This window comes from Callorhinchus milii, unplaced genomic scaffold, assembly GCF_018977255.1.
Source record: "Callorhinchus milii isolate IMCB2004 unplaced genomic scaffold, IMCB_Cmil_1.0 Scaffold2, whole genome shotgun sequence".
NCBI classification, from domain to species: Eukaryota; Metazoa; Chordata; class Chondrichthyes; order Chimaeriformes; family Callorhinchidae; genus Callorhinchus; species Callorhinchus milii.
The window spans coordinates 28,172,915-28,454,629 of record NW_024704743.1 but is presented as its reverse complement, the minus strand read 5'-3'; the positions used below and the strand labels follow the sequence as shown (position 1 = coordinate 28,454,629).

Sequence of the window (281,715 nt, the reverse complement as noted above, 5' to 3'; positions counted from 1 at the left end):
CAAAATTCCACATTTGCTACTGTGTACGGTAACTTTGTCCTTCCTCAGGTGTTAAAAAGTGACACGCTGAGAGGTTGAGAACTGCCTGTGGCACATGTTCCCATGGATATCCCTTTCGGAGTCCTGTAGCTCAGTGGTTAGAGCACTCGCTTTGCAAGCGAGAGACTTGAGTTCAATTCCAGGCAGAGGGCGAAACCTTGGGCAAGTTTCCTTACTCCACACAGAGCCTAATAATAATCCCTCCAAAACCAAAAACAATAATAAATTGGTCATTTTCAAGCTACGACTGTTTGTAGGACATTGCTGTGCACAATTGGCTGCCGCTTTCGCCCACAAACATACAGACAATTCACATTACAGTATATTCTGTGAAGCGCTTTGGGATGTCTAGAAGACGTGAAAAGCACTATATCAAATGCAAGGATTATTATTATTATTATTATTGCCTTCAGTGCCAGGGATAGTTTTCCATTGTTTTTCTCCATCACTATGTTTACTGTCTTCATTAGCTACAGCTGGATGAATTAGTTCAGCTTCATCAAACTGACAGCAAATGCAAAGGAAACATTGCCATTCCTCTCAAAGAAGCCTCAGGTATCGGACAAAGTACTCCAAAAAGCAGGTTTCAGTGGAAATCAGGAAGTCAAGAAGCACACAATGATCAAATGTCAAATTATTTAAAAGCAACAGGAAAATGCAATATGGATTGAAACAACTCTCATAATAAACATTATTAAAACAAATAATTCTATGTCAAGACACACCTGCAAGAAACATTACACTCCCAATGAGGCAAAAAAACTCCCTTATCACACTAAATAATAGTTACACAACATGGTTCTGAGGTCACTAGCAGCTCGTAAACATGAAGTCACTTGCAATAACAAGCAGATAACAAACCTCATTATAGTGTGAGTTGGTATTTGATGGATCTGGACAACTGTGTTATAATGGGGCTCCACTCCTATTTGAATCTTTGAAATGCCAAGAATGCCAAGTGCTACAAGGGAAGCATGCTGGTGTATCGTGGACAAATCAACTAGTTTGTTACAATTGTTCTGTTAACAGCAACACAATAGAAATACATTTCTGGAATACAGCTAATTTATAATGTGATTTTTTTGCATTTGTTATAGCGCCTTTCAATGTTGGGAGCGCGAATCACAGCAATTCATGGGATTTCTTGTGAAGTGCATTCACTCTGTATCATGTTGGCAATGTCAAGGTGCTATGATTAAAATATGATTGCAAATTGATGAAAAGTAGCGATGGAGCCATCAGAGGCCGGAACTTCCATCTCGTCTTAGCCTATAAGACCATTTTGTCTTGAAATTTAAGATTGTGCAGAATTGTGGAACATCTTCAGTTTTGTTTTCGTTTGGAAGTTGGTTTGTTTTAAAAACTGAGGTAATTTGACTTCTAAACTGATTCTGAGCCATATTAAATGATAAGGCAAAATAGCATCCTTGGCTAAGACAAAGTGAAATTTACAACATCTGGGGAACATACGGAGATTTACAAACAAACACAATCTGTATACTTTTAGTATATAATTTTCATGAGTTTGCTGAATCTGCAGAAATGTATGCAGACATATTTGTGCCAACAGTTTTAATGATTTGTGTCCAAAATTTCTCAACATACTCTCATATCTGGATCACGTAATAGTAAATATTATGCCATTGTATTTTGTAACATTAAGAGCATTACATGCAAACAACACTAAAGGTCAACAGAAAATGTGTTGCTACACAGTGAAACAGAAAGGGTAATGTGACGTGGCTTAGTTCCACTCATATCTTTGTCCATTAACTAACAAATGAAGCTTGGAATAGTATTAGGTAATATTGTTAGATAACAGCGTGAATTCTCTCTTAATCAGATTTTCAGTGTAGAATCATTTTTGGTGTTAATGTGTTGGTGAAATATCCCTTTGTGTACAAGTCTGCATGATTCTGTCTTTGAAATCTATGCAATTTTTTTTATCTATAGCAGAGTTTGATTGTATTGAACATCCTGTAGTTCAGTGGTTAGAGCAATCACCTCGCAAATGAGAGACCTGGGTTGATTCCAGGCAGGGCGAAATGTTGAGCAAGTTTCCTTACTTCACATGCTTCTGTTTACCTAGCAGTAAGTAGTAACCCCATCATAAGTCAATTAATGGATTGCTTTTCCGGCGATAATAAATTCTTCAAAAACAAAATTGACTTATACATTCAATTCACTTTACAATATAATCTGGGAAATCCTTTGAGACGTCTCATCAACAAGATAAGGCGCTATGTCATATGCAAGGACTATTATCATTATTATGTAATATAACATCAGTCATTTTTCAATCAAAATAGTTTCTGAAATATCTTAGCTGAGTCGGTAGCACTTTCACCTGTGGGTGAGAAAGTTGTAGATCAGAAGGTTGCAGGTCAAGCGACACATCAAGACTTGCACTGAATGTCTAGGCTGAAACTCTTGTGCTGAAGAGTGCTGCATTGATGGAAGTGCTGACTTCTGGATGAAGTAGTAAGTTGACTTTACGCATTTCTCGAAATAACTTTAAAATATTTAATGGACACAAGGGCCAGGCAAATCATGTCTAACAAACCTGATAGAGTTTTTTGATGAAGTAACGGAGAGGGTGGATGAAGGTAGTGCAGTTGATGTAGTTTATATGGATTTTCAAAGGCGTTTGATAAAGTGCCACATAAGAGACATGTAAGCAAAATAGAAGCCCATGGTATTAAAGGGACAGTGGCAGCCTGGATACAGAACTGGCTGGGAGACAGGAAGCAGAGAGTGGTGGCAAACAGTTGTTTTTCTGACTGGAGGGAAGTGTACAGTGGTGTCCCTCAGGGGTCACTACTGGGACAACTACTGTTTATTGATCTATATAAATGAACTGGACTTGGGTATAGGGAGTACAATTGCCAAGTTTGCAGATGATACTTGAGGGTGGAAGCAGAGTTTGGTATCATCCGCCTACATGTGGAAATTTACCCTGTGTCTGCGGATGATGTTATCAAGGGGGAGCATGTAGAGGGTGAAGAGGAGGGAACCGAGGACAGAGCCCTGAAAAACGCCGCACGAGTCAGTGCGGGGGCTGGAGGAGAAGTCGTTTGCCGAGACGAAGTGGAGGCTGTGTGAAATGTAGGACCTGAAACAGTCAAGGACAGAACCTTGGAGTTTGAGGTGGGAGGAGAGCCGGTGGGGCTGGTTATGCCTCAGCTAGAGTACGATGTTCAGTTCTGCACATTACATTTTAGACCATAAGATCATAAGACGTAGAAGCAGGATTAGGCCATTCGGCCCGTCGAGCCTGCCCCGCCAATTAATAAAATCATGGCTGATATTCTAACCTAATTCCATTTACCCACCATATCCCCATATTCCTTAATCCCTCTATCCTTTAGAAATCTATCAATCTCTTTAGGAAGGATGTCAAGGCTTTGGAGAGGGTGCAAAGGAGATTTACCAGGATAGTACCAGGAATGAGAGACTTCAGTTATGAGGAGAAGCTAGAGAAACTGGGATTATTCTCCTTGGAGGAGAGATTAAGGGGAGACTTAATAGAAGTTTTCAAAATTATGAGTGGATTCAATAGGGTGAACAAGGAGAAAATATTTCCACTGGCAGGTGGGTTGGTAACCCGAGGACACCGATTTAAAATAGTTGTTAGAAGAAACAGAGAGGATGTGAGGTGGCATTTTTTCACACAGCGAGTTGTTCTGATCTGGAATGCATTGACTGAAAGGGTGGTGGAAGCCAATTCGAAAACAACTTTTAAGAGAGAAGTAGATGATTATTTGGCAAATGACAAGTTTACGAGTGGGTGGGGGGTGGGGCGGGGAAGGGGATGGGATTGAATTGGATAGCTCTTTTCAAAGACACAATAGGGCAAATGGCCTCCTTCTGTGCTGTATGATTCTATGAAGCTAAGCACTGGCAAAAACATGATGGGCCGAATGGCCTCCTTCTGCGCTATATAGTTCTATGATATATTTTGACAACACCCGAAATTAAGTCAGAGTTGTAATACATAACATGCTGGCATTTACGATTTAAGCAGAGTTGTGAGCTGACACAAAAGTTTGTTACAAATCCCTCTAACAGCGTATGAATGGTGCAAAAAAAGGATTTTTCAAGAAGCGAGAGAGTGAAGCTATTAACTAATGCTTGTATTAGTGCTTTTTTGCATTGTGTTTAAGGAGAGGAGAATCTCCCAAAGAACAGGATGTTGTGAGTTTTGTTGTGGCTGATGAAAAACAGGAATGGATGGTCAGCCACAAATTCCATTGTAATCATTAGACACATTAACCTCATAGTAACTGCTGTGGCAGCTGCTGCTTCTGTACCTTCTTCGTTAACATCAGCAAAGGTTTTGTGAACAACTTTTGACAAATTCAGGTCATTTTTCTCAGTCATTCCCGAGAAATTTGCTTTCGAAACATCAAAAACATCAACCATTCTCATACCACCAAGTGTTGAGGTGAAGCCATAGGTGTTCTCCATCTTAAATTTAGGGAGCATTACAATCTCATCATTATCCATTTTGTATGGATTGGTCCAGTCTAACAGCTTATCAGGCCGTTTTGAGCTTAAAAAAGGGGGAAAAGGGGTTAAAACAGCTTATTATTGGCTGAAACATCAGCTAAAAGTTAGGACACTGTTGCAAGCATTCCATGTAGCTTTTGGCACCACATTTTACAGAAGCAATAGAGGAGAAGCACAAGATTGAAAGGATATAGTTTGTAGTTTTGTGGTGAGACATAAAAAGATGGGACTGTTTCCTCTGAAGCTGAGAAAGGAATCTAATGGTCTCACATAATAAGATATTGAAGCAAAGAACATAACAGTATTTAAAAAGATATTTATAACCTTTATTTTAAACATAGGTTAAGGATATAGAGTAGGGAAACAAGATAGATAGGATTTCATTGGGGTGAAACAGATAACAGGACTGGCGTTTGAATTTATTATTTTTTGGTCAAGACTGTATTTATTTTCCCAAAATGAATCCATTTAACAGTGGGATTATTTCAAAAAACTTCAACTTACTTTTTCCAGTCCACTTGCATCATCTTTTAGAACTGGCAACATGATGATCATACTCAGTTCTTTCTGAACATAGCGAGCTCAACTGCATGAATGTAAGTGGTTTTAAACTTGTCCGTCTGGTGCATCATTTGGACTGGCTTGGTTTCATTCTGCAAACAGGAGACAAAACTATCAGCGATTCTAAATTAACCTGCAGAGAACACAGGAAACGATTTATGGGGAAATTCATTGGGCAAGCTGACTGCTTGCATCAGGTGTGAATTGTTCTTCACAGAGTAAGGCTCCAAACATTTAAGTAGCTGGAAAACTAAGGTATCATTTAATTTTTTGAGATAGAAAATGGATCTGAATTGCTGTGATTCGTAATTGAATTCAGAAATTCCAACTACAAATTACACTTAACATTTCTTCCCAGTAACCAAATGAACATGATCTTGCAGTGGAAACTCCACTCTCAAGTAGCTCTCATCAGAGCAAAGTTCCTATGGGTTGGAATATTGCAATTTACATGGAATGTACAGCATGGAAACAGATCATTTGGTCTAACTAGTTCATGACGGTGTTTATGCTCCACATGAGTTTCCATCCACTTCTTACTCCCTTCCACACTATGGACAGGTAACCACCACGTCACAAGCCCTAACTTCAATAATAAAAAGAACAACACTGATCCCAATTACTAGTCGGCTGGGGAAGGGAAGCAAAGAAAATTGAGCTTGCCTAAATTCATATATATGAGCAGTTTGTATTGTGTCTTCAATGTAGGCCAGTGCGCTATAGAAGGCTTCGAAAAGCATACAACTAGATTATTCATACATCTCCAAGCATTACATCTTACAATTTATCTTGCTGATTTTGAAAGGTTGCTCATGGGTGCTTTCAGCTTCAAACTTCCTCTCCCAGTTGCCTTTAAAATAAATGGCATTGACGAGGACAAGCTTTGTGAGACTGCCAATAGCATTTGGGGCCAACAAGTCCTTGATCTTATCCGTGGGCATGTTTAAAAAAACACAAGAATCAGAATCCATGGAATACAGAACATAAAACGATGAAGTGGAATCAAGCACATTCAGTTACATCATTTATGATTGACAGCTTTAAGTATCCTCTCCAGAAGGTGTGTAGTATATTAGCTCTTTTAGTAGTAACTTACAAGCATTCACCCACAAAGTACACAGTCACTACACTTTACATTAATGTGAAACGCTTTGAGATGTCTTAACGACATGACAAGGTGCTATATCAAATGCAAGGATTATTATTATTCACATTTTTGTCTGTGGGTTGAAGCAGTGATGTCAGGTGACATTCCCTCACAAGTTGCTCACAAGGCTGGGGTGATTTTCTTCTCTTCCCATTTTTAAAGACCTATGTACATTCCTTATTTGCATATTCATCATTTCTAGGCTGGAATATTCACGGATCTCCCCAGCTCCTTCTATGCATACAATATGGAATACTGCAGCTCATGTGCTTCTCTACACCAGGCTGTGGAAGTCTATCCCATCCATCCTATCTCGGCTCACTCGCTTCCTATTCCCCAGCTGACCAAAATCAAGATCCCTGTCCTTGCTCTTAAATCCCTCCAAAGTTTCCCTCCAACTACCATTCCTCTGCGACCTCCATCAACTCTACCTACCAACCCAACAGCTCCCTTCGCTTAGTTAAGGCTGACTTGCTTTAATGTCCCCCGCTCTATCCATCCCTATCTACTCCACCATTGGTGGTGGAAATTTTACCCATTCTGCCCAGCTCTCTATAAATCTGTGAAGCACTTTGGGACATCCTCCAGACGTCAAAGGCTCTATACTAATGCAATTTTGTTGTTGTCCTCCTGACATGAGCGGTGCTATATCAATGTAAATTTGTTGTTGTTGCTACTGTAAGGAGAAGGGTGTTTTCTCTCTTCCATTTTGAATTCCTATCATAAAAGTTTTCTTAAAAGAAAACGTAATGAAATGTGCCTGACTCTATTTTATCTGGGCTTGATTGTCTGGTGCCAATGCCTAGGAATATTGGCACAATAGCTTGATACATTTGGCCAGTGAATGACTGATTGTGTGACACAAATGCATTAGATTGCTCGCTGATGGGAAAGTGAGCCATTCATATATTGTTTGTATTACCTAAATATTTCAGAGTTGCTTACCCTCAGTCTGTGCCTCTGCCCAAGCGTTGATCTGCTGTCTGATTTCATCTGACTCATTGCAAAAATCAACTGCTGCGAGTTCAGCTTGATAGAATTTCAGAGTGGATTCAAGGAAATCCTAAGGTATTGGAAGTAGAAGGTGAAGAATTAAAGCTTTTTCCCCTCCTGGAATTGTGGTGCAGATATAGCATATACTCTACCTAAGAAAATTGCATTATAGATATTAATTACACAAATAGAACAGAGATAATATTTCTACCCTTCACAAGAGGAGAAAATGGGCAATTGCATTCCACCCACTCGGATTATAATCGCTGGTTCAAGGAAGCCCCAAACTATTATATTGTACTCAGGGCTGGTGTGGGTCTACATGCCAGTCACAACTTGATATAACAACAAAATTACATTTGCATAGCGGCTTTCACATCAAGAGCATGTCCCAAGGCACTGGACAGACAGAGTTTTGGACCAGAGCTGGAGTTCGGGATTGGGGAGGGTGGAAGGCAGGTGGGCGAAGCAGGGAGATCAAATGAAGAGGAGGGTATTGAGATGGCCTTTGAAGGAGGCAAGGGAAGGGTCGAGGTGGAGGGACTGCAGGATGCAGTTCCAGAGGGTAGGGGAAGAAGGCCCACATGACAATAGTGGGGAGATCGAGATGGGTGACGTGAAGCAGGCCGGAGCCCGTTGAGCAGAGGGAATGAGCAAGTTGGTTGGAGGTGGCAGAGGTAGGGGGGAGCAAGACCATAGAGGGCTTTGAAGCTGAGGACCAGAATCTTGAACTATATCCTCTGTGTGATGGGAAGACATTGGAGTTGGCCGAGGATGTGGGCTGATAGGGTCTAGCAGCATGGTGTGGGAGAGAATGTGGGCTGCAGAATTCTGACCTGAAGCCTGTGCAGGGAGGAGTTGGGGAGGCCGATGAGCAATGGGTTAGTATAGTGAAGCCTCGATGCAATGAAGGCATGTATGAGGGTTTTGGCGGACTGCAGTGTGAAAGAGTGGCGGGGGCCGGTCAATGTTGCAGAGGTGGGGGAAGACAGAGCAGATCATGGCACAGATGTGGAATAGAAAGGATAGTTGAGGGTGAAAGAAGATGCCAAGGTTCCAGACTGCCTTAGTAAGGTGGAGTGTGCAAGCATGGATGGTGATGCTGTCAGCATCTGAGGTGAGGAGGCGCTGATGGGAGCCTATCAGGAAAGCCTTCTTCAACTGAAGAAAATTAACTCTCACCAGGACTTGATGTTCGACAGACATTCTGTCAGGACAGCAGTGGTCCTGGAGTCAAGGGTGGAGGCAGAGGGGTAGAGTGTCATCCACATACATGTGGAAGTTGACTCCATGTCTATGGTTGATGTGACCAAGTTGGAGCATACAGATATTGAAGAGGAGGGGACCAAGGACAGAGCCCTAAGGAATGCTACATGAGATGGTGCAGGGGCCTGGAGGAGAAACCGTTTGTGGAGATGAAGTTGAGGTGGTGTGAAAGGTACGATCTGAACCAGTCAAGGACAGAGCCATGAAGTTTGAGGGGAAAGGCGGTGGATGAGGATAGACTGGTTGAAGGTTTCGAAGGCAGCAGAGAAGTCAAGAAGGACGAGGAAGCAAGGGATCCCTGGTCGCAGATGGACAGAATGTCATTTGTCACTTTGACCAGGGTTGTTTCTGAGCGATGAGCGGCAGGGAAACCTGATTAGGTTTCATGAAAAATGTGATGCGAGAGGAAGCAGCAAAGCTGGGAAGCAACAACTTGTTCCAGGAGCTCGGAGAGGAAAGGGAAGTTGGAGATGAGGCGATCATTTGAGAGCAGATATGGGTCCAGGGAGGGTGCTTAAAGGATAGGAGTGATGACAGCGTTTTTTAATGGGGTGGCAACAGTACTAGTGGACAGGGAGAGGTTAATGATTTCTGTGAGTAGAGAGGCAAGAAGGTTGAGCTGGGAAGTAAGGAGAGGAGTAGGGATGGGGTCGAAGGAACAGGTGGTCGGTTCCATCCGGGTTATAGTGGTGATGAGAGAGGAATGGGAAACAGGTTCGAAGGTGTGGAGGGAGGGAGGTGTGTAGGGGCTGGGGTAAGAGGTGGAGATGGTGAGGGTGCAGCAGCTGGAAGGGTAGAGGCATCTGAGCGGATCCTCTCAACTTTGGATTCGAGGAAGTCCAGCATCACCTTACAGTTGGCATTTGAAGTCAGGATAGGCGAGACGTGAGATGATGGGTGCAGGAGCTGGTTGGTGATGGAGAAGAGGAGCCTGGATTGTCCTTGGCCTCCAAAATTGTCTTGGGAGTAGAAAGGGTTAAGATTTGATAAGATCCAGCCAGGTCTGCCAATGGACCGTTAAGTTTGATTTAAGCCAGGTGCATTCAGTGGCACACACCTGTGCTTTAAGGGCGATGGCTGGTGCATTATGGTGACTTACATGAATAGGAGATGGTATGAGAGGAGAAGGGAGCAAGGGAATCAAGAGTGGAGAAGAGGGAGCTGTGGAGCAGAGTGACTGAGGAGGATAGGTCATTGCGGGAGGAAGCCCAGAGGGGAAGGAGTTCAGATAATTCCAGGGCAGCCGAGAGGGAGGGGACGGAGATTTTTCCTGGGGTGGAAGGAGATGGAGGTGGGTTAGATGGTGGTGGGAGGTGGAATTGACTAGCGCCTTTCATGTCAGATGGACGTTGGCAGTAATAAGAAGGTGAAAGGTGAGAAAGTGATGGCCAAAGGAGAGAAAGTGGCGGAGAATGGGAAGAAAGCTACTGTGAAGGAAAGTGAGAAAGCAGCAGAGAAAAGAGAAAGCTGATGTGAAGAATGGGAAAGCGGCCGCGGGGAGCAGAGCGGCTACAGAGGATGGAGCGATGGTGAGCGGAGCGGGAAACCAACCCTTGCGACTGAGGAGGGCAGAGGAATTAGGAGAGAGTGGATTGGAGCCACAGGACAGGGTAAGCCTAAGAGCCTGGAAGTGAGGGATGATGGACGTGGGGTGGGACAGGAGCAGCAACTGCACTGGAAGCAGCAGCTCCCTCTACGAGTGCTTCTGTACTCGATCCTCTTCAAGGTCCTGGACAGGGTAGAGTATAATATGGACAGGACGGCCTTCATCAAGAGGGTTTGATGGAGGCTGTGGCAAACTGAAAGAAAGCAGTGGAGTGAGGCATAATGACGAGCCATTCGGTAAGTGAGGGATGGCAGAGCTGGGACTAGCCTAAAAGTGTAAGATCTCCCTGCAAATAAAGGCAGCAGATCCTAGAAAGAGGAAGCCCTGGTCCCTCCAGTTAAGGAAAGTGTGAAGAAATAGGGGCTGCCATAAGGAGACGGAGTTGTTGCACGTTGTAATGGGATCGAAGCAGTTGCGGTTTCTCTAGTATATTTGTTGTTAGATATGTTCTTCATGAGGCAAATGGAATATATTTTTTATATGATCATAAATATATTTGTTTAAAAATAAACAAGAGGACAGGGTTTTTGCAGATTGGAATGGGGTTGAAGCAGTTTTGCATCTTTTCTTTTTTAAGTCACGGATGTGTTTTTTCATGAGGAAAGTGGAATATACATGAAGTCCTGTAGCTGAGTGGTTAGAGCACTTGACTCGTGGACCTGGGTTTGATTCCTAGCAGGGAGAAACGTTGGGCAAGTTTGCTTACTCCAAGTGCCTCGATTTACCTAGCAGTAAGTAGGAACCCAGTTGTTAGTCGATGGGCAGATCGCTTTTCCAGGATAATAATTCCTTCAAAAAAATAATAATAATTTGGTCACTCAATCCACAACTGTTTGTGCTACACTGCCATGTGCAATTGGCTGCCTCATTTTTCCCACAAAATACAGTCAATTCACTTCATAGCATATTTTGTGAAGCACTTTGAGACGTCTCGAAGACGTGATTAAGCGCTATATCAAATTCACGAATTATACCATATATATTTTTATACTAATAATTATTTTTATTTATTTTTAATTGAAATAACTACTTAATACAACAGTATTGTGGATTGAGAATCGTTATAAGGGACATAAGAGATGAAAAATAAATGTTAGGCTTGACCACTCATGAAATATCACTTCAGTTCTTTTAGTTTTTACTAAACTGGTAATCACCACGAAAGGAACTCCAAGGGGCTTATAACCTGAATACAAATAGCAGTTCATGATTTTCTCCAAGAACCAGAGCTGGGAGTGAAGGTTCAATGAATCCATACATCTGCCATCCTTTTGTTATTTGCAGAACATCTGATCTGGCCCCAGTTTTGTATATTATTATGATTTAAAGATCAGATCAGTAAATCTATTAGTTAAAGTATTCCTACTCTCACTTATGGAAAATCCTTTAAGCACCCAGATACCGCTTAACCTGTGTGAAGGGCACTATATAAATGCAAGGTGTTGTTCAAGTTTTGTTAAATTACTGAGATTAATGCAGCAATTATAGAATCAGTTAATAGAAATAAAGAACTTTCATTTAATAATTGTATTGCATTGAAATATTTCAGCTAATATCTTTCAATTGTAGAAAGCTACAGTATTGAGGTAGGCAGATACTTGTATGGTGTTAAATTGATTAAGAGATACACATTACAATGGTAAGGAAATTTAATAAGAGTACAGCTGCAAAGATATTACGGATGCAACGTTCAATTGTACAAGTTTGAAAATGTGGAGTGAAACAGTGCTCTCTGGTGACAATCAAGTGGACATTGGGTTGAATTGGTAAAGTTTCATGATATAGCTTTCATGCACAAGAGGAATAAGAAACTTCAATAACGCCTCCAGGTTTGTAAAGCCCAGACCAGTATCCAAAGATTTTGAAACTATTATTGGGGTGTGAATGTTTTCCAGATTTGCTTGAATTTGTTGGTCAGGTCCCTTGCTCCTTCAACAACAACAACTCACATTTATACAGTGCCCTCCACGCAAGCTGACGTTTCAGAGGGCTTAACAGCGGCAGAGCCTGACTCCGAGCCGGGTGGGGGGTGGGGATGGGACTTGAAAAGGGAGAGAGAGTGGGCAAGGCGTAGGGATTGAGGGAGAGTGTTCCAGAGTTTCGGGGTGTAGTAGCTGAATACGTGTCCGCCAATGGTGGAGCGGAGGGTCAACAGACTGGAATATTGGGACAAGCAGGAGGCCAGTGCCAGTCAACAATTTAAACAATTTTGTAGGTGAAATATGGCTTTGAGACCAATTTTATTAAGTTCCAAACAACTGGAAAACCAAATTGACCTGATAACCCAACTTACAATGTTGGTAACAACTGCAAGATTGAAGTTGTGCCAAGTTACTGACAACAGGCACAACTGTCATTACCTTTTGTATAATCAGTTCAATTTTATATATAAAAAAAACACAACGACTCCCAGCCCTGGTCTCTACCCATGAATCCATGAGACATGAAGGAGACAAGACTTGAGCTCAGCTTGGGAGGAATTGCACACCAACACACATTAGCAAATGAATTACTTAAGGCAAGGATGATGGAACCAAACCCCAGCAGCGATCACGGACTTGTACCGTGTTGTAAATAAAGAACAGCAGCCGTGCGGGGAGGGCAGTGCAGGAGCTCAGCTCAGCGCCAGTGTGTGGAGTGGAAAGGAAAAGCTGAGAGGTCAAGTAGTAAGAAAGGCAGTCCCTGCAGCCCCACCTGTGCACACACTGACTCCAGCCGCTGTGCACACACTCCTCGCGCTGCGCTCAACTGTCTGTCACTCCGCCCCGGGATCCAGGGCTCCTTATACCGCCGGCCTGACGTCACCCGGGACCCCACGTGACACGGCCCTGCCCTACTTTGGACGGGTGCCTAATATTTATTGTTTTTTAATATGTTTCTTATGAAACCAAATTTATTACCTTTTTTAAATGAGTCTTTTCATGCCGTAAAATGTAATAATATTTCAAATAATAATAAATCATTGCATTAGATACAGTGTCTGCAATGGTGAAACATCTCAGCATTTCAAAAGCAATTGTGTCAAATGCTCTGAATCAATACAGTAACTGTGTAGATGATGGTCTGTAAAATACAGCAAAGAACCTTTGGCAGATACTTTTATTGTTGTGCATGTTTGTTGCAATTGTTAAGCAGAACTCTTCCACGCTGGGATTCATTTAATACCTATTTCACACGCTCGCGGCCCAAAGAGGAAACTCTGAAGCTTGGGGCGACAGCTACTGGAAGACATTACCTGGAGTCTGAGTTTGTGAACTCACGTTCGTACGTCCAGCGCCTGGAATCCACCTTGATTTGCCTGCAGAGAGACAAGCAGCTTGTGCTTAAACTCTGTACCTCCAACTGGTGGAACCATCGCTCAATGCGAAGGGATGAGAGCTGTGGTACAGTAGGATGGTGGCAATGCTCTCGCACATTCATACTGAGATACATTGCCAACCGGGAAGCTCGCAGGGAGTTCCTTGTACCTACCATCCACCCAGTGAGGTCTCGATCCCGCACTTGTCACATGTCGAATGGCCAACTAGTGACTATCCTCCTTGGAGGGAAGTAAGTGGGATCTTCTTGGAGCTGAACTGCAATGGAATGTCAGAATTGAGCCAACCCTCTGGCGGTCTCTATTCCGGTTCCTGATCCAGATCAGTTTATGGTATTCCAGGGCGCTGCTGATTATAGCCCAGCCAGGAAGGCGCATCAGCAGGATTTGGAAGAGCCGACCAGTCGCTGGGGCAGGTCTTAGGTTGATTTTGAAATCGTATTATAGAAGGTTGTAGTCAAGGAAACTATATATATATATATCTATCAATATTCGCCATGTATGTAACAATAAGACTGTAGCACCAAGGTAAGATAGAAACTGTGAGAAGCTGCTACAAATGTTCATTTTGACAAGGAATAAAATGTCAGGAATCTGCTCGATAAGCTGTTTTAGCTCTAAAGGTTAACTGTCATTTAGTTGCAATGGAAGGAGCAAGATAAGACATGGGTTTCGAGAGAGGAATGGGCTGTCATGAGTAGCACCTGTTATACTCTAGATTTCTCAATACAAGAAGAGATTGCCTCGCCCTGATAAGATGGAAAATGGGTATACCTTTCCACATACCTAAGCAAAGCAACCCAGTCCTGTTTAAACACATGTCAGTCCACCTAATTGTTTCTACCATTCAGGGCTTAGACACCGATTTTTGAAGGAGAAAAACAAGCTGTCACACGCTGATAAATAATGAGCAGGCTGCTTTTACTCAGGGACCCCAGTTGTCTGCAAAGAACAGATAAGATACTAACACATGTAAGGCATACGTGGCAGACCCCTGATTGGGGGATCTAAGGGGAAGACAGTGGGGCAAATAGTCTAACTATCCTAACTTTAGGCAAGTAAATTAGCAGTTCCAGCGGAGAGAAGAAGTGTTGAAATCCATGCAACTTACTGGTCCGATCCAGTAGTATATGTTTTGTTACTTGTAGGGGCATTAGTATTTTACTTGTTTTGTATTGTTACTTTGGTTGATAAAACTTCTATTCCACCTTTATTGGATTGTCAGGTCATTATTCGAACCTGTGTGCAATTGGCTGCCGCGATGCCCCCACAAAATACACAATCAATTCACTTTACAGCGTATTTTGTCAAGCAATTTGAGACATCTTGAAGACATGATCAAGCGCTATATCAAACTCACAAATTATATTATACATATTTTTATACTAATAATTATTTTTATTTATTTTTAAATGAAAGAACTACATATTACAACAGTGTTGTGGATTGAGAAATGTTACAAGGGACATAAGAGTTGGAAAATAAATGTTAGGCTTGACCAATCATGAAATATCACTTCAGTTCTCTTAGTTTTCATTAAACTGGTATCGGCAGGGAAAGGAACTCCAAGGGGCTGTTGCTTATAACCTGAATATAAATAGCAGTTCACAATTTACCGCAAGAACCAGAGCTGGGAGTGGTGTTTCACTGAATCCATACATCTGCCATCCTACTGTGGACCATCTGATCTGGTTCCAGTTTTGTACATTCTTATGATTCAAAGACCAGATCAGTAAATCTATTAGATAAAGTATTCTTTATCGAGTCCTGTAGCTCAGTGGTTAGAGCACTCACTTTGCAAGCGAGAGACTTGAGTTCAATTCCAGGCAGGGCGAAACCTTGGGCAAGTTTCCTTACTCCACACGCCTAATAATAATCCCTCCAAAACCCAAAACAATAATAGATTGGTCATTTTCAATCTACGACTGTTTGTGGGACATTGCTGTGCGCAATTGGCTGCCGCTTTCGCCCACAAATATACAGTCAATTCACTTTACAGTGTGTTCTGTGAAACGCTTTGGGACGTCCTCCCGACGTGAAAAGCGCTATATCAAATGCAAGGATTATTATTATTCCTACTATCAGTTATGGGAGATCCCTTAAGCACTCAGACACCGCTTATCCTTTGTGAAGTGTCCTATATAAATGCACAATGTTGTTCAAGTTTTCATAAATTACTGAGATTAATGCAGCAATTATTTACTCCTTGGAGAAATCTAGTTAATAGAATCAGTTAATAGAAATAAAGAACTTTCATTTAGTAATTGTATCGGATTGAAACAGCTAATATCTTTCAAGTGCAGAAAGCTAAATTATTGAGGTAGGCAGATACTTGTATGGTGTTGAATTGATTGAGAGATATATATTACAATGGTAAGGAAATTTAATAAGAGTACAGCTGCAAAGATATTGTGAATGCAAGGTTCAATTGTACAAGTTTGAAAATATGGAGTAAAACTGTGCTCTCCGGTGCAATCAAGTGGACATTGGGTTCAACTGGTAAAGTTTTGTGATATAGCTTTCATGCACAAGAGGAATAAGAAACCTCTATAACATCTCCAGGTTTGTAAAGCCCAGGCCAGTATCCAAATACTTTGAAACTATTATTGGGATGTGAATTTTTTCCAGATTTGCTTGAATTTGTTGGTCAGGTCCCTTGCTCCGTTAACTCACATTTATAGCTAGCGTTCCAGAAGGCTTAACAGTTGCAGAGCCTGACTTGGAGCCCGGTGGGGGTGGGTGAGAGGTGGGACTTGAAAAGGGGGAGAGAGGGGGCAAGGCGGAGGGATTGAGGGAGAGGGTTCCAGAGTTTCGGGGTGTAGTAGATGAATGATAACATCGGTTGGGTTCTTCCTCCTCCCCACACCCATGTTTCCTAGCACCCTTCCCTTGCTTTCCACACCATCTAATCCTTCTGCCACAACTCCTATCACTGCCCCCACCCTACTCTCCTTTGTCCCTGTCTCCTTTTCCTCTGTCTCAACCATCAACACCAGCACCTGCTGTCTCAACACCCCCCACTCTGCTCCCTGCCGGCTGACACAGTCAACCAGTTCCACTCCTCAGCAAAACTGCTGTCATCATTCCTCCTCAAAAAAAACACTCTCTATCCCTTGAACCTTGTTAACTTCCGGATGATTTCCAACTTGCCTTTCATTGCTAAAGTTTTGGGACGCAAGTCCTGGATGAGAGTCAACTTTCTTCAGTTGAAATTCAACAAGACCGAGGCCTTCCTGATTTTCTATCATCAGAGCATCCACACCTCAGTCAACGACAGCATCACCATCCAAGGACGCAAACTCCATTGTAATCTTTTGATACATTAATCTCATATTGTAGTGAATTTCCCATCAATCCTTACATTGATCTTCAAACTGGAATTTACACCAAAGATATTAGCCACGTCGGCCCATAGCTTACAACTTCTTCACGAGGCATTAAGTTTGAAAGCCTTATGGAAATTGACAAACACAATGTAAATGGGTTTTCTGAGATCCTTATAAGGTTCTGTGATCTTGCATAAGCTACAACCTGCCCCACACTGCTCACAATAAAGGAAACATTAAGGTGTATGGAGGGAGTTGAAAAGTGGGATTGCTTTTTTTAGAAAAAAGATAGTATTGGCACAGACACTATTGGCTAATGGCATCTTTCTGGCCAGAACACGAATATGTTTCTATGTAAGACTAGTCTTCCATAGAATCCTGAGAGCAGTTTGCCCATCTGTTTAGACAAGTGATCTGTGGTATGGATATTATCTAGGAGATTAAAAAAGATTGAAAGAGGCAAGATGGGATGCATTTATTTTGATTTCCTGATTTATAATTTTCAAAATATTTTGACATATTTGGTGCAACACAAGTTTTAAAATCTATTTACAATTAACAACAATTGCAAGTTTTATATACTGACTATAATTTCCTTAAAAAAATGATTATCATGTAATAAACTTGAATCTTTCTATATAAACACCGTCACATATCAACTACATGGAACACACTGGCCATTGTTGTTCCCAACGGGTTAAATAATACACAACTTTAAAAGTATAAATCTTTATTGGAATCACATCGTGGCTATCTGGAGGGTGATGTGAAGGCCTAAAATCATGTGATTGTTAAGGTAATGGTATAAACAGCTATAGTTTTGTTCTTATGATCAAAAAATGTCCACCTGGCCTTTACAATGATATTACTGTCTTGGCATTATTCCTGAGCATCCATTATTCTTCAGTCATATTTTAACAAATGTATTATCAAAATCACAAAAGTCCTTCCCACACTCTATAATTCTATTTCAATAGCATGTTCATTTGGTTCAGGTTTCACTGAAATTTGGATTGTTTTCTCAACAGGAATTTCATACTGTCAGTTTATGGATATGCTTTTTCCGGGCTGCATAGTTCTGAAGAAAGTCAAATTCCAAGCAAAGCTGGAGCATGAATATATCCATAATTTTAAAGTCCTACGGGCAGCCTTCAAGAAAATGAATGTTGATAAAGTATGTACTCTTCTTGAAAAAAAAACTGTTATGTTTTTATAAAAGAGAACATTTGGATTACTACTTGCTCTGTTTTGTTTTCCGATTTCATTTACTAAAAATAGGGAGAAAAATTCCAGATCCATAACGTTTCTTTTGGGGAACGATATTAGCCTTTGGACACACGGTATATGGAGAAGTAATTGTAGAACTGTATATTCTGAGCAATTCCAGTATCTTCATTTCCAATCTCAAGAGGAATAGATTGTCAATGAATTAGTGAAGGTGCACATCACATAAAACACATTTTTAAATTACTTTTGGATCTAAATAATTTAGTAAAATTGGATATCCTGAGATTCTACAGCATTTTGTTAATCAGTAACAAAGTTACTAAAAATACAGCAAACTTCCATTCCTGTAGCTCAGTGGTTAGAGCACTCGCCTCGCAAGCGAAAGACCTGGGTTCGATTCCTGGCAGGGCGAAACCTTGGGCAAGTTTCCTTACCCCACATGCCTGATAATAATCCCTCAAGAAAAAAAATAATAGTAATTTGGTCAATCCACGACTGTTTGTGGGACACTGCTGTCCACAATTGACTGCCGTGTTTCGCCCACAAGTATACAGTCAATTCACTTTACATTATATTCTGTAAAGCGCTTTGAGACATATAGAAGACATGAAAAGCGCTATATCAAATGCAAGGATTATTATTATTATTATTCATCTTTCATTCACCCTCCACATGGAGATCAATCAGATCTATCATCGAGCAGTATACCACCATCATTCCTTTAAACGTTTTCTTTGCAAGGGTTGTATGATCTCACTACAGTCATGTACGTCCAGACTCAACGTGCTTCAGAACATAAAATTTTTCAATTAGGACACTTTATAGGATGCTTTTTTCCAAATCCAATTTTCTTAATATTTGCTTGTAATTAAATTTGACATCTAAAACATCATAGTTGCTCACCTCTGTCCCATTTCAACGGCTTTTGCATGATTCTAAGGTTAAATGATTATAACTGCACATATTACTCTAGGTCTGTCTTACAGGTAATCTTGTTTCAATGTAGATCAAATAACCCTGAAATGCACCCCAGTACTTGATTAGTATATATTCACTGGGATTTAGATTCAGAGCAGTACTGTTATGCCTAATTTATTTCTGCAATTGTTGCATGTAAACCACCTGAGTTAAAAGGACATAGCCGCCAATTGGCAGGAGAACATAACTGTATGGATCAGATGCCATTCAATTGCTCACTCCGACTTAGAGAGCCCGTACTTTCAACTCTCCTTCAAACAGGGCACTGAACAAAGCCACTTTCCTCCATCTCTTACAACATTACTATCTCACCCTCAACATAGCTGAAACCCTCATGCAGCCTTTGTCCCAATCAGATTTGACTTTTCCAATGACCTGCCTCCCCAGTTCCACCCTACATAAGTTCCAAAACAACCATCAAATTGCATTTATATCGTGCCTTTCATGTCGTCAGCCATCCCAAGGTGCCCCCAAAACATCAAGAACTCTGCAGCCTACATCCTCACCCATATTAGACTCTGCAGACCCATTAGCCCCCTCATCGTCTGATCCACTGGCTTCCTATCCCCCAGTGGAATGACTTCTTGTCCTCATCCTCACCTTACAGTCTTACTCACCTACCTCTGAGATCTCCTGTGACCCTACTTCCACAGCCACTCCCTTAGTTTCATCAAGTTTGGCATGTTTGATGCCACCCCCCCCACTCCCACCCACCTCTTACCATCATCAGCTTTCAGTTACTTTCCTCTTTCCCTCTCCCCACCCCGGGTACCTGCCCCCTCTCTCTGCTTCAGAGCCCGTCTAAAAACTCATCCCTTTGACTGTGCTTTGGGCCACTTTCTCTTTCCCTCCCCCACCCATTTCCCTCCCAGCTCGGGCTTCCGTTCAGTCTTTGTAAAGCGATTTGAGACATTTTCCCAATGTGAAATCCGCAATGCAAATTATTGTCGTTTTGACTCAACTTAGAAATACTGAGGAATGGCCACAATTTAAAATGAATTATTTGAACTATTTCTGGTGGATTTATATTTAGCACAGTTGTCAACAGAACCATCATAAATATAACTGTAAAATTACAATAATTTGGTGTTTACTTGAATTCAACTTATTGAATACAGGATTAGTTGGGTTGAACTCATTATGTTAGTGTAATTAAATATCCCAAACAGTATCTCCTTTGGACGGATTCCCATTTAACAGTATAGTGGAGCCCCATTATAACACAGTTGTCCAGATCCATAAATACCAACTCACACTATAAAGAGGTGTGTTATCTGCTTGTTATTATAAGTGACTTCATGTTTATGAGCTGCTAGTGCCCTCAGAACCATGTTGTGAGACCATTCTATCCTCATCTACCGCCTCTCCTCTCATCTCAACCTTCATGGCTCTGTGCTTGACTGGTTCAGATCGTACCTCTCACACCGCCTCCACTTCATCGCCACAAATGGTTTCTCCTTCAGAACTTGCACCGTCTCGTGTGGCGTTTCTCAGGGCTCTGTCCATGAAGGCCTCCTCTTCAATATCTATATGCTCCCTCTTGGTGACAACATCCGCAGACATGGGGTCAACTTCCACATGTGGATGACACCCAACTCTACCTCTATGCCTCCACCCTTGACTCCAGGACTAATGCTGTCCTGACAGAATGTCTGTCAGACATCAAGTCCGAGATGAGAGCTAACTTTCTTCAGTTGAATGTCAACAAGACTGAGGCTCTCCTGATTGGCACCTCAGGCGCTGACAGCATCACCATCCATATTTACACACTCCACATTTCTAAGCCAGTCCAGAACCTTGGGGTCTAGTTTGAACCTCAACGATCCTTTCTACCCTACATCTATGCCATAACTGATTCTACCTTCCCTCACCTCTGAAACATCGCCTGGCTCTGCCACTGTCTCACTCCGCAGGCCGCCGAAAACCTCATACATGCTTTCATTACATCGAGGTTTGACTATGCAAACTTCTTGCTTGTCAGCCTCTCCAATTCCTTCTTCAATAGACTATAGATCATCCAGAACTTTGCAGTACGTGTCCTCTCCTACAGCAGGCTCTGCCCGACTCCACTGACTTCCCATCACACAGAGGATACAGTTTAAGATCCTGGTCCTCACCTTCAAAGCCTTCCATAGTCTTGCTTCACCCTACCTCTGCTATCTCCTAACTGCCTAACATCCTGCTCGCTCCCTTCGCTCAGTGGGCTCCGGCTTGCTTCATACCCCCTGCCTCCTTCACCCCACTATTGGAGGACGGGCCTTCTGCTACTCTGCTCCCACCCTGTAGAATTACATCCAGCAGTCCCTCCGCATCACTCCCTCCATTGCCTCCTTCAAAACCCATCTCAAGACCCTCCTCTTCGACCATAATTTCATTCAATCCACTTACCCTTGCCCTCCACACTCCTCGATCCTGTCTTTGAGCTTGGGTCCAAAACTCTGTCTGTCCAGCACCTTAGGCTGTCCTCCTGAAGTAAAATGGCGCTATACAAATGTTCTTTTGCTGTTGTTGTTTTTGTGTAACTATTATTTAGTGTTATAAGGGATTTAGATAAGGCACACACCTCTCAAGCGAGAGATCTGGGTTCGATTTCCAGAACAGCGAAACCTTGGACAAGTTACCTTGCTCCACATGACTGATAATAATCCCTCAAGAAAAAAGAAGAAAAGAAATTAGTCACTTCAATCCACGACTGTTTGTGGGAGACTGCTGTGCACCATTGGCTGCTGCGTTTTGACCATAAATATACAGTCAATTCACTTTATAGCATATTCTGTGAAGCGCTTTGAGATGACTAGATGATGTGAAAAGCGCTATATCAAATGTGAGGATTATTATTATTATTATTACTATTAAATTGGTTAAGAAATAAGAAATGTGTTTATTACAGCTGTAGTTTTCTCGTTAATTGTTGATGTAACGGCAATTTTTAAACAAAGTCAGCTCATGGGTAATGTACCTGACTTTGTTCAAACCTGCCTGTAAACAACCGTCAAACATTGCACAATAACTTGGATAATAAGAAGTGCATTGTATATGCTAAATAAACCTTCAAGATTTTGCATTAATTTATTCATTTGTGACTCAGTTGTCCACTTGGTTTTGGGTTTTTGACAGTTCTTGAAAGAATAATTATCGGTGTATTGCAAAACCCATTGAATTACTGCCAACCCTTCTATTGTTATTGATTGCTTGTGAAAACAAATGTTACAGAAGAGACAATTTGCATGTGGAAGATGTGCCCACATGATTCAACATGAATGTTGCCTCATCACTGTGTGTGGAAACCCAACTCTAGTACCAAACTTCAAGATACACAACTTAAAAGAAGTGAGATGGGTTTCTCCCCAGTAATGCTCATCTCTACCAAATATGACAGAAAATAAATAAACCACATACACTCAAAGGTTCTTCACACACTACAAATAATAAATAATATCCTGAACTTGTAGCCTGATTCATAAAACACAATGCTCATAAATACTCTTATGTATTTGCATAAAGATTTCTTAAACCTAATGTCTCAATAGGAGGCACTGATCTCCAATGTTATTTTTATATGTACTGATGCCAATCTCAATGATAATGATTTTGTCCAGCATGCAAAACTCTAAGGGCCAGAGCCAGATGAGTACGTACGTGGTATAGGGGTGATCTGAGCTACACAGACAAAGACACAGTCATTGTATTGCACTGAAGTATATGATCTTATCAAGGGTTCAGTGGTAACCCTCCAATTGACCTCTGGGTTGTGTTCTTCGCTGGGAATCACAAGAAAAAGAAATATGAAGCAGTCAGCTTGACCCAAGTTCCAATCCAGCTCAATTCACAGCATTAGAGTCTTCTCCATTGGCTGTAAGGGTCATATAGAATTTGAACAGTTTCAATGTAATTCCTAGTGGGCACATGCTCCATAGCACAAAATTGCCACGAGATGACAAGCTGAATGGTGTGGAATGTAAAATGTCATCCACTCCTTCAGCAATGTTCCCTTCTGGGTTAGGTTTTGGCTCAGGCACATACAGTGACATCCACTTTAGCTGGACACATAGGGGAAGGGAACTTTATCCGATTTACCTGGCGTCCAGGGTTAACCGGAGTCTGGCTAAAGTGGATTCCATTGTAGTTTAAAAAAAAGAGGGATTTGCACTCCACAGACAGAAAAATTTGTTTGCTGCTTTATCCAAGTATTTGTTAGAATTCCCACTAGGAAAACAAGTGCAACTTAACCGTATGTTTATTGTAGGCAGTGTTTCAATTCACAATATCAAGATGTCTTAAATAATCCCCTTCTTGCTGTTGACCTAAAAAATCATTTGCGAAAGAAAACAAACGGAGCAAAATTGGAGTCGAAAGCAAATCATTTTATTTCAACTTCAATGTACTGTTATACAGTATGTAAGATAACAAGTTAAATTACTGATAGGACTTACAAGGTTCTTATAAAATGCAGGTTAGTATTATTTTAGACAATGGTTAAAATTGTACAAAGACACTGTAAAAAATGAATGCATAGCAGAACATTTAAATCTTTGGTTTACACAATTCCTGACCAAGGTTTAGCACTCCTTCAGTGAAACCTGATGACATAGCCCACAGTCTGATATTAATGATCAGATTACTTTCCCCAAGAAGTGAGTGAGTGAAGCTATTAACTAATGCTTGTGTTAGTGGCTTTTTGCATTGTTTTACGGAGAGGAGAATCTCCCAAAGAACAGGATGTTGCGAGTTTTGTTGTGCCTGATGAAAAACAGGAATGGATGGTCAGCCACAAATTCTCTTTGTAATATTGCACATCGTGGATAATAACTGCAGTGGTAGCTGCTGTTTCTGTACCATCTTCATTAACTTCAACAAAGGTTTTGTGAACAACTTTTGACAAAACCAGTTCATTTTTCTCAGTCATTCCCGAGAAATTTGCCTTCAAAGCATCAAAAGCATCAACCATTCCCATACCACCAAGTGTTGAGGTGAACTTGTAGGTGTTCTCCATCTTAAATTTAGGGAGCATTACAACAATCTCATCATTATCCATCTTGTCATGATCGGTCCAGTCTAACAGCATATCAAAACTCAGGCCATTTTGAAGCTGAAAAAAAAGGGAGGGAAGAGGTTGAAACAGCTTATTATTGTCTGAATCATCAGATGAAAGTTAGTTCATAGTTGCGAGCATTCTATGTAGTTTTTGGCTCGCCATTTTAAAGAAGCAATAGGAGATTCACAAGATTGAAAGGATATAGTTTGTAGTTTTGTGGAGAGACTTAAAAAGATGGCACTGTTTCCCCTGAAGCTACTTTTTTTTGATTTCAAGATCCTCATCCTCACCTACAAGGCCATTCACGGCCTTGCTCCCTCCTACCGCTCCGACCTACTATCCCCGTACCTACCTGCCCATACCCTCCGTTCCTCCGGCTCCGGTCTGCTCCACGTCCCCCGACCCAATCGCCCTACCGTCGGTGGTCGGGCCTTCAGCCTCTCAGCCCCTAGGCTCTGGAACTCTATCCCCCAGTGCCTTCGCCGCCTCCTCCCTCTCCTCCTTCAAGGCCGGTCTCAAAACCTTTCTCTTTGACCGAGCCTTCAGCTCCCCTCTCGACTCTCTTCCCCCTCCTCGCTCCCTCCCTTCCCTCCCCCTGACCATTTCCCCCCTGCTCGGGTCATGACCCAACTGTGCAGCGCCTTGGGATGTCCTCCTGACGTGAAACGCGCTTTATAAATGGAATCTTGTTGTTGTTGTTGTTGTTGTTGAAGCTGAGAAAGGAAGCTAATGGTCTCTCATCATTAGATGTTGAAGCAAAGAACACACACACATGATGTGGATCTCTCCCACTCACTGCAATCACCTCAACAATAAACTATGTATAGAACAGCCTTAGATGCTGGTGAAAATGTTAGACAGCAGACCAGAGAGCAAAATAAGAGAAACATCATCTGGTTTATATTGGATTCCCAGGTTCATATTCTAAAAATAACATGCGTTTTTAAAACTAAAATAATAAATAATTCATGGTTCACATTTGATTGTCATTAAATAACGGGGGGAATGTTAAAGGGTGCATTTTACTTTCAGTTATCAAAATATTGACGGCTCTGCCACAAATTTAACATTTAAAATGATATAAAAGCAAATGAGTCAACATTTGAAGAGGAAAAATATAAAACAGGACAGATGAGGAAAATTGAACAAATAGTTTCAGTGAATTAATTCACATCAGCTTTGGCTTGATTAGCCTTTTGATAATAATAATACTAATAATAACAATAAATAGCACCTTATCATGTCATTGAGACATCTCAGACCGCTTCACACAGTACACTTATAAAGTGGAATGACTGTATATTTTCTGGGCGAAAAATAATAGCCAGTTGCATTGTCCTCACCCAGTTATTTGATATTGCTCAAACCTTTTGTTAATAATGACTTCCAATGTAAAGCAAAGCCTTTGGGTTGTATTCATTTCTGATGAGAAAGAGCTTTTATTGTTTTGCAGCAGAAACTGAGCTAAATCAGCTGGGACGTGGGCCAAATTTCATCAACAAATGCCAAACATTCGTTGCGACCAAACAATAGGTTTTACAGAATAGACAAGAACTCTAAGCTAAATCAACAGTAATAAAAACCTCACTGCCTTAACTGCCACAGAGGTTTAAAGGACAAGATTGTTTGCGTTATTCAGGTTAATCCTGAAACTGCTTCCTTGTTAATAATATTTTTATATTTAGTTGAAACCATTCTTCAGTGGACGAGAACAATCTTGTTTGATGATTCGATTTGGGATCTATTAATTCTAAGCTAACTTAAAAGGATAGTCAGAATGAGATGAGTTGTATTATGTACCAAGTACCACGGAGAAGTGATCCAGGAATCGACAACTGACTTCTTACTTACTGCTAGGCAAACACGTGTGGAGTTAGGAAACTTGTCCAATGTTTCGCCCTGCCGGGAATAGAACCCAGGTCCTCTCACTTGCTTGCTTCCAGGTTGTTGAAACCACATCAGGGGTGAGAGATGAGATAACAATTAAGCAAATCCAACATGTTGTTATTCAGAACTAATAGTGCAAATTAAACCTATTTTGGACATATTTTAGGCATAAGACATTTCGGTTCATGAATTCAGTTGAATTCCAGTGCTACAGCTGATCAATTGGGAAAGTGTGGATTCAGGTTTCCAAGAGGTTGAAACGGAAAAGGAAAGAGGACTGGTGTTTGAATTTATTCATTTTTGATCAAGACCGTATTTCTTTTCTATTTCTGGTACTATATCAAAAAAAATTAACTTACTTTTTCCAGTCCACTTGCATCATCTTTTAGATCTGGCAACATGATGATCATACTCAGCTCTTTCTGAACAAGGGGAGCTCAAGGATTCTGGTCTCAACTTCACGAATGTAAGTTGTGTTAAACTTCTCCTTCTGGCGCATCATTTTGACTGGCTTGGTTTCATTCTGTAAACAGGAGACAAAATCATCAGCACTCTAAACTAACCTTGCTGGCAGAGAACACAGGAAAAAATTTATGGGGAAATTGATTGCAACATAAAACAACAAAAACAACAACAACAAGATTACATTTGTATAGCAAGGGGAAACACATTGTGGATGGAAATTATATCACAGCAAAATTTACTTAATCTTTGAGAAACATCAAAAGCTAAAATGTATGATCTACATCACATGTTTATCAGCAAAATGTTACATCATCCAGAAATATTGTGTGTGTGACTGGGCAAGCTGACTGCTTGCATCAGATGGGAATTGTTCTTCATGGAGTAAAGTTCCAAACATTTAAGTAGCTGGAATACTAAGATATCATTTAATTTTTCAGCTAGACAACGGATCTGAATTGCTGTGAATCATAATTGGATTGAGAAATTCCAACTAAAAGTTACACTTAACATTTTTTCCCAATAACCAAATGTACATGACCTTGAAGTGGAAACTCTAGTCTCAAGTAGATCTCATCTGAGCATAATTCCTATGGGTTGGAATAATGCAATTTACATGGAATGTACAGCATGGAAACAGATCATTTGGCCTAACTAGTCCATGACGGTGTTTATACTCCACAAGAGTTTCCATCCACTTCTTGCTCCCTCTCACTACCTTCTATTCCCTTATCCCTCATGGGTATATCTAGCTTCCTCTTGAATGCATCTATACTCTCTGACTCAATAAATACTTCAGGCAGCAAGTTCCACAATTTGATGACTTATTAAGGACAGGAACATCCTAAAAAGAGCACTCGTACAATACAAGTCATGGGAATTTTAGCAAATGACACAAACTGTAGCAGTCAATAGGGCAATTGTGATGTGGAATAGAAGAAACATTGTCATCTTCTAATTTGATGCCTTATCAGACTGTTGAGAAATCTCACAGCACTTCACAGGATATATAAGTGGATTGACTGCATTTTGTAGGTACAACAACAACAACAACAACAAGATTCCATTTATAAAGCGCCTTTCACGTCAGGAGGACGTCCCAAGGCGCTGCACAGTTGGGTCATGACCCGAGCAGGGGGAAATGGTCAGTGTGAGGGGAGGGAAGGGAGGGAGCGAGGAGGGGGGAAATGGTCAGGGTGAGGGGAGGGAAGGGAGGGAGCGAGGAGGGGGGAAATGGTCAGGGTGAGGGGAGGGAAGGGAGGGAGCGAGGAGGGGGAAGAGAGTCGAGAGGGGAGCTGAAGGCTCGGTCAAAGAGAAATGTGTATTTCGTGTATTTCTCTAAAACAGAAAAACATAGATGGTTAACTTCTTGGGAGAAAAGCAGATGAAGTATTTTAAAGAGAAACCACACAAGTTTCCTTCCCCTTTCAGCTCGGGTATTATTTCCCTCTGATAATTAAATTTTGTTCTATTTGTTAAATTGAGCTGCTTTACCTTTGCAAGAATACGTAGGAAACAGTGACTTTCAAAATAATTTTAAAGGTACAGAAAATATTCATTGTGGCATATATAAGGAAAATATAATCTTAATCAATTCTCAGGCCTAATCCTGTATTAAGTGCTTTGAGACATCTCGGCAATATGATGAGGGCTATATTAAACGCAAGGATTATTAAGATCATTATCATTTATTTTGTGTTGCTATGGAGTCCTTTTGCAGTCAGGCACTCTACAAAATTAGGGTCAAAATGTATAAATTAAGGAACATAATGTACTTCATAAGCACTTGGAACCATTTGAAACATTGCTCTTACAGAACTTCCTAGAAATGCCCCCAAATAGCACACATCAAATGAATACTCCTGTAGTTGTGCCTCAGGGGGACTTTTATGGGGAGGAGCAGAAAGAATGACACTTGCGTTGTGCTATCCAGAGTCTTAGAATAATGACTATTATATACTTTATAATAAGTAGGTGGTTTGGATCCTAAAACCTGTGCGAGTCTGAGAATAATATAGTATTTACCCACACCAACACCAGGCCCCGGTCTCTCACCTATCCCTGCAGTGAGCCAGGAGGAGCATCAAGCAAGTGCCAGGATTAAGGTGTCCTTGTTACCTCTCTGGGGACCATAAACTATCTGTAGGAGAGCATCAAGTCCCAGACAGTGTGACCTACGCTACCCAGAAGGCATCATAAAAAGGAGGTGAGTAAACCACAGTGAAGAAAAGTAAGGATTGCGCTCTGAGACGCTACCCTGCACCGTGGGCGCTATATAAGTGCAAGTTGTTGTTGAGACATCATTCACTGAAGCAGACAGCCTATCTTTTAATATAGACCATGAAAGAGGATTTTCACTGTATTCATTCATCTGCCATCCTATTATTATTTGCAGACCATCTGAACTGGCCCCAGTTTTGTACATTCTTATGATTTAAAGACCAGATCAGTAAATCTATTAGTTAAAGTATTCCTACCATCACTTATGGGAGATCCCTTAAGCACTCAGATACCGCTTACCCTGTGTGAAGGGTGCTATATAAAACCACGGCATTGTTCAAGTTTTCTTAAATTACTGAGATTAATGCAGCAATGATTTGCTCCTTAGAGAAATCTAGTAAGCAGTTAATGGAACTAAAGAACTTTCATTGCGATATTTCAATAATTGTATCCCATTGAAATATTTCAGCTAATATCTTTCAAGGGCATAAAGCTATATTATTGAGGTGGTAGATACTTGTATGGTGTTAAATTGATTGAAAGATACATATTACAATGGTAAGGAAATCTAATAAGAGTACAGCTGTAAAGATATTGTGGAGGCAAGGTTCAATTGTACAAGTTTGAAAATATAGAGTGAAACAGTGCTCTCTGGTGGCAATCAAATGGACATTGGGTTGAATTGGTAAAGTTTCATGACATAGCTTTCATGCACAAGAGGAATAAGAAACTTCAATAATACCTCCAGGTTTGTAAAGCCCAGGTCAGTATCCATAGACTTTGAAACTATTATTGGCGTGTGAATGTTTTCCAGATTTGCTTGAATTTGTTGGACAGGTCCCTTCCTCTGTTAACAACAACAACTCACATTTATATAGCACCTTCCAAGCAGGGCAGCATCTCAGGGGGCTTAAAAGTGGCAGAGCGTGACTCCAAGCCGGGTGTGGGTGGGGGCAGTGACTGCAAAAAGGTTTTCAGGTGGGACTTGAAAAGGGGGAGAGTGTGGGCAAGGCGGAGGGATTGAGGGAGAGTGTTCCAGAGTTTCGGGGTGCAGTAGATGAATGCGCGACCTCCAATGGTGGAGCGGAAGGTGCGAGGTACAAGCAGGAGGCCGGTGCCAGTCAACAGTTAAACCAATTTTGTAGGTGAAATATAGCTTTGAGACCAATTTTGTTAAGTGTAAATGTAGTAAATATATGAAATATCTCAGCTAATATTTTATAGATAATATCGGCTGGCTTCCTCCCCCTCCCCCACACCCGTGTTTCCAAGCACCCTTCCCTTGCTTTCCACAACACCGACTCCTTCTGCCACAGCTCCTACCATTGCCCCCACCCTACTCTTCTTTGTCCCTGCCTCTTTTTCCTCTGTCTCAACCATGAACACCAACACCTGCTGTCTCAACACCCCCCACTCTACCCCTCTCGGCTGACACAGTCAACCAGTCCCATTCCTCAGCAACACCGCTGTCATCAATCCCCTCCTCACAAAACCCACTCTCTATCCCTCAAACCTTGTTAACTTCCGGATCAATTCCAACTTGTCTTTCGTTGCTAAATTTTGGGACGCATTTTTGCAAATCAACTTCACTCGCACCTCTCCCTCCACTCCCATCTCGAGCCCCTCTATTCTGGGTTCCAGCTGCCCACAGCACAGATTCAGCGCTCGTCAAAGTCACTGATGATGTCCTCTCTCCATGACCAAGGCTCTATTTGCCCCCTTGTCCTCCTGGAACTATTTGATGCATTTGACAAAATGAATCACCCTATCCTCCACTGTCTCTCCTCCCTCATCCACCTCAGTGGGATTGAACTATCTGGTTCGAGACCTGCCACCATCACTTCATCTCCATAACTGTTGATTCCTCGCGCCACTGTACACTCACCAGCCATGTACCCTAAGGCTCCACCCTTGGCCCCCTCCATTTCCTTATTTATATTCGCCTTGTCTACCATCCACAAATGTGGGATAAAGTACATAACCTGGGTGTCAGGTTTGATCCCAGCTTTCCTTCCTCCCACACATCCGATCCCTAACCAAGACGCTTTCCTCCACCTCCATCACATTGCCCGCCTCTGACCTCACCCCCATGGCAGCCCAAACTCTCGACTAATCCCTTGCCCTCCTCACTGGTCTCCCCATCTCCACTACCCACAAACTACAACTGATTCAGAACTCCACCGCCTGTATTCCCACCCTCAATAAACTCAGATTGTCTCTCTGTCACAGTCTTAGGTCACACCATTCCTGGTCAGACGACAAGACCTGGATGAGAGTAAACTTTCTTCTGTTGAACGTCAACAAGACCGAGGTCGTCCTGATTTTCTATCATCAGAGCATCCACACCTCAGGCACTGACAGCATGACCATCCAAGGATGCTCATTCTACCTTATTAAGCCAGTCCAGAACCTTGGCGTGCTTTTGCATTGTGTTTAAGGAGAGGAGAAACTCCCAAAGAACAGGATGTTGCGAGTTTTGTTGTGCCTGATGAAAAACAGGAATGGATGGTCAGCCACAAATTGCATTGTAATCTTTTGCCATATTAACCTCATAGTAATTGCTGTGGCAGCTGCTGCTTCTGTAACTTCCCTATTAACTTCAATAAAGATTATCTGAACAACTTTTGATAAATCCAGGTCATTTTTCTCAGTTATTCCCGAGAAATTTGCCTTCAAAGCATCAACCATTCCCATACCACCAAGTGTTCCAGTGAAGTCATAGTTGTTCTCCATCTTAAATTTGGGGAGCATTACAACAATCTCATCTTTATCCATCTTGTGTGGGTTGTTCCAGTCTAACAGCTTACCCAAACGTCAGGTCATTTTGAAGCTTCATGAAAGGGTGGGAGTGGTAGATGTTGTAAATTTCATTTTGTCTTAGCCTGGGAGGCTATTTTGCCTATTATTTAACATGGCTGAGAATCAATTCAGAAGCCAATTTACCTCAGTTCTTAAAACAAACCAACCTCCAAATGAAAACAAAATTAAAGATATTCCACAATTCTGAGTATTCTTAAATTTCAAGACAAAATGGTCTTATAGGCTAAGACAAGATGGAATTTCCGGCCTTTGATGACTCCATTGCAATTTTTCATCAATTTGCAATCATATTTTAACCATAGCCCCTTGACTTTGCCAACAAGATACCGAGTGAATACACTTTATAAGAAATCCTGTATTAGCTGTATTCCAGAAATGACGATTTCTATTTCTGTATTTCTATTGTGTTGCTGTTAACAGAAAAATTGTAACAAACTAGTTGATTTGTCCACAATACACCAGCATGCTTCCCTTGTAGCACTTGGCATTCTTGGTATTCAGAGAATCAAATAGGATTGAATTCCCATTTAACAATACAGTGAGCCCCACAGTTGTCCATATCCATAAAATACCAACTCGCACTATAAAGAGGTGTGTTATCTGCTGTTATTATAAGTGACTTCATGTTTATGAGCTGCTAGTACCATCAGAACCATGTTGTGAGACCACTCTATCCTCATCTACCGCCTCTCTCACCTCAACCTTCACGGCTCTGTACTTGACTAGTTCAGATCGTACCTCTCACGTCGCCTCCACTTCACCTCCATGAATGGTTTCTCCTCTAGCCCCCACACCATCTCATGCAGCATTCCTCAGGGCTTTGTCTTTGGTCCCCTCCTCTTCAATATCTATATGCTCCCTGTTGGTGATATCATCCGTAGACGTGGCACCAACCTCCACATATATGTGGATGACAACCAATTCTCCCTCTCTGCCTCTACCCTTGACTCCAGGACCAATGCTGTCCTGACAGAATAACTGTCAGACATCAAGTCCTGGATGAGAACTAATTTTCTTCAGTTGAACGTCAATAAGACTGAGGCTGTCCTGATTAGTTCCCGTCAGTGTCTCCGTACCTCAGGCGCTGACAACATCACCATCCATGTTTACACACTCCACCTTCCTAAGCCAGTCCAATAAATTGGGGTCTTCCGACCTGCTTTGTCTTCCTGGAACTACCTGATGCATTCGACACAGTCACTCATAATAATAATAATAATAATAATCCTTGCATTTGATATAGCGCTTTTCACGTCGGGAGGACGTCCCAAAGCGCTTCACAGAACACACTGTAAAGACTGTATATTTGTGGGCGAACGCGGCAGCCAATTGCGCACAGCAATGTCCCACAAACAGTCGTAGATTGAAAATGACCAATTTAATTATTGTTTTTGGTTTTTTGGAGGGATTATTATTAGGCGTGTGGAGTAAGGAAACTTGCCCAAGGTTTCACCCTCTGCCTGGAATTGAACTCAGGTCTCTCACTTGCAAAGCGAGTGCTCTAACCACTGAGCTACAGGACTCATGTTACCCTCCTCCAATGTCTCTCCTCCCTCATCCATTTGTCAGAATGTCTCTCTGTCACAGTCACAGGTCAAACCATCCCTGGTCACATCAGGTCCTGGATGAGAGCTAATTTCCTTCAGTTGAACGTCAACAAGACTGAGGATCTCCTGATTGGCTCCCGTCAGCGCCTCTACATCTCAGGCGCTGACAGCATCACCATCCATGGATGTATACTCCATCTTAGTAAGCCAGTCCCGAAACTTGACATATTATTTGATCCTCAACTATCCTTTCTACCCCACAACCTTGCCATTATCTGCTCTGCCTTCACACAACTCCACAACATCGCTGGGCTCTGCCACAGTCTCACTCCTCAGTCTGCGTCACGGGGATCGGGCGGCGGCCATTACCGGTCGTGGGAGCCGCCATTTTGGACCTCCAGATTTCCCCGCCATTCTGCGTGACATCAATTCCGCCTGCCAGGTTTGAATCCCTGGCAGCAGTTACAGCCCAGTACAGTACAGGTTATCCTGGTAACCAGACAACCTGCCAACCAGCCAGCCACTCTGGAGTTCCAGAGTGTGGAGACAGAAAGACTGATAGCCCGGCCACCAATGGTAGGGCGGGTTGAGCGGGAGACATGGAGCAGGCCGGAGCAAGATGAACAGAGGGAGCGGGCAGGTTGGTAGGGAGTCAGTAGGTCAGAGAGATAGGAGGGGGCAATGCCATGGATGGCCTATGTGAGGACGAGGATCTTGAACTTGATCCTCTGGGGGATGGGGAGCCAGTGAAGTTGGGGGAGGGTGGGAGTGATGGGGTCACGGAGCCTGGTGCGTGAGAGTACACGAGCTGCAGAGTTTTGGATGATCTGCAGCTTGTGAAGGGAAGAGTTGGGAAGGCCGATGAGGAGGGAGTTCCCGTAATCAAGCCTTGAGGTGACGAATGCGTGGGTGAGGGTTTCGGCAGCCTGAGGGGTGAGACAGTGGCAAAGTCTGGCAAAAATGTTGCAAAGGTGGTGGTAGCCACTCTGCTACCCACACCCACGCTCGACCTGGTGATCACCCGGGGCCTCAGAGTCTTGGATGTCACCATCACTGACAAGGCCATCTCTGACCACCATTTAATCTCCCTCAACTCCCAAATCCCTCTCCCCACTGTCCCCAAACCTACCACCATCTTCTATCGCCTGTGGAAGAAGATCTCTCCGCAATCCCTCTCCACTGACCTGGAGTCCTCTAGTCTCCTCCCTCTCTGGCCCACCTTTCGCAACAGCCCTCTTGCTGTACTCACTCTTCTCCACAGCACCCTCTCCACCACACTCAATGTCCTTGCCCCCCTCACCTCCCGAACTGCCTCCTATTCCCGATCCTCACCCTGGTTCACCAGCCACCTCCGCTTGCTTAAGGGCAGGTGTGGGCCGTCGAACGCACTTGGCTCATATCTGGTTTAACGATTCACTGCTACATCTGGCTGGACCTCATCAAGAATTACTGCTCCGCTCTCGCCTCAGCCAAATCACCCTTCTATTCCAGTTTAATCCTGGAGGCAAAACCAATCCCAGGCTCCTGTTCTCCACCACTAACCGGCTCCTCCGCCCTCCCCGACATGCTTCGCAGATACGTTCCTTTGACTCTCACTGCGAGAAATGCTGGACTTCCTCGAGTCCAAAATCTAGGGGATCCGCTCAACTGCCACTGCCCTCCCAACTTCCACACCCTCCCTACCCCACCCCACACAATTACCCATCTGACAATTACCCATCCCTCTTTCCACATTTTTGTACCTGTCACCCCCTCCTCTGTCTTCAACACAGTAATCTCCATGAAGTCCACAACCTGCTCCCTCGACCCCATCCCCACCCCCTCTCCTTAAATCCCAGCTCCACCTCCTTGCACCACTACTCGCCAACATCATTAACCTCTTCCTGTCATCTGGCACTGTTCCTTCCCCCCTCAAAACAGCCACTATCACCTGCACCTTGAAGAAACCTTCCCTTGACCTATCACAGCTATCTAACTACTGGCCCATCTCAGATCTCCCCGTCCTATCCAAGGTCCTTCAGTGAGCCTTGCCTCCCAGCTTCCCTCTTTCCTCTCCTCTCATTCCCTCCATGAACCCCTCCAATCGGGTTTCTGTGCTGCCCACAACCCGGAAACTGCTCTGGTCAAAGTCACAAACGATATCCTGACCATGTGTGACCAGGGCTCCCTCTGCCTCCTCGTCCTCCTCGACCTCTCCGTCGCCTTTGACACCATGGATCACTCAATCCTCCTCCACCGCCTCTCCTTCCACCTCAACCTTCAAGGTTCTGCCCTTGACTGGTTCAGGTCCTACCTTTCACACCGCCTCCACTTCATCGTGGCAAAAGGTTTCTCCTCCAGCCCCCGCACTGCTCGTGCGGTGTTCCTCAGGGCTCTGTCCTCGGTCCCTTCCTCTTCACCCTCTACATGCTCCCCCTTGGTGAAATCATCCGCAGACATGGGGTAAATTTCCACATGTATGCGGATGACACCCAACTCTACCTCTCTGCCTCCACCCTGAACTCCAGGACTACTGGTGTCCTGACCGACGGCCTATCCGACATCAAGTCCTGGACGAGGGACAATTTTCTCCAACTCAACGTCAGCAAGACCGAGACCCTCCTGATTGGCTCGCGCCAGCGCCTCCGCACCTCAGGCGCTGGCAGCATCAGCCTCCACAGCTGCACACTCAACCTCACTAAGCCAGTCAGGAACCTGGGTATCTTGTTTGACCCTGAACTGTCCTTTCTCCCCTACATCCGCGCCATGACTGGCACTGCCTACCACCACCTCCACAACATTGCCAGACTCCGCCACTGCCTCACCCCTCAGGCTGCCGAGACCCTCACCGATGCATTTGTAACCTCAAGGCTCGATTACGGGAACTCCCTCCTCATCGGCCTTCCCAACTCTTCCCTTCACAAGCTGAAAAATCAACCAAAACTCTACAGCTCGTGTATTCTCACACACCAGGCTCCGTGACCCCATTACTCCCACCCTCGCCTGACTCCATTGACTCCCCATCCCCCAGAGGATCGAGTTTAAGATCCTCGTCCTCACATTTAAGGCCATCCGTGGCCTTGCCCCCTCCTACCTCTCTGACCTGCCGACTCTCTACCAACCTGCCCACTCCCTCCGTTCATCGGGCTCCAGCCTGCTCCATGTCTCCCACCGACCCACCCTACCATCGGTGGCCGGGCTTTCAGCCTTTCTGTCCCCACACTCTGGAACTCCATCCACTGTCCCTTCGCCTCGTTTCCTCCCTTGCCTCCTTGAAGGCCGGTCTCAAGACCTTTCTCTTCAACCATGCTTTTGGCCTCCCTCCCACCTCCCTGCCTTCCCTCAGGCCTACACCACCCCTCCCCCATGCTCGGGCCCCGACATCTGACTGTTCAGCACTTTGGGATGTCCTCCCGATGTGAAAGGCGCTCTATAAATGTAATTTTCTTTTTGTTGTTGCCAAAGCCCTCATTCACGCATTCATAACATCCAGACTTGACCATACAAACTCCCTGTCTCTGTGACCTCCTAACTTCCTACCAACCCGCCCACTCCCGCCGCTCAGCCGGCTCAGGCCTACTCCACATCCCCCAACCCACCCGCCCCATCACTGGTGGAAGAGCCTTCAGCCACTCTGTCCCCAACCTCTGGAATTCCATCCGCCAATCACTCCGCCTCACCCCCTCCTTAGCTTCCTTAAAATCCCGCCTCAAAACCCTCCTCTTCGACCATGCCATTGGTCACCTTCCTTCCCCTCCCCTCCCTTCTCCCCCGCTGACCCCAGCTCAGGTCTGAAATGCTGTACACTGTCCAGCGCCTTGGGACGTCCTTCTGATGTGAAAGGCGCTATACAATTGTAATCTTTTTGTTGTTGTTATTGTTCACATCAGGAGGACATCTCTAGGAGCTGAACAAGCAGCATGTCCAGCCACTACTCTTCAGAATTTTGTAAGCAAGGTGTATCTGTCCAGGGGATGCTTCACAGGGATGATGTTGGACACCATGCAAGAGAGAGGGAGGGGAGAACCAGTTGGCTGTAGGCATGTTCAAAGAGGTAGTATTTGAAATGGGACTAAAATAATAGAATTATAGAATTATACAGCACAGAAGGAGGCCATTCGGTCCATCGTGGCTGTGCCGGCTCTTTGAAAAGAGCTATCCAATTCAATCCCACTACCTCGCTCTCTCCCCTGCAGAGAGTATAATAATAATAATACTGCGTAAGGCTTGCTTTAGCCGGGCGCCAGTTCACTCAGGACGCCTGGTAAATCAGATGCCCAGCCCGATTCATTCGTATTCTCAGCTAATTTAAATATGCCGGTTAATTCGGACAAAATACCACACAGGTCGCTGCTACGTCAACTCACTCTGTATCTCGAGAAGCTCCAATCATCCACGATCGACTCTGGGATGGAGATGGGAGGAGTCAAAATGTGATTGATTGACAGCGGACTCCAGCCATTCCCCAGCGACCGTGGACAGTCAATCCGTGAGGGGGAGGAGCAGGGAAGAAACAAGGGAGGGAATGGGTGGAGTCAAATTGCAATTGATTGACAGCTAGGGATACTTGTGAACGGATAGAGTGCTCCAGGTTGTCAATCACCTCGGAGCAGGTCCCCTTCCTGTTCAATGGGAATGGCAATGAGAGGGAGGAGTCGCCAATGCTCCTCTGCTGGGCAGGAGAACTCCAGTTTACTTCAGACGCCTCTTAAGCTGGACAAAATGGCCATCCCAGATGTATCCAGCTTAAGCGGCTGCAAGTTAAAAACGGGGTACAAGCAGGTCACAGAGGTAGAAAGGTGTTAGTGTTAAGAGATGTGTATCTTGGGGTGAGGATTTTCAAATCCATCCTTTTGGACACAGGGAGCCTGGCGAGGAACTGAATACACGACCACCGATGGTGTTGTGGAGAGGGTAGGGGGCTCTCAGCTTGCCTGACTCAGATGAGTGAGTGAGTGGGTGGGTGAGGGGGAAAGAGTGAGGAAGGACCTGCTATAAGCCACTGTAGGGGCAGAAGGGGCAGGGGAGCAGTGGAGAAGGGTAGAAAGGGATCGGAGTGATAAGCGCATGTCAGGGAGTGGATGGATTTGTAGGTGAAATCTGTAATAATCACTGGAAGGAGCGACAACATGTGGGCTTTAACACTGTCAAACAATTTTTACTGATCCTACTCTGCAATCTGTGTTTTTCTTACTACTGCCCTCTTATGACCTCTAACTTTTTAATGAACTCTCAATTGCCTTTTTTTTCTATCGACTCACAGTAGTTTACTGCAGCACTTGTCTCCCTCTCTCTCGCCCTCCCTTGGTCTTTCGAAATAGTTTTCAGTCTTTTAATTGGATCTGGCTATAGTTTTCTCACAGAAAGAAGCAAAGGATTTCTTCTCACGAAGAGTGAGTAAAAGGACGACACCCACGAAATAATAATCACGATCCTTGCATTTGATATAGTGCCTTATCACGTCTTCTAGACGTCTCAAAGCGCTTCACAGAATATGCTGTAAAGTGAATTGACTATATTTGTGGGCGAACGCGGCAGCCAATTGCGCGCAGCAGTGTCCCGCAAACAGTCATGGATTGAAAATGACCAATTTATTATTGTTTTTTTGGAGGGATTATTATTAGGCTCTGTGTGGAGTAAGGAAACTTGCCCAAGGTTTCGCCCTCTGCCTGGAATTGAACTCCGGTCTCTCACTTGCAAAGCGAGTGCTCTAACCACTGAGCTACAGGACTCCACAAAAACCACTGTGACTGCTGGAACTGCAGTTGTTTTTGGCAGAAAAAAAGGTAAGACAGAGCTAAGTGCCCTGTGCTGACCCGCCCTTTACTTTACCTGTGTGTGTGTGTGTGTGTGAGAGTGCGCACACAGACCAGAGGGTGTGGGGGGGAAACCAAGCAGGAAAGAAGGTGAAAGGCCTCAGGTGAGTGATCCCAGAGAAGCTAAGACATTAAAAACAAGACAAACACACACGTAGCAGCTGGCGGATGAGAAAATCCAGCTGGAAATCCTGGAAGCGTCCGGTGTTTTTGTTGTTGTGTGGGGGGGAGACAACAACAAGATTCCATTTATAGAGCGCCTTTCACGTCAGGAGGACGTCCCAAAGCGCTGTACAGTTGGGTCAGGACCCGAGCAGTGGGGGAAATGGTCAGGGTGAGGGGAGGGAAGGGAGGGAGTGAGGAGGGGGTAGAGAGTCGAGAGGGGAGCTGAAGGCACAGTCAAAGACAAAGATCTTGAGACCGGCCTTGAAGGAGGAAAGGGAGGAGGCGGCGAAGGCTTTACTGGCTGAAGGTTTAATAATTCATGGGGTGCGGGCACTTGCATCAGACCAGGTTTCCAGCTTGAATTGTACTTAAACTAGTAGAGAATGTGCTCCCTGGCGTTGATTGCCTTCGCGTCGGATCCTGGAGGTGGTGTGGGTTGAAGAGTCTCTAACCTGTGTGTGTGTGAGTGAGTGTGTGTTGTGTGTGAGTGAGTGAGTGTTGTGTGTGTGATAGAGTGAGTGTTTGTGTGTGAGAGTGTTGTGTGTGAAAGAGTGAGTGAGTGTTTTGTGTGTGTGTGAAAGTGAGTGTTGTGTGTGTGTGAGTGAGTGTTGTGTGTGAGTGAGTGTTGTGAGTGATTGTGAGTGTTGTGAGTGAGTGAGTGAGTGTTGTGAGTGAGTGTTGTGTGAGTGAGTGTTGAGTGAGTGAGTGTTGTGTGTGAGTGAGTGTTGTGTGTGAGTGTTGTGTGAGTGAGTGAGTGTTGAGTGAGTGAGTGAGTGTGAGTGAATGTTGTGAGTGAGTGTTGAGTGAGTGAGTGTTGTGTGAGAGTGAGTGAATGTGTGTTTGTGAGTGAGTGTTGTGTGTGAGAGTGTTGTGTGGAGTGAGTGAGTGTGTGTGTGAGTTGTGTGTGTGAGAGTGTTGTGTGTGAGTGAGTGTTGTGTGTGTGAGTGTTGTGTGTGTGAGTGTTGTGTGTGTGAGAGTGTTGTGTGTGTGAGAGTATTGTGTGTGAGAGTATTGTGTGTGAGAGTGTTGTGTGTGTGTGAGTGAGTGTTTGTGAGTGAGTGTTTGTGAGTGTTTGAGTGAGTGTTGTGAGTGAGTGTTGTGTGTGTGTGAGTGTTGTGTGTGAGTGTTGTGTGTGAGTGTTGTGTGTGTGAGTGTTGTGTGTGTGAGTGTTGTGTGTGAAAGTGTTGTGAGTGAGTGTGAGTGAGTGTTGTGTGTGAGAGTGTTGTGTGGAGTGAGTGTGTGAGTGAGTGTTGTGTGTGAGTGAGTGTTGTGAGTGAGTGAGTGTTGTGAGTGAGTGAGTGTTGTGAGTGAGTGTTGTGTGAGTGAGTGTTGAGTGAGTGAGTGTTGTGTGTGAGTGAGTGTTGTGTGTGAGTGTTGTGTGAGTGAGTGAGTGTTGAGTGAGTGAGTGTGAGTGAATGTTGTGAGTGAGTGTTGAGTGAGTGAGTGTTGTGTGAGAGTGAGTGAATGTGTGTTTGTGAGTGAGTGTTGTGTGTGAGAGTGTTGTGTGGAGTGAGTGAGTGTGTGTGTGAGTTGTGTGTGTGTGAGAGTGTTGTGTGTGAGAGTGTTGTGTGTGAGTGAGTGTTGTGTGTGTGAGTGTTGTGTGTGTGAGTGTTGTGTGTGTGAGAGTGTTGTGTGTGTGAGAGTGTTGTGTGTGTGAGAGTATTGTGTGTGAGAGTATTGTGTGTGTGTGAGTGAGTGTTTGTGAGTGAGTGTTTGTGAGTGTTTGAGTGAGTGTTTGTGAGTGAGTGTTGTGTGTGTGTGAGTGTTGTGTGTGAGTGTTGTGTGTGAGTGTTGTGTGTGTGAGTGTTGTGTGTGTGAGTGTTGTGTGTGAAAGTGTTGTGAGTGAGTGTGAGTGAGTGTTGTGTGTGAGAGTGTTGTGTGGAGTGAGTGTGTGTGTGAGTGAGTGTGTGTGTGAGTGTTGTGTGTGTGAGTGTTGTGTGTGTGAGTGTTGTGTGTGAAAGTGTTGTGAGTGAGTGTGAGTGAGTGTTGTGTGTGAGAGTGTTGTGTGGAGTGAGTGAGTGTGTGTGTGAGTTGTGTGTGTGTGTGAGTGTTGTGTGTGTGTGAGAGTGTTGTGTGTGAGAGTGTTGTGTGTGAGTGAGTGTTGTGTGAGTGAGTGTTGTGTGTGTGAGAGTGTTGTGTGTGTGAGAGTGTTGTGTGTGTGAGAGTGTTGTGTGTGTGTGAGTGAGTGTTTGTGAGTGAGTGTTTGTGAGTGAGTGTTTGTGAGTGAGTGTTGTGTGTGAGTGTTGTGTGTGTGAGTGTTGTGTGTGTGAGTGTTGTGTGTGTGAGTGTTGTGTGTGAAAGTGTGTGTGAGTGTGAGTGAGTGTTGTGTGTGAGAGTGTTGTGTGGAGTGAGTGAGTGTGTGTGTGAGTGTTGTGTTGTGTGTGAAAGTGTTGTGAGTGAGTGTGAGTGAGTGTTGTGTGTGAGAGTGTTGTGTGGAGTGAGTGTTGTGTGGAGTGAGTGTTGTGTGTGTGTGAGTGTTGTGTGTGTGTGAGTGTTGTGTGTGTGTGTGAGTGAGTGTTGTGTGTGAGTGTTGTGTGTGTGAGAGTGTTGTGTGTGAGACTGTTGTTTGTGTGTGAGACTGTTGTTTGTGTGTGAGTGAGTGTTTGTGAGTATTTGTGAGTGAGTGTTGTGTGTGAGTGTTGTGTGTGAGTGAGTGTTGTGTGTGAGTGAGTGTTGTGTGTGAGTGAGTGTGTGTGAGTGTTGTGTGTGAAAGTGTTGTGAGTGAGTGTGAGTGAGTGTTGTGAGTGTTGTGTGTGAGTGAGCGTTGTGTGTGTGTGTGTGTGTGTGAGTGAGTGTGAGTGAGTGTGTGTGAGTGTTGTGTGTGTGAGTGTTGTGTGTGTGAGTGTTGTGAGTGTTGGGTGTGAGAGTGAGTGTTTGTGTGTGAGAGTGAGTGTTGTGTGTGAGTGTGTGTGAGAGTGAGTGAGTGTGTGAGTGTTTGTGTGTGAGAGTGAGTGTTGTGTGTGAGTGAGTGAGTGTTGTGTCTGAGTGAGTGTTGTGTGTGAGTGTGTGTGAGTGAGTGTTTGTGTGTGAGAGTGAGTGTTTGTGTGTGAGAGTGAGTGTTGTGTGTGAGTGTGTGTGAGAGTGTTGTGAGTGAGTGAGTGTTTGTGTGTGTGAGTGTTGTGTGAGTGAGTGAGTGTTGAGTGAGTGAGTGTGAGTGAATGTTGTGAGTGAGTGTTGAGTGAGTGAGTGTTGTGTGAGAGTGAGTGAATGTGTGTTTGTGAGTGAGTGTTGTGTGTGAGAGTGTTGTGTGGAGTGAGTGAGTGTGTGTGTGAGTTGTGTGTGTGTGAGAGTGTTGTGTGTGTGTGAGAGTGTTGTGTGTGAGTGAGTGTTGTGTGTGTGAGTGTTGTGTGTGTGAGAGTGTTGTGTGTGTGAGAGTATTGTGTGTGAGAGTATTGTGTGTGAGAGTGTTGTGTGTGTGTGAGTGAGTGTTTGTGAGTGAGTGTTTGTGAGTGTTTGAGTGAGTGTTTGTGAGTGAGTGTTTGTGAGTGAGTGTTGTGTGTGTGTGAGTGTTGTGTGTGAGTGTTGTGTGTGAGTGTTGTGTGTGTGAGTGTTGTGTGTGAAAGTGTTGTGAGTGAGTGTGAGTGAGTGTTGTGTGTGAGAGTGTTGTGTGGAGTGAGTGTGTGTGTGAGTGAGTGTGTGTGTGAGTGTTGTGTGTGTGAGTGTTGTGTGTGTGAGTGTTGTGTGTGAAAGTGTTGTGAGTGAGTGTGAGTGAGTGTGTGTGTGAGAGTGTTGTGTGGAGTGAGTGAGTGTGTGTGTGAGTTGTGTGTGTGTGTGAGTGTTGTGTGTGTGTGAGAGTGTTGTGTGTGAGGTGTTGTGTGTGAGTGAGTGTTGTGTGTGTGAGTGTTGTGTGTGTGAGAGTGTTGTGTGTGTGAGAGTATTGTGTGTGAGAGTGTTGTGTGTGTGTGAGTGAGTGTTTGTGAGTGAGTGTTGTGAGTGAGTGTTTGTGAGTGAGTGTGTGTGTGAGTGTTGTGTGTGAGTTGTGTGTGTGAGTGTTGTGTGTGAAGTGTGTGGTGAGTGTGAGTGTTGTGTGTGAGAGTGTTGTGTGGAGTGAGTGAGTGTGTGTGTGAGTGTTGTGTGTGTGAGTGTTGTGTGTGTGAGTGTTGTGTGTGAAAGTGTTGTGAGTGAGTGTGAGTGAGTGTTGTGTGTGAGAGTGTTGTGTGGAGTGAGTGTTGTGTGGAGTGAGTGTTGTGTGTGTGTGAGTGTTGTGTGTGTGTGAGTGTTGTGTGTGTGTGTGAGTGAGTGTTGTGTGTGAGTGTTGTGTGTGTGTGAGTGTTGTGTGTGAGACTGTTGTTTGTGTGTGAGACTGTTTTTTGTGTGTGAGTGAGTGTTTGTGAGTATTTGTGAGTGAGTGTTGTGTGTGTGTGAGTGTTGTGTGTGAGTGAGTGTTGTGTGTGAGTGAGTGTTGTGTGTGAGTGAGTGTGTGTGAGTGTTGTGTGTGAAAGTGTTGTGAGTGAGTGTGAGAGTGTTGTGAGTGTTGTGAGTGAGCGTTGTGTGTGTGAGTGAGTGTGTGTGAGTGAGTGTGAGTGAGTGTGTGTGAGTGAGTGTGTGTGAGTGAGTGTGTGTGAGTGAGTGAGTGTGTGTGAGTGTTTGTGTGTGTGAGTGTTGTGTTGTGAGTGTTGGGTGTGAGAGTGAGTGTTTGTGTGTGAGAGTGAGTGTTGTGTGTGAGTGTGTGTGAGAGTGAGTGAGTGTGTGAGTGTTTGTGTGTTTGTGTGTGAGAGTGAGTGTTGTGTGTGAGTGAGTGAGTGTTGTGTCTGAGTGAGTGTTGTGTGTGAGTGTGTGTGAGTGAGTGTTTGTGTGTGAGAGTGAGTGTTTGTGTGTGAGAGTGAGTGTTGTGTGTGAGTGTGTGTGAGAGTGTTGTGAGTGAGTGAGTGTTTGTGTGTGTGAGTGTTGTGAGTGAGTGAGTGTTTGTGTGTGAGTGAGTGTTGTGTGTGAGTGAGTGAGTGTGTGTGAGTGTGTTGTGCTGAGCCACTGGTTTACTCTGCATTTGCATTGGCAGGTTTCGGTCTGCAAACAATTCGACTTGTGGTTACAAAGGTTCAGATCTTATCTCCTTTGTGGTGGTGCAAATAAGTCCTCCCCATCCACCCCCACCTTCCACTCCCCACCGCACTGTCTGTCCCTTACACAAGATCTGCAATATCCTGGGAAGAGACTTGGACCAAGGAAAAGTCTTAAAAGGTAAGAGCAGGAAAACTACTGTAACTGTGAGCTGGAGCTGGGAGGTATCTGGATCTCTTTTGGGGGGAGAGAGAGACACTCAAACTGAACAGACCTGTTCCACCACCTGAACAAGGAACAAAGTCAACACAACACACAACACAAGGTGTGTGTGTGTAGGGGGGGGGGGGGGGGAGGGGGTCACTGAGCAACACCACCACCTCTTGAGTTTCTGTCTCTTCTCCCTCTTTTGTGCAAACCCTCACTTTCCCCAATCCCCCCCTATATGCATCGTTTTAACGCAAGGAAACGTTATTCTACCATTTAAGGTCACCTGTGTCCTTCCAGTTTGCAGGTGGAGGTGTGGGGGAGGAGGAGAAAGGAAAATAATCGACTTAATTCTCCTGTAGGATTGGAGAGGCAGGGAATAGCCCCTCGGGGGTAATTATGTGGACAGAGTCTGAAATAGATGAAGTCATCAACCTCCTCCCTTGTAACTAGTTAAATCCAATCTCCCACTGTATTACAAACAAAAATGTTGTTTTCGATAAACTTCCATTGTGCTGCCTGTAAAGAAGAACTAACTTTCCCCTCCGCCCTCTGTAAGTACTTAGGTAAAAGGACGGCTGCTCTGGAAGCAGTTTCTTGGAAGAGGGCGACCCCTTCAAAGCAAAGAATAATTCCTTCGCAGAAAAAATAATTTGGTCACTCAATCCACGACCGTTTGTGGGACGCTGCTGTGCGCAATTGGCTGCCGTGTCGCGCCCGCAAGATATACAGTCTATTCTTTGCAGTATATTCTGTGATGCGTTTTGAGGCATCTCGGAGACGTGATAAGGCGCTATATCAAATGCAAGAATTATTATTAAATACTGTACAGTCAATGAAGCAGAATGCAGGTATTCCTAAAAGTAATGGCAAACAATGCAATGCTGTGTTATTACACAAATCATCAATTAACCAGACCTACCTTTGGAGTGGTCTGCTTAAATCAGGTTGAACAGTCTAAGGATTATCTTGGGAATAAAGAGCAAAGTATTCTCCAAGTTTTTACTTGCGTTTTATTGGTTGGTTCAGGTCCTGCAATTATTATTTTAGACACAGATTAACAGAAGCAGAAAACAACCCAAAATAAATTTAAGATACTGATAGAAAGCACTTACATTTTTAATATGTTAAAACATCTCCAGGTGCTTAATGGTTGATTACTATCAAGTGTTGTGATTGTTTTTGGAAGATCAGCACATACTTTCCTCAGCAAAGTCCCACAAATAGCCATGAATTGAATGATCAATAAATCTGGAGGATTGTTGGCAAGGGTGTTGGGAGAAATTCACTTCCCTTTTGAATGGTGTCAAGAGATCTTGCAATGTTTACATAACAAATAATTTTAAAAAACATTTGTTGGGTTTCAACGTTCAATAGCAAGAAACTGCAGAATCGATTTAAAGTGAAGATTACTGCAGAGAACATGATCTTATAAATGCTGCCCAATTAAACTTGCACCGTGTAATGATAGTAATGAAAATAAATGGTTAATTGCCAAAAAATTATAATGATATTCAATAACCACAACAGCTTGCATTTATATAGCACCCCTCATGCAGGATAGTGGCTCAGAGTATTTTTACAACATGGATAGAATATAAAATAAATCTAACCTGGAACAACTTTTCAATGGTGAAATATTCTAAGAAGCCATTACTGTTACAATCCAGAAGTTAAAATAATTCTTGCATATAGTGTTTTATAGGCTTCAAAATATTTTAAAACATTTTACAGAATTTCCTGTAAAGGTTAGTGACTGTATACTCGCTCCCTCCCTTGCTTTCTTCAACGTGTGTCTCAAAACTCTCCTCTTTGACCGAGTCTTCGGCCACCCTCCTACTCTACCTACCCTCCACCCTCCCGATCCTGACCCCCAGCTTGGGTCGAAATCCCTGACTGTCCAGCGCCTTGGTACGTACTCCCGATATGAACGACGCTGTACAAATGTAATTTTGTATTGTATTTGTAGGCAAAGTTGGTAGAGATTTTGAGAACAGCAACGTCTCAAGAATAGCCAATGAGTGAATGATCACTCCTTTCTCTTTTCAAATAATAATAATAATAATAATCCTTGCATTTGATATAGCGCTTTTCACGTCGGGAGGACGTCCCAAAGCGCTTCACAGAACACACTATAAAGTGAATTGACTGTATATTTGTGGGCGAACGCGGCAGCCAATTGCGCACAGCAATGTCCCACAAGCAGTCGGAGATTGAAAATGACCAATTTATTATTGTTTTGTTTTTTTGGAGGGATTATTATTAGGCTCTGTGTGGAGTAAGGAAACTTGCCCAAGGTTTCGCCCTGCCTGGAATTGAACTCAGGTCTCTCACTTGCAAAGCGAATGCTCTAACCACTGAGCTACAGGACTCCACGACAATAATACATTGTTCAGGTGACTTTAGCAGTCACCCGAACAGGCAGACAGGACCTTGGTTCTTCAATCGCCCTCTCACCTCTCTGCCTTCCCTCACCCCTACCCCACCACTCCCCCATACTCAGGTCCTGACCCCTGACTGTCCAGCGCTTTGGGACGTCGTCCTGACGTGAAAGGTGCTCTATAAATGTAGTGGTGTTGTTGGTTGTTGTCTCATCCGATAATGCAGCACTGCAATGAAGTTTCAGCCCATGTCGTTGTGTAGGATTTGAACCCACAGAATTCTGATTGGAGATGAGAGTACCACCAACTCAGCCAGGCTAAGTTGTAATATTTTGTGGCTGAATGTTTTTGTGTGTAACTTGTTGCGTTTTTATATATATTCAGAATTCATGTGTATTTCAAGAAGTGGAATGCGAATGAAACTGCACGATGTCTAATGCAAACAGAACTGCAAGAAGTCAGCCCTCCAACAGACCGCATCGGGAAAGAAGGCATCAAGACCGAGCAAATGGGGACAGAAATCATTCCAACCGGCACGCTGGAGAAGGCCACAGAGAGTCTCGCCAAAATAAACCACATCCTTCTAGGCAATCGTACTCCTCCAATGAAAGGTATTTATAATATAATAATCCTTGTATTTGGTGTAGTGCCTTATCACATCTTCGAGATGTCTCAAACCGCTTCCCAGAATATACTGTAAAGTGAATTAACTGTATATTTTGTGGGTGAAACGCGGCAGCCAATTTTGCACTGCAGTGTCCCACAAACAGTCATGGATTGAGTGACCAATTTATTATTATTTTTGTTTTGAAGGAATTATTACCCCTAAAAAAGCAATCCACCAATTGACTAACAACCAGGTTCCTACTTACTTCTGGGTAAACAGAGGTGTGAGGAGTAAGGAAACTTGCCCAACATTTCGCCCTGCCGGGAATCTCTCACTAGCAAGGAAAGCGTTCTAAGCACTGAGCTACAGGACTCCAAATAGGTATTTGGTACCTATTTACAGTCTCATTAAATCACTTTGATTAGGGTATAAAATGAGGCATTCCCAAATTAGAAATCGTGATCATAGCCAAGGTTTTTGCTTTCATAAATCTGACAAAGGGTTGGAAAGCAAACACCACAAATCGAGCTTTGATGAAATTTCAGATCATAAATTTGCTCAGTGAATCCTATTTTAGGTCGCAAACGAAAAGTACAAATAAAAGTGACTATTGCTTGCAAATTTTACATTTTAGATTCTACAACAACTTGCATTTATAAAATGCCGAATGGCATCTTGGAGTATATTCCTATACCAAATAACCAAAGTACAACTTGGATGGAAAATTATTTATGAGGGTCGTTGTGTATATCTGTGAATTGCAAAGTTTTTTTCAGGCCAGATGAAGTGACAACACCTAATGGGATCTAGGAGTCTGAATCTTGTGAAGGACTCAAGATTATCAGGTTATCAAGATGGTTTGATAAGTGCCACATCCCATTGCAAGGATTAGTTAGTATTTTAGGATTCTCTTAAGGAAAACCAGAAAACACAGTATATTATGGATAGTTAGTTACTAAATTGTGTCCTTGTGGAATAGATAATGGTCTTTCCTTTTTCTCTGACTGTGTTATGCAATATGGACAAGAAATGGTTTGAAATTACAAGAATAAACACAATTTAAACGTTTAGAGGATTACTAAAATCTGGCAGGAATTATAATGTTACCTCTTATCGTATTGTGGATTGGATGATTAATGAGTGTGTGGGAATGTTATACTTAGAAAAAAAATGAAATTTCTGTGCTTTGGAATCTTAGTCCAGTGTGCCCAAATGGACACTCCCTTTCACTTCCTGACTGTGTGATGTAAACTGATAAAAGCAGCACTAATGGACAATTTGTATTAAAAGTAGAAACAAAATTGATCAAATGGCTCCTGAAACTGTTTGACTGAAATGACAGTGATTCTTGGCAATCCCTCAGCCCCTCTGTCCCATGAATGGGTGAGATTTCAACAACCTTGACGCTGTTTCTCTCGACATCCCTCTCCCAAGATCTTTGTCTTGCATCCTTTTTCCCTAACCTGGGATCAATTCCCGGCAGGGCAAAACATTAGGCAAGTTTCCTTACTCCACACGCCTCTAGCAGTAAGTAGGAACCCAGATGTTAGTCAATTGGCGGATTGCTTTTCCGGGTTTAATAATCCCTTCAAAATAAATTTTAAAATATAATAATTTGGTCACTCAAACCACGACTGTTTGTGGGACACAAACAATCAACAATCAGCTGCCGCGTTTCACCCACAAAATATACGGTCACTTCACAATATATTCTGTGAAGTGTTTTGAGATGTCTCGAAGACATGATAAGATGCTATATCAAATATTGTTATTATTACTTTCAACACCCTTCCCCATCGTGTTTTTAAGGCATGAGTTATACAAGATTAACACCACCTATTATATCATTTATGAGATAATTTTTTGAATTTAGGTCCACTTTGGTGTTTTTTTTAATAAAATAAGTGTTCTATTTCACATTAGTAAACATTGACTTAGATGAAAAATTATGATTTTTCTCTATACTCTTTACCCCTCCACACCACCACACACAAAAGGCTTCTTAACGCCATATGTCAATAATGAACTTGGTACAGTATTTATTTCTGGGGAGGAGCTCTAAATAACGTAAATTACAAACATTTTTTTCCTGTGGGCAGGCTTTCACAAGTTCCACCAGATGAGTCCTACACCAGGCCATCCACTGCAAGACCGCCGCCATCTGAACACTTCAGGGACCCACCAAGTTCAAGCCCTCCTGATTACAGCTCTGCCTCACAATCCAACTATCCCCCAAAAGAGTCTTCCGGGAGCAAGTGCTCATATTTGTGTACAAGGAGGGGTAGGTACAATTTAAATGTCATTATATTCAAATTTAGTTATACCTTTGAGAAATAGTTAGTTGTTATACCAACGCAATGTAATACAGTTGATCCATTGAGCAGCTTCATGAATATCATATCCCTCTTCATTTTCTAATCGGATGTTCTGACATTGCAGTGTATGGATTACAAAGATGCCGTTTTCAAGAGCAATATATATTTTTTTAATAAGAAATGTATGAGCATATTTCCCTACAAATTTGTGCCAGTTTTATTTATTAACAAAAGTGTAATTTTCTTTTTTGCCCCCGTATTGTTCCTTCCTGGTGATGGGTTTGGAAGTTTGTAGATTTAGGACATAGAGTGATGAAAGTGAACTTTTCTTTACCATCATCTGAAAAACTGGTTTCCTTTTAGTGATCACTGTGCACTATTGCTCAGTGCACGTATCAGAAATGGAAGAGCAACACTGCAAAAAGTGTTGAAGAAACATTTTTTAAAAAAACGCAAGGGTTGTTTAGTACTTGAGTGTTTCACAGGAGATCCACAATATGGAAGTTTAGAATGCATTACCTGAACCCATTGGTTCAATTTCTGCCTTGTATCTACTTCTATCCATTTAATATCCTCTACATGACACTGATCTATCATACACTATTGAATGATACTTTATGATTCTTGTCAAATGTTCACCTGAAGTTCTAATGACTCCTAAACTGTTGAGCTATGCACAGTGAAAAATTGACTACAATTGGCCACACGTTGGGATGCCTGCCTGAGTGAATAATTTAGTCCTGATTCTATTCAGCATTATTGAGAGATTATTAGATATTTCAGAATTATTTTCAGACAACCTCAGATTAAGTTATAGACCATTAATTTTACAGGGATGCTGTAAAATGTGGCTATGAGCTTCTGGTAGTTTTGCATATAATTATAATAACTAAATAGGTCACTCAATCCATGGCTGTTCGTAGGACACTGCTGTGTGCAATTGGCTGCCACATTTTGCCCACAAAATATACAGTCAATTCACTTTACAGTATATTCTGTGAAGAGTTTTGAGATGTCTTGAAGATGTGATGAGGTGTTATATCAAATGCAAGGATTATTATTAATTGCCCTTCTTACTTAGTGAGATGAATTTCTTTCCACCTGCTACAATTGAGCTCTTCTTAAATTGTATCCATTAAAAAAATATTAATAACAATCTTGCTGTTATATAGCACCCCTCACACAGAATAGTGTTCCAGAGCGCTTGACATTGGCTAAGCACAACGCTGAGCCATGGGTGGAGGGGGGAGCCGTAGGTATGGTCCAAGTGGAAGGTCTTCAGACGCGACCTGAAGATGGGGAAGGATGGGGCAAGATGGAGAGATTGAGGGAGAGTAGTCCAGAACTTCAGTGATGATGAGTTTCAGTTAATGGTGAGTTTCAGTTAATGCGACAGTAGGAAGATTAGATTTCTGATACCTTTGGTGGATTCCTCTTGAGGTGGAGCTCTGTTCTAGAAAGGGCATCATCGCTGCCTTTACAGTGATGCCACCAGTAACAATCCTTTAAGAAAATGGGGTATTAAACTGCTTGTCTATTGAAATAATAACCCTTGGCTCCATATCTACTCACTTTGAATAATCACTTTTCTGATATATGTTTGAATAAACACATTGGAATTACTAAAGTGCCTGAATTAAAAAATATTTTCAATTGTGGTTGAAACTCATAACTCATGCACAGCCACGTAAGGTTCCTTTTGAAATTTTCTTGAATGTCGCCTATCGTTTTGAACCAAGTCCAAATCGAATGAATGCAAGTTAATGTGCATTCTTAATCCACATTAATCTCTCCAGATGTCCGATCTGCAAAATGCAAATCTATATAATTTTATTAGTGATTGGAATGCACATTAAGTGGCTAAAATATGTTAGATATTTTCGTATCAAGAAAGCAGTCGGATAGATAAGCTCTAAAAATAGGTTTATAAGGTACCGATTGGACCCAGAAGTTGGTGGTACAGGGAATATCATCAGGCTGGGAGAATGGTACCAGGAGTTTGTTTTGGGATCCCTTTGGGACCCCTTATAAATGACCTGGAGGTAGGAGTCACAAGCACAGTGGCTAAATTTGCAGATGACACAAAGTTAAGGAAGTTAGTAGACTGCAAAGATGAACAGGATAGGTTACAGGAGGACTTGATCATTCTTGAATTGGGCAGAACGATGGCAGATGAAATTTAATGTAGAGCTATCGCAACAATGCTCGGTAACAGTGAATAAGGCAAACCAGATAATGGGTTGTATTAAAAGGACAATGTTGAGCCGAAATAGTGGGGTAATCCTCCCACTTTATAAATCACTGGTGCGACTGCATTTGGATTACTGTGTGCAGTTGTGCTCCCCCTATTATAAAAAGGATATTGCAGCAATTGAGAGGATACAGAGGAGGGCAACCAAAATGATTGACTGATGGAGGGACTGGACTATGAGGAACGATTAGATAAACTGGGCATATTCACGCTGAAGAAGAGAAGGTTGAGGGATGATATGATTACGATCTTTTAAGATTCTAAAGGGACTAGATAATGTAGACTGTGATAAGCTGTTTTATCTTGTACTAAACAGTAGAACCAGTGGACACAGCCTGCGATTGAAGGGGGATAAATTCAGACCAAATCTGTGGAAACACTACTTTAGTGAGCGAGTAGTAAATTTATGGAGACAGTAGAAGCAGAAAATGTTTGTTTCGAGAGCAATATGAGATAGATTTCTGCTAGAAAATAATATCTCAAGATACAGTATATAGTTTGGGACACGACATGCCAAGCAACTGCCAGGATGGTGGAAGGCGAACTAGATGGACCTTGGTCTTCTTTCGCCCAGCAAATTCTTATATTATGTTCTTATAATTGAAAAATGATCGCAGCAATTTTGAAATTGGTCTCTTCTCTCCTTTCTGTGTCTGATCCTGTAACTATGAAGATCTTTGAGATATTATTCTATGTGAAGGGTGCTATATATATATATAAAATATATTTATGTAAGTTGTTTTTATTATTGCTGCGGAAATATGTCGTGGAGGGGAGAATGCCGGACATTGCATGAACTTTATCATCAGATGCAAGACCTGCACAAACACATCAGTAATCTCTGGCATGTTGTGGGCAGCAACCGAAGCGTGGGACTAAGTCATTGCCTTAATCTTGTTGTTTATTTTTAAAAAAAAGGGAGATGATTTATGATGGATGGCACGATGCAGCTCCCACTGAACTAGGAACTGAACGCCCGTACATGCCAAGTCGTGGTATTGCCATGTTATCTTTCTAAAATACAGGAAGATTTTTTTTTAAAAAAGTGGGAATAGAGAAATTAGAAATAAAAAATAAAGAAATAAAATAGCTCAAATGCTGTAAGATCTAAGGCTAATCAAACAGCATCTGAAAAGGTATCTGGGAATAGCTGTCATAAATTGCAAATACAGAGAAGGATACAATTTAAAATTATGGCTCCTTTGTGAAAATCAATTCTGAAGTTAAGTGGTTAATTTTGTAAGTTCTGTTTGTATTGGGAGTTTGCTTCTTCAGCTGCTAAGACCATTTCTGCAGTCAGCTGTACAGTAGTAATAATAATCCTTGCTTTTGATATAGCGCATTATCATAGCATTGAGCTGTCTCAAAGTGCTTCACAGAATAAATTGAAAAGTGGATTGACTGTATATTTTGTCTGCAAAACGCAGAAGGCAATTGCGCACAGAAAAGACCCACAAACAGTCGTGGATTGAGTGACACTTTTTTTTGTATATGCACTTAAAAGCTTCAAATAGAAAGTAAATGAGTTCCATTTCTCGATTATCACTTATGAGATGACTTGGCTTTAAGTACTTTTCAATGGTACAGTGAAACTCTTGACAACTCGTCACCCCAAGGAAAATAGCTCAAATGAAAACTTATCAGACTTTTCATAAGTACAGCGTCTCAAAATTACGAAGTACTCGAATCAGAATGGGAAAGAAGTTTCTCAATTTCTTTGTTTTTTAATTCAAAATGCTTGCATAAGATTTTAAGACATTTACAGTGGCTCATGCATGAATGCAAAAGCTGAATGGTATATGTTAACTGCTTGGATACATAAACAGCAAGCAAGCTGATCACACAAAGTACAGCATTCAACGCACCTTAGACAAATGGTGTTTTGGGGAATTATAAAAATTCCTTAATCACTTATCGATTTGAAGATTGAATATCAGAGGTATATAACATGGAAATACCGTATTAAAACTTCAAAAACCTGTCAAGTTATCAGAATATCACAATTAACATTTCTTATGGAAAACAGCCGGGTTATTGATTGAGTGACAAGTAAAATAAGGTTAACTACTTGTCCCAGGGGTGAGTTATCAGAGTTTCACTGTATGTGGTTACCTTTGAATTGTGATGCCATTGCAATGAAAACCTGTGTGACAAAAATTCAATTGTAATTCTTTGCAGCACTACAGGTTTTTTTTCAGACTCTTACAGAATCCTTCAGCATACTTATCCAAACCAGATAGATTTCAACACATATATGCCACTAACACAAAGATATATCCCTGCACTTGGAATGGAGTGCACACATTTTCCCTGGAGGCAAAACTTAGTTGACCTAATTCCAGAGAGCATTGGGTGTAGGTTAGAGATAGCCAAGGTTTGGGGATCCCTGGGTTTGCTTTGAGGTATTGCAGGAGCTCAACCAGCTAAAACTACATACCTTGCCATTGAGAACACTAATATCCTGTATTGAATGTTGGAGACTGTTACAGTATGCGCTTGTGACTGATGTTTGCTGTGACGTGTTTGGCTGTGCAACGTTCTATAGAAATAATGATCAGATGTGTCTGGCATTATTAATGTTCTAATAAAGATTTGTTGCTTTTTGATGGAAAATAAAATGTTATTATTATTTGCTGAACTTGAAGAATGAGGAATTTGAGCCTGTGGGTTTCCTGGGGGGGGGGGGAAATTTAACATATTTATGCTGTTGTGTGGACAGATCGTGTTCTGGAGTTTGGAAATGTCAGTAGGAGGCACACATCAATTTCACTTATGCTAGCAGTTTGTCTTAAGAGCAATTAGTTGTGTACAGGCTGACCCAGCTGATTCTGTTATAACATGACCCACAGATGCAACCCCTGTGTTATTATGGGTTGTGCAAAGAAAATGCCCAGGAGTCAGCACTCTTGGTTGAAAATCATCCCAAGATATTCAGAATGAGTAGTCCAGGGACATTCTAAACCACCCCGATAATCCCAGTCTTTGCCAGACTGCACTGGCTGCCTATCCCAGAGAGGATCGATTTCAAGATCCTCACCCTTGTCTTCAAATCCCTCCACTCCTCTGCACCCCCCTACCTCTCTGACCTCCTCTCTCCTCACAACAGTGCCCGTTGCCTTCGCTCCTCCGGGGCTGGCCTCCTCCTTGTCGCCCGAATCCTCCGCTCCACCATTGGTGGCCGTGCCTTCAGCCACTACTCCCAGAGGCTCTGGAACTCCCTTCCTCACTCCCTTCGCCTCACTCCCTCTCTTCCTATTTTCAGGTCTCGGCTGAAGACCTTTCTTTTCGACCGCGCCTTTGGTCACCTTCCTCCCCCTCCCCCCTGGCTCGGCCCCGGGATCCGTCACTGTGAAGCGCTCTGAGATGCCGTGGAGGGCGCTATATAAATCCAAGTTGCTGTTATGTTAGGGTGATGTTTATGTCAAGACATTTGAATGTACCCAAATTTCTGGTACTTCCACTCTCCACTTTCCTTCCACTTTTCTCCCTCACATCCGCACCACAACTGGCACCGCCTTCCATCACCTCCGGAACATCGCCACACTACGGCACTACCTCACCCCTCACGCTGCTGAAACCCTGGTTCACGCCTTTGTCACCTCAAGGCTGGACTACGGGAACTCTCTCCTCGCCGGCCTTCCCCGCCACCTCCCTCCACAAGCTGCAGGTCATTCAGAACTCTGCAGCTCGTGTACTGTCCCGCACCAGGCTTCGCGACCACATCACTCCCACCCTCGCTCGCCTCCACTGGCTCCCCATCCCCCAGAGGATTGATTTCAAGATCCTCATCCTCACCTACAAGGCCATTCACGGCCTTGCTCCCTCCTACCTCTCCAACCTACTATCCCCCTACCTACCTGCCCGTACCCTCCGTTCCTCTGGCTATGGTCTGCTCCACGTCCCCCGCCCCAACCGCCCTACCATCGGTGGTCGGGCCTTCAGCCTCTCAGCCCCGAGGCTCTGGAACTCCATCCCCCAGTGCCTTCGCCGCCGCCTCCCTTTCCTCCTTCAAGGCCGGTCTCAAAACCTTTCTCTTTGACCGTGCCTTCAGCTCCCCTCTCGACTCTCTTCCCCCTCCTCGCTCCCTCCCTTCCCTCCCCTCACCCTGACCATTTCCCCCCTCCTCGCTCCCTCCCTTCCCTCCCCTCACCCTGACCATTTCCCCCCTCCTCGCTCCCTCCCTTCCCTCCCCTCACCCTGACCATTTCCCCCCTGCTCAGGTCATGACCCAACTGTGCAGCGCCTTGGGACGTCCTCCTGACGTGAAAGGCGCTTTATAAATGGAATCTTGTTGTTGTTGTTGTTTCCAAATAACAGTAAGATTTGGAAACAAGCTAGTTGATTTGGAGCTGAGTGCTCCATTTTTAAATCTCACATAAACGACATCTGACATAATCCCCCACCCCCCACCCAAGTTTCTAATGGCAGTTTCTACCTGTGCAAATATCTTGTCAAAGAAAGGGGATTATGTTAATCAAAGACATGATTGAAAAGATTTTTTGGGGGGAGCTTTTGAAGCCGGTATGGTAGTTGAAAGTGCAGCCATAAGTGACGAAAGAAAAAGGAGCACAAAATAAACCAGAGGTCAACAGTGGAATGTATGGGCTGGAATGTATACAATGATTGTAAACAGTAGATGGACTGGGGCCTAGTTTGGGAATGAATTTGAACACTGGTACAATATTCTTGAAAGTAAGTTGCCCTTATATGAAATTGCATTTTTACCACCTGAAAACGACTTTGTCAAAATCTTGGAGCTTCTTAGATGATTCAAAAATCATACTGAATTATAGTCATCACAACAGCTGTTGAATTATTGCCAACAATCCCCCAGATAAAAATGGTAATTCGCTTCATGGCTGTTTGTGGAACATTGCTGTGTGAAAATAGGCTGTTCTGTTAACCCCAACGAAATACAATCACTTCACTTTATATCCTGTGAAGTGTTTTGAGTGACATTCCTGATGTGAAAAAGATTAAAAACTATTAAGTGCAAGGCTTCTATTTTCTTATATCACAGAACTTAACTGTGAGTCCTGTAGCTCAGCAGTTAGAGAACTCGAAAGCGAGAGACCTGGGTTTGATTCCCGGCAGGACAAGTTTCCTTACTCCACGTGCCTCAGTTTACCTAGCAGTAAGTAGGAACCCGGTTGTTAGTCAATTGGTGGATTGCTTTTCCGGGGTAATAATTCCTTCAAAAAATAATAATAATAAATTGGTCACTCAATCCACGACTGTTTGTGTGACACTGCTGTACGCAATTGGCTGCCTCGTTTCACCCACAAAATATACAGTCAATTCATTTTACAGTATATTGTGTGAAGCACTTTGAGATGTCTCAAAGACGTGATAAGGTGTTATATCAAATGCAAGGATTATTATTAACTGAAGATCTATCTATTGCCATACATGAGATATCATGTGACATTGATAGCTGGAGAGCAATTTTGAGGACTCTAAAACAGAACCACAAAGTCCTATTAGGTTACATTGTGTGTTACCTACTTTAATCAATGTTTTCTGTATTTGTATTTGCTCCATCCTGTCATAAAGAATAGGCACGCAAATTCCAACTCAGTGCTTTAGCCCAAACTATGTTTCGGACTACTTGTAGGCTGTACCTTAATTGTGGTGCAGCATCCAATTGCAAGGAGCACATTTTTATTTGAACTTCCACTATCTTAATTGTGTATTTGTCACGTGAAGCGCCTGGCCAAAAGTTAAGCTTATCCTTCCTTCTGGAGATAAGGAGCTTCATGCATTGCTGTGCTGTGCTGTTTTGTGAACAAAACTTTATGATTTTTTTATTCAAGTGGAATTTGTGTTTGAAACTTGCAGCAAGGTGAGGTGAATAACGAGTGAAATTCAATGCCATTTCATACCTAATCATCCTATTTATTATCGATACTTGACTAGGTACTATGCATTCAAAATATATTTGTAAATTCAAATAATGAATAGCAATATCTTTTCGCTAGTGTGCATTTTTGTAAAAATGTTGTAGCGGTTATTGATTCACCACTGGTAAATTATCAATTGTGCGGAGCTGAAGGTGTCTGCCCTCGTTTTTGTGCTCAGTAAACATTATAAAGTTGCACTTGTAGCGCATGATCTGTGGTTGCTCACTGATCAGTTGAATAGTGATACAAGGTGATCTGATTAGAAAGAACCCCATTTGAGTGCGGGGTGGGTGGAGGGGTCGCTTATATGCTGGAACAACCAACATCTGGCATTAACAAGCTGGCGTCCTTTTTTTTTAAAAAAAAAGACACCTTATGGGTCTTCAGGTCTCCTGCGATGTTGCATCTTGTGTGCGATGTGCAGGATGTTCCACTCACCTTAACCTCCTTCTCAAAGGAAATTACATCAATGGCACTTACCCGTGTACAGCGTGAAGGAAGTTCAGTCAGTGGCACTTCCTGCATATAGTCCACATGTTTGCAAGTAGTGGCATTGGCAGCAATCTGCTGACTCGGTTGCGGGGTGGGGGGCGGTGGGGGCGCAAGCAGCTGGGGTGGGGGGGCTATGTTGGGGGGCAGGCAGCAGTCTTTGTTTTTTTTTGCTAGACCCAAGATAATCTGGTGTCTAATCTTTTGGATCTGAGACATTGCATTATAAAGGAGTTGCCCTGTATAATGCTTCATGTTTGTTCTGTGAGGAAGTGGTGCCATTGATAGTCGCTTAATTGTGGTTGCTGCCTGTGATTGGATTGACTCTATCGCTACTGCCTTTACAGTGTAACGGTTTCCTCATTTGTCCTCCTACAGTATTTTCAGTAAGTCTCTACTGAAGTAAGTCTTTGCCCCGCCCGACCCGCCCTACCATCGGTGGCCGGGCTTTCAGCCTCTCTGTCCCCACACTCTGGAATTCCATCCCATGGTCCCTTTGCCTCGCTTCCTCCATCGCCTCCTTCAAGGTCGGTCTCAAGACCCTTTTCTCGACCGTGGCTTTGGTCTCCCTCCCACCTCTCTGCCTTCTCTCACTCCTACACCACCCCTCCCCCATTCTCGGGCCCCGACACCTGACTTTGGGACGTCCTCCCGACGTGAAAAGCTCTTTATAAATGCAATTTTGTTGTTGTTGTTTAAGCTTAGCACTAAAGCTGATTTAGGGCTTTGGGACGTCCTCCCGACGTGAAAGGCGCTTTATAAATGCAATTTTGTTGTTGTTGTTTAAGCTTAGCCCTAAAGCTGATTTATCTTTAATATTAAACAATTGATCCCTGAGAGTGAGTTAAATTAGTTGCAAAGTTATATTTCACTAGATTGATTTTGAGAATGACACTTCAATTGTGTGCAAATGTCAACATAACCCTGTGACCCAAATTATGTCTTAAAACACATAGCCAGCTGCTGTTTCGGGTAAATACTGTAACCTGCCATAAACAAACTGCGTACAATATTCCGTCATACGGGTTTTGGTTGCCTGAACATTGAGTGGAAAGGATCTGTTGCACCAGTGTGACGTTTCCTTTATCGACTCTGCCCATCCTTTTAGCCTCTCTGTGAAATTGGCAATTCACAGAGTGTTTTGTGCTGTGAACTAGATTGCCTATTAGGACTACAAAAACAAGGAGAAAGATCCTCTTGCCTGGTGTAGATGGTGAATATGTATCTGTGCTCCAGGGAGTCCTTGAGGATGGTAGAAGTATTCATGATTTGAAAGTCAGTAGACCATGGATGAGGTGCCCCACAGTTTGCATGCATTATAGTTGTGTTGCATTTCCTAACAGTAGCAATAGATGATAGCTTTCTGGCCAATAGAGAATTGCTCCAAACTACAGTACATGCCCTCTTCTACAAGCAGGTTCAGCAAGTCTATCGCCCCTATCCTGCTTGTCACCTTTAAATTCCTCCATGGTGTTGCAAACTCCTTCAACCCTGCCCACGTAGTCACTCCCTTTACTCAATGAGCACCTACCAGCCTGCTTCATGTCCTCTGCCCTATCTATCCCACCGTCAGTGGGCAGGTTTTTAGCCATTCCGCCCCTGTTTTCTAGAACTCTATCCCGGAGTCCCTCCGACTCATAGCCTACCTCCCCTCTTTCAAAGCATGTCTCAAGATGTACCTCTTTGACCGCATTTTTGGTGATCTTTCCCTTCTCCATCACCCCTCTGCTCCTATCTTCAGCTTGGATGCCCATCCAACAAAACAACAATTTGTATTTATATAGCACCCTTCACCCAGGGTAGTGTCAGAGTTAAAAACTGAAGACCTTGGAAAAGTCCTCCCAACCTGAAAAGCGCTATATAAATGTAAATTTCATTGCATTCTTTAAACTCAAACTTCAGCTCTACAAATATATTTTGTGTGATTTAGGTCTAATTTAGGAACCATCTAACATTAGAAACCGTAAAGTATTGATTTCAGTGGTGTCACTTTGGGAGTTTCAAAAAAGCAAATAAGACGCAAGTTAAACAACAACAATAAGATTACATTTGTATAGTGCCTTTCACGTCAGGAGGATGTCCCAAGGTGCTGGACAGACAGATTTATGGACCCGAGCTGAGGGTCGGGGTTGGGGAGGGCAGCGTGGGAAGCAAGGCGATCGAAAGCATGGTCAAAGAGAAGGGTCTTGAAGGTGGCGAGGGAAGGGGCGAGTCGGAGGGACTGCGGGATGGAGTTCCAGAGGGTGGATGCAGAGTGGCGGAAGGCTATTTTCAGTGAATGCCCGTTCAGTGCATTGCAGCCTTTTGTAGCAAGCATATGGCTCAGAGAGAGATATATAACCTTATGTTTTGAAAAAAAACAAATTTCATTGAATCTGTATTCTATTTTGCAAATTTCTTAGCTGTCTGTCAATGCCTCGTTGTGGATTGGTTCTCTTTGTGCAACAACAACTTGCATTTATATAGCGTCCTTCCCACTGGGTTATGTCCCAGAGCGCTTAACAGTGGTGGAGTCTGACCCCAAGCCAGAAGGAGGGGAGAGGTGACTGTAAGCACGATCAAAAAGGAGAATGCAAGTACTATTGCGATAAGGTGTTGTGGGGCTGGTGGTGTGCTGGTTGCTGCTGGTATGACCACTAACTACTTCCTCGCTCTGGTTGTTACAGGACTCTTGCAGTTGGTTGAGATCATTCTGAACCTGGTGGTCCTGATCTGTGCTGCAACAACCCAAAGTGCCTCTGCAGGGTTCCAAAGTATCGGAGGCTTCGGGAGTACCTATCATTACATCATGGGTTATGCCAACAGTGGATTTCTAGGGAAGGAAGTCCAGGAGATCGGTGAACTGGATGTACAATACAACTATAAGAAGTCGGCAACTGTGTACTGTGCTGTAGGGATCAGTGTTATTCTGTTTGCCTTTGCTTTGGCCTTTCTCATAGTTGGATGTGTGATGGGGAGCAACAAAAATGCAAATGTCCTGCTTGGAGAATGTGTTGTAAATGTTCTTTCAGGTCTGGCTTACCTCATAGGAGTAGCACTGTACCTTCATTACATTAAGAAAACAAATGCTACTGACATGTGCAAAAGGAGAGAATCTCTCTATAACCGGCATGGCTATACCTCTGTAAAATGTGACATACTTGGCACAGAGGTTGCAGTTTCCATCTTTGCTGTCATGCTTATTGTTGTTTACATTGCCGGAGTGGTTTTTGGAGTCTTGGCTTACCGAGAGTTACGGGCGGCACAGCCACAAAGCACAAAACCCCCAGCGGCTTCTACTGTGTGGAAACGCAGTGCAGCCTCTGAGGTGGTGCCAATGGAATCCGACCTTTTTGTATAAGCTGTTATTAATTCAAAATAAATTCAAACATATTAATGTTGCTATACTATTCATCACTACATTGATAATCAGCTAGATATATTGATGGAATATGTGGTTTCAGTACCCATGACCTCTTTGGCCAGCCTACAGCCAGTTGTATTTCTATGAGCAATTAAAACTTTAGGATAGAAACATCTGTGAACTTGTTACTTTGCAGAGAATATGCTAAAATTGTTTCAAATTTCATGTGATTCTGTTTAACTCGCTGGGATTATCTGCTAAAGTTTTCACTAGGGCTCCACCTATAGGCAAAGTTTCACACATCATAACCAGGTAGTCCATGAAGTAAGGTAAAAGTGTTTGGAGTTATCTACTGTGTGAGCACATTGACAGAACAGAAGATGTGTGATATTAACAGAGCGGGTAGATTGGATTTCATGAAGGTAACTTTTTGAAGGAATTAAAGGAGAGAATAACCTATTCTAATGATTAGTAATTTGAACTTCATGTCAGATGTCTTTGGCTTACTTTTATATTTCAGGGTTGTTTTTCTTAGTTGTGTTAGAATATTGTATAGGTGAAAAGGGAATTATTTAGGATCTGGCAGTATCAGGGAATATAAATATTATATATGAAGAAAAACAGAAGTCGCTGGGAACACTCAGAAGGTCAGGCAGCATCTATGGAGAAAGGAAAGTGAGTCAATGTTTCGGATCCATGACCCTTCATCAGAACTGGGGCATGTTGGGAGGGAAAGGCTTTTAAGGACTAACAGCGAGTGGGGAGGCAGGACAAGTAAGACAAAGGAGAAAATGGGGTGAGGAACAGGGGATGATGGGTTAAAGAGATGTTAATAATACAAAACAAAGGTGGGTTTGCAACAAGACAGGGGGAAAGAGGTGCCATGCCCTATTATATATGGCATGCTTTCATTAAGATTCCTTTGGAAGGGTTACGGAACAGATAGTCACATGAAGCTTTCCTATATATTTTCTTAAATGTTTGAGGAACATACAATTGCTCAAGGTCACACTTTTGACACTCTAGTTCATTGCTTCATTATCTTACTAGTGAGACTGTGTAACATTTTAATCGTGTGTTGGAGTAGCTTTTAATTTCAAGGAATTTTAAGACTTCCTGTCCATTTTTTGTGTGTAACTGAATCACGAAGTAGGAAGACCTCTCGTCTGTGCTGACTTTGCTGGTCACGGCCAAGGTAATGGTTAGGAGACTACCACGGTACACCTGGGCTAGAGAGAGAAAGGTCACCTAGGAGGAGTCCTGTAGCTCAGTGGTTAGAGCACTCGCTTTGCAAACGAGAGACCTGAGTTCAATTCCAGGCAGGGCGACACCTTGGGCAAGTTTCCTTACTCCACACGCCTAATAATAATCCCTCCCAAACCAAAAACAATAATAAATTGGTCATTTTCAATCTACAACTGTTTGTGGGACATTGCTGTGCGCAATTGGCTGCCGCGTTCGCCCACAAATACACAGTCAATTCACTGAAGCCACTTTTCAGGTTGTTTTCAAGGGTAGTATAAATTGTATACAGTATATATATATATATATTAGTATAAAGGCTGTATAAATTGCACTGTGTGCGTATGTATATATGTCAGTTTCCCTGTGCTTTGTTGACTTTTTAAAAACTACATTACCTCATTTTAATTTTTGGTCGCTATGGATCATTTTCAGGGAAGCTTAGTGGCAACGGACTTCAGAACAGAATTTATTATGCTGGACAGCAATTTAGATACCAGATTAAGACTATTCCTGGGCTGTTTCTGCCAAAGTGCATTGTAACTTGGAGTAACCAATATCACATTTATAGACTTTTTAAACTGGTAACTGTAGGTTTTTCTGTTACATTGTGCCACATCCTCACCTTGGAATTGTAGAAGTCATGCAAGAAGCATTTGATGACAGCTTCACTGTTTCAGTGTGTGGCAAAGATACCATTATGTTTTCTTCATCAGTTCTGCAGTTTTTGTATGTATTCAAATCTAAACATATTCTTTTTTTAAAAAAAATAAAATTTTAAGCTCTTAATATTTTCTTTCAAGACGCATTCACTTATCATCAAATGTAAAATCTTGGTTAATTTGCCAATTGAAAATTAAAACGCCTGAGATTCAAACAATTGAGTCAATGTCACAAAAACATATTTACATTGAACCGGTCATTTTGCCCAACTAGGATATGCCAGGGTTGATACTCCATGATTCTCCACCTATCCTAATCAATTCCTCCCTTCCCCATACCTTTCTATTCTCGTCTCTTATGTATGTATTGAGCTTCCTCTTAAATGCATTCTTACTTTCTGCTTCAACCACGTGAGTTCCATGTTCTCTGGGTAAAGACATGCATGCAGTAGTTGAATTAAATTTCCTTTGAACCCTTTCATTGTATAAATTTACAACTAGGTGTATGTTTTTAGAATACTGGAATGGTGTCTTTAAACATTAAAGAATCTATTAAATTCTTATGTTTCTGGTATCAAATGCTACAGAACAACTCTTCAGTTAACCCTCCACCATTTGAAGGATTTTTTTTATGTAGGATGTTTTATTTCACATTATTTTTCTTAAAACAATTGAAATCAGAATGAAGGATAATGAAATGAAGTGTATTTTCTGTTGCTTTGTTTGAATGTAACTATGCACACTACAGAAATGCTATCACATTCCTTAGCCAACAAGTCCATTATCCTTGTTTTCTGCAAAATGTGAACCATGTGTTGGAAATTGCTGGAAGTACCAAGCAAGCCCTTTGAAACATAAACAAATTAGAGACTGTTACAATAGTGTGAAGTGTGCGATCAGGGAAAGTGGTTATTTTCAACCTGAAACTTTAGCTTTATACTTGAGAGCTTAAATATCAAATGTTAACTATGTACTTTTGGGATGCTGGTACAGTATTTTGTTTTCTTATCTTTATTCTGAATGCATTTACAAATTGTCTCCACAAGTTTTTTTTAATAAAATCTATTTCACGTTTATTTTTGAAGCGTCCATCAAAGTTGCTTTCTTGAAAGTTCAGAAAACATTATGAAACCTCAGTTAGAAAAAGTAGTCATTTAAATCTGCTATCTTGTTCAAATTCAGCAAAACAGCTATTTTCAGCTACATTTTACAAAGGATTTATTCATCATAACAATGAAATAATTAATGCTAATAGACATGGGAGGTTAAACTTCTTTCAGCACTAAAACTGTTTGTTTTTTGAATTGCTGGTGGTTAATGTCGAAATATTCTCATTGTGCGTTCCAAAAATTAAACTTAACTCTGTTCTGTTATTGTTGTGCATTTACAAATTATCTCCATAAGTTTTCTTTTAATGAATTTTTAAAATAACAACAACAAAATTACATTGGTATAGCGCCTTTCATGTCGGGAGGACGTCCCAAGGAGCTCGACAGAGTTACGGACTTCTGTCTAAGTATGTTCTGTGCGCTATTGGCTGCCATATTTCGCCCACAAAATATAGTCAATTCACTTTACAGTATATTCTGTGAAGCACTTCGAAACATCTCAAGGATGTGATAAAGCGCTTTTATCAAATTCAAGGATTATTATTGTTAGTAGTAGTAGTATTTGAAAAGCGAAGGTAGAGTCTTCCAGTGTCCTGGCCAACAATCCCCAGTTGAAATTCGCTTCATGGCTGTTGTAGGATATTGTTGTGTTATGGAGAGTTGATTACAATTTCCTCTTTCCCTTCACTTTCAAAATATAAAGAATGTTTCCATTTAATTGTGTGAAATGCTCTCAAAACATATACAATGAATTATCTTTAAATGTAAGAAATAGTGTAAAAAGATATTGCTAAATGCAAGGATTATTATACAGAATATGGCAACTAATCTACACCAGCAGCATCCCATGCAGTGCAAAGAGATAACTAACCAATTAATCTTTAAATTAGAAGTATTCTGATGATGACAACTATTGTCTTAAAGCATAACTGCCATGTATCTAAGGGGAGTTCCTGTTGTCCATACGTATACAAAGATTCACACTGAACTTTAAAAGGGAATAAAGTAGACGCAGCCCAGACATAAAATTTGTAATTTAGAAAGTATGTTTACCAGTTTACCATTGAGTGTAATGTTTACAGGATTGACCATATACACATTTGACATCCTGATGTCCATAAATGAAATGATTTATCTTTTTTAAGAAAGAAAATCATATTTTATGAGATGCAACAGTCGACTAAGAGGGTAAGCGAATGACCATGTCCAGGTCTCTTGCAAATGTTGCTCTTGATTTAGTCACTCAGCAGTGTGCAAATCCATCTTGGTGACTCACTTGACACTTTTGTATTTCCACGAGAAGAGGCAAATACAGTCTGATCTCTATTGGGGCATTCGTTCTATCAGAGCAGACAGGATTGAAACTTTGCCCTGTGAAGTGTAAGCCTACTGCATCAGACAGTTTCCCAGGTGGGCACAAATAATGGCAGCCATTGTCCTGGCAATCGGGTTCATCAGACAAATTATACCATAATTCCTGAGGAGGATAATAACAATACAGAGCTGTAAACACCGCAGTCCGTCTCCAGTCACCAGAATACCTGTCACTAGTGAAAAATGGAAAACAAAAGAGTTTTATAAAAGTTTTTATAACAGTTTCATAAATTTTATATTTACAATGTTTACAATCTTTGCGTTTTTGTTCACAGGTGTTTTGCAGTTTTCAGAACTTATAACCAATCTCATGGTCCTGATCTGCATAGCCGCTTCCCATGTAGCGATATCTGGATACACATCGATGGGAGGACTCGGGGCTGGAGCTTTCAGCATCGACTCGGCCTACAGTCCCTTCCAAGGCACAGAGCTGAAGCAGGTGCGGGAGCTCGACATGCAGTACAGTCAGATGAGAGCTCCAGGAGTATATGGAGGGGTCGCATTCACCATTGTTGTGGGCTCCCTCACGCTACTTTTCCTGGTGGGTGGTGCCAAACCTCCTCACCGCCTCTCCTTTAAACTGCTCACAGGGGAGGTGGTGTTTAATGTGCTTGCCTGTATCGGGTACATCATAGCTGTAGGACTCTATCTGCATCTGATAATTAAGGTGAATGGCACAGAAATATGTAGATTGAGGTACCGTTTGTATGCTGGTCGCGGATACACCTTTATGAATTGCGATGTCCAGGGAGGGGATGCTTCTGTGGCCTTGTTTGGTCTAATTTCAGCGTGCTTGTATTGTGGGAGTGCAGTGGTGAGTTTCTTGACACTGAGAAAAGTCAAGGCACTCAAGAGAGTTCTGTACTCAGATGTTGAGATCCAGCCAGACTTAAGTGGGGATGAATATCGGCTCCCTGCTAGACGTTTGGAGGAGAAAAAAGTAGAGCGATCCGTGGCGACGCTGGTGTAAAGCAGCCCCTCCAACAGAATTTATTTTTGTTATTACAATATGCTAAATAGTCCTATTTTAAATGAATTTATACAGTTGTGGTGGAAGCCGATAATCTGAGCGTGCGGTTTGTTTTAAATAGCACAGCCACGTGTACATTTTATTCTTTTTTTATATGGCCGAAATAAACATAATAGTGTCTACCATTTATGCTAAGAAATTGCTTGGAAGACATTGGCTTTATGGCACATTGAAATTATTAACATTACACACAAACTACAATGGTGCTTTGTTTTAACCAGTAAAATGAATCGGAATACTGCAATTGCTAAGTGCCCAGTGGAATATTTTTGAGAATTCAGTTTAATTTTACTCAGCTTTGTGCAGTGCATTTAAAAAAAAAATGTTGCTGCTGATTCATGGCATAACTTTGCGAGTGAGCTAGTTTTCTATTCAACTTTTTGAGAATATTATTTGTATTCATATTAAATAACCATAACAACAATTATTGTCTGATCAGGAAATCCTTTTTTTGTAAAAATATTCTGTATAATGAAAAAAACATTTATCAATGTGAAATCTGTGGAGCAGTTTCATGTAGTTTGCATGCAAAATGAGGTAGGGTCTAATTAATATTTTAGTTAATTTTCAAAATAACTGATCGAATGGAATGTGTTTTTGCTTAATGTTACTTTTCCTGTTAAGGAAGTCAAAAATAAAGTATCTTTAACAATAAAACTGTCTTATGAAATTGTGTTTTATTTTAACACATCTGAAGTGTGTGACTGGAAGCAGTTGATTCTATCTGCAAATGAAATAAAACTGAAGCAGAATAAAAGCAGGATTGCAAACAGCTGAGATGTTGCTGCTGAACAAACTTTCCTTTGCAGCTTGAATGCAAAAACTGAACAAAAACTGGAATGGAATATCACCCCAAAATTGTGCCACTGAACCCAAGGCAAGGAAGGGGCTTTGAGAATAAAATCGGATATAAGAATAACAAATAATTCCACACTAACATTGTATTTATTTAACTCATCCAACCTTCAGTATTTATAGAATAAGCACAACACACATTTACACAGATCAGAGAAACATACCTGATCATTGTAACAACAGTTAACTCAACATCCCTGTCCAGTACAGTACCTGAACTATTTTCTCATCTGGTTTGGGTGTGGTCCGAAATAGTGCGTCTGTTCTATCCCCAAACCTCACTGGATGCTTGTGGCATCCTGGAGAGAAACCTGTGCTACTCACTGGTGCTGAGGCTGAGCTGATCTCATCATTACAACCTGGAGCTGCTGGTGCGACTGCAGGTGATGGTCAATGTGAGAGGAGAAGTGGTGGCTGGTGCCAGAGATCTGGATGGAACTGCAGAGAGGAGAGAATTCAACACTTAAAGAAGGGTAAGACTTGGGGGGGTCACAAACCTCACCCAAAACACAGGGTGAAACCAGCTAAAGGAGGAAACGTGAGAGTTGGTGTAAGGTGCAGCACTGTACTGCAAATGTTAGTTGGAATTTTGCATAGTTTATATCATCTTGTAAATATTTAAGCCCAAAAGGTCGATTTTACATGTGTTCATTTTTTAAAGATTTATGCATTTCTAAAAGCATAGCCGCAGGGGAAAGGGAAGTTTAACACTTCCCAGTGTTTCAGATAGATGTGGTACATTTTTGGAAGAAATGTTAGAAATGATGTTCTCAGAAACGTTCACATTTTAGTGATGTTGGGATTTGAGTTGCAACTAAGAGAAAATTGATGCAAAATCTCTGTGAGTGAATTTAATTCATTTCGAGTAAGATTTTGCTAACTCACAGAATATTATTGTTTTTCTGGTGTGAATAAAATCTTTTGAGCTAAGTGTAATTCTTTTAATTTTCATCTTTTGAAACAAAGTTGTTAAAGCGTTTTCTAAGTAGGTAATATTGACATTCAGAAGAAATAACAAAGAAGGAAATAATGTGTGTTCTACTATTGCCTGAGAGCTGTAAATGTGTAATATAGGTTCACATATAGTTGTTTGAGATGTTTTGACAACGTGATAAGGCGCTATATGAAATGCAAGTCTAATTATTGTTTAATTTTCTCAAAAATTATAATTGATGAGAAAATCCATCTGGACTCTTACTCTATTCTGGAGCGTTCAGAATTTGGCAAATGGCTGAATTCAGTTTTAACTTTGAAGTCGGTTTTCAGTGATTCTTAAAAGAAGAGTATCATCTCCGAAATTAAGGCTGCATTTGAGAATTTGCCAAATTCCTGAAGCTCCGAAACTCTACATAAAAAAAGAGTATATCTAGACCCAGGTGAAACTTCTTCCCATTAGAATTTCATGTGGCAGATCTGGTTTGAGATAAGGATGGTGGTGAGATGGTCTCAAGGTGAGAACTGCAGTAGGAAGCCAAGAACAGCAGCATTTATAAACTGTAGGCTCTTCACACTGGGTAGGATCTGGAGTGCTAAAGAGGTGAGTCATTAAATCCAGTACAATATTAGATGAATATAAACTATGAGTGACCCAGTGTGAGAATGGGCATTGACAATAGTAATTTGAGTGGAACATATATATTTGAATAAAGCAGCAAGGCTTCAAACACGCGGTCATTGGGGAGCAGTGGAGGAATGCTGAAGAGAATACTAGTCAGGTACACTTAGGGTTAGTACAGTGAGACACAAATGAAGCAGGACATTTCATACAGATATAAGGTTCAGATAGGACAAACATCCGAAGGTTGGAAAGGGGAGTATATTTCAGAGTAGGAATGAGGACATAAAAAGAAATGCACCAGAAAACATTACACTGCCTGTTTGTTGGTCATGCTGTCATAATAATAATCCTTGCATTTGATACATCGCCTTATCACATCTTCGAGACGTCTCAAAGAGCTTCACAGAATATATTGCAAAGTTAATTGACTATATTTTTGTGGGCGAAATGCGTCAGCCATTTGCGCACAGCAGTGTCCCACAAACAGTCATGGATTGAGTGACCAAATTATTTTTTTTTGTGATGTAGCACATATAGGACATTGACTTTACTGTTTGTTTGTTTGTTTGTTTGTTGGGAGGGAGGGAGGGAGGGAGCAGTGATTTTAAAAACATTTAAAATACATTTGAAATGTGGACAGCAAAAAAAAACTTTAAAATAATAGCCAAGTTTGCAAGTATATTTTGAATAGGTAAAAGTTTACCAATTCAGGATTATATTAATAGAACAAATTAATTATTTTAAAATTGCTAAAGTCATGAGTCCTCATAATATAATTCCACAACTGTCTTGCCAATGCAGCATAGAAACATGTAGAAATATTAGCCCTTATGGCCACATTTCTCTGACATGCTGCTATTTTGGGGGGGCTTCCAGTGTGGGACCCCACCATTTTATAATAATAATATTCCTTGCAGTTGATATAGCGCTTTTCATATCTTTTAGCCACCTCAAAGCGCTTCATAGAATATATTGTAAAGTGAATTGACTGTAGAATTTTCTTAGATTGTTAGCACTTTTCTCCATTTGATATATCTGATTAATGCTAAAGCTCAAGAAGTAACTTTCCATACAGTGAAAGCTTTATAGTATCATAAACATACACTTTTAGTAGGCTGTGAACATTTTGTGCTCAATGAATTCTTTTGCATAGTGTTAAATCCAAACAATTGCCCAATCTAATGTAAATGTACTGTAATAAAACCAACAATACTTTTACTTTTTACATTACAGTATACAAGATTCTCAAAATGCACATGCTAAAGTGAAGTCAGAAATGATTAGCATGACAGCCGTGGGAACTGCCCCTAGTGGATCCAGTGAAATAACAGCCACCTCAGAGCCCAGTTCAAGCCACAATAATGCTGTGGTAGGTCTTCACAAGGGAGAGAACCATCGAAGGAAGGACATCGAAACCAGTTCTATCTTGAAAAAGACATCCTCTTTTATGAGTAATCCTAATACTGTAATGAGCTCTGGTGGAATCACAAATCGTGCATTGGAAACTCAAATACTTCCGGGATCCACTCAGAAAGACATGCAGCCTTCAGTATTGGGCAACTCCCTTCAGAAAGCAGGGAACTTATCTTCAGTCACTGTGCCCATACGTCTGGATGTTCTTGCCTATTTGCTGAATCATGCTGTTATGAGTCCTTATAATATGATTCCACAGGTTTCTTGCTTTGGAGGTCAGTGCAGTTCAGCCACATGTAGAAATATCAGCACCAGCCCTTGTGGCCACATACCTCAGACCTCCTGTTGCTGTTACAGGGGAACACCTACTGCAGTTGGCCATGGTTCAGTACCTATATGTGTGAATCAGCAACAGAATTCCACAGGTGCTGTATATCCGAATAATGTAACTTATAGCACAGGGTCTTATCCTAGTCAGATGAAGCCAGTACAAAGTCAGAATTACGGTAATGCTGGTCAGGTTGTCAATAGATATCAGGAAACAATCTCTCCAGAGAGAAGATGGAAACAGAACAGCTTTTTACAATCCAGCACTGGAACACAAAAATGGGATGATCCTAAATCGATGGAGACCCAAGGTGAGACTTCCTGCACTGAAAGGCGAAATGGTAGCTTTAGTCAATCAAGGGCTTCTTTCTCAAGAAATGATTTGAGGAATGCTTCACCTCAGAGAAGCTCTGGAAACTGGAAAAACGGTCAAAATGATGGAACTGAATGGCAACAGAGGAATGTTGGTAGGACCAACGGAAAGTATAATGGTGGTCCAAATTCCAATTGCTGGAGGGCAGGTGGAGGAGATCAGAGCGGAGGGAGTACTTTTAGCAGAGAAAGATCATTCAGATCAGATTTTGGAAACAGGAAGAGAAGTCAAGAAGAAAACTCGTCATTCTCCAGCCAAGATTCATTTTCATCATCCAAGCAACCTCGTTGGTCAGGGATTGCTGGAGGCAGCTGGCAGCAGAAGAGAGGGCACTCTGATACCATGCAACAAGCGGAGCACACAAGAGAAAATAGTGGTGCCAAAATTGCTCCCACTTTATTTAAAGGGAAGACACTCTTTGCCACAAAAGATGTTGCTTGTGAAGAAGACTGGGATGCAGAATATGAAACAAAGCAGCCACAATCCTCCTTTGTGAAAGCAGATGATCAAGAAGAAAAAACACAATTAAATCAGCCTGCTAAATGTCAGGAGAAATCAGTGGATAAAATTTGGGAGACTGAATGTAAGGAAGAAAAAGAGTTGAAGCAAAATAGGTCACTGCAGCTTCAGAATTCTGAAGAGAAAACCGTATATGTTGGAAAGGAGAATGTTATTAAACCTGGCAAAAAAGTTCATTTTTTGCTGGACTTGGACACTTGCATCCAGAGCAACACACCATCCAATTTGGACAATATATTTAAGATTATGGAGAAAGATGAGTCGGTCACAACAGCAATGGGAGTGCCTGGAGAAACATTGCACTCAGGAAATCTGTATACCAGCTCTCTTTCAGTAGAGTCAAATGTTCCTAATGAAGAAAAGCTGGTCTTAGAAATGACTGAAACAGATGGTCAAGGATTATCCACAGAGAATTTTACAAAGTCTGTAAGCAATGCAGTTAAGAATGTCGACGAACATACCTTCACTAAAGATACAAATGAAAGATACAATGTAAAAGGGCAAATAGTACATAATACAAAGGATGATGGTCCTACCACTTTGATTATACCCTCAGAGAAATATGAATCTATGGTATTATTAGAGGTGGCACATCCTAATGTGTCAGCAATAGGTGAAAATACGGTTGAATCCAGCAATGTGAGAAGTAATGAAGATCTGGAAAATCTAGAGCACGAGATCAAAAATGGTATTTGTTTTTAAAGATCAGAGTGAGATAACCAGTAATTGAAGTGAGTGCAGATAGGAGAATTACTTTTGTTTTACAGTATTTACATTTAGAATTTTGTTTTCAAAATTAACAAATGGGGTAATTTAACTTATAGTGTAATGAACAGAAGTAAAGCACACTTCATGACAATTTATAATGCCTTATGCCGGCTGCACATCAAAAATACTCCCAGAAGAATTTTTTTTGACCTCGGTCCGCTGTGACTCTTTAACTCTGCATTTTTTGTACAGAAAGATTACAAATCATAATATTTGCAGGCATACATACAGAATTGCAGCAAAAGTTAAAATATAGATGTTGGATACAATTTGCATAAAAAGCAAGGTTTTTTTTTGGTAAGTACAAAGTCAGAATGATGGTAATCTAGCATTTATAGACAGAATATATTAAAAGTCAGTACATTTGTTTGAGGAACAAGTTTGTCTTGCATATTTGTGTCATCCTACTCAACATCTTGATGATCCGATCATATAACACTGGCAACTGTTTTTAGAAATCAGTTATATAAAATACCTTTAACATCCTTTAGTTTCTATCTCTGCTGGTTGTTTTCCCAAACAGTAACTGCGGATAACTTACAGATAACTGAATAAGGAAAACAGACTTGAAGAAGATATTGTGTATTTTGAATTATTCAGCATAGACACGTGACTTGTATCTATCCAGAAAAAACTTGAGATATAATATTTTTCCTACAACAAAGATTAGTGTTCAGGCCAGTGCTATGGTAAAAACTCAAACAATACATCTTTGGCAGAGGAAAATCAGACTTTAAACATCAAAAGTTTGCTGAAGATACATGACTTGTATCTATCTTGGTGCACTGTTGTCAACAAGTGCATCTTAATTTATTTTCCTTACATTTGGGCTCAGTTCTGTAAGTCTATGCCCATGATACATTCTGCTGTTAACTGGGAGTTAGTCATGCAGACCTAAGGAAACTCTGCAAACAGACCACATCAGAGCAGTGTTCCTGCAGGTGCTATGACTAGTTCTTATCCAACTGACTTGTGTAGTAATTTGTGACTCCTATTACATCTATTCTGTTGACTTGCAACTAATGTTATTTGGCACACTTTTTCAACTAAGGAATTAGAGTTAGGAATTATTGCTGGCAATTTTTTTGTGGAACTGTTTTTGGTGAGATGGTAAAACTAGATTTGTAATTTGTGTTGAATCAAACTTAATCGCAAGAGCAATATGCTAAAGATACATGAACAAAAACAGAACCACTATTCGTATTGTTGTCTTAAGTCTAAAATATTGCTCTCAGTTTAAATTTGGAATTTCTGTGCAAAATGTAATCTTAATTGTCAATCTTAACAAGTGCTCCAAGACGCTACCTGTGTTTACTTGTGTAAAGAGTGTTACATAAATGGAAATTTTTGTTGTTGTCCGCCTGGGAGCTACCATCAGGAGTAGCATTTTGTTTATGTAGAAAGAATAAATGTTCATTGTAGTATTTGCAAGCTCCAATTTGAGCAGGGCTGAGTTTCACTCATAAAAACATATTAGAATTGATTCTCAACTGGGAGTTATCTGTGTTTTTGTAACAGCTCAAATAATTGACGTTGATTCTGATAATTGATGTCTAATTCTTTCTGAAAGAATATGGTTTCAGTAAATATCCTTTCACCTTTTTTTAAAAAAATGGGAACTTTTGTTAAAGATGTTTTGGTTACCATGTTTTATTTCTATATATTCCAAAATGGAAAAAACATATTTTGCTGTGTCCCTGCACCAGCTGCCTTCTGAATATGTTGTTACTGCGAATAAAGAAACAATATACAAGTTTCAGTATTCTTTGCTGAATGCAGTTTTACGTGATGGTATCCAGGCTCCAAATAGTCTACCGGATATATATGTTCATTTATTTTTTATGATTACATTTGTTTCTTATAATGTGAGGATTGCAATTATGAATAATAATAATAATAAACAAGTAAAAAAACAAGTTATGAAGTTATTGAATTCTAGCCCAGATGACTCCTTTCAAACCCCCGCTGTTCAGAGGTGCGACAGTAGTGCTTTGAGTGTTATATTTCCTGATACGTCTTTGAAATTCGAAACTAGCCAACGATTCAATCAACCTGACAGAAATACAAGTAAATTAAAAATCAAAATATTTAGTATATTAGCAAATATAGTATACTGTTGCTACAAGAAACAAAATCAGAAGTTTGAAATTTATCATGATAGTTTCCATTTTGTTAACATTTTAAAACCCAGGGTCTAGTTCAGACAACTTCTTGTCTCAGCTGTAGTTAATTTATGTGGCTTAAGACCTTTAAAAACAAACAGCCTTGAAGAATGGCTTATTTTTGGTGTTCTGATACAACGCAGTTTTCTTTCATGACTTGGACCTTATTCACATCCAGTTGTTGGTATACCATTTTCAATTGTGTTCATCTTACCATCGTTCATCTTATAAAAAGGTAGCTTCTAATAAAAGTGGGACCTAGAACTGTTATACTGAACTGTTAACTCTTTACATTCTTGACGCTTTCCAAAATAAGTATTGCGGTATCTATTGCATCTGCTAAAGATTTTCCTCTTTGAGAGTAACATGTTTGCCGCTGTGCTTGCAAAACAATAACTGATTCGTGCGGTTACAAATGTGCATTATTTGAATCCTGTTTGATTTTAAAATATGTTTATTTGCTTTTGCGTGTAGCGAAATACATTGTTTAATGAAAATATTTATCTTAAATATTTAGCATCTTTCATTAACCTTGGTTTAAAAAGATATGCCACTGTGTTCTGGGCAAATTGTAAATTATGTATCAATAAGTGACATTAACAGCTTCCTGAGATACCAAAGAATTACTGAGTGAGTACTCGTGACATTATCCCAAACGCAGTGTCACAACTTTGATCGAGTCTCTAGTGGCATCAGACGTCAGTGTTGGAGCTGACTGTTGGCTGAAAAAACAGCCCTTGGAACTTGTTTCCAATCAAAGAAGCAGTTCGCATTCGTTGAACAGATGGTATTTTGACAGGAAAACTTCTTTCCATTTTGACGGGAAAACTTCAACAATCTTTGGATTTGGTGATTCTTTTTCCAGCCAGGATACAATTTGAACAGGATACAGTTCAAGATCCTGGTCCTCACCTTCCATGCCCTCCAGTCTTGCTACTCCCAACTCTGTGACCTCCTCACCCCCTCCACCCTGTTCACTCCCTCCTTTACGTGTGCTCTGAACCTTCTTCACGTTCCCCGCCTCGCCCGCCCCACTATTGGCGGGCAGGCCTTCCGCCACTCTGCATCCACCCTCTGGCACTCCATCCCGCAGTCACTCCGCCTCGTCCCCTCCCTCGCCACCTTGAAGACACATCTGAAGATCCTCCTCTTCAACTGTGCTTTCGATCTCCCAGCTTCCCCCCCCCGCCCTCCACCCTCCCCGAACCTGGCCCCCAGCTCGGGTCCGAAACTCTGTCTGTCCAGCGCCTTGGGACATCCTCCCGATGTGAAAGGCGCTTTACAAATGTACTTTTGATGTTGTTGTTTCTGAGATGAGTCTGTTCTCCCAGTCATGCAGTTCCAACAATTTAAGGTGACATACAGTATCTGGCAAATTGGGGGGTGGGGGGTGGTGTTGGGGGGGTGGGGGGAGGGAGGGGGGAAATGGGTGGGTGGGGTTTGGAGTTGGGGGGTGGGGTTGGGGGGTGAGGGTGGGGGGTGAGGGGGTGGGGGGGGGAGGGGGTGAGGCTGGGGTTGAGGGTGGGGGTTGGGGATGAGGGGTTGGGGGTGAGGGGTGAGGGTGGGGTTGGGGGGTGAGGGTGAGGGGGTGAGGGTGGGGTTGGGGGGTGAGGGTGGGGTTGGGGGGTGGGGTTGGGGGGTGTGGGTGAGGTTGGGGGGTGGTGTTGGGGGGGTTGGGGGTGAGGGTGGGGTTGGGGGGTGGGGTTGGGGTGTGAGGGTGGGGTGTGAGGGGTTGGGGTGAGGGTGGGGTTGGGGGTGAGGGTGGGGTTGGGGGGTGGGGTTGGGGTGTGAGGGTGGGGTGTGAGGGGTTGGGGGTGAGGGTGGGGTTGGGGGTGAGGGTGGGGTTGGGGGTGGGGTTGGGGGGTGGGGTTGGGGTGTGAAGGGTTGGGGGGGTGAGGGTTGGGGGGTTGGGGGGTGAGGGGTTGGGGGTTGGGGGTGTTGGGGGTGAGGGGTTGGGGGTGGGGGGTTGGGGGGTGAGGGGTTGGGGGGTGTTGGGGGGTGGGGGTTGGGGGTTGGGGGGTTGGGGGGTGTTGGGGGGTGGGGGGTGAGGGGTTGGTGGGTGTTGGGGGGTGTTGGGGGGTGAGGGGTTGGGGGTTGGGGGTGTTGGGGGGTGAGGGGTTGGGGGTGAGGGGTTGGGGTGTTGGGGGGTGAGGGGTTGGGGGTTGGGGGTGTTGGGGGTGAGGGGTTGGGGGTGTTGGGGGTGAGGGGTGAGGGTTGGGGGTTGGGGGTGAGGGGGTGAGGGGTTGGGGGGTGAGGGGTTGGGGGGTGAGGGGGGGTGAGGGTGTTGGGGGGTGAGGGGTGAGGGGGGTGAGGGGGTGGGGGGTGAGGGTTGGGGGGTGTTGGGGGTGAGGGGGTTGGGGGGGGTGAGGGGTTGGGGGCTGAGGGGGTGAGGGGTGGGGGGGTGAGGAGGTGAGGGGTTGGGGGGTTTTGGGGGGTGAGGGGTTGGGGGGTGAGGGTGCGGTTGGGGTGTGAGGGGGTAACTGAGGTGATGTGTGTAACAGCGCCTCTCATGTCGGGAGGTCCCGCGGTCTCGGGGCCGCTTCTGATCCACAGCGTCGCTCCCACACTGCGCACGCGCACAGTCTCTCACTGACGGGCGGAGCGGGGGGGGTCGCGCATGCGCGCCGTCGGCTCCTCCCCCTCTCCGCCTCTCCCCCCCTCTGTGAGGTCACATCCGGGCGGAAGTCTCCTTCTTTCGCGCGCCGACAGAGGCTCAGAGCAATGGAGCCCGAGGAGGAGGAGAGGCGCCGCCGCACACCGACCCCCACACCAGCCACACACTGACTGAGGGCACCGGAGCCTGTGTCTGGGTGCGGGCACTGTGTGAGACGGGGTTGGGGGTGTGCAGACACTGAAGGGAGAGGGAGAAGCGGTTGGTGGTGTGCAACCACTGTGTTAAGAGGGGGAGAAGGGTCTGGGGGTGTGCAGACACTGTGGGGGGGGGGGGGGGGGGGGTGTGGAGACACTGTGTGAGGAGGGGGGGGGGGGGGGTGTGCAGACACTGTGTGAGGGGAGGGGAGGAGGGTTTGGGGGTGTGCAGACACTGTGTGAGGAGGGGAGGAGGGTTTGGGGGTGTGCAGACACTGTGTGAGGGGAGGGGAGGAGGGGGGGGGGTGTGCAGACACTGTGTGAGGGGGGAGGAGGTTTGGGGGTGTGCAGACACTGTGTGAGGAGGGGGAGGGTTTGGGGGTGCAGACACTGTGTGAGGGGAGGGGAGGAGGGTTTGGGGGTGTGCAGACACTGTGTGAGGGGAGGGGAGAAGGCTTTGGGGGTGTGCAGACACTGTGTGAGGGGGGGCAGAAGGGTTTGGGGGTGTGCAGACACTGAGGGAGAAAGGGTTGGGGGTGTGCAGACACTGAGGGGGGGAGGGGTTTGGGGGTGTGCAGACACTGTGTGAGGGGGTGAGAAGGGTTTGGGGGTGTGCAGACACTGTGTGAGGAGGGGAGAGGGGTGGGGTGTGCAGACACTGAGGGAGAAAGGGTTGGGGGTGTGCAGACACTGAGGGAGAAAGGGTTGGGGGTGTGCAGACACTGAGGGAGAAAGAGTTGGGGGTGTGCAGACACTGAGGGGAGGGGAGAAGGGTTTGGGGGTGTGCAGACACTGAGGGAGAAGGGTTTGGGGGTGTGCAGACACTGTGTGAGGGGAGGGGAGAAGGGTTTGGGGGTGTGCAGACACTGTGAGGGGAGGGGAGGAGGGTTTGGGGGTGTGCAGACACTGAGGGGAGGGGAGAAGGGTTTGGGGGTGTGCAGACACTGAGGGAGATCAGGGGACTGCAGGCTGTGGGGGTGGGGAGGTGCAGAGCACTGCTGCTGTCTGGACTTGCTGTGCTGTGGCTGTGGTGGACGATGCCCCAGTGGCCGCTCTGATCTCTCCCAGGATGTTGGGGCTGAAGAAAACCTCTTTCACCACCTTGATAGTCGGCGTCTTCGTCGCCTACGTGCTCCACACGTGCTGGGTAATGTACGGGATCATTTACACTAAGTCCTGTGCAAGCCGCAAGACCAAGAGCTGCATCAAGCCCTATCTGGTTGAAAACCCCAGGATGCAGGTTAGTCTTCTGGACGCCATAGACTCTCGTGGCCCATGTCTCAGGCTGTGCCTTACACCTGAGTCTGCATCTCGTTGGAGAAAATGACATGCCATCACAGAAAAGCTACATGTTTTGTGTTTGTTTGGGGGCTGAATTCGTTAATTGTGTTTTCTTGTCTCTATTGTATGGGGTAAGGATTTAGCCATTCTGTTGCCATCTGAATGTCATGTCTATTATTGAAAGGGTGAACACATATTACAATGAGATAAATTGTCTTAACAGAATCGACTGTCAGCTCATTGGCATCAACGATCAGATCACTTGAAACTTGCATCTTAAACTTGCTCTTGAGCTTTCAGCCACTCGGTTTTGTCGTTCTCATTGGGTTGATAATGGTCCAAATGTTGTTTTATTGTCTGTTGTACCCCTGTAGCTTGTGTGAACCATGTTAATCTTAACCTGAGGATTTATTCAGGAACGCATTCCCAGCAATTAATCTGTAAAACTAATAACTGGTGCACGGATTCTTTAAAATATGCTTACAATGTGTATATGTGTGTTGTTGCAGCTGAGCATCTATACTTCAACAAAAAACAGTGTTACCGATGGAGCCAATCTAAACCTCATATTGAACATAGACCATTTTGATGTGAACTCTAAATTTGAGAGGTAATTAAATATTTTGTATTATACATGTATGGATACCCATAAATCGCTTGAGGGGCATAGTTTGAAGTTTTCCTATTTGTCTGTGGCTTAAACGTTTTGCACGGAATGAGGACACCTGGAATAATTACAGCGTCAAATGTTTCTTGAATCTTTTATTGGGAGAGAATGAGGAACAATTTGGGTTAGATGGGAAGATGGAGTGGCTTTGCCTCTGATAGATGGCAGATTGAAGGACAAGACTTGGAGCAGACAGGAATAGGGCAATTAGTTAATGGTAGTTTTAACTTTCTTAATACATTAAATGTCAGTGTTCACGTACAGCTTCGAGGTATTGTGTCACCAAGTGGTATTACCCATATTTCTGCGAAAACGACCCTAAGCTTCACTCTGGTACTTGGAAGGAGAAGGAAAATATTGTATACAAGATCGTAAACCAGATAGAGTTGCTGGATTTGTGTTTATTGGTGGCACTCCAGGATCCTTTTTTTAAAATTTGGTTAGCTGGGTGTCTGGTACATGCAGAAACCCATTACCAATGCGTAAGAGAATCCAAGCCAAACAGAGTTTCACATATGCAATGTGTACACTTGGAAATTTTCCTGTGTCTGGAATGGACTGCGTACTCTTTCCCTGGAGGGATGCACCCTGCCTATTTCCGTGGAGTATAAGGCAAGGACCAAGGTTCAGGTACCCGAGAATGTGCGTTGAGGTACTGCTTGAGTTTAACTTAAACATGTCCTCGCGACGTGAAAGATAGTATATAAATGCAAGTTGTTATTAACCCCACAGCGTGCTATTGAGAGCCCCGTCTGGTAAGTTTCCCACTACTTGTCCAGCAAGGGGCATTTTGGCTTGTCGGGTTAACAAGAGCCAAGTGATAAGAATCCCTGCCCTCAGTGACCGGAGTGAATTGTGAAAAATATTAAATGGGCATTAGTGTTAACTCATTAAAACGTATGTTGAGGCATGAACTATTTGAGCATGTGCTTGAACTATTTGTGGTAAGCTTAACATTTATTCTGGTGCACCTGCCCGCCATTGAACAGTTCAAAAAAAAAAAAACAAACAAGGATTGATATTAGATATGTGCAAATGAGCTGAGGAATGGCGCTTCACAGCATGTTGCTAACATTTATATTATATATCTTTCTGTAATTAGGAAAGCAGGATGCATCCCTCCGTGGAAAGAGTGTGCGTTCTATTCCAACAATCTATCGCTGGAATTCCCATGTCTACGTAGGATGCGTGGAAATCTCAGCTTGGTTTGGATACTCTTAAGCATGGTGATGGGCTGGGCCAATAGAAAAGTGTGGCCGCACTTGTACCACGGAATCATCTGCAAACGCCCCCCTCCGCTACAAACCCGTACACATGGTGTGCTGGGCCCCGCTACAAACCTGTACACACGGTGTGCTGGGCCCCGCTACAAACCTGTACACACGGTGTGCTGGGCCCCGCTACAAACCTGTACACACGGTGTGCTGGGCCCCGCTACAAACCTGTACACACGGTGTGCTGGGCCCCTGTACACACGGTGTGCTGGGCCCCGCTACAAACCTGTACACACGGTGTGCTGGGCCCCTGTACACACGGTGTGCTGGGCCCCGCTACAAACCTGTACACACGTTGGCAGTTGGCTGGAGTGTTATGCCCAGAAAATATACAGTCGTTTCACGTTACAGTATATTCTGTGAAGTGTTTGGCGACGTCTCAAAGATGTGATAAGGCGCTACATCAAATGCAAGGATTATTGTTATTTATTTGACGCCCGGCCTAAATTGATCTCCTGCGACAAATTCCAGGCAGAGGGCGAAACCTTGGACAAGTTTTCTTACTCCACACAGAGCCTAATAATAATCCCTCCAAAAAACAAAAACAATAATAAGTTGGTCATTTCAATCCACGACTGTTTGTGGGACATTGCTGTGCACAATTGGCTGCCGCGTTCGCCCACAAACATACAGTCAATTCACTTTACAGTCTAATCTGTGAAGCGCTTTGAGACGTCGATAAGACATGAAAAGCACTATATCAAATGCAAGGATTATTATTATAAATTCTTGGTAGGTGCTGCACTATTCAAATTAACATTTTCAGTATTTTAAACATAACTGCATTTTCAGGAAATATATGCTTGTGGTTTTAATCCGGGTTGTTTCACAAAATGTGTCTCTCAATAGAACCAATTAGCCCTCTGCAATTTTCTGCAAAATTTGACAAATGGCCTGCAATTTTGGGCAAACACTTCTCCAATTTTCTATTGACCCAGGTGACGTGTTCCCATGTGTGTCAGACACCTGGCTGACCCCAAAATTGCAGGATAGTACGTCAGAGCACCACAATCAACTTCGAGGCTGTAGGGCAGATACTGTAACTTGGCCAACTTTCTAATACGTTTACTGTAAATAGACTAAGCATTTACTGTGTCACCTGTGTTCATCAAATGCAAAAATGAATGAGGTGTTTGAATCTTTTCCTCTGAAGCAATCAATGATTTCTTGGCTGGTAGTTATAATAATAATTTTCTTGCTTCCTTGGTTATGGTGTTTGACTATCACTTATTCGGGTTGAGAAATTTCTAATTGTGCTGTGAATTAAGGGCAAATTCTCTGCTTTGATGTTGGAATGGACAGGTTTTAGGTGAGCACTACAATCAGACTGTTGTTTGCATCATTTAGCTCCAATTCTTAATAGGGGAAGCCCAAATAGATAGAGCTGAAATGTCTTTAAGGAAAAAGAAATATACTGAGAAAGTGTTAAAGTGGAAAGCAGAGGATTAGTAACAAAAGGATTTGGGGCTTGTCATTGAGGTATTCATTTCTTTTCACATCCTTGTTACTGATTCATTGTCTTACTTTTACCGTAATTCAGTTTTGAACAGTAAGAAGGTGTTGACATATTCTCATTGTGCCATTCTTCAGTATTTTCCAACTGTTTATTCCTCTGAATAGTTTTATCCAACATGCTCTTGTTCATCTTTTTTTAAACAAGGATTGTCAATATTTCGTTACCAAAGAAAACACGCAGCAATGGAACACTGTACGCTCACCTGTTTCTCCATCATGTTGGTGTGATACCTTGGCATGACAGCAAACATGTGTATGCAGTTGGTCACCTTACAGCATACATGGTCCCGAAACCTGAGGAAATCAACCTAATCACAGGAGAGACCGATGGTCAGGTACATAATGTTTTAAATAAGAGGGAACAAAATTATAATGTTCTGTAATGCAAAGTTAACCATATAATATTAAAAGCCTCTTGTTATATTGTCGTAAAAACATCAGGTCTTTTAGTAGCCAAAGTCTGATAATATATTACTTATGACTGGGAGATTACTTTCTCTATTGTTGGCTGCTGCGCATACATGTAACTCACTTGCCTTTTCCTCCTCCTCCTCTTTTTGAAGAACTGCAGTTTCTTTACTCTAGAGAAGCCCAGCTGAGATGGAGAACTTTCAAAAATGAATGTTGGATACAAACCTGTCATTAATGTGATGATTGTATGCCATATTTTAGAAGTAACTTAAGGAAAAGTGTTTGTGAATGCACTTATTTACTTATTTACTATTTGTAAATTTGTAAATATATATTTTTTAAAAAAGCCTATACGTAAGCCCAAATTGAGCAACTATAGGCTTCTTATGTAAATCTGCATGATTCTATTTCTCTGCACTTTTTCTGACTAGATGTCTAGTGCCTAATGAAAAGGATTGTGAGTGACTGCCAGAATCTTACTTTGGTGCAGAATATTGCAAAGCAGATCAGGCATAAGCACTGCTGTCCGTCTTGATAGCCAGACCGCTGTGTCCTGATGATCTGTTGTGGGGACAGCCTGCCCGTGTTTGCTCAGTTGTAAAGCATGAAGTTCACCTTAGAATTTGCAAATCTCATTATCTTATTGCGCAGTCTGCAGCAGACAAATTAGAATACGCGCATGTCACAGCAATTGATTCACAAAGAAAGGACTGACCAGATAGCGATGGATTTATTTGACCTGACTGTTAATTTGGTAAAATACTGCCATTGGTACATTTAAGAGGAAATGCATCTGAACAAAATTGTAGGACTTTCTTGGCAGGATTGGTTTGCTCTACGTTTACTAACTACTATCAAATAGCTTTCTTCTTTTTTATGCCCTTGCCTTCGAAGATGCTACCCCACGTGAAGGGCACTATATAAATGCAAATTGTTGTTGTTTTCATGTTTGGCTGCTCTTTAGCTTATCTGCAAGATACACAATTTTCCTTTTCTGAATCAGTCTTAAACTTTGTTTCTTCGCTAACTAGCCAGTGGTGACTAATGCTGAAACTAAAGTGTTTGACCAGCCTGCTGCTCACTGGAGATCCCGGCTCACCATCAATATTATGACAGACAACTTCACTTTTGATGGATCTGCTCTTCCAGCTGATGTACACAGATATCTGAGATTGTAAGTTTATAATAATTGGAATCCAATTTGTAGGACTTGTAAACCTGATTTTGTTGGAATTGCAAAATATTTACAAAATACTGAAAACTGGTTGGCGAGGTTTGCAAATCTGCTGATAATGAATCCTGAAACCTGTCAAAAGTCTGAAAAGGCGAGCAAGTAAATTTTGCTTTTTTAAATTACATATTTGTGGAAATATGATGATGCTGAGCATCAAAATTACAGCCTCTTCAATTAGAAATTTGATAAATTTCCTTTTCTCGTCAATATCTCTACTTTTCCTTCTCTTGGGGAAAGCGCCACACTCCATTTTGTACTTGGAGTAAGTGGCCATTATTCATTCGTATGTGAGCCTTGACTGTGAGTTTCAGCAGGACATTCAAGGGTAGGGGCAGCACATCTGAATTACGGTCCATACCTAAAGTCCAAACGTGCATCTTCCAATAGATAGTTATTAGGAGTGGAAATTCTGGCTATTTTTTTAAAAAAAATCTCCCCTCCCCCAAACTAAAGTAATACCTGAATATTGGACCTGAATATTGGACCTTCATGGGGTACATTCCTCTGTGCTTATGTAAGTCTCTGTACCAGATAAGCTTGTTGAACCATTGTGGGAAGCTTCCAGAATTGTAAGAATCTGTGCCACATATGATTAAGTATAAGCCTTTTAAATAATAAATTACATTTTTTAATATACTAATAATTTGCAATCGATGTAGCACTTTATCACATCTTCGAGATGTCTAAAAGTGTTTCACAGAATATACTGTAAAGTGAATATTGTATAGTGTTTGCTTTCTCCAATTTAGTTCATAAATTTATTTGATGAGAGTGAAGCATAGTTGTACATGTGAGGTTAGGTAGTTAGGTTATTTTTTAAGCGAGACACCTATTTGAGAATTTAATAAATATAAACACAATGCTGAGTATACTTTAAAATTTACAGACTTCATTACTTTGCCATGTGATTATGGCAAGATTCTTGCTAGAAAAATGAATGGTTAGATAATACACTAGTAAAACTGTTAAGACTCAAACATTTTGTTCAATTAAAATATGTTTTAACCAAATCATCAGTTAATTGGTATCCTCGATACACAGACTTGAGAACCTGCTTTAGAAAGAAAATGTCATTTTGTGCTTTATAAAAAGCATTGAACCAGATCTTGTTGTAAATTATTTGATTATTATTTGGTAATTTAGGTTGCAACACGGAAAGCAAGTTCAGTATCTTCCAATACTGTTTCTTGATGAGCTCAGCAATCGAGTGAGAGACCTGCTTGTAAGTTTATTTTTCAATTTTTTTATTCTGAAGACCTGCATTTTGTTTTAACTGTTGGCTTTTTCATTCTACACTCCGACCTTTTAATTTCCAGCACCTTGGAATGCCCTCCTGACGTGAAAGGCGCTATACGAATGTAATTTTGTTGTTGTTATTTTCACCAAAGAAAGCTTTGTGATCCTGACACCCCTACCCTCGCCGGCTCCACTGGCTCCCCATTCCCCAGAGGATAGAGCTCAAAATCCTTGCCTTCAAGTCCCTCCATGGCCTTGCTCCTTCCAACCTCTGACCTGCTAACCCCATATCAACCTGTCCGCTCCCTCCACTCAGCTCTGGCCTGCGCCATGTCCCCCGTCCCGCTCGCCTCATCATCAGCATTCGGGCCTTCAGCCTCTTTGCCCCCACCCTTTGGAACGCCATCCCACAGTCCCTTTTCCTCACTCGCTCCTTCCCTTGCTCCTTCAACGCACGCCTCAAAACTCTCCTCTTCAACCGCAGCCTTCGGCCACCCTCCCTGCCCTCCAGCCTCCCTGCTCCATCCCTCCCCATTCCCACTACTCAAGTCCAAATCCCTGACTGTTCAGCACCTTGGGACGTTCTCCCGATGTGAAAGGCGCTATGCAAAGGTAATTTTGTAAATTGAAACCAAGCGTTGGATGCCGATTACTGAGATCTGCTAGCTCAGAGAAGGGATTCTTCGGTCTCTGTAGTTATAAGCCTACTAGACCATCGGGGCTCATCTCATCTTCTGGTCTCTTTGAGTGACAATCTGAGAAGAAACTTGCAGCCTCTACATGGTTCACTGCCTGGGAAATTACCAATGCAAGCTCAGCTTTTGGCATGAAACACTGGTACTCTTAATCCGTATTGGCATGGTGTCTGCTGTTTCACTCACTGTATGAATGCAGTGGGGCATCTCAAAATGGTGTAGGCCTGAGCATCAAAATGATATAGTGATTCAGTATTAATCTGTGACGCAGAGGGTTGGATCACTTTTTCCCAGATGCATATTGAAGTAAATAATTTGAATGAGTTGGATGTTTAAATTGCTGAAAACTAGTATGTACCAGTGATATTTTGTGAAATGATGCTGGTCTTGTGCCACCAGTCAGAAACAGCAAATCTTAGATTTGAAGTAAGAATGTGACATTTCAGTGTAAAATTCTCTTTCAAGTGGTTATCTGAACAATAGCATGTTTCTTTTTCCTTAATGCTGCTAAATATTCGTTTACAGATCATAAATGCTACATCGATTACATTACCTTTGACTATCTGCTATGAAGCAATATCGCTAGGAAAATTACGGTTTTGGACCCACATGCAAGAAGCAGTATTTTCATTACAGCGATTTGGTATGTTCTGTCCTCGAAAATAAGCTTTCCGTGTTACAGTAAGAGTTTGTCTTGGTTTTTGCAGGACAGCAACTGATCAGGATTAGTTCTTCACATTTGTGTCTCATAGTTGATTAAACAGAGCAAGCTTCATCTCTGAAGTGTAAAGTGTTTAGAATATAATGTAATTTAGGTAAGGTGCTTACATTTTTTTAATTTCTTAGCTTTTTTTTAGGATAGAATTTTATTTTTCATTATTTTTGAATACGTTAGTGCTGGGAATGTTAGATTTGTCCACTTTGGGCATCAAGTGTCAAGATTCCGCTTGCTCAGATTAATAATAATTGATTGTATGCCTTATCCCATTAAAGCGTTTCAAAGCACTTAGCACAGAAAATTTGAAACAAAGTTGAATTTATGCTGTGATCGGCTTTTGTGAATGGTGGAGGATGGTGTAATTTAGCATCAGAAATTACACAAAGTGCTTGCCTGTTAGAAGCACTTCTACCATTGTACTTCCACCACAGAAAATCAGTATCAACAGTGATTACTCAACTATTATTTTACAAATAAGCTTTGCTTTATCCTAGAATTTTGGTTTAGCATTGAATTGATATTTTGGTGTCTGTCTGTTCACACTTTAGGTTTCACTGAAAAAGATGTTGATGAAGTAAAAGGAATCTTTGTGGATACCAACCTCTACTTTTTGGCTTTGACATTTTTTGTGGCAGCGTTCCATGTAAGTTGCAACTAGAAGAGAAAGTTAATTCTCAGAAAGCACCTTCTACATATTTATTTTTGATAATGTGACAAGGGATGGACATTTTCATTCTTCCTTTAAAAATAGAGGTGATGACAGCTGCGATGTAGAGGAAATTTTCTCCATCCCTGTATAATAATCCCTGTATAATAATTGCATAAATAGAAACAAACGGGTATGATCTGGTCGTCATCACCGAGACAGGGAGATCAAGGGTGGGAACTAAATATTCCAGGGTACGTGGTGTATAGGAAAGATAGGCAATGTGGTAAACGAGGAGGGGGTGTGGCCCTGCTAATAAAGGATGGGATAAAAACAGTAGAGAGAAAAGATTTTAAATCAGAAAAGCAGGAAGTAGAGTCAGTATGGGTAGAGGTACGCAACAACAAGGGGCAGAAAACTCTAATGGGAGTAGTTTATAGACCCCCGAACAGCAATCACAGTATCTCTCAAAGTATAAATCAGGAAATTAGCAGAGCATGTAGTAAAGGAAAAGCATTAATTGTGGGTGATTTTAATCTGCACACAGATTGGGACAACCAAATTGGGAAAAGTATGATAGAGGAAGAGTTTATACAATGTATTAGGGATAATTATCAATTATCTAGATCAGTATGCCGAGGAGCCAACCAGGGAACAGGCCATATTAGACCTTGTTTTGTGCAATGAAGCAGGGCCACGGGATAAATGGAAGCACATTAGCATGGATTGAAGAGTGACGAATGGGTAGAAAACAGAGAGTAGGGATAAACGGGTTATTATCGAATTGGCAGGATGTGACTAGTGGAGTGCCACAAGGATCAGTGCTTGGGCCTCAGCTTTTTACAATTTATATCAATGATCTAGACGAGGACATTGAATGTAACGTATCTAAATTCGCGGATGACACTAAACTAGGTGGGAGAGTAAGCTCTGAGGATGATGCAAAAAGATTGCAACTTGATACAGATAGGCTAGGGGAGTGGGCGAGTGGGTGGCAGATGGAATTTAATGTGGGGAAGTGTGAAGTTATTCACCTGGGTAGAAAAAATAGAAAAGCAGATTATTTTCTAGAGGGGGAGAGACTCGTTAGTGTTCAGAGGGATTTGGGTGTCCTTGTACACCAGTCTCAAAAAGTTAGTTTGCAGGTGCAGTAAGCAACTAAGAAGGCGAACGGCATGTTAGCATTCATTGCAAAAGGTTTAGAGTACAAGAGTAGGGAAGTCTTGCTGCAACTGTATAGGGCCTTGGTGAGACCGCACCTGGAGTATTGTGTGCAGTTTTGGTCTCATTTAAAAAAGGACATACTTGCCCTAGAGGGGGTGCAGCGTAGATTCACTCGGTTAGTTCCTGGGATGAGGGGACTGACCTATGAGGATAGGCTGAATAAACTAGGGCTATATTCTCTAGAGTACAGAAGAATTAGGGGAGATCTTATTGAAACATATAAGATTCTTAAAGGGCTGATAAAGTAGCCACAGAGGGTCTGTTTCCCCTGGTAGGAGAATCTATAACCAGGGGTCACAGTCTTAAAATTAAGGGTCAGCCTTTTAGAACAGAGTTGAGGAAACATTTCTTCACTCAGAGTGGAATTCACTACCCCAGAAGGCTGTAGATGCTCAGTCCTTGAACATCTTCAAGGCTGAGACTGATAGATTTTTAAAAAACAGAGGCATTAGGGTATATGGGGATAGGGCAGGTAATTAGATTTGGGTCAGAAGATCAGCCATGATCTATCGAATGGCGGGGCAGGCTCGAGGGGCCAAATGGCCTACTCCTGCTCCTAATTCTTATGTTCTTATAATCTCATTCAGAAGACTTACAAGAAGGTTCCAGAATGCAGAATAAATATTTAATGTTCATGTAATTTGAAAGCTTTTTTTAATATCGCCATTTGTTTTGTATTAGATCTTTACACATGCAGGGTACACTTGCCATTATTTTAACCCTCTCTGCTCACCTATAAGACACTTATCATTCTCCAACTGAGGAGAGCATGACTATGACTGCCACTTCTGTCCGGAGGAAGTACAGTACTTTGGATTCTCAGATAGTTTAGTCAACTGGATTGGGAGTCACTGACACAAAACCTGTGTCCTCCACGGCTTTGCTCCTTCCTACCTCTGTGACTTCCTCACCTCTACGAACCTGTCGGCTCCCTCTGCTCAGCGGGCTCCGGCCTGCTTCACGTCCCCCGGCTTGCCTGCCCCACCATTGGCGGGCGGGCCTTCAGCCTCTCTGCCACAGTCCCTCTGCATTGCCCCCTCCCTTGCCTCCTGCAAGACCCGTCTCAAGATCCTCATTTTCAACTGTGCCTCCTACCCCTACCCACCCTGCCCTCCACACCTCTTGATCCAATCCACCAGTTTGGGTACAGATCCTTAACTGTCCAGCACCTTAGGATGTCCCATGTTGTGAAAGGCACTATATAAATGTAACTGGTTGTTTCTTTACACTTCAGATATTCACAAATTTCTGATTATATTCTTTCTGACACATTTCAGTAGAATGTCCGGGACACCCAGTGCTTCTAATTGAGTTAGGAGCAGCACACAAAAACCTGAATTAATCTTATTTTGAAAATCCTTTTTGTAGGAAATTCCAAATGTAGTCATTTATTAATCAATGTGTTTTTGCCTTTTATGAAAAGCTGTATAGTTTTTTTTAAAAAAAGAACACTTGTTGTGCAGCTCCTGTTCGATTTCTTGGCCTTTAAAAATGATATTAGCTTTTGGAGAAGGAAGAACAACATGGTTGGGATGTCCACTAAAGCAGGTAAGTGTTGAACATAATTTTGAAAATAAACCAAAGTGTGTGTGTGTGTTAATAACGGACAAGGCACATACTTGTATGCTTGTGGTGTTCAGCCAAACTGATGCTGGGGCTTTTACTTTACTTAGCACTTGCAAATTGCTTTGCATGTACGGCTGGATGTCTAATGTCAACACATTACTGGAGCAATAATGTTAGGTGTTCACTTATCATCAGGTAATTGTCAGGCCTCATCTCAACAACTCTGACCCCCTTTCATTTGGTGTCTTTCATTGCTGCAAAATCGAACATTTTTCCTTATAAATTGCCTACAGAGATTAACGTGTATTGCAACAGCTGCTTGTTTACAACCAGTTCTTGTATTAATCTAGACCATGGGATCATTCTATCATTTCTTGAGGGGAGCAAAAAAAGTCAAAAAAGCAGCAGCAGATTACCAGGCTACACTGTTCACTAATAAGCTGTGTGTGGTACGAAATGGGAAGGGAAGAAATTAAAGCTTAAGGGATGAGGAGAAGTAACTAGTAAAAAATAAATTTTCTGCTTTTTCTGACAGTTCTTTGGCGGTGCTTCAGTACTATCATGATATTTCTTTTCCTGCTGGATGAGCAAACCAGTTTATTAGTACTTATTCCAGCTGGAATTGGCGCTATCATTGAGGTAAGATAATAATCCTAAATACCTTTGATTCTGTCCTTTTTTTAAGTGATGTTTTTAAATTGCATAAAATTTGCTCGCATTTCAGTTTTTTTTCTTTCAGCAATATTTTTCAGTATCTATTTTTAATTTCACATGAATGAAGAATATAACTAGTCCTGCAGCTCAGTGGTTAGAGCGCTCGCCTCGCAAGCGAGAGATCTGGGATCCTTACTCCACCCACCTGATAATAATCCCTCAAGAAAAAAAAGCAATAATAATTTGGTCACTCAATTTGACTGTGGGACACTGCTGTGCGCAATTGGTTGCCGCATTTTGCCCACACATTTACAGTCAAATCACTTTACAGTATATTCTGTGAAGCGCGTTGAGACGTCTAGAAGAAGTGAAAAGCGCTATATCACATGCAAGGATTATTATATATACCTGTTGTGTTTTTATTTATACTGCAGATCTGGAAAGTTAAGAAGGCCTTTAAGATGACAATCAAGTGGGTTGGCCTGAAACCAACATTCCAGGTAAAATATGAAGACTAAAGTGGAATGTGTATGTTCACTAAAGACTCCTAAAGACTTCATGCATATCAATATAAATTAGTGGAATGACAGCCATTATAATTAAGCCCCACAAAATGCAAACAAGACAAATTGTTGAATTTTACGAAGTAGTCATAGAAATTTACAGTGGAGGAGGAGGCCATTGGTCAAGTGCCTGCACTATCTCTCAGAGCAAGCTAAGCGTTCAATCCCACTCCCCTACTCCTGTACATCTTCAAACTTCATTTACTGCATGTAAATAGCATGTAATGTAAATTACATTACAATGTAAATACATTACATGTAGGAAGCTTCATCCTTACTAATTTCATTCTTAGTCTGATTGTTGGAGTGTGGTGTACGCTAGGGAATTGGACTGATGTCATAATATAATATGAACTAGATGTCATTTTTCATGCATAAAGAATAGACTTTTCAAATCTTCTCCCCCAATGCAGTGATTTCTGCTCGGCATAGTTTCATGCCAGCCACTGGCTCCCCTTGAGTATCTCACCAAATTGCCTGCTTATGCAAGTTCAGGTACTGAATCTAAGCAGCATATTAAACTGCAATGTCACAGTTGAACTTGATTTCTTTCTTGCATCCAACCAACCCACCTGCTCCCTCCGCTCGGCAGGCACTGGCCTGCTTCATGTGCCCTGCCCGCCTCACCATCAGCGGTTGAGCTGCCCCCACCCTCTGGAGCACCATCTCACAGTCCCTTTGCATCGCCCCTGCCCTCCTCCCTCCCCACCCCCCCACCCCTTCCCCCTGCCACATTCAAGGTCCACCTCAAAACCTTAGTCTTTGACCTTGCCTTCGGTTGTGTTCCCACCCCCAAATCGCTTGGCCCCCAACCCTCTTGATCCCAACCCTAGGCCCAGGTGCAAGCCCTCAACTGTTCAGTGCCTTGAGGCTTATTCCCAACATGAAAAGCGCTATATCAATGCAAGTTGTTGTATACATTTTGGTAGGTCTTGCTTCGCTCTTCCTTCTTCACAGCAACTGGGCATAGATCAGGGTATTGTTTGTGTTTAAACACATGATTTATGTTAAAAAAGTATGTTTCTAGATGTACAATAAAATATCTTACCTAAAATATTACTTTTGCAGTTTGGATCATTTGATGAATCTGAAAAGAAGACTGAAGAGTATGATACTCAGGTATTCTTTGGCTCTTATAGCATATAAATTTAAAAAGATAATGGAATGAATCTTCTATGAGGTAGTCACTTGGGTTCTAGTGGTCGTACTTGAAAAGCGCTATATCAAATGCAAGGATTATTATTATTGTACTTGGGTTATTTAAAATACTTCAACCCTGAGTCGTCTCCTGTTGATTAGTCCAAGGAAGATTAATGGAGATAATTTCTAGGTGAGAAACTGAAACAAGTTTGCAAAAAAAAAGTTCACCATCTCGATCCAAGATGTAGATTGAAGTTTTTGTATTTTTTTAAAGCAGATTGCAGTTTATATTTGTACTGATGTAAATCTATCAAATGGGTGTATCAAAGATATTCTCACAATTGCATCATTCCTTTTCATTTAGGCCATGAAGTACTTGTCGTATGTACTTTATCCACTGTGTTTTGGTGGAGCAGTGTACTCTTTACTAAACGTGAAATACAAAAGGTAAGGCTTTATTCAAATAGTTCTTCATTCAAATTGATTTGATTGTTTTGAATCTTAAGTGAAAGATTAAAATTAGATCTTTACAATATTTCACTTTTTTCACAGCTGGTACTCCTGGTTAATTAACAGTTTAGTTAATGGTAAGTGTCTTTCATATATTCTCTTAACTTTTTAATGCATTAGTGAGGTCAGTTTAGTGATTGATGTATATTTGGTGCGTCAAATACAGCTCCCTCCCCCATTAATAATGTTCCTCAGAAAACAGTTCTTTTGGCATTGAGGCATTGAACTGCCTCCAGTTGCTGGTTAGTGAGCCGAGCTTTGCAAACATCACTCCTGAGAATAGCTTTGGGATGATCCACGTTGTGCAGTTTCAGGTCCCATTTGTTGAAAAAATATTCAAATAGATTGTCAAATTGATCCCAATGTCTATTTCCCATGTTTATTTTATTTTATGCCCTCTGAAATGCCAATGTGCTTATTTCCAGGTGTCTACGCCTTTGGGTTTCTATTCATGCTGCCTCAGTTGTTTGTTAATTACAAGGTTAGTAGACATAAAATTGCAGTGGTTGTGAACATAAAATTAGTAAATCAATTTTAATATTGTATTGAAATGTCTGTATTCCTAACTTGGATTTCTGTCGACCTCTCTATTCTTCTCCATTGCCTTTCCACTCAGCTCCACCTAAATGATTCTGTCCTTGCCTGGTTTCACTCTTACCTTCTCCATCATCTCCACTTTATATCTGCTAACGGTTTCTCCTTCAGCCCCTACACCGTCAGTTGTGGGGTTCCTCAGGGCTCTGTCTTTTGTCCTCTCTTTAATATTTACATGCTCTCGCTCAGTAATGTCATCCAGAGGCATGGCTCCTTCTCACCTCAGGTGCTGACAGCATCACTGTATATGGATGTATACTCCATCTAACAGTCAGTCTGGAATGTCAATGTGTTGTTTGACTCCTGACTGTCCTTCAAACCACACAACAATACCTTGACCCGTTCAGCCTTCCCCACCTCCACAACTTTGCCCTCCTCTGCCACTACCTCTTCCCTCAGGCTGCTGAGACCCTTATCCATGCTTTCATCACATCCAGGCTTGACTATGCCAACTCTGCTTGTCGGACTTTCTAACTCTTCCCTCCACAAGTTGCAGATTATTCAGAAATCTGCAGCTCATGTACTCTCCTGTGCCAAAGCTCTGTGTTCTTATCACCCCCACCCTCACCTGGCCGCACTCGCTCCCCATCTCCCAGAGGATCCAGTTCAAGAGCCTCATCCTCATTTTTAAAGTCCTCCATGGTCATACCCAACCTCTGCGACCTGCTAAAATCTTATCAACCTGCTCGCTCCCATCGCTCGATAGGCACTGACCTTCATTTTCCCTGCCCGGCTTGCCCTCCCATCTGCGGTCAGGCATTCAACCTTTCTGCTCCCACCCTCTGGAATTCCATCCAGAAATCCCTTCACCCTCATGCCTTCTCTTGCCTCCTTCAAGATTCATCTCAAGATCTTCCTCTTTGACTGTGCTTTTGGGCATCTTCCCAAACCCCTCGCACCCCTCCCCCACGCACACACTCTTCTTGAATCCAACCCCCAGCTCGACTGTCCAGAACTTTGTCCTTCCAATTTTCAGTTACATAAAACCTGTTAGAATCACTGCTTATTACAAGCAACATTGGAACTACCCTGAGTGAGGGGTGCTATATAAATGCAAGTTGCTGCTGCTGTTGTACAAGCAACATTGCGACATACATTGATGGCAACTGAAAATCTATGAAATCTGGATCTTGTTGAGCTTGATGTGCAATCAGTTTGAAAATGCAATTCGTGGAATGTATTCGTGGAACACCAATCAATGTTACTTACAACTGAAATATCCCAGGGACACTTTATGTATTGTTTTATTTATTGGTCTTTCTTATATTTCTCTTTTCCCATCCTCTATCCCAAAACTATTATTTGTAATGGGAAGTAATGATGATTGCTGTAAGGGAATTGTTATGAATCTTAGTGTATTCTTATGTCTTTTGTTTATTTGCAGATGAAATCGGTGGCTCATTTACCATGGAAGGCTTTCATGTACAAAGTAAGCGTTTGGGACCATGTATGGCTTTTACCCTTTTACAATTGCAAAGCTATCGATTTAGGAGGTTCTTTAATGTAGCTTGAAAATAGATTATAGTGCTTAGTGATGACATTAATATCTCATCAGCTGACAGTGTCGCATGCACAGAAAAGCATGTGTTGTAAGATTTATATTCGATGATGAGGCTGCATTTAGTTCCTGGCTTCATTCTTGTTTCTTCATTCTATTTGTTTATTTTAATCTTGTTCACAAATCACCAGATGCAAACTTGCTGAGTCATCACAGAGGGCAGCTGAACACATTTTAAGATGCATTGTGCAATATGACCACTTTTTTGATTTGACCTAATGTTCCTGTTTGGGTGTAACAGTCGTTCTCTTATTGTATTTCAGGCATTCAATACCTTCATTGATGATGTCTTTGCTTTCATTATCACTATGCCGACATCACACAGACTGGCATGTTTCAGAGATGATGTTGTGTTTCTTGTCTACCTGTATCAGAGATGGTAAGGCTTTCCAATATTTGTTCTAATAATACATTCAAGCACTTCATAGAATCATAGAATTGTATAGCACAGAAGGAGGCCATTCGGCCCATTGTGCCTGTGCCGGCTCTTTGAAAAGAGCTATCCAGTCCAATCCCACTCCCCCGCTCTCTCCCCATAGCCCTGCAAACTTATCCTCCCCAAATAATTATCTACTCTTAACAGTTGTTATTGAATTGGCTTCCATCACCCTTTCAGGCAATGCATTCCAGGTTCAAACAGCACTTAAGCAAATTTTTTAAAATTTCATCTGAATTTCTAACATCAACTTTCATTAGGAAAGAATAGTTTAGAGGCCTGGATTGCTTCATTGTGTTGCATGTCTGTAATTTCACTTCCTGGCTTTAAATTCGGCCCCAAAAAATGATGGAATGTTTATTCCACTGTGTACTGTAAACATCTGAAGTTCTATTTCTTCGATAATTCTACTGAAGCTGCTTTGCATTTTGTGATGCATTACAGCAAGCTGTTTGTATACTACACACTGCACCAACATTGTTTTTTTGTGTTAGTTTAGAACTTATTTTACATAATGTTTTCTGGGGAAGTGTCAGGTTGAAAAACATCCTCTTTATATCAAGTTTAAAATTTGCTTCTCATTCCAGAATAGATGCTGCCAGCTGATCTAAACGGCATTGCTTTGTCTAAATTTACCTGACGTTTGGTCGAATTTGCTTTTTCGATTTCGTTTGTCAATTCCATATTTGTGACTGTTCATAAAGTTATTTTTACAACATTCATTGAAGAATTTTTTCAAGTTTATGTACATGTGGTCAAAAATCGGGTGTTTCTTCCTCTCCTCATATTTTTGAAGCTCAGTACTATTGAATTCTTTCGTGATTACTATTGAATTCTTTGCATGATTATCCCTTTGATAATATTAAAATGCTCCTATCAAAGTTGCTACATCATCCACCAAAGCTTCGAGAGCAGTATGGTGCAACAATCCCAATGATATCTGAAACTATATTTGTGCTAAGTGTGTGAAGATTAGCCCATCTTTGCCTATCTTCAAATTACACTTGAAGACTTTCTCTTTGACTGTACCCTCGGTCTATTTCCAGCTCGGTGTCAAACCACACCACTGTTAAGCGTTCTAAGACGCTACACGTATGAAAGGTGCTATATAAATGCAAGTTGTTGTTGCACTAAGTGTATTTACCTCCATAATTCTGACGTTCAACGTGTGTCTTTTATTGCAGGCTTTACCCAGTGGATAAAAGCAGAATAAATGAATTTGGTGAATCGTATGATGAGAAAGAGACTGAGGGAAAACTGCATAAAGAATAATTTTTAAGATTGGACTTCAGCAAGTAGCCATATCAAACAGCTCGGCTGCTTATGGCACAGCTTCTTTCTTTATCTTTTCTTTTGGGACTGCAGTATGGATAGATTTCCAGCAGTGCAAACCTTTGGGATTTGTAATTTTTCAAATTCTGGATCCCATCTCATAATGGTTAAACAGTATTACTCTCAAATAGAGCTTAAACGCAGATTTAAAAATATTATGTTGTTGTATAGCAACACAAGATAACTTTGTAACTCCATGATATTTGAGTTAAGGTCCAAGAAAAAAAATTGGCTTGGGCTTTTAACTAAAAGAAAGCCTTTTGAGGTAAGAAGTGGTGCAGGATAATATTGCAACTTCATAAGGACTGGGTTATTTTAAACTCTTGCACTTGTACTCGGGCTTGATATCAGTTTACTAGCCTGCAATTTTTTTTTGAGTCATGGAGTGGATTTATGCGACATTTACAATGTGAATGGCTTATAGCAACTAATGATGTCATTGCTTTGATGTTGATATAGTTAATAATTGCAAGAGCTGTAGTTCTCCATCCATTGTATTAGTAAATCAATTGTGATTTGGCCAAATGAATGAATGTTAACTCAAATTGTTTGGCATTGTGCAGCTTTTTTGTTGCTTCATCTTGATCACTTCATTGATTTATGGAGGATACAATGGTTTGCAAGTTTAATGTTTGGAAGCGGCAATATTTTGCTTGACTATGTTGGATTTTCAAATATTGAACTACCTCCTCAACACTTTGCTTTACTGAATGGAATCACCTGGTTCATTGTTTAATTTTAAATCATTTTTAGCTTAATGAAAAGAATCAATTAATAAAGAGGAACCAATTTTCTCTCATGCCAAAATATGGTAGTATTTAAATTGATATATTTAATTGGCCATGTATAACTTAATACAGTATCAGTTTTCTGGGGAAGTGTCAGGTTGAAAAACATCCTCTTTATATCAAGTTTAAAATTTGCTTCTCATTCCAGAATAGATGCTGCCAGCTGATCTAAAAGGCATTGCTTTGTCTAAGTTTACCTGACGTTTGGTCGAATTTGCTTTTTCGATTTCATTTGTCAATATGCATTCCATATTTGTGACTGTTCATAAAGTTATTTTTACAACATTCATTGAAGAATTTTTTCAAGTTTATGTACATGTGGTCAAAAATCGGGTGTTTCTTCCTCCTTTCCTCAAATTTTTGAAGCTCAGTACTATTGAATTCTTTCAAAAAATAAAGTAATAATAATAAATTGGTTATTTCAATCCATAACTGTTTCTAGGACACTGCTGTGCGCAATTAGCTGCTGCGTTTCGCCCACAAAATATATAAAATATACAGTTAATTCACTTTTACAGTACATTCTTGAAGATATGATAAGGTGCTTATCAAATGCAAGGATTATTATTCTATTACATTTTAAAACTTCAGTAATTTTTGCTATTTTTTAAGTATACAGGCCCCAAATTGGATGCGTAATAAATTATTGCTACTACGCAATACTAACTAAGCCAATGCCAGAGCATTCCAGAGTAACAATTTGTAAAATAACTTCCATATCAAGCCTCTTGTCCATGTGCTTTTTGTGAAAGCTGCATATGATTGCAGCTGCAATCTGCTTAACCCAACTATATTTAAAGTAGGATTGTAACATTGGTGCTTCCAATGCCAATTAAGAAATGAGCAACTATTGTGTGGTGCACAAAGATTTGTTGGTCTACATAAGGTTATTTTGTGTGTCTGCATCCACATTCAATAAGGAATACATATATGCAGGTTTATGATTTACTGCTTTTTTTCGGCTATTTTTTCACACAGAATTGCAAGTAATTAAACTCCATAGTGCAACTAATATAAGATGCACTATGGATCATCTTATATTGGATAGAACCATAATTCAAGATCATAATGATAAATTTCTGTTCTTTTGCATTTTGTCTTATTTTTTTAACGGACAAAATATTCAAGCGAACCTGCATGTTGTGCGATGCCATTTTAAGTAGTACATGTTTCTTTCTTTCCCACGTATACAATGGCTGTGTAATGCACTTGTGTGTGAAACCAAAATCTCTAATTTGAGATCACAGTAAATACACTCAGAACTTAAGACTTTTTTGCATTCCATCCAAACTTTGATAAACCTTATATCAAATGCAAGGATTATTATTAAACTCAAATGAGGCAGTGTTATTCAAATCTTGTCGGACTAATAATTCTGATTTGAGTCGATGGATTTAAAACCAAGGAGAAAGACCCAATCACTGCTGACTGATTGAGGGACAGTGCTGATTTCAGAATTCACTATGACCTTCCCGAGATGTGCAGGCAGTACTGAAGAAAACAGTGAAGCTGATCGTCACTGTTAAGAGGGATTTGTTATTTCAATAGTTAGTTAGGACTTGTGCTTTCAAAAAGGACATCTTGGAGGGGTTCTTAATGAAGGTAAGATTTACTCCTGATAACTTGTCACTACCAGTTAAGTCATGATGCTGTCAATATCCCACCCTTATTTATATATGTATTTATACATATGCCTAACTCGTCACTCCTGATAGACCTGAGTTCAATTCCAGGCAGGGCGAAACCTTGGGCAAGTTTCCTTACTCCACACGCCTAATAATAATCCCTCCAAAAACCCAAAACAATAATAAATTGGTCATTTTCAATCTACGACTGTTTGTGGGACATTGCTGTGCGCAATTGGCTGCCGCGTTCACCCGCAAATATATAGTCAATTCACTTTACAGTGTGTTCTGTGAAGCGCTTTGGGACGTCCTCCCGACGTGAAAAGCGCTGTATCAAATGCAAGGATTATTATTATCGTCATTGAGCCCTTTTCTCTTGGAGTGACGAGTTATCTGGTGTTTGATGTTTCTAAGATGTGTGCAATTGGCTGCTGCATTTCACCCATAAAACACAGTCACTGCACTTTACAGTATATTCTGAAGTGTTTTGAGACGTGGTAAAGCACAATATCAAATGCAACGATTATTATTATTTATTATAATTACAGTTTCTACAAATTATTACTGTGCTTCCGGCGATCACCAGGATCAAAAAGGTTCATCCTAATCCGGCTTCTGCACTTAGAGATACTACACTGTGTGAAGCGTACTATATAGATGCAAGTTGCTTTGGTACAGGTCCTGGCAAACCAACCATCAGAAATGTGTCTCTTTGGAGTGGATCTTTGAAATTTCAGCCACCATGTTGACAAAATTTGTTTTGTAGTTTAACAGCCACTGAATTTGTACTTGGCTGACATTCCAGTTCAGTGCATAGCATTTTTGGAGGTACTGAACTTCATCTAAGATGTTAATTTGATGTCCTGTCTGCCTCTACAGGTGGACATTAAAGATCCCATGGCACCAATTCAAAAGAAGGAAATTTCTCCTGGCCAACATTCCCCCCAAATAAAATCGGGTAATTCACTTCATAACTGTTTGTGGGACATTGTACGCCATGTTCACCTGCTAAATACACGCTCATCACACTGCAGGATCACCTGTGAAGTACTTGGAGATGTCCTGATGTGAAAGGTACTGTATCAAATGTAAGGATGTCTGAAGCTACAGGCGATAAAAATTATTCCACTAAATATGGAAACTGGTTGCTTTTGTGCATCATCATAAAGTTTCGCCCACAAAACATAGTCAATTAATTCACTTTGCAGTATATTCTGTGAAGCGCTTTGAGATGTCTCAAGACATGATAAGACGCTATATCAAATGCAAGGATTATTATAACTGCTCCTCATTCCCAAGAAGAGTGGAGCCTAGGTTTCATTGAAGGAATAGTCGATTGCTTAATTGCTGATATCTTTTGGTGGCTCTTTAATGTGAGAAAATGGAATCTGCTGATTAAGTGTTCAGGGAATTTAAACATTAACTTCGTTTTGGACTCAATAAATCCAGGTGGTGTTATGTAATGAATTGATGTTTGAATTCCCTTCCCATGTAAAGAAGTATTGTACTTGCTTTCAACTTTTTTGACCAAGATAAAAGTAACTTGAACCAGAAAGTGAGCAAAACAACCTTGATGTCATTGTCACTTTTTTGATGTCTGCACTTGAAATTCTGCCGACATTTCTTCCCTATTTTGTGTTAGAAAATAAAATCAGCCATAATCCGTTTGCAACCACATATCAGAGTGTTTTATTATTATTCGTTTGTTATTCCGCAATATCCCGATGGGTCAGACCAAAGGCCGGTACAATCAAGAGATCTTATAACAGAACAATACCTCCGTAGATATCTCGAGTTCAACACTGTGCCTTTGCAACACACAAGCTTGATTCTTCATGCTTTCAGTCTTCTTGCTTACAGCTTTCAATCTTCCATCTGATATCCGCAGTCTTAGTGTTTCCAGCTCTCAGTCTTCCATCTCCTGTACCCTTGTCTCCGCAGCCCGGGACGGTCCCGTATCCTTGTCTCCGCGACCCGGGACGGCCCCGTACACAAAGTTATCGGAACTCTTATACCAATGTTGGTCCAATCATGGTGCGGACATTAGATCACCCGGTCAAAATCATGCTGGGTTCACGTGAACACCTCATGGTGTGTACGTGCCTCAGTACACATACACATTGTCCTTAAGACCCCTGTTATCTGATGCTCGTTATTTTGTTAGGTGGGATCATTAGTACATTCCTTTTAAGTGACTGGTTATTTCTTATCAGTATCCCAGGATGGTACCAAGGTCCTCTTGTTTAAGCAACTTGCTCTTTAGCTGCTATTCCTGAGGGTTGCCTTTTGTTGCTCTTGAGTGTTAATCATGAGTGTCAGTCTAGTTGCCCCCCACACTTAACGTAAAAGTTAACCCGTTCGCAACATCTATTATGATTCTAACATTATACAAAAAGTGTAAATTCTAACATTTGTTCATGGCATTATCATCTTCTTGTTCATTAGACAAGGTTACCTTTGGAGCCAGTATCAGGTGTAAAAATGATAATTTTGCCAATTTTCTCTCTTTGAAAGCCACCTGACCCTTGCTGAGAGTACAGTTCCGTAGCTGGCATCAGACTTTTCCAAACGGCCGTTCTAGATGTATGAGCTCAGGCCATGAATCTGTGACAAGCTGTTTTACTGTGGAAGGATTTCCAGTTGTGCCTAACTCGATGTCTATCTACTTGCACTTTCCAGCAACAAAGGCACAATTTTTTTAAAAAGTTGGTTGATGGTTGGGAATGGGAAAAGTATCTTTTTCTCCTCTCCCAAACCCAGGTTCAAACCGACTGCTACTCATTTTGTTTTTAGCTGTACTCCTGTAGCTTTTAGTTAATTATGAAACCCTTCAAAGTTAATATCACACTTGCACTACTGTTCACATCATTTAATGTGTCAGTGATGTTTTACCATAATTGATGAATGAGGACAAAAAGTAATTTTCTTGTACTGGAAAGGCGAACAACAGTCAGTCTATCATGATTTTTTTTGTCAGGGGAATTTAAACATTAACTTCCTTTTTGGACTTAATCAACCTTGCGTTTTCTCTTTTCATCTTAACCTTTTCTTGAGAGAAACAGGAAGTGGTGTGTTGTCTTTGAAAGTTTGAACGAATGAAGAGAACTGTCAAACTAGTTCAATGACCAAGTACAAAGATTTCTCTTAGTTTCTTTCTGACCTACAGCAATCTAATGATAATAATAATCCTTGCATTTGATATTGCGCCTTATGTGGTTGAAATGTTTCAAAGAGCTTCACAGAATATACTGTAAAGTGAATCGACTGTATTTTGTGGGTGAAACGCAGCAGCCAATTCTGCACAGCAGTGTCCCACAAACAGTTGTGGATTGAGTGACCAAATTATTATTTTTGGAAGGGATTATTACCCCCAGAAAAATGATCTGCCAATCAACAACAACAAAATCACATTTATAGAGCGCTTTTCATGTCGGGAGGACCTCCCAAAGCGCTGAACAGTCAGGTGTTGGGGCCCGAGCATGGGGGAGGGGTGGTGTAGGGGTGAGGGAAGGCAGAGAGGTGGGAAGGAGACCAAAGGCACGATCGAAGAGAAGGGTCTTGAGACCGGCCTTGAAGGAGGTAAGGGAGGAAGCGAGGTGAAGGGACCGTGGGATGGAGATCCAGAGTGTGGGGGCAGAGAGGCTGAAAGCCCAGCCACCGATGGTAGGGTGGATCAGGCGGGAGACATGGAGCAGGGCGGAGCAACTGAATGGAGGGAATGGGCAGGTTGGTAGGGAGTCAGCAGGTCAGAGAGGTAGGAGGGAGTAAGGCCATGGATGGCCTTAAAAGTGAGGACGAGTATCTTGAACTCGATCCTCTGGGGGATGGGGAGCCAGTGGAGTCGGGTGAGGGTGGGAGTGATGGGGTCACGGAGCCTGTTGCGCGAGAGTACACAAGCTCGGTGGGCCCTGGCCTGCTTCATGTCCTCTGCCCTGCCCATTCCAACTTTGGCGGTCAGGCTTTCTGCCTCAAACATCTGGAACTCTATCCTGGAATCTCTTTACCTCGTCCCTTCCTTGCTGGCCTCCCCAGTTCCACAATATATAAAATACAATTAATTCAGAACTCCACCGCCCAGATACTCACCCGCACAAAACTCCAGGACCCCATCACACCAGTCCTTGCCAGGCTGCACTGGCTCCCAATTACCGAACGGATTGATTTCAAGATCCTCTCACTTGTTTTCAAATCCCTTCATGCCCTCGCACCTCCCTTCGTTTCCGACTTGCTCAACCCCCTGCTCCGGCCTCTTGTTCATCCCTTATCCACTCCGCTCCACCATCAGCGGCCGTGCTTTAATAATCCTAATAATAATCCTTGCATTTGATATAGCGCTCTTCACGTCTTCTAGATGTTTCAAAGCGCTTCACACAATAAACTAAGGGGAATTGACTATATTTGTGGGCGAAATGCAGCAGCCAATTGCACACAGCAGTGTCCCACAAACAGTCGTGGATTTGAAGTGACCAATTTATTATTGTTTTATTTTCTTGAGGGATTATTATCAGGCTTGTGGAGCAAAGAAACTTGCTCAAGGTTTCACCCTGCCGGGAATCATACCCAGGTCTCTCGCTTGCAAAGCGAATGCTCTAACCACTGAGCTACAGGCCACACTACAGCTTTCAGTACTATGCCCCGAAACTCTGGAACTCTCTTCCCCCCAATCCCTCTGGCTTGCCACCTCCCTCCCCACTTTCAAATCCTGCCTAAAGACCTTCCTTTTTGATCGTGCTTACGGACACCTCTCTCTTTCCCCATGGCTCGGGGTCAGACTTCGCCACTGTTAAGTGCTCCCGGACACTACCCTGCATGAAGGGTGCTATATAAATGCAATTTGTTGTTCCCTTGCCTCATTCAAGATGCACCTCAAGATCTTCTTTGACTGTGCCTTCATTCACACACCCCACACCACCTTTATGATTCTAGTTTGGGTACAAACTCTGAAGACTGTCCAATGTCTTGGGACTTCCTGACGTGAAAGGTGCTTTATAAATGCAATTTGTTGTTGCTTTTATTGATAGGCCAGCCTTATAATTTACACCAATAATTTTGTTTAGCCTTAATGGGTATTTTTGTTTACCTACTATCACCCTCAAATTTTCTTTTCCTTTCCTTAAGGTGCACATGCATGTCTGAGTACAGTTCTAATGAAAATAGAGTGCATATATGCTAGAATAATTATTGTGGAGATGCATAATATGTAACAAATTGTTTGGAATACAGGGTGCCATGATGAGGATTTAATGAAAAGCACGAGTAATTCTATAACTACAGGATTACTGGTAAATCTGCAAACTACTTTGAGAACTATTTGTGCTTCTTAAGTAACTCAACATTCAATAACATTAAGTAAATCAATTACCGCAGACCTCATTCAAGCCAAAACCCAAACTTTAACTGCTGATCAAAAAGCAACTGCTTGACCGAGCCCCAAATGACAGGACTATATTTTCTACCGCAATTCCTCCAGCCCAGGTTCATACCAAACTGCAGCACCTTTCGTATGGGCTGCAATTCCTTCCCTGGCCCCTTCCATTCCTTCCTCTGTTAAGGATCTTTGCTTTGTTTTAGTGGGAGAGGGATCTGCTCTAGTCCTCTAGACAGAGCTGAGGCTGGATGTTGCTGATGTCACCAGCTATTTGTGGCGCTCTCCGAGGACTGGTACTCTCGGAGGTGGCAGGATGATCATTGGCGACCTCATGGCTGGTTTATGTCACCCCTCCCACCAACCTACATTTTAACCACCTTTCACACATAGACACACTTAATTACCTCCACATCAATGCAGTGCTGGGGCTGTGCTGCATTGTTGGAAGTGATGTCCTTTGGATGAGATGTTAAACCGAGGTCTCGTCCGCTTGTCCAGATGGACCTTAAAGATCCCATCGCCCTATTTGAAAATTGAAGGGAGTATATTGCTGTGTCCTGACCAACAATCCCAAAAATAAAATGGGTCACTCACTTGATAGCTGTTTGTGCGATATTGTTTTAGGCAAATTGCCTTTGGGTTCACATCCAAAATACACTTTATGGTATATCCTTTGATATGTTTCAACAAATTAAAAAGGTGCTACATTAAATGCAATGATTGCTATTGTAAGGCATATTTTTAGTATTTCGATAATACAACTGTGCAACTAAACTCTGATGTGCTACGGTAAACAATATTATCTTGCAAAATAGTTCTACTCCCAAAATTGTAATTGTGTCTCATGAGGTTGAAATAACGGCATGATAAAAGCATAACATCAAATCATGCCATTCACCATATCAGTTGCACTCCTTCCAAGGGCCTTTTACCACCATCCATATCGTGGATTCTTCACCACTTATTTAAACTTCGGAAGAATCATTTGCGAATTGTTTCTCTGACGGCTAAAGATTGATGAGCAAAACACCACAATACCTTTCTATATCTTCAATATTTGAACGTGGCTAGTTGCTTTCCACTGATAATGCATCATTGGTCCCAACAGCAGTGGAACCACCACACTCCATGGAATTAATAGAGAACAAAGAGGGTTCAGGCTATATGCCAACACTTGACCTCACAGCTCAGGCTCATTCAAAACTTCCCTGCCTGGGTCCTCACCAAGATTCATCTCCACATGCACATCACCCTGTCTTCGCCAATCTCCACTACTACAACAATAACAACAAAATTATATTTGTATAGTGCCAAGGTGCTGGACAGTCAGAGTTTCAGACCTGAGCTGGAAGGCTGGAGGACAGGTGGAGAAGCAGGGTGATTGAAAGCACGGTCGAAGAGGAGGGTCTTGAGGTGGGTCTTGCAGGAGGCAAGGGAGGGGGCGAGATGGAGGGACTGTGACAGAAGGCCCGACTGCCAATGGTGGTGCAGGCGAGGCAGGGGACACAAACCAGGCTGGAGCCCGCTGAGCGGAGAGAGAATGTAGGATGGTAGGGGGTTAGGAGCTTGCAGAAGTAAAGGGGAGCAAGACCAATCCTCTGTGTGATGAGAACCCAGTGGAGTCGGGTGAGGATGGGGGTGTTGGGTCACGGAGCCTGGTGTGGCAGAGGACACAGGCTGCAGAGTTCTGGATAATCTGCAGCCTGTGGAGGGAGAAGTTGGAGAGGCTGACAAGCAAGGAGTTTGCATAGTCAAGCCTTGATGTAATGAATGCTTGTATGAGGGTTTCTGCGGCCTCTGGTGTGAGACAGTGGTGGAGCTGGGTGATGTTGCGGAAGTGGGGGAAGGCAGTGCAAGTCATGGCACAGATGTGGGTAGAAAGGATAGTTGAGGGTCAAACAAGACCCTAAGATTCTGGACTGGCTTAGCAAGATGCAGTGTACATCCATGGATGGTGATGCTGTCAGAGGCTTCGATGAGGAGGCACTGATGGGAGCCAATCAGGAGAGCCTCGGTCTTGTTGACGGTCAACTAAAGAAAGTTAGCTCTCATCCAGGACTTGATGTCTGACAGACATTCTGTCAGGACAGCAGTGGTCCTGGAGTCAGGGGTGGAGGCAGAGATACAGTTGTGTGTCATCCGTGTACATGTAGAAGTTGACCTCATGTCTGCGGATGATGTCACCAAGAGGGGGGCACTAAGGACGGAGCCCTGAGGAACGCTGCACATGATGGTGAGGAGGCTAGAAGAGAATCAGTTTGTGGAGATAAAGTGGAGGTGGTGTGAACCAGTCGAGGACAGAGCTGTGAAGATTGAGGTGAGAGGAGAGGCTGTGGATGGGGATAGAGTAGTCAACGGGTCGGGATGGGGTCAAGGAGGTCGAGGAGATAGAGGGAGCCCTGGTTGCAGATGGACAGAATGTCATTTATCACTTTGACCAGGGTGGTTTTTGTGCTGTGGGCAGCATGGAAGCCCAATTGGAGGGGTTCATGAAGGGAGTGGAGGGAGAGAAACGAGCGAAGCTGGGAAGCAACAATAACAACAACAAGATTCCATTTATAAAGCGCCTTTCATGTCAGGAGGACGTCCCAAGGCGCTGCACAGTTGGGTCAGGACCCGAGCAGGGGGGAAATGGTCAGGGTGAGGGGAGGGAAGGAAGGGAGCGAGGAGGGGGGAAATGGTCAGGGTGAGGGGAGGGAAGGGAGGGAGCGAGGAGGGGGAAGAGAGTCGAGAGGGGAGCTGAAGGCTCGGTCAAAGAGAAAGGTTTTGAGACCGGCCTTGAAGGAGGAAAGGGAGGCGGCGGCGAAGGCACTGGGGGATAGAGTTCCAGAGCCTGGGGGCTGAGAGGCTGAAGGCCCGACCACCGATGGTAGGGCGGTTGGGGCGGGGGACGTGGAGCAGACCGGAGCCAGAGGAACGGAGGGTACGGGCAGGTAGGTAGGGGGATAGTAGGTTGGAGAGGTAGGAGGGAGCAAGGCCGTGAATGGCCTTGTAGGTGAGGATGAGGATCTTGAAATCAATCCTCTGGGGGATGGGGAGCCAGTGGAGGCGAGCGAGGGTGGGAGTGATGTGGTCCCGAAGCCTGGTGCGGGACAGTACACGAGCTGCAGAGTTCTGAATGACCTGCAGCTTGTGGAGGGAGGTGGCGGGAAGGCCGGCGAGGAGAGAGTTCCCATAGTCCAGCCTTGAGGTGACAAAGGCGTGGACCAGGGTTTCAGCAGCGTGAGGGGTGAGGTAATGCCGTAGTCTGGCGATGTTCCGGAGGTGATGGAAGGCGGTGCCAGTTGTGGTGCGGATGTGAGGGAGAAAGGACAGCTCAGGGTCGAACAAAACGCCGAGGTTCCTGACTGGCTTTGAGAGGTGGAGAGTGCAGCCTTGGATGCTGATGGTGTCAGCGCCTGAGGTGCGGAGGCGCTGACGTGAGCCAATCAGGAGGGCCTCGGTTTTTCGCACGTTGAGCTGAAGAAAGTTGTCTCTCGTCCAGGACTCGATGTCGGACAGGCTGTCAGGACATCGGTGGTCGTGGAGTTGAGAGTAGAGGAGGAAAGGTAGAGTTGGGTGTCATCCGCATACATGTGGAAGTTAACTCCATGTCTGCGGATGATGTCACCAAGGGGGAGCATATAGAGGGTGAAGAGGAGGGGACCGAGGACAGAGCCCTGAGGGACACCACATGAGACAGTACGGGGGGTGGAGGAGAAGCCATTCGTCGAGACAAAGTGAAGACGGTGAGAAAGGTACGACCTAAACCACTCAAGGACAGTGCCTTGAAGGTTGAGGTGGGAGGACAAGCGGTGGAGTAGGATAGCGTGGTCGACCGTATCGAATGCTGCCGATAGGTCGAGGAGGACGAGGAGGCAGAGGGAGCCCTGGTCACAGATGGTCAGGATATCATTGGTGACCTTGACCAGGGCAGTTTCTGTGCTATGGGCAGCACGGAAACCTGACTGAAGGGGTTCAAAAAGTGAATGGGTGGAAAGGAAAGAGCGCAGTTGGGAGGCGACAACTCTTTCCAGGACCTTGGAGAGAAAGGGGAGGTTGGAGATGGGCCGGTAGCTTGATAGCTGCGACGCATCAAGGGAGGGTTTTTTCAGGGTGGGCGTGATGGTGGCAGTTTTTAAGGGAATGGGGACAGAGCCAGAGGAGAGGGACAGGTTGATGATGTCGGTGATATGTGGGGCAAGAAAGTGGAGCTGGGAGATAAGGAGTGGAGTGGGGATGGGGTCAAGGGAGCAGGTGGTTGGTTTTAGGGATAGGATGAGTTTGGTGACAGAGGGTGGGGAAACGGGTACAAAAGTGAGTAGGGGAGGATGGGTAGCAGTCGGAGTGTGGGAGTGAGGGGTGGGGGGTTGGTGGATGTTGGAGGGGAAGTGACCGCGGAGCGAATTCCCTTGATCTTGGATTCAAGGAAATCCAGCATCTCCTCGCAGTGAAGGTTGGAGGAGATGACCTGCGCGGGGTGGCGGGGGGGACGGAGGAGTCGGGTTGTGGTGGAAAACAGTAGCCTGGGGTTGTTCTTCGCCTCCAGGATTATCCTGGAGTAGAAGAACAACTCGTTCCAAGACCTTGGAATGGAAAGGGAAGTTGGAGATGGGGCGGTAGTTTGAGAGCAGAGATGGGAACAGTGAGGATTTTTTTTTAAGGATAGTAGTGATGATGGCCGTTTTTATTGGGGTGGGAACAGTCCATTGGACAGGGAGAGGTTTATGATGTCTGTGAGTAGATGGACAAGGAAGTGGAGCTGGGAGGTAAGGAGGGGTAGGGATGGGGTCGAGGGAGCAGGTGGTCGGTTTCATGCCGGTAATAGTGGTGGTGAGAGGAGTGGGAGACAGGTTTGAAGTGTGGAGGGAGGGATGAGGGGGGCTGGGGAGCATGTGGCAGATGGAAGGGCAGGGGCAGCTGAGCGGATCCCCTCAACGTTGGATTGGAGGAAGTCCAGCATTGCCTCGCAGTTTGCATTAGAGGTGAAGACGGACGAGGCATTAGAGGGTGGGCGGAGGAGCCGGTTGGTGATGGAGAAGAGGAGCCTGGGGTTGTCCGTGGCTTCCAAGATTGTCTTAGAGTAGAATGAATGATTTAGCGGAGGCGGGAGCGGGGCAATAGGATTTGATAAGGTCCAGCCAGATCTGCCGATGGACCGTTATGTTCGACCGTTAAGTCCACTGGCTTCCTTTCTCCCAGAGGATTAATTTCAACGCCCTCACTCGCATACAAAATCCACAGTGGATTCACATCTGACATTAATCTCTCTGACCTCTTGCTACCCCACTCCTCTGCTTGGCCCTCAGCTTAGCTAATTCACATTCCCCACTCTCTGCACCACTATAATAATAATAATAATATAATAACAATCGTTGCTTTTGAGATAGCGCTTTTCACATCTTCGAGACGTCTCGAAGCGCTTCACAGAGTAGGCTGCAAAGTGTATTGACTGGATGGACATCTTGTGGGTGAAACGCGGTGGGGGAGTGAGGTGGTGGGGAGTGGAGGGGGGGGGGGAAGTGAGGTGGTGGGTGGGTGAGTGAGGTGGTGGGGGGCACGGTGGAGTGGGTAAGGGGGAGTGAGGTGAGTGGGGTGGGGAATGGAGGGGGAATGGGGGAGTGGGGGTGGAGAGGGGGGGTGGGGGAGGGGAGTGGGGGTGGAGGAGGGGGAGTGGGGAGGGGGAGTGAGGGTGGAGGGGAATGGGAGTGGGGGATGGGGGAGTGGGGAGGGGGAGTGAGGGTGGAGAGGAGGAGTGGGGAGTGAGGGGAGGGGGAGTGGGGAAGGAGTGAAGTGGGTGGGGGAATGGGGTGGGAGGGTGGAGGGGGGAGTGGGAGGGAGGAGTGAGGAGGGGGTGGAGTGAGGAGGGGGAGGGGTGGAGTGGGTGAGGAATGGGGGGAGTGGGGGAGTGGGGAGGAGTGGGGAGGGGGTGGAGGGGGGGGGAGGGGGTGGAGTGGGGAGTGGGGGAGGGGGTGGAGGGGGAGTGGGGAGGGGGTGGAGTGGGGAGTGGGGGGGAGTGAGGAGAGGGATGGAGGGGGGAGTGAGGAGGGGGGAGAGGGAGGAGGGAGTTGAGAGTAAAGGTGCAGTGAGTGACGGTAGAGGGCGCTGCGGTGAGTGTGAGAGTGAGAGTGAGTGAGTGAGTGAGAGAGGATGTGTGAGCCGCGGGGGCCGCTGCCGCTGCTCCGCTCGGTGTACCCCGCGGTGCAGACGGTGCAGCAGTTCGTGGCGGCGCTCGGGGCGGGGGGCGCGGGGGCTGCGGGGCTGCGGGGGGCGCGGGGGCTGCGGGGGGCGCGGGGGCTCCCGCTGTGTCGAGAGCCTCGGACACCGAGAGCTACAGCCGCTTCCTGTCGCTGCTCCTCGTGTGTGTCCCTCCGGACACCAAACCCCTGAGCCCCGCCGCCAGCTACCAGCAGGTAACCCCCCCACTGCACCCCAGCACTGCACCCCAGCACTGCCCCCCCCCCACTGCACCCCAGCACTGCCCCCCCCCCCACTGCACCCCAGCACTGCACCCCCACTGCACCCCCCCCCCACTGCACCCACTGCACACCCCCCACTGCACCCCAGCACCCACCCCACTGCACCCCAGCACCTGCACCCCCCACTGCACCCCCCCCACTGCACCCAGCACTGCCCCCCCCACTGCACCCCAGCACTGCACCCCCCCCACTGCACCCCCCCCCACTGCACCCCCCCACTGCACCCCAGCACCCCCCCCCACTGCACCACTGCACCCCAGCACTCCCCCCCCCACTGCACCCCAGCACTGCACCCCCCCCCACTGCACCCCAGCACTGCACCCACTGCACCCCCCCACTGCACCCCAGCACTGCACCCCAGCACTCCCCCCCCCACTGCACCCCAGCACTGCACCCCCCCCACTGCACCCCAGCACTGCACCCCCCCACTGCACCCCAGCACTGCACCCCCCCCACTGCACCCCAGCACCCACCCCACTGCACCCCAGCACCTGCACCCCCACTGCACCCCCCCACTGCACCCCAGCACTGCACCCACTGCACCCCCCCACTGCACCCCAGCACTGCACCCACTGCACCCCCCCACTGCACCCCAGCACTGCACCCACTGCACCCCCCCACTGCACCCCCCCCACTGCACCCCCCCCACTGCACCCCAGCACTGCACCCCAGCACCCACCCACTGCACCCCAGCACCCACCCACTGCACCCCCCCCACTGCACACCCCCCACTGCACCCCAGCACCCACCCCCCCCACTGCACACCCCCCACTGCACCCCAGCACCCACCCCCCCCACTGCACCCCCCCACTGCACACCCCCACTGCACCCCAGCACCCACCCCCCCACTGCACCCCAGCACTGCACCCCCCCCCCCACTGCACCCCCCCACTGCACCCCCCCACTGCACCCCAGAACTCCCCCCACTGCACCCCCCCCCACTGCACCCCCCCCCACTGCACCCCAGCACTGCACCCCCCCCACTGCACCCCAGCACCCACACCCCCCCCACTGCACCCACCCCACTGCACCCCAGCACCTGCACCCCCACTGCACCCCCCACCGCAGCCCAGCACCCCCCCCCACCCCAGTGCAGTTTGTGTTGTGTATGTGGGTGCCTTATGTATGCATATGCACATATATATATATATATGTGTGCATGTGTGTGTGCATGTGTGTGTGTGCTTATGTATATGTGCGCGTGTGTGTGCGCACACGTGTGTGTCTGTGCATATATATGTGAGAGTTTGCACACGTGTGTGGGTGTGTGCATGTGTGTGCTTCCAAAATCTATGCTTGTGGCGCCTCCTAGAGGTGGAGATCAGGGTTTATTACTTTGGCAGTGAACCTTAGCAGACAGACTGGACACACAAGACCTGCGTTGCCAGACTCTTACACCCAGTGTTTTAACAGGGATTGCTCTCACTTCACTCTTACTGCTGCAAACCAGCCCCCACCCCCCCCATTCACCCCACTCACTTCCAGCCCCCCTCTCGCTCTCTTTCTCCCCACACCCCCAGTCAGCTGTTTTTTCTCCCCAAGTCCTACTTCCCTTATTCAAGCTATATTTTGGGTGCCCAAACTCGGTTCGGTTCGTTGCCCTCTCTCTCTCTCTCTCTCTCTCTCTCTCTCTCCCTCTCCTCGGAGTCCGAAAGTTTTGGGCTCGAGGCCCCCCGTTAGGACTTGGAATCACATAGTCTGTAATCTGACACGCCAGTGCAGTGATGGGGGTGCGTCGCGTTGTCGGAGATGGCTGTTCTTCGGATGAGATGTTGAACCGAGGTCCTGTCTGCCTGTTCAGGTGGACGTTAAAGAGCCTGTGGCACTATTCGAGAAGAGAAGGGAGCTTCTCCTGGTGTCCTGGCGAACAAGCTCCCAAATAAAAATTGGTCACTCACTCCATGGCTGTTTGTGGGACATTGCCGTGTGCATATTGGCTGCTGGTTTTCTACTTTCCACAGAATGCACTTCACAGTATATCCTGAGAAGCACTTTCAGATTTATTGATGTGATATGGTGCTGTATCAAATGCAGTGATTATTATTATTATCCTTATTATTGTATAGTAAACTATTAATTTCACAATTATCTTTGGTTTCTTACCAAAACGTGTGTTTGCACGTAGGGCCACTGCTCAAGAGGCACTGTCCCGAAGAGTTTTGATGCAGTTCTAGTATCAATTTTTTTTAAAAAAACAACTTAAATTCTGTTTCAATTTGATTTTGAAAAACAGCTTCCAAATTCAAGATAGAATTTAAGAGTATTTTAAAATTCTGCTGAACCTTAAATTTTAAAGCTAAAACCATGAACAATTTTGGGCCTTGGGTACTACAGTACAGTACAAATTTATATAGCGCTTTTTGCAGTGGGAGGATTTCCCAAAGCAGTTAACAATCCTGGCTTACCAATCCTTGGTTTTTGCAATTTTTTTTCAGCTCTCAGCTCAGAGTGATGTGGTTCTGCGAGTAATTCAGAGGATTTGTGAGAAAGGCAAAAAAAATGTTCTAGCCTTTGGTTACGCCAACGTAACGGAAACCAGCTCCATGTCCGTCAGGTTTGCTCCCAACCTATGTAGTTACCAACCAAATCCTACTACAGTTACAATCAAGAACAGTATATTGTGGAAAACGTTGCTGAGCAGAATCGGTGACGATGTAATGATGTACCTGTTAGAACATTGCTCTCTCTTTATGCTGGTAAAACCAAGCTGTTGCTATCAGCTGTGTGGCGTTCCCATCTACAGCCTCATCACCGCTGGCACCAGGCTGCCTGCTTTGTGGCTCAGAAGGAGACCAATCCGAGCTCGGTTCAATATTTTGCTGAAGATTGTTCAGAAGAGAATCCGATTTCACAAGGGGTTCCTGCTAAAGAGAAAGAGAAGAACTTTGGTGGATAGGGATAGCTGCCTGGATGCAAGAGGAACCACTGAATGCAACAAACAAAAATGGACACAAATAGTAAGTGTACACACTCGCAAACCTGCAAAGAGAGCTAAACTTGACACGGATATTGCCAAAGACACACCACGGGATGTATCCAGCACGGGAACAAAGGTTACTGAAGTAAGGCCGCTAAAAAGACTTCTCCATGATGAGGACAAAGCAGAATCTCCAGCAAAAAAGGTAAAACGAGACAGATCGCCAGAGGGTGCGATCCCTCATTCCACCCCACCCGAGATATTGTCTGCAGGAAATAAAATGAACGAGTCTCCTGAGAAAGTGGAGGTATCTGACAGCACAAGCATTCATTCCACCAGAGGAGGACTTGTAGAACAGAAAGTCATAGACGCTAAAACTGGTGTTGGCTGTCAACGAAAATACCCGCAGGGAAGCACCCGAGAGAGAAAGAGAACATGGCAAGAAGGTACCATCGCAGGTTACAAAAGACAGGCTCCAGGGACCGATGCCAAAGCAACTCACCCAACTGGAGCAGGTGGAGTCGAAGTCAAAAGGAGTTGGCATTTCATGGGTGTCCAAGAGGCTGTTTCTTTTGGTAAAAGTGTTAATTCTGAAAGTAATGAAGAAAAGGTGTTATTGGAAGGAAGAGGTTCAGAATCCAAAGGCAAGCAGGCCAAAGTTGCAAAGAGAAAAGATGAATCTGGTAAGAGATGCGCTAAATTTGCTGCGGGGAAAGACAAGAGGGGAACGAAAAGGGCAGCGAGTAACGAGGGTGATGACAATGACCACTTCAATCCTGGTCGGAGTGCAAAGCACGGGCAGAGCACAAAGTGCATAGCCAAAAATGACTATAGCTGGGACGGCCTAAACCCAGATGGACAGTGTCGTGCAGCAGTTGGTGTGTCAGGACAAGCCAAGCCATCACCAATTCCTGCAGATGCATCAGATGCTGCAACAGTGAAGAACGTGAGAACATGGGGGTCAGTCTATGTTGAAAGAGGGCACATCATTTATTGTAACGACAACAGGGAATGTTTGCCAAAAAGTTTTCTACTAAATTGCTTGCAGGGATGTAGTTCAGGGGGTCAACGACTTGTAGAAGCGATCTTCTTGAGCAGCGATGCATTTGGGAACAATGGAAAAAAACAGCCTAACAACTACTGGAGAAAGAGGAGGCTCCCAAAGCGCTACTGGAAGATGAAGAACGTGTTCTTTAGGTTGCTGCGAAATTATAAAAGATGTCCTTATCGGCTGCTATTGAATAGAAATTGTGCGGTTATCATTCGGAAGGACAACAGTGTTTCATGTTCTGAGGGAAATCCTACCCCTTCAGTAAATGAGTCAAATTCATTTTCTACTGTGAAGATGCCTTGCAAGCCTGACAGTGACCACCTTGAAGTGAATCGAGTTACTGGCGGAGCAACAAACCTTATTGCAACACAGGGCCCCGTGTTAAGGAGGAAAAACTTGGAGGATCATACCTCAGTAAATAAGAGTGTCCCTGGTCTCAGTTGTCCAAATGACTTGCATTTGGAAGCAGAGACGGGCTCTTTGCAACCTTCAGAAATCCCTAATTTACGCTGCCAACACAAACGCCCAACCGGAATCCCAGCAGGAAAGCAGAAAGTAAATAAAGAGCTCAAAGTATTTGCAGATTTCGATCAGACAGGGATGGCATCTGGTTCGGATGGTGACTTGCTACAGTTGCTCAAACAGTACAGTAGCCCGCTTCAGGTATACAGATTTGTCAGGGAGTGTCTGCTCAGAGTGATATCAGATGAGCTATGGGGCTCCAACCACAATAAATACAGATTCCTAAAGAATGTGAAGAAATTAATTTCCCTGGGGAAATATGACCGGTTCTCTCTCAGTGAACTGATGTGGAAAATGAGAGTGAACGACTGCACTTGGCTTCAGCTCAACAACGGTAATCTGTAAATCATTTTTATAATGTATATAAAAAATAATAACTTACGATGTTTCTTTGGAAAAAGAAATGCTGTTTTTGAAGTAGAAATGGGGTTTCTCTGAGGGACAGTCTGTTTGTTTTTTTCACGACACTTAAAGTTGCAGTGGTCATCATTAACCGTGGCTGGAGGTTTTATTTTTCACATTGCATTCAAACCGGAGGAGGGTTTACGGGAACTCCCTCCTCATCGGCCTTCCGAACTCTTCCCTTCACAAGCTGCAGATCATCCAAAACTCTGCAGCTCGTGTACTCTCACGCACCAGACTCCCTTCGCCTCGCTTCCTCCCTTACCTCCTTCAAGGGCGGTCTCAAGACCCTTCTCTTCGACCGTCCCTTTGGTCTCCCTCCCACCTCTCTGCCTTCCCTCACCCCTACACCACCCCTCCCCCATGCTCGGGTCCCGACAGCTGACTGTTCAGCGCTTTGGGACGTCCTCCCGACGTGAAAGACACGCTATAAATGTAATTTTGTTGTTGTTGTTGTGGGTTGAGCTAGAAATACAGACACAATCTTCCCTCTGAAGAGATTGGCTGCATTAACTGTGCCAATATTATTAAGCAAATAGATACTGTATGAAGCTCACCCTATGGAGCCTTGCAAATGCTGTTATGTTAAAAAAAAATCTCTAAGTTAGCTCCCTCTATATTGCAAAGCACTTGACTTATAGTTCTTGTATATTGCAGTCAGCATTGTGAGCTTGGTGAATTAAGTGTGGCATAATGTGTTGGCATATTGTCTCAAGCCCAAAGTGCACAGAATTCCAAGTGACTAGCCTCATCCTCACTAACTTCCTCCATATATTGCTTTTATACAAACTGGAGTGTTTAATGCTGTTATTTATTCATCTGTTATTTGGTCAATCTGGTGGCTGACATGTGCTAGAAACCCATCAGCACACTTCCTTCGAGTATTCAAATCAGCCTGAGAGTTCCACACATGAATGAACGTATCTGTCTGGTATGAAGTACCTCTCCTTCTTCCCTGAAGGGATACACCCTGTTTACCTAATCTTGGTAGATTTAGGATTCCATTATTCTGTTGCTAGGAGTTCCACCTTAGAGTCAACTAAGTCTGCAAAAGACCGCAGTTACCTCTTTCCCTCTTCACCCTCCCCGCCCCCCCACTCAGAGGTTAGTACTATAACACATTATCCCATTTAAAAGACTTAATCTAATAATTGAGAAATGTTATAATAATCCTTGCATTTGGTATGGCGTCTTTCATATTGGGTGGACGTCTCAAAACACTTGACTGGATATACTGTTGGGTGGCTGTATATTTTTTAGGCAATTGTTATTAATGTTATTTCAAAGGAGCTGGTATTTTTATTTAGGCTTAGAATTGTGCCATATTAAAATTATTTCTTCTTAATAAATGAAAAAGGGTTTATTTTAAGATAATTGCAATCCTATGCAGAGAATACATGCAGCATCTATTTGGGCTGCTCTGTAGTTAGCTGCTGTTGACGACATAGCACTTATTTATGTTTATCTTCCCCCTCCTGCTTGATGAAGAAGATGCTCACCTTAAATATGTGCACCTTAGGACAGATTAGCTGGTGTCTGATGAACTGCCTTGTGTGCCTGTGGTGGATATGAGCCTGATTATCTTTTATAAAAAAAATAATAAATTGGTCATTTTCAATCCACGACTGTTTGTGGGACACTGCTGTGCGCAATTGGCTGCAGCGTTTCGCCCACAAATATACGGTCAATTCACTTTACAGCATATTCTGTGAAGCGCTTTGAGAAGCCTAGAAGATGTGAAAAGCACTATAGCAAATGCAAGGATTATTATTATTGTAATTATTTTCTCTTTCTCAATCTTTCTCCTCCAGGTCAATGCTCCGTTTCACCATCTGAACACCGGTTACGTGAAGAAATCCTGTCCAAGTTCCTCCTTTGGTTAATGGGCACTTACGTTGTACATCTGCTCAAGTCCTTTTTTTACATCACTGAGACCATGTTCATGAAAAACATGCTTTTTTACTACAGAAAATGTGTCTGGAATAAGATAGAAAAGATTGGCATTCGGTAAGGGCTGTTGATGTATTTAAAGAAACACCTTAGCTAACTTAACTTATGTTTTGATCTCCCCTGAAAGAACGCTAGCAGGGAGCCCTAATTATATTAATAATAAAAATAATCCTTTTGATATAACCCTTCATCGCATCTTCTCGACGTCTCAAAGAGCTTCATAGAATATATTGTAAAGTGAATTGACTATATTTTGTGGACGAAACGCGGCAGCTAATTGCGCACAGCAATTCTGCTTGTAGGCAACTCTTCTGTAAAATGGTCAGTTTTCCCAGCTCTGAATGTTTCAGGACGTAACTCTGAATTGAATCTCCAGTTGCCTCTTTGTAAGAGAGAGAGAGACAGTAACAATTTCTGCATTTGGAGCAAGTGAACTCAGCCAGGAGCAAAATCTTCTCATTTTGAGGTGATTCTCATGTCTTCTGCTACTATTATTTGGTACAACAACAACAAATTTACGTTTATATGGCCTCTTTCAGGTCAAGAGGACATCCTAAAGTGCGAGCCAGTCCCGGCTTGGTACCCAAGATGGGGGGAAACCAAGGGTGGTATGTGGGGGAAGGGGTTGGAGGTGACCAAAGGTGCGTTCAATGCAGAAGATCTTGAGGCAGATCTTGAAAGAGCAGAATACATAATAAGGACAATTCTACAAGCTCTACGGGGGAATTTTTTTTTAAAAAAGTTAAGGACTTAATCCATCTTTTCTTATGAAGCAACCTAGTCCTGCTTTACCCAGCCTCGGCCAGAAGAGAGCCTCACTGAGCTGTAGAGATAATCAAACGCTCCAGAGCTGAGAGGTACCACTTTGCTCCACTTGCTACATAAGTTCCGTGGTTATTATGTGGTGACTTTCCTCTGGACCAAAGTAAGACCCTGGAGCTGCTAAGCTTTTGTTTCCTTTTGCCTCACTCCTGCGTGGCTATTATCTTTATTTTTAATGTGGGGGGGGGGGGGGGGGGGAATCCTCCACAGAGCAATGAATGTGTTGCTCTGAATAAGAGCAGTTCTTCACATCCTCTTGATACATTTCCTCAAGGGTCGTTCTTCACAAGGGAGTCTGGAGTATGAGTTTCAATGGGTTCCACGGTTGAGTCCATTGCATCCGAGCCCAATCCTAACATTGACACACGGGCACACTGGCTGTCCTCCGGTACGTGTTCATGTGTGAGCCTTGGCAGTGAGTGTCGACAGGGGTTACCCCATCGAGATCAGGAACAGGAAGGAATCCAGCCTAAACCTTCCCCACTCTCTGCCCGATACAGTTACGGCTCTCTTACTGCTACCCTGACACCGATGAATTGCCAAAAGAGGGAGTTTTCTTTTTGTCTCAAAAGTTTAGTGAATTCAATTTTTTTTTCTCTTAATTTTTCTCCCAACTGGGTCTGCCTCTGCTCCTTGTTGGGCCACCTGTGTGGGGTGCAGTGACACAGACACTGGCTGTCCTCCGGTACATGTTCATGTGTGAGCCTTGGCAGTGAGTGTCGGCAGGCCACTCAACTTGTAGAGAATGTTGCAGCCGAACCTGAACTCCCCTCGTCTACAACCAGTAACATAATAATAATTTGGTCACTCAATCCACGACTGTTTGTGGGACACTGCTGTGCGCAGTTGGGGGCTGTGTTTCGCCCACAACATATATAGTCCATTGACTTTACAATATATTCTGTGAAGCGCTTTCAGTTGTCTCATCAATGTGATGAGGTGCTATATCAGATGCAAGTATTATTATTAGTAGCAGTAGAAGCTGCAGATAAGGAAACCCAACTCTCCCTTATCCTAGGAAGGCCCCACACAACCCTGGCTGAGCCTAACAAACTCTGCATGGATTCGGGCAAGCGAGCTCCTGGTTTGCAAGCTGCGGTTTTATGCACTCACGATCGGTTTTAACAATCGTTTCAAATCATATTTAAACACAAGGGGTATTTTGGGTTGAAAGTCCTTTCTTGTGGACTTCTAGGACCCATATAAGCAAATGTGCATATTGCTGAGCATTGTATTGTTGGTGAAAGATTTGAGGAGTGAGGATTTTGTTTTTTATTTTGTATTCTATGCATATATAGAGTACAAAAGTACGTATAGAGTACGTCCCAGCGCCTTGTGATGTCCTCCCGCCGTGAAAGGTGCTATACAAATGTAATCTTGTTGTTGTAAGTACCCTAAGTCCTGCACAAATTATTCATCAACTTTCTTACTGCTGTAACACATGGTAGCAGTATACCTCTCCCTCTAGCAACACGTAACAGTCAATGACAAGATAGTAAGTGGTCCTAAAGAACTTAACTGAAGAATTTAACTACAGTTAATGTATTCATTTATTTATTCTTGCAGGAATCATCTCGCAAAGGCGCAACTGCAACCGTTATCTAAGGAAGAGTGGGCGAGGAAGCAACGGCAGAAAACCGCAATTCCATCTTATGCACTCCGATTTATTCCTAAACGAAATGGTCTGCGGCCCATAGTGAAAATGAGGAACATAACGGGATCCAAGAAGTGCGTCAAAGGGAGTAACGCGAGAAAGGTTGGTGATCATTCGGAAGTTTGGTGTGTAAGCTGCACTGCAATGTGTAGATTGCCCCCAACTCTACCTCTGAGACTACTGCCACAGTCACCAGGCGTGCTTCACGCTTCCCACCTGCTCCTGACTCACCATCATTGGGCAACCCTACAGCCACCACCCTCCCCCCGTTATCTGGAACTCCATCCTGCACTATTCCCCTCCCTCTGTTCTGTTCCCCCCTCCCCTAAATTTGGTTTCTCAGTCAGTTGTATGAAGTGCTTTGAAACGTGAAAAGTGTGATATAAATATTAATTGTAAATTGTTGTATCTGCATTCTTTTTCCTTGGTGCTGAATCGGCTCTAAAGTGATGTACTTGGCAACAAAATGTCAGAATGGGGGGGAAACGGGGATTCTTCCCACTCAGCTCCCCCTGCAAGCCAAAGCCCTAGGAAGAGGCAGGAAACGAGCTATGTGGTTCTAGCTAGATACACTCCAACAGTATGCCAACACACACTCTTAAGGTCCCCAAAGCTTGATCTTGCTAATCTGTGCTTAATACTCCCTGGAATTAAGTGAGCAGGGTGCGTCCCTCCAGGGTGAGAATGTGCCATTCCATTCTAGACACAGGGAAATTTCCATGTTAGGTGGCATATCTATGTGGAACTCTTGGTCTAGTTTGGATTCTGTTGGGATCGGTTGCTTCACCTTTTGACCATTGGTCAAAAATATTTTCCGGTGGAGGCTAGAATATTTCTCCATTGCATTACAGCAATAGCCCTTTGGTGAATAATTTCGTGCAGGACAGTTTGTAGGGTTCTTACAATTAAGGCATGTTCCTTGGACTCAGAAAAATGTAAAATCTTCTCCTTAGAGATGTTTATTTAAAAATGTTTTATTCAAACAGATTCAGTACTTTGACTCTCAGACGAAAATCCTGTTCAGTGCGTTGAATTACGAATGCAGAAGGAACCCAGACCTTGTGGGCTCCTCCGTGTTTGGACTTGATGACATATACAAAGCATGGAGGCAGTTTGTGTTATTGCATTTGAGAAACGACAAAATGAGAACCCCGTATTATTTTGTGAAGGTGGGTTTATGCAACTTGTTCAAATAGTCCATCCATTGTTCCTGTATGTTAATTATATAACTCAGGGCATCTGTGATACCCTCTGTACACACACATTTACACATGGTTTACATAATGTGTCTAATAGTTCAATGTATGTATACATTGTTTAAGCAACATGTATAGTAGAACTTATTGTCTGATATTTTTCTACATAAATGGCCAGAGGTAACATGAACACTAGTTGTATAAATGTACTGTATTGTGGTACAATGCTGGATTCTCCATGACTGCTAAAACACTTGTGTGTTTTGCCAAGTTTGTCACCATTCTATCCCATTTGACATTATTCTCATTTATAATTATAACAATTCTTGTGATGAAGCTCTACATCAAATGCATTGTCAATGTCTCCAAGCACTTCACAGGACTTTACTATAAAGTGTAATAGGAGTACTTGTAGGTGAATGTGACAGCCATTTGCACATAGCAATGCCCCGGAAACAGCCATGAAGTGAGTGACTAATTTTATTTGGGGATTGTTGGCCAGGACATTGAAAGAAACTCCCTTTTCTTTTGGATCCTTAATCTCCACCTGAACAGACAGACAGAATCTCAGTTTAACATCTCATTTGAAAATGCAGCACATCCCACAGCCCTGCATTGGAGAGGCAGCCTGGACCATGTAGTCAAAGTCCCAATGTGAGGCTTGAATCCAGAGCCTTCAGACTTTGAGATTAGAGTCCTACCAACTGAGCCAATTTTCTCCCTCGAATACTAAACTAAGCACTTGTGATTTTTATTTTTTGGATGGGTGAGGTTACATGCTGTTGCATCTGTAACACCTGAAATTTTAAGTTTTGCTCTTTAAATGCAGCCATATTGTAAAGGTTCCCGAGTGTAGCCAAGTCATAATAGGACCTTGAAACAAAAACAGAAGTCGCTGGGAACACTCAGCAGGTCAGGCAGCATCTATGGAGAAAGGAAAGTGAGTCAAGGTTTCGGGTCCATGACCCTTCGTCAGCGACTTCTGTTTTTGTTTCAGATTTCCAGCATCTGCAGTATTGTGTTTTGCATAATAGGACCTTCACTGTTCTCCATCAAGTTCAACTGATTTTAAAATAGTTCTACAGAAATGAGTTGATGCTGAGTGTTCAAGGAGGAAAGAGCTGTCAACCTGCAGGGATGAGACAATCTTAAAATTACACAAGGAGCCATGGACTCGAGGAAGCAGAACTAAATAGAGAGAGCAAAGAGAAGTCAGAAAACGAGGGTCCACAACAACAAAAAAATTACATTTATATAGCATTTTTCACGTCAGGAGGAAGTCCCAAGGCATTGGACAGTCAGTGTTTCGGACCCGAGCTAGGGGTCGGGATTGGGGAGGGTGGAGGGCAGGGGGGGAAGTAGGGTGATCGAAAGCACGTTAGAGAGGACAGTCTTGAGATGGGTTTTGAAGGAGGCAAGGGAGGGGGCGAGATGCAGGGATTGTGGAATAGAGTTCCAGAGGGTGGGGGCAGAGTGTTAGAAGGCCTGCCTGCCAATGGTGGGACGGGTGAGGCGGGGGATGTGAAGCAGGCTGGAGCCAGCTAAGCGGAGGGAGAGGGCAGGATGGTAGGGGGTTAGGAGGTCAGAGAGATAGGGGGGAGCAAGACCATGGAGGGCTTGCGGGTGAGGACCAGGATCTTGGACGGTATCCTCTGTGATGGGAAGCCAGTGGAGTCGGGTGAGGATGGGGGTGATAGGGTCATGGAGTCTGGTGCAGGAGAGGACACGAGCTGCAGAGTTCTGGTTGATCTCAGCCTATGGAAAAAGAAGTTGGGGAGGCTGATAAGCAAGGAATTGCATAGACAAGCCTGGATGTTATGAATGCGTGTATGAGGGTTTTGGCAGCCTGCGGTGTGAGACAGTGGCAGAGCCGGGCGATGTGGGGGAAGGCAGAGTGGGTCATAGCACGATGTGGGGTAGAAAGGATAGTTGAGGGTCAAACAAGATACCAAGGTGCTGGACTGGCTTAGTAAGGTGGAGTGTGCAACCATGGATGGTGATGCTATCAGCGTCTGAGTTGTGAGCTTCACACCAAGAGGGAGCATATAGGTATTGAAGAGAAGGGGACCAAGGACAGAGCCCTGACGAACATTGCATGAGATGGTGCGGGGGCTAGAGGACAAACCGTTTGTGGTGATGAAGTGGAGGCAGTATGAGAGGTATGATCTGAACCGGTCAGGGACAGAGCCATGAAGTGAGAGGAGAGGCGGTGAATGAGGATAGAGTGGTCGACAGTGTCAAAGGCAGCAGAGAGATCAAGGAGGACGAGGAGGCAGAGGGAACCCTGGTTGCAGATGCACAGAGTGTCATTTGTCACTTTGACCAGAGCTGTTTCTGTGCTGTGGGTGACACGGAAACCTGATTGGAGGGGTTTGTGAAGGCATTGGCGGGAGAGGAAGGACTAAAGCTGGAAAGCAATGACTTGTTCCAGGACCTTGGAGAGGAAAGGGAGGTTGGAGATGGGGTGGTAGTTTGAGAGCAGGAATGGGTCCAGGGAGGGATTTTTTTAAGGATAGGAGTGATGACGGCCGTTTTTTAAAGAGGTTGGGAATAGTGCCTGAAGACAGGGAGAGGTTTATGATATCTGAATAGAAGGTGCATAGAAGGAATTTAAGAGGAAGGGTAGAGTTCAGTGGTCCTGGTGATGGAAAGAAAGTCGGCTTAAAAACAGAGAAATGAAGATCGAGTAGTAGTTAAAATGAAGACAAGCAAATGTGTAAATAGATGGGGGGGCGGGGAGGTGGGGTGAGTCTAACAAAAGAAGGAAAAGATAGCAAAAAAGGAGTAAGGAAGAAAGATGATAGTTTACTTTTGACTGATCCTTATGCCAATAATACTTATTCAATACACACGGCCTATAGATCAAATCTGGCCTGGAGGAGACCAGCTTCAGTAAATTCCTGATAACTCGACCCTGGCTTGACTTGTCTCTACCACTTGAGACATTATGCTGCCAATATCCCAGCTGCATTTATTTACATATTTATACATTTGCCTAACTCGTCACTCCTCATAACTCATCACTGAGCCTGTTTCCCTTGGAGCGACGAGACATCAGCAGTTTACTGTATAAACATAGTTTGTGTCGTCAAATGGCTTTTAAATAGAAATGATGAACAGTGAACACTTTAGTACTTTACCTCATGTCGAGTGGGTTCTCAGAGTGTTTTCAGATGCCAGAGTTTGAGCTGCAGGAGATCACAAGAGGGCTCTTGTGATTAAGGTAATTACCTTAATTACCATTACACAACAAATGTTTGCTTATTTCTTTCATTTTACTTTACCCTCCATTCCTTGACACCCCCCTATCTCTCTAACCTCCTCTCTCCTGACAGCGTCCTCCACTCTACTGGTTTTCCTTCGCATTCTCCGAACCCTCTGCTCCACCATCGGCGGCCGTGCCTTCAGCCACTATGCCCCGAAACTTTGGAACTCTCTCCCTCAACCCCTTCGCCTCACCGGCCTCCTTCTTCATCGTCAGGTCGTGCCTGAAGACTTTTTCGACCGTGCCTATGGTCACCTTCCCCATCTCCCTGGCTCGGCCTTTGGCTCCGCCATTGTTAAGCGCTCTGAGATGCCACCCAGCATGGAGGGCGCTATATAAGTGCAAGTTGTTGTTGTTGTTTACGATGTTAACAGACGACTGTTTTCAACCATGTAATAAGAAAACACTTGATCGTTTGAAAGCCAGGAAAGTCAGGAATTAAACACAAAGCTCTTTTTGTTGCAGGCAGATGTTACTGGCGCCTATGACACCATCCCTCACGCAAAGCTTGTGGACGTGATTTCACGAGTGCTGGATCCCAAAGTCCAAGAGAACTACTGCATCCGGCGTTATGCCTCAATCTGGAGCAATTCAGCAGGACAGATTAGAAAGTCATTCAAAAGACAGGTAGCAATAAAGAGTGCTTGCCTGCCACATGGGTTACTGACGTTGTAGCTTTTTAGGTACTGTTAAATACACTCTGCCACCCACATCCGCGGTCACCCCCTCGACCTGGTGATCATTCGGGGCCTCACCGTCTCGGATCTCACCATGATTGACAAAGCGATCTTGGACCATCACTTCATCTCCTTCAACCCCTCAATCCCTCTCCCCACCTCCACCCAACCCACCTCCATCTCCTACCGCCCCTGAAAAAAAAATCCCTCCACTCCTCCCTCTGCCTTGGAGTCATCTGAACTCCTTCCCCTCTGGGCTTCCTCCTGCAATGACCTATTCTCCTCGGTCACTCTTCTTCACAATTCCCTCTCCTTCACTCTCTATTCCCTTGCTCCCGACTCTTCCCGAACCGTCTCCTATTCATGTTAGTCACCATGGTACACCAGCCATCTCCGCTCCCTTAAAGTACAGGTGAGTGCCCCTGAACATACTTGGCTTAAATCAAACTTAACAGTCCATCAGCAGATTTGGCTGGACCTTATCAAATCCTACTGCTCTGCCCTTGTTGTTCTACTCCAAGACAATCTTGGAGGCCAAGAACAACCCAGGCTCCTCTTCTCCATTACCAACCGGCTCCTCTGCCCACCCTCTCACATCTCGCCCATCCTCACCTCCAATGCCAACTGCAAGGCGAAGGTGGGCTTCCTCCAATCCAAAGTTGAAGGGATCCGCTCAGCTGCCGCTGCCCTTCTGTCTACTAGCCCCTCTTCATCACTCCCTCCCACCCTAGCCCCTAACATCCCTCCCTCCACACCTTTGAACCTATCTCCCACTCCTCTCTCATTACCACTATAACCCATATAAAACCTGCTTCCTCGACCCCATAACTACCCTCTCCTTATTTCCCAGCTCAACCTCTTTGCCCCTCTACTCAGACATCATAAACCTCTCCCGGTCCACTGGTACTGTTCCCACCCCAAAAAAAAAACGTTTGGCATCACTCCTATCCTTAAAAAAAACCCTCCATGGACTCATCTCTGCTCTCAAACTACCGCCCCATCTCCAACCTCCATTTGCTCTCCAAGGTCCTGGAATGAGTTGTTGCTTCCCAGCTTCACTCCTTCCTCTCCCACCACTCCCTTCATGAATCCTTCCAAATGGGTTTCGCTGCAGCCCGCAGCTCAGAAACAGCCCTGTTCAAAGTGATGACACAACATTGACCACTCCCTCCTCACCCACCTCCTCTCCTCTCACCTCAACTTTCACGGCTCTGTCCTTGCCTTGTTCAGATCGTACCTCTCTCACCGCCTCCACTTCATCTTCACAAACGGATTCTCTACTATCCCCCGCACTTTCTTGTGCAGTGTTCCTCAGGGCTCTGTTCTTGATCCCCTCCTCTTCAATATTTATATGCTCCCTCTTGGTAACATCATCCACAGACTTGGGGTCAACTTCCACATGTATGTGGATGACAACCAACTGTACCTCTCTGTCTCCACCCTTGACTCCAGGACCAATGCTGTCCTGACAGAATGTCTGTTAGACATCAAGTCCTGGTTGAGAGCTAACTTTCTTCAGTTGAACGTCAACAAGACTGAGGCTCTCCTGATTGGCTCCCGTCAGCACCTCCCCACCTCAGGCACTGACAGCATCACCATCCATGGTTGCACACTTCACCTTACTAAGCCAATCCAGAACCTTGGCTTCTTGTTTGACCCTCAACTATCCTTTCACTCCACATCCATGCCATGACCCGCTCTGCCTTACCCCACTTCCACAACATTGCCCGGCTCTGCCACTGTCTCACACTGCAGGCCACCGAAACCCTCATACATGTTTTCATTACAACAAGGCTTGACTATGTCAGCCTCCCCAACTGCTCCCTCCATAGGCTGCAGATCATCCAGAATTCTTCAGCCTCTGTCCACTCGCCGCACCATGCTCCGTGACCCTATCACCCCCATCCATGCCCAACTCCACTGGCTTTCTATCACACAGAGAATACGGTTTAGGATCCTGGTCCTCGCCTTCAAAGCCCTCCATGGTCTTGCTCCCCCCAACTTCTCCAACCTCCTAACCCCCTACCATCCTGTTCGCTCCCTCCGCTCAGCGTGCTGCGGCCTGCTTCACGTCCCCTGCCTTGCCCGCCCCACCATTAGTGGGCAGGCCTTCTGCCACTCTATCCCCGCCCTTTGGAACTCCATCCCGCAGTCCCTCCGCTTAGCCCCTCCCCTGTCTCCTTCAAGACCCATCTCAAGACCTTCCTCTTTAACCGTGCTTTCAATCACCCTGCTTCCCCGCCCTGCTTCCACCCTCCCCAATCCCGGCCCCCAGCTCGGGTCCGAAACTCTTCTCTGTCCAGTGCCTTGGCGCATCCTCCTGATGTGAAAGGCACTATACAAATTTTGTTGTGGTGGTGGTGCTTGTGGTTGTTGTTAGTTTTCTGATGCATTGAATCATCGTCTTATACTTTCTATATATTGAGTGGAATTCCGTGTGAATGAAAACTTGGGTTTGGCTTCAGTGGTTATATTTTTGTTTAAGGAACATGAAAGTTTACCTGCTAAATCTTATGTACTTTCAGCATACAAAGTGGGAAGTTTTAGTTTAATATGTTTATTTAATATCGGGTGATTAGAGTCTGGAATGGTTTTGTTAATCATCCAGTGACCAGTCCAGTGAATGGATGTTAGTTAGAGCCTCCCCTCTTGTGTTTATATAATCTATACCAATAAAACGACAATGTCTGTCTGCACTGAAAGAAGGATCTCAATAACCAATTGACGTAGAGACATGATTTATACCTCATCGTAAAGATCTTGCAATTGGGAGTGACATGGGCATTTTTGTTTTCGGGTAGCTCCCATCATTCATGAGTTACTTTCAATTTTGCATTTTTCGCTGCAGTTACACCTGGTGGCCGCCAAGTCAAAGTGGGGATGTGGCATCCTGCGTCACAGAGCACGCACGTGGCCAAGCGACGGGAACAAAATATCAACAAAAAATTACATTTGTATAGCGTCTTTTACGTCAGGAGGATGTCGCAGGGCACTGGACAATCTGTTTCGGATCGAGCTGGGGGTCCCAATGAGGTGGAGGGACTGTGGGGTGGAGTTCGAGAGGGTGGGGGCAGAGTAACAGAAGGCCCGCCAGCCAATGGTCGGGCGGGTGACTGGGGGGACGTGAAGCAGAGCCTGCTGAGCGGAGTGAGTGGGCAGGTTGGTAGGGGGTTAGAAAATCGCAGAGATAGGGGGAGCAAGACCATAGAGGGCTTTGATGGTGAGGACCAGGATCTTGAACTGTATTCTCTGTGTGATGGGAAGCCAGTGGAGTCGGGTGAGGATCGGGGTGATAGGGTCACGGGGTCTGGTGCAGGAGAGGACACAGGCTGCAGAGTTCTGGATGATCTGCAGCCTATGGAGGGTGGAGTTGGGGAGGACGACAAGCAGGGAGTTTGCGTAGTTGAGCCTGGATAATATGAATGTGTGTATGAGGATCTCGGCAGCCTGCAATGTGAGATAGTGGTGGAGCGAGCGATGTTGGGGAGGTGGGGGAAGCCAGAGCGGGACATGGCACAGATGTTGGATGGAAAGGATAGTTGAGGGTCAAACAAGACGCCAAGGTTCCCGACTGGCATCCTAGTGTGGTGCACACTCCACCAAAATAAAGAACACAGACAAAGCTAAGAGGGGCAACAACAACAAAATTACATTTTTAAAATGCCAAGTCCTCCCACTGAAGGCCTTCCACTGGAGTCTAGATAAAGATGAAATGTCTGTCTGTGTGTCAATCTACATTCCATATTGGATCCTTTGGTTGCAAGCGAAGCTGCAATGGGTACAGCTAGTATAATATATAATAATCCTTGCATTTGATATAGCGCCTTTTCATATCTTCTAAACGTCTTCTAGACATCTCAAAGAGCGTAACAGAACATACTGTAAAGTTCATTGACACTGTATTTTTGTGGGTTCAGTGTTTATCCACTCTGTTGCCTCTAACGGTTTCTCCTCCAGCCCCCTCACTGTCACGTCTGGCGCCCCCCAGGGCTCTGTCCTTGGCCCTCTCCTCTTTAATATCTACGTGCTCCCACTTGGTGACATCATCCGCAGACATGGGGTCAACTTCCATATGTATGCGGATGACACCCAACTCTATCTTTCTGCCCCCACCCTCAACTCCAGGACCACTGCTGTCCTGACAGACTGCCTGTCAGACACCAAGTCCTGGATGAGGGCAGATTTCCTACAGTTAAATGTGAACAAGACTGAGTCTCTCCTGATTGGCTCGCGCCGGCGCCTCTGCACCTCAGGCTCTGGCAACATCAACCTCCATGGTTGCACACTTCAACTCACCAAGTCAGTCAGGAACCTTGGTGTCTTGTTTGACCCTCAACTGTCTTCTTCCTCACATCCAAGCCATGACCCGCTCTGCCTTCCCTCACCTCTGTAACATCGCCCGACTCCACCACTACCTCAACCCTCAGGCCGCTGAAACTCTTGTTCATGCCTTCATCACCTCCAGGCTCAACTATCCAAATGCCCTGCTTGTCGGCCTTCCCAACTCCTCCCTCCACAGGCTGCAGATAATCCAGAACTCTGCAGCCGTGTCCTCTCCCGCACCAAACTCCGTGACCCCATCTCGCCGTTCTCGCCCGACTCGACTGGCTCCCTATCCTTCAGAGGATCCAGTTCAAGATCCTAGTCCTCACCTACAAAGCCCTCCATTGCCTCACCCCACCCCTACATCTGCGACCTCTCAACCCCCTATCAACCCGCCCGCTCCCTCCGCTCAGCCGGCTCTGGCCTGCTCCGCATCCCCCGACCCACCCTCCCCACCATTGGCAGGAGAGCCTTCAGTCACTCTGCCTCCAACCTCTGGAATTCCATCTGCCCATCACTCCGCCTCGGCCCCTTCTTAGGCCAGTTCAAGTCCCATCTCAAGACCCTCCTCTTCGACCATGCCATCGGTCACCCCCTTTCCCCTCCCCTCTCCCTCCCTGACCCAGCTCGGATCTGAAATGCTGTACACTGTCCAGCGCCTTGGGGCGTCCTCCCGACATGAAACGCGCTATACAAATGTAATCTTGTTGTTGTTGTTATTACCTCTTGTGGTCACCAGTCTCTCACCATCCCTTGCTCATTGTCCGTCTCCGTCATTGTAAAACACTCTGAACATTATCTTATTTGAAGGGCGCTAAATAAATGCAAGTTGTTGGTCTTGTGTTCCTCACCAGCAATGATGCAGCAACATGAATCTATAGCTTTTCGATATTGTATACAGTAGGGCCTTTTTTGTGTTTATTTTTTTTCTCGTCTAAAAGAAATGATTCAGTTAAAAGTTCTTTAGTTTAAAGTTAGTTTTTTTTTCAACAAATCAATTCTTCCCACACTGTACCTGCTAATCCCAGCTGTACATTTACCCACTTGGCCATGTGGGAGGGGCGGGAGAACAGAAGCTCGAGGCAAGAATAATTATTTTTCGGTTAGCCTTGTTGGTTGTTTGCTTTGCTTCCTACATCCACCAATATGTTTTGCTGCTCTGGTTTATGCAGTAATTATTCCATTCTCATTATCTGTCTTGCGTTTGTTGTTACTCAGGCTTTTACTATGATGGACTTGATGCCAAACATGAAGGAGTTTGTGTCCCATCTGCAGCAGCAAACCTCTCTGCAAAATGCTGTCCTAGTTGATCAGGTAAGTCGATGAGTTTTCAACCACGTGTTGACAAACCTGAAGTAATTCGTAGTGTTATTTTTGTCGGAGCCTGACTGATCATAAGAGCTGTTTAGTCCACATGGAGTATAAACACCGGCACAGACCGAATGACCTGTTTCTGCACTGTATCACTCTTTGTAATTATGGAACTTGGGGATTCCTGGAGGAGATGCACTAAGGTGCATTTTCTGGTGTGATAGGATTTGGCTGCTGGGTCTGTTGGTAGCACTCTTGCCTTTGAGTAGGAAAGTTGTGGGCTGAGACTCCGGGAATTTGAAGCCGTATAGTCCAGGCTAACACTCCTTTGTAGTACGGAGAGTAATGGAGGTGCAATCCAATCGACTTTGGATGAGATGTTAAACCAAGGTCCCGTATGCCAGTTCAGGTAGATGTTGAAGTTCCAACGGCACTGTATGAGAAGGGAGTTTCTCCTAGTCACCTGAACAACAATCTCCCAGATGGAGTTGGTTATTATTTCATAGCTGCTTGTGGGACACTGTTGTGGGCAAATTTGCCTAGAAATACAGTCACTACAATTTACAGGAAATACTGTGAATTGTGTTGAGATGTTCTCCTGACGCAAAAGGTGATGGATACAAGGATTATTATTATTATTGTACTATTATTGTACATGGTTTACACGACCCACATATAATACACACATGTTCTGTTTTCTTCAGGGTCTGACGTTGAATGAGAACTCTGGAGACTTGTTCAGTCATTTCAAGCAACTGATCGTGGAGAACGTGATTAGAATTCAGGATAAGTAAGCCAAACCTTTTTGGAATATTTGATTTGAGAAATAATAAGTAACATGAATAGTAAATAAATAACAAACTGCACATTGGGAAAAAATTCACTTTGAGTGTACTGAGCTTCCACCAGCAGATGGTGTCTGTGCTTCAATATCCTTTGATAATATCAAAGAAATTTAAGGCACAGAAGAAGACCATTCGGCCCATTGTGTCTATGCCGGCTCCCTCAAGCATTCCTTTCACTTGCATTTACCTAACCCATCAGTATACCTCTGTAGCTGACTCTTTTTAAGGTATTTGTCTAGTTCTCCCTTGAAGGTCAATATGGATTTTGCTTCAACCATTGATCCCAGCAGATCATTTCATATCCTAACTTCTCTGTGCATGAAGAAGTTTCTCCTAACCTTCCCATTTGCTCATTTAAATGGCCTCCAGAAGTGCACCTGGTTAATAACTCACCAACCAGCTGGTCGGCTTGATATAACAACACCAAGAGCAAATTGCATTTGTAGACAGCCTTTCACATTGGGAGGACGTCCCAAGGCGCTGGATACTGAAGGGTTTGCACCCGAGTTATGAATCTAATCAAATACAATTTTATTACATCTAATAAAGTATAAAATACAGCTGGTCCGTTGCCCTGAGATGAGCTTGTCTCCAGAGGCAATGTAGAGTGGCTGGTTTTGTCATGTAGAGTGGCTGGTTTTGTCATGTAGAGTGGCTGGCTCCAGATCCGATAGGACAACAATCAAGAGTTCGATCTCCAGTGCCTCCGTGCCCTGGAGATCTCACTCGTCACAACTCTGAGCTCTGGAGCTAGTTGTCTTTACAATGTTCCATGCCTGAGGGAACATCTGACATTATTACAGTGACGGCAACACGTTTTGGCAAAAGCTAATCAATGTTCGAATTTTCTTTTGGTCGAATGTCTTTTTTGTGTGTGATTTTCTTTTTGTCAAGTAACTTAATTGCAAAAGGATCATGGGGAGCAGGGTTTTTTTTTTTGAGTTTCCGCCACTGTTTGGCACAGGGGCATCTTGAAAACAACATTCACGATTTTTCCCGAATGCGGCAATGGCTGGATGTCAAGGCAATACTTGTGCAATGGTGTCAGGGCAATGGTGTCATGTACAGAATGTCATCGGTGCACGCAATCTCTTGGAGCTCTGTAGACTGATTAAAAAAAACAGTGTCTGTGGAAACCAAAAATCTGCAATATGAAAGCGGTACTTTATTGATGTTGCTTTTCAATGGAACGCTCTACTCTTGGAGTTTGTAGCATTCGGCTGCAGGATATTTGATCAAACCTGTCACAAAATAATAATAATAATAATAAATAATAATAATAAAATAGATGTGATGGACCACTGAATGGCCAGAACTGAGACAATTTGCTCAAAATCCAGTTCAGAATAGTGAAGACATTTTCACAGCAGTTTGCTCATGTACCCTGACACTGCAGCACTCAGAAATGCGGCTGAAATTGCTTCCAGGGTCACAAGAAAACAAGGTATGAATTCTGTTAATCTCATTTGCTATTAAAGAGTTAGAATTGTAATGGTAGGTGACCTCTTGCACTAAATTGGTACTGAGGACAGGTTGATTGATTGGAGATTATGATTCTTTCAAACAATCTGGCCATTTTCAATTTTCCAGTTCAGTGCAGTACAATATAGACTGCTAACATTATTACTTCCTTCACATGGACAAACAAAATGTATCAATGAAAACAGATTACGTTCCGGACAACATTAGCCTGTTAATTATTGCAATCATTATATTCTGCTAGAGAAACAATCCTGTTGCAATTTCCTCCCTGTAACCTATTCATTTCACTGGATTTACCTCTGATTCTTGTTCTTACTCAGGAACTCAGTTTGATCCAACATCTTTTGCTTGTATGTATGAACATTTTATTTTGACAACTTTGAGGCACCATTCAAGGCCTGACTGCGTCTGTGTGCAGCATAATACAGAAAGGATGTAATATTTTCATATTGTTGGTTTATTGCGTGGATTTGTTGTTCCTTATTAGTATTTTCAAACAGAACTGAAAGGCATTTCAATATAGTTGACTTTCATTGCATTTTAATTGGTCTGGGTGGAAAGAAGTGAATTATTTCCACTATTCCTTCTCATTAAACACAAGAAAGCCAATGCTTCAAAGGTCTTATCTCTTCTCAACTCTTGCTCTCAGGTACTATGTCCAACGTCGTGGGATTCCACAGGGCTCGATCCTCTCAACCTTACTCTGCAGTCTGTGCTATGGGGACATGGAAAACCAGCTTTTCCAAGGAATTCAGAAGGACGGGTAGGCAGTAGGGCTCTTCTGGTTACTCTTGTAAACTTTTTCTATGTAAATTAAAAGGTGTTTTTTTAAAAAAAAGTAGCGACAGCAATGCTGATATCTCAGTATGAAAAGGTGTGTTTTTTTTGTTTTGGAACTTTGTTACAATGTGGAGTCTATCTTATGTTCCATTCATTGGTACAAACACTTCTTTCTTCTAGGTTGTTGCTGCGACTGATTGATGACTTTTTGCTAGTCACGCCTCACTTATCACAAGCACAACGCTTTCTGAGGTACGGCCAGTGACGTAAGACTGTAGCTATGCAGCACCTCTGAGTTGAAATGTGTGCTGTTTTACCTCGGCTGTTGAGATATATTAAACTTCTAAGTGCAAAATCACATGGCCAAATTATGTACATTAGTGCTGCAATTTCACCTGATCTAGAACTACTGTCTCTTAAAATGTAAGATCTTTCAGAAGTAATGTATTTAATCATATCTGGCTTCTGCCGCAGATTTATACATATGTAAGCCGGCCGGTCAACGGAGGCTGCTCTTGTAAATGTTTCCAGTGGTTGCCAGAACACTGCTGACATTAAGGCATCTTCTGCGCCTCTGTGCCATGTGCAGGAATCCGACCAGTCTACGTCAGAAGCCAGAGGTGCCCTGCACACCTGGTGATCTGCATGTCCATGGCGGACCCACCTTCTGGAACTCCATCCCACAGTCCCTCCGCCTCACACCCCACTCCCCCCTACCACCTTCAAAACCCGTTACAAGACTCTACTCTTCGACCGTGCCCTTAGTCACACTCCTACCTCCACCCTCCCCACCCTCCACCCCTCCTGATCCCAACCACCAGCTTGGGTGCTGATCCCTGACTCCAGCGGCTTGCAACATCCTCCTGTTGCGAAAGGCGCTTTACAAATGTAATTTGTTGTTGTTCCACCCACTCTATAAACACAAAAAACAAGTATAATGAGCTCTAGCAGTGTTGCAGAAAGCATACAGATGCTAAATGAATTCAACAATGCACCACACATTTCAATCTGTTGACATGTTTGAGAATGTCCATTAGGTTGAAGCCAGCATTGAAATATTGGATCAGAACTTTTAAACATTGAAACATTGCTTGTGACTCTTGCAAAAATAAACATACATTTAATGTAATTTGAAGCTGTAATTACAAAGATTTTTTNCATTAGCTTTTTAGAAATATGTTCACTTTGATGTAAGTGTGTTTCTGATTGTGTTCATATTGAGTTACTGAAGCAGTCAGTCAATGGACTGGGCTACAAATATTTATAAAATTGTAGTTTTTTTATGGGCTATAGAGACATTTATGGGCACAGGGAAAGAGCAAGAGATGGGTACGGTTCAGGTGTAACGCTCCATTGGTGGAGCTAGAAACAGCATAACAATAACTTGCATTTATATAGCACCCTTCACACTGGGTAACATCTCAAAGTGCTTGACAGTGGTGGAGTGTGACCCTGAGCCAGGGGGAGAGGGAGGGGGGAGGTGACCATAAGCACAGTCAAAAATGAGGTCTTTAGGTGGGATTTGAAAGTGGGGAGGAAGGGGACAAAGCAGAGGGGTTGAGGGAGAGAGTTCCAGCGTCTTGGGGTGTAGTGGCTGAAAGCACAATCACCAATGGTGGAGGGGACGAGGGGTAAACATGAAGCTGGAGGCAGCGGCTAGTGAAGTAGGGGGTAAGCAATTCGGACAGGTAGGGAGGTGCTAGGGGCACAAAGGGATTGGAAAACGAGTGAGAGGATCTTGAAATGGATCCACTTGATAATTGGGAGCCGGTGGAACCTGGCAAGGATGGTGTGATGGGGTACAGAGTTTTGTGTGGGTGAGTATCTGGGCGCTGGAGGTTTGAATTAAGTATCTTTGACCAGAGAATTCCACCTCCAGCCTCAGTATTCACTGTGCTTTGACCCTCATTATTCATTAAGTTTTTTTTATTCATTGCCTTATCTTCTGATTCTGGAAACCGATTTAAAAAGACTTGAGATTGGGATGGACTTGTGAATTGTTTCTAGGCCTATGCTGCTGTGAGAAAAATAAGCAGAACCTCTCATTGAGTGACTGTGCACTCGCCTTGCAAGCGAGAGACCTGGGTTTGATTCCCGGGAAGGTGAAACGTTGGGCAAGTTTCCTTACTCCACACGCCTTGTTTACCTAGCAGTAAGTAGGAACCCAATTGTTAATCGATTGGCAGATCACTTTTCTGGGGGTACTAATCCCTTCAAAAATATAATAATAATAAATTGATCACTCAATCCATGACTGTTTGTGGGACACTGCTGTGCAGAATTGGCTGCTGCAATTCACCCACAAAATACAGTCAATTCACTTAACAGTATATTCTGTGAAGCGCTTTGAGACATCTCGAAGATGTGATGAGGTGCTATATCAAATGCAAGTATTATTATTGGCACACCAACACTGAATGTCACCAGAATAGCATATTTAATACTATATCCTTTTTTTTTGGTTGGACATTTGCGGTATTGGAAAGTTTAAGTGACCTTAGACTGTTCTCTAACTGCTGCGAATTAATATTCTGTAGGTCAGTGAAGTTGCCATGCTGAATAGCGAGATTATTTCCTGTTGAATAATGGATTATTTCTGTTTCCTTCTGATCAAGAATGCTGACCGCGGGAATTCCAGAATATGGTTGTTTCATTCACCCCAATAAAACAATGGTGAACTTCCCATTAGACAATGATCTTCTGGGCTGCATCAATGTCAAGACACTACAGGAGCATTGTCTCTTCCCTTGGTGTGGTTTGTTACTCAATACACAGACCCTCGAAGTCTACTGTGACTACTCCAGGTAAGAACTATATCATTCTGCTGCTGTATCTCAAAACCACAATTCTTGCATGGAATGGAAAAGCCCATTGCAGCCCATTTGATCACAAAATAACCATCAAACCATATATCTCCATGATCCCTCAATAGATTTCTCGGCCAGTTCAAGAAGTCATTTGTATAGCTATTTGAGAAACGCAATCTGCTTCCACTGCTTCCCAGAGTTGTCTAATTCACGTGCAATTTCAGTTAAAAAACACAAATTCAGTGCCAGCAAACACTTAATCAATATTTTCGGTCACCTTTCTCTATACCCATCCCACCACCACCTTGATATAGGTGCCCAACCAATGATGTAAGCCCAGTAGTAAAGGTGAAATATTAGATACTTAGCTTGTTGCCTTACTTGTCTATTTTCAATCTGTTCCTGCTCACTATTCAACATTTAGTAGTTGATGTTTGGGAACTGCAGTCATTATATATTCTGTTAGAGTAAGATAATTCTTGGGAATTGTTCTCAGTATTAGTAGATACTGAAAGCAAGTGTTGGAATCATTGTAGTATGTTGTGGCATTAGCAGATGTAATGTTATGTAAATAGATGTAGTTATTAAAAGTGAGTTTTCTGTGTGTGAATGGAGGGAAAGCAACAGTTGTACATTTTCAAAACCGTGTGTAGTCGCAGTAGTTAATGACTTTCATTATATTTTAAGATTCCTGCCTTGAACTCTGCCCACCTGATAAGATTACCTTTAGATTACACCGTTATCCTCTCTCGTGCATTTGCGGTAGATAACCACAAACCAGACTATAAAAAAAANTCTTGCAAAATGTTCACTAAGATTCTCAATCCATCAAAAAGCTCCCGTCAAGACCACAAAGTCACTGTTTGGTTACGCCTTGAAATAAAGTTTGTGATTCCTTTGCACTTAGACAGCCCTTGTTGCACTTGTACATGGGGGAAAGAGAAAAGCTGTGATGCATTCACCTGTCTTTTTTGTGGGTGTGTGTGTGTAGCTTCGTTGTTCCAGTTTTGTAACTCATGCAGCCATGCATTATGATCAACATATTTAATTTTGTTTCTGCCTCCATCTCACGGTCACTCTGCCTCGCCGCCTCCCTTGCTTCCTTCAAGACCTGTCTCAAGACCCTCCTCTTTGACCTTGCTTTCGGTCACTCTCCTACCCCTACCCTCTCTGCCCTACAACCCCTCCTGATAATAATATAATAATAATCCTTGCATCTGAAGGACATGAGCTCATAATCCAATATTTTTTATATTTGATATAGCAGTTTCTCATATCACAATTCGTCAAAACACTTCACAGAATTTTACTGTAAAGTGTAGGGACTGTATATGTTGTAGGCAAGCGAGGCAGGCATTTTGCACATGCAAATGTCACACAAGCGACCATGAAGTGAATGACTAATTTTATCTGGTGGATTTTTGACCTGAACACCCGTGCAAAACTCCCTTTTCTTTTCGAATAGTGCCATTGGATCTTTTAAGGTCCTCCTGAACAGTGAGACGAGACCTTGGATTATTATCTCATCCAAAGGACGGCTCCATCGACAATGCAGCACTCCCCCAATACTGGATTGGAGTCTGAGCCTAGGATGTGAGGGTATAATCCTGATGAGAGACGTGAACCCACAGCCTTTAGACTCAGTTGCGAGAGTGTCAGGTTGATACCTAGCCAGGACGTGAATTCACTCCAGTGTATAACTGAGAATTGCTGTGTCGTCAGAACTGTTGCCTGTGTAACCCATTGATCCTCCAAATTTAGCAGTTAATTGTATTCTGAGTTTCTTCATCAAACAATCATTTGACTCAGATGATCAACATCCTACTCTATGACTACAATTGTCCTGCAAAACAGTATATTGAGGTTGCTAATCTAGGAAATATTGCTTCATATCTGATAATTCCACATTTTATGATTCCCAATGAATTGATCTTGTGTAATCTTAGGATCTTGTTATATGTTCACAACCTTGGGAAATGCGCATGACAAACCATCTATTGGCTTTTGTTTAAGAGATAATTGTGTTTAAAGCTGTAGCATTCCATCTTGGGAATCCCAGCTTTACCATATTTCAGTAATATTGAAAAGTACTTTAACGGGACTTTACTTGGGTTAGCTTTTACATAAAATGTCTTCAGATTTTCTTCAGATGTCCTATTTGTCCAGTGATGCATGACTGAGGTAAGCTGATTGCTAAATGCTGCTTTGGCTTTTGACCATTCCCTTCCTGTACAGAACTTTCTGTGCTAACTCCTTCGCGTGAGTTTCTGAAAGCTTTATATAAAAGATGCCTTGGAACTTGTTGGCTCTGCTACATATGTCTAAACAGCTGGCACCTATTGTCACTTATTGTGTGGAATATCTGAGACGTATTACAGTAAAGACTGTATAACCTTTAAAAGTTTAGTATGTCTCAAGTGAACAGATATTTGTCCACTATTGCAATATCAAGAACCGACTGATACAGATTTCCCTTATCTTTGTAATAGGACTTTGGTTCTTGGCATTGTTAGTCTATTTAGATTCTTAAGGTGGTCGACAAATGTTCCACTTGCACAACACAGCAGTAATAACAACAGCTTGCAACATGTCAGTGATTCCATTAACCTAAATACACAGATAAGAGATTAAACACCTGCCAGTGAAACCGATTTCAATTAATATTTGAAAAGCATTTGCAGGCGATCTACACTAAAGCTTAAAAGTTTTATATAAAAAAATCTACATCGAATGAGGAACAAAAAGGTGTTATTTTTGTGAGAGTGTCAGCCTGCCTCAGTTGGTAGAAGTTTTGGCTATTTTGAACTACTCCTGTGTGAGTCAATTGGGGCTCATATTGGCATTCTAATTTTCCATACAAGCTACTTGTTTTCATCAAGCATGTTAATGTTCCAAACTCGAAGGGATTCACTCGGCTACCTCTTCCTCCATCTACCACTAACCCCTCCCCACCTCCCCCTCACACCCTGACCCCAACCACCCCTCCCTCCACACCTTCGACCCTGTCTCCCCCTCTTCCCTCATCTCCATCATCTCAAAAATGAAGCCCACCATTTGCTGCCTCGACCCCCATCCCCGCCCCTCTTCTCACCTCCCACCTCCACGTCCTGGTCCCTCTCTTAACTGACATCATCAATCTCTCCTTATATCCACGGCCACTGTTCCCACCCTCAAAAAAACAGTTGTCATCACCCCCATTCCCCCAAAAAACTTTGCTGAACCCATCACTATTCTCCAGTTATCGCCACATCTGCAGTCTCCAATTACGCTCCAAGGCCCTGGAACGAGTCGTCGCATCCCAGCTTCCTCTCCACTAATCGGGTTTCCATGCTGCCCTCCGCTCAGCGGGCTCTGGTTTGCTTCAAGTCCCTTGCCTTGCCCGGTCATCCCAGTCCCTCTGCCTCGCCCCCTCCCTTCAAGACTCGTTTCGAGACCCTCCTCTTCAACCATGCCTTCGGTCACCCTACTAACCCACTCTCCACCCCTCCTTATCCCAACCACCAGCTCGGGTGTGGATTCCTGACTGTTCAGCGCCTTGGGATGGCCTCCTGATGCGAAAGGCACTAACCAAACGTAATTTGTTGTTGTTCTCTCTCATTGACTGTCCAGTGTAAAAGAGAACAAGAGGCTGATCCCTGGTGGCAGAACAAGAAACTATGGGAAGCGATTAGATATCTGGAGTTTTAAGCCTTGAAAAGAGACATTGGGACAGAGAGGGCAGTGTAGTGGTTTATAAGATCCTAAATGGGATTGAAAGTAAACATAGTGTGGCAAAATACTGCAGCTGCTGGAAATCTGAAATAAAAACAGAAGTTGCTGGGGACACTCACAAGGTCAGGCAGTATCTATGGAGAGAGGAAAGTGAGTTAATGTTTCAGGTCGATGACCGAAAGGTTATTAATGTTTTCAGGTTAACCAGGGGGTCTAACACACAGGCACAGATTTTATGTTGTGAAAGAAATTTTAGTACAATCACCAGCAAATATTTCTCAACATAAAGGGAGATTACCATCTGGAAAACATTACCAGAAAGGATGGTTGAAGCCAGAACATTGGACTCATTTAAGAAACACCTTGACTCATTTAAGAAACAGTGCTCTGAGATGATACCCCAGTGAAGTGTTGTGTATAAGTGCAGTTTGTTCTTGTTAATGGAAAAGCAATGCGGTGGGTATTCTGGAAGGCTGAGGCCAAATGGACTAAAGGGTCTTTTACATCTGAAATGTCTTCCCGATCAATGTATTGGTTGCTGCATTGATGGTTGAAGTAATGCTGTGTTTCTCTTCTAGTTATGCAAACACCTCCATCACATCAAGCCTGACCTTCAACTGCAGTTCTAAAGCTGGGCAAAACCTGAGGCAAAAGCTGCTGGCAGTTCTGAAACTGAAGTGTCACCAGATCTTCCTGGACCTGGAGGTAAGATGTGATTATATGACGGTACACCCAGCAAAGCTAAAGGTGGGTTAGCTTCTCTTAATCAATACAGAAGCAAATTGAAGCCTTGGTCATTCACGTTGACAGTATCTAGCACTGAATGATTCGCCAGCATAATGATATGTGCATTTGAGGTGTCAGCTACATGGACTGAAAAATTCTGTTAAAAGCATTGTGTAAAGAACTTAAAACTAAACTTTGTCTAAACCTTCGCCCTTCTAAACTCAGTTTGTTAATATATAAAGTATTGGGAGATTGCTTATTTATACCCCCTTAGATCCCTGAATAATTCAGTGAATGATTTACTGTGATTTGTCAATTCAAAAGTAAATTATACAAATGTTTTATATTTATTCTGTAATAAAATGTATTTCTGGAATTAACCTAGACTCCTCCTTTGATTCAGTTAAATTATAGTGGCTTAAGCTGTTCTTGACATCAGAAGACCATGTGACTGAGGAAAATGCATCTTTATGATCCCCTCCTTTGGAGTTCATTGCTTTCAGCACAGACTTTGCTTCATCATCATTATTTCTCTCTGCTATCAGGCCTCCCTCTATCTCCTAATCCTCCTCAATCTCTTTGCCATTAATAACATTGGACCACTCCATTCTCCTTGATCGCCTCTAATCCCTCGTCTAACTTTGTGGACTGTACTATCCTGGTTTCAATCGTACTTGCCTCTTCTTAGTCTCCTCCAGTGCTTTCTCCTCCTGAGATACAGTCACCTGTGGAGTACATCAGGGCTCTATCCTCGCCATCTTCCTTTACGTGCTCTCGCTTGGCGTCATCGTCTATTAAACTGGGTTCACAACAACAACTTGCATTTATGTAGTGCGGCAGCGTCCCAGAGCGCTTATACGCAGATAACGCCCAAATTAACTTTTCCATTTCTATTCTTGATTACATCTACCTGCTTGTTGTACATCAAGACCTGGATGTACCTTATTTTGCTGCAGCTTAACCCTGACAAAACAGAAGTCATCCCCTTCAGCTCCCACCCAACATCTCCTCACATTCAAACCCGAACTCCTCAACTTCCATGGCCTCTCAAACTCTTTGAACCAAATGAGTAACCTTGGCGTCCGGTTCGATCCTCAGTTCTCTTTTCTCCCTCCTGCCTCAACTTCACACTCATTATCTTAGTTCTCCCCTGACTCCCAAACGGATTGACCTCAAACTCCTCGCCTTCATCTATAAATCTCTTTACCTTCCTATCTCTCTCATCTTCGCCTACCCCACACCTCGGCTCAACCCATCCTTTGACTAACTCAGGCCTGTCTCCCACCATGTGTCCCCTGAGTTCTGCAACTCTCTCCCTCTACCCCTCCATCTCACCTCCTCTCTGTTTGTCTTTAAATCCTGCCTTAAAACCTATGTCTTTGACCCCATCTACGATTTCCTTCCTTTCACCCTCACTTTGGCATCTGACTTTGTCATTGTGAATTGCTGAAAGCCATTATCCTGCATGAATGATGCGATTGAAATGCAACTTTTTGCTGTTGTACTTTAGTATTTCTTAAAGGCCAGAATCCGCACCCTCTCCTGACAGTGAACAGTGAACAAATATTTTTGTAAAAACATTTTAAACAATTCCATTGATTTCCTTTTGCTTTCCAGCAAACCTTCAAATAAAGAAAATTAATGTTTTGCTCGCCTTGTACGTTTTGTTCAGTTTGAGCAAGTGGAAAGCAAGTGATGTATTTGCTATTTCTGCAGGTCAGTACATTGAGAACAGTTAGCATCAATGTCTACAAAATATTTCTTCTCCAGGCGTACAGGTAGGTTTCCATTAATTTTGTACCTTTTGCTTATCTTCTCAAGGTTTGATGTATTTGGAGCACTAATCCTCTCTCCTCCACCCCCCAAAAACCCCCCAACTTGATCACTCAATCCATTTGCTCAGTTGGCTGCCACGTTTAGCCCACAAAATACGCAGTAAATCCATTTTAACAATATATTCTGTGAAGCACTTTGAGACGTCTCAACAACGTGATAAGGCGCTATATCAAGTGCAAGGATTATTATTGTTGATAGTGACTGATATGTTACAGGTACGTATTTATTGAGGATAATGGTCACAAGTAAGGCAAGACCTAGTAGTCAGTGTACCGTGCTTTATTTGGATGTTTGCTTTCCACGTTTGCACCATTATCTTCTTTTTCCACCCCTTGCTAGTTGCACCTCTTGCAACTGAGAGATCAGACGGGTATCATGGCCTTGGACGTCTGTTCTGCTGTCTGGAGTCCCTTGCTACAGAGGGGCTGATATTGGAGACGTGCTGTTATGGACCTGGCAGCAGGGCATGTGAGAACACCAGATTTGTGTTGTTCTGGAGTTGGCTGCAAAGCATAATGTGTGTGAGTGGCCTGGAGACTTCACTCTTCCTGTAGAGAAGAGCTTGAAATCTGCTTGATGGCATGGCTGAAATTGGAACTTGCTCGAGTGAGACCCTATACAATACAAAATTACATTTGTAAAGGGCCTTTCACGTCAGGCGGATGTCCCGAGGCGCTGGACGGTCAGGGATTTGGACCTGGGCTGGGGGTCATGATCGGGGAAGGTGGAGGGTAGGAGGGTGGCCGAAGGCATGGTCGAAGAAGAGGGTTTTGAGACGCGCCTTAAAGGAGGCAAGGGAGGAAGCGAGGTGAAGGGAATGTGGGATGGAGTCCCATAGGGTGGGGGCAGAAAGGCTGAAGGCCCGACTGCTGATGGTGGGGTGGGCCAGGCGGGGGACATGGAGCCTGCCGAGAGGAGGGAGTGGACAGGTTGACATGGGGTCAGCAGGTCACAGAGGTAGAGACAAGCGCAATGCATAGCACCTCACGATGGTAATCCTTGGTGACAACACTGCCGGTCTGCATGGAAAACCCTGCTGACATGGGATTACTGTACTCTATACTTCTGTTGAACTGTGTTGACTAGTTACTCTGTTACTCCCAGCACCTTGGGACGTCCTCGCGATGTGAAACGCGCTATACAAATGCAATTTTGTATTGTAATAACAATATAAGTGACAGTGGCCAGTAATTTTCCAGTGTGGACTTGCTTATAACCGCCATTGAGAAACAGCCCCCAAAAAGCAGCATTGCCTATTGGTTTCCAAACAAGAAGATACTGGAGGATGCCGGAGAGAAATGGTGGTTCATATGTATGTGTGAAACTCATCACTTTTCAATATTGTTGATTGTTCTGATTCGAATCAACCAAAACAGCACGAGGACATCATTCAACTTTAATCCTGGTGCCTCTAGAAATCAGTCAATATTTGGTTCTTTATTGTTACTGAGTGTGCCACTGATCAACAGTTTATAGCCCTGGTTATACAGTACAAACGGTTAAGATTTTAACACAGTGTAATAATTCACTTGCTCTTTGTTGATATGTAGAGGTGTATTGAGGAGAGCACATTGCTGGAGTTGAGAAGGACTTGTTTCACTCAAGACTATCCAGCCTGCCTACACATTGATTTTTATATGGCCCTCAGAGTTGGGTTAGACAGCAGTTCTGTTCCATGTTAACTGATTTCATTTTTCCAGTAATAAAATGGGTTCAGGATTGTGTAGGGCAATTTTAGGATAAATCATAGAACCTTACAGCACAGGAGGAGGCCTTTAGGCACATTGCGCCTGTGCCGACTCTTTGAAAGAGATATCCAATCGTTTTCCCACTCCCCCGTGTTTTCCCCATAGCCTAGCAAGGAAGTATATATCCTTTTGAAAGTTGTTATTGAATATGCTTCCATCACCCTTTCAGGCAGTACATTCCAGATCGTAACAACTCTCTGCGTAAAACCATTTCTTCTGATTTCCCCTCCAGTTCTTTTGCCAATTATCTTAAATATTTGTCCGCTGGTTACTGACCAATCCCCCAGTAGAAAAAGTTTCTCCTTATTTACTTTCATCAAAACCCCTCATAATTTTGAATACCTCTACTAAATCTCCCCTTAATCTTCTCTGCTCTAAGGAAACAAACCCAACTTCGTCTCCACATAACTGAGATCCCTCATCCCAAGTATCATTCTGGTAAATCTCCTTTGCACCCTCTCCAAGGCCTTGACATCTTTCCAAAATGTGGTGCCCAGAATTGGACACATTACTCCAGCTAAACTCTTAACCAACATTAGAATTTTACAGTATGATGCTTTATATGTAAGAATGTCCCAAAGCGCTTAACCATTATGATAATGGACAACAAAAGGAAAATAAGAGGTTTAAATATGTTGACCAAAAGCACAATAGAAGAGCTGTTTGAACAAGAATTCAAAGATGAGGAGACGGTTGAGTATATCTTGCTGTAAAAGTGGTATCAGCAGTCAACTTGGTTTGTTTTTCTTGAAATTCTGCAATATTACAATCCAATGCTCAGAATTTGACTGCATTCAACACATTGTCCACCCTGTTGATCAGAAAAGGCCTTGGTTGATTTGCAGATGTAACCTCTGATGCCCCATCATAATGGTTAAATCCAAAGCTGACATAAAATGCTCTTCAAACAAACCAATTGCATTTATAAACTGCCTTTCATGTTGAGAAGATGTCTCAAGGTGATGGATCCGCTAATACCCTGTGCTTGTCCAGTTCTTTTATTTTTAAAATGCCCCCAAAAATCTACCCCTGTAAGTTCTGAATGTTGTTGCACAGTTAGATAGCAGCATTAACACTGAAACGGCTATCTTATTTACCTTTTTCCATAGTGTGTGTGTGTGTGTATGTAGGGTGTGGCAGTTGTGGCAGGAATCTTGTGTGTTTCTGAAGTGAATCTTGAGTACCTCGCTGTCTATTAATCAGCCAATTAATTTCTTTTGGACATAATAATAATATTATAATAATCCTTGCATTTGATATTGCACCTTATCACGTCATTGAGACATCTCAAAGCACTTCACAGGATATACTGTTAAAGTGGATTGCCTGCGTATTTTGTGAGTGAAATGCGGCATTCAGTTTGCACACAGCAATGTCCCGCAAACGGCCAATTTTTGAGTGACCAATTTTATAATTTTATCTGGGAAATTGTTGCCCAGTACACCGGGAGAAATTCCCTTCTCTTTTTAAATAGTGCCAAGGGATCTTTAACCTCTACCTGAACAGGCAGACTGGATTTTGGTTTAACATCTCATGGTTTAACAACATAGCACCTCCAACAAAACAACACACTTAGACTATGTGATTCTAAGTCCCGACTTAAGGCTTGAACCCACAACCTTCTGACTCAGAGGCGAGAATGCTACCACTGATCCAACCTGACACACTGCATAATATCTCTGCATAATTCTACTCTTAACACTGCACCCTTTCTGTTTGTTAGAAATTATTGAGAAAAGGAGATTAACAGTTATAGTTTAATAAGGTCACCACCACTATAATAATATTTTATTTGTGCTGCTGTTGTCAGATTCCATGCTTGTGTCATGCGGTTCCCATTCGGACAAAGAGTGAGAGACAATCCTTCGTTCTTCCTCTCAGTTATCTCTGACATGGCTTCTTGTTGCTACTCCATACTTAAGACTAAAAACGAAGGTGAGTTTTTTCTAATTTTCATGAGGAGATTTTTTCCTTATGGTACTAAAGATTTTATGTCCAAAAGGACTGCCTTGTTGATAATAATAATAATAATAATAATCCTTGCATTAAGCAGAACCATATATTTATGTGATTTGTAACAATCGGACAGTGAAATTAAAAGCTTTGGGAGGCAATTCCTATTGCTACAAAGTGCAGTAAGTTTGACAAGTGTGTAGAAAATGTTCACCTCAACATACACAGTCACTAAACTTTACAGTAAATCCTATGAAGCGGTTTGAAATGTTATTCCAATGTGAAATGAGCTTTACTGAGCAGTTTTGGGTACTGCACTGTTTGTAGGAGTGATAAACCATTTTTGCGTGCACTTTGCTTAAAGGGGCCCAATAAAACATTTATAGAAGTGTTGAGTACCATAAATAATCAAGGCATTGACGCAATCCATTCAGGATGGTGGAGCTTGTGGGCTAATCATTTAGGCCATTAGTTCACTATTTCTGGTACTCAGTGTGAATTCTCTTCCCCCCCCCGACCTTTCCCCAACACATATCTTCCACTTCACCTAGTAAGCATCTTGTTGTAACTAGACTTATTAAAGGCACAGTCTCTTGTTCTTGAAACCCGATTTGGTGCTTTGTATACCGAGATTTTGTCATCAGGACTACCGTGTGCTACAGCAGTTCACATTTTCACCGGTGAAAAATCATCAGTAAATATTTGTGCTGTAATCAAGAATAATACCACAATTTTATCAAGAATTATTAAGAATAGCATTTTTGTGCATGTGCGCTTGCGTGCGTGTGTGTATGTGTGAGAGATGCAAAATTTATATTGCCTTTTCCTTTCAGGGATTGCTTTAGGATTTCAAGACGCCTCTGGTCCTTTTCCTTATGAAGCGGCTCAGTGGCTGTGTGGCCACGCTTTTATTGTCAAACTGTCCAGCCACAGAGCCATTTACAAGTGTCTGCTGAGGCCACTGAAAACTTGTAAGTACAGTATGTCAGTAAAAATCTGATGTTGGCCTCTCAGGAGTGACTTGGCTTTCTGTTTTTTTTTCAAACGTAAGGTTATAGCACGTGTCAGGTGGAAAAAAACACGAGGGTAATTACAATAAGGTCAAGTTACACATTAAATTAAACAATCCATTGGGAAAAAGCAGGGCATGTATGTTCAGTGCAATTTACAAAATGTATCGCAGACATCGGAAATCCATTATATATTGTATACACACTTGTATAAAGCTGATGGGGTAGAGAGAGGGTAATTGAGAGAGACTATATAATAAAACACACAAGCATTACAGGTGCAGATGATTCACATAGCTCATTGTGACCGTGTGTTTTGGCTTTTTATTTCTTAGGCTTTTTTTAATTTTAAGTGAAGCAGTATGCTGCTGGGTTGACATTTGACTTTAAGGTAGCAATGCAGAATAGAGACTGTCATTAAAAACAACTCCTGGAGGTGCACAGAAGATGCATTTTACCATTTGAGTGTAGCCTTTGATCAGAACTGTCCAGGATGCCTACTTCTCTCTCTGTCTCTCTTCTTCAGATCCTGTTGTGCATTTTTTAGAATATTTGCAGGGGAGGGGGCTGTTTTTCGTTTGGCTGATGTTTGGTTCTCGAGCTAAGAGATGTTAATGCTGGTCAATGAGCACACTTCCATTTTGGGTACCCAGTGCCAATATCAGGCACTCCTAGATCAGGTACCGAACAATTTAAGGACCCTCTTAAATACCCCATGATTATGCCTCAGCTCCAGTTACAGAAGAGGCCCAACCTCAGAAGAGGCTCACATGACACCAGCCTGATTATTTCCACTTTCTATAGAAAGCCATCCCGAATGGGATCTATAGGGATGTTTAAAAGAAAGACAGATAGATACTTTGGTCATACCCCTTAATATCTCTATTACCCAAGGACGGAGCATTGGGATTAAAAAGTATATGCCAAGATTAAAGAAACTGTTAGAGCAAACTCCATGGCCTGAATGGCCTCCTCTTGTCCCAGATTTCCTGTGATACTGTCTTTCAGACAACCCTGACAGCTAACAGCCAAAGGAGTCTTTCTTCTCAACAGTCTGCTCTGGATTCAATCTCAGTCATAAAAGACCAGTGTCTCACCCCTCCAGCAGAGACTTTTTTTTATTGCTGCTTTATTTTTCCATTTTTCATTTATGAAGCATTCTTTGCCCCAGGATTTATTTGTCCACCACTATCAACATATATAACATGGAGTCCTGTAGCTTAGTGGTCAGAGCACTCGCCTCGCAAGAGAGAGGACCTGGGTTTGATTCCTGGCAGGGCAAAACGTTGGACAAGTTTCCTTACTCCACATGCTTCTGTTTACCTAGCAGTAAGTAAGAACCCAGTTGTTACTCGATTGGCGGATCGCTTTTCTGGGGTTAATAATTCCTTCAAAAGTAAATACAACTAATTTGGTCACTCAGTCCACGATTGTTTGTGGGACACTGCTGTGCGCAATCGGCTGCTGCATTTCGCCTGCAAAATATACAGTCAATTCACTTTATAGTATATTTTGTGAAGTGCTTTGAGACGTCTTGAAGACGTGATAAGCTGCAATATCAAACGCAAGGATTATTGTATGAGTGTCTCAGGCACCTACAAGAGGAGTGATTTCTAGTTTGCATTTTAGGCAAGTTTTTGTATTAACTGACCCAGCTTCAAGGCAGATTAGTTGAAGTGTGATTTGTTTTTTGGCTGATGTCACCTGGTCATTATAAATGGTGATCGTTTCCTTAGGCTGTTAGGACGTGTTATACATTTAATTCATGGAATAAGTGCAACATATTCAAAGCTTTGTCAGTTTACTTTGCCTAGAAGCATGATGCCACCTAATTGGTTTGTGAACGACATCATCTCAGTTAAACATTGCCTTTTGAAATTGACCTATTATACTAAGAAAACCATGAATGCAGGATTGGAAATTTCCACTTAGCAATTGATTTATGAAAGCAGAAAATAGAGTAACTTGATTCCTTGCAAGAAAGATACCAGCACAAACACACATAACACATTAGCATAACAACAATGAAATTGCATTCGTATAGAGCCTTTCACGTCGGGAGGCGAAGCAGGAGACGTGAAGCAGGCTGGAGACCACTGAGTGGAGGGAGCGGGCAGGTTGGTAGGGGGTTGGAAGGTCACAGAGGTAGGGGGGAGCAAGGCCATGGAGGGCTTTGAAGGTGAGGACCAGGATCATTATAATTGCATAATGTGTATAACACTGAACAAGATGTTTACACCTGAGGTGCTAATGTGTATTCTATATATTTTTGTGTTCTTAACTGCCCATATTCTGTTTGTAGGCAAGGCTGAGTTGCAGAGAAAACTCCCAAACTCAACAATCCTGCTCCTCCAGCCCATAACGGAACCTGCCCTTCACCGAGAGTTTGATCTCATATTGGATTGAAGGGAAATCAGATATTCGGAGTCCAATTAGTGAAGAAATTATCATTCTGAATTTTATCAGTTGATAAGAAAAAAGAGACTTGCTTGAAGCATGAGATTTGCTTTAAGCATAAGATTTGCTTGAAGCTGTTTGTTGAATGTTCCCTGGTTACCACAGAACTTGTATTTGTCCACCTCGGTGTTAGCCTAGAACTGATGTTAGCCTACAAGATGCTGTTTGATATCTGCTACATTTTGTAATGTGCACTGCCCATGGTGACTACTGTTTGCACTCTGTCCTTTATCTAAAACGAAAAGGATTACTGATATAAGATTGTACTGGGAAATTCTGTGCTGAATATGCAATAAATAATTCTAAAGAATGCCTTGTACCATATATGCTCTAACCCAGTTGAGTACCCGTTTGTACACTGCTAATCTTAACCTGCTTATACACAATATTTAAACATGCAGCCCAAATTGAATTGGTCCAAATGGGTGGATTTAGATCTTATAGCATTTGGGCAGGGTGCAAGAATCCAGATTGGGTGCATTTACCGTGAAATATAATAACTCAAAAAGCTCAAACAATAGGGGAGAAATTCCACCTGGGTCTGTATTTACTCTATTTTCTTAGCATTTCAGAGGCTGCACAATTTGGCATTTTGTTGTATCCTTAACATAGCTGTTTTTCTATGGAAATTGAAAACTTACAGGACAAATTTGATAAAATGCTGTGCACTTTAAAATGCCGAGAATAACCTAGATCCAGCTAAAACATCTACCACAGTGTGTTTCCGACCTCATCATCAATAGGATAGCCTCTCAGAAAGCGGTTTCATACATGGAGAACCAAACTCTGATCTTCCTCCTTTCCTCTTCTCTCACCAAAATCTGATTACTCTTAACTACCGGCCAGCCCATCACTTGTACATATGTAGCCTAGAGATGCTGCAGGAACATACAGTATTGCCTACTGAATATCTGGGAAATGGAACTTTGTTTTGTTCCAAGTTCTACTTTTCCCTGCTGGGCCAGTCTTATGGTGGGAAGCATCACTGTTGTAACTCTATCAGAAATAATGAGCCTCACTATTTATTATTTTAATCTCTTGTTTGGACCACAGTTTTAGAAAAGCGGGCTATAAATTTTCAAACCCAATGGGCTCTATGGGATTTTCGTAGGCAACAGGACATTTTTACCTCCCGTTACCCCATGCGTGACAATGTAACTGACCTTTGAGCATCTCAAAATATAGCCACATTTTGATTGCTAAAATCTCCTTTGGTTTAGTATGCATGTATGTAATGAAAAAATAATACTGTTGCCACTTATCCACCACCAGCAATGTGAGCAACATAAGTGAGGTGCACTTATTAATTACAGGATTCAGAGTTATTACATTTAGACAGAGAGAGGTGCATCAAAGGAATCTGATAAATTTGGGTTTAGGCAGAAGATCAGTATTGAATGGAGTCATAGAGGGTCTGTGTGAAGCAACCAGATATTATGGGATCTGATCATGTTTATTGAGACTAGGTCTTGGATCTGAATTATGGTGAGATCAGGGACAGAACTGTGACTGATTTCATTGACACAGTGTGATTCAGTCAATTTGTTTCACTTTTCCAATTTGAAGGCGATTGGCTTCACTTTTACTCCATGTAGTTATTCCATCTCTTTTTACTTAAATTTTAACCCCATTAGTGTGTGTAACATTGGCTTTTATAAGTGCAACTCTGTTAAATTCGGTATACAAATTCTATAGCATGATCACTTCTAATCAGTTAATTCTGTAGTCAGTGACTGCTGTAGTCCAAATTAACAGTAAGGTTTCTCGATAACAGCAGTAGAAATTGGAACAAAATGCTGTCTTGTGTGGTGTCATTCTCACCTTATCTAGCCAACTCTTAGAATGTACAGCAGGTCCATATCATGACCAATTTGATTGAAGATATTTCATTACAGTAGTCCTGCATTTGAAATAGTAATAAAGCTACACTTGATAGTGATGCCCTATAACTATTGCTTTGTTGTTGGATTATAATGGGTACATCCACTCTGCAACTGGTATAAACTACATTGTGAGTTTGTTCAATGGATACCTAAATGCACTGTAAATATGGTAGAAACAACTTGCACTTATATAATGTTTTTTTAAGTTGGATGAACAAAACAACTTACATTTTTATAGCGTCTTTCACATTGGTAGGACATCTCAAAGCGCTTTATCAAGGCGATGGAGATTGCTGAGCAGGCAGTGAAGGAGAGGGATCTTAAGGATTTTGAATAGCCAATGGGATTTTCTGCGAGAGTTCCAGAGACCAGGGGTTTGAAACTTTGTCCATCGACGATAGGATGATGGAATAAATAATAAAAAATAATCATCCTTGCATTTGATATGGTTCTTTATCACGTCTTCGAGACATCTGAAATCACTTCACAGAATATACTGTAAAGTGAATTGACTATATTTTGTGGGCGAAACATGGCTGCCAAGTGTCCCACAAACAGTTGTGGATTGAGTGACCAATTTATTATTTTTTTTGAAGGAATTATTACCCTTGGAAAAACAATCTGCCAATCGACTTAACAACTGGGCTCCTATTTACTGCTGGATAAACAGAGGAGTGTAGTGTAAGGAAACTTGCTTAACGTTTCGCTCTGCTGGAAGTCAAACCCAACTCGCTTGTGAGGCAGTGCTCTAATCACTGAGCTACAGGATACACAAATAAATGGTGTCTACAAAATGTGCTGGTTGAACCTCAAGATTTTTATAAACTATATAAAATAGTTTATCCAGTAATTTACTTAAGTTTAAAAAAATACGTACAGTATTTCACTTAAAAAAAAAAGGCAAAGCATTTGCAACGTCTCATCTGGGTGAGCTGTGAAAATAGATTAAGTACAATTGGCTGATCATTCAAAATCAGACGTGGTCCATCACATTCATTTTATTTGTTTTCTGATACTGTGCTTGGATTAAAAAAAAACATACAATGGAAGTAATGGATGAACACATTGGAAATCTTCATCTGCGTGTGAATTACGGAGTCAAGTATGCATTTACAACAATAACAATTTGCATTTATATAGCGCCCCTCACACAGGGTAGCATCCCAGAGCGCTTGTAGCTGAATATTTGAAGCTGAATATTTTCAAGATATATATTTTAAATATTTAGTGAAACTATTACCGTTTGGAATTATTTGTGTTGCTACAAACATTACCACGCACTTTCTGTCATTGGGAAGGTGAGCCTATGCCTAGTTGCTGGGAGAGTAAATATTCTACAGCATGTGTTACATAATCCCTCAAAAATGATTTTCTCATGTTTAGAATTTAGCTGATATTGGTTCAAACCAGTTCAGTGGATTAACTGATCCCAATAGAATCTTAGCCAACAGCAATAACAACTTTCCTTTATATACTATCCTTCATGGAGGGTAGCAGTTCTGAGTTTGACGCCAGCCCAGGGAGAAGTGAGAGGTGACCTTAGGCACGGTCAAAGAGGAAGGTCTTCTGGTGCAATCTGAAAATGAGCAAAGAGTGGGCAAGGCAGAAGGATTGAGGCAGGCAGTTCAAGAAGTTTGGGTGTGGTGGCTGAAAGTACGGTCGTCGATGGTGGACCAGAGGGGTCAACGGACATGCAGAAGGCCCGAGCTGGCTGAATGAAGGGAGCAGGAAGAGGAGTGAGGTGTGTGTGGGTTGGAGAGGTAAGGAGGTACTGGGGGATAAGGTGATTTGTAGGTGAGTGTAAGGATCTTGAAATTGATCGTCCTGCAACAGAGAGCCAAGGGAATGCATTCTATTGTTCAAAGGCTTCATTATGAAAGGTGATCTTGAGTTCTCCCCTGGTTGCCTTGAATTTAGACCTGAACAAGTGATACAGAGCAGTAACTAGAATGGATATGGCGGGCAGGGCAGCCAGGATGACACAGAAAAACACAACCCAGCTTTTGTACTCCTTCACTTCTTTCTGGGGGAATTCATCCTGTTGGTTCAAAAAACAAAGAGCAATTATCAAGGGCAAATTCCAGTTTGACTTCTATTTTGGATATGTGTGCATATAATACACTAACAAACTAATTTCTGTATTAATAATAATAATCCTTGCATTTGATGTAGCACCTCATCATGAAGATGAAGCCTCTCAAAGTGCTTCATAGAATATATTATAATGTGAATTGACTGTGTATTTTGTGGGTGAATTTAAGTTTAATTTTCTCCTCCCATACTATTTTTGTCCATGTCGTCCAACATTTGTCCACAAAACACACAGTTACTGCAGTGTATGTTGTGATGCGCTTTCTAAAGACTATCTTTAAGGCAGGTCTGACAACCACAATCTACAAGAATGGATTTCCATGGGAAAGGCTGTGCACAAAAGTTCACATTTAAAGTCAGCTGTCACTCACTGAACAGGGTGGGTAAGGGGAAGAGCATATGTTAGAGCATGGGAAGGTATTAGCTTTTGCTTTAGCACCGAGGACAAATTCCTCAGGCCTTTTAATTCTTTCATGCTTCCCTGAGAAGATCAGCAGAGAATTGGAAGGGCTCTTTCCTCGGTCCTTTCCTCTTCAATATCTACATGCTCCTGTTTGGGATAACTTGTTAATTGTATGCGAATGACACGCAACTCTATCCCTCTCTCTCCACCCTCATTTCCAGGACCACTACTGTTCTGACTGATTGCCTGTCAGACATCAAGTCGTGGAGGAGTGCTAACTTCTCCAGTTGAATGTCAACAACACAGGGCTTCTCCTGCTTGGCTCCCCTCAGTGCCTTCTCACCTCAGGCGCTGACAGCAACAATCTACATGGATATACACTCTACCTCATGGAGCCAGTCTGAAACCTTGATGATTTGTTTGACTCTCAACTACCCTTTAATCCCCACATCCATGCTTTGACCTGTTCAGCCTTCCCCCAGGCCTGCAACATTGCCTGCCTTTGCCATTACCTCTCTCCTTGGGCCACTGAGACCATTATAAATGCTTTTATCATGTCCAGGTTTGACTACACCAACTCTCAGCTCACTGGACTTCCCAACTCTTCCCTCGCAAGATGCAGATTACTTGACTCTGTGAGCTTATCACCCGGATCCTTGCTCAGCTTCACTGTCTCAAGTCCTTCCTCTTTGACCTTTCCTACGGTCATCTCCCCGGTCCATCCCCCTTGGCTCTACCCACCCGAATCCAACCCCAGTTCGGGTGCAGATCTTTGAATGTCCAGTGCCTTGGGTCAACCTCTCGACATGGAAGGTGCTATATAAATGCAATTTATAATAATAATAAAAATAATAATTTGATGTTGTTACAGCATTAAATGTAATATTTGTGAAAGGAAAATACTTAAGGGTTGTGCCTTTCATATGTTTGAATTGGAAATATACTTACATAATTGGGGTTCCATGCCTCGTATGACAAGGCCACCTGTACTTGTTTGATCAAAAAAGCCATAAAGACTAAAACCATTGTCAATGGGCTGATATATTTCCAGGTCAGGCGCCAATAAAGGTTTAGTCTGCGTCCAGTCATAAATTTGAAATCATCCCCGAATCTGTGAAGCGAAAAGTTAAGTGAATTTAGACTTTCTGCTAAGACTTGGACCAGGTTTCATTGTCTTCTAACAGTGATGAAGTGGAAGGGGTAAAAATGTGACTTACGACTTGGTAATTATCAACAGCAACAACTTGCATTTATATTGTGCCCTTCTCTCCAGCTCAGTGTCAAACGACATAATGGTGTAGTTTGACACTGAGCTGGAGAGAAAGGAAAGGTGACCATTGGCACGGTCGAAGAGGAAAGACTTCAGGTGTAATCTGAAGATGGGCAAGGAGGAAGGCAGGCGGAAAGATTAAGGCAGCGAGTTCCAAACCAGAGGTTTAGCTGAAGGCATTGCCACCGGCGATGGCTTGGAGGGATCCAGGGAAGTGCAGAATCCCTATTATGTATTTTTTTAACACAAGAATGTTGTGAATTCTATAATGCAACATTTCTGTGTTTTCCCACATTCCCCACATTGGTAAGTTCTGATCTCAGGAAATTAGGAGGAAAACCCTGAGCTCTTTTCCTGCGGGAAGGAGAGATAAATAGAGAATTGGTTCATGTGAGCCCCTTTTGTGGAGCTCTTAACAACAATGTCAATACCATGGTTGCACAAAACCATATTGTCCTGAACTCCCATATAGAGCTCCCAGCCATAGAACAGTTTGTGTCACTAAGCAGCATCAGCTAAATTAACTAAACATGTTAAGACCATCAATGTACACATTTTAGAATTGGATCATGTAACATGTATTATTTCTCAACCTGAGCGAAAGAATGGAAATCTTGTACAGCTATAACTAACATAAATTCATTTATTTAAAGAAACAGACCTTAGTCTAGTCAATTATAATGCAACAACTCCCAGCTTATAATGTTGCAAAACCTTTTCTCACAGCTGTAACTGTTGAAGATTCTTTTTAGGGATTTCCAAAATATTTGTACAAAAATGCAGATTTAGGCAAATGAGCAAGAAAAAGTGCCATCTTCCCTCTTGCCAGTCAGATATCTTGGGGAAAACATGTTTAAAAGGTTAAGAATGTTGGAACAAGAAGAGGCTACTTAGATGTTTATTGTATCATGGCAGGTCTTTAGTCTCATTTCTGCCTCTCCCTATTCCCCTTAAAACCCTTATTTCCCAAGTACAGTATTTGTTTTTTTTTCCCTTTTAAACATCACAATCAATCCTTCCTCTACTGTCTTCTTTGGGTCTGTACGCAGCTCACTCACTCGCTTCAATAGGAGTATTACCCTTTCGAAGTCCATCCCACATTCGCTTCGCCTCGCTCCCTCCCTTGCCTCCTTCAAAGCACGTCTCAAGACCCTCCTCTTCAACCATGCCTTCGGCCATCCTCCTACCATCCCTGCCCTCCACCTCCGTTACCCCAAACCCCCCCCAGCCCCACCTCCACCCCCCACTCAGGTACAAACCTCTGACTGTCCAGCATCTTGGAATGTTCTCCCGGAGTGAAAGGCGCTATACAAATGTAATTTTATATTTTCTATTGTATTTGGGGGCGCAATGGAAGGTAAGCAATTAACGGCGTATTTATGCTATAAAAATACCAATGGAGAAAGTTTAAGAGAAATGGATTGTGATTAATTGTTTTGACAGCAGGAGAGGCAGGAAATGTAACCACTGAAAGTGATCAGATAATGCACAGTTTCCTACTTACTTATCCATACCATATACATAGGCAACCCCGATGAACTCGAAGAAAGCAATGATCAGTAGAGGCAGAGAGACTGCAAAGGTGTCAAAAATTTCGAACCAGTAATTCCCAGATGCCAAAGTGAAGGTAAGAGCTATCACAAAAGATACCATGCATATGATGCCTAAAAAAAGAAAAATGAATGATTAATACACATTCAGTGTTTATTACTCATGCTGTTTCGATGTCCAAAAGAGGAACCTTTTGTTATCCTAAACCTGTGTCCTTTTCTTCTGCTTTATTAGTGAATCTCAAAGAATTGTTTGAGGTTTACTTTCTGAATCCCATCTAAAATCTTGTACACGTCTATGAGATTCCCATTTGAGACATCACAACAACAACAACAAAATTACATTTGTATAATGTCTTTCACATCGGGAGGACATCCCAAGGCGCTGGACAGACAGAGTTTTGGACCTGAGCTGGGGGTTGGGGTCGTGGAGGATGCAGGGCAAGGGGGGAAACAGGGAGATCGAAGGCACGGTCGAAGAGGAGGGTCTTAAGATGGTTCTTGAAGGTGGCAAGGGAGGGGGCGAGGTGGAGAGACTGCAGGATGGTGGTCCAGAGGGTGAGTGCAGCGTGGCAGAAGGCCTAAAGGGGACTTGAAGCAGGCCGGAGTCCACGAGGGAGCGAGCAGGATGGTAGGAGTTTAGGACGTCACAGAGGTAATGGGGAGCAAGATTATGGAGGGCTTTGAAGGTGAGGACCAGCATCTTGAACTGTATCCTCTGTGATGGGAAGCCAGTGGATTCGGGCAAGGATGGGGGTAATAGGGTCGAGGAGCCTAGTGCGGGAAAGGACACGGGCTGCAAAGTTCTGGATGACCTGCAGCGTGTGGAGAGAAGAATTGGGGAGGCCGAAGAGGAATTAGCTTGCATAATCAAGCCTCGATGTAATAAAAGCATGTATGAGGGTTTTGGCGGCCTGTGGTGTGAGACAGTGGGAGATGATGTCACCAAGAGGGAGCATATAGATATTGAAGAAGAGGGGACCAAGGACAGAGCCCTGAGGAACACCGCACAAGATGGTGTGGGGGCTACAGGAGAAACCGTTTGTGGAGATGAGGTGGAGGCAGTGTGAGAGGTATGATGTGAACCAGTCAAGGACAGAGCCATGAAGGTCGAAGTGAGAGGAGAGGCGACGGATGAGGATAGAGTGGTCGACGGTGTCAAAGGCAGCAGAGAGATCAAGGAGGACGAGGAGGCAGTGGGAGCCCTGGTCACAGATGAACAGAGCGTCATTTGTCACTTTGACCAATCACTTTGTTTCTGTGCTGTGGGAGGCCTGGAAACTCAATTGAAGGGGTTCGAGAAGGGAGTGGCGGGAGAGGAAGGAGCGAAGCCGAGAAGTATCAACTCATTCCAGGACCTTGGAGAGGAAAGGGAGGTTGGAGATGGGGCAGTAGTTTCAAGACTACAATGATACAATCAATCCTTCTAGTTGTTACAGGGCCTTTTCACATCATTGAGACGTCTCAAAAGTGCTTCACAGAATATATTGCAAAGTGAATTGACTGTTTATTTTGTGGGTGAAATATGATAGCCAACTTATTAAACTAAAGAACTCCACCTTGTCTAATTGTTGCTCTTATCATAGCTCTGTTAAGTTGATTGCTTAATTCTGTGTGTGCGGCCTTACTTATGGTTATGAAACACAAAAGACAGCTTTGTGTCTTTTGTGTTTTACATGATATGATACAATTGAGCTTTACAATATGATATAATTGAATTCCAGGCTCATACAGCAGTTGTATTTTCTAGAAAAATGGTGGGTACAAATATAATGTAACTGCTAGACTGTTCTCTGTTAAACTGTGTCCTTTTGATGTTCAATTTCCGCATTCATGTCTTGGGTTCAAAGGGTAAAAGTTAACTTTTTAAGCTTATTTTTAACTGTCATCTGACCTTGATAAATCAGATATGTTCCTATCCAGATCAATTTATAATGTGGGTGTAGACAGCCCCATTCACTCTCCACCCACCTGAGTGCTACACAACATCAAACGAGATTCCATATTAATTTGGTTTATAATCTCATGATGTAATTAGGTTTGACTGGTAAAGTGCAATATTTATACTGCCGGAACAATTGGTTAAAAATAACTTTGCACCCTATTTTCCATTAAGATCATGTGATCACTTCCTCCAGTGCATAGTGGGTGAAGTTATTGCCACCAGTGCAGTGGGTACAGGATTATATGTGCCAGAATATTACAGGTTCAAGACCTGCTCTGTGCTGCATTAACTGTTCTGAGCAAAAGATTTTACAAAGGAAACAATTGCTTGATGCATAATTCCCAAGGAATCCAGGTCTCTTGATTTTCCTCAACTGTGCTGTTTTTTGAGAACTTCACACACACATCATTTCCCTCATTTATGTCCACACTAGAAACTGTTTACACCCCAATGCCATGGGAAGGATCCTTCGAGGGAAAGTATATCAAGCGTAATTGTTGGGCAATATGTTTTTAAAAGTGCAGTATATTCTGACAAACAATTGAAATGTGAGTCTTGTAAGGTAACTGGTTGGAAATGGTAAAGCTCAATGGAAATAATCAATAACAGCAATAACAACTTGCATTTGAATAGCGCCTTTCACGTGGGGTGGTGTCTTGAAGCGTTTAACAATGGGGTTGTTTATGATGAGCGGAGGAGAAAAGAGATGTGACCGTAGGCACAGTCAAAGAGAAAGGTCTTCAGCTGCAATCTGAAGACAGGCAAAGAGAGGACAGGACAGAGGGGACAAGGCGGAGGGATTGAGCGAGGGGGTACAGTGGCTGAAACCACAGGCAGCGATGGTGGAACAGAGGGGTTGAGGAATGTACAGACCTGAGCCAGCTGAGAGAAGAGGTAGGTAGTGCAGTAGGGTGTAAGTGGTTGGAGAGGTACGGAGGTGCTTGAGCACAAAGTGATTTGTAAGTGAGTCTGAGGTTCTTGAAATCGTGATCTATTGATAGTCAAGATCTATTGGCATCCAATATGTGTGGCCAACATTATTTTGTTGAAAACAAGGTGAGCTTTTTCTGCCCTCGCTGAATTAGTTAGACGTCAGTGGCCATTTACCTGTAATCACTTCCTTTGGAATATATTTTGGTAGCAGCTTCAAATCTAGCAAAGGAGCAACGACTCCCTCAATGTTCCCGAACATTGATGACAGGCCCAGGCTGAATAACATGATGAAAAATAGGATGGACCACACCTGAGACCCAGGCATTTGAATGATAGCTTCAGTAAAGATAATGAATGCCAGCCCAGTGCCTGATGCGCTCTGTGTAAAAGAACAAATATTAACAAACTGCTATATTTATATATAGACATTTGAGAGTGAATCTGTGAATAAATAATGGATAATGAATAATTTTGTTTCTTTTGTTACTCTTGCTGTCTCCTTACAGCATGTACTAAACCATCCCCTTTTCTACTCTATGGAAGAGTCTAGCTTCTGTTGTTGATCGTGTGTGTGGAAGAGCTGAGCTTGCATGAATCCTGGAAATAGACAAATGTGTGTTGTAGGGCTGACATTTTCACAGTTTCTACTTCTGGAATAATACCAATGGATATCAATGGTATCACATCACATTAAAAATAGGAGGTATATATGTTCCATTGAAGGGATAGAACTTGCCAAGGGGGGAATTAAAAGAAACCTTGGTGTGTTCGTTGACTTATCGCTCACCATGTCAAAACAAAGACAACTAGGATATAATACACACAATACAAAATTACATTTGTATAGTGCCTCTTACATCAGGAGGATGTCCTAAAGCACTAGACAGTCAGGGATTTGGTCTCGGGGTGGGTGTGGGTGGGGGTGGGTTGGGATCAGGGAGAGTGGAGGGTAGGAAGATTGCCAAAGGCACGGTCGAAGAGAAAGGTCTTGAGACGTGCCTTGAAGGAGGCAAGGGAGAGAGCGAGGCACAGAGAATATGGAATGGAGTTCCAAAGAGTGGGGGCAGGATGCTGGGTTATATTGCCAAATCAGCTCAGTTTATGCTCAAGCTGTACAGTTCTCTGGTCAGGCGATATCTAGATTACTGCATACAGTTCTGGTTGGCTGACATAAGGGGGCTACTATGATGAGGCAGTACAGAAGAAAGCAAAGAGGATAATCCCCAATGTTATAGAATAAGCTATGAGCAATGATTAGACAAGCAGAGCAAGAAGTCACACATTCAGGATAGCAAAGGACAGACACCAAGAAGTATTTCTTTACCCAGAGGGTACTTAATGACTGGAACAAATTATCAGGAAGGATGGTCACTAACTACCATCCCATCTCCAACCTCCCTTTCCTTTCCAAGGTCCTTGAAAGAGTTGTTCCTTCACAACTTCACTCCTTCCTCTCCTACCAATCCCTTTACAAACCCCTCCAATTGGGTTTCTGTGCTGCCCACAGCCCTGGTCAGGGTGACAAATGACATTCTGTCCGTCTGTGGACTTCCTCTTTCTCCTCATCCTTCTCGGCTGCCCTTGACACTGTGGACCACTCTATCATCCTCCACTGCCTCTCCTCTCACCTTAACCTTCAAGGTTCTGCCCTTGAATGGTTCAATCCTATCTCTCACATCGGCTCCACTTTGTGTCCACAAATGGCTTCTCCTCCAGCCCCCAAATCATCTTGTGCAGTGTTCTCAGGACTCTGCATTGGTCCTCTCCCCTTCAACCTCCTCTTGGTGAAATCATCCACAGAAATGGGGTCAACTTCCACATATACGTGGATGATACCCAACTCTATCTCTCTGCCTCCACCCTTAACCCCAGGACCACTGGTGTCCTGACAGACTGCCTTTTTGTAATCTATATGGTGACTTTAGTGTACCCATATATTTATATAATAATAATAATAATCCTTGCATTTGATATAGCGCTTTTCACGTCAGGAGGACGTCCCAAAGCGCTTCACAGAATACACTGTAAAGTGAATTGACTGTATATTTGTGGGCGAACGCGGCAGCCAATTGCGCACAGCAATGTCCCACAAACAGTCGTAGATTGAAAATGACCAATTTAATTATTGTTTTTTGGTTTTTTGGAGGGATTATTATTAGGCGTGTGGAGTAAGGAAACTTGCCCAAGGTTTCGCCCTGCCTGGAACTGAACTCAGGTCTCTCGCTTGCAAAGCGAGTGCTCTAACCACTGAGCTACAGGACTCCATCCTATTTATGTAGGATAACTAGATGTTAGTAAACTATCCGCACTGATAGTGAAGTCAAAAGAATGACACAGCAGTGGTTCAGAGAATTGTTCACGAGAAAAATAAATCAGTGCTGGAAACCCCAACATCCAACCACAACATCTTGCATTTATATAGTGTCCTTCACATGGGGCAGCGTCCTGGAACTCTTGACAGTGGCGGAGTCTGATCTCGAGCCGGGGAGAGGGAGTGGGGAGGTGACTCTAAGCACGATCAAAAAGGAAGGTCTTTAGGTGGGATTTGAAGTTGGGGAGGTAATTGAGGGAGAGAGTACCAGAGTTTCGGGGCGTAGTGGCTGAAGGCACAGCCACCGATGGTGGAGCAGAGGGGACAAGGGACAAACAGGAAGCCAGAGCTAGCTGAACAGATGCAGTGGGAGCATCGGTTATTGGGAGCCAGTGGAGCCTGGCAAGGACTGGTATGATGTGCGCTGAGTATCCAGATGTTTTGAATTAGTTGAACTTCATGGAGCTGGGGAGACTAACAAGGAGGGCATTGAAATAGTCCAGCTGGGAAGTGATGAAGGAGTAGATGAGAGTTTTGGCTCCTTTAATTGTAAGGTATGGACGGAGGGCGGGCCATGTGTCAGAGGTGGAAAAATACGGTCCTAGTCAGGGAACAAGGAAAAGGAAAGCTGGGGATTGAACCTGATGGCTACATTGCGCACGGGTTTGGTGAGTCTGAGGGAGATCCAGGGGAGATTGAGGAGTTCAGACCCACAGAAGAGAATACATTGACTGGAGCCATTGAGTAGGGGTTCCGTCTTGCCGATATTCAACTGCAGGCCTTGATGTCCATCAAACAAGCTGACACAACACCAGTGGACTGTGAATCGCAGCTGGAGGAGGAGAAGTAGATTTGGGCGTCATCTGCATACATGTGGAAGATGACCCCATGTCTGCGGTTGACATTGCAGAGATGGAGCATGTAGATAAGTAAAAGAAGGGGGCCAAAGATGGAGTTTTGGGATGCCCCACAGGTTACCGGGTGGGGCTGGGAGGAAAAAACATTTGCCGAAATATATTGTTGGCAGTTAGTTGAATAGGACTCGAACCATGCGAGTGCGGTCTCACTAAGGTGGATGATTGAGGAGAGACAGTGGAGGAGGATGGTGTGATCGACTCCGTTGAAAGCGTAGGAGAGGTCCAGGAAAACCAGTAGGCAGAGGGAGCCCTGGTCACAGAGAGACAGGATATCACTTTGACGAGCGCTGTCTCTGTGCTGTGGGCAGGATGAAAAACGGACTGAAGGGGTTCGAGTGGGGATTGGAGGAAGAGGTGTGAGCAAAGCTGATTTGCAGCGATGCATTCTAAAACTTTGGCCAGGAAGAGCAGGTTTGAGATCCATTGATAAACCTCATGGTGTTACCTTATCCTTGTGTTAGTTCATGAACAAGCCGATCACAATCAATTCTAAACAGTAACCACAAGGCTCATGAACTGCGACTTGAATCATGTTCCATTCTTATTTTAGAATGATTGACAACAGGATGATGTAGCAATATTTTTAACTATCAGCATTATTTTCACTTTACTGAGAAAAATGCATACAGTATCATTTACAGATGATATGAAGTGATTGTTCAAGTTTTTATTTTACCTCTTGGTTAAGATAATGCTCATAAACCAATTGAACTTTGTCCTTGCGGTTTCTGAATGATCGGAACCTCCTGGATTAAGTTACAGCCCTGTATTTTACTGTTTACTATTCATAATTCCGCGTCATTTCAATTTGACTGCGCAAATCTCTTTACCAGTGGCAAATGGGTAACAAGTCAATTTACCTATTTCAATGAAATGTACGTATTATGGTGAGAAACCCTGGAACTGGAGAACCAAGAATATTTTAATTTTTAGAATAACAGTATCGAAGGTCAGCTTGAACAACTGCATCAGGTCAGCGTCTCCCATTTAGCAATATGTTTAAGCCACAGAATGGTTTTCACTTTACTGAGGCCAAACCATATTATAAAAGTCATCTTCAAATTTAAGATTGTGTAGGATAATTTGGGAATTAATATCAGTCTTAGTTTGGATTTTTTCTACTTACTTTCATACCTTTCACTGGCTCCCAGATCAGTCAATGTATTAGATACAAAATAAACCTCTTAATTCTACTTTACCTGTTAGGGAACTGAGCCTAGCTCGGCCAAAGTTGACTATTTATTGAACATTTTGGAGCATTCAGAAAATTCTTAATTTTGAAGCCAAGTTTTGGTAACTTATTTTAAAAACTTTAGAAAACCGACATTGAATTCAAGATTTGCTAAAATTCAGTATATGTCTGGAAACTAGCAAACATTTTGGACACAGGGAAATTGCTTCCTTGACTTAACTCCCAAGCTCAGAAGTGTACGTCTTACTGCACCAGTGTAGCAATTTAATTTCCTACACCAGCCCAGTTTTTGGTTTCTCATTGTCAGGTTCACCAGGAACTGATTTGAGGCTCTCAGACTCAATTTACATATGTTCTTTACAGCTATGTAGAGTCATTGGACTCTCATCCCATCAGTCCAGGTCTTAGAGTTGACAAGGAATTCTGCTAAACTACAGCATCATCTCAATCTGCAATCAGTCTGATTTAATAACAATCCTTACATGTCAGGAGGACGGCTCAAAGCGCTTCATAGAATATACTGCAAATGCAGTGACTGTATTTTGTATGCAAAACTGAAGCTGACATGAAATAGATTAATCTGATGTTGCTGGAAGACACATGATTGTTTACAGTTAAATGAAAAGGAAAGACCTGATCCAGAAAATCCTTAAGATCACAATTCTTCAAATCCAGATTGGATATTTTGTCATGATGGGTGTCATTCAAGTTATCTAACCAGCTGGCATAATTGTCTCTTGTAATGCTTCCATCTTGGATATCAAATTCATTTGTGATTAGTAATACATTCCTGTTGAGAAATTGTTATGCATTGTAAATACAAATAAATATAATCATTAAAGAGACAATGAGATTTCCCATTGTAATAATTCTTGCATTTGATATAAAGCCATTCAGGGCAGAGGATGCCTCAAAGCGCTTCAAACGTTTTACTGTAAAAAAGTTCTGACTGTCTATTTGTAGGAGAATGCAGCAGCAATTAATGCAGCAATTAACAGGAAATTATAGTTAAAGGGCCATTGCCCATGTTAAAAAAAAGAAGCAATTATCAACACGGAATGAGAAAAGTCTCAACTGTTAATGATCAATCCCACTGTCTTCATGAAAACGACAGTTCCTGACAATTCCTTCCCAGTTGTTTGCAAAAAGAAATCCAGAACAATTATTACCTTTTCGATTTAACTGTTTTAGTATAAGAACAGTACAAGTATAAATGAGCTCCACTTACTTGTCCAAGCAAGAACAGTAAGCCACATTTGCCTTAAATCCAAGAATAGAGAAAAGTGGGATAGAAGCAAATAGAGACGTAATGCTGTTCAAAATAGCCACTCCCACTGCGTCTGCCTCACAATCATTCCTGAAAAACAAGATTTTCATGTAGTGAAAATGTATTTCTCTTTGTGAGCTTCTATTTATTATCTTATTGCAGAAATACAACCAAGATCTAGATTTACTCAATTTATGTAATATTTCAGAGTCCAGAATTTGGTAAATTCTTATATACAGCCTTAATTTTGAAGCTAATTTTCTGCAAGTTCTTAATGAATGATAGGCGGGGGAGAGAAGGTCAGTGATATGTAATAATAATAATAATATTATATAATAATAATAATTATTATTATCCTTGCATTTGGTATAGTATCTGGAGGATGTCTCAAATCATTTCACAGGATTTAATGTGGCAGCCGAATTGCACACAGTCCACAAAGTGAGTGACCAATTTTATTTGGGGGATTGCTTGCCAGGGCACCAAGAGAAACCTGCTTTTCTTTTCAAATAATGCCATGGGATGAGCTCTGAGTTTCTCTCCCTTCTCTTTACGAATTGTGCCATGGGAGCTTTAACATCCATCTAAACATGCTGACGGGACCTCAGTTTAACATCTCATTTGAAGGATGGCATCACCATGGAACACACATACCCAGTACTATATTGGAATGTCAGTAAAGACTATGTGAGTTTAAAGTCCCAATGAAATTTTGATGTAAGACAATGTTTTTCCTACTGTTGAGCAAATTTCTTGACAATATACAGAAAGGAATATTCTTACTTTGGTGGGTTATAGCTGGAGAACGCAATAAATCCTCCAAAGCCCAAAGACAAAGAGAAGTAGATCTGTGTGGCAGCATCTAACCACACTTTTGGTTGTGCCAAAACTGTCAACTGAAATGAAATGAAAAAACACATAAAGTCCATTTATTACAGATAAAATCAGTTCACTTAATAGTTTACACTTACGTGAAATTCTGACCATTTTAAAATGCGATACAATGGTATTAAATTTGAATTAATTTTAATGTAACAAGCCATCCACAAAACACATGTACTCACTCTACTTCGGAACATAGGAATTGTTAGATGAAAAAAGATCAAGTTCCATCTAGTTCACCTTCAATCATCTTAATAGTTGCACGCTAAAATAATGGAGATTTTGATAACAACAACAACACAATTACATTCGTATAGTACCTTTCACGTCAGGAGGACGTCCCAAGGCACTGGACAGTCAGTATTTTGAATCCAAGCTGGGGGTCGGGATTGGGGAGAGTGGGAGGGGACGAGGTGAAGGGAATGCAGGATGGAGTTTCAGAGGTTTGGGGCAGAGTGGCAGAAGGCCTGCCCGCCAATGGTGGGGTGGGTGAGGCAGAGGACGTGAAGCAGGCCGCAGCCCGTTGAGTAGAGAGAGCAGGCAGGATGGTAGGGGGTTAGGAGGTCACAGATGTAGTGGGGAGCAAGATTATAGAGGGCTTTGAAGGTGATGCTGCCAAAATGTTGAACTGGATTCTCTGTGCAATGGGAAGCCACTGGAGTTGGGCAAGGATGGAGTTGATAGGGTCAAGGAGCCTGGTGCACGACAAGACATGGGCTGCAGAGTTCTGGATGATCTGCAGCCTATGGAGGGAGGAATTGGGGAAGCGGACAAGGGAGGAATTTGTTATGAATGTGTGTATGAGGTTTTTGGCGGCCTGCGGTGTGAGACAGTGGTGGAGCCAGGCGATGTTGTGGAGGTGGAGGTGGGGGAATGCAGAATTGATCATGGCATGGATGTGGAGTAGAAAGGATAGTTGAGGATCAAACAAGACGCCAAGATTCTGGACTGGTTTAGTAAGATAGAGTGTGCATCCATGCATGGTGATGCTGCCAGCGCCTGAGGTGAGGATTCACTGACAGGAGCCAATCAGGAGAGACTTGGCCTTGTTCATATTCAACTGAAGAAAGTTAGCTCTCATCCAGGACTTGATGTCTGACAGACATTCTGTCAGGACACCATTCGTCCTGGAGTCAAGGGTGGAGGCAGAGAGGTAGAGTTGGGTGTCATCCGCATACATGTGGAAGTTGACGCCATGTCTGTGGATGATGTCACCAAGAGCGAGAGTATAAATATTGAAGAGAGGGGACCAAGGACAGAGCCCTGAGGAACACCGCACGAGACGCTAAGGGGGCGAGAGGAGAAACCGTTTGTGGAGTTGTGAGAGGTACGATCTGAACCATTCAAGGTCAGAACTGTGAAGGTTGAGGTGAGAGGAAAGACAGTGGATGAGGTTAGAGCAGTCAACGGTGTCGAAGATAGCAGAGAGGTCAAGGAGGACCGGAGGCAGAGGGAACCCTGGTCGCAGATGGACAGAATGTCATTTGTCACTTTGAGCAGAGCGGTTTCTGTGCTATGGGCGGCACAGAAACCCAATTGGGGGGATTCGTTGAGGGAGTGGTGGGAGAGGAAGGAGCAAAGCTGGGAATCAACAACTTGTTCCAGGACCTTGGAAAGGAAAGTTAGGTTGGAGATAGGGTAGTAGTTTGAGAGCAGAAATGGATCCAGGGAGGGTTTGTTTTAAGGATAAGAGTGATGATGGTTGTTTATAAAAGGGTGGGAATGGTACCAGTGGACAGGGAGAGGTTATGATGTGAGTAGAGGGGCAAGGAGGTGGAGCTGGGAGGTAAGGAGAGGGGCAGGGATGGGGTCGAGGGAGCAGGTGGTCGGTTTCATGCGGGTTATAGTGGTGGTGAGAGAGAAGTGGGAGACAGGTTCAAAGGTGTGGAGGGAGGGGTGTGTAGGGGCTGGGGTGCAAGGGGGAGTTGGGGAGGGCATAGTAAATGGAAGGGCAGAGGCAGTTGAGTGGTTCCCCTCGACTTGGATTTGAGGAAGTCCAGCATCACCTTGCAGTTGGTATTGGAGGTGAGGATGGGTGAGGCATGAGAAGGTGGGTGGAGGAGCCAGTTGGTGATGGAGCAGAGGAGCCTGGGGTTATTCTTGGCCTCCAAGACTTTCTTGGAGTAGATCAACGATTTAGCAGAGACGAGGGCAGAGTGCTAAAATTTGATAAGGTTCAGCCGTATCTGCCAATAGACCCTTAAATTTGATTCAAGATGGAGGGGGAGGACTGACAGGAGGGAGGGGATGTGGATGAGGGAGGAGAGGTTGGCCCCCATGGTCAGATACTGATGGGCCTTGTGGCGAGAATGGGGGATAGGGCAGTCAGAGTGGCTGCTGTTACCATGATGGACCCTATGGAGGATTCGCAGGCTGGAGCAGAGGCAGGCTGTGGGACGGTTGAGCAGGGATAGGAGTCGGGGAGGGCAGTGGGAGAGGAGGACTGAGCATGGTTATGGAGGTAGAAAACAGGGATGGGATCATCTTGGGGAAGGAGCTCGGGTTGGTGGCGGCAGCCAATGTGCACACGCAGAGACTAAGAGTGAACGGCGGTGGGGTTAAGGATAGAGGGTTGGGTCAGTGAGGCATGGTTAGCCTGCTGGCATGGATCATCATGGGGAGAGCAATTAATTCAGTGTGAAGTATCTACAACAGAGTAGAAAGGTTTGGGAACATTAGATCCAAAGTTGTCAGTCACTTACTACACTATATGCAATTACTCATGTTAAAGTTGTTACAGTACATCCTGTGAAACGCTTTGGGACCTGTCCTGATGTGAAAGATACTATACCAAATATAAGAATTATGATTAAGGATTATAAATCGACATTTCTATCAGTGACCAAGTGGATTTCTTTAGTCAGATAGTACCTGCAGGATTTATCTTTTAGAAATCCTTTTGTGAATCTCCAAACTAGACCCGAATCAATGTGTATTATAATAGCTATGTCATCTAAATTGCATAGCCAGTCTTCATTATTGATATACAATTAAATAGACTTACATCTGGTGTAAACAAGTAGTTTAAGCCGTAGATGGCTCCAGGCAGCGTTAACCCTCGCACAAAGAAAATTAACAATATTAAATAAGGGAAGGTTGAAGTGATGTATACAGCCTGCAAAGCACAATGAAAAGAGAGGTGAAATCCTGCTAGATATAAGAGTTCTCACTTTGCTGTATTTGGAGGTAAAGGTTACATCAGATCGGGAATTTATGGTAAACTCAATGTTAGGTTGTCTTTTAAAGTAAGCATTTTACAGTAGAATAGTTAATTAAGTATGGGGTGTCCTTGGATCAATGGTAAACAAATTATACAGGTTGATACAAAATCAATCCTCACCTTCCCAATGCTTTCAATTCCTTTTATAGTGCACATAAACACTATGATCCAAGCAGTGGCAAGGCAGATTACCAGCCACCACTGCAGCTCTCCACTCACATTGATGTCATTACTTATGTTCAAGGTCTTTCGATACCAGAAGTAGTCAACAGGAGTGCTCTGCTCACACTCTGCAAAAAACAAGAGCAAACTTTGGTCATAAAAAGTTACCTGAACTAAGGTGCAAACAATACATGGAAAACATTCAACTGAGGAATCACATGTATAGCTAGAGATGTGACTAATTGGCGTATGATAACATGCAAGCATATTATACATTAGGACCGCAGAGGATATTTAATGAAATGTACATGTAGTGAAGATTTGCATTTCTCTGGTGAAGATGACAACTCATGACTAATACATTTCTTGATCATCCCATCAGTGAATTATATGAATAAATTGCCTAAGAAGATAAGAAAGTATTAACAAAAAGCTATTGTCCTTCTCACACCATTTTGGAATCCTGTTGCTTAGTGGTTAGAGCACTACCTCGCAAGTGAGCGGACCTCAAAAGCAGACTGGTTGAGGAAGCCTTTATTGAGAGAACATTGGTTCTGATTTTGTTGAGGGTTATCAGTGCTATGTGAGTGGAATTAAAAAAATGGATTGAAGGGACACGAGCAAGGAGTGAAAGAGGAGTAAAAGGGAGTAAAGATGGGGTTTGGCAATGTAACACTACAGTGCTGGAGAAGTGGTCTGCACATGGTTAAACGGACTCTGAAGCTCTTAGGGCAAAATATTCTTGCCACAATTTGCAGCAACCTCAGTAAAATCATAGTGCAAGTGAAAGACCTGGGTTCTATTCCCAGCAGGAACCTAGTTGTTAGTCGATGGGCGGATTCCTTTTCTGGTGATAATAATCCTAAAAAAAAATAATAATTTGGTCACTCAATCCACGACTGTTTGTGGGACTGTATATTTGTGGGTGAAACGCAGCAGCCAATTGCACTTTGGCAATGTGCAATTGGCTGCCGCGTTTCACCCACAAATATACAGTCAATTCACTTTACAGTATATTCTCTGAAGCGCTTTGAGGCGTCTCAAATACGTGAAAAGTGCTATATCAAATGCAAGGATTATTATTATTATTAAAGATAGGATGCAATGAAAGAAAAGGGAAAGGTTTACAAGCAGGGGACAGAAAAGTGGTAATCTGGTAGTCCAATGCTAGATTGAAAGGGAGAAGGTTGTGGGTTTAATGTGGGAGATGGGATTGGGTAAGGGTAAAGGAGCAAAAGCATACATGATATTGGAAAGGGACATAGGGGAAGGAGCAAAAAAGTCGAAGGAGGGAATGAAGACGAAGATGTGACCAGGTGGACTTTGTTGCCATTACATCACATCGGGCCATATTTCACCTGACCTTAGGGTCTTCAATGCTGACAAAAATAGCGTTAAAGTGTTCCAATATCCAGCGGTGACCTGCCTCAACTTGATAAGCCCAAGAATTGATTACTAAGTCACTAAATGTCACTGGAATATTGGTGAAACATTTCTAGATGCTCTTCTTAACCTGTTTGATTGTCGTTTAACTTGGGACAATTTTTCCATGGCAATGGATCCTGGAATGAATGGAAAAAGTACCAGAGTACCCATGCAAGGATGGTGTTATAATACAATCCCATCAGGAAGGACACCAGCATCGATGCAATGCCTGTAATGCAACACAGAAGAAAGGTTTTAAAAACTTTTAAGATGTGTGTTCAAAGAATTACAATGAATCAAATGAACAACAGCAACAACAACAATAAATTGCATTTATATAGCACCCCACACCAGGACGTGAAATGATATCGCACAATGCAATGCAGTGCCGGGGTATGTTGCATTGTCGGTGATGTCATCCTTCAGATGAGATGTAAGACTAAGATCCTATCCGCCTGTTCAGATGGAAGTTAAAGATCCCATGGTACTATAATAATAATAATAATAATAATAATAATAATAATACTGTTTGTAAAGAGAAGGGAATTTGTTCTGGTATCCTAGCCAACAATTTCCCAAATAAAATTGGTCATTCACTCCATGGCTGTTTGTGGGACATTGCTGTGCGCAATTGGCTGCCGCATTTCACATCCGTTTTACAGTTTACCCTCTGAAGCCCTTTGAGACATCTCAATGATATGCTAAAGCGTAATATCAAATGCAAGGATTATCATTATTTTTTGCATACAAAAGGAGTGTTCATGGATATGATAATGGGAAATGGACAATATTTGAGATGCAATATTTAAACATCCCAAAGTGTAACAGTCAGTTTGCATTCATGAAAATGTATTCTCTCTACCCAAACTGAAGCCCATGATGTCTCAGCCCCATTTCTCCACCCATGTTATCCTAAAATGAAGTTTACTCCTCTGCAACCAAGGGATATTTGCACTCTCAATTCCTAGGCTGAAGCAGGGGCTGCAAAGAGGAGTGGGATTACAGAGGAAAATTTTAATTTATGGTCACAAAATGGTACATAAAACCTGTTAATGCAAGCAATGAAGCTGATGGTAATATTAAAATAATTAAGCTTTGCATTTGATATAGCGGCTTATCACATTTTCTAGACGTTTCAAAGCACTTCACAGAATATACTGTAAAGTGATTTGACAGTATATTTTGTGGGCACAAATATATAAAATATGTTCTTAAACTGATGGGTGTGTTTTACATTTTGAACCAGGAAGAGTGAGAATTACAAGAGGAAGAATTGCTGCCGCTTTGAAGCTTTGTATTTGATTTCTCAAAATTCTGGGGACAAAAAAAAATCTTGTTTGTTAAAAAAAAATCGTTTCAACCCACAACCTTACCGACTCCTCCCAGGTATGGAGAGATGGAATTCCAGACACCAATACTGCCTTTCCGGAGTCGCTGTCCAATTGCTAATTCGAGGTGAAATAGAGGGATCCCCACGAAAATCAGTGCAAGGCTGTATGGAATCAAAAAGGCTCCTGTAATCACAAACAGTAATAGAAATCAATGATTTAAGATAAATACTTTTAGATCATGTTGTTCTGCCTCTTTTTTCATCTATATTCCCTCTCCTGTTTGTACCCCCTTCTTCAGTGTGGGCATTGAGAGCATGCATATGCCATGGTTTCAGAGGAGTAAATTTCATTTTGGGATAAAATCGGTGAAAAAATGGGGTTGAGATCTGTAAGGAGTGTCAGATTTGGTAGAAGAGAGTTACTGTGACAGGAGGGATGAAGAGAGAAACCCAAGGAGGGGAGGCAGTGAGCTGAGTGAGAAGGGATAGTTTTGAGGGAGAAGGGACATGGAGGGCAGAGAGAGAATGAGTGAGCAATAATACGGATTAATGATGGGAACATTCAAAACTATAATAATAATCTTTGTATTTGACATAGGTCTTGGAGACATTTCAAAGTGCTTCACAGAATATACTGTAAAGTGAATTGACTGTATATTTTGTGGGTGAAACGCGGCAGCCAATTGTGTACAGGAGTTTCCCACAAACAGTCGTGGATTGAATTTATAACAAAGCAATTAAAAAGTAAATTGAACAGAAAGAGATTTGGCTATGAGCAGATGTACAATTTAAGACCTTACAAATTTCTTCAAAGTATCACAGAAAATGCAGTAATTGCAGATGAATGAAACCAGAACTGCATTTTCTGCCAAAGTGCTGCATCTTAGTTCAGCTAACAATTGAACTCCACCTCACTCACCCCCAGAACCTACTCACACAACTGTGACTAGGTTAAGAAATTATTGAAGTATGGAAAGCACTATGGTGTTGGAGCAGTCCCTTAAGTGGAATTTGTTTTTCTTTTAGAATGGATCCTAAAAATGGTAATACTGTGGTGAATGTAAGCAGACTTTGCCCTTTTGAGTAGAATTTGATCTTCTCAGTATTGATCTTGAGTAGAGTCCTCTATATCCCAAAACAAGTCTCCAACGTGACGTGGCAAATGTGGAGAAAAATTCAGTTGGGTCTAGATTAACACTAAGTAGCAATGTTGAATGTCCAGAATTTGACAAATGTTTAAATATAATCTTAATTTTGATGCTGGCTTATTGAGTGTTTTTTAGAATGGCAGAAAAACAGCTTCAAAGATAAGATGAAATTCAGGAATTTCCAAACTCTGGACACTTTAAAATGTTACCTTTCTCCCTAGCTCTTTGCCCTTATTAAAATGGAGCTTGTAGTTACTGTGGTTTTGAGGTGATACGAAAGTTCAGCATATACAGAGTCATCCTTTCCATTGCTGAGCACAGCAATCGCCCAAATCTGGAGCCTGGCCAGAAAACTTCACAGCCAGTCACCCTGCCAGAATATCAGAGCCATAAGGTGCAATTGAAACTCTTTCCCAGTCAACCTGGTGAACAAAACACAGCTATAAATTCATGTTGGAAATCATCCAGGAAAAACACAGTGACACACAGACTTTATTATAGGAGTGTATAACAATCGAGGCATTATTATGACATGCAATGAATGAAACCACGTAAAAGCAGCACTTCACACTGCTAGGTCATCAAAATAAACAGAAGCTCCTGCAGTTGCTAAGAGGTGCAGATGCACCTGCGTGTGCTAAATGTGGGGTAGAAGTGATTCAGAGAACTGTATAAATTACAGACAACTTACATTGCTTCATTGCCCTTGGGAGCGAACAATTGTATAAGCTATTTAAAATTCTATGCCGTATTAAATAGCATGAAAATATGGGTAACCATTTCTGGTAGCTACAGATGTGCCATAAAACATATAGTATATCCTGCATATCTCAGTTGTCTCCAAACTGTACGCAATACAACACAAAATTGCATTTGTAAAATGCCTTTCACGTCGGGAAGACGTCCCAAAGAGCTGGACAGTCAGGGATTTGGACCCAAGCAGGGGTGAGAGGTTGTGTTGGGATCAGGGAGGGTGGAAGGCAGGGAGGGTAGGAGGGTGACCGAAGGCTAGGTTGAAGAAGAGGGTCTTGAGACACAGGTCTTGAGCGGAGGGAGCGGACAGGTTGCTATGGCGTCAGCAGGTCACAGAGGTAGGAAGCGACAAATCCATGGAGGGCCTTGAAGGTGAGGATGAGGATTTCGAACTGTATTGTCCGGGATGGGGAACCAATGGAGCCAGGCAAGGGTGGGGGTGATGGGGTCACAGAGCCTGGTGCGGGAGGGGACATGAGCTGAAGAGTTCTGGATGATCTGCAGCTTGTGAAGGGAAGAATTGGAAAGGCTGACAAGCTGCGAGTTGGCGTAGTCGAGTCTATGATGTGATGAACTTGGACATAAGATGATATTGGTCAATATTAAAAAGTCTCAATCAGGGCTACAGATTAGAAGCATCTTTGTTCCCACAAGTATTGTGCCCTGGAGTGCTGGAGACCCACCAGGCTCAGAAACCAGGCTACCGAGACTGCAACAAAGGTTGGGCTTGATTCTGACATTCATAGAATCATAGAATCACAGAATCGTACAGCACAAAAAGAGGCCATTCAGCCCCTCGAGTTTGTGCCAGCTCTTTGAATAGAGAATTAATGTCAATCCCACTCCCCAGCCTTTTCTCCTTAACCCTGCAAACCCGTCCTCCTCAAATACCCGTCCACCACGTTTTTAAAAGTAGTTATCGAATTGGCCTCAACCACCCTTTCAGGCAATGCGTTCCAGATTCGAACAACTCACTGCGTGAAAAAAATTCTTCTCACTGCCAAGCACGTCACCTTAGAACCAGTTTAACTTCAAGGAGACTCTGCTTACCTCTCTTCAAGGAGGCCAATTTTAATGGCAAAGATAGTTAAATATTGTAATAATATTTAATTTCAGTGAGGATGTGAAAGAGAAAGAAGCGTATCCAGAAGAATATATTGGGAGTTTGGAAGGTAAAAGAGAGGACGGTTCAAAGGAGCAATGATCATAATTACATTGAAACATTCTGTACTTTCATTTGATGTATCTCCTATTTGTTGTATCTCTTATGTTGTGTATTCATTTATTAACTGAATTCTTTAATAATAATAATCCTTGCATTTGATATAATGCCTATTCAAGTCTTCGCGATGTCTCCAAGCGCTTCACAGAAAATACTGTAAAAGGAATTGACTGTATATTTTGTGGGTGAAACACAGCAGCCAATTGCGCACAGTAGTGTCCCACAAACCGTCGTGGATTGAGTGACTAATTTTTAATTTTTTTAAGGAATTATTACCCCCGGAAAAGCGATCAGCCAATCGACTAACAACCGTGTTCCTACTTACTCATAGGTGAGCAGAGGTGTGTGGAAACTTGCCCAACGTTTTGCCCTGCCTGGAATCGAATCCAGGTCACTTGCTTGTGAGGCGAGTGCTCTAACCGCTGAGCTACAGGACTCCACTAATTTATTAATTCTTTATTTGAATCACACAGAATATTTACAGTCACTTAAGTACATCTTGTTCAGCTGCAGAAATTCCATTGTAAAGCTATCTGCTTCCAGAGTGGAGTCTTCATGGGTCAAAGAGAGTTCTGATAGTATTCATGTTGACCCCAGCAGAAGCCAGTCAATCAACTTGAACCTTTGAAAAATATAATTGTTCCCCAGAACAAAACGTTCCCGCAAGATAGACTTATTGGTAGACTTGTTACATAATGGGTAAATCATTAAAACTCCCCTGCATAAAGTTAATCATTCAAAGTCCATAGGAATCAAGCCCAGATTGTGGAGGCGTCAGGAATATGATTCTGACAAATCAGGGAAGTTATCACGGAAATGCTGACCCTGGCAAACTAGAGAACTATTCATTGCACATATTCACCTGAATGCTTGAAAACTTCAGAAAAGTCAGTTTAATGTGGAAGATATATGTATATGATTCAAGTCAGATCAGGGCTCACTATTTTATTGGCTTTTAAAATTTCACTGAAAATATCCTCAATTTTCTTTAAGTCTGTATTTTTGGAAACTGTTTGAGAGTGTCAGCTTAGAATTTGAGTTCAAAGTACGGATGGAAGGCCTGAAACAACAATTTTCTGACTCAAAGGCAAGAGGTACCAACTCATTACCTTCCATGAAATCTGACATTATAAATGCATGTGAATTGTGATATGATAATTATAATTTTTTTTACCTCCCCACACCCATAATTTGTTTTAAAAAAATGTGTTACTGACTTCCTCCAATGAGTTCCTCCTGTGTATAAAGGAGCACTAATGGATTACAGAAATAAGTTATGAATTTATTTCCTACATAATCATCCACCAGCTTCAAACAACATTGTTTAGATGGACTAAGTTGCTCGGAGCCCAGGGTCAAAAAAAATTCAAGGAAGCGATTTACAGACAGCGTTGAAAGTTACAAACTGGTAACAACAAATTCTTAAGTGTTGGCTATCAAATGCTAACTCTCAAATGCCATAAAGACTGCACACACAAAAGGCAAAGAATATTTTTGTAGGAATTTTCTTCCGAAAACTTTAATTACTGGAATGTTTGGCACTGTGTTTCTACTCCTGACCTGAGTCCAGTCCGGTGCCCTCCAGTCCGGTTTCCACGCTGCCCACAGTACAGAGACTGCGCTTGTGAAAGTCACAAACGACATCCTCTCTATCTGTGACCAGGCCTCCCTCTGCCTCCTTGTCCTCCTGGACCTCTCCGCCACGTTCGACACAGTCGATCACGCCATCCTCCTCCACCACCTTTCCTCTGTCATCCACCTCAGTGGGACCGCACTCGCCTGGTTCGAGTCCTACCTCACAAACCGCCAGCAGTACATCTGCACAAACAGCTTCTCCTCCCGCTCTCACCCGGTTACCTGCGGGGTACCCCAAGGATCCATCCTTGGCCCCCTCCTCTTTATGATCTACATGCTCCCTCTTAGGGATGTCATCCATAGACATGGGGTACATTTCCACATGTTTGCGGATGACACTCAACTCTATTTTTCCACCTCTCTTTGCGACCCCCAGTCCCCTGATGTTCTGTCAGCTTACCTATCAGATCTCAGGGGCTGGATGAGCGCAAACTTCCTTTAGCTGAACGTTGACAAGATAGAAGCCATACTATTTGGCTCTCGTCAACATCTAAAATCTCACGGCATCCGTTACTGTGAAGCGCTCTGAGACGCCGCCCGCCGCGGAGGGCGCTATATAAATCCAAATTGTTGTTGTTGTTGTTGAGTCTAGTCAGACCACCCCTAGAGTACTACATTCAGCTCTGGTCGTAACATAATGTCACAGACCATGGAGACAATGCAGATGAGAACAACGAGAATGATGCCTAATGTTAGAGGAATAAGCTATGAGCCATGATTAGGCAAGTTAGTCTAATCTTCAGTCTTGAAAGGAAAAATCTCAGAGGGGACCTTAAAGAATTTTTTTAATCGGTTTGTTTGAAAAAGTAAACCAAGGACAATAGGAAGTCCCAAGACAGAACAAGAGGACAAGGAGGTGAGGTTCCTCTGTGATCAGGAACATGGAGATCTTCCAAATAGGTTTGGACATCTGTTATTCGATTGTCTGAATTTATATTTATAATAATAATAAGCAATTCTTAACTTTGATATAGTGCCTTTCATGTCAGAAGGATGTCTCAAAGCACATCACAGAAAATGTAGTGACAATGCAATTTGTGGACAAATGCGTCAACCAATTTTATGCCCAGCAGTGTCTCACAAACAGCAATGAAGTGAGGGACCAACTTTATTTGTCAGCAAACCAGGAGAAACTTCAGTTTATTTTTGAATAGAGCCACAGGATCGATTTCAAGATCGTCTCACTCATTTTCAAATCACTTTATGCGCTCGTACCTCCCTACCTATCCGGCCTGCTTAGCCCCCCACCCCACTCCACCACCCACTACCTCTGCTCGGCTGGCTCCGACCTTCTGTTTTACCCTCTTTCCATCTGCTCCACCATCGGTGGCTGTGTCTTCACCACTACATCCCGAAACTCTGAAACTCTTTCCCTCAATCCCTCCGCCTTGCCCCCTCCATCCCCACCTTGAAATATCACCCAAAGACCTTCCTTTTTGATTGTGCTTATGGTCAACTCCCCTCCCTCTCCCCCTGGCTCGTCGTCAGCCTCCGCTACTGTGAAGCGCTCCAGGACACTATCCCGCATGAAGGGCGGTACATAAATGCAAGTTGTTGTTCTAGTTAACACCCATCTGAATAGGCAGCCACAACCTCTTTTTTTAAAATGTGGAGTCCTGCAGCTCAGTGGTTAGAGCACTCGCTTTGCAAGTGAGAGACCTGAGTTTAATTCCAGGCAGAGGGCGAAACCTTGGGCAAGTTTCCTTACTCCAGACGCCTAATAATAATCCCTCCAAAACCAAAAACAATAATAAATTAATCATTTTCAATCTACGACTGTTTGTGGGACATTGCTGTGTGCAATTGGCTGCCGCGTTCGCCCACAAATATACAGTCAATTCACTTTACAGTATGTTCTGTGAAGCGCTTTGGGACGTCCTCCTGACGTGAAAAGCGCTATATCAAATGCAAGGATTATTATTATTATTATAATGTCTTCATTCGAAGGACGACACCTCAAGCAATGGAGCACACCCCCAGCACCTCATTGGAGTGTCAGCCTAGACTACGTGAGTCAATTTCCCAATCTGGGCTTTGAACTCACAGCCTTCTCACTCAGAGACGAAAATGCTACCAACTGAGCCAAACTGTACTGAAGGCTTCATTGGAGTTATATCTATTAATAGTAATTAATAATCTCTGCATTTAATATAGTACCTATAATGTCAAAAAGTACTTCAAATGAAATTGCTGTATATTGAAATGATAATACATTGAACGCAAATGCATTTGTCAATTTCCACATGAAATACGTTAGACTACATTAGAATACATTAGAATATACAGCACAGAAACAGGCCATTCGGCCCAACTGGTGTATGCCGGTGTTCATGCTTCACATGAGCCTCCTCCTGCCCTTCCTCAACTAAGCCTTCAAGCATAACCTTCTAATAAATGAATGAAATGAATGAATAAGTTTATCCACAGAAACATTTATCAAAACACTGCGAGAGGGCTTCATTGGAAATTCAGCCTAAGCTGTTCTGAGCACAAAGTTCCGACATGGGGCTTGAACCCCTGACCTTCTGACCCAGCGATGAGAGTGCTATCAACTGAGCCAAGCTCTGATGTAATGTAATAAAATAATAATACTTGCCTCTATGCTGACAAGTTTGAACTTGGGAGTAAGGCAGAACAAATTGTTCGACTAATCTGCTTACAGATAACTTGGGTTTTGTTAACATGTTCAAGAGTTTTGCCAATGCACAGGTAAGATTTATTAACAATCTTGAAATTTTCCAACATTAGTGTAACCTGGAAGCATGAAAGCTATCCACAAATCCGTGCCACTAACAAGGTTCAGGATTTGTTGACACAGTGAAAAACAGAGCTGTGTTCTACTTTTGGTGATTGAATATAATATTACTTGATAACTTAAATCAGAAAATTCAGCAATAAACGTGGATAATGTGGATATTTGTAGAGAAATGCTGAGGAGTTTACCTTTATATGAAATCTGAACGTTCATTGACAATTGACTGTCACAAACACAACAGGTTATCTAGTTCAGTAATTTTCCTGCATTAATTGTTGTGCAATGTTTCGCACACTTTTGCTTAGATTTATGACTGCCAATCACAACTGGGGATTAATCGACAAACAACAATAAAGCTGCGCTTGGGTACTACGTTAACTATTCAATTGTTAAAAGGGAGTCAGAGAGCAAACTTTTCAACAGCACATTTGTTACAAAAATGACTGTTGCATTAAGAGAAGGGAGTTCAGCCCAGTACCCTGACCAACAATCCTCCTAATATAATTGGACATTCACTAAATGGCTGTTTGTGGGACATTGTTGTGTGCAAAATGACTAACACATTGGCCTACAAAACAGTCACTACACATCACAGTAATTGTGAATTGAGACCCCTCCTTATGATAAGAGAAGAAACTTACTGAATTCTACATCTTTATCTAAACAGCGATGTCTATGTTTCCTCATAATTCTATTAACACAAATAGAAACATCTCATGATTGTTCTTCTGGTTGGAGTTCATCCATTACAATTTGCTCAAAATATTGTATTGGGAAGAATATCCTCATGTAAATCAACAAACAGCAATACAAATTTACATTTATATAGTGCCTTTCACATCAGGAAGACATCCCAAAGTGCTCAACACCTACCAATCACTTGGAACCTGAGCTGCAAGTGGGAGATGAGGGGGGTGGGGAGGGAAAATATGACCAAAAGCCTGGTCAAAGAAGTAAGTCTTGAGATGGACCATGAACGAGGTGAGGGAGTGAACAAGTCAAAGGGACTCTGGGATGGAGTTCTAAAGAGTGGAGTACATGCCCTGCAGTGTTCTGGATAGTCTGCAACTTGTGCAAGGAAGCACTAAGGACCTTGGTAAGCAGAGCATTAATGAAGTCAAACGTAGACATATAAATGCATGGATAATAATAATAATCCTTGCATTTGATATAGCGCTTTTCACATCTTCTCAACGTCACAAAGCACATCACAGAATATGCTGTAAAGTGAATTGACCGTATATTTGTGGGCAAAACGCGGCAGCAATTGCTCACAGCAGAATCCCACAAACAGTCGTGGATTGAAAATGACCAATTTATTATTGTTTTGTTTTGGAGGGATTATTATTAAGTGTGTGGTGTAAGGAAACTTGCCCAAGGTTTCGCCCTGCTTGGAGTTGAACCCAGGTGTCTCGCTTGCAAAGCAAGTGCTCTAACCACTGAGCTACGGAACTCCTGTAAGGGTCTTGTTGGTCTGAGGAGAAAGGCAGTGACCGAGGTGCGCATTATTTCAGAGGTGGGGGAAAGCTGATCAGACCAGAGTACAGATGTTGTGTTGAATGGACATTTGGAGTCAAACAAGACACCAAGATTCTACATTGGCTCTACAAAGTGAAATGTACATTCATGGAGGTTGATACGTGTCAGCATCTGAGGTGAGAAGGCACTGACGGGAGACAAGCAGTTGAGCCTCTGTCGTATCGACAATCAACTGGAGAAATGTAGAGAATATTCAGAACATCAGTTCTGACAGGCAGTCGGTCAGGACAGGCATAGTGATGAAGTTAGGTGTCATTCACATACATGTGGAAGTTAATCCCTTGCCTTTGGATGACAATGCCAAGTGGAAGCGTGCAGATATTGAAAAGGAGAGACCGAGAATAGAGCCCAGAGGAATTTCACACATCACTAAGCAGAGTCGGAGGAGAAGCCATTAGAAAAGACCAAAGTAGAAACACTAGGAAAGATAAGAGTGAGGAGGTAAGATTCTTCTACATGCTAATCTCCTCTCCCTTCCTGCTGTTGTACTCACCACCTCCATAGGTCTGACAGAGGTAAGGGAATCTCCAAATGTTTCCCAGTCCCACGGCGAATCCGGCACAGGTCAGAAGATATTGAAATTTATTGTCCCATTTAGGTCGGTCCTCTTCCTGCTCATTACCAGCATTGCTTACCACCGAAACAGTAGCCTTATCTATTGCCATCACCACTAAAGAAGAATACTGGCAGTGCTTATATCTGAGCGTTTTTCTAAATAATACGTTGTGTTACTTTTTAACAATGCAATTAGTTCCAGTGTTGTAACAGGAAGAACACGGATTATATTCCAATGTAGGGGAGTGGGGTGGAGCCAGACCACAAAGGAACAATGCCATTTGCTCAAGACATTTGGAAAACAAGAGAAGTGTAGATAACTAACAAGGCTATCAAATACTAATGGAAAGATGTTAAATGATAACAGGGTAATTGACATTTAGTGAGCTTCAGTTTCCTCATCTGGACAAAATTGATCATTCACTTTGTGGGAGTTTTTGGACATGTGCACAAATTGGCTGTTGCATTTTCTTACAAAATACACAGTCACTAGATTTTACAGTACATTCTACAAAAAACTTTGAGACATCCTGCAGTTGTGAAAGGTACTATATCAAATGTAAGGATTATGTTTTATATATTCAAGATATTATAGTATAAGTTCAATATGTAAATCTAGATCCAGGTGGATTAGAAGGCATTCATATTTATGTCTGATGCATCTGAGACGTCCCAGAAATACACTATTATGTGGGGAAATTTTAATAATAATAATAATAATCCTTGCATTTAATACAGCACCTTATCATCTCTCCCCGATACAGCCGGGTTCCTACTTACTGCTAGATGAACAGAGGAATGTGGAGTAAGGAAACTTGCCCAACGATTTGCCTGGGTCGGGAATCGAACCCAGGTCCTTTAGTTTGTGAAGCGAGTGCTCTGTATGTAATACCAAATGTAAGAATTATTATCATTATTATTACTTGTGCAAACTTTGGAAGTCTCTTATTTAAAGTAGCTACATGTGCACCTGAACAGCTGTGATCAATAAACCTATTTGAAGAATTCACTCAGATTGTGGAAGACAAAAAAAGGGGGAAAATTGAGGTGAATGAAAATTAAATTCACACCACACGGACACAGTTCTGTAAAAGATTTTATTTTGCTTCCAGATAATGTTTTATTTAAGACATTTCTCAAAAGTTCAGGAAATAAATATGCAATTTTTGATAGCTGCAATAATTAAGGCAGAAATTTACACTGTATTATTACCTCTAAATAGCTCCTGAAAGGTCTGAATCTACACTCATGACACCCATATCCTTCAAAAGTTTATCTTTCATATTCTTGCACCAGGGTGGTCCAACCTTTTGGCTGCTGAGGGCCGGATACCGGATTTAAGAAATGTCCGCGGGCTGTATTTGCTCGGTGGACAATGAAGTTGGGAATGGTTTGTGGTCCAGATGAAACCATCTTCCGACCCGGATGAGGCCTTGGGCTGCCAGTTGGACCACCCTGATTTCCACCATAATACATCACTTCCTAATCCATGCTCTGTCCTAACAGGTGAAGGAATGAAGCAATTCCAGAGCTCATTTTGGCCTCCTTCCCTTTTAAAAAATAATTCGTTCATATCCCTGACCAACATTATATTGCTGTTTTTGTAGCCAAGGATGAATGAATAACATCAGATTAACAACCCTCCTATAATGGTAACCACACAATGCACTGGGAAGTTCTGGTAGTATAACTTGGACCCATTAGAACTTTGGCTCACAGGGTTTAGGACACATTCGAATAATATTCATGGGGCAAACAAATTGATCAATCATCAACAGTGCTTTGGATTAATGTTTGTTGTGCATTGCTTTTAACAGGAATGTTTCCTCAGTCATTTGAACCCCAGGTGGAGAGTTCAAAGATGTTACTCTTTTTGTTGATCTTGAAGGTAAAGACCAAGATTCATACCCAGAGTTTTCTATCTTCAAGCTCAGGTGCCAGACATAGGTAGGATATTTGGTGCCTCTGTATAAATCATTAAGCTTTGAATTGGAAAGTGAAAACAATCATTTGTTGCAGGTTATTGAACTGTGTACCAGTGTATTATTATTCAGAAAAGGAGGTGGAGGGGATACGATACCAATGGCTGTTCTGATTAGACTCTAATTCTGGAAGGGCCCTGAAGATCAAATAGTCAAAACCTCTGAACTTGCTTAAGTGTTATCTATTTTCAAAATGTATTTGCCAGTAAAGGTCATAGTCACATTTGCAAATCATTAGCTGTTGTGTTGAATAGCAGCTGTGTGTTTAATAGGAACAGCCAGGGCAGAAGTGCCAGTGGCAGCTGCTGAAACAACTACATGCTGTATTTGAGGTATGAGAGAAAAGCAATCTTGATGTAACTACTTCCCTTAATGTGTACCTGATTTCTCATTTTGTCTATTCTTTATTATTGTAACCTTAATTCCCGGGCAGTATTAATATAATTGGGCACCCAACCTTAGGAAAGATAAAGAAAACGCAAAATACTGCAGATGCAGGAAATCTGAAATGAAAACAGAGGTCGCTAGGAACACTCAGCAGGTCAGGTAACATTTATGGAGAAAGGAAAGTGAGTCAACGTTTCGGGTCCACGACCCTACGTCAGAACCCAGTTTATCCTTTTTTTATATATAGGGAATTAGCAAGCCACATAGGGGACAATGTTTCCCTTATAAAGAAATCCAACTCAAAACAGCATTGTCTTAACATTAGACCTAAGACAGTTAAAAGTGAAATCAGAAAGCATTTATAGCACAAATGGTTGTAGGAATGTGGATTGCACTGCCCAAGAAGAGGATTGATGCAGAACTGATTGGGATGTTTAAAAGGAAAATACACTAGATACATTTGTGGGAAATAAGATTATTAAAGGATTAAGGAGAAAAGGCAGAGAAATTGGATCTAATAAAATGGTGGAACAGGCTCAATGAGTTAACATAATGGCTTCTTATTATGATTTATTATTGTAGGGTACAAAAATGTTTACTTTCACCCACGTGTTTGAAGTAATCACCCACTCTCCTTTAGATGTTACCCTGGGGACTTGGGGAAACTAAAAAGTGAATGGTAAGAGAATTGCTCTGAGGTCTAAAGGATAACTTACAATGTAGAAGTCAATAGTTACTTCCATTGCGCTGAGGTTAGACATTGATTATAACATAGGAATAATTCGGCAACTTTTGAAGCCCAGTGTTTTTCAGGAGGAAGCTTTGTAAAGCATTGCACATACGTTGCTACTTACCATTTGGGATTTTACTATTTGGAAATGCTGGAACCTTAAGGACTGAGAAATGAATGGGATGTAGTGTGTTAGTTTAGGGCCATTAGATCAGCCCTGAAACAAAGCAGGGTAACCTCTCATCAGTGATGTAGCTCGGAGCCCCTAGCATCTGCTCTCGAAAGAAAAACAAAAACACTTTTTCGACAAAGTTCAAATATGGTCTGTTAAAATACATGCTTTAGGGTGATTGTAAACCAGAAGCTCATTTATGGCAGGATATAAAACCAATATATTCCATCAAAGTAAAAACATGAACAATTTAAAATATTTTCAGCTGTCGGTTCTTGTGCATTTTGTTTTGGAATACAGTTCATGGCAAAGTGAGTAATATAAATTACTGCTATTGTTTTTGAGGAGTCCAGTTACACTAGTTTGTTTGCTATTCCATTTACTGAAGTGACTGATGTAGACTGGACAAGGCTCTGCTGGTCATTGTTCTTCTTGCACTTGTTTTGGATGCACAAATAGATGGCAGTGAAAGGTATGACTAAACTGGGTATGCCAGCCAAAATGAGAATAACTCCAGTCACCCAGCTAGGGTAAGGTTTCTCAAACTGGTTGGGGAAATTCACCTGTATAACAAACATATGTAAATATGAATAGTGCATGAAAAAAAGTTACGATACTTACAAAAACATCATATAGTCATGCCACATGTAAAAAACAAATCTATAAAACCAAAATCATTGAAGAGCTAACCAAATCACACTAAAAACAGACATTCCGCATATGTTACTGAAAATGTGGTGGTGATATAGAGTCTCTACTGCTGTCCTGGCCAACAATCCCCAAATAAAATTGATCATTTACTTCATAGTTGTTGGCGCAACACTGTGATGTTCAAATTGGCTGCTATATTTGCTCACAATACATACAGTCACTCCACTTTACAGAATAGCCAGTGAAGCACTTTGAAATATATGGTATGAATGAAGTAAGTGGCCAGTAGTTTCTTTTTTAGAAAATGGAAAGCCTCCACTACAAATAGCTGGTGAAGATGAGTGCATTAAAGATAATTGCATAAATATGTGAGGCAAAATAAGGGGGAGCGAGAAATGGAGTATTTATTTCCTTGAAGCTTATCTTAAATGGTACGGACCAGAATTGCCTTGGGTTTACCAGACAGATTGGCCAGTTTACCATAGATGTTATTTGGGCAATATATGTGGCTCCATTTTACAAGTTACTGTTACTCCAGTCCTAAACAAATAGCTCGAGACAATTTGCCCCTGGATCCATTCTAGGCCAGGAACATTTCTGCAACAATTGGGCCTTCATTAAAAGATACATTTGATCTTAAGGGAAATTGCCCAGCACTGGTTTATAATATATACTCACATAATCTATATCCCAGGTAATGTACGTCAACTTTTCAGTCACTGTTATTACGAGGTAGAATATGAATATGACCAGCATTATGATTGGGCTGATGAATCTCCAGGTAACCTGCCAAAAGATATTTGGCTTGTGACCAATCATCCATTCGATGTCTTCGTTGAATCTGTAAATAAATAGTTTGTTCTTTAAAATAAGGGAGACGTATAGATGAACAGATACTAATAAGGTAATCTGTGTGATTGGCACAACATTTATGAGCAGCACAATTATAATGGTCTCCTTCACCCGAACAATGGAATTTCTCATCCCGGTTAATTCACCCTTCTCTAATTCTGGAATGATACCAACAGCTGCCAACAACTGGGTTACTAATTATGTTTCGACAAATATTGGGGTTTACAATGTGGGATTTCTAATGGGATCAGAGCGTTCTGAGCTCAGTCGCTGATGATTGAGCTAAAGTCTGCTTCTGAGTATGTTTTAAATTCAAGACCCAGACTTTATATCGAGCCCATGTTGGAAGGCACTGAAAACAGTTTGATGCTGCGATGGGAGGACAGTAGGGTAGGTATTCGGGATTAGACGGGCCAAAGGGCCTTCTTCATTCAAAATAATTTTGTGAGCTAGGGAGAGAGGACAGAAACATACTGAATCACTGGAGCGATTGTGTATCACTGAACAGCGAACATCCAACAGCAAACAGCAAACATTCTGTGCCATAAATTACGCAGATTTTATACAAAATTAAGAATTTGACAAATTGTAACTTCTAGGACAAAATGCTCTTACAGGCTAAAATTATTTGTAATTTCAAGTAAACGACTCTGCTCTACAAACCATCATCATCTCCATTTTCAGCCCCTGTAAACCAATCTCATGATAAGGTTGTTCAATATATTTAATGGTTTAATAGAACATGTCACATTCTTGGTGCCATTGCAACAATGGAAAAGGGATCAGAGATGATTGCAGATGCTTGTTAGAATTATCAAATGCAGGGATTATTGAACTGAAGAATATTATAGAGTAAAGAGCACAATTTGGGTTACTACCTGATCAGCCTTGGCAGCACACAGACACACATCTTTACACACTGAACCATTTCTGTCAAGCTGATTTTACACCATGGTAAACCAATGGCAGAAATGTCACATTTGCAAAGAAAGCTGTATTTTTACCAAGAATTTACAAATATCTATAATCTCCCCCCAATCATTAACTTGGCCATAACCTGAGGTGGAGAGCAATGGTTCATGTAGGACAATGAGGTGGTGAAATGTAATGGATCTAGGTCATTTGTAGTTTTATGGTTGGGAAGCAAATACTTAAATCAACACAGGAATCGCACGGAGAACAAACATGTCTCTATGTTTTCAACCAGGAAGAGGTTATGCAGTATTTGGTGAAGTCAAGCACGAAGTACAGGGTAAGCTACCAATAATCATCTTTAAAAGCCTGTAAAACATTTACATGCCCTCCATTGCAGGTGTGCAAAACAACAGGGTTGCAGTATCTTAAGCCAAATGTTTTAAACAACCCCTGTGAATTGAAGTATAATAGAGTACAATACAAATTTACATTTACTTTGTCTTTCACATCAGGAGGATGTCCTAAGGTGTTGGACAGTCTACAGTGTGTACCTGAGTTGGGCATGCGGTCTGGGGGAGAGGGGCAACTGGGTAATCTTACCTGTCTATGCCATAAATGTATACAATGGACACCATCTCACAAAAAGCAACAACTAACAGAGGGATGGAGCCGGCGTATGTGTCAAAGAGAGCCAGCCAATAGTTTCCCGAATTCAGGGCAAATATAAATGCGATGAAAAAGCACACCAGACAGATCGTGCCTGCAAAGAGAGAAAAAAAGGAAGATATTTGTTGGGCTGCAGGGCTATCAAATACCATCTGTTTCCACACAACTCCATGTTTTTTTTTATCAATTCTTTGAATACCCATAAATACCCATATATACCCAAGTGCAGTTACAACTAAAAAATGTTGCTGAAGATGAAGTGGAGAGAGAAGATGAAGTCTAAAACCAACTTTAGCTGATTTTATCTATAATAATATTTACGCTGTGTGTGCTGCAGTGAATGCTGAATAGCACTTGTAGTGTGTACAGGCTCAGCAGAATCATGACAATGTGGTAAGTGAGAATACAGGACAAACTGTCCCATATTTTTTGGGCTCCATGAAACTTCCCTTTGACTGGGATTATCGTCATTTCAGGAAGGATATTTCAATTGCTTAGATCTCTGAGAGAGACAATGAAATTCCATGGCATAAATAATCCCATTACATCACAACTTTACAGAAGGGCACAAAAAATTGCATCAAAGTTTTACAGAGTGCTAATGCTGTTTATCGAGTGAGCCACCTGTATGTTATCCTAAACTCTGATGTGTTAATATGTTGATGGTTTGTGCTGATAACCATTGACCATGTACAATACCAACACTCATTTCCAAGAGGCGCAACACATGAAGAAGGCCATTTGCATGAGGTGCCAGAGGGCAACCAACACCTCAGCAATCCAATGCCAGGAACATAGATACACATACCAGTGGGGAGACAAGTGGATAGATGGACAGACAGGTGGATAGGCGGACAGAGAGACACGCACACAGACAGACGGACAGACAGACAGACAGACAGACAGACAGACAGACAGACAGACAGACAGACAGACAGACAGACTGACAGACAGACAGACAGACAGACAGACAGACAGACAGACAGACAGACAGACAGACAGACAGACAGACAGACAGACAGACAGACAGACAGACAGACAGACACATGAAGTGTTACTTTACCAGTAAGAAATTCCTTCGGCCATTTCTTTGGATAGAGCTTCATGTCTTGGATGGGGACTAATACACCTTCTATATTTCCAAACATTGATGACAGCCCCAAGCAGAACAACATTACGAAGAACAAAATGGACCAGAGTGGAGAGACTGGCATTTTTGTAATAGCTTCGGTAAAGACAATAAAAGCTAATCCGGTTCCTTCCACACCCTATACAATACAATACAAATTTACATTTATATAGTGCCTTCCACATGGAGCGGACATCCCAAGGCACTGGAATATCCAGGGCTTGCACCAAGCTGGAAATAGGGGCCTAAGGCATGGTGGGCAAGGGAGTGAAAGATTGCTGTAAGTGTGGTCAAAGAGGAAGGGCTTGAGGGGTTCTTGAGAAGGCAAGGGATGAGGTGAGTTGAAGAGAAGGAAATTCAAGGTAAAAGAAATGTATTGGATACAGGATAGAGGGTTAAGGAAGAGGGATGGAGGGTGAATGACAGCTGCCTTATGCTTCACAGCAAAAAGTGTACAATAGATATATATCTATGAATTTGTATAATCATAGCTTTTTGCAGAATGCTTTCAGGAAGGGTTACATAGGAGTATTGTTATCATTTCAGGAACAGAATTGCAAAGATGGAGATGGGTGGCAAATTGGATTTGAAAAGCTTTGAAAGACGTATTCAAAGAAAAAAAGGTATTCACAGTGTAAGCTGAAGGTATGTACCTGGCTCAATATATTATCCAGATCACAGGTCTTCAGATTGAGGTTGGCAATGGTTTGGGGTTCTGTGCTGTTTAAATAACTCAGCACTTGGTAATAGTTGTCTTGGGTTAAATTTGTTTCTGGTAGATCAAAGGTATTGGTCAAGGCTAGAATATTGCTGCAAGAAAGCAAGATAAAACAAAACAAAATGAGTGTTTTGGACATTGATCACAGTTACAGGACTTTGCTTTTGTTTTATTAAACTGACTTTTATCATTTTTTCTGTGTTCAGAGTCTTTCTCGAGTATACTTTCCTACTACTTGATGATCTTCCAATGCAATGCATGGGGAAGGGGATAGTGCAATGGTAGAAGGACAGGTGGAAGAGAATGGGAATGAAGGGATATTTTTCCGATTGACAGAGAGTAGGTAGTGGTTGCTTCAGGGATCAGTGTTAGGACCTTTCTTGTTTTCTATAATATCAATGTTCTGGATACAAATGTTGAAGGAGTAATATCTAAATTTATGAATGGTACTTCCAGTTACCAGAAGGAGTCCACATTTGTATAACTTGGATTTTATACTAAGGAATACTGCAAATTAGACTCCATATCACCTCTGAATTTCATGAAATTGCTCTGGCATAAAAAAAGGAAGGCTGAGAATGGGGCAAACCCAACTTAACTATAGCATGATGTTGTCTCACACACATGCACCTTTTAATAAACGGTAATTCTGTTTCAATGCCCACTGAACTAGATCCAGCTCTTGAGTTGAAAGAAAAAGCACACTATGTAACTATCTCTGAACCTGCTCTTCTTAAATGTGGACAAAAAAAATGACAGTAATTTCTGTTTGTTTACCAAAAGTTGCATCGATCAACTGTTTTCCTAATTTTCATTAAAATGGTGCTCCTGAACAACAGAATGATTGATCTTTCGTTGGATTTCAAAGTGTAATAATCTCTGGGGAGTGACTTACGCATCAAAGCAGGCATCAAATTGTTCTGTTGCTCGGAAACCTATGATGGAGTATATTACAATGGCTGCATATATGGATGTGAAGCCATTGATGACGGAGATAATCACAGCATCTTTCTCACAATTGTTGCTATGGGATAAAGAAAAGAGGAAAGCATTCAGTTGATGGATATCTTGTCTTTCAGTACAAAGGGATTACATTTTAACTCAATGGGTTGGTGCAAGTCAGCAGAAGATACTTACTGAACTGAGTTATAACTGGAGAAGGATATCAAGCCACCAGACGCCAGGGAAAAGGAATAAAACACTTGTGTCCCAGCATCTAGCCAGGTGACCGGATTTGCCAACTCAGCCACCTGAAACCCACGCAAAATAGTGGAATGTTACTACTGTATCACCAAAGAGGGAGTGGGATCAGAAATTGTGATATGACATGGAAGCAGGATTAACCACAATAAATATAATAAAACAATATTCTTGAAGAGCTTAAAAATGTTAGCTTCAAATTACTTCCATGCACTATTGATTGCACCATTCAAACTCCTCAAACGTAGCCTTGCTGAACAATATTCGGTGGAAATTGACTTTTATTATTGGCAGTCCTCTTCCTTACAATGTTTTGAGTTATTCCACTCACCTTCTCACAGACCTTTCACTAAGAAATGCACTTTTACATTTTGGTGAAAACATATTTTAAAAGTAGACATCAAATTATAATAAATTATTTAAAGAACATTTTTCTGAACTTATTGCTTTCTTCTCACTTCCATGTAATCGTTCTCGGGCACCACTCCTGAATATCTTGAGTTTCTGGTTCCAAAAAGCCAGTGGGAACAGAAACTTGGATGTATAATATTACCAGGAAACTGTAGGCTCTAATGAATAGGAAGTCATGCACAGCCAATGATGGGGGGGGAGGGGCAAGGATGGGAGGCCATATGCTGTACATTGATACGAGGATGAAAGAAATCATTGGCCCATCTGAAAGTTCTGCAGTGTATAGACATGTTTCATAGCGAATAGCTAACTGTAGCCTTGATCACTAGCAGGAACAGTGTCGTATCTCGTTTTTTAATTCCTTTATGCTAACCTTAGATATCTGCACCTCCAGTGGAAATTGTAGGAAATATTGTGGAAATTGTGGAAATATTTCAAAGCAAATTTAAATGGTAAAATTCCAGCTGGGTCTAGATTTATTCCGTTAATGTAACATTTCCATGTTAAGAATTTTGAATTTTTTTAAATACAGCTTTAACAACAGAAAAACGACTTCAAAGTTGACTGAATTCAACATTTGGCAAATTTGGAACACTCTAAAATGCTACATAAATTAAGTAAATCCAAATTCTCCCCAATTATGGTTAATGCATCTCAAATAATATTTCCCCCCTACAATATTTTCTTCTCCTCTCCTGAAGGTGCAGTCTCATGCTAGAGACAAACAGAGGATTTCACCCAAGTGTTTCACCTCATTGTAAACATTACATTTTCATTCATGCTTTGGTTGCATGTCTTGAAATGAAGAGCCAGAAATACTTACATCTGGTGTAAAGAGAAATATAATTCCATCGACTGATCCTTTTAACGTCAGGCCTCGAATCAGGAAGATTGTGAGTACAAGATAAGGGAGAGTAGAGGTGATATATACAGCCTTTAGGAAAGAGGAGAGATTAAATCTATTAAACAATTGAACCAAATAAGTTTTATAGCTAAGAGTTACATGTTGATGTACCTCTATTTGATGGTACAATTTATGCTAAACTTATCCAAAATATTCCACTGCAGTTAGAATATTGTGTCCGGTATTGGTCACCCCATTTTAGAAAATATTTCAAAGCAATAGAGGGGTTGCAGAGGAGATATACTAGGATGAAACCAGGGATGAATGGTTTAGCCTTTGAGCAGAGACTGGAGAAACTGAAACTTTTTTCCAATGGAACAAAGAATTTGAGACCTGATAAATGTCTTTAAATTTATAAGGGGTTTCGACAGAGTGAATAGGGAGAAATTATTTCCACTGGTTCATGAGGGCATCAATTTAAGATAGTTAGCAAATGAGCAAAGGGGAGCTTAGGAGAATTTATTTTCACGCAGGTAGGATATGGAATGCCTTGCCAGGAGCTGTGGTCAAGGCAGAATCCATATTGGCTTTCAAAAGGGAATTGATAAATATCTAAAAGGGAATAAACTACAGGGATATATATAGGGATAGGGCACCTAAATGGGATCAAAATGATTGCTCTTAAAGAAAACTGGCACACATGCAATGGGCTGAATGGCCTTTTTCTTTTCTGTATATTGCTATGGTTCTAGTACTTTAATTGTCTAAATACAAATCCAACTGAAATGAAATAAATCAGCAGGCAAAGAAATCTGCCGCTGCCCTAGAACCACTCCCCATCACATTATGCTCCCTCATGCCAAAGCCCAGAGAGCAGCCCCTGCGTAGCTTGACACCACAACCTCACTCGATGCACATTTTGGGGCAGTGCTTTGTGAATGGGTATTATTATTGTGCTCACCATGGTACCCATCCCACAGAGCGCTTGGGTGCAATAACAAACACCGCAGTGACCTTGAGGGTGGACCAAAAATATTGAACCAAAACGTCATAAAATTAACAATACTGTTTATGGGAGGATAGATGTTTCAAAACTATTGTAAATGAAAACTCTATTTTAAAGGGAGACCGGTTCTCTTGCTGGGAGAGCAAGACTGACTGAAATGTTTTGCTTCTATGACAACAAAGGCAGGTGATACATTTGGTTAAAGGAGAGCAGAAGTTACATTTGAATATAATGCAAATTAAGGCACTACAGTATGTAGTTGGAAAATAATTACAAAGCAGTTCACCGAACACTTTTCAGTGACAACAATGTCCCTTTAAATTGCCTAAGCACCAGTATTAAATTACCCAAGTACCAGTACCCACAAAATAAAGAGTCAGTTCACTTTACAGAACATTCTATGAAGCGCTTTGAGAAGTCTCGAAGACGTGATAAGGCGCTATATCAAATGCAAGGATTATTATTATTGTGAGACTTGGTACATTTGATGAGCCTTTGGATTATTAAAAAATGTGAAACTCTTTTATTTGTAAGCAGGAGATGGTACATTACCTTGCCAGTTGTTTCAATTCCTCTGATTGTGCACACATACAGCACAGACCAAGCACATATAAGGCAAAGTAGCAGCCACCACTGGATAGTACCTGATTTATCAATACCATTGGAAATGTTCAAGGTTTCTCTGTACCAAAAATAATCCACTGAGGTGCTCCTGGCACACTCATCCACATATCCTGTTAAAAAAAGTAGATGACAGAGATAAGGATATTAATCTTGAGATGTGAATATTGTAATGAATGAAAATTCTGTGGCCTGATTTTAATGTGTATAAGTAGATAGCACATAGATTCTTGTGATGGGAACTTCACTGTCAATCTTGTGCTCCTGATCTTCCAGGACAACGGAAACATCCTATTTACCTCTTCAACTGAGCCTACAGCCACCTCCCCCTTCTCCCTCATTTGGTGACCAACCACACCACTGCGCAACGTTCCGAGATACTGTCCAACATGAAGGGTACTCGATGATGCACATTGTTGTTGTTGTTGCATAAGCCAGCATTTTCTTAACAACACAAGGGACTTGTGATTTGTAAAGTGGCAATACAGTGAATATGCAGGTGAGGAAGGAAAAGTGATGGTTTCTGTATTTGAAGTCAGTGACATTTGTGGTGCGAAATAGAGGTCTGTCCACTTTATACATTGGTCGGGGTATAACACAATTTTGCTGTTTATATTGAATGTTCAGAATTGATTTGATATTTCCATGTTTAGACAAAGCTCAAAGAGCAATATAATATCAGTTTTGAAGTATTGATTTTAAGACTAACTGGAGAAGTTTCAAATACTTGGGTTGTCTTTAGTGTACATTTGAATAGACCTCCTCAGTCCCCAGTGAGAGGTATCAGGAGCAGATAGATAGTAATACAGATTGCTTATTTGTATGTCAGTACTGCTTCACTTCCAGCAGTTTCAAAGACATCTTTCAGAAGGTCTGCATGTATGCACGTTGGGTGAGGACAGTATTAGGCTTAGTTGAGGTACACCCATGGTTAAGTAGTCTACGGATATTCAAATGTCTTAGCTCTCATGTGAATAATGGCCACTTGACTAAAGTACTGGAGGGATACTATTGAATTTTACATCAATGCCTCTCAGACAGGAGGATTTGAATATTGAATATAAGACAAATACAGCATCAACCTATAGATTAAGTTGCTAATTTATGAGCCATACAGAAAATAGATTTTTTAATATTTATCTTGTTCTGATGTCTCAAATAGAAATAATTATATTGACCAATGACCTACATTAGTGCATGGACAATGCACAAGTATGATGTGGCATCACTATTCTGCTAGCAAAATCCATGTTATTTATCAAAAGCAATCTTTGAAGACAATCCTTTTCAAACTAAAAGTTTGTGTCTCCTTCTCACAGTTCCAACAGCGATTATTTTGACTGATCTCTATGGCTATACCACTGCACTTGGAAGGAACAGCAAGATTTCAGCAAAACACAAAGCAAGCCAATACCTGTGTGGTTTTCATTCAGCGGACAGGAGCTCCAGGGCAGAGGTTCTTGAAATGAATTAAAGAAATACCACATAACCAAGGCAATGATAGCGTTGTAATATAAACCGACCAGGAAGGAAATCATCATTGATGCGATACCTAAAGAAACAAGAGACAATAAAACTTAATCAGGCAGAGCATACACAAAAACCCTGGCTAGCTGGTCTAATGGGGGGCCCTTTCTGGCAAACCGGAATGACCAGCTAAGTGTAATTACAATTACCGGCATTTTTTGGCATTGTTTTTCTCAGACCTGAAACGTTAAATCACTTTCCCCTCTCTCCATAGATGATGCCTGACCTGCTGCGTGTTCTCAGCGACTTCTGTTTCATGGAGTCCTGGAACTCAGTGGTTAGAGCACTAGCCTCACAAGCGGGATGATCTGGATTCGATTTCCGGGCAGGGAAAAATGTTGGGCAAGTTTCCTTGCTCCACATGCCTCTGTTTACCTAGCAGTAAGTAGGAACCCCATTGTTAGTAGATTAGCGGATTGCTTTTCCAGGGGTAATAATTCCTTTAATAATAAAAATAATTTGATCGTTCAATCCATGACTGATTTTGGGAAGCTGCTGTGCGCAATTGGCTCCTGTGTTTTCACCCACAAAATATACAGTCAATTCACTTTACAGTATAATCTGTGAAGCGCTTTGAGATGTCTTGAAGCTGTGATAAGGCGCTATATCAAATGCAAGGAATATTATTATTATTATTACTTTATTTCAAGTGTTTATGTAAATAAAGATATCCAAGTGGAGATTGAAACTGCATCATGCATGGTATGCAGACTATCGCAGACTCAACTCGGATAACTTCTCCAAAATTACATTGAGTTGGCGTAAAGATCACGTGAGCCACTATCACAGACTTCTAGATTTCTTATTTTAAAAATATTATTGTTATAAATACAGTACATATATATTAAATGAGTTAAAAGCTTCTTTTAAATGATTCCCAGGCCAATTAAATTTTGGAGAGGAGTCAGCACACCGTTCCATTTATAGTAATACTGTAATAATAATAATAATAATCCTTGCATTTGGTATAGTGCCTTTCACGTCAAGAGGTTGTCCCAAAGTGGTTCACAGAACATATTGTAAAGTGAAGTGAGTTATACAAAAAAAATGACCAAAATAAATCCACTGAAATTAGAGGAGAGAATAGCACTGATTCCAGGAAAAGCCAGGCTAATATCCGGGATCATTATGCTTAATTTGTAACAAATGACAATAACTTACCCACCCCTTTCAGGTAAGGATGAACGGTACTCCATACCCCCACACTACCCTTCCTCAGGCGTTGCCCAATAGCAAACTCTATATGCAGTAGTGGGACACCTTCAAGCACCAGCAAGATAAGAAACGGGATCATGAAAGCACCTGCCAAAAAAAAGGAAAAGGTTATTTTAGTGAACAAAGTGAGCAATGTATATTTCATAACATTGATGCTCATTTTCATATGAGAATAAGTCAAGTGCTAAAAACACAGGCAGTGTACAAATTTACAATTGCAGCAAACAAGCTAAACTGCACCATAACCTGTGTGGTCTGTCCCTTGGTAACTGCTAAGCATTGGTCAATCGTTTCAGAGGGAATCTAATGTTTTGCTATTTGAGAAATGTCTGCGGACTTCATAGGCAATATTTTTCCCTTCCCGAAACATAACATAAAATTTACACAACAGCTTTTTTACGTTGGAAGGACATCTCAAGAAGCTTGATGCTGCCGGCTGGCACCTGAACTGGGGGTGGGAACCGAGGGAGGTTCAAGATGATCGAAAGTGCGGTCAGAGAGCTAGTGCTGTGAGATAGCTCTACAATGTACTTTGAGGAAACTGCATAGCATGTAGCTCAGTGGCTGTCCTCGTTCCCCCACCCTGAGGGAGTCTCCTATCATCTGTCCTGACAGTGAACCATTAAATGCTGTCCTCACTTCTCTCTTCTCTCTCTCTCTCTCTCTCTGTTCTCTCTAGCTCTCTTTATTTATTTTTCTCCCCCTCTCTCAATCACTCTGTCGCCTTATTTCTCTCACACTCTCATGCACTCTCTTGCATACACTCTCCCTCTCTCACATACTCTCTCCCTCTCTCTCACACACACTCTCTCTCTCTCTTTCTCAATCACTTTCTCACACTCCCCCTCTCACACACTCTCTGCTACACATTCTCTCTGTCCCCTCTCACACTCTCTCTCCCCTAACTGCATAGATTTCGTAACTGCATGGAAATCTCAGTTTGGTTTGGATACTCTTAAGCATGTTGATGGGTTTCCCCATGTGTCAGACACCCAGCTGACCCCCAAAAAACATCAGTTATCCTTTTGCTTCCTCCAAACAATTTAGCCACAGTTCATACATGATCAATTATTGCTGAAATAGCCCTATCTGATTTGTCAATGGACCACTAAGTAATTGAATCTTAAGCAAATTAATAAAATAAATTCTGATCAGCCAGATGTCTAACACATGTGGAAACCCATCACCATGCTTAAGAGTATCCAAACCAAACTGAGAATTCCATGTATCCCACCTACACATGGAACTTCCAAAGATATTTATGGGAATGAAATAGGCACTTTCTCCCTGGAGGGATGTATCCTGCTTACCTAACTCCAAGAAGCATTAGTTAAAGGTTGCGAAAAACCAAGGCTTGGAGACTCCAGAGTGTGCATTGCAGTCTAACCAACTAAAACCGCATAGCTTGCCACTAACAACACTGCTTGGCAGGCTTTCCTGATGCTTGTCCAGCTAAGACCAGCCTACCCATTAGGGCTTTGGCTTGCAGGGTTAACGGGAGCTAAGTGGGAAGAGTTCCTGCCCCCATTGACTTGTCTGTCCTTCCAAGTCCTGCTGATGATCCAACTGCTGTGTTGTTAGCAGTGTCCTGGAATACTGTGGACCTGCCCAGCTCAGGAACTAACCTACTGAGATAGTCACAAGAAGGCTGGCTTGATTCTGACATTCTGTTACCAAACATGTCATCTTGCAGCCAGTTCAGTTCCAAGGACACCTTCCTGATGTGAAAGGCACTATATCATAGTAATTTGTTGTTGTTTATTCAGGACCAACTGCGTAATCCAGGTCCTCATGTGAGAGGCTTTGACAAACAGACATGTCTGCTGCGAAACTGCCTCTATCTGCAGTACCACTACTACTTTCGGATGGTATCATGTTACTAATTATACCGGGAGATCGATAAATCAATATCGAGTTGCCTTTTGATGACATTTGTTGTGTTAATCAATAGTACGTAACATAAAAGGAGCATTATGTGAAGGTAGTTATCCGGTCCCAGGGAAATTCATGAGAATAGATAACAATAGCGTTCAAACACAAGTTCTTCCTTTAGAAAATTAACTTTATATGTTTGTCTTTTGCTGTGAATAACGGTTATTTGTATTATTGCATTTCAGAAATAATTAAAATTATTTCTTCTTTTGGCAGATCAGGGATATTTTAGCAGCGTCTATTTAATGTACTGGATAAAATGCAAAAATCATTACACTGCAGCAAAATATGGCATCCTTCCAATAGTTTTGCTGTCACTGAGGGAGTGCTGCTACAGAGTTATCCAGTATGAAGGGGTGGGAGGGTGGGGGCGCGGATAATAAAGCAAGAATAGCAACTACATTTCTTTAATGAATTTAATTGATGTCTCTATTACATTTGTTCATTCATTGCTAATTCATTGTAGTTCATACGACTACTACTAATAATAAACCTTGCAGTTCATATAGCGCCTTATCATGTCTTCGAGACGTCTCAAGCGCTTCACAGAATATACTGTAAAGTGAATTGACTGTGTATCTTGGGAGCAAAACGTGGCAACCAATTGCACACAGCAGTGTCCCACAAACAGATTGAAGTGACCAATTTTTTTTTGTTACTAATGTTTGACTGTTCAACAACAGTAACTTACTCTATAAAGAATAATATGATATGGAAATGGGCCATTTGGCCCACCTAATCCTCGCTGGTATTTATACTCCACATGAGCCTCTATTATATATGCATCAAGTTTCATCTTAAATACACTGAAGCTTCCAGTAGTGAGTTCTCACCACCTTCTGAGTAAAGAAGTTCCTCCTAAAACTGAACTCCATTTCCCTTTTAGATCTGCTACTAGCTATCTTATATTTATGTTCCCTCATTTTGCACGCATCAACAAGTGGAAAACTCCACCCGATCAAAACCTTTCATAATCTTTCATATAGTTAAATATCTCAAAGCGCTTTTTAGATAAGCTGAATACAATAAGCTAAAATAACCACAATTACAGGCAAACCTTTAAAGCACCACCTCTGTTCAACAACCACCTGCTTTTAACAACCACCCTGGAACAGTCTCGACTGATTTTCCATTATAAATCACCTCCATAACGCAACTAGTGGCCACTCTTTTTTATAAGCCCTGTCATTGTTCAGGCACCCTTTCCAGTGGCCAGTTCTAAATGAATTTAAGTGCATTTACTGGTAATGCATTACCAATTTCCACAGGCCTGAGTGTAGACTCCTGCTAGACTCCAAGCACATTTATCTATGCTGTGCTGGTAGCCCGCATGATGCCTACAGCTTCCTGCCTCACTGGTGAGGTGTCATTGGTAAACACACTAGGAGTCCCGTGGGAGTCTGCACACAGGCTCATGGAAATTTTTGGCCCGCAGAAATGTTTTTCAAAATTTTCAGGCCTGGCAACAACCCAATAAACCCTGCCTCAGAGGCCACTCTTACATAAGGGCCGGTTTGGTCCAGGCTCCTGAGTGATTGTTGAAAACACGTCTGACTTTGTATGAATTCTTAATAACCCTAAACTCTGAGTAACTGGTGCCTGTAAATAAACCAAAACACCAGGAACACCACACACCAAGAGGTTATATTCAAGATGGTGCCAACAGTGGACAAAGTGTAATATAAATAATAACAATAATTATTAATAATAACAATATAAATGCAAGGAATATGCAAGTTATTTTCATCTGGGGGCAAAAGCAATTTGTCTAGGATGCAGGACGATTAGCGAAAATTGGAAAGATTCAGATCTCTTTACATGATTCCCTCTGAGGGATTTTGCAATCAAGGGTCATTATTCTGTTCCAGATGTATCTATCGTACCATTAAAACTCAATTCACTTGAAATTATGTTTTAAAAAANCAGTTCTGTTGGCTGCTTGTGCAAGTGGCAAGTGTTTATATGTATTAAATGGTGCGGTGGCTTCTGTTAAAGAAAGGTTAATAATTTACCATGAACATTCAATAAACTAAAGCAAATTGGTTTCAAACAAGCTTGTAAGGGCTTTAGAGCCTAATCAAGTGCAGCTAACTCTGAGGAAGTAGCCAAACCGGCATATAGAGATCCCGATTAATTGCTTATAAAATGAAAACTTAAGGTCAACTTCATTTAGAAAAAAAACAGCAAAAAATCAAAGATCGACAAATAGTGGGTTTGGATGACAATATTGATGGCTGCGAGATACAGTTATTTTATTGTTTGGAAGATACGTCCTAAAATGAGTTGTTTTCAGTATGTGTTTTATGACCTGAACATTCATTGTGCACATGTTAGAATCCGAGCATCATTTACCTAAACATCACGTGCTTCATTCTGGTACAGAATTTCAAAATAAATTTTGGGTCAGTGAAACTCAACCCTGTATTATTCCACTCTCTGATCGATTGTTTTGACTCATGTGGATCCACTTAGTTATTCAACTTTTTGACCACCACCATCAATTCTATATACTAATAACTCTTCATATTTGATAAAGTGACTTATTACTCAAAGCACTTCACAGCAGTTACAGTAAAATGTAGTGACTGTTCATTTTTAGGTGAACCTGGCAGCGAATTTCCAAATAGCAATATCTCAAACAGCCAAGTGGGAAATGAATAATGTAACTGGATGATTCTTGGCCAAACATCACCAGAAACTCCCCACTTATTTTGGAAAGTATCATGATTCTTTAATGTTTACCTGAACAGGCAATGGGATCATTGATTCCCAAATGTTACACTGCAGAGTCAGTAGACAATGAACTAAATATTCCTGATGCAGGACTTGAATCCACAACCTACTGACCCAGATACCAGAGTGCTTCTAACTGAGCCAAACTGGCACAAAATGCCAAGGGCAACAGTAGGTGACTCAAGGGGCGAGGGAAAGGGCATATTCCAGAGAAGAGGAGAAATAACCTGAGAAATAGAGACCAATTAATAAACAGAAACATCTTTTGTCTTTAAAACATATTGTGTGCACAATTTGAGAGGAAAGGCAAGAAGAAGCATTTATTTTTCAATTATTGCTCAGAAGATTACTCAGAACTATTCATAAATATATACAAATGAGAAACTTTTAATTTAAATATTAGGTGTCAGTCCAGCTCAGTTGATCGTACTCTTGGCCTCAGAAGGCTGGGGGTTAAATCCCCATGTCAAGATGTTAAACTCACACAGGGTCTGGCACTCCATTGCAGTGCTGGAGGTATTCTGCATGTTGGAGGTATCACCTTTTAGGTTAAATCTAGATTTTGTCTGCTTGTTCAGGTGGATGTTAAAGATCCCATGGTGCAATTTGAAAAGAGAAAGGAGTTTCTGCTGATATCCTGGCCAACTTTCCCCAAGATAAAATTGATCATTCGCTTTCTGGCTGTTTGTACAACAGAATTAGTCTTTTTTGGGGTGTTTCCTCTATTGTTTGTTTTATTTTATGAGGGGACCGAGGGATTAGCACCAGGAGACAATGTGCAAGTGTATATTGTGAGGTTGTTGTAGTGTGGAAGGTGTTCTTTGGAGTGCATATCATGATTCTTTGGATCTTTTTTGATCCTTCCCATTTACAGGATGCAGTTCAAGATCCTGGTCCTCAACTTCAAAGCCCTCCACGGTCTTGCTCCCCCCTACCTCTCCGACCTACTAACCCCCTACCACCCTATTCGCTCCCTCCGCTCAGTGGGCTCCAGCCTGCTTCACATCCCCCGCCTTGCTCGCCCCACTATCGCCGGACGGGCCTTCTGCCGCTCTGCACCCACCCACTGAAACTGCATCCCGCAGTCCCTCCATCTCGCCCCCTCCCTCGCCACCTTCAAGACCCAACTCAAAACCCTCCTCTTCGACCGAGTTTTCGATCTCCCTGCTTCCCCCCCTGCCCTCCACCCTCCCCTACCGACCCTCAGCTCGGGTTCGTAACTCTGTCTGTCCAGCACCTTGGGATGTCCTCCCGATGTGAAAGGCGCTATACAAATGTAATTTTGTTGTTCTTGTTGTATAGGTATCTTGATTTAATTAATTATATCCTCAAAGTCCCAAAATGTGTTTGAATTGGAAGACCTCGGCTAATGGAGGTCCTGTAGCTCAGTGGTTAGAGCACTCGCTTTGCAAGCGAGAGACCTGAGTTCAATTTCAGGCAGGACAAAACCTTGGGCAAGTTTCCTTACTCCACACGCCTAATAATAATCCCTCCAAAACCAAAACCAATAATAAATTGGTCATTTTCAATTTATGACTGTTTGTGGGACATTGCTGTGCGCAATTGGCTGCTGCGTTTGCCCACAAATATACAGTCAATTCACTTTACAGTGTGTTCTGTGAAGCGCTTTGGGACATCCTCCCGACGTGAAAAGCGCTATATCAAATGCAAGGATTATTATTATTATTATAATGATGAGAGATTGAGTAAATATGTGTTATATTCCCTAGACTTGAGGAGGTTAAGAGATAATATGACCTTCTCCCCTTTACTAGCAGCCATTGTCAACCTGTCTCACTCCACCGGCAGAGTCCTGCTCCCTCTCATCACTCCTCTCCTCAAAAAACTCACCTGTGATCCATCAAACCTCACTAACTAATGACCCATCTAAAACCTGCCCTTCTTTCTAAAGTCCTGGAATACAGTGTTGCATTCTTCTCCTTCCATTCCTTTTTCAAACCCCTCCAGTCTGGTTTCTGTTGTGCTAATAGCATTGATCAGCACTCATCAAGATTTCATATGATATGCTGTGTTTCCGTGACCAGGGCTCTCTCTGCGTCATTGCCCTCCTGGACTTCACCGCTAGTTTTGACACAGTGAACCATGACATCCTCCTCAACTGCATCTCCTCCCTTATCCACCTAAGTGGCTGTCCTCTCCTGGTTAAGGTCCCGCTTGACCAATCGCCACTATTTTGTCTCCCCTAATGGTTTCTTCTTCCACCTCTGCTCCCCAAGGCTATATTCTTAAGCCCCTCTTTTTTCTCTTTACAGGCTCCCTCTTGGTGATATCATCTGCAGACATGAGATCAATTTCCCCAGAAATGGAGATGACACCGAAATCTATTTTTGGTTGCTACCCTAACCGATGTTCTGACTGCCTGATTGTCTGATGCCAAGGCCTGGATGAGCACCAACTTTCTGAAGTTGAACATGGACAAAACAGAGACATCCTCCTTGGTTCCTGTTAATGTTTTCTCACCTGTGATTCTGAACTCCTTAACCTTCCCTGTCTATCCCTCAGACTCACCCACCCTATACGCAACCTTGGAGTTTGGTTCAATCCCCAATTACTCTTCTAACCCCACATCTGGTCCCTGACCAGGACTGTTTTTCTCCACCTGCCCCACATCACCCACCATCACACATATCTTACTTACTTACTGAAACCCTCATTCATGCTTTTGCCACCTTCTGCCTCGATTTTTCCAAAGCAAATTCCCAGTCTCCCTAGCTCCAATATAAACAAGGGCTAAATGATACAAACCTCCGCTGCCTGTGTCCTCACCCATACCTGGCTCTGTACCACTATCACCCTGGTTCTTGCCAGGCTCCACCGGTTCTCTGTTACAGAACTGATGAATTTCAAGATCATCACACTCACTTTCAAATATCTTCATGCCTTGGCACCTCCCATCGTCTCTGATCTGCTCACACCACACTCCACCACCTTTGGTCAGCTGGCTCACTTCTCTGAGTATCCCTTGTCCCCTTTCACTGCACATATGCCTTTATTCAGCACTATAGATAGGTGGAATGTTCTGGCAGTATATTGTTCCAGAGCGCTTTCATAAATACATGTTACAGGTGATAGATGACACTCAAGAGCAGACTAAAATGAAGTCCTCTAGATACAAAATATCTTTATTCAAATGCAGTGGTTACACTTTTACTTGCTGACAAGTTCACCAACTGATACTGTCACATCAACCTGACCTGCCCATCTGTAAATCTCAATCATATCAAAGCTCAGAATTGTGCTCGCTGTGATAAAAAGTTTTGAATGAAACACATGACATTACTTCCACTGCCAACAAAGTATATTTTGAATATTCAACATTTAAATAAATGGCAATTATATCCTACAGCTTAGCAATGAGATAAATTTCAACTTGTATAAAAAATATAAAAGAATGAAAACATCACTGGATTTTAATCTTGTTCTGCAGTGTCTTGTAGCTGGTATTGTAAGTTAACTCTTTCTTTCGCTTGTGCATTCTCAGGATCCCATGTGCCCTCAAAAAAACATTCTCTCCTTTTGTCAATTTGATTATTTTCTAATATGGCTGTTTTATTGTTTGTCTTGGTGCTACAGCAAACATCTGTCTGGCCTGGAACTAGCTTAATCCTTGCATTTTCAAAAAATCTCAATGCATGAAAATCTCACTGATGTAATTGTGCCTTTCTTTTTATAATTTCAGCAGGTTGGAAAAATTTTGAATTACTGTCAAATGCCCTGCCAAAGTAGAGTATTCATTGTGATAAGGGGCTGCTCTTTCTAAGTAGAGTATTCATTGTGATAAGGGGCTGCTCACTCCAGAGAGAGATTGACTGCGAAGGGGAGAGGGAGAGAGATTGAGAGAGAGAGAGAGATAGAGAGCAGGGAGAGAGATGAAGTGAGGGCAGTGTTTCATGATTCACTGTCAGGACCGATGAACGGAGCCTCCATTGCCTGCTGCTGGGGTGGGGATGGGGGTGGGGGGATCCGAGGACAGGCACTGTGCGACGTGACTTGCAGTTTCCTCACAGAAAGCTTTCCTTTCCTCAGTGAGAAACTCGTTGTTGCCTTCATTTCCACTTCCCCACCCTATCTCTGCAACCTCCCGATCCAGCTGGTCCCTTTGCTCAGCAAACACTAACTTGCTTTATTTCCTCCCACCCCATCTGCCTCACCATTGCCATTTTGGCCCCGCTCTCTGGAGCTCCCTCCCCTCTTTCAAGACATGTCAAGGTTCAACTCTTTGACCGTGCTTTTTTTCCCCTCTCCACCCACCTCCCTCAGCTCCCAGTCCCAGTTCTGGTTGCCAGCCAGCAGTGATGAACACTTTGAGACGTCCCTCCGACATGATAAAGGCGCTATGTAAATTGTTATCTTATGTTTCTGGAAAGGACATACAAAAATATTGCTTATGCTGCTCACGGACATTTCTCAAATAGGGCATCCAGTCATCAGAAGCCAAAAGGTTGGATCACCCTTCTCTAAGCAATCCAATAATTAGTGGCCAATTTTTTCTTGATTATCAATTGCTTTAAAATTTGCATCAGATGACTTTTATGTGACCACATCTCTGGTTTATTCTATCACACATAAAACAATATAAGCACTAGTCTTCCGGTGAGTGGAAATCAAACTCAAGCGAGCTTTTGCCATTCTGCTGCATGGGAGGTTTCTGTCCTCCCTGAGCTCGCCTTAGGATACCTGCGTTACAGTTTGACGAGTGTACTGCCCCTGTCAAACTCTCCATCTGTCATCGTCCTCGTATCGGACACTTTACTTTGGAACATAGATTAAAACTTTATTGCAAAACACACCCATCTAGATATCGCTGCGGTGTTCAATTGATAGGATATATTAAATTTAATTTAGGTTTCTTTTAAGACCATACCATGAAAAGTATTTTTGCAATAGATTCTACATCATCCTAACTAGTATAATGACAACCGAATCACAAATGATTTGAGAGATATTATGTAGCTCCATTGATGCAGATCACCAGGTGCCCCTTTCCGATACTGTAACAGATTGTGATATCACACAAACCGAAACCGTTTGCTTTACATCTAAGCATATTGAATTCTGAGAGAAGCACATCAAAATTACAGTCAAAGCATTTAGAAGGATTAGAATTTGGAATTATTATACATGCATATGCATTTGCCACACTAACGTATAGACTACATTTGCGCCTTTGGGTCTAACGTCTAATGTAAATAAACATTTTCAAGTGAATGGAGAACATCTTAGCAGGTTATCGGGATACTTCCTTTTGCTTCTTTATCAAAACAATTCCTGATTTATGCTGAGCTACTCACCTCCTCCATGACTCTGACAAAGGTAGGGGAAACGCCAAACATTTCCTAATCCCACACAAAATCCAACACATGTTAACATGTACTGGGCCTTGTTGTCCCACTTGGGTCTTTCATCCACTTCTTCCAGTTCCCTCTTATCCAGCTCAGCGTAGGAGGGAACTCTATCATCCAAGCCGTGGTTCGGTAAGCTGAGTTTCACCATTGTGCCTTAGGGAGCGATAAACTACCCAACACAAGTACGCACTGTCTCTAACTGGGAACTGACAGGTGCAAGGGGGAGGTGATATTCAGAACCAAATGAAAGGTGCTAATGCTGACGAGATGCATTTATACTGAACCTTTAGCACTCACAGCCTTTGCTGAAGGTACACCGGTCAGCAAAACACCTGATTAACCAAATAATGTTTGATAATTATTAATACATTTTATCAGATGGAAGATTACCCATTGGATCCAATTGCAGCTTTCGAATCAGCGGATAATTCCGTTTAAATCAATTAGTTTTTTCAATAATGGAAACGATTAACAGCTATTCCCTTGTTAAAATGATGCAACTTATATTGGAACAGTTTTTTTTATTGCCTAGGAATAAAGATTAGCACTTGTTTTTAACTAACTGGTATGAGGAGCGGGTAAATGAGAGAGATTTCAGGAAGGATAGAAAGTAAAATAACTTTTCCATTAATTTTTCAGTGAAGTCTACACTGAGACTTTAGACGTCACCCCGATTCAGTTGATAGCAATCTCTGAGTCAGAAAATTGCAGTTTTAAGTTCATGTCAGGATTTGAGATCACAAACTGGGCTGACATCCAGTGCAGTAACCCTGCGTTGTTGAAGGTAAGATCCCATCTGTCTGTTCAAGTGAATGTTAAAGATTCCTTTATAATATTTGAAAAGGGAAGCAGATTTTATTTGGTGCCAACATTCCTCCAGATACAAAGTTCATCCACTTGCTAGCTATTATTGAGACATTGCTGTGCACAAAAAGTCTGACTCGTTTACAATAAACACTCACTGGTTAAATGTAAGTACTTTTAAGTGGTTTGAGATTTTAATTATAATTCTAATTCTTACATTTGATATAGTGGCTTTCAATGTTAAGAGTTCATCTCAAAGTACTTCAGATTTACTAGTAATTATGTATTTTATAGGCAAACCAATTTTATATGATTTTCACTGTCCTTTTAAAATGAATACCCTCAACATTCATCTTCACCCTTTCAGCTGTAAATTCTGTTGAAAAAAAAACAGATAGGTCTCACAAGTTAAATAGTGGGTAATAATCCCTTTAAAAAAAATGCAAAAAAATAAATAATTTGGTCACTCAGTCGACGACTGTTTGTGGGACACTGCTGTGTGCAATTGGCTGCCGTGTTTCGCCCACAAAATACACAGGTCACTACACTTTACATTATATTCTGTGAAGCGCTTTGAGATGTCTTGAAGATGTGATAAGGCACAATATGAAATACAAGGATTATTATTATTATTATTATTAAACAAGGCAGCCAATTTGCTCATAATCAGCTCTGATGTGAATGACCAATTTTATTTGTAAGGTCCACCCTCTGTGGTGTTTGGACAGCCTGCATTCAGTTCCTAGAGTAAACCTAGGAATTTCTTTCAGAGAAACATAAGGATGGGTCGCACTCTAGTACATGTTGCTTGTCTATGACACATTAGGGCAGAGAAGCTTTGCTTTGCAATGGGCCATAATCTGGGCCAATTGAAAAGTGAGGAAATATTTGCAAAAGATTGCGCAGCGCTTTGCAAACTTTGTAGGGCGTTGGGGAGGGCTGGTGCTATTGGGAGCCACATTTTTCTGCTTACCTACATTTTTTCTCTTTTCTAATTTTTAAAAATCTAAATATGAAGAAATAACACATCATAGATTATTGGGGAAAAAATGAAATTCTCACAGAAACAAATAAAAAATTCTCAGCAAAAGTTTACTTCTGGTTAAATCTTAACGTGAGAAAAATCTTGATATTTTCTTCTGTTGGACTATCTGTTTATTATCTTTCAGGAGGTCTGAATAAATGCCCTTTCAACATCAGCTGTGCTCACTGGTAGCCAAGTGTACCTTTTTGCAACTTTAACAAGTTTCACAAGTGGCTCAGGCTAGGCTCCCCACCATCCTGCTATTTTGTGGTTAGCTGGGATATTTTATCCAGCTGTTTTGTAAGCATGTCATTCAATGTTTTGAAATAGTTGAAAGGGCAGGAATCACATTACTATATAAGTCTTTTTCCGCATTTCTGGTTGCTAGCTGGTGAGGATCAAAAATACGAACTGCTTTATAGGTAGCAATTAACGGATGCTTTTTCAGAAGCAGTCCCAATTTTTCACTGCTGTCTTGCATGATTATCTGAAAAAGGTTGACAGGCTTCTCTCTCATTCTCAGCGGCCAACTTTTTCACTGTCTTTGGTCTATACTCCTGTGCTCCAACAATGGCACAGAAATCAATAAACAAATGTAAATTTTGCACCCGTAAGTACAGATCGTGGCCCTGAGGCACAGCTTTTGTCCGGCAAAATTCTTCAATGATTTTTGTGAGCTCAGATGAATGCTCTGTGACAAAGATTGCTTAGGCGTGTAACTCTGCAGCATTATTGCTCAAGAAGAGTTTTCAGTTTTTTCACTGGTAAGGCCTCTGATGCAATTCCTTAAAGAAATTCTGCCAAGGCAGGCAAGTACCCATACAAATATTCAACAGCCTATACCCAGGAGCATCAAAGCATCTGAACAGCAAAGACGGGTATCTGTGGTTTAATTTCGTCCTTCTTCTCCATCCTTCGTCTCCCATAAATTCCAAGTACTGATGCCAGCGCATTGAACTTTGGCAGAAGACTTTCTTGACCATAGCAGCCACTGTGTTTAAGTCCTCCAATATAACAAGCCAAATTTCCAAAATCAAGTTCAGAAGATGGGCAGTACATGTGATACGTATTTAGTTAGGAAACAATTCCAACGGAATTGTGTTAGATGCTTTGATCATGTAGCTTGCATTGTCTGTGGCAACTGTAAGCACTTTATCAAAGTTAACCATTTTTACATTTAAGACACTTAGAAGAGCTTGTGACACAGTGGCATGCTTAACTCGCTGCAACAATTCTACTTCAATAAGAAGAGGCTTCACCCCAACTTTCTGCAGTGGCTGTGCCAGCACTGCCAGAACACTGCGTCCACTGGAATCCGGGTCTCATCCAGGAACAAGTACACATCAGTGTCCTCAACATATTTCTTCAAAAATGCTTCATGCTCAGGAATAAACCCCTTCAAGTATGTATTAAGAAGCTGTGAAGGTGATGGAATAGTCCCTTCCTGTTTTGTGTAATTGTGTAGAAACTCTTGGAAGGCAGGAGCTTTTTCAAGTGATATGTCTGCTGTATTGAAACACCACACACAGTCCAATATGAATGTTTTCCTCTCTATAGATGATGCAGTGGCTCTCGAGAAGCAGGTTGTCAGGACAAGTTGTCTTTGAGGACAAGATCCTCCTACAAAGGAAAAAATAAAAATTGATCTTCATGATGCATTTGTCGTTAGAAATATTCTATCTATTTGTATTTGTTTGCTGTGGTCTTAAGATTTTTTAAAATTCAATCAAAGAGGCGGGTGATTAACTTCTGTAATCATACAAATTAAGATTTTATTTCAAAATTAACGTGTAAGCAAATAATGATACATTTTCATTTAATATATCACCCCTTCCTTGAAGAAACCTTCCCTTGACCCATCACAGTAGTCCTGTGGCTCAGTGGTTAGAGCACTCACCTTGCAAGCGAGACACCTGGGTTCAATTCCAGGCAGGGTGAAACCTTGGGCAAGTTTCCTTACTCTACATGCCTTATAATAATCCCTCCAAAAAACAAAACAATAATAATTTGGACACTCAGTCCACAACTGTTTGTGGGACACTGCTGTGCGCAATTGGCTGCCGCATTTCGCCCACAAATATACAGTCAATTCACTTTACAGTATACTCAGTGAAGTGCTTTGAGACGTCTAGAAGACATGAAAAGTGCTATATCAAATGAAAAGATTATTATTATTATTATTATTATTATCACCGCTATCTATCTACCGGCCCATCTCAAACCTCCCTTTCCTATCCAAGGTCCTTGAGAGAGCTGTTGCCTCCCAGCTTCGCTCTTTCCTCTCCTCCCACTCCCTCCATGAACCCCTCCAATCGGATTTCTGTGCTGCCCACAGCACGGAAACTGCTCTGGTCAAGGTCAAAAATGACATCCTGACCATTTGTGACCAGGGCTCCCTCTGTCTCCTTGTCCTCCTCGACCTCTCCACCACCTTTGACACAGTGGACCACTCAATCCTCCTACACCACCTCTCCTCCCACCTCAACCTTCAAGGTTCTGCCCTTGACTGGTTCAGGTCCTACCTTTCACACCGCCTCCACTTCATCGTGGCAAACGGTTTCTCCTCCAGCCCCCGCACTGTCTCATCCGGTATTCCTCAGGGCCCTGTCCTCGGTCCCTTCCTCTTCACCCTCTACATGCTCCCCCTTGGTGACGTCATCCACAGTCATGGGGTAAATTTCCACATGTATGCCGATGACACCCAACTATATCTCTCTGCCTCCACCCTCAACTCCGGGACTACTGGTGTCCTGACCAACTGCCTGTCCGACATCAAGTCCTGGACGACGGACAACTTTCTCCAACTCAACGTCAGCAAGACCGAGGCCCTCCTGATTGGCTCGCGCCAGCGCCTCCGCACCTCAGGGGCTGGCAGCATCAGCCTCTACGGCTGCACACTCAACCTCACTAAGCCAGTCAGGAACCTTTCGGAACCGGCCTTCCCAACTCTTCCCTCCACAAGCTGCAGATCATCCAAACTCTGCAGCTCGTGTACTCTTGCGCACCAGGCTCTGCGACCCCATCACTCCCACCCCCCCCCCCCCCCCCCCCGACTTCACTGGCTCCCCATCCCCCAGAGGGTTGAGTTCAAGATTCTCGTCCTCACTTTATGCCTTGCCCCCTCCTTCCTCTCTAACCTGCTGACTCTCTACCAATCTGTCCACTTCCTCCATTCATCAGGCTCCGGTCTGCTCCACGTCTCCCGCCCGACCCGCCCTACCATCGGTGGCCGGGCTTTCAGCCTCTCTGCCCCCACACACTGGAATTCCATCCCACGGTCTCTTCGCCTCGCTTCCTCCCTTACCTCCTTCAAGGCCGGTCTCTCGACTGTGCCTTTGGTCTCCCTCCACCTCTCTGCCTTCCCTCACCCTTACACCACCCCTCCCCCATGTTCGGGCCCCGACACCTGACTTTTCAGCGCTTTGGGATGTCCTCCTGATGTGAAAGGTGCTCTATAAGTGTAATTTTGTTGTTGTTGTTCAGATGAAACTTGAAACTGATCTCCTGTTCCCATGGCACTGTTTATAAAGAGAACATCCTGACCAACAATCCCCCATATAAAATTGATCATTTACTTCATGGCTCTTTGTGGGACATTGCTGTATGCAGATTAGGATGTACCTGTGGGAGATTAAAATATCTACATCTGTTTATATTTATAAATGATTAACCAGATCACATTGATGAGTTAATATATTGACTAAGTCAGCAGTTCCCTAGGGCCTCGATTTCTCAGCATTTTGAAATCATTTCACGTTTGTTAAGTTAATGCTGTGCTATAACAACTGACCAGAGTAAGCAAGCTGTGTCTTCTTAAACGATAGCATGATGGATCAATTCTTTTTAAAACACGTAGGCAGTACTCCTCGGGTATTTCAAGTGAGATTTACAAAAATCATTATAAAATATAAATAACTAAAATCTTATATTAGAGATCAAGCCAACAAGATGTCAGAATCAGGTCCACCCTCTGTGGTGGTGTTTTTAGTCTAGTTCCTGAGGCAGACAGGTCTGTGGTACTCCAGGGCACTGCTGATGACAGCCCACCCAGCCTGGAAGGACAGACCAGTCACTGGGGGAAGGGAGTCATCCCACTACACTCTTGTTAACCCTGCAAGCCAAACCCTAACAGGTAGGGTGGTCCTAGCTGGACAAGCAGCGTGAAAGCTTGACAGGCAGTGCTCTTATGGCAAGCTATTTGGTTTCAACTGGTTAAACTCCAGCAGCACCCCAAGGCACACTCTGGATCTCCAAGTCCTGACTCTTGCCAGGCCACACCTAATACTCTACGAAATTAGGCAAGCAGGATGCATCCCTCCAGGGAGAGAGTGCACATTCCATTCCAATACATACCTCAGGTATATCCATGTGTAGATGGGATGTATGGAACTCTCAGTTTGGTTTGGATACTCTTAAGCATGGTGCTGGATTTCCATATGTGTCAGACACCCAGCTGACCAAAACAAAGCCTCATGCAACCAAGATCCAAAGCATTTCTTAAAATACTATTGCTGCACAATTTCCTCTGATGCCATTATGCAACTGACATTTATTTTTCTCTAAATGTATGTAAATAGATGGAGCATGTCAGCCTGACTATATCAAGACTTTGAGCTCACAATCTAGCTGTGCAGTATTGAGGGAGTGCTGCATTACCCGTTTCAAAGGGAGCTTCCGAAAAAACGTGTGCGCAATCTATGTGCGGTGAAGGAATGTACCGTAAACAATGGAATGTTTTTTGTATCGGGAGAAAGGGAAAAAAATTGTAACAGACGATGTTGTATGTTGTGTTAGTTTTGGATTTCTGTTGCAGCAAATATTATATCTATAAATAAATATATATTTTCAAAAATAAAGCAATCGGCATCTTTTTTTCTCTAAAATGCATGAGAATTTAGAGAATAGTACAATAGTTGCATTTAGCCAACAATCCTCTAGAAAAATGTTCATTTATGTCATGGCTTATTGTGGGATCTGGTGAATCGCCTGTAATATTTTTCATCGGTTGTTAAGCAGATAATTAAGCACACCTGTATATCCCTCTTTACACATGCATTTACACATCTCGCAAATTAGACCCAATACTAGTTCAATTTAATCGTGCCTTTAAAAGGTCAGCCAGTTGTCAGGTTGAATGATTGTCCTGATAGGCTCATTCTCTGGTGTCTTCAGGACAAGAGTAACTTATATATAATTCATTTATATAATTAATAATAATAATCCTTGCATTTGATATAGCACCTTATCACGTCTTTGGGACGTCTCAAAGCGCTTCACAGGATATACTGTACAGTGAATTGACTGTATATTTTATAGGCGAAGCTCGGCAGCCAATTGTGCAGAGCAGTGTCCCAAAAACAGTCATGGATTGAGTGACCACATTTTTTTAAAGGAATTATTACCTCTGGAAAAGCAATCCTCCAATCGACTAATAAGTGGGTTCCTACTTACTGCTAGGTAAACAGAGGCGTGTGAGTTAAGGAAACTTGCTGAATACTTTGCCCTGCCGGGAATCGAACCCAGGTCCTCTCACTTGTAAGGCATGTGCTCCAACCACTGAGCTACAGGAAATGCCTTCATGCACTTTGGGACGTTCTTTCGACGTGAAAGGCGCTCTATAAATGTCATTTTTGTTGTTGTTGTTCATGTAAGATAACATCTCGAGAGCTTTACAGTGATGCTACTGGACTCTGAGAAAAGAAGGGAAAGGGGGAGGAGGACCATAAAAGTTGCCAGTGAGACTTCTGTGCTAAAAATGCAGGCACACAGTTGGCTGGATCAACATCAACACATCCCCAGCACTGCATTGGAGTGTCAGTTTAGACTATCTGATTCTAAGTCCCAACTTGGGGCTCAATGATTCAAATACTGATTGTCATCTGTGCTCTGGCAACCACAAAATAGTAAAATCTGTTCAGGGTGGCATGGAACAATTAATAAGAACAGGGCTGGAGTATTTTAAGTAACTTTAAAGCTATTTTTAATTTTAAAGCTGCAAATGTAACATCAGTAATGGATGTGCACATCTTGCCAAACTCAGGATGGCCAGGATGATTTCAGGATGAAATCATTGTTGGAGTATCAGCCAGGTGTCAGCTGAAGAGTGTATCTCTGCACCACAATAACATTCCAGTTTCTAATTTCTAACTACCTGGAGTTAAATTGGAACTAGTAAGATATCTCACTGCAAGGGTGTGCGTGTTAGATCCTTGATTTACCAGCGCATGAACTTCAAGTGAAAATACTTGGGTGAGTTGTAGAAGCTGCCAAATATGAAGTTATTGAACATTGTGTACATATCAAAAGAATTGAAAGATCATCATACAGGACTCCCTGTAACTCGCTCAAAATTTTAAAATAGCACTGAGATTTTCCAGATCCTCAACGAAAACCCACAGATGGATTGGGTATTTTTTCCAAGAATAACAGCAATCAGTTTAAAATTAGCTGTACCCATTTCAGCTACATTTGCAACCAAAGGATCCAATATGGAATGTAGGTTGACACACAGATAGACATTTCATCTTTATCTACACTCATCTGGGAGGACTCCTGTTGGAGGACATGCTCTGGAACTTCATCCCACGGTCCCTTCGCCACGCTTCCTCCCTTGCATCCTTCAAGGACGGTCTCAAGACCCTTCTTTTCGACCGTGCTTTTGGTCTTCCTTCCATCTCTCTGCCTTCCCTCACCCCTACACCACCCTCCCCCATGCTCGGGCCCCGACACCTGACTGTTCAGTGCTTTGGGACGTCCTTCCAACATGAAAGGTGCTCTATAAATGTAATTTTGTTGTTGTTGTTATTGAAACAGAGAGAGCCCTGATTGCAGGTGGACAGAATGTCATTTGTCAGATTTGTGTGATTGGGAGATGGTGCGGTAGATGACAGTGGCAAGTGTGTCCAGGATCACCAAGAGGAAGTTGTTTAGGAGGGTGACCAAGTAGGGTAGGTCATTGCAGGAGAAGGACCAGAGGGGTAGGACTTCAGATGCCTCCTGTGCAGCATAAAGGGAATGGAGGAGGATTTTTCTCCAGGTGCGATAGGAACTACAATTGGGTCGTTGGCAGGGAGGGGGATGGAGGAATTAAGAGAGATGAAATAGAGATCTGAAATGTCTTTGTCAGTGATGGTGACATCAGAGGTGGTAAGGCCCTGGATGACACGAGGTCTAGGGGTGTCCGTGGATGTGAGTGGCTGAGTTGATGGGGAGGGAGAGGTTGTGAGAGAAGAAGAGAGGAGGGAGGAGAAGTCAGCAGATATGGAGCAAGAAGGGGTGAAGTGGAGGTTAAAGATGCCCAAGATGATGAAGCATTCAGAACAGACGCAGGGGGAAGACAGGAGGGTGGAGATATCAGAGAGGAAAGTGGATGAAGGTTTGTGGGGACGATAGATGAGTAGCATTTTTAAGAAGAGATTGGGGGTAGGGTAGAGAGTGAGGTGCTCAAATGAGGAGAAGGATCCAGAGGAGTAGACCCAGTGAGGACCTGGAGATGAAGGCCACACCACCACCACCATGGTTGGGTCACAGGGCATGATGGAAGGTATAGCCAGATGGCATGGCCTCAGTAAGAGGAAAGATGTCATCTGGAGTGATCCAGGTTTCAGTGAGAGCAAGGATGTGTATTTTCGTCCGCAATGAGTGAGGGGTTTATTAGATAGGGAGCGGACATTTTGAAGGGCGATGCAGAGGGGACAGACAGCAGAGGAGTTTACAGGTGGAGGGGTGGGAGGAAGATTGGCAGGAAGGGTGAGAATGTGAACGAGAGAGGAGAGGTTCACTCCCAGGGGTTGGGACCAATGTGGCTTGCAGTGAAAATGGAGGATGGGGCAGTCAGGGTAGCTGTTGTTGGACAGCCAACAGCATGTGCTGCGATGAGCCCAGGGGAGGATTCCAAGGCTGAAGCTGTGGGTGGGTCCAGGAGAGAAAGCGGGGAGGACAGTAGGAGAAGAGGGGTGAGCGGGAGAAGTGAAGGATGCGGGACAGGAGAGGGGGCATGTTGGGGGATGGTAGGGTCAGGCACACCAAGACTGAGCGAGCGATGAGTCAGCGGGGCATGATTAACGTGGTGTGGTGGTGGGGCTGGAGCAGAGGTGGGAGGATGGCACTCATGGCAATTCCTCTCCGGGTTCTGCCTAACAATCCCCTGCAGAGCGAAACGTATCAAATATAATGTAATGATTATTCCCAGTAATCAGTGTACACACACATCTACACACATACACACACATTGATTCATCACCTCTTCTTGACTAGAATATTGATGGTGACCTTACTGGCACCGTGGTGATCTCTAGCTCTTAAACTGTTTCTGGGTGCCACCCAAAACGAAACAGGATCTTCGAAACAGACGGACATTTCATTCACAGATTGTATTTTATTTTCATTTCTAGTGATAATGTACATCATATACATATCGTTCCCTCCACACCACGGTGGCTAAACCTTCAGCAACTACTCCCCTAATCTCTGGAACTCCCTTCTTCTGCTTCTGTGCCTTGCCCCCTCTATCTGTCTTGAAATCCAAACTGAACACCTACCTTCTCGATCATGCCTACAGTCACCTTCCTCTCCTCCTTCTCCCTTGTTTGGCATCTGACCCTGTCTCTGTGAAGCACTCTGAGACGTTGTTGTGATCAGAGGTGAATAATTGTTTTAGCTAAATTACGTATGCTTATGTTCGTCAGCTCGTCTTGAGCTGACCTGCACAATTACAATCTTGATTTTAAATGTATTTTTATTTCAGTGAAAGCTGCTTAATGCTTGACAGCAGGTGTTGAGATGATTTACAGAAAAACAATCTTGATCATAAAATGTTTTAAATAAACTGAGCTGAGTTGCAGAACTTTCATCTAAGCATAACAGGTGTTACGGACGGGGTAGCTGTAGATAAAATGGTATGAAAAGATGTCAATATGCTGTGCTTTCTCATTTACACATCATAAGAATTGGCAACTCGCAATGAACATTCTTAATCAGGGTGAGTTATACGTTGGATCTCAATCTTACCCAGGACCACAGGAATGGAAAGGACACTGAATTGAAATTGAAAGTGAAATTGAGGGGGTTCAGTTTTCTAATACACATATCACCGACCTGTTAATCTGCTGGTTAAGAGGGTGTGATTTTACTCCACAAAAATAAACCATATCTGCATTCTAATTCCACGATCTGTGGGCCAGAATTCCCTGGGGTGTTGTGGGATAACTTTGGGGGTAACCATTGTACCTGGAGTCAGGGTGAGGGTGGGAGTTGGGGGAGGGAGGTCACTCCACAAACCAGTCAATGTCTTTAGTTAATGACTGGGCCTGTTGGCCACATTTTTCAATGATGTGATAATAACCAGTGTTAACTAACACATCACAATGCAATTTTCAGTGTAGGGAGCACAAGTTTGGATTACTAGAGGGTCTACAGTAGGATACATGTTGATGGGTTAAGGTTATCAGATCTAAATGATTTCCTGATTACCTTAACTTTATTTCAGTTCCATGTTAGTTTGTGTCTAGGAAGGAGTGTCTACGAAAATCTCTAACGGTGTGTATTGTATAGATGACATGAAATTTGTGTTATTACTGGATCCCAGATTTCAATTGACATCCAAACAGCAAGAGAGAAACAGCTGAATCTGTGCAAACGTATACAATCTTATTTGTTTATCAGCATTACGCTCATAGTCACTAATAAATGTGCAATTTGCTCGGAAAAGCATTGTCATAATGCGGGTGGGGGAGGGGGAATGACACGGGGTTTGTTTAGTTTGAATGGAAGGGGAGCAAAGAAAGCTGAATTTTTATCTTTGTTTCATGTTTTGTCAACAGCATTGACTATTCTTTGAATCCTTATATACCACAAGTATCTTTATCATTTGAGGATTTTGTTTTCAACAATGCAAGTGGTGTGAACAGCCTGCTTGTATTTGCAAGCAATCATTTACCTTGACAAAGAAGTATGTATTTTACCTGCCACTGGTCATTTTCACAAAATGTGCATAAAAAGCAAGGGGTTGTTTTTACTGAGTCAGTAACAAAAGGCAGAAATTGTAGATTATTACCAAAAAAGGGACACTTAGAATTATTTTTCAAATACCTGTAGTTTTTTTTAATGGTTTACGGTCTATGGTGGTATTTAAAAGAAACAATAACTTTTATTTATGTATTACTGAAAACTGTATAAATGCTTGTGGAAAATAATATTAAAGGATATTGACATGATGAACCAAATGGCCTTCTTCTGAGCCATACATTTCTATGCTTCCTGTGGGAAAGGGCAAGGGAATGGGATTAGATCAAATAGTCCTAGTGGGGAGCTAGTGCCAGGAAAGACACGACAAGCTGAATGGCTTCCTTTTTGTGCCATAAATGTTTTCATTTCTGAAAGGCGCCATAGACTGATTTGGCCCGTTGGCTTGAAAATAGTTTGCAACTGGTTAATGAGGGTACAGTTGTGTTCAGAGCCAAAATTGTACCTAGCGTGACATGTGGCTCCGACACAAGGTTCAATTTATTAATGTGAGGGCAAGGACATGCTTTGTACCAAACCTGGGTTAGGAGTGCAAAGTCTATCCCCCGAACAATTCCATGTTTTAGCCTCTGAACAATTCAGGCGCTATGTCAGCAAATTGCATCCAAACTTTTGAGGGTGGTTAAAGATCACGATGATAAGGCAGAAAAGAACTGATGTAAAATGCAACATGGTCTATGCAGATTATCACCACAATAAAGTTTATTGCGTTCAGAAGTAATCAAGTGCAACAGCTTCCTGATAAACATTGTTTGTGCTGTGTAAATTGCCTTTTCTTGACTTGTAACAGTCAGCTTTCTGGATTTTTAATCTCTTTTTGATTTATACAGGACTTGTAATTTCCCTATTCTTCCTTGCTTCCTTGTTTTGCTTACAATTTGGGTCCAATCCTGAACCCGAAGTCCCAATATAAACACAATATACAATAAGTTTAATTTCCCCATGACCCAGCCTTGATCCAAAGCATCCAGTTCGATTAGGAAAATCATATTTTTGTGCTTCTTCACCATTTAACAGCTGAAAAATAACTATTAAACAAAATACTGTAAATTAACTTAAAAGTAATTCTAGCTACTAGAATACAACACTGACATATTGTTGTTTCATCTTAACGCTAAATGGCACCAAATGAGCTACAAAGGTGGAGAAAAACACTCTTCGTAAGTGAAAAGGGATTTCTGCCCCCAAGTGGCTGTTTAGTGTTAAACAATGGAAAATCACAGCAATATTTATCACATCGAACAATCACAAACACCAAAAATGTACCCTCATGTCCTTTAATGCATTTAGGATTTTTTTGACCCCATTTCTTTTTCCATTTATAATATAATTTACAATATATTGACTGTTTGTGCTGTGCGCAATTGGCTGCCTCGCATCGCCCACAAAATAGACAGTCACTACACTTTACAGTGGTGTGAAGCACTTTGAGATGTCTTGACATTATAAGGTACTATATCAAATGCAAGAATTATTATTATTATGATTACATATGCAAACGCTTCTTCACAGATATTATCTTCACACCTTTCTGTTGGTGAGGCTTGAAAACGAAAATATTGTAAATAAAATACAGTATTGCAAAAAGATTAATTTGAGATTAAGTGCCAAGTGATGGTAACAGTGACTCATTTAAGAAACAACTTGGTGCTGTGATGGGAAGGCTTTAGGGTGGGTGGTTTGGAAGGATGAGATCAAGTGGGCTGAATGGTCTTCTTCATTTGAACTTGTCATGATCTTGTGAAATAGAAAGCTGAGAATATAAGGATACACCAGAAAAATATGCAGGTATCAGTCAATGATTGACCAGAACCTAACAAACTGAATAGGGAACACAACAGTCCACATAATGAAGCTCCACCGACAGTATACAGTCTATGGCTATTATTATTATTATTATTATGACAGCTTCTCACATGCTTCATTATGGTCTGGCTTCGCTGGTCTGGTTTGTTGTCCTGTATGGATGGTGGCTTCCAAACAACCTGCTTCAGCTGGTAACAAAGAGGCAGCCAAGGTCATAGACACCTGCTTCCAACTCTGTTAACTGAATTGAATAATAAGATGTCCTGAGCAAAACTCAGGAGAACAGCAACATTTTGTCTCATTGCCCAACTATCTACTTTTGCAGTGTAATCTGAATGTGATTCTCAGATTCTCAGTGTGCTGCAGCAATCCACCTCACCATCCAGACTGCCTTTTGATGCAGTTTCTCAGACAGACTATTGATGTTAACGACAAATCAATCAACATATGAAATTGCACTTATAAAAAGAGCCTAACATAGAAACATCTGAAAAGTGTTTTGGTGATGTTTTACTTTATTGAACTCACAGTATGGCCAAATGATCAAGCTAGGTGTCTAGTGTGAGAGAGTGTGAGGGCAAAAAGAGAGAGCAAGGGATTTTGGGCTAGATCTCCGAAGACTGAAGGCACAGTAGCTGAAAACACAGGGACCGACGGTATGGATGGATGGGGCAAGGGAAGTCCAAGCAGGCCAAAGTTGAAGGGTATGATTAGGAAAATGAGGCTGGAGGGCATAACAATGAATATGGCTCGAGTATGAAAAGATTTAACAGTCAGAAAAATGGTCGTGAATTTAACTGGTTGATCAAAAGGTCATAAAATGGCATTAATCAAGAAGGGCCTGGCATTCCAGAGGATTCATAATTGGGCAAGTTCTTAAATACGGTCTTTAATTTGCAAGCCAGTTGTCTTTCATTTTCTTTTAAGAACTGCAGAAAATTGGGCATGAAAGTCAAAATTTGACAAATTCTCAACATTCTGGAATGCTACGCTGATAGAATAAATCTAGACCCAGGTAAAATGTTACTCCAATGGTGCCTTAACCTTGATTTCCGAAAGTAATGACAGAGTAACCTGCATCTTCTTATTTCAGAACATATTATTGAATATTAATTTGTCATTTCAGTTGTCAGAGATCTGTGGTGCCGTTGGAGGCTTTATTCCTTTGTTTCCACTGGGATAATCAACTGACCAACTCCCAGGACAACAAAAAAACACACCAGTTATTCCCAACAGAGCTTCCTCTTCTTATATATTGGGACTTTGGGTTCAGGATTGGATCCAAAATGTATGTGACACAAGGAAGCAAGGAAGTGGCTTTGTCCAACCTGCCACAGTAAAGACTCACAAGTCCAAAGGGTGGTAATTCTTATAATAGCTTCTTCACTCGAGTTAAAATAAAACTATACAAAATTTATGGAGGCGTTTGGTGATTCACTTAGGTATGACATGACAATTTTTCTAAACTAGAATAATTGGTATCAGAGACTCAGGCTAGAATAATTGCTAGCAGCTGACCCTGACTCACTTATGTATCCCTTTCTCACAAGACCACCAGATGATTAAAGTATTCAAGATCTATGATATTTATGCATGAGTTCCATGCATGGCACCATATGGAAGTGTTACGCATGGAACTCTGTTTTGGATACTCTTAAGCATGATGTTGAGCTTCCGTGTGTGTCAGACACCCAGATGACCCCCAAAAATAGTCTACAATATTCCATGTGTAGTTTCACAAATGATTTCCATAAATAGAGAAAAAAATTCCAACTGTTAAATCCTTGCTAAAACCTGCTGATACACCTATAGTAATATCCAGTCCTCTGAGTAACTGGATTTGTCTTTCAAAAAATCTGATTGACAATATTTTGTCCAAAATGATTTAATTTTGCTATCTGATTTTGTGGTTCAATGAGATTAAAGATTTTTCACTTTTATGATCAGAAGGGCGTAACTGAAATTGCAGCAACTGGAAAATTTATTGCCATGAGTCAACATTGTAGTTATCAACAGGCAGCATTCTGCCATGAAATGCGTTAGAAATAATTCAGCCAAACAAAATCGGGCAGTAGTGAGGGAAAAGGGATGAGATTGGATACATGGTGTTAAGACAGACAGCTGGCGGTGAGAGGAAACATGATTCGTGAACAGAAAGACTTGAGTATTTTATTTCTTGGTACAATGCAGGCTTGTTGCAATGTGTTTCTTAACAGTGGAAATTTTGTTTATAACTTGGTTGCAGTGTGGACGCCATTCACTGCGCTTACGAGTAGCCTGGACTGCCAGCTCACTGGTCAGCCTTCTTGCTAAAATGGCAAACTTCCAGGTCATTAGCTGTTGCCAACATCACGTCCTGCTTCATTGCGCTTACACAAATCAGCCTGCCAACATTGCATCTTACATTGTGCATCCGCATCAAACCCAAGGGAGGTCGATGGCCCAATCATCCAGAATGTGGCCTTTTTTCCAGTGTGGGTGGCTTGCTTCCTCACCAAATAAAACAAAAATGAACCTTACAAAAATGAGCAAGCCAGCCAATTGCACACATGCACAGGGAAATGCCTTATTGTAACGTAGGGCCAGCCAGAGGGACTCCGATATGAATTCCAAATAGCAGGGTTGCAGGCGATCAAAGGAGCAGGGTGGGGCAGAGCTGTGGAGGGATTTCACAGTGAGGATGAGGATCTTAAATAGGATCCGTTGGCGAATGGAGAGCCAGTGAAGCTGAACGAGGATGGGGATGCTGGGCTGTGGAGCAGGGACACAGACTGCAGAGTGATGGATAGTTCTGCAGCTTGTGTGGGGAGGAGCTAGGGAATCCAGGGAAGAGGATGTTGAAAAAATGGAGCCTGGGTGTGATGAAGACATGGATGAGGGTCTCAACAGACTGGAGAGAGGAGTCATTGTTGCAAAGGAGTCCTGTAGCTCAGCGGTTAGAGCACTCGGTTTGCAAGTGAGAGACCTGAGTTCAATTCCAGGCAGGGCGAAACCTTGGGCAAGTGTCCTTACCCCACACGCCTAAAAATAATCCCTCCAAAAAAACAAAACAATAATAAATTGGTCATTTTCAATCCATGACTGTTTGTGGGACATTGCTGTGTGCAATTGTCTGCCGCGTTCGCCCATACAGTCAATTCACTTTACAGTATATTCTGTGAAGCGCTTTGGGACGTCAAGAAGACGTGAAAAGCGCTATATCAAATGCAAGGATTATTATTATTAAAGGTGAAGGAAATCCAAGTGGCCAAGGGCCTGACTGTAATAATATAATATAATATAATATAATATATAATAATAATAATCCTTGCATTTGATATAGCGCTTTTCACGTCTTCTAGACGTCTCAAAGCGCTTCACGGAATATACTGTAAAGTGAATTGATTGTATATTTGTGGGTGAAACGCGCCAGCCAATTGCACACAGCAGTGTCCCACAAATAGTTGTGGATTGAGTGACCAAATTATTATTTTTTTTCTTGAGGGATTATTATCAGGCGTGTGAAGTAAGGAAACTTGCCCAAGGTTTCACCCTGACAGGAATCGAACCCAGGTCTCTCACTTGCAAGGCGTGTGCTCTAACCACTGAGCTACAGGACTCCACGTATATAAAAATCCTTGCATTTCATATAGCGCCTCATCGCGGCCTTGAGATGTCTCGAAGCGCTTCACAGAATACACTGCAAAGGGAATCGACTGTATACTTTTGTGGGAGACTGCTGGGCGCAATTGGGTGAAATGCAGCACCAATTGCTCACAGCAGTATCCCACAAACAGTGTGATATGATGACGGCACTAGTGTTTTAAAAAAAGAAATTACTCATGGCATCACTAGTTTAGCAGTAGTTTAGTGGTACTAACTGTAGTTTGATGTTAATCCAGCCGGTTTGTGTCAACATTTAGACTCAAAGTTGCCATGCATTTGAATAGATTCGATATCACTGGCACCAAATTTCCACTAAAATATTTATATTTAGCCATTCATCAAAACATGCCCACACAGTTAACCTATTTTTGTTTTTCAGATGCTGATTAATTAGCTATGGATTTCCATCTCTCTCTTTATCTTCCACATTTCCAGCATTTTCCCAGGATTGTTGAGGGAATCAGTTAGGATCCCTATGACCACTATCCAGTGAGACCTGCTTAAAAGTGCTTATATGGGAATTGCAGAAAACTGGATTCAAAATGAAGACCGTATTTAAGAATTTTCAAAATCTTGGTCACTTTAATACGATGCATAAATGGAGGAAATCTAGCCCCAGGTGGAATTTCTCAGAGTGGGTGAGAATTTCAAACTCTTGGAAGACAGTTGGGAGGGAAGACAAGGTGGAGTGACCATCCTTACAGGTTTAATGGAGTTAGCACATCGGTCAATTAAATGCTGTCATCTAAATCTATGTTTTGTAAAGTGACATTTGAAAATCCACTTCTATAATAATAATAATAATCCTTGCATTTGATATAGCGCTTTTCACGTCGGGAGGACGTCCCAAAGCGCTTCACAGAACACACTGTAAAGTGAATTGACTGTATATTTGTGGGCGAACACGGCAGCCAATTGCGCACAGCAATATCCCACAAACAGTCGTAGATTGAAAATGACCAATTTATTATTGTTTTTGGTTTTGGAGGGATTATTATTAGGCTCTGTGTGGAGTAAGGAAACTTGCCCAAGGTTTCGCCCTGCCTGGAATTGAACCCAGGTCTCTCGGTTGCAAAGTGAGTGCTCTAACCACTGAGCTACAGGACTTCTAGAGTCAAAAGGAGCAGTAATGCTGAGAGAATCTGAAATGGTGGCACTCAGCGCATTTGATCTGGAGGAAGTTGAATGTTGAGTCAAGTTATCAGCAAATGTGGGAATGGCAAAGGGTGAGGAGGAGGTTGAGGAGGTCAATGATTGTGGAGAATGAACCAAGTGAAAGAGATAACTCATTCCTGGGGTATTAATGGGAAAATATCAGAGGATAATCCAGGGGTCTCTAACCATCCGATCACAGCATGGTGTTACTCTTGCGCATGATCAAGAAGACAGGAGGAAGGAGCGATAGAACTGTGTAGTTATTTAGGCGAATTGAAAATTAAGCCTGAATCACGCGTCTCAAAATAAAAATATAAACTTTCTTGTTTAAACTGCGGTAAATATTGCTCCTTCCTTTTGCCTCTGTTGAACATGCATGACCTAGCAACCGGTTGGAAACCCCTGGGATAATCCACTGACTGTAGCAAAAGTACTCCAATTTGAGAGGAAACTGGAGAGCTAAGAACATAACTGTAACAGGATAATAACTGTACGTAGTGCACAGACCTTGTCAAATACTGTGGAAATACACAAAGCCTTGGTAAATAAGTAACTAAAGTACTCAAGTATAAGGTTTCAAAATCATATTACAAAGACCATATCAATATTTATATTGATAATCGTGGATTAAACTGGAGCTTTCAAATTGATTGACAATTTGTTAGTTGATGGCAGCCTTGTGTGCTTCTTATACAAACTGTTCACCTACAAAAGTTATTTGTAACAACAGGGTTTCTAACACCAGCAATTCTATTTAGATTGTGATTGTGACTGTCAAGTGATCAACAATAATAAACAGGGTGGAGCTGCCAGTAAAAATGTAACGTGATTTCTTGCTAAGCAAAAAGGGAGGAATATCTGAGAGTTAATAAAAGTATCAACCTTAGGTCAGTGAGCTTACAATTGGTGTTTACAAGTTATATAATAATAATTCTTGCATTTGATATAGTACCTTATCACATCTTCGAGAAGTCTCAAAGCGCTTCACAGTGTAAAGTGTAGTGACTGTGTATATTGTATTTTGTGGCCGAAAGTTCAGTTATATTCTCCAGTGTATCGTATCACCTGCTACGGTAGACTTGGTAAACGAAACAAGCAAAGTCCCAAGCAAATCTATCTCCTTAAGGATCATTCTTAAAGAGATTGATAAATGAACAACAACAACAACAACAAAATGGGTTTGAAAATAAAAGTGATGTGGGACACTTTCAGAGATTGTTTAACATATGTTTTCAATTCTCCTTCATTATATGGACCTGTCACAGTACAAAACATTAAAATCAAAAGTGAGTGGCTCTGTACCTCTCTTATGCAACTGAAAGACCTGATACTGTTAACATTTCAGATATTTAGTCCTGTAGCTCAGTGGTTAGACCACTCACCTCGCAAGCGAGAGACATGGCTTCTATTCCCGGCAGGGTGAAACGTTGGCCAAGTTTCCTTACTCCACACGTCTCTATTTATCTAGCTGTAAGTAGGAACTCGGTGGTTAGTCGATTGGCGGATCACTTTTCCGGGAATAATAATCCTTAAAAAAAAATTTGGTCACTCAATCCACGACTGTTTGTGAGACACTGCTTTGTGCAGTTGGCCGAAGGCACGATTGAAGAGGAAGGTCTTTAGACGGGACTTAAAGGAGGCAAGAGAGGGGGTGATGTGGAGGGATTGTCGGATAGAGTTCCAGAGTGTGGGGGCAAAGATACTGAATGCCCAACCGACAGTTGTGTGGTGGGAACTGCGGAGGACCTGAAGCAGGCTGATGTCTGCCGAGCGGAGGGAGGGGACTGGCTGATATGGGGTTCAGAGATCGGAGAGATGGGGGAGCAAGACCATGGAGGGCCTTGAAGGTAAGAACGAGGGTTTTGCACTCGATTCTCTGAGGAGCAGGGAGTCAGTGAAGCCAGGCAAGAACGGGGTTAATAGGTTTCCAGAGCCTGGTGTGTGAGAGGACACGAGTTGCAGAGTTCTGAATAATCTGCAGCTTGTGGAGGAAAGAATTGGGAAGTCCAATGAGTAGGCAGTTGGCGAAGTCAAGCTGGGACATAATGAAAGCATGGATCAGGGTCTCAGTGACCTGCAGTTCATATTAATGAAGTATTAATATAAAGGATAATGTGGTCTTCCTTATTTTTCTTGTCTCTACTAAAACCTGCGCCAAAGTGGAGAAGGACTGGGCTTCCAACCGGGGATTACTAGGATTACTGATGGATGATAGGAAATTAACTTACATCAAACTTTCTGTAGTTTTGGGTTAGATATTCTTAAACATGGCAATGGGTTTTGTGTGTATCAGGCTGACCAAAATCACTCTTCCAAAATTAGGTCTGGAAATTGGAAATATCAATAATCACGAGCTAACAGTGACACAAAGCATTGGACACTGAAGAGAATTAGGGCAGGGTCATGCATTTATAGTTCATCACCCCCGCCACTTACTTCACTACTATAGAACCATAGAAATTTACAGCACAGAGGAAGGCCATTCTTCACCCTCTCCTTACATATCTCATTATTTAGTCCCCTAATAAGATACGTAAGGGGAGGGTGAGAACCTTGATTAGAAAACTTGCAAAAGTGATGAATTTACACCCTAATTTAAGACTATGAGGAAATAGGGACACATTATTTAGTCTTTATTCAGGGAGGCACTCGAGTAATAAAGAGAGATGTGCATGTTATTACCAAATTAAGATGTGAATCTGCTACATCAATAACCTAACAATGATTAATAAGCAACTGACTCATTTTTCTGTTATCACTACAGTCATAGTCTATACTTAGCTTGCTGAGTTAACTGATTTTTTTCAAATGAAAATGGATAAGCATAAGACACTGCATTTACTGTATGAAGTTCCTGGGTACTTGCCGAGTGTCACTCCCTACCCTTTCTGACCCTGCCTTGTCCAACTATTAGTTTACTTTTCTCTCCAAAATGATATGGGGTGGTTCCACACAGAGAAGTATTATTCACTGAACCTATTCTGAGTGTGGTGCATAACAGTATTTTACTATTATATATGCCACACTGGCAAATCGGTAAATTTACCAACTGATGGAGAATTATCTCTGTGTCTCACTGAAAGAGCAAGTGTCACAATGAAAGAATGGAAAAGATTGAGGGAAGGGATCTAGACAGGAGCTATTTTCCTGTGTGTACTGAATTCATTTATTGTGGGCTTCCGAACTTCAATCGACAACCCCTTATTTTTGGATTGAGAAAGTGTAGTGTAGCCCTGTTATAAACCACTATGTTTCAGTGCTGTTTTGTTTTTAACTTGAAGGGCATGTGGCCTGCAGTGCACATGCATGCAAAGGCTGGCTCAGTTCCCACTCCCCAGCTAGTTCTCTTGCTAAAGATATCTGACCTTGAGTCAATAGGTTTCCTGCTGATATCTCCTCTTGAAGTATTTCTTTAACACAACGAAACTAGCTGCTGTGAAGCAACCAAGTTGTTTGGCTGTGAGCATGTGCAATGAAAACAACAATGTTATGAGGCAGGTGGGAATTTTATGGATCTGTTATTCAAATACAGTGGCTTGTGCTTTTCCCAATATACTTTCATAAAATAAATCAATGCATATCAAGAACACAGAAGACTAAATATAGGTAATAACTATGATGATTACTTATCCAACCCATAAAGGAAAATGAGTCAGGTGTTCAACAAACAGCCAGTGTTGTTTCGTTTATTGATATACCGCATTTGCCTCTTGGTTTCATAATGGGTCCAGCAACTAAACACCTTTTACTGCCAAGAGCCCCTCCCGCCCAAAGTGTTTTGTGTAACCATGTTCAATCCATACCAAATGTAAGGATTCTTGTTATATAATTTATTTGGCTATTCATCTCATCTTTGTTTATGGGATGTTGCGGGGCTAGAATGGACATAGCCTTTATCTATGTAACATTAACTACCATTTAACATGTCTTTTAGTTAAGTGCTTTGAGACAAATGCTGTATTAATTATACATATTGGGTTGTTATTTCCAGAAACTGGTTAGACTTTTCATGTAAAGGAACAGAAAAACATGTCTAGGTTTGTTAATACCCAAATGGGAACCATCCAGTTGAATATAAACCCAGGTTGTTAGATTACCCCATTACTCAAGCACTAGTATAAAATTGGGATGCAGGTTCCAGAAGGTGCAATTATATTGTGCAATCCACCTGTTCTGCACACAATTAACAATAAAATTGTTCAACAATCAGAATAAATAATGACTTTCGATGATGTTTTACACATCTGAAATACCTCAGTAAGTACATTCTGTTGTTATATACATAAATATATACATACATATATATAAATAATGAAAAAGGCATGTTTTTCCTTGTGACACTTAAGATGACCAATTTCCATCAGGTAACATTCATGGAAAGTCAATGTAAGTACAAAGTACAAAGGGCAACAAAAAGACAGCTCCAATTTACCATCGTTCATTACCACCATTCCGTCTGCTACTAAATCAGTTGCTTTAGCAACAAATGGCAATCTAAGTTACACAAAAATTAACACAGACACACCTCTATATCATAGATCTTGGACTGCTTTTAGTTTCCCGCACTAAAAAAGTGACCAAAATCCAGGCCATTAAGTCCTCACCAATGTTACTTCCTGCTTTGTATAGCACAGCATAGAGGAAATGATGTTGGCAATGGCCTGGAAGGAAACTTCTTTTAAACATGGGAACACACTTCATCAACATGGCATCAACAGTGAAAATGTCAGCTACACCTTGTTATAGATTATTATTTTAATCTGTAGGTTGGATCTTTATGGAAACAAACCACCATGTTATAATTGGGTTCCAATGTATATAGGTTAGGTATATAGGATGTAGGCAAAAGATTACTGGAATGAACCAGTTATGAAACCCAACCTGTCTTAACAAAGTTTCTCCTTGACCAATTGTAACCCTATTTTGTTCTTCACTGCAGCCCTAATTTTGAAGGCAGTTTTCTAATGTGCTTTTTAAAGAACGAGTTTTGAAATTAAGGGTGAAAATTTACACCTTCAAAATTCTGCCCATGTTAAAAATTAAGACTAAGAATTTCAGGCCTCAGGTATAACAATGTATTATTATGTTTAGGAATTTTTCTGTTGCCAGCTCTTGCCATTGGTAGATGGAGATAAAAAGAAAGAGAACCACGTACAAATATACAAGTTTTTAAGGTAACAGTACAAGTAGATAAGGCCATGAAAATGTAACGATAATTTAGATTTTACATATAGGGTATTGAATATAATAGCAAGGAGGTAAAATGTACACGATATTGGGCAGGCTTCAATTGGAGTACTGTCTATGTGTAGTTGCAGGCACCACATTAAAGACAAGACATCACAGTAGAGATTTACTGAGCTGATACCAGGGATGAAGGTTTTGTTAGAATTAGAGGTTAATGTACTCCATCAGAGGAATTAAAAATGATGAATAGTTTTGAAGGGTAAGTAGAGAGAGACTATTTCCGAAGACTGGAATCTATTAAAAAGAGGGGATACGTTGAGGATTATCAGACGAGTGTCTGGCACATGTGGAAACCCATCACCATGCTTGAAAAGCACTCTGAGACGCCGTCCGGCGTGGAGGGAGCTATATAAATCCAAGTTGTCGTCGTTGTTGAAAGCATCCAAACTAAACTGAGAATTCTATGCATTCTACCTACACAGGGAAACTCCAGAGAGAGATTGCCGTTGTTGGAATGGACAGCACACTCTCTCCCTGGAGGAACGCAACCTCCTCACCTAAAATATTAGGCGCAGGTTGGCAAGAGCCAAGACCTGGGGACCCCAGAGTGTGCTTTGGGGTAAATCTAACCCGCTAAAACCGCATAGCTTGCCATTGACATCACTGCTTGGCAAGCTTTCCTGCTGCTCGTCCAGCTAGGACCACCTGACCTGTAAGGGTTTTGGCTGCAGGGTTAACAGGAGCCGAGTGGGAGGATTGCCTGCCTCCAGTGACTGGTCTGCCATTCCAGGTCCTGCCGATGAGCCAGGCTGGCTGTGCTATCATCAGCAGTGTCCTGGAATACTGCGGACCTGCCTGGTTCAGCCTGCCACAGTGGGCTGGCTCGATTCCGACATGCCATTGCTAAATATGTTACCTTGAAGCCAGTTCAGCTCCAAGGAGACCTCGCTTAACGCCCCTCCCTCAACCTACCCACCGCCAAGGAGGATAGTCACTAGTTGGTCATTCGACATCCCTCGTCCACGGCTTTGCCACTTCCCGGCTGGACTATTCGAATGCCTTCCTCGCTGGTTTCCCCAGCTCTACCATACACAAAATCCAATTAATTAAAAACTCCGCCACCCAGATACACCCCGCAAGAAACTCTGTACCCCTATCACACCAGTCCTTGCCAGGCTCCACTGGCTCCCAATCCCTGAATCGACTTCAAGATCTTCTTGCTTGTTTTCAAACCACTTCATTCCCTCGAACCGCCCTACTTACCTGACCTGCTTACCCCCAACTCCACCAACCACTTCATCCATTCAGCTGGCTCCGGACTCCTGTCTGTCCATCATCTACCCCACCCCGTTCCACCATCGGTGGCCATGTCTTCAGCCACTATACCCCGAAACTCTGGAACTCTGTCCCTCAATTCCTCCGCATTGTCCCCTCAACCCCCAACTTCAAATCCTGCCTAAAAACCTTCCTTTTTGATCATGCTTATGATCATCTCCACCTTCCCCCTACCTTTGGCTCGTTGTCAGACACCACCACTGTAAAGTGCTCTAGGATGCTACCCCACATGAAGGGCCCTATATAAATGCAAGTTGTGTTGTTGACAAGGGATTGAGCCCTCACTAGGTGAATGGTAGGTTTGAGCCCTCATTAGGTGGATCAGGATAAAATTTGAGTATTTCTAAATATACTTTGTTTTATCCCTGACTTCTAATTAATGGTCTACCAGTCTGAAAAGCACTGGATGCTACCTTCTTCAATCACAAGTTAGCAGGAATCATTTTTGAATGCAAAATGCAGTGTTTCCAAGTTTAGTCAAGGGATATTGGCCCAATTTGCTCAATCTGAATTAGGGTACTATCCCATATATATGTTATTTTCATATAAAGCTAAGCAGGACCATAGAAATGAGAAACATCCTCACTCTCATGCATCTCTGACCCACAAGATGCATTGCCCACTCTAAGGGCCAGAGTTAGCAGGTTCCCAGAAATATCTGAAAGAAGGGAGAACATTTTCAAAAGATATATAACGGGAAACACCTTAAAAAAAATTATCCACCAGTCTGAAAAGCACTGCAGTTAGCTACAACCTAATATCACCCAGAAAGCAGCAAATCTGATGGAGAAATTTGTGCAGCTTGTGTAACCTTTGTACCCACTGCCATTTTTGTATACACAGAAGTCCTGTAGCTCAGTGGTTGGAGCACTTGCCTCGCAAGCGAGAGACCTGGATTCTATACCCAGCAGGGTGAAATGTTGGGCAAGTTTCCTTACTCCACACGTCTCTGTTTACCTAGCAGTAAGTAGGAACCTGGATGTTAGTCGATTGGTGGATCGCTTTTCTGGGGATAATAATCCCTAAAAAAAAACTCAATCCATGACTGTCTGTGGGTTACTGCTGTGAGCAATTGGCTGCCGTGCTTTGCACACAAATATAGTCAATTCGCTTAACAGTATATTCTGTGAAGCTCTTTGTGACATCAAGAAGACGTGAAAAGCGCTATATCAAATGCAAGGATTATTATTATTACACCTAAGCAATACAAACAGTAATAAAATCCAAAAGGTTTTTCGCATCCTCTTGGGCCTGTTTTTACGATAGACATGCACATGTGCTGCGTACCTTGGTTCTGTACCCTTTCATTGATTGATTGATTCATTCATTGATTCATTCATCAATTATCACATCCCTCACTCAAGTACAGCTATATCCTCAAAGCTTTATATTTCATACCACTGATGGGCGAACTGTCAATCATTCTGCTCCCTGAAACTCCATGCTGGAGTTTCTCTGGCTTACTGCCTCCTTCCCCAGTTTCAAGGCTTGGCTCAAAACTTGCTTCTTTAACTGTGGTTTTCAGTCATCTTTCCCCTCCCAACCCTCTTTAGCTCCCACCCCTGGCTCAAATGGTCAGCCAGCTGCAAAAGGCACTTTGAGACATCTCCTTGATGTGAAAGACACTATATGAATGTAAATTGTACTCTTTTTCCTACTCTGTTCAGTGATCCATCGACTTTGTAAAATGCTTCAAGAAGATGTTATCCTTTGAGAAAGGAGCTATTTAGAAGTGAAAGTTTTTTTACTTATCAAAGTAGTGTCATCGTATCCCATATGATGACGCTACCTCTCAGTTTCTTCTGCATGTCACTCTAGGGGGAAATATAACGATACATATATATATATATAGTCTTGCCTTGCTCTACCTCTGGGTCATCCCAATAGCTTAACACCTCACTGTGCAGACCTTGCTCTCCACTCAACAAACACCAGTCTGCTTCATGAATCCCACCAGTTCCTGCATATTTCCCCTTCTATGATTTGAAATGTTTGGATTTTGATAGGCAACGGGAAATCCTACAAACAATCCAGTAGTTGTAGGTGAAGATTACTACATTCTAGTAGGTGAAGATTTCAATTTTAATAACTACTACAGTGTATTACAGGAGCATTATTTTTGAACTTTGTCCGAAAGAAACACCCCTCATCAATTAATTTATTTTAATGAAAAGAAAATTGGGAACATCCTGTTGGCCTCCACGCTGCTTATGCAGGCTGAGCTGTTCATCCACGTACAATTATTTGAAAGCACCAATTTTCTTCCCCACTCCCCCATCCCCCAACTTCCCCTCTCCCATCTCGCACATGTAAAACACACACACACTTAATACAAAATATTACACTGGCTACATGGCCTTTATTTAAAATAAATCAACAGAAGCATTTACATTTGGTCCTGCTTCTTTAGGAGGGAGAACACAAACCAGAGTAGAAACAACTAGGAAACAAACACTAACTTGCTGATACAGTTTTTCGAAAATTACAGAATAACCGTTTGCTGCATTTTTCCAGGTAAACAATCCTCCAGATCAATTGGTTGTTTTCCTCATTGCTGTTTGCAGAACTTTGCTGACATGAATGGCTACTGCTTTGTTAACAAAAACATTACACTTACAGTAATCACTATAAAGCGCGATGAGACATTTTGTCATGTCACTGTAAAAAATAATATTCTTTCTTATCTGTTATATATAGAAACTACAGCAATAAGCGGTATCGTCTGTCACTATTCCCTTTCTTCTTCCTCAATTTTCTGCCCTTCTTTCCTAAAGGCGTTTAAATCTGTCCTACAGGTGGCGGTCTCTCATGCTGTCACTGGTGTGAACCGTGACAGTGAGCATCAACAATAACAACAAATTACATTTGTATAGCGCCTTTCACGTCGGGAGGACATCCCAAGACGCTGGTATCAGTGAGTATCAAACTGTTAGATCATGTTAGATCACAGCCACACCCAGTCTTGTTCTCACACACATGCATCTTCCAGCAGGGGTCACTGGATAGTGCACAAGAATGACACGCATTGCCAATTTTCGCTTTCTTAACCAAGAGTGCTGAAGCTAATTGTGGAGTTCCAAGTGATATCAGTTAACTCAGCACAGACCAGGTTTCAAACCTGGGGCTGGTATGTATGGCCAAGAAATGTAACCGGCAGTGCTTCCACTCACCTCGAATATGGAACAACGATGTCATATTGTTCAGTTGCTGCTTCTTCCACTCATTTGAAATTGCAGAACTTATCACAAGATCGTGATCTTCTCGTTGCTCTCCTCCAAGATTCCTCTTGCTTCTCAGGCAGTGAGGTCTACTTTTTTACGAAGTATTCTTTGAATAAAAAACGATTGTTTGACATGATGGGATAAGGGATAAAATCACAAAAGTCATGTATGATAATAATAATCCTTGCATTTGATATAGCGCCTCATCACGTCTTCGAGATGTCTCAAAGCGCTTCACAGAATATACTGTAAAGTGAATTGACTGTATATTTTGTGAGTGAAATGCAGCAGACAATTGCACGATTTGTGGTGGTGTGAGAAAAACAGTTCACAGCCAAAGTATTCCAGGCAAAAGGAATAGAGTTATGATAAAGGCTCAGTTTCAATTTTTTAGTTAGATAGTGTTAAAGATGTTGATTAGCATCAGGTTTTGATTGTGAATGGACTATCGCAGAGCAAGGCCCAGGTCCATTTTGGAAATATCAAATACCATCCTGCTTCAATATTACTAAACAGTGCATCAACGTTACAATACCCGAATCAGGGACTAAATAAATTGGGGTCAGAAAAAAGAAACATTTAAAAAGTAATGTTAACATACATTAAATGATCAAATTATGCCCTGTATCTGGTTGCTTATTTACTGTGCTAGAACGTTTTAATTATAGATAATACATGTTCTTATAGCAATAAAATCCTTTATTGAAACTTGTTTATGCAGTTTACAGTTTATTCAGAAATATTGTAGGGGCGTTACCAGTGAAAAAAGGCTTCTAAATTGTGTGCTATCTTTCCAATGGTTTGAACATTACAAACACTGCAACAATATGCAGTACATATAATCGTTTCCAGTAACAATGAAATTTAGTGCACGATTATTATACATAATTATTCCTGCCCATTGAGAAAGTAGTGCATGTAGGAATATGCAGCCTTATGCAGCCGGCGATGTAAGGTAATAAGGGATGATAAAGGTTGCACAAACTATGTACTGTTAGAATTATCAGTAACATCATCATCCAAAATCACAGGATTGTCTGTCTTCACAATGTAGTTGAGTAGAAAATGTACTTTGTAGTCCTGAAGTGGGGCCACAGATTTCTGTATTTCAAGATTATGTTCATGCCAATCTCTTCCCAGGCCGCTTCCATCCTAAGTGCTGGAACAAAGCGAGCTGCTGGTTTCTATTGGATGTAGATTTTACTACTGTACTTCCAATAATCCCACAGGTAGTTGCGTGATTTTTCTTGCTCACTTCCTGGCTGCTGTGGCACTGGAAATATCCTCAGTTTCAGCTCCTTTGCATGGCTGACAACTCTGTATAGTGAAGGGCTTTTGGCGGTAGATCTAGCACACCATCACTTCCTCCTACAGTGTTGTTCTGTGGCACAGCCTCTTCAAACTCAGCACACATCCACAAACTTTCCTTTAACAATTGAAATGTGGAAGAAACAAGGATTATTCTGCTGTCTAATCTTGACCCAATCTTAATTCTTTGTTGTTTCTATAGCAGGTGCTGATAGCTTCACAAATGAACTTGGTTACATTTTCCAGAGTCTGAGCTGCTGGATAGATTTTCATCGCAGGGGTCCATCTCGGCAGCGTAAATGTTTAGAGCACAGTATCTTGAACATTTTTAAAAAAATAACCTTCCCAGTCTTTTGCAGGGTCAAATATATACCTAGGCCCAAACCACTTCAAACAACATCACTAAATTGCTTTGATTATTATTAGTATTTCCCACGTATTATAAATGCACTAGGATTTGGTAGAACAACTCCACCTTAAACTATAGCTTTATTAAAACACTAGAAGATGTGTGTCTTGGTTTTTCTTAGCACCCTTTCTCTCTTCGGTCACCTTGTGTGGTAGACATCCCATTATCAATACCTTGCAACCCACACGGTAAAATAACCTCACCTTAGAAACGTTTAAAACACAATATTTGCAAAGTGGGTTTAATTGCAATATCAGATTGAGACATTCATATTTTGGACCTCAGTGACTCATGAGTCTTAAATTGATCACAATGCTATTCAGCTAACGTGGGCTACTGGTTCTGTTAGTAAGTGGCTCAAAACAGCATCCTTTTTGGGGCTTGGAATGTTCAGTTGGCACTGAAATATTTTTCTTTTGCTAAATGAATCAGGGAGAGCACTTTTTAATTCCTCCTCTAGACTTCCCTTCTCCTTTAGCTCTGTAATCTATATCAGTGCATGCCTGTTAAGTGTATAGTTGTAAAAATGTGGTACCCTGTGCAATAAAGCTCAATTTTTAAATAATCTCAAGACTTTCATTTTTATTTATTCTCCAAAAATAACATTCTTTCAGCCTACCCCAACCCTATATACTTCTTGCAGGTTTTGTCGGCTGAGTATCTGTTTTGGTTGAAAGTCTGAGTGGAGGGGAATCCTGCTTTCAGGTCACTGTGAATTCCACTGTACGTCCAGCTATTGAAGGAAAATGAACACCACTGCAGGATTCTCCTCTAATTTTCTATCCTCCAAGGGATAGATCTCTGCAGTAGTACATGCTTATCTCTACTCAAGAGCTGTGGAGGAGTGGGGAAAGGATCTGAATCAGCACATCTCCAAGATGGTACACACACTGAGATTTCTTTGATTAGGCCTTTCCCCACCGGCACACTTGTTTTCAGATGCACTGGCAGCTCTGTTACTTCACCCGAGTCGCAATTTTTAATGTTTATCAGCCATCACAGCTAAGCACGATTCTATTCTCATCTAACATTCAAACTCTTGCACTTCTTTACATTGTGGTGGGAATCAGAAAAGGGATCCTACCTTCCCTGAGGTTCACTGCAGACTATTACATTGCTACATAGCATTGATCAGATATTTCATTTTATTTGAGGATCGGGATTGTGAAATAAAGCGAGATAACAACATGTATTAATAAAACATTTAAAAAAAACATGAGGGACAACAGCTTTAATAACCAATATTGCATTGATTTATGTATAAGTCGGTTTGGTTTCAGTTATGTGTGTACCCAGGATACGCTTGGCTCATATTTATACATTTCTAGTTGAAATACACAATTTTCACTTGAAAAGATTAACTTTACCTTTAGGAATCGAATCAGGTGCTTATTCATTACAATGGGTCTGTTTAATAACTCCGTGACTAGTCTGTGTAAACGTTTTGACATTTAAAGCACTTTAAATTACCTTATCAATAGATAACACTTTTCTAAATAAACTACTTTTCAATCTGCAGCACAACTACATATTTTTCCCTTCAAGTCAATGCCCTCTATGAATATACATATTCCATATTGGATATACATTTTGGGAATGTCCTGCATAAACTATACTGTTTTTATTTAAAAATTTTATTCACAGAATACCATAAATTAAATTATCTGTTGTTCTACTATTCCATACATGTTATACACTGCAGAACACTTGAAGTGTATGGGAATCCATCAGTAAAGAAAGTCCAATAAAATTGAGAGACAAGATGGAGGAACACTGAACCCAAGCAGATTACCATCCAACAGTTGCACCTAAAAGTTTCTTTGTCCCGTAACAGGACGTTTGAATGTTAACAGCGATATTATCCTTCAAGTTTTTTTTGTGTTTATTGTCCTCATCTCTGATTGGGATTTCTTCACTTCGATATTCCTTGAATGGAAAGTATAGACATATTTTGTCTATGCTTCTACTGGAAATAGATCTCATCGGAAAAGTCTTAAGAATTTGAATTCATAATGCATCTACATTTTTAAACCTGCAAAAGAAATTCAGTTTACCAAAATTTACAACATAATTTTTTTTACAGTAATGAAAGAGAGGTTTGTTACAGAATTTTGCTAGATTGGAAAGATTGCAATCTACTAAATATGTACAGATATCTTTTAGATCAATAATTACATTAGATTATTGAAAGAGACCAATGGTGTTAACACAAGGGAGCAATTGTTCTGTCGTGAATACTTTCAACCGAAAGTACTTTAAGATTCCATAGAGTGCAAAATATATTCTTGTGTTTTCTTTCAACGTTAAAATTGAACCAACAAGGCCAACAAATATGGTATTGAAACTTCATGACAATGCTGCTCCTAGGAGTCAGAATATTTTGTTTAAACTTCAGTAAATTGTGCTCAGAAAAAAAAACGGAACTTCATTCTATTTCTTTAACTACCTGAATAGGGAGTGAAAAAAAATGAAAACTTCAAACAACATACTTGCTGTGTGATCTCGCAAACTGCTGCTTCTATTTTCTATAAAAGCCAGTTGTGATACAGTGTTCACAGTCCAGAGGTGTATGGCTATTCTCAAATTCAACATGTAGTCATATAATGCTTGCATTTGATATAGCGCCTTATTACGTCTTTGAGACGTCTCAAAGCACTTCACAAATATAGTGTAAAGTGAATTGACTGTATATTTTGAGGGCGAAATGTAGCATCCATCCAAACAAAGTAAGTAGCACCAGACGCTGAGTCAGCTGCAACACGTATAGAGTGGGGGATTTTTTTTAGGAACATGGGAAAATATAAACAGGAAGAAGCCTTTCGGCCCCTTATGCCTGTTCCACCAGCTGATTAAATCTTGGCAAATTTTTATTCCCAATGCCCTGCCTTTTCCACATACCTCTATATAAAGTTCAACATACATTTGGAGTCCTGTAGCTCAGTGGTTAGAGCACTCGCTTTGCAAGCGAGAGACCCGAGTTCAATTCCAAACAGGGCGAAACCTTGGGCAAGTTTCCTTACTCCACACAGAGCCTAATAATAATCCCTCCAAAAAACAAAACAATAATAAATTGGTAGTTTTCATCCATGACTGTTTGTGGGACATTGCTGTGCACAATTGGCTGCCGCGTTCGCCCACAAATATACAGTCAATTCACTTTACAGTGTGTTCTGTGAAGTGCTTTGGGACGTCCTCCCGACGTGAAAAGCGCTATATCAAATGCAAGGATTATTATTATTATTATTTCACAGTGAGCGAAACATGTCCAATTCAAGTGTGCATCTACAGTTGTTGCTCTGAAAGAAATACATTCTTAAAACTTGATCAGCACAGTTACTGTATTTGTTTCAGAGTTCAGCGATTGTACCAGAATCCCAAAGTGATTTTGTGCACTTGTTTGGGTATTAGTAAGAATGCTGATTGTTTGACAAGTAACCATTGATTGATCGATTCCTTCCCTTTCCTTCCTTTCCTTCCCTTTCCTTCCTTTCCTTCCTTACCTTTTCTTCCTTCCATCCCTTCCTTCCTTCAATATCTCTTATACCTCTTCACAGTTAGATCTGCTGTGGTTTCCAAGAAATGCAAAGTTGGGAGGGCTGCTACTGTAATAGGACAGAGCCAGTCATACAGCACTCAGTTATGTACTATGCCAACCAGGCTGCCTACTGAACCAAGTATAACACAAATCTTTCCAACTAACAAAACACTATGCCTTTCACAAGACACTTAAGTCATTACGTTACATGCCTTGACGTTCATTGACTCATTGAATGACCGGTTGCATACACTGTTTATCCATCAACTGCCTCATTCTGCAAACAGTAGATCGCTTTTTCGTTCATCTTTATTTTGATCATATCTACTCTAAGGACTGTGATCTTATGGATATAGAAAAATAGTACTGCAGCAATTATAGGTCTGATCTGTCTTAAAACAAGGGAAATATGGAGCTCTGAAAATTGTGCAATCTTTCTGTCCTTTTCAAAAGTTATTTAAGAAGAGTGATGCAGTATCAATCGGTGGAGAACAGATCGCCTGCAGAGGGCAATGGTGCTAGTCCCCCCGTCACATTTGGAAGCTGGGAAAGATCAGGCAAGCTTTGGATGTGGGACTTCAGCTCTTTTCGCACTTGTGTGACCTTGGCTAGTTTCCGCTTGTACTCCTGTGGGGAACAGAAACGTTGCACACAGTGATTTACTATGCCCCAAATATCTTTTTTTAATGTAACATTTTATACTCTTCATAACCAGCTTCATCAACTTTCAGATCTGTCTCAACAATGTGCCTCAGCTTCAGCCTCAAAGCAAAGCTCTTTCTTCCTGAATCAGCGTGACTCTTCATTTAACACAACAGTTGTCCTTGAAGCTCCACTGGGAAAACCTGCCCTATTTTGTGCTAAAGAACATTAAATTATGAATTGATTTATGCTACGGGCTTATCGAATAGCCTAAATTCATTTGATTTATGATTTTTACAGCCATCAGACAGTTGAGATTGTCATCCCTTTAGTTGGAATAAACTTGAAATTTGGGTCTCAGAAATGGAAGGGAGCAGACTAGTCCTTCCTTACACATAGTCCCTAAAACTTGTACTTTTCCTATCAACTTTTAAACAATGAGTTTGAAAGATAGCAAACTGAGCTTTGAAAGAGACACACCTGTGAGAAAGAGTGTCTGTAAACAAACAAAGGCAAGTTTTTTCTCCAAATACAAAAAGATTGTCAAAGACTTTTTTTCATGGAGACAGTGGCCCTTTAAACCATGCAACAGGATCACAACAGTGCCAGTCAAAAACAAATCTATAATTACATCAAAATAGAAAAGTACAACATGGAATAATATCACGAGGCTGACTGGCAGATACAAGTCAGTATACACTGTATACTGTACAAGACTAAACTGTATTACAAATATACCAGGAACAGATGAAAAGCTGCCAGAATGAACAGACAACGAACATCATCAAAAATTAAAGAGCAGATCTCACCATGAATTTGTTTCAAACATTAAAATATTTTTTGCATTAATGTTTACTTTGGTAATTTAAAAAGAATGTTTTCCTCTGGTTTAAATGATTAGAGCTTATAGTTATGAGGGACTGGATCAATAACCAATGATGAACAACATAAGCGAGCCAACTTCAAATTCATGGAGAAATAAAAAAAATTACATTTGTATAGCGTCTTTCACGTCGGGAGGACGTCCGAAGGTGCTGGACAATTAATGTTTCGGACCCGAGCTGGGAGTTGGGATCAGGGAGGGTGAAAGGCAGGAGGTGAAGGAGGGTGACCAAAGACATGGTCGAAGAGGAGGTTCTTGAGACCGGTCTTGAAAGAGGCAATTAAGGGGGCGAGGCAGAAGGACTGTGGGATGGAATTCCAGAGGGTGAGGGCAGAGTGGCAGAAGGTCCACCTGCCAATGGTGGGGCAGGAGAGGTGGAGTACATGAGGCTGGTCGGTGCCTGCTGAGCAGAGGGGGCGGGCAGGTTGGTAGGGGGTTAGCAGGTCGCAGAGGTAGGGGGAGCAAGGCCATGGCGGGCTTTGAAAGTGAGGACCAAGTTACCTTTATGTAAGGGTGGCCTCTGAATAATGGTTTGTTGACTGGGTCTGAATTTTTTATTAAAAATTCTGCAGGCCGGCATGTAGATTCCTGCTAGACTCTTAGCGCATTTACCAACACTGCCTCACCAGTGAGGTGATAAGTTGTGGGCTGCTCAGTACAGCATTCGTAAATGTGCTATGAGTCCAGTGGGAGTCTACATTCAGGCCTGCGAAAATTGGTAAGGCATTACCAGTAAGTACACTTAAATTCATTTAGAACTGGCCCCTGAAAAGGGTGTCTGCACATTTACAGGAAAAAAGGCTTAAAGAGTGCCCACTGGTTGCACTAGACAGGTCGTTGCTGAATAGAGATGGTTTATTATGGAAAATTGATCAGGACTGTTCCAGGGTGTCTGTTGGCAGCTGGTGGTTGCTGAACAGAGGTGGTTGCTTTAACAGGTTTCATTGTAATTCTGTTCCTTGTTATCTGCTGTTTAAGCTAAAATATTCTTATACACAAAAATAAGTCAAAAGAGAAAAACAAGAGGACGGCAATTATATTTTGGAGTCCTGTAAAGCTCACTGGTTAGAGCAACTCGTCTTGCAAGCGCTGGGCAAGTTTTCTTACTCCTCACGCCTCTGTTTACCTAGCAGTAAGTAGGAACCCAGTTGTTAGTCATTTGGCGGATCACTTTTCTGGGGGTAATAATTCCTTAAAATTTTTTTAAAAAATAACAAATTGGTCACTTCAATACATGACTGTTTGTCGGACACTACTGTGTGCAATTGGCTGCCGTGTTTCGCCCACAAAATATACAGTCAATTCACTTTACAGTATATTCTGCAAAGCAGTTTAAGAAGTCTCTAAGACGTGGTAGGTGCTATAACAAATGCAAGGATTATTATTATATTATCTTCAAATTATTGTTTTTAAAAAGGGTACCAATGGTGAGACTCTATCTTTAATAGTCTTCTACAGTACTATGAGGTTAACAGTTAAACCTAGTCATTGCACTTCATATATATTTTATACATAATATATGAACTGTATATACAAAATCAATCAGATAACAGACAATTTTAAACTTGCCAGGTTAATACTGTATGAAACCATGGATTTACATATGGGCAACTTGGGTCAAATTTGATTGCCAAACATTTCAATACTTATAAACATTTAACAGGCTTAACTTAATGTCACACTTTGCTTGCTCATTCTGTTTACAGTACACAACCACAATCAAAAGGATAATCCTTGCATTTGATATAGCGCTTTTCACACCTTCGAGACATCTCAAAGCGCTTCACAAACTATACTGTAAATTGAATTGAATGCATGACTGTACCTGGCATCTTGTTCAACCCTCAACTGTCCTTTCTCTCCCATATCCATGCCATGAACTGATCTGCCTTCCCCCACCTCCGCAACATTGCCCGACTCCGCCACTGCCTCACCCCTCAGGCCGCCGATTCCCTCATACACGCATTTGTCACCTCAAGGCTTGACTACGGAAACTCCCTCCTTTTCGGTCTCCCCAACTCGTCTCTACAAGCTGCAGATCATCCAGAACTCTGCAGCTTGTATCTTCTCCTGCACCATGACCCATCACCCCCTACCCTTGCCCGGCTCCATTGGCTTCCCATCCCTCAGAGGAAAGAATTCAAAATCCTTGTCCTCACTTTCAAGCCCCTCCGTGGCCTTGCCCCCTCCTACACCTCTGACCTGTCCACTCCCTCCGTTCAGCAGGCTCTGGCCTGCTAGAGATCTCCCAACCGACCCTCTCTACCATCGGTGGCTTGGCTTTCAGCCTCTCTACCCCTACTCTTTGGAACTCCATCTCACAATCTCTTTGCCTTGCTCCCTCTTTTGCCTCCTTCAAGGCACGACTCAAGATCCTCCTTTTTGACCATGCCTTCAGCCACCCTCATGCCCCTCCGCCCACCCTCATCCCAACCCTGCCCCCATGCTCGGTTCCTGATACCTGACTGTTCAGCACCTTGGGACGTCCTCTCGGCATGAAATGCACTTTACAAATGTAATTTTATTGTTGTATATTTGTGGGCGAAACGAGGCAGCCAATTGCACAGCAGTGTCACACAAACAGTCATGGATTGAATGACCAAATTATATATCATACATTCCTAAAATTAGCTTCTATTGCTGGACTGAGCACCACCGTTTTCAAAAAACTCATTAGTAAAAGCCATCTCATAACAACATTTCCCTATATTCAAAGTCATTAGCCATCTTTCACCTTTTGCTCATCTCTGTGCTCCCTCTCAGTGTTTTGTTTGACCCTCAACTCTCTAAGCTTTTCATCTTAAAGGGCAATTAATCCAGGTCCCAACAACTCTCTTTTAAGCCTTTCATCTAGGTTCTGACCAAGATTGCTTTTTTCATTTCCACAAAGTTACCCAGTTCATCCATAACAGCAATAAATTGCATTTATATAGTGCTCTTCACGTAAGTAGGATGTCTCAAGGACAGTAAAGGGCTTGCACCAGAGCTGGGAGTTTGTGTCAAGAGAGGTGGGGGCCAAGAGGGATGGGAGGTTGGTCAAAGAGGAAGGTCTTCAGTTGGGTCTTAGTAATAATAATCATGGCATTTGTAATAATAATTGTAATAATATCACGTCTTTGATACATCTCAAAGAGCTTTACAGGATATTCTGTAAATTGGATTGTGTATTTTGTGGGTGAAACGTGGCAGCCAATTGCACAGGTCTTGAAAGAGTCATGGGAGAGGGCGAGGTGCAAGGGCTCTGCGATAGGAGTTCCACAGGTAGGGCAGAAAGGCTGAAGCCCGACTGGCGATAGTGGAACGGGCAGGGCAAGGGATATGGAGCAGGCCAGTACCCACAGTGCGGAGGGAGCGGGCATTTTCTGACTGCTGTTCTGAGAATGCCTGTCAGATATCAAGTTCTGGAATTGCTTTGAGACATTTCGACAGTGTGTTAAGGCGCTACATCAAATGCAAGGATTATTTTTTTTATTATTATTAATGCCCTTTACCATGGCCTTGCAGCTCTACCTTTCACAAGCTCCAAATCATCCAAAATCTTGTAGCCCACATTGTCTTCCATCCTAGGCTCTGGGAGCCCATCACCCCCATCCTTTTTGGCTCCCCTGGCTTCTATTCCCTCAATGAACTTTAAAATTATTGTGCTTTCCTTCAAATGTCTATTTGGCCTGGCTCTACCCTACCTCTACACTCCCACTTCCTCACCCAGCCCCTCCAGTCTACCAACTCTGTCTTGCTTTATGACCCCTATCCATAACCTAGATAAGATTTCAGACACGTTATCTCACATTCTCTGGACATCTCGTTTCACTTTCTCTCTCTCCGCTTTTTACACCTTCAAAGCCCTCCATGGTCTTGCTCTCCCCACCTCTCCAACCTCTTAACCCATATCAGCTTGTCCGTTCCCTCTGCTCTGCGCTCACTGGCCTGCTTCAGATCTCCCACACTTCCCACCTCACCATTGGTGGTCAGACATTCAATATCTCTGCCCCCACACCCCGGAACTCTATTCTGCATTCCTCCAGCTCACCCCTTCTCTTGCCTCCTTCAACTTCCATCTAAAGGCCTTCCTCTTCAACCATTCCTTCCGCCACCCTCCCCTCCTGACCCCAACTCCCAGCTCAGGTGCATAAACTCCTGATTGTCCAGCACCCTGGAACTTCTTTCCGACATGAAGGGCACTATACAAGTGTCATCTGTTGTTGTCCAAAAGTCCATTGATTTTGCCATTTTGGCCTTCTCTCCTACCCCCACTCCTCAATCCTTCCAGCTCAGTCTTCCACTCTGTCCTTGTAACAGGCATCAAGACTTTTCTTGTGTGAAAGGCATTATATCAGAGCAAATTATTGCTATCACTTTGCGTATACCCAATTTTTACTAAATGCTTGCACATTAATTTTTATCATTTGCATTGCTCAGTTTGGCATTATTACCAAATTTGGACACCTTTGTCATAAAAATTATAAACATATCATCATTCCCAATTCTATTCCCTATAAAACACCACTTGCAACTGGCTAACAGTTATTTATCTCATCATGCACACCACACATCAGTTTTCTACCAACTAGCCATTTTCTAAACCAGAATAGTATACTGATATAATAATAATCCTCGCATTTGATATAGCACCTTATCACGTCTTTGAGACATCTCAAAGTGCTTCGCAGAATATACTGTAGTGAATTGACTGCATATTTTGTGGGCGAAAACGTGGCAGCCAATTGTGCACAGCAGTCGTCCCACAAATAATCGTGAATTGAAGTGACCAATTTATTATTATTGATTTTTTTTAAGGAATTATCACCCCCAGAAAAGTGATCCGCCAATCGACTAACAACCGGGTTCCTCTTACTGCTAGGTAAATAGAGGAATGTGGAGTAACATTTAGCCCTGCCGGGAATCGAACCCAAGTCTCTCACTTGCGAGATGAGAGCTCTAACCACTGAGTTACAGGATTCCACATAGATATCTATTCTTTGTATGCACTTCTGTTTCAATTATAGCAAAACTCTGGTAAAACGTATGAGATGCTGCATTTAACCTGAGGTCTAAGGCAATTTAAAAATTCTGGTCCATTTAGATACTAGAAAGTAACATGAGTAAAATTTCTGACCTTCACTGTTTCTAGATCACCAGAACACTTGAATCTTGGAGAGAACCCATGAAGTGCATGCCCAACTTTCCTTCATGTTTTCTCACACCCGCCCATCTAACATTGTCCTACTGATAATCTTTGGGCGAAGCCCATTTCTACTCATTGATGTTTTCTCCAGTAATAGGGAAAGGGATTGGAAAGGTTAACAGGCTGTGAATGGGAGGCACAAATTATATATGAAAAGTGAAGCAACAGGTTTTCTTGTTGGGCCTTATTAGCTGTGCTGAAGAGAGCTTGCTGCGAGACTGTGACTGCTGAGTCATCCTATCAGGGGCATAACCGATGGGTTATTCACTCTTAAGCTATGTTAGTGCTTCACGAGTTCCCCAACCGGCTGCTTTTAATAGGTTCCAGATAAATTGCACCATGAAAAAGTTGTGCATCAAACCAGTCTATAAAGCATGGAGAAAGCCTGATATTTGCAATCATGCAAAGGTCAATCCATCCCGATGCCTTTGTCTAAGAAGTTCTTGCGTCTAGGAACTACTATCACCTTGGCAATAAGCCCAGAATTATTTGTGTTCAAGATTGCTGGGTACAGCTGGAATCAAAAACAACAGCCTAAAGCATTTTACAAAGACAGACAGTGACCGGGAGGGGGGAAGAGGGAAGTGGTTGTAAGCATAGTTGTAAAGGTAGGTTTTTAGGATTTTCAAAAACAGTATGGGGAGGATGCGGCAGAGGGATTTGGGGAGGAAGTTCCAGAGAGTTACTTTAAAAAAAATCCTAGGGTTACTTTTTTTAAAAAATTCAAAGAGTTAATTTGGTCTTGTCGTTCGGGAGACTAGCAAGAAATGTTCCCAGAACATTTTTATTGCATGTCACACAGAGAGAGTAGCAACCGGAATTTTTGCAACAGCTTGACTAAGAGAAATATCTTAAACTTATTGGAACCTATCAAAAATGAAGTTTTACCCTATATAGAGGACTACCTAGGTACTTACAGGTAACCCAACTATGTAAATTTCTCCACATAATAACGTATCATCAAGGCGTGACTAATATAATAATAAAGCTTTTCCTGACATTTGAGTAGCTTAATTATTGTACCATTAGTATTTACAGCATTTTGTATTCAAAGCCAAGGTGGATAGGAACTTTTCTGAACTTTCTAGCAGTTTAAGGGGCAAGAGATTGACATCTAAACTCAAGGCTGTGAAATTGAACAGAGATATATAATGCAACATGAAATAAAATCAGCAACAATTATGAATTAAAGGAGACGGGAGAAAGAGATAATTCTGCTACATCTGTTTATTTTGTTAACTGCTGGGACTGCAATATCCAATTTAGAGGTAGAGAAATTGTTCACAAGAGTATTTTGCTGAATGTAGGATTTTCGACTGCTAAGATATATATACTTGGTTCAAGTAGATACATGGTCTATCCAGCTGGAGATCTTTCAACTTTGTTTCTGAAAACAAACATAATAACTATCTATTGCTTAGTTATATTTTAATCAAGGATTAAGAATATGCCATTCACCAACAACAAATTACATTTCTATTGCAGCCTTCACATTGGGAGGACATCCCAAGATGCTGAACAGTCAGGGATTTGGACTCGAGCAGGGGATTGGGATCAGGAAAGGTGGAGGACAGGGAGGGTAGGGGTAGGAGGGTAACCAAAGGTGAGGTCGACGAGGGTCTTGAGACATGCCTTAAGGAGGCCAATGGAGAGAAGCAAGGCTGAAGGCACGACCTCTGATGATGGGGTGGGCCAGGCAGGTGAAGTGGAGCTGAGTGGAGGGAGCGGATAAGTCGATATGGATACATGTGGTGGGGGGGGGTCATGATTTCACTTTGACTTTAGGAAGCATTAAGTTATTTTGAGGGAGTCAATGAACACAGGGAAGGTTCTGACAGACTGGAAGCAAATGAATGCTGCTCCTGTATTCACCACTACCATACAAAGGGTGACAGACATATTGGTTGAACCTCAGTAACTGGAAAATTATGGAATCAATAATTAGAAGCAAGCAAAACTGACAAACTTCAACTATGTTAAAATGGGATGGTGATAGTAATCAAGTGTGCTCCCCTTCTTGAGAATACACAAATGATCTAGATTTGCAGATTCAGTACAAGGTAGTTTGTATGTGGCTGACAATTTTGTGAAATTTTCCATTAGAGTAAATGGGAAGGCTGCTTTAGAAATGTAGCTTTAGTATAGCAGAGCTGCCTTTATTTGAAGGAATGCATTAGGTTCCCGATGAGTCCAGCATCTGGAAATGATGGTGCAAGAACTAGACCGACAACATTTATATGGCGTAGGATAACATTTTACGATAGCTTTTCAATGCCAGCAGTCCGAATACCAGGCAAGTGAGGGGAAAAGGGGGAGGTCACCATAGATGGGATCAGACATAGGTTTTAAAACAGGAAGGGGCAAAAGTACAGCACAGCTGCCTTTAGTTGAAGGAATGCATCAGGTTGTGGAGTCCTGTCACATATTGGTTAGAGCACACGCCTCACAAGCGAGGACTTGGGTTCATTTCTTGGACAGGGCGAAACGGTAGACAAGTTTCCTTACTCCACACACCTGTGTTTACCTAGCAGTAAGTAGGAACCCGGATATTAAGTCAATTGGTGGATCGCTTTTCCGCGGGTAATAATCCCTTCAAATTTTAAAAAAAATAGTGGTCACTCAATTCACGACTGTTTGTGGAACATTGCTTTGCCCAATTAGCTGCCTCATTGTGCCCACAAAATAGTCGGTTCACTTTACAATGAGATGTCTCAAAGACGTGATAAGGCACTATATCAAATGCAAGGATTATTATTATTAAGTTGGAAGTATAGGCTTGGCAATCGATGATGGTGTGGAGGCCACATATCACACCTAAATTAGCCAAGTAGAGGGCATGCACAGAGTAGTGCAGTAAAAGAAAAGGGATAGACAGATACTACGAGTTGAAGGGATTTATAAGTGAAGATGGGAATCTTAAAAGTTCATCTGTTGAGATAGTGGAATTTGGTGACAGACATGCAGTGTGGTCTGGGTCAGGATGTGATGGTGGATCTTTGCAATAGCTGGAGCTTACAGATGGTGAGGTAGGGAGATCAGCAAATAATGCATTAGGAAACAACTTGAATTTATATAGCACACTTCATGCAGGGTAGCATCTCAGAACACCTAGAAAGGAGATAACAAAGGCATGAATACGGATTTCAGTGGCATTTGGTGAGAGATGTTGCTGAGGTGAAAAAATGCAGTCTTGGTTTCGTGTTGACCAATGTGGCAATGTAGTATTGATGGTTTACATTTGTGCATTCCTTTTTACTTTTAATGTTTAGGACTGTGGGAATTTACCCAGTGTTCAGTTTTGCTACTCCTTAGACGTATATCATTTTATTTGCATAACTTGTCACCCTTAACTTCTCCTTTCAAAATAATCTTGCATTTGATATAGCACATTATTACATCGTTGATAGTGTCTCAAAGTGCTTCACAGGATTTAATGCCACGTATAGTGACTATTTTGTAGGTGAGCACTACAACCAATTTTCACACAGCAATGGTCAACAAACTGCCAAAGTAAACAACCAGTTATTTGGGGGATTGCTGTCCAAGACACAGGGAGAAATTCTGTACTCTTTTTGAAAAGTGCCATGCGTTCTTTAACACCACATGAAAAAGCAGCTGGGGCCTCATCTTAATGCCTCATCCAAAGGATGGCACCTCTGATTAATGAAGCAAACCTCCAGCACTGCATCAAAATGTCAGCCGAGATGATAGGAGCTCAATATCTAATGGGAATAATCGTAACTTATCTCGCCTCACATCAATATATCCTTTCATTCCATTATCATACATCTGAACCTATTTGCCATCCTCTCCATAGCTCTAATATCCTTTCTGAAATGTGGTACCCATAACTGCAAATAATATTCTGGCTGAAACCTAACCAGTGGCATACCCATTTATCATCACTTCCCTATTTCTTTTGCAGAATGGATCAATTTCAAGATTCTCACACTTGTGTACAAATCACTTCATGCCCTGGCACCTCTCTACCTCTCTGACTTGCTTACCCCCCAACCCACTACCCGCTGCTTGCGCTCCCTACTTTTTTCAAATTGTGCCATGCGATCTTTAACATCCATCAGTGAATGCAAACGGGACTGTTAATGTCTCATCTGAAGTTTGGGAACATAGTGGCTGAAAGCATGGCTGCCGACGGTGGAGATGACAGGGAAATGCAGTAGGCCAGAGTCAATTAAGCGATGGAGGCTGATAGTGGATCGGTAGCAGATTGGAGAGGTAGGGTGGTGTCAAGGCATGAAGCGATTAATATGCAAGTGTGAGCATTTTTAAATCGATCTGTTCTGCAATAGGGAGTCAGTGGAGCCTAGCAAGGACTGGGGTGATGGGAGTATGGAGTTTGGCACGGGTGAGGATATGGGCAGAAGAATTTTTAATTAATTGGATTTCATGAACGGGGGAGCTGGGGAGACTTTCATGAAATGTACCTCTTACCAAAGTTTGCCACAGTGGGTGAAAAGGCACGTAACAACTCCTATAACGACAGTGTGCTAAATTACCTCATCACAAAATCCCACATTAATAGAACTGAACACAATTGCAATCCCTTGGTTGAAAATCAAACATGTTTGCTACAGCTGCCATGTAGAGACTCGTTTTGCGATATGGAATTATAAATTATATACAATTTTACTGATTACTGTGCAGTTTTCACACAATCACATGCCACAGGAATTCATCGGAACAGTTACAAGGATCAGCTGTTTTCTTGCTTTGCGACATAATAGGGGGAACACATGGGAGTTATAAGCACAACCAGCATTCAAAGAAATGGGCCAGTATGTTCAGCTCTTATGATACAAAGTAATTTTTTTAATCATACAAAGAAATTACACAAAACTACCATCAGTCACTTGCAAAACCTCAGGTTCACTCATTTGGGTACAAGCGTTGAAAGAGACCTACAAGTTGACTTGTTGCTTACCATGTCAAGTGTGAGGAAGCAAAAAAAAAACAGGACAAACATAAATGTTAGTCTACATTGCCAAATTAGTTGAGTTGAATTCCCTAGAAGTCATGCTTAAGGTGTATGTGGTCTGGTCAGTCCATGCCTGGTGTTCTATGTATAATTGGAGTCACCATGGCACAGAAAGACTATAGGCAGCGCAACAGTGCACAACAAAGGATAAATCAGATTAGATGAGGTACAAGGAATAATTAATTAATTCATTAATTCATTCATTAATTGTCACCCTTTAACGTGAAATATCCCAGTGGGGCCTCAGAGATATGTAAAATGATAAATGGGCTTTATGAAGTAAAACCAGAACAATACTTTCAGATACATGGAGCCAGGCAAATGAATGGGCATAGGTTCAATGTATTTATTTACCAAGGGTACTTGATGGCTGGAATGGGTTTCCAATGGGATGTTAAAGGCAAGATTTGCGACATTGCCTGGCCTTGTGAGAAACAGCTTTGTGTTGTAAGACGATGGGGTGGGTTTTCTGGAACATGAAATCAAACGAGCTGAAGCATCTTCTTCATCATCAACTCATGATCAGATTGTCAACAGTTTACAATATCAAAAATGTCCCTAACAGGACAGGCAGGAGTTGTAATTCTAAAAGGATTTGAATTTTATGCACTCTCCAGCATAGATACAATCAACTGAATGATAGATGGAGGAAAAAAGGTCTACATCATAATCTGAAGCTATCCTAGTTACCCCACTCGGGACCAGCAGAAAAGATTATTAAATGAAGGTGTTCACTATAGAGAGTAGGGTTTGGCCGTCAAAGAGGCATATCTCCCTGCCGACCTTCCGGATTGCCATAGGATGCTTAAAATTGCAGGGTTCGATATAATGAGGTTTGACTGTAACAGAAAAGCCTCAAAAAACACAAAATAGGACATAATTCTCTCAAAATGTAAAATATGTGCAACTAACAGATTTTTGGCATGAATAGCATGGGTTTACAAGACATCCAATGGGAGAATGCCAGCAATATTTTTTAATTCATGTAAATCTATTCTGAACATTAACACAGATTTAAAGCAATTTTGGCAGAAAATAATGGCATTTTGTTTCCTTGTGTATGTAATTATAACCAGCTATTCTGCAGTTTAATCTCCCATGTCATTGCCAATAACAAGTGTGTTGTAAAGGCTTTAAAAGTATAGATTGCCTTGACAGTGACCCTGATGTTGGGCACTCTTAATTACAATGAAAATAGGGATTCTAAGGCAAAGGGACATAAAAATGATCATTTGAAAATAGTGTTAGAAATCCATATATATTGTAATAAGGGATTGCCTGAAATAAAATCTGATTAACCGACAGGTATCTACATTCATGGGCATGCAAGAGTGAGAAGGAAATGGGAGGAGACAATCTGGCAAGATTCCAATCCAGAGATCCCGAGTAGGAAAATGCACTTAAGGTAACAGCTGGCTAAGGACAATGTGCTTTATTCTCCTGCCCTCCTCCTCCTCTCCAACCCTGGGTCAAATGGTTCACTGGCACTTCAGATATAAAGGTCCAGATTCATATACAGTGGAAGCCACTTAAGCCGGACACTAGGGCTGCCTGTTTTGTCCAGCTTAAGTTCTCTTCCTACCCAGCAGTGGCGGCACCGCCTCTCTCCAACTGCACCTCCTCGTAAAAATTCACCACCTGAAGAGGAATGGGAAAACTAGCTGCACAACATAATTGACTGTTTGCCTCTGCTACTTTTAAAAGAAAAATGGTATTTTTCTATACCGTATGTAAATAATCACAGCATTTAACACAGCAACTAACACACCGTCAAAATATCTGAAAGCGCTTCAAAGGATTTACTGTAACATGAAATTACTATTTTGTTGCCAGTTTAAATACCTCACGCTCGAAAATTAAATGACTCCCATCAAGTCTAAAGCAATTAAATTTAGTTTAAAACAGAGTTCAAATATGTCCAAATATGAGTTCAGGACTTCTACTAAGCTGCTCCAATAGTATGCCAATGCTATGGATTTATATCTTGTGACTGGCTAAAACCATTTCAATTGAATTTACTTAGGATCCAGGAATGAAATTTGTTGAGAGAGGCCCTACCAATTGCAAAACCAATTGTCCTTTGGATCCATAAGTTTTGAAATCACACTATATGGAGAACTATTGCTTTACAACCCACCTTATTCACACATTCAGCGCCTCTTTCCTCAATCTCTCCAATGCCCTCCCTCCTTGCTGTCTCCTTAGCTCCACCACCTATAAAATCTAACTGAATCAGAACTCCACCGATATCCTCACTTACACCAAACTCTGCACCCTCATCATCCTAGACCTTGCCAATGATCATCAGAACGGGTGGATTTCAAGATCCTCACATTTACATATCAATTCACACTTTTACACCTTCCTACCTCTGCAATCTATTTACACCCATTCCACTATCTAGCTGTTTCACTCAAGTGGTTCAGGCCTTCTACACATCCCTCACCCCTCTGCTCCATCATCGACAGCTGGGCTTTCAGCCACAATACAATATTATATTTGTATAGAACCGTTCATGTAGGGAGGATGTCCCGAGGCACTGGACAGCTAGGGATTTGGACCGAGGGTGGGTGGAGAGTTGGGATCAGGGAGGGTGTCCAAATGCGCAGTCAAAGAGGGTCTTGACCCGTGCCTTGAAGGAGGCAAGGGAGGGAGCAAGGCGAAGGGAATGTGGGATGGAGTTCCAAAGGGTAGGGGCAGGTCCACAATGGCCTGAAACTGGAACTCTGCCTCAATCATTCCACCTTGCCCATGTTCAGACTCTCCTCTTTGACTATGCCTATGGTCACCTCCCCTTTCTACTCCCCCCACCCCGGGGTTGAGCTCCATCAATGTTAAAACACTCAAATGCTACTTCACATGAGGGGCACTGTGTAATGCAAGTTGTTGTTGTTGATAGGCTTAATTGCCTTGTCTCATTCCACAAATTATACCCTTACCTGATGAGAAAATTCGAAATAGGTTTGGCCAACAGCTGCACTTTTTCCTTATAGACAGATTGGGTTAAAATTGGCAAAGCTGAAGCACATCACATTCACTAAAGTGTACAAGCAGAGATATTCATGTATCATACAGCCATTTTGTAAATGGACAGGCAGAGCTCAATTGAAACTGTCCAATTTTTCTGCATACACAAAAACACACTTAGCATCTGTCCTCCCCACTACACCCCAAACTTATTGTTATTTAGTACCTAAGCAGCCAGCAGCATACCCAACGTATTACTATTCATGCTTGAACCACATATTGAATATTGGGAGACTATTCAGCCTAAAGTATCAAAACCAATCCACTGTCATCAACCGATGTTTACTTTTCAGCAGGGCTCACTAATCACAAGCAGGAACCCGGTTTGATTTTTTTCGTCCTTAGGTCCACAACTTATTTCATATTGGGTAATGTCTTGAGTGCTTTATAATATCTTGATACCCTTCTCACAGCATGTACAAACTATAGTTCTACTAATTGTAAAGGTGTTTATTATTTTAATAGAGAACTTTCTCTACAATTGCCAATTGCCTTTCCATAGCATTCCCTTGCTTTCTCTCACTGGGCACAAAAGGGAACATTATTCAATCCCAGTTCCGGCAATACACCCTATGATTGTACCAAGCAGATTATGAAGTGGACACTGGGACACAAAGACTACAGGTGAAGTTGGAAGATATATCATAATTAATTCCATCATACAGAATATATTAACCTTCAGCAGTTGCCGCCCACCTTTATAGTCAGTAAACAAATAAGTTTTTCTTTTTTGAATTTTTCTTCATTTATGGCCACGCCATGGCTTGTTACCTAATGGAACTTTGCGCGGACTTGCCTGGACTGGTCCGGGTGTTTGGCAAGCTATTTCCTGACACTCCAAGAAGTCGATCTCGATCAACTGGTTGATCACAATCGACTGTTTGGAGACCCCTGACCTACAGTATTCTTTTTTAAAAAATCCAACTGAAATTATTTAAAATAATAATCCTTGCATTTGATATAGCCTTATCACATCTTCGAGACATCCAAGTATATTCCACAGAATATACTGCAAAGTGAATTGACTGTATATTTTTATGGGTGAAATGCAGCAGCCAATTGCGCACAGCAGTGTTCCACAAACAGTTGTGGATTGAAATGACCAATTTATTATTTTTTTTGAAGGAATTATTACCCCCCTTAAAACGATCCGCCAATCGACTGACAACCGGGTTCCTACTTACTGCTAGGTAAAGCGATGTGTGGAGTAAGGAAACTTGCCTAACATTTCACCTGCCGGGAATCGAGCCCAGGTCTCTTCGCTTGCAAGACGAGTGCTCTAACCACTGAGCAACAGAGTTTATAGTCATGATCAGTATGCAGCTGGGATGAATGAACATCATAAGACTACCATCCCATCTGTCTGAAATGGATTGAAACCTTGGTCTCTACAGGCAATAGGGGTGCAGGAGCAACAACAACTTGCACTTATATAGCACCCCTCATGCAGGGTAGCGTCCCAGAGCGCTTGAGTGGTGCTTCGACTGGTGTGGGTGTTGTCTAGTACAAAACACTAATATAAACTAAAACTTTCCAGAGTTTCAAGGTGGAATTCCAAGAACTGGGGTGGGGTAGGGTGAGGTGTGGGGGGGTGCAGAAAGCATGTGTTGAGAAAATAAAGTTATAAGTAAATATAAAGTAAGGTTAGATTTGTGATAAATTTAATGTCTAGTCTGTGCAGGCTAGTAAAAGTCTTTAGAAATTTTTTGGAAAGGGGCTTTTCCAATTGCAAAATCAATTGTTCTTTGGATCCAAAAGTTTAATTTGTTATAATAGGTTCTGTACTCAAGCTAACCTGGTACTCAAAAAGAGAACACAACACATTTTGTTACTTTGTGGTATATTTCTTTAATTGGAAGGCTGTCAATTGGTTGAAGACCAGCAATGCATGGTATATCCACACCCACCATCTGTAACAGAAGCTTATGAATAGTTAATAAAATCAACTACAATGGAGGGAGGGAAAAGAACCACAATCAAGAATAGGTACGTACTTACCCCAGCAACCCAGAGATCTGCTTAAATTATGGGATGCCTTAAAACAAAAAAGGAACAAGTGGGAAAGAAAAAAGAAGAATTACGCACTTCCAGTTTATGTTCTTTCTCCGCTAGGATTTCTTTTTGAATACGGACGTAATCAGCCAGCATACGTGCCAACTGCTTGCGATCTTCCAGTTCTGCAGCCAGTCTGCCATTGTAGTCTGCCAAGAGCATGCAGGCCTCATCCACAGTTCTCGACAATCTGTCTGCAGACTCTTTGTCTAAATTTGAACCATAAGCCACAGGGTATTCAAATTATACAAGGGAATATTTGCACAAGTATTATTTCATGTCTAAAATTGCAGGAAATGAGACTCAATGTTCTAGGCTTGAAATGCCTTTCCTCACCTGTTATTTTATCTAACAGAGAGACATCCTGAACCTCTGGAGGTAATGAAGCTATCTTTTGTCGCACAGCTGCATCACCTGAAGCTGCGTTTTCCAGCTCTTGCAATGCTTTGATGAGCTCCTCAGTCTGACATACAACAAATAGTGTGTTTGAATGTACAAATAATGAAATGTAGCATACTTTTTCCTACATTTCAGTTAAGATCATAATGCTACTGGTCATAATATGAGCTATTGCATTAAAAGCACACATAACAGCATTCTCACGTGGTCCAAGGTTGGGCTGTACAAGTGAAGAATCAAACATACAAATGACTGCACACTTTTTTGGGCTGATCAACCACATGTTGGGTTAGCTGTGATCAATAGCACCCAATATAGCCTTGGAATCTCAATTTGTGGTTCAATTTAACCTCTTCATTAGAATTCTGTCGTAGGTTAGGAAAAATGTTTTCATGCACATAATGGTTAGGATCTGGAACGTTCTGCTGGGAGCACGTCCATGACCATGCACACAATAATCATTTTATTTTAAATTAAATAACTGGTAGTACCTCTGGTGCTTCTTTGGGCGTGGTATTGGAAAGATAGTCGTCATCTTCTTCTTGTATTTGTTCAAAAGTACGTTTCTTGGCTTTTTTTTCTGCTGTTTAACATAGCAAACTAGTTTTAAAAACATGCTTTAAAAAGGCACCTTTGGAAAAAAACAAGTACAACAACAACAACAAGATTCCATTTATAGAGCGCCATTCACGTCGGGAGGACGTCCCACGGCGCTGTACAGTTGGGTCAGGACCCGAGCAGGGGGAAAATGCCATGGTAAGGGGATGGAAGGAAGGGAGCGAGGAGGGGGTAGAGAGTCGAGAGGGGAGCTGAAGGCACGGTTGAAGAGAAACGTCTTGAGACCGGCCTTGAAGGAGGAAAGGGAGGAAGCGAGGCGAAGGCACTTGGGGATGGAGTTCCAGAGCCTGGGGGCTGAGAGGCTGAAGGCCCGGCCACCGATGGTAGGGCGGTTGGTGCGGGGGATGTGGAGCAGACCGGAGCCAGAGGAACGGAGGGTACGGGCAGGTAAGTAGGGGGATAGTAGGTCAGAGAGGTAGGAGGGAGCAAGGCCGTGAAAGTACAGTACTTGAGATAGCAGTTGACAATGTCCATGTAGATATACTTACAAAGAAGATGCTTAAGCTGGTCAATGAAGTCGTTTTCATAAACCATCCTCTCTTGCCAAATGGCTAACACCCTTTCTAAATGCTTCTTACAGTTTTCATCAGATTCACTGTCAAGGAAAGGAAAATCCAAATTAGAAATACAATTTCCCTCTCCACAAGGCCACATGCTTTAAAATATTCTGAAAGCTTCTCAATACAAAGTGAAGTTACCCTGTGAAATGGTAAGAAAACTGATCTGCAACAAACTACTGCACTTCATCATATATTTACAGATCTTAGAAACTTGCCATTTTTAAAAAGATTTTCCAGCATGTGATCCATACACCCAATACTTTCAAAACATTTCAAGACTAAATAATATCTCGGGATGCAATATATAGTTTGGGACTCGACATGTCATGCAACTGCCAGGATGGTGGAGGCGAACTGGATGCACCTTGGTCTTCTTTCTTCTAGCAAATACTTATGATCTTACGTTTTTAACTTAGCATTTTTCTTATATTTCTTCCTCCCACCAGAAAATGATCTCAAGGAACAACATAAAGGATTAAACTCTCATGAACAGCGTTTTGTCACAAAATAGTCAAAAACACTTTACAGTATTATTCTGCAAAGCTCTTTTAGCAATCTCGACAATATGGTAAGGGCTATATCAAATACAAGGATTATTATTATTATTATTTAATCCAGATCAACTATGGAGCAACTGTGAGTACATGGAGACAGGTTGCAACATCACATTTGTCCTTGAAATTGAAAATATAAATTTGTAATAGGGAAACTAATTTCTGGATTTATTGTATTATTTTCCCTTGGTTCATTTATTTCAATCAGATTTCCATTTTATTCTTTTAATTCTTGAAAGTATATATTTTATTGTTCATTTTATTCCCAATCCACCTTTACTACCTTTCTATTTTTGTTCTAAACTAATACAACAACTTGCATGTATATTGCACCCTTCATGTGGGCCAGTGTCTCGGAGCATTTAACAGTAGTGGAACTTGACACTGAACCAAGAAGAGCAGGGAGATGACATGGTCAAAGAGGAAGGTCTTGAGGTGTAAACTGAAGATGGGCAAGAAAGGGGCAAGGCAGAAGGAGGAGGAATGGAAGCAGATTAATACAGGACAACATCATGAAAATGAGCCTTGGTTTTGTGTGTGTTCTCTTATAGCACAGGTGTATCCATGCTACCATACTATCCTGGAAGTGTAGTACATTTGGCTTCTAGCGCTGACGAGCTGAAACAAATGGCCTCCCCTCTGGGTCATCAGATTGCAGCTGAAGTCTCATCCTGTGCACTGCCACTACGTACAGAAAGCATTGTTGGCATCACTTCCGGTAAACTACATACAAAGCACCAATGACACCATTTTGTGAAAATGATGATATCAGCAGCGCTTCCTGCACATGTGCGCAAGAAGAGACTTCACCACTGATCCGATGATTTGAAAGCAGGACCAGCAGTCATTCCCCTCCCCCCAGGATCAGTTATAATCTGCAAACCATGAAGATGTCTGCAAGAAGAAGCATATAGATGACGAAAAGGAGGGAGTGACGATTGAGCCTTAAGATACACCACAAGTGACAGTACGAGGGAAGGAGGAGAAACCACTGGAGGAGACAAAGTTGAGCTCATCAGTCAAGTAGCATTATACCTTACTCAAATTAAATTCCACTTTTATATAAACACACACAACAGCAGGGGCTTTCATTTGTAATAGTGCAGCAAGATAGCTCTATCAAGGAGAGGATGACTCAGAATGAATGACTTCATGATCACCTCCTGATCAAGCTTCCATAAAATGAAATCCAATTTTTCTCCCACTAGATTTAAATCTGTACTTTGCTGCATTGGGCATGTGGGTTACTGCCAAGACACCAAGCATGCCACTACATTGTTTTTTTTAAGAAAAAACATGTTAGTTTTCGTAAGAAACAATAGTATGCATTTAAAAATGGGGATACCTCATTCTTGCAACAATTCACTTGAGGCATTTCTGATACCCAAGATATCAAGTTTGTAACTGTGGGCAGGTTATCATAGAATTGCTGGCTGGCCCGAAACTTGCCGAACAGGAGAGTACCTTGAAACATGTGAAAATGCATCCACCAAAACAGGTGCAAAGTCCTTGGTAAACTCTGGGCCCTTTTTCTTACTGTTCTGGATCACATCATTCGCCAGATACAGGAAGGTTAGTTTTCGGTTTGGTTTAGCTGTGGACAAAATTTAAGATATATATTATACACAGGTCATGTGCAATTTGGTAGACTATCCTTCTCAGACTTTTTTTTAAAAAGTGAGAATTGTATTTTTATATATACGTGCATATAAAACACCACATTTTTCAGAAGTTCTTAAAAATGTTGAGACAGATTTTTAACAAAACCAGATCTTTTAATATCCTAGTATCTTCCAGTCCATTATATAGTTCAGCATTTACAAAGCTAAAAGATATAAACTAACATCAAGCATTCAATACTGATTTAAATTTATGAAGTATTCTCTGAAGTTGACAAATTAATTAACTTTGCTTCAAGAATAATCTTTTACTCCATTTAAATCAGCATCAGATTTCAGACTTGTTGACAAAGTCTGATCTGACGGACAAAAGTTGGCCTGAAAATTAAGAGGTCAAGCCAGCACTGGTGAGACACAGGAAGGCTGTTTAGTGATTTGGGAAAAATGCTATAGTCCCAGAGAGGCATGAAATAGGCTACCTGAAAGAGGCTTCACTTCAGTGATTAATAGCCACACTATTACGTTCTAGTTTTCCACCAGAACACTGAACATTTGTGGAGTGTCTCCCTCCAGCCAGTGAAAACATCTCATTTACAGCATTAAGGAAGAACTATCCCAACTGGCAATTAATATATCAAATGCAAGGATTATTATTATTATTAAGCTCTTCAACAGAATTCATATATCGAACCCTAATGTACTTTAAAGAAAAGACTGTTCGTGTGTTTTGTTGTGGATTGATGAGTGATAAATATCCTACCAACAAACAATCTTTTTAAGTCTTCCTTTGGTTGCATGCTAAGAGAAGCATTATTCATGAGTCACATTAAAAAACAAGCTGGAAAGAATTGCAGAGAACCACTGCTGACAGCTATGATAATGTGCTTCTGCAGTGAAAGGAACTCCAGCTGGAAAAAGTGAAACCCAATGAAAAAGTGGAGACTTTTTTTCAAACTAAGTTATGAAAAGAGTGAAGCAACCGATTTTGCCAACTAACAAGGGTAAAAGAAAAAAAGTGCACATCTTCTGGAAGGAAACCACCTCTCAAAACTTATTTCCTCTACCCTTGTACACATTTACCAAATCAAATAGTCAAGTTCACAATGTAAGATTCAGGATACAACAAAAACAACAAGATTACATTTACAGAGCGCCTTTCACGTCGGGAGGACGTCCCAACCACAACACACTCCCAAGATCAGTCAAATGTCACACTACATTCCACTTAAACGCCGGCTCGCTGGATTAATGGGGGGAAAAGAAGATCCCGTCGGGTGAGCTGGAATTTCCAGCTAAGTGCAAATACAATGCCAGTACCAGCATTTACTGGCATTGTAATTGTTTGAATCCTGCGAACAGAAGATGGCGAATAAGCTTTCTACTGCTTGCGGGATTGAAACAATCCAAGGCAAAGTGGATATCCCTCTGAAGGACGCTGAGGATGCTCAGTGAGGTGTTGGAGTGCACTAGGAGAGTTGAAAGTCATGAGCCTACACGCGGGCTCATGGAATTTTTTGGTTTCAGACCCAATCATGCTTGGTTGGAATTCCAACGGTGGCTTACTGTATTGTTATAATTGCTTCCGTCTAAATCTTTACACTAACAAATCAGCAAAATAAACTGGTATCATTACACAAATGAACCCACAATTAGCATGGGCTGCAAAATGCCAAGAAGTGAGTAATAACAGTTTTACACCTTCACTAAGTTAGTGACACACAAGGATTCCCGAACAGGCAGAAACTCTGGGTATATCATTAAGTAAAATGATAATTCTTGCATTTGATATAACACCTTGCACATTGTGAGGACATTTGTAGGACAACAATGTGAGGCCAATAATAATCCCTCCAAAAAAACAAAAACAATAATAAATTGGTCATTTTCAGTCCACGACTGTTTGTGGGACACTGCTGTGCGCAATTGGCTGCCGCGTTCACCCACAAATATACAGTCAATTCACTTTACAGTATATTCTGTGAAGCGCTTTGGGATGTCTTGAAGACGTGAAAAGCGCTATGTCAAATGCAAGGATTATTATTATTACATATTATAACTCAAAACACTTCACAGTATTTACTGTAAAGTGTGGTGACTGAATTTTGTGGGCAAACACAGCAGCGATTTGTGAACAGCAAGGTCCTACAAATAGTGATGAACCGTGAAGGGCCAATTTCACCTGAGGGGGGTATTGGCCAGAATACCAGGAAAAACTCCATTTTCATGTTGAATATTCCCATGGGGTCTTTAATGTCCACCTGAACAGGAAGAGTGGGCATTGGTTTAACATCTAATTCAAAGGATGGCAAATCCAACAATACAGTGCACCCCTAACAATGCAATGACGTGTCAGCCTAGACTCTTTGAGTTCAAAGCCCCAACGTGGGACTTCAACCACAACCTTTGGACTCAACAGTGAGAGTCAACCAAATGAGCCAGATTAACAACATCAATATGCAACTACAAGGTTGTGGGTTTTAACCTAACCACCAGAACTAATCTAGACAGTGCAACAGTGCAGAACTGTATATAAGTCCTATTCTTTGTATGCAATGTTAAATTAAGATCCTGACTGGTAGCTCAGGTAGGGTTTAGAAATCGCATGGTAATATTTTCAACAGCAGTGATTCTTCTGGTGCCCTAGCCAATACTCTCCTCTCAATGAAATTCATCACAAAAACAGAGTAAATGGTCATACATCTTATTGTTCATTGTGTGATTATGCTTGACCTACGGTCAGCTGCCATGATTTAATTCAGAATTATATTTACTACACTTTAAAATCATTCATTGTTTGAAGCAGTTTGAGATATTTTGAGATGATAAGAAACAAGTATAAACAGTATTTATTATCACCTGAAGACATAGGCTGGTGAATTGACACATGATGCCTTCATTCCCATTAATAGTTTTGGTAGTAAATGCAGTGTTTCTGCATGTATGTATAATTTTTATTTTGTTAGCTGGGTGACTAACACATAAGGCAATTCATCACCATGATTAAAGAGTGTCCAAACCAAACAGAGTTCTATACATTCCACCGCCACATGGAAACTCCCATCTATTGCAATGGAATATGCACACTCTGTTCCCTGCTTACCTAACACTGAACCGTATTAGGAGCAGGTTTGGCAAGAGTCAAGACTTGGGGATCTCAGAGTATGATTTGGGGTATTGTTGAAGTTTAATCATCAAAATGCACATTGCTTGCCATTGAAAACATTGTCTGACAAACTTGCCAATGCTTGTACAACTAGGACCACCCTACCCATTAGGGCATGGGCTTTCAGGAGGCGAGTGGGAAGACTCCCTGCCCCGAGCTCTGCGAACGAGCCTGACTCAGGAGTCAGTCTACTGAGAACGCCAAGGAGGGATGACTTGATTCCGACTTTCTATTGCGAAGCATGTCACCTTGGAGCTGGTTCAACTCCAAGGAGACACCACTTACTTGCCCTCTAAGGAGAATGATCATGTATTTTAATGACTAATAATGATCCTTGCATTTGATACAGTGCCTTTCACATCAGGAGGATCAAATTGGTCATTTGACACACATATAACCTAGAATTAGTTGAAGTGGGAAAAATTCTCTGAAATATTAGCTCCTTTCTTTTCAAATCTGGCCACCATATCTAATATGATCATTTTAAAATGCATCATTACAATGACTGAAGCTTACTGCATTTACCTAACTTAAACTTCAATAATAACAGTTGCTTTTCTGACTGGAGGGAAGTGTGCAGTGGTGTCCCCCAGGGGTCAGTATTGGGACCACTGCTGTTTTTGATCTACATAAATGACCCGGACTTGGGTACAGGGAGTACAATTTCCTAGTTTGCAGATGATACTAAGATCGGAAAAGTAGTAGGTAGTGAGGAAGATAGTCGCAGAAGGCAGATAGACAAAGACAGACTGGTAAAATAGGCAGACACGTGGCAGATGAAGTTTAATGTGCGAAGTGATGCATTTTGGGAGGAAGAATGAGGAGAGGCAATATAAAATAATAATAATCTTTGCATTTAATATAGCGCTTTTCACGTCTTGGAGACATCTCAAAGCGCTTCACAGAATATACTGTAAAGTGAATTGACTCTATATTTGTGGGCGAAACACGGCAGCCAATTGCGCACAGAGGTGTTCCACAAACAGTCGTGGATTGAGCGACCAAATTATTATTATTTATTCATTTATTTTTTCTTGAGGGATTATTATGAGGCACGTGGAGTAAGGAAACTTGCCCAAGGCTTCGCCCTGCCAGGAAACTAACCCAGGTCTCTCTCTTGCGAGGCGAGTGCTCTAACCACTGAGCTACAGGACTCCAGTGATTAGAGCACTCTAACCACTGGAGTTAGATGGTACAGTCTTAAAGGGGGTGAAGGAACAGAGAGACCTGGGGGTTCATATAAATACATCTTTGAAGGTGGCAGGACAGGTAGATAAAGCGGTTAGAAAGCATAAGGGTTGCTAGGCTTTATAAATAGGGGCATAGCATAGAAAAGATGAACCTTTATGAAACAGATATTTGGCCTTAGCTGTGTTCAGTTCTGGGCCCCACACTTTATGTCAAGGCATTGGAGAGGGTGCAAAGGAGATTTACCAGGAAAATACCAGGAATGAGGGACTTCAGTTAAGGGGAGAGGAGAGAGAAGCTAGGATTATTCTCCTTGGAGCAGAGGAGACAATAGAAGTTTTCAAAATTATGAGGGGATTCAGTAGGGTAAAGAAGGAGAAACTATTTCCACTGATTATCCCAAGGGCACTGATTTAAAATAGTTGTTAAAAGAAACAGAGGGGGGCGGTGAGGAGAATTTTTTTCACGCAGCGAATTGTTCGGATCTGGAATGCACTGCCTGAAAGGATGGTAGAAGCCGATTTCAATAACAACTTTTAAGAGAGAAGCAGATAATTATTTGCAGGGCTGTGGGGAGAGAGCGGGGGAGTGGGATTGAATTGGATGGCTCTTTTCAAAGAGCCGACACAGACACAATGGGCCGAATGGCCTCCTTCTGTGCTGTACAATTCTATGATTCTAATACCATTCTATGCTTTAAAAGGTAGGTACCGTTTAAAAATCTTTGACAAAAGCCCGAATTGTCTCAGAACGACAAATAGTACTGCGTCACGACCAGTGAATTTCGAACAGGACCGAAGTTGCCAACACTTTGTGGAAATTGTGCTGAGGTTCAACTGCCTAGAAATCAACGTGGAAACCTTCACTACCACTTGATTACCGATCAGTTTACATAAGTGAACAAACCTATATAGTGCCTTACATAATGAAATGTCAATGCTCGTCTTCTAGTGACTGTTTTTAGCAGGCGAACGTGGTAGCTATTCTGTACATTGCGAGGCCCCATAAACAGCCATGAGGTGAATGAATAATTAATCTGCAAAGGATTGTTGGTCACACCACTGGGAGAAGATCAGTTTAATTTCTCATCTCGAGGAGAGCACCTCCAACAAAACAGCACCCCACCCCCTCCCCCAGCACTGGAATTTGAGCTCAAAGTCCCAGTATGAGTTTTGATCCCAGAATCTTCTGACTCAAAGGCTGCAGTACTTGTAACTTACTAAACACTAAGTTAGTAGTCCTCCAGCCTAAGGGGAAAAATGTCCATGCTGCATCAACATTACAAGGTGCTCATCACTAATCTTCTTTATATCCCAAAAACATGTAAACCGGAAAATAAATTTATGCTACAATTATACTGCCTGGAGTATATATATACTGCACCTGAGTCTACATCATTTTAATCTTGTCAGAAAAAAAAGTATGGGCATTCTAATCGGGCTTTTGTTTTTTATATATTATTAAGCAGGTTTGAAAGGGCCTTAGGGAACATGCTCAGTAAAATTCACACTTGGATGTGTTCATACTGTATATGCAAAAACGCACCATATAACCAGCTTAAATAATGCAAGGTGTACACAGTATCATATTTTTATCCACCCTTTCTTGTCCAAACTATCGGTGAAATTTTCTTCAATTTATTTTATCTGGGCAATTGTTTTTAAAAATAACCTCCTATGAATATGCCCATCTACTGAATTGTTCAATCAGTTGTTTTTTATTTCATGGTCTCAGGAGTGTCAATTTTCCTATCCTGTATTTTGAGAGCATCATTTTTAAGCCTCGTCGAGATTTTTTTTAATTCTGCTAGTGTTTACAATTATGTGCATTCACTGCCTGTGAGTCTGACTATTGGTAGAAAAACCAAACATTGAGGCCAATGAAGATGCAACAAACTATTTAACAGAAAGGAGAATAAAAGCGAAAATTATTAACAAAAAATGGAGAAAGAATAAGAAAAGATTTTTTTTCCAGCTAAGATTCTCAAAGTCCAAGTAACATTTTTGTCCCTTAGGAAGAGCTATTGAGTTCTCAACCCGGATGCAGCTATTAAATTCTGATCGCAAATCAAGACTCATTGAATACGATAAACATTGCATTTAATCTTTACACCTTTCACATCAGGACACCTCAAAGCGTGAATTCCTCCATTGGTTTGAGTACTTGCCTCGCAAGTGACAGGATCTGGGTTTGATTCCTGGGCAGGGCGAAATGCTATACAAGTTTCTTTACTCCACACATCTCTCTCTGTTCCACAACAAGTAGAAACCTGATTGTTAAACGATGGGTAGATCGATCTTCCGGGGTTTTAATCCCTTCCAAAATAATAATAATTTGGTCATTATGGGATATTGCTGTGTGCAATTGGCTGCGGCGTTACGCCCACCACATCTCGTCAATTCACTTTCCAGTATATTCTATGAAGTGCTTTGAGAGGACTCAAAGATGTGATAAGGCGCCATGCCAAGTGCAAAATATGCCCACAAAATATACAGTCAATTCACTTTACAGTATACCTTCGAAATGCTTGACACTTCTCGAAGACGTGATAAGGCGCTATGCCAAATGCAAGGATTATTATTACTAAAACGCTTCACAGGATTTGCTTTAAAGTGTAATGGGTGCTTATTGTACAGGTAAATGTGGAAGCTAATTTGCGCACAGTGACATCCCACAAACAGCCATGAAGCAAATGAGCAATTTTATCTAAGGGATTAATGGCAGGACATTGGGATCTTTAAGTTCCACCTAACAGCAACAACAAATTACAATTGTATAGTGCCTTTCACGCCGTGAAGACGTCCCAAGGTGCTGGACTTCAGGGATTTGAACCCAATCAAGGGTCGAAAGCAAGGAGGGTAGGGGTAGGAGGGTGGCCAAATATGCAGTCGAAGTGGGGGGTCTTGAGACGTGCCTTGACGGAGGCAAGGAAGGGAGCAAAACAAAGGGAATGTGGAATGGAATCCCAAAGGTGAGGGTAGAGATGCTGAAGGCCTGAACGCCGATGGTGGGATGGGCTGGGAGGGGCCATGGAAGACTCGGAGCCTGCCGAGAGGAGAGAACAGACAGGCTGGTATGGCATAAGGAGTTCACAGATCACACATGTAGGAAGGAGTAAAGCTGTGGAGTGTTTTGAAGGCGAGGACGAGGATTCTGAACTCAATACTCTGGGGGATGGGAAGCTGTTGGAGCCAGGCGTGGGTGGGCGGGGTAGGATCACGGAGTCTGGTGCGGGAGAGGGCACGAGCTGCAGAGTTCTGAATGATCTGTAGCTTGTGGAGGGAAGAGTCGGGAACGCCAACAAGCAGAGCTGCCCTGGATGTAATAAACGCATGGATGAGGGTTTCAGCAGCCTGAGCGGAGAGGCAGTGGCGGAGCTGCGTGATGTTCTGGAGTGGGGAGGATGGCAGAGCGGGTCATGGCACGGATGTGGGGTAGAAAGGATAGGTGAGCATTCCAACAAGACGCCAGTGAGGTGGTGTGTGCATCCACGGATGGTAATGCTGCCAGTGCCTGAAGTGTGGAGGCGCTGACGGAAGCCAATCAGGAGAGCTTTGGTTTATTGACGTCAACCAGGTCACGTCCACCTGGGCAGGCAGACATGACATAGGTTGAAGTCTCATGTGAAGGACACCACTCCCAAGCACTCCACTGGAGTATCAGCCTAGACTATATATACTACCAGTCCTGATGTGGGGCTTGAACCTAGAACTTTCTGACAGTCGAGAGTGCCAACTAATTCAGGCTTACACCTCAAGGCTCAAACAATATTAATTTTTCTCATCAGTAATCATCTACTTGCAGCATTAGAATACCAAAATTACAAAATGGCACACTCCAAACACTAAAAGACATAGATTTGAGCAGAAATGTAGACCAATAGAACAATGGTATCTGAGAAAAAGGGTTTAAGCAAATCTGGTACATATGTTGACCTATTGAGCGATGAAAAGTTGAAGCCTTGTATAATCAGAAGCCAATTTGGGTTTTAACATCACAAGACTTATCCATGTCTTCAGTGTAGTATAATGTGATGCCTTGAGGCAAATACCTTTCTGCCATGGCTTAAATATACAATAATAATCCTTGCATTTGATATGGCACCTTACCACATTGTCAAGATGTCTCAAAGTGCTTCACAAGATTTTACTGTGAAGTGCAATGACTGTGTATGTGTACGTGAATGCAACAGTAAATTTGCACACACCAATGTCCCACAAACAGCCATGAAGTGAGTGACCAATTTTATCTGGGAAATGTTGGCCAGGACAGTGGAAAAAACTCTCTGCCCTTTTTGAATAGTGCAATGGAATCTTTCGCGTCCACCTGACAGGGTCCTCAGTTTAAAGTCTCATCTGAAGGAGAGTACGTCCAACAATTAAGCACACCTACTGCACTGCACTGGAGTGTCAGCCTAGATCGTGAGTGACTGTGTGAAAATGAGGAAAGCTTAAAAAGAAATTACCTTAATGCAGAAGTAACAAAAATTGGAGAAAGGCTGCACAGGAATAGTCTAACAGTAAACAAGATTATTTTCCAGGAGAATGCCCACTACAACAAAATTGTTATTCTATTTTATTGTGATCGGCATGGTGCAAAACCGAGATCCTGGCAAGAATGCAGTCCAATAGAGTAATAAGCCTGAAACAGTAATAATACTGGTGATAATGGTGATAATACTGTGCACTGTCAATTTTACAAGGACCACTAGCATTATAGTAACCATGCATTATGAATATTGCAATAACACTGCATTGCTTACACAAATATAGTACGTGATTAACATGAATATGAAGCATTGATATAACAGTAGGTTAATTGCTGATAGTTCAGTGATATGAGGACCATTGTCGATATTATAATAGTAACAAGGATGCAGTGATCCTGTATATCACTGATCACAATAAGACGGAGATGCTGTGTTAATATCCTGTTATTGTAATAACATGGTGCCCTCTGATTATCTCTCATAGCGAGAATTACAGTGGACCTGACCGTCCAGTTGACTAGTTGGATCCCGAGGCTGCACAGGCACTGGATAAAGCAGCAAACACCGTGGCTCAGGCCAGGTGCTCTCTGCTTTAGGGCCAGGATCCCTCTTTCTCTGCTCTGAAGTCAGTCTCTCTCTCGCTCTCTCTGAGGCCAGTCTCTCACTCTCTCTGAGGCCAGGCTCTCTCTCTCTCTCTCTCTGAGGCCAGTCTCTCTCTCTCTGAGGCCAGTCTCTCACTCTCTCTCTCTGAGGCCAGTCTCTCTCTCTCTCTCTCTCTGAGGCCAGTCTCTCACTCTCTCTCTCTGAGGCCAGTCTCTCTCTCTCTGAGGCCAGTCTCTCACTCTCTCTCTCTGAGGCCAGTCTCTCTCTCTCTGAGGCCAGTCTCTCACTCTCTCTCTCTGAGGCCAGTCTCTCTCTCTCTGAGGCCAGTCTCTCTCTCTGAGGCCAGGCTCTCACTCTCTCTGAGGCCAGGCTCTCACTCTCTCTGAGGCCAGGCTCTCTCTCTCTCTGAGGCCAGGCTCTCTCTCTCTCTGAGGCCAGGCTCTCTCTCTCTGAGGCCAGTCTCTCACTCTCTCTCTCTGAGGCCAGTCTCTCACTCTCTCTCTCTGAGGCCAGGCTCTCTCTCTCTCTCTCTCTCTGAGGCCAGTCTCTCTCTCTGAGGCCAGGCTCTCTCTCTCTCTGAGGCCAGGCTCTCTCTCTCTCTCTCTGAGGCCAGTCTCTCACTCTCTGAGGCCAGTCTCTCACTCTCTCTCTCTGAGGCCAGGCTCTCTCTCTGAGGCCAGTCTCTCTCTCTGAGGCCAGGCTCTCACTCTCTCTGAGGCCAGGCTCTCTCTCTCTCTGAGGCCAGTCTCTCACTCTGAGGCCAGTCTCTCTCTCTGAGGCCAGGCTCTCTCTCTCTCTGAGGCCAGTCTCACTCTCTCTCTGAGGCCAGTCTCTCACTCTCTCTCTCTGAGGCCAGTCTCTCTCTCTCTGAGGCCAGTCTCTCACTCTCTGAGGCCAGTCTCTCACTCTCTCTTTCTGAGGCCAGTCTCTCTCTCTGAGGCTAGTCGCTCTCTCTGAGGCCAGTCTCTCTCTCTGAGGCCAGTCTCTCACTCTCTCTCTCTGAGACCAGTCTCTCACTCTCACTCTCTGAGGCCAGTCTCTCACTCTCTCTTTCTGAGGCCAGTCTCTCTCTCTGAGTCCAGTCTCTCACTCTCACTCTCTGAGGCCAGGCTCTCACTCTCTGAGGCCAGTCTCTCACTCTCTCTCTCTGAGACCAGTCTCTCACTCTCACTCTCTGAGGCCAGTCTCTCACTCTCTCTTTCTGAGGCCAGTCTCTCTCTCTGAGGCCAGTCTCTCACTCTCTCTGAGGCCAGTCTCTCTCTCTGAGGCCAGTCTCTCTCTCTGAGGCCAGTCTCTCACTCTCACTCTCTGAGGCCAGGCTCTCACTCTCTGAGGCCAGTCTCTCTCTCTCTCTGAGGCCAGTCTCTCACTCTCTGAGGCCAGTCTCTCACTCTCTCTCTCTGAGACCAGTCTCTCACTCTCTCTTTCTGAGGCCAGGCTCTCACTCTCTCTCTCTGAGGCCAGTCTCTCTCTCTGAGGCCAGTCTCTCTCTCTCTCTGAGGCCAGGCTCTCACTCTCTGAGGCCAGTCTCTCACTCTCTGAGGCCAGTCTCTCACTCTCTGAGGCCAGTCTCTCACTCTCTCTCTCTGAGGCCAGTCTCTCACTCTCTCTTTCTGAGGCCAGGCTCTCACTCTCTCTCTCTGAGGCCAGTCTCTCACTCTCTCTGAGGCCAGTCTCTCACTCTCTGAGGCCAGTCTCTCACCCTCTCTCTCTGAGGCCAGTCTCTCTCTCTCTCTGAGGCCAGGCTCTCACTCTCTGAGGCCAGTCTCTCACTCTCTGAGGCCAGTCTCTCACTCTCTGAGGCCAGTCTCTCACTCTCTCTCTCTGAGGCCAGTCTCTCACTCTCTCTGAGGCCAGTCTCTCACTCTCTGAGGCCAGTCTCTCACCCTCTCTCTCTGAGGCCAGTCTCTCACTCTCTCTGAGGCCAGTCTCTCACTCTCTCTCTCTGAGGCCAGGCTCTCACTCTCTCTCTCTGAGGCCAGTCTCTCACTCTCTCTGAGGCCAGTCTCTCACTCTCTCTCTCTGAGGCCAGTCTCTCACTCTCTGAGGCCAGTCTCTCACTCTCACTCTCTGAGGCCAGTCTCTCACTCTCTGAGGCCAGTCTCTCACTCTCTGAGGCCAGTCTCTCACTCTCTCTCTCTGAGGCCAGTCTCTCACTCTCTCTCTCTGAGGCCAGTCTCTCACTCTCACTCTCTGAGGCCAGTCTCTCACTCTCTGAGGCCAGTCTCTCACTCTCTGAGGCCAGTCTCTCACTCTCTCTCTCTGAGGCCAGTCTCTCTCTCTGAGGCCAGTCTCTCACTCTCTCTCTCTGAGGCCAGTCTCTCTCTCTCTGAGGCCAGTCTCTCACTCTCTCTCTCTGAGGCCAGTCTCTCTCTCTCTGAGGCCAGTCTCTCACTCTCTCTCTCTGAGGCCAGTCTCTCACTCTCTCTCTGAGGCCAGGCTCTCTCTCTCTCTCTCTGAGGCCAGTCTCTCTCTCTCTGAGGCCAGTCTCTCACTCTCTGAGGCCAGTCTCTCTCTCTCTGAGGCCAGTCTCTCTCTCTCTCTCTCTGAGGCCAGTCTCTCACTCTCTCTTTCTGAGGCCAGTCTCTCTCTCTCTCTCTCTGAGGCCAGTCTCTCACTCTCTCTTTCTGAGGCCAGTCTCTCTCTCTCTCTCTGAGGCCAGTCTCTCACTCTCTGAGGCCAGGCTCTCTCTCTGAGGCCAGTCTCTCACTCTCTCTGTGTGTCAGTCTCTCCCTGTCCTCTCCTTCCCTGTGTGTGTGTGTGTGTGTCTCAGTCTCTCTCTTACCTTTGCGGAGCTCGCGGTGCCAGACCAGGACGATGATCTTGGAGTGTTTGCGGTGGTGGATGAGCCACAGGGACAGGGTCTGGACGCTCTGCTGGGAGTTGCTTAGCTCCAGCAGTTTCTTCTCCAGAGCAGCCTCGGAGAAGGCGGACATGGTGCGGGGGGGGGGAAGGGGGGTGTGGGGGGAGGGGAGTGTAGTAACTGACAAACCCGAGACCCGCAGCCGCCGCTGAACCGCCAAGATGGCGGCGGCCTCCCTCCGCAGTGACGTCAGCACACGTGTGTTGTTGGCTAGTGACGTCATCGCGTTCGTGTAATCGGCTGGTGACGTCAGCACGCTCTTGTTATTGGCTGGTGATGTCAGCACCCTCTTGTTATTGGCTGGTGATGTCAGCACGCTCTTGTTATTGACTGGTGATGTCAGCACGCTCTTGTTATTGACTGGTGATGTCAGCACGCTCTTGTTATTGACTGGTGATGTCAGCACGCTCTTGTTATTGACTGGTGATGTCAGCACGCTCTTGTTATTGACTGGTGATGTCAGCACGCTCTTGTTATTGACTGGTGATGTCAGCACGCTCTTGTTATTGACTGGTGATGTCAGCACGCCCTTGTTATTGACTGGTGATGTCAGCACCCTCTTGTTATTGACTGGTGATGTCAGCACGCTCTTGTTATTGACTGGTGATGTCAGCACGCTCTTGTTATTGACTGGTGATGTCAGCACGCTCTTGTTATTGACTGGTGATGTCAGCACGCTCTTGTTATTGACTGGTGATGTCAGCACGCTCTTGTTATTGACTGGTGATGTCAGCACGCTCTTGTTATTGACTGGTGATGTCAGCACGCTCTTGTTATTGACTGGTGATGTCAGCACGCTCTTGTTATTGACTGGTGATGTCAGCACGCTCTTGTTATTGACTGGTGATGTCAGCACGCTCTTGTTATTGACTGGTGATGTCAGCACGCTCTTGTTATTGACTGGTGATGTCAGCACGCTCTTGTTATTGACTGGTGATGTCAGCACGCTCTTGTTATTGACTGGTGATGTCAACACCCTCTTGTTATTGACTGGTGATGTCAACACCCTCTTGTTATTGACTGGTGATGTCAGCACGCTCTTGTTATTGACTGGTGATGTCAGCACGCTCTTGTTATTGACTGGTTATGTCAGCACGCTCTTGTTATTGACTGGTGATGTCAGCACGCTCTTGTTATTGACTGGTGATGTCAGCACGCTCTTGTTATTGACTGGTGATGTCAACACCCTCTTGTTATTGACTGGTGATGTCAACACCCTCTTGTTATTGACTGGTGATGTCAGCACGCTCTTGTTATTGACTGGTTATGTCAGCACGCTCTTGTTATTGACTGGTGATGTCAGCACGCTCTTGTTATTGACTGGTGATGTCAGCACGCTCTTGTTATTGACTGGTGATGTCAACACCCTCTTGTTATTGACTGGTGATGTCAACACCCTCTTGTTATTGACTGGTGATGTCAGCACGCTCTTGTTATTGACTGTTTTTTGTCGGTCAGACGGGTGTCTGACACATGCGGAAACCCATCACAATGCTAAAGAGTATCCAAACGGAACAGAGATTTCCACACCTCCCACCTACACCTGGAAACCCCATAAATATTTATTGGAATGGAATGTGCACTGTCTCGCTGGAGGGACGGGTCCTGCTTAACTAATTCGGGAACGTATTAGGTCCAGGTTGGCAAGAGCCAAGGCTTGGGAACCCCAGAGTGTGTGTTGGGGTAACTGCTGTAGTCAAACCAACTAAAACCACAAAGATTGCCATTGATATTGCTGTCTGGCAAGCTTTCCCGCTGCTTGTCCAGATAGGACAAGTCTACTACCCATTAGGGCTTTAGCTTGCAGGAGCTGAGTGGGATGACTCCCTGCCTCCAGTGACTGGTCTGCTAATTCCAGGTCCTGTCAATGCGCCAGGCTGGCTGGCTGTGCTGTCATCAGCAGTGCCCTGGAACAGGGCAGACCCGCCTGGCTCAGGAACCGCTGTACCGAGACCACCACACAGACTGCCAGTTCAGCTCCAAGGAAATCCTGCTTAAAGACTGGCGATTTCAGCACTCTCTTGTTACTGACTAGTAACATTAGCACACTTATTATTGACTGGTGACCAGTGTAGACATGACTACATGGTACAGTATTATGATACTAATCTTGCATTCGATATAGTGCCTTATGTCAAAGTGTCCTAAAGCAATTCACAGGTATTACTGTGAGAGAATGGAATTCCTGAAACTGCTAGAAGAGTTAAAACATGCGGTAACTATGTATTCGTAGGCAGATGCCTACAAGGTATTGCACTTGTGATAACTTTAATCAGTGATAGCTGATGCCATTGATAACTATTAAATCACAAACTGCAATTTCCCACCCTCTGCACCAACACCAAAAGTTAAACGTTCACAGTTATTTTTCGGACAGCCCATTGTCTGACGCGTGCGGAAACCTATCATATGTTTAAGAGTATCCAAACCAGATTGAGAAGTCCACATATGTATTTCACCTACACATTTACCTATCTCTGAATGAAACACACATTCTCTCCGGCAGAGTCTGAGCAAAAGTTGAATGGATTTAGGATGGATGTAACTTCGAATGAATAGCTTCAACGTTCCATCTCAAATAATGCAGAGTCACAATACAACCACTTGCATTTATCTCAGAGCACTTTACAGGGATGCAGTTCGACCCTGAGCAGAGGAGGGAGAGGTGGCCAGAGAAGCGTATGAAAGCTGGGATTTGAGGCATGACTTACAACAACAATAACACCAACCTGTATTTATGTGGCACCCTTTTCGGAAGGTAGAGTCTCGGAATACCTAACAATAAAGGAAAGAGAGTAAGATACAGTCGGACATGGGCAAAGTTCCAGAGGTTAGGGGTGTAAGAAATAAAGACTAGACCATTGATGGTGGCGCTGAGATCACAGAGGATGAACACAAACCAGAATTTGCTAAGAGGAGGGGTAATCAAAGGAATAGGCTTGGAGAAGTTCAGGAAGTAGCAGTCATCAGTCAGCCTATGGAGATAGAAACATCCATAACTATTTTGCTACCAGTCTAAGGGTGAAGTGTCCATTTTGCAGTTTAGGGATAAATATAATAATAATAATCGTTGCATTTGATGTAGCACCTTATCATATCTTCAAGAGGTCTCAAAGCACTTCACAGAATATACTGTAAAGTGAATTGATTGTATATTTTGTGGGTGAAACGTGGCAGTCAATTTTGCACAGAAGTGTCCCACAAACAGTCGTGGATTGAGTGACCAACTTATTATTTTTTTTGAATCACGGTCACTACGCTCTGCAGTAAAATCCTGTGAAAAGCTTCGAGAGATTTTGACGATGTAATAAGATGCTATCTTAAATAAATGGATTATTAGTGTTATAATGAATTTTTGTGGCATTTGTATATGTTTGTTACTGTATAATATTAGTGATTATTTTAGTATCATGATAGAAAAATAACATTTTACGACATAATTGCCAGCCAAGGGAGTCAGCATTCTCTCAGGATTTGATAGCAATCTAAATCTCAACATCACAGTAAATAAAGCTACTTCTACAATTTGACTCAGCTTATTACTATAAAGAGAATGTTCAGCCACAAAGTGCCAGAGCTGAAATGTTAAACTGATAGCAAGTGACAATGGAATTCCTGAAACTCCTACAAGTCCAAAAATGATATAGTTAATATTGATGGAGTCTGAAGTGAGTAAAGAGTGCAAAATCAACTCTGGTTTGGGACATTTAGTAATTTAAGACTTAAATTACGCAAATGTCTTCAAAACCAGAATATGGGACTTTGCTCTATAAAATGATTAACAGTAGCATGTTGTAAACTGCATTAGGTGCTTGGATTGTTAAAACAAAGTTTAGAACAGAGGATAAACAGACAAAAGAACTAAACGTAGAACAGGAAAATTAAAATAATACATATAATGAATAAACTGTTTAGATGCTATCTAAAAACATAAACCTTCAAATTTTTGAACTGGCTGTTCAATCTAAATGGACATGCATGGTTAGGATTTTGGAATGATGCTTTGCAGAAGGAATATGACCCTAGGTAATGGGGGGGGTGGGGGGGTAAATTCTCTAGTTGGTGCAACCGATTTTATTTTAGAAATTCCTTTTAAAGATTTATACAAAAAAGAGACCAGGCACTCCAGGTAGGTGGTGTAAAGAGAAAGACGTTAATCTCCTTCACTACTGGAGATCTGGACAGGGATCAAGTCCAGTAATAACCAGAGATTGGCTTTGAGAGGCCTGCTGGAGGCTGGAACAGTCCTTTCCTACATAAATTCCACATTATTTCTACTTTCTTGGAAAAATAGGCTTTTTTGTTTTATAATCGGTGACTCGGTAAATAAATAATTTAAAATTATCATCAAAGAGAGACAAAGGGAGAGGTTTTTTTTTTACATCCAGTGGGGGTATTAACACATGGATTTCCCTACCATAGTCAATGGTTTAAGCAAAATCATAATAAATTTTGAAAGGGAATTAGACAATTATATTAAAAAAAACAATATAAACTGACTTAATAGACCGAATGACCTTAAGTGCTGAAAATTCTTATAGTTCTATGATATCACAATTCTAGGAATAATAAATTGCACACGTTTGGATTCTCAGAGTCCACACAAGACGGGATCAAATTTTGCCATGCATTCCAGGTAGCAGTCCCAAATCATTAACAATTACCATATTTGTTAATCTCTCCAAAGCAGTAAATGAGTAATGCAGACAAACACCTGAAATATGGATTTTGTGTATAATGTACATAAGAAAATGTGAGGGACATGTTCTACACACTACTTACACTACACTGTACATATTTCTTTTTCAAATAGGTGCTTGCCTGGTTCATTCAGTAGTGCTCTTACCTCTGAATCAGAGGGTTTTATTTTCAAGTACACATTGAGAGTTTGAACTCACATAGTCTGGGCTGAACACTCCACTGCAGTGCTGGGTTGTATTGCATTGTTGAAGGTGGCATCCTAGAGATGAGATGTCAGACCAATGTCATGTGTCCGTGTCCAAGTGGATGGTAATAATCCCACGACACTATTTGAAAAGGGGGAAGAAAAATATCCTATTTTTTTTGGCCAGGGACACAAATATAAGATAGTGACTAGGAATCTAAAAGAGAATTTGGGAGGAATTACTTCTGGCAGAGGGTAGTGAGAATGTGGAACTCACTGCCCGGAATGGTGGTTGAAACAAATCATATAGATTCATTCAAGAGGAAGCTAGATATACACATGAGGGAGAAGGGAATAGGATATGGAACAGAATGCATAAAGGAGAGGGTGGAGACGCACGTGCAGTATAAATATGACATGGACTAGTTGGGCACGTGCAGTATAAATATGACATGGACTAGTTGGGCACGTGCAGTATAAATATGACATGGACTAGTTGGGCACAATGGCTTGTTTCTGTGCAGACTGTATCATCTATGTAAATCTTTGCAATGTGCCAGCCTTGCTTTGTTGATAGTACTCTCGCCCCCCTGGGTCCTATGTCGGAGATTTTGAGCTCACGCTCTGGGATCAAACTCCAGTGTTGTGTTAGAGGAATGTTGGTTGCATTGTCGAAGGTGTTGCTTTTCAGATAAAACATTAAATTGAGAATCTGTTTGCCTATTCAGATGGCTACTAAATAGCTCACTGCTGGAAGTGGTTGAGGAAACAATGGATATGTGAAGGAGTAGGAATAGAAAGACATGAGAGAGGAATAGGATGGGTGGAGATCTATATGAAGTATGAACACTGGCATGGACTATTTGATTATTATTGGCTACTGACTATTTTAAACTATTATTTAAACTAAAGGTTTTGTACCAACCTGACTGACACACATAATGCCTATTTTCTGTGGCACAGGCTGCGCAATAAAGGAATGCATTGAAAACATTTGGCCAACTCAAAGAAAAAAAAATGATCGGAGGAATTTTCAATGCTTTAAATTTGACCAAATAAAACATTTTATTCAATCAGAATTTTTATTGACCCTGTCACCCGACCTATAAAACGAGAGAAAATAATGTTGAACGCATATCAGGTTTTCATTGGTATGCAGCAGGAAAATACAGAACAGCTGTAGCATGCTTGGGAGGTCGGGACATTGGCAAGGAGTTCCATGTGCAGGATTGGGATTCTGCAAAGTGTCTGTCTTATTCAGGCTCCAACAAAATTGAAAGAGACACAGTTTAAACTTTTATGTAGATATTTTATATGCTCCTGAAAAAGTTTATAAACTTTGTTTCCCTGGAGACACATTCTTTCTGGAATGGTTGTGGGAGAATGCGCTCATTCTTTCAGTGAACATTCTATTTTCATTTACTCATATCTAGCCTCATGTAAATAAACACATTATTTATTGACCATTATTCCAGATAAAAATAATAATCCCCATGTTTGATACAACACCTTATCACCTGATCGAGTATTTTTGTCTAATAACTTTATCTGCAGCAGTCAATTTGCACGCAATAAGGTTTTACAAACAGCCATGAGTGAATGACAATTTATCTGGGAAGTGTTGACCAGGTCACCAGGAGAAACACCTTTCTGTTTCGAATTAGACTCATGGGATCTTTAACATACAGCTAATTAGACAGACAAGACTTTGGTTTAAAATGTCATCTGAAGGACTGGACCTCTGACATGGAAGGATTCCCCCAGCACTGCACTGTTGTGTCGGCCTGGACTATCAGTTCACATTCCCAACATGGGGATTGAACCATCAAGCTTCAGACTCAGAGATGAGAGTACTACCATCTGAGACATACTTATGCTTCCTGGTGTATCAAAATTTTAATCCTAAACCCAGATTCATACAGTGGCGAGCTCTCTTTGTGACATCTTGCCTGCCTCCACATGGGTGGAGGACTTTGCTGCTGCATTTGCCTAGAGATAACCCAATCATTACTTGTAACAGTAATTACTTTGAGAAGTTTTGACATAAAAGGTTCTACAAAAATGCATGTTCTTCAACTTGTGACTCTCGACATCCTTTTTTTCTATGCTCAAAAAGAAAAAGAGAGTAGGCATTCCATTCCAATAAATATCTCTGGAATTTCCATGTGCAGATGGGATGCATGGAACTGTCAGTTTGATTTGGAGGCTCTTAAGCATGGTGATTGGTTTCCATGTGTGAATGACACACGACTGACCCCCCAAAAATGTCTATGTGTTGAACAGTTACCAATGTGCACAATATAAACATCTTCATAGGACCCCAAAAATTTTGTGGCAGTCAAATAGAAATACATTGGACAATCTGGCCTTGATTTTATCTGCAAGGCATCAATTATTTCTAAATGACTGCTGTATTTTCTAGCATCTATCGTACCATAGGTTTGTGTTGTGAATATGTTTTGAATTGAATACTTTCAAAAAGTTTAATATTCGTTGCATAATGATATAACGCCTATCACATTAATATGCGCAAACAGAACAGACAATTGTCTCACAACAGTATC

At 42.4% G+C, this 281,715-nt stretch overlaps 7 protein-coding genes and 1 pseudogene across 15 annotated transcripts in view; 3 read left to right on the top strand and 5 right to left on the bottom strand.

Moving 5' to 3' along the window:
- The window catches only part of LOC103176307 (serpin B6-like), a 38,896-nt gene extending 25,420 nt beyond the window's left edge, over positions 1 to 13,476 (bottom strand). Inside the window, 6 exon segments of the mRNA XM_042346264.1 lie at positions 5,053 to 5,126; positions 5,129 to 5,203; positions 5,900 to 6,043; positions 7,205 to 7,319; positions 10,227 to 10,314; positions 13,382 to 13,476. Coding sequence (XP_042202198.1) covers positions 5,053 to 5,126; positions 5,129 to 5,203; positions 5,900 to 6,043; positions 7,205 to 7,319; positions 10,227 to 10,314; positions 13,382 to 13,476 — 591 coding nt within the window.
- A 10,180-nt stretch (positions 13,477 to 23,656) lies between these two features.
- On the bottom strand, positions 23,657 to 37,339 carry LOC103176308 (annotated as a pseudogene).
- A 1,303-nt stretch (positions 37,340 to 38,642) lies between these two features.
- Positions 38,643 to 67,464, top strand: si:ch211-191a24.4 (uncharacterized protein LOC100150331 homolog). Of its 4 annotated transcripts, none has more exons than XM_042332464.1 (5): positions 38,643 to 38,704; positions 43,896 to 44,077; positions 46,870 to 47,096; positions 49,192 to 49,373; positions 66,053 to 67,464. In XM_042332464.1, the coding sequence occupies exons 3-5, from the start codon at positions 46,915 to 46,917 to the stop codon at positions 66,745 to 66,747; spliced, it is 1,059 nt and encodes a 352-aa protein (XP_042188398.1). In that variant the 5' UTR covers positions 38,643 to 38,704; positions 43,896 to 44,077; positions 46,870 to 46,914; the 3' UTR covers positions 66,748 to 67,464. The 4 variants fall into 4 exon arrangements, with proteins under 4 accessions (XP_042188398.1, XP_042188397.1, XP_042188400.1 ...); XM_042332463.1 differs by lacking the exon at positions 38,643 to 38,704 and adding an exon at positions 38,774 to 38,838; XM_042332466.1 differs by lacking the exons at positions 38,643 to 38,704; positions 66,053 to 67,464 and adding exons at positions 38,774 to 38,838; positions 60,714 to 62,032.
- Positions 67,465 to 78,471: 11,007 nt separating this feature from the next.
- Positions 78,472 to 97,921, top strand: clptm1l (CLPTM1 like). The gene is made up of 17 exons (XM_007889629.2): positions 78,472 to 78,830; positions 79,381 to 79,481; positions 82,473 to 82,662; positions 83,770 to 83,912; positions 85,116 to 85,194; positions 86,429 to 86,546; positions 87,170 to 87,264; positions 89,955 to 90,039; positions 90,593 to 90,696; positions 91,146 to 91,211; positions 92,343 to 92,393; positions 92,779 to 92,861; positions 92,967 to 93,001; positions 93,350 to 93,405; positions 94,903 to 94,947; positions 95,340 to 95,455; positions 96,697 to 97,921. The coding sequence occupies exons 1-17, from the start codon at positions 78,660 to 78,662 to the stop codon at positions 96,782 to 96,784; spliced, it is 1,626 nt and encodes a 541-aa protein (XP_007887820.1). The 5' UTR covers positions 78,472 to 78,659; the 3' UTR covers positions 96,785 to 97,921.
- Positions 97,922 to 109,497: 11,576 nt separating this feature from the next.
- tert (telomerase reverse transcriptase) lies at positions 109,498 to 150,850 on the top strand. The gene is made up of 17 exons (XM_042346246.1): positions 109,498 to 109,543; positions 110,812 to 111,017; positions 113,519 to 115,907; positions 117,787 to 117,982; positions 120,314 to 120,503; positions 121,388 to 121,570; positions 125,328 to 125,489; positions 131,081 to 131,176; positions 131,878 to 131,963; positions 134,150 to 134,263; positions 134,461 to 134,532; positions 136,896 to 137,084; positions 141,377 to 141,503; positions 143,241 to 143,302; positions 146,919 to 147,043; positions 147,895 to 148,032; positions 150,374 to 150,850. Exons 1-17 carry the CDS (start codon positions 109,498 to 109,500, stop codon positions 150,475 to 150,477), a joined length of 4,485 nt encoding a protein of 1,494 aa, XP_042202180.1. The 3' UTR covers positions 150,478 to 150,850.
- A 2,357-nt stretch (positions 150,851 to 153,207) lies between these two features.
- On the bottom strand, positions 153,208 to 183,050 carry LOC103176219 (sodium-dependent neutral amino acid transporter B(0)AT3). Of its 2 annotated transcripts, XM_007889635.2 has the most exons (12): positions 182,855 to 183,050; positions 173,353 to 173,493; positions 172,068 to 172,208; positions 170,513 to 170,682; positions 170,177 to 170,287; positions 167,074 to 167,186; positions 166,252 to 166,380; positions 165,657 to 165,813; positions 160,778 to 160,982; positions 157,680 to 157,839; positions 155,854 to 156,016; positions 153,208 to 154,449 (listed from the first exon to the last, which is right to left on the bottom strand). In XM_007889635.2, exons 1-12 carry the CDS (start codon positions 183,024 to 183,026, stop codon positions 154,264 to 154,266), a joined length of 1,848 nt encoding a protein of 615 aa, XP_007887826.1. In that variant the 5' UTR covers positions 183,027 to 183,050; the 3' UTR covers positions 153,208 to 154,263. The 2 variants fall into 2 exon arrangements, with proteins under 2 accessions (XP_007887826.1, XP_007887827.1); XM_007889636.2 differs by lacking the exons at positions 153,208 to 154,449; positions 155,854 to 156,016 and adding an exon at positions 156,805 to 157,012.
- Positions 183,051 to 185,813: 2,763 nt separating this feature from the next.
- Positions 185,814 to 208,219, bottom strand: LOC103176218 (sodium-dependent neutral amino acid transporter B(0)AT1). The gene is made up of 12 exons (XM_007889634.2): positions 207,920 to 208,219; positions 197,889 to 198,029; positions 196,615 to 196,752; positions 195,132 to 195,313; positions 193,553 to 193,663; positions 192,256 to 192,368; positions 192,014 to 192,142; positions 191,054 to 191,210; positions 190,335 to 190,539; positions 189,206 to 189,365; positions 187,517 to 187,679; positions 185,814 to 186,750 (listed from the first exon to the last, which is right to left on the bottom strand). The coding sequence occupies exons 1-12, from the start codon at positions 208,119 to 208,121 to the stop codon at positions 186,541 to 186,543; spliced, it is 1,911 nt and encodes a 636-aa protein (XP_007887825.1). The 5' UTR covers positions 208,122 to 208,219; the 3' UTR covers positions 185,814 to 186,540.
- A 28,638-nt stretch (positions 208,220 to 236,857) lies between these two features.
- LOC103176310 (regulation of nuclear pre-mRNA domain-containing protein 1B) lies at positions 236,858 to 274,346 on the bottom strand. 5 transcript variants are annotated; one of them, XM_042331761.1, is made up of 7 exons: positions 274,189 to 274,346; positions 261,806 to 261,935; positions 259,716 to 259,822; positions 259,101 to 259,192; positions 258,547 to 258,673; positions 258,244 to 258,419; positions 236,858 to 237,599 (listed from the first exon to the last, which is right to left on the bottom strand). In XM_042331761.1, the coding sequence occupies exons 1-7, from the start codon at positions 274,337 to 274,339 to the stop codon at positions 237,465 to 237,467; spliced, it is 918 nt and encodes a 305-aa protein (XP_042187695.1). In that variant the 5' UTR covers positions 274,340 to 274,346; the 3' UTR covers positions 236,858 to 237,464. The 5 variants fall into 5 exon arrangements, with proteins under 5 accessions (XP_042187695.1, XP_042187694.1, XP_042187698.1 ...); XM_042331760.1 differs by lacking the exon at positions 236,858 to 237,599 and adding an exon at positions 241,091 to 242,052; XM_042331764.1 differs by lacking the exon at positions 236,858 to 237,599 and adding an exon at positions 249,355 to 249,522.
- Between the last annotated feature and the right edge of the window lie 7,369 nt (positions 274,347 to 281,715).

What these genes read in the sequence shown, in the direction of transcription:
- LOC103176218 (XM_007889634.2), bottom strand. Translation starts at nt 208,121, where the DNA reads ATGGTGAAACTCAGCTTACCGAACCACGGCTTGGATGATAGAGTTCCC. An exon ending in TCCTTACCTGAAAGGGGTGG is followed by an intron (nt 196,753 to 197,888) that starts GTAAGTTATTGT and finishes TTGTTTCTTTAG; the next exon opens with GTATCGCATCAATGATGATT. An exon ending in GAATTGAAACAACTGGCAAG is followed by an intron (nt 193,664 to 195,131) that starts GTAATGTACCAT and finishes TCTTTCCTAAAG; the next exon opens with GCTGTATATATCACCTCTAC.
- clptm1l (XM_007889629.2), top strand. Translation starts at nt 78,660, where the DNA reads ATGTTGGGGCTGAAGAAAACCTCTTTCACCACCTTGATAGTCGGCGTC. An exon ending in CAGGAGAGACCGATGGTCAG is followed by an intron (nt 82,663 to 83,769) that starts GTACATAATGTT and finishes TTCGCTAACTAG; the next exon opens with CCAGTGGTGACTAATGCTGA. An exon ending in GGAAGGCTTTCATGTACAAA is followed by an intron (nt 94,948 to 95,339) that starts GTAAGCGTTTGG and finishes ATTGTATTTCAG; the next exon opens with GCATTCAATACCTTCATTGA.
- si:ch211-191a24.4 (XM_042332464.1), top strand. Translation starts at nt 46,915, where the DNA reads ATGTCTAATGCAAACAGAACTGCAAGAAGTCAGCCCTCCAACAGACCG. An exon ending in TCGTACTCCTCCAATGAAAG is followed by an intron (nt 47,097 to 49,191) that starts GTATTTATAATA and finishes TCCTGTGGGCAG; the next exon opens with GCTTTCACAAGTTCCACCAG. An exon ending in ATATTTGTGTACAAGGAGGG is followed by an intron (nt 49,374 to 66,052) that starts GTAGGTACAATT and finishes TTTTGTTCACAG; the next exon opens with GTGTTTTGCAGTTTTCAGAA.
- LOC103176219 (XM_007889635.2), bottom strand. Translation starts at nt 183,026, where the DNA reads ATGGCAATAGATAAGGCTACTGTTTCGGTGGTAAGCAATGCTGGTAAT. An exon ending in ACTACTTGTTTACACCAGAT is followed by an intron (nt 167,187 to 170,176) that starts GTAAGTCTATTT and finishes ATTTCATTTCAG; the next exon opens with TTGACAGTTTTGGCACAACC. An exon ending in TCCAGCTATAACCCACCAAA is followed by an intron (nt 166,381 to 167,073) that starts GTAAGAATATTC and finishes CTTGTTTTTCAG; the next exon opens with GAATGATTGTGAGGCAGACG.
- tert (XM_042346246.1), top strand. Translation starts at nt 109,498, where the DNA reads ATGTGGCAGATGGAAGGGCAGGGGCAGCTGAGCGGATCCCCTCAAC. An exon ending in TTGGCTTCAGCTCAACAACG is followed by an intron (nt 115,908 to 117,786) that starts GTAATCTGTAAA and finishes TTTCTCCTCCAG; the next exon opens with GTCAATGCTCCGTTTCACCA. An exon ending in CAAGGAATTCAGAAGGACGG is followed by an intron (nt 134,264 to 134,460) that starts GTAGGCAGTAGG and finishes TCTTTCTTCTAG; the next exon opens with GTTGTTGCTGCGACTGATTG.
- LOC103176310 (XM_042331760.1), bottom strand. Translation starts at nt 274,339, where the DNA reads ATGTCCGCCTTCTCCGAGGCTGCTCTGGAGAAGAAACTGCTGGAGCTA. An exon ending in GCACCGCGAGCTCCGCAAAG is followed by an intron (nt 261,936 to 274,188) that starts GTAAGAGAGAGA and finishes TTTTGTCCACAG; the next exon opens with CTAAACCAAACCGAAAACTA. An exon ending in TCTGTTAGATAAAATAACAG is followed by an intron (nt 258,420 to 258,546) that starts GTGAGGAAAGGC and finishes GTTCAAATTTAG; the next exon opens with ACAAAGAGTCTGCAGACAGA.